Genomic DNA, 285,563 nt, shown 5'->3' on the forward strand with positions numbered 1-285,563 from the left:
GAGTCGTTGAGTATTGGTGTCTAAAACAGTACCCTAGCCAGGGGCTCTGGCCTTTCATTTCTCCCTCCACATTGGCAATTCTGAACAGAAAAAAAAGAAGGAGCAATAGAGAGGAGAGATGCTCTCTGAACTGGTTTTTGGCCGTCCTCGGGCCAGCGGGGAGCCGTGGACCTGCTTCTGCCCCCCCCCACCCCACCCCGGGGCTGGCCTGGGGCCTAGGAACGCTTTCAGGATGCTGAGACACGTGCTATGGGTGCGGGAGCCCCCAGCCAGGAAGACGCTCGGCTCCCACCTCTTCGGGACTCAAGCCATCACCTCACCAGGTAAGGGCATCCCCGGGAGTGGGATGAGGCTGGCAGGAGTTAGGGAGGGGAGTCAGGGAAGAAGAGAAGGATAAATGCACTGTCGTGGGGTGATGTCTTCCGCTGTGTGGTCCCTCGTGGTCCCAGGGAAGTAGGGACGCTCAGGCGGCACCAAGTTCTAGAACACCCGAACCCCCTCCCTGGGGATGCGGAGAGGAAGCTCGAGTCTGGAGAGGCAGGGAGACATGAAGAAGGGGAAAATGATTTTCTCCAAGGAGCCAAGAGCAACGTGATTCCTTTCGCTGTGGTGCAGGGTGGGTTCATTCCTCACGGGGAGGACCCCCGACTTTTGTCCCCTCGCCGTGTGCAGGTGGAAATCAGAGTTGGGTGTTTATGAGGTTGTAGGCGTCCTCTGACAGAGGGCATGTCTCTCTTTGTGTTCTCACATGTGACGAAGGAGAGTTCTAGAGGGCAGTATGTGTGCCTGTCCCCCGGCGCCAGGGCCGACTGAGGGAGCCCCTGGGGCACGGATCCTGCTGCCCACAAGCTCTGCTGCCTGCAGCAGAGGAAGGACCCACATACCTCATTGCAGGGGCCAGTGGGAGAGCCACTTCTGGGTTCCCTCCTGTCGGTCGCCCCCCCCCACTTCCACGTGTCCGACACAGTCTTTAGCAGAGAGGAAATGCGTTTTGCTTGCATGCTCTGCTTCCCAGATTCTTTGTGCTTAAACTGGAGTCTTAATCCTGACTCCTTCCCGAGCCTTCCAGACAGAGTGGGACAGTTGTATTCCAAAAGCCCGGTGAGGTCTTTGGAGGCAAGCTTGCTAGATCTCTCCTTATCATCGACCAAGGAAAGCCCCACTAACTTGGGAAACCCTAAGCATCTCGAAGGGGTTTGGTGGTGAGGGTCTGATCATTGCAGGTATAAGGAGCCTCAGGGCAAACTTCCAAGGGACAAAGTTGGTGATGACCCCTCTTTGTCCACTCATTCCATGAGGACAGGGACCGTGGGGTCTTGGCCACGGTTGCCGCCCAGCACCCCATTCTAGGAGCTCACAAATCGTCTTTTAACTACATTAATGGGAAAGACACACCTCCCGTCAGCGCTGGGGCTCCAGGATAGTGCCATCCAACAACAGAGCTTTTCTACAGGGGTGGAAATGTTCTCTATCTGTACGGTTCAGTGGGCAGCCGCCAGCCACAGGGGGCGGATGAGGACCTAAACCGTAGTTCGTGGGACTGAGAAACTGATTTATTATACGGTATTTGTTGTCTTGCAACTGGTTTCAATTCACATGTAAATAACTACAGGTGGCTAGGGGCCACAGAGTGACCCACACAGGTCTATGTTGTAGCTAGTATCTGTACCTTAGAATGGCTCATTCTGCTACAAGCCGGGGCAGCCGACCCAGGGCAGAGCCACTCTCCCCTCCCTGACCTCAGAGAGGCTTGAAGAAAGTGGAGGTCCCTCCTACCACAGCAGGCTTAAATCCAGCACAGGCTTGTGTCCCACTGGTTTTCCAGGACACCTGTAGATTCTTTATGTTGCTGATGTTTGGAGACAGAGAGAGGAAGAGAGAGAGATGGCAGGCAGGAGTAGGGGACCCAGCAGCAGAAGCAAGGAGAGGAATGGGAGGGACGCGGGACCCACGGGAGCCGGCACATGATGGGCTGTTGCAGGAGCGGGGGCAGCAAGATCATTCGGAGGCTCTGGAGGCCCGGGGGCAGCTTTCTTAGAGGGGGCGAGTGAGAGGACGTGTCGGTTTCAGCAGATAGGGGATGCATGGGGCGTCCATGTCCGCAGCAGAAGTATGGATGCTCAAGGGCAGGTCATGGGTTCTCGGTGCAGCTGCCAAGCTCTTGCAGGACACCAGCTACATAGAAGAGAAATAAAGGTCATCCACACCCCGCTGAGATTCAGTGCGCATAGCACGTGGATCGTGAGAGCAGCTGCGGGCTTGGCGATTTTATTTGCTCCATCTATGAAAGATAGATTCTCCCCTCCCAACCCTGCCCCTCTCTGTCTCCTCGAAGATCTCACGGCAATCCTTCATCCAACATGGACTGGCCCAGTTCCGACGACCTGCCGGCTCTGATCGCAGAGGTAAGGATGGAGCAGGAAAGAAGACAGACCGTAGCGACGGAGAGACCTCTTGACACTGGGTGGTTAGGAAGAGCTCACTAAGGAGGTGACTTTTTTTTTTTTTTTAAGATTTTATTTGAATTTCCCTGATGGCGTGTGACATTGCACATTTTTACATGTGTGTGTTGGCCGTTCATATGTGTTCTTTGGAGAAGTGTCTGTTCATGTCTTCTGCCCACTTTTTTTTTTAAGATTTTATTTATTTATTTATTTGACAGAAAGAGAGATCACAAGTAGGCAGAGAGCGGGGGGGGGGGGTGGAGCAGGGTCCCCGCTGAGCAGAGAGCCCAATGTGGGGCTCGATCCCAGGACCCTGAGATCACGACCTGAGATGAAGACGGAGACTTAACCCACTGAGCCACCCAGGTGCCCCTTCTGCCCACTTTTTGACTGGATTATTTCTTTTTGGATGTTGAGTTTGACAAGTTCTTTATAGATCTTGGATACCAGTCCTTTATCTGAAGTGTTATTTTGCAAACATCTTCTCCCATTCCGTGAGTTGCCTCTTTTCTTTGTTTTGTTGACTGTTTCCTTTTCACCATCATGAGCCATCAGGGAGATTCAAATCAAAACCACACTGAGATACCACCTTAAGCCAGTTAGAATGGCAAAAATGAACAAGGCAGGAAACAACGTGTGTTGGTGAGGGTGCGGAGAAAGGGGAAACCCTCTCACACTGTTGGTAGGAACGCCAGCTGGTGCAGCCACTCTGGAAAACAATGCAGAGGCTCCTCGAAAAGTTAAAAATAGAGCTACCCTATGACCCAGGAATTGCACTACTGGGTATTTACCCCAAATATACACATGTCGTGAAAAGAAGGGGCAGAAGCACCCCAATGTTCATAGCAGCAATGTCCACAATTGCCAAACTGTGGAAAGAGCCAAGATGCCCTTCAACAGACGAATGGATAAAGAAGATGTGGTTCATATATACAATGGAATATAATTCAGCCATCAGAAAGGATGAATACCTATAATTTACACCGACATGGATGGAACTGGAGGGGATTATGAAAAATAAAATAAGCCAGAAAAAGAGAATCATCATATGGTTTCACTCACATGTAGAACATAAGGAATAGTATGGAGGACATTAAGAGACGGAAGGGAAAAATGAAGAGGGTGTGGAATCAGGGAGACAAACCTCGAGAGACATGGACTCCAGGAATCAGAGTGAAGGTTTCAGAGGGGAAGGGGGTGGAGGGATGGGTCAGCCTGGTGATGGGTATTGAGGAGGGCACGGATTGCATGGAGCTCTGGATATTATATGCAAACAGTGAATCTTGGAACACTGCATCAAAAATGAATGGTAGACCGTCTGGTGACTAACATAACATAATAAAATAAAATAAAAATAAATAAACAAAACTCCTCTAAGACAGGTTAAAAAAAGATTTTATTTATTTATTTGAGAGAGACAAAGAGGGAGAGTGAGAGCACAAGCAGGAGGGAGGGGCAGAGGGAGAGGGAGAAACGGGCTTCCTGCAGGGAGCCCGATGCGGGGCTCGATCCCAGGACCCTGAGATCATGACCTAAGCCGAAGGCAGACGCTTAACTGACTGAGCCATCCAGGTGCCCAGGAGGTGTCATTTAAGATCCGAATCCCAAGACCTTCCCAGGAAAGTGAAGATTGCGATGACCATTCCCAGTAGGGGGAACAGGTGGCAGGAAGAACCTGAGGGGTCGAAGGGTGAGAGGACCAGCCCGCTGGGGGACGGAGAGGTGTGAGGGGCAGCCAGAGAAACGGGAAGTGCCCGACCGTGTGGGGACTTGAGGCCAGAGGCTGTCGTTTTGATCTGATGCCAGGCGTGATGGAAAGTCCCCAGAGGGATTCATGTAAGCAACATGACATGACTGAGGTTCTACTTCTAATAAATCATGGGCTGCCACATGGGAAACTTCAGAAGAAACAATAAAACCAGGTTTCTGGGCAGGCTTGCAGCATGAGTTCCCACTGGCCAGAAGCCTTCGAGCTTCCCCCTTCCCTGGGCCACCACAGGCAGGAGCCAGAGCTGGGCTCTGTCAACGCTCTCCCCCTCCCACTTCCGCCTCTGGGAGACATGGGGTGAATTCAAAGTGCTCACCCCCTCCCTCCCTTCCTCCCCACACCCCAGACGGCGGCGGGAGGGCCCCTGCTAACTGCTGGGGAATCTTGGAAGTGAACCATGACCATGATATAGTCCAACGCACTAACAGGATTTACACAGAGTTCCCACACATTCCGGTGTCCGCGCAGAAGCAACCCCCACCACGATGAGAAGCCTGCACCCCGCGATACATTTGCTACAATCAGTGAACCTACACGGACACATTCTTATCCCCCAAAGTCCACGGTTCACCTTAGGGTTCACTCCTGGTGTAGCACTCACGATGCATTTGGACAAATGCAGACTGTAATGACGTGTAGGCACCATTGTCTCATCCTACAGAATCGTTCGCTGTCCTAAAAATCCTCTCTGCTGGGGCGCCTGGGTGGCTCAGTGGGTTAAAGCTTCTGCCTTCGGCTCGGGTCATGATCTCAGAGTCCTGGGATCGAGTCCCACATCGGGCTCTCTGCTTGGCAGGGAGCCTGCTTCCCCCTCTCTCTCTCTGCCTGCCTCTCTGCCTACTTGTGATCTCTCTCTGTCAAATAAATAAATAATAAAAATCTTAAAAAAAAAATCCTCTCTGCTCCCCCCCCCGCCCCGCCCCCCAGTTCATCCCTTCCTCCCCCACCCCCAACCCCTGGCAACCCCTTTTATTGTTTCCATTGTTTGTCTCCCCCTCCCCCCAACCCCCACCCCCATCCCCCCACTCCCCCCCACTCCCCTGCTGTCTAGTCCTATGGTTGGAACCCTACCAGGTGTAGACTTTTCAGATTGGCTTCTCTCACTTAGTAAAATACATTAAAGTTTCCTTCCTGCCTTTTCAGGGCTGGATGGCTCTTTTTTTTTTCTTTTTCTTTTTTAGCACTGAAAACTATTCCACTGTCTGGATGGACCATCGCTCATTTATCCACTCACCTATTAAACGCCATCTTGGTTGCTTCCAAGTTTGGGCAATTATGAGAAAGGCTGTTATAAACATCCATGTGCAGGTTTTTATGTGGGCGAAAGTGTTCAGCTCCTTTGGGTCAATTCCAAGGAGCTCCATTGCTCCGTCGGGAGGTAAGAATATGTTTAGTTGAGTTTTTTCAAAAAGTCACCGAACTGTCTTCTGGAACAGCTGTACCACTTCGCATTCCCAGCAGCGCTGAATAGGTGGTCTCATCCTCCCCAACAGACTAACCAGCACCCGGTGCCACCCATGTCCCAGATCTTGTCCGCTCTCATAGGTGCATAGTGATACCTTGTTGCTTGAATTTGCATTTTCCTGATGACATATGACACGGAGCATCTTCTCATAGGATTATTTGCCATCTGTCTCTCTTTTTCGGGTTAAGTGTCCTGTGTATATTTTGGGGTCATAGTCCTTTACTAGCTGGATCTTTGGCAAACACTTCCTCCCAGGTTGTGGCTTATTTTCTTTCTCTCGGCATCGTGTTTTGCAGAGTAGGAGTTGGTAACTTGAGTCAGTTTCCAGCTCTCGGATGCTTTCTTTCACAGTTTGGGTCTTTGGTGTTGTGTCTAAAAAGTCATCACCATGCTCAAGGTCACCTGGGTTTACTCTTGTGTTGCCTTCTAGGAGTTCCAGAGTTCTGCATTTTACATTTTGATCTGTGATCCATTTTGAGTTCATTTTTGTTAAAGGTGCAAGGTCTGGGTCTAGACTTGTTCATTCATCTTGTTTTGCACATGGATGCCCAGAGGTGGTTCTAGGAAAGATTGTCTCTGCTCCGTTGGATCTCCTTTGCCAAAGATGACTGTATTGATGGGGGTCGATCACCAACCAGGCTCTCTATTCTGTTCCATTGATCTCTTTGCATTTTCTTTTCACCAATATCACACCGTCTTGATGACCGGCAGGCTTTATATACAGGGGGCCTTTTTGGTGACCCTAAAAATGAGACTATTAAACTTTTCAGTCTTCTTTTCTTGTAAGAAATGTAAACAAAAATGGACCCCCACCCCACAGCTTCATCCTATCCCTTGTCCTCCCCACGATGCGGACCCTCGCCCTGAGCCTGACCCCATGCCGCACTGATACTTGATAATTTTTTTTTTCACAAGCTGAAAGTTCAAAATGGCTGTTGTTTTTAAAAAGTCAGAAAATTTCCACGGCATTAAAATAGCTGTGTCAAAATGTCCTCAGTTTCAAAATGGCCACATCAAAACAACCACATCAGAGGCTCACGTCCCTATAATGGGGCCCAAAGTAGAGCTTCTTGGGGGGTTGGGGGAGGGGCAGTTGACCCCCGAGACCTCCAGGCTCCTGTTTCCTTCTCAGCCGCACACCGGGCCCAGCACACAGGGGCCGACTCAGCTTCTACCAGCCGGATGCAGGGAATCACGAATTAAGACACCATCCCGGGCCTCAGATTGCTCACAGGGTTCCATCTAAGAAATAATCATCCAGTTTTCGATATTAACCATGGTTAGAAAAATGTGCCCCAAAACAACATGGTTGAGTCCCATGACCCAAGGTGTGCGTAGGTATTCAGCAAAAGGCGCGACTGTTGACAAAACAGACAAAGCAGCATATTGAAGGTTGGGAGGGGTGGGGTCCTGCGGGAGAGAAGATTCTGAGGGGCCCTAAAGGAGAGAAGGTTCTAAGGAGTCCTGCAGGGGAGAAATTTGCTTGATATTTTCTAAACCTGGAATTTGTTTTTCCATGGTGTTAAACATTTTATTCAGTGTTTCTCAAACTGCAAGAGTTTGGGACCCCTCTTCTTGTCCCCTTCTCTGACACGTATTGATAAAGATTTTTCTCCCTATATTCCAAGTGATAGAAGAAGGCCGCATCTGCTGTCCTACATCCAGGGAGCTATGAGGAGAGGCTGGGAGACAGGTCTCCTTCTACTCCTAAGTCTCAACACTACCTACCACTACTAAGATGACCCCTTCTTCCTTCCTGTTGGCCTCAAAGATTTCACTCATTTCTCTTTCCTTTTCAAGGCTCCTACGACCTACATAATTTCTAGAACCCCCACCCCCACCTCTGGGGGTGGCCAAGAAAGAGAGTGAAAGGTCCACACTCGGCAGAAGAGTGCTGGGGTGACAGCTGCTTACTGTGTGTCTCAGGCAAATTCTTCCCTTATCTGTAAAATGTAGCAATCGCAGTCCCTCAGAGGGTTGCTGTCAGGGCCAAAAGAGCTAACACGGGCAAGAACCTGGCACCTGGTAGGAGCTCATGAGCAGGGTTTGCTGTTGGAGGGTGTCCTCACAGAGTTACGGTTGTATCTGGGAATGTCCAATGTTACATGTACTGCACGGTCTGTGTCCCAGAGCCTGAGTTTACTCTTTTGTAAAAGAGGACGTTAATATCTATGCCCTATGGTTGCCTGGCATTCTGCAGGTACCGAAGCAACAGTGCTTGTTCTTCTGTTAAAAGACTTCATTTCTCAACGTTACAGAGAAATCCAATCAATGACAATGCAAGAACATGACTCTACTTCAGGGGAATTAGCAGGCTTGCTTGCTTTGCTCTCCCACCCTGAGTTTCCCTGTCCTCCCCCGCTCCCCTTCACCCTTTGTGCCCAACCCCTCCTTCCCCCATGGCAACTATCAATTTGTTCTCTGCACTTATGGGTCTATTTCTGTTTTCTGTTTGTTTGTTTGTCTGTCTGGCTCCCCTTTTCCAGCAACCTTTCTTCTTATGGTTCCAAAGTCTCTCAGGGCTTTCTCAGGACCTTCTCTCCTGTTCCTGAGGGAGAACAGCTCAGGCTTCCTCCTGACTGTGATCCCTACTCTGCTCCAGGGAAAGAGAAAATAAATAAATGTCCTGGGTGCCTAGATTGTGCAGGAACTTTACAAACATCATCCCATTAAGTATCACAATAATTCTACAAGATAGAGTGTGTCCTTTCTAAAGATGGGGAAGTGGAGTCTTTGAGCAGCTAGCAGAACTCCCCAAGAGGTGCTCTGAAGGAAATAAACAAGGTGTATCAGTTGGCTATTGCTGCCTAATGAACAACTCCATGATGATTCTTATTTATCTCCTGATTCTAGAAGTTGCAGTTTCAACTGGGCTCAGCTGAGCAGTTCTGGTCTCAACCAACCACAACCAACCTCAGCAGGGGCTGCTCATATATCTGTGTCCGCAAACAAGTTGACCGGGGTTGGCTGTTCACGATGGCCTTCGTGCTCACCCACGTGGTCCCCCATTTTCTGGCCGGCCAGCCTGGGTCTAGACACATGGTGAGGATGAGGTCCTAAGAGAGAGTGTAGACATGTACAAGACCTCTTGAGATCTGGGTTCAGAGCTGGCCATGGCCACTTCTGTCCACATCCTAATGGTCAAAGCAAGTCATAAGTTTATCCCAGATTCAGGCAATAGGGAAATCAACTCTACCTTTCCATGTGGAGAGCTGCCAAGTCCACTTCAAAGGGTATGAATAAAGGGAGACTATTAACTGGGGACTCCAGGTAGTGACATTTATGTCGAAGTATGAAAAAAAGAGCCATTCCAAGACAAAGGGAGATGCTCCCTCTGGGAAAAAGTTATTATAAAAGATACAAACGCTATCACCAAATATCTATATCCCATACACGAACCTATTAGATAGACATATATCAAACGAAGGACTTAACAGCCAACACACAGATGAGCAGCACAGCACAAACGCAGCATCAACACACTCACTCCTTCACCTCCCCCCACTGCCACATGGATGCTGAAAGCCAGAAAGTTTTTCCGGTGGCTGTTATTTTCATGAATTAGTTTTGGTTCCATAGAGAACAATGTCTCTTAAAAGAGGGACATGAAAGAGAGGAGGAAGCAAAAGATGGTAAACCATTGGTAAATCCTTGATGTGCAGTAAACCATTGGTAAATTCTTATAGTGGTCACTATCACATGAGACAAAGCAAATACCAAGTAATTAACATAAGACGGAATAAGAAAGCACCATGAGGTATTCACATGTATGTATATACACATGTATGTATAGTAGTATACTAGTGTGTGTGCCTGAACTGGTACACATGCAGATGAACAATGGAGGACTAAGGGAGTTCAAGAAAAGCAGAGAGAGACATCTCTACTGATGGGGGTAAAGAAGCTAAATAGCTATGGAAAGTTGTGTTACAATTGAGCAATGAGTTGCACATAGAAGATTTTAGGCGAAGGGATGATTTCCTAAGAGGGAATGGCTTGAAGGCTGCTCCGGAGCAGAAAGGGATTGTTTTTAGATTTAGGGAAAAATTAAAGTGAGTAGAGGTAGGGAAGTCTTCCAGAGAAAAGGGGACTTCATAGAATATCTGCTCTGGTGAGCTTTTGGAGGAGAAACAGAAGATTATTATGAGCAAGACATTGTAAGAAGAAAAGAAAGACAATTCAAAACTCTGGGTAAAACAGAGGGCTTTGTCAGAAATGAAGTACAGTAACCGTTCACTACTTCGCTCTTCACTGAGCAAGTTTATTTTTTTTTAAAGATTTTATTTATTTATTTGACAGACAGTGATCACAAGTAGGCAGAGAGGCAGGCAGAGAGAGTGGGAAGCAGGCTCCCCACTGAGCAGAGAGCCTAATGTGGGGCTTGATCCCAGGAACCTGAGATCATGACCTGAGCTGAAGGCAGAGGCTTAACCCACTGAGCCACCCAGGTGCCTCACAACTTTAGATCATCACTATGAATAAACATGGTCTATTAATATTGGTAAAAACACTGAATAAGATTATAACATAAAGTTGGAAAAATAAATAGGGCTTTAAATCCTCATCTATTAGAGTAAGAAGCATATGAATAGTGTCTAAAATTGATTATACCAGAACACAAAATTAAAAGAATGATTTAAAACCTTCCAGTACAGGGGTGCCTGGGTGGCTCAGTGGGTTAAAGCCTCTGCCTTCGGCTCAGGTCATGGTCCCAGGGTCCTGGGATTGAGCCCCGAATCAGGCTCTCTGCTCCACAGGGAGTCTGCCTCCTCCCCCTCTCTCTCTGCCAGCCTCTCTGCCTACTTGTGATCTCTCTGTCAAATAAATAAATAAAATCTGTAAAAAATAAAAAATAAAAAAAAATAAAACCTTCCAGTACAAAGTCTGGCCCACAGGCCAACATCAGCATAACCTGAGGATTGGTTAGAAATGTAGGATCTCAGGCCCTGCCCCGGAGCCACTGAGTCAAATTGGCATTTTAAAGATCCCCACTCGGGGCTCTGTGCACTCCGTAAAGTTTGGGAAGCACAGAAATGTTGGTTTGGGGGAATAGGAATGGAAGCCAGGAAAAAAGGAACCAGGAATAGGAGTCTCTTGTCTTCAGGATTCAAAGAATGACTTGATCTTCATGGGGCCACATACATAGTATTTATTACTTTAACTTTACAGGATTTTAATGGTTAAAATAATAAAAACCTGGCTGGGATGTGGTCTCTTTCTCACTTAGGTTTTATTCTCCATCCCAGCTTAGTCTAATCCTGGCCCTGGCCCTCGGTTTTGACTAGGGTGATCCTTCTAAGACATCACAGCCCCTACAGCAGGTAACCTCTGGGGACTCAAGCCTCCCTTGCCTTTAAAAGCTCATCAGGCAGATGTGGCCCGTCATCTGCCATCTGCAGACTTTGCCATGTTGCATTTGTGTCCGACCCTTCTCCTCTGACTTCCCTCCCTGCATCAGCCGAAGGAGAGATCACAGGCACAACCGTGTAAAATACCTCTCGGCGTCTGTTTTCTCCCTGATCAAAGGTTTCTCAGGCAACTTCTCTCTAACCCAGTGGTTTTCAAAGTATGTTCCCCAGAGTGGGAGCAGCAGCACCCAAACATTTGTTAATGCTGCGGAGGAACATCACACCTGCCGAACCAGAAACTGTAGGGATGGGTCCCCTCATCTGTGCTCCCGGGAGCTGTCCAGCAGGGTCCTGCCTCTTGCCAAGCTGTCCGCGCTCCATCTTGGGTCTGTTGGCTGCGCACCTCGGCTGGGCTTCCTTTTATCTCGCTAACCACTTTCACAAAGGCTGGAAGCATGACCTCTCCCAACCCTGTTTTGAAAAATGGCTGGAGCCTCCCCGCCAGGAGAGTCTTTTGGAACGATACAAAAAACAGGGCTGAAGGGATTCTGCCCCTCATCCCCAGCACCCTACTCCACACCACCCCCATCTTTGGAGATGATCCGCTCCTGGGCCTCAACCACACACACCCATCAGAACCGACTGCAGAGACGACGGCTCTCCTGCCCCCTTCCTCCTCAGCCCCTCTGCACCCCCTAAGTGCCCTGCTTTCTCAAGCCCCCAGACTTCAGCTTTCACCCAGGAAGATGCCTTGTGGAGATAAGTTCCCTTGTGGTTGAGGGTAAGTCAAGAAGCCCGGGCTGCCACTCCCCGTTGTCATCTGGTGCTCCTCTGTGTCTGTCACTGCCAGGGGTGATGAGCCTCTCAGATAACCCCAGCTGGGGGCCACAGACTTACGTCACTTCCTTAGGTGGGCAACTGCTGGGCATGAACCCAGATCCTAAGCTACCGGTAGCAAAAAGTTTTCTACGGGAAGGAGCCCCAGGAGCCAGCCCTGGGATAGCAAAGCGAGCCTTGGGCGGAACACGAAAAAGCCACATTTCACCTGTTGGCTGAAAATTGCCCTTGTTGTCATTAAGCGTCTAGTAGAACAGCCTTATTTTTCTTGGTCTTTCATCTTTGCCGTTGCAATCTTTGGGGGCTTCACTTCTTTTTAACTAAAATGTGTGTGGGTGTTGAAGTCACGCTATGGAAAAAAAAAAACACACACAGACGAAGACACACACCACAGGCTTTTTTTTTCCCTCTGTTTCTCTGCAAGCAGATGCTTTTATGACTTTCTGAAAGAGAGAAAAACTGTCTGTCACTACTTGCTTTTTGCAATATCTCTCCAAAGAAGAGCGTTGCTCCTACAAACCCCAAAGAAAAAGACAAACAACCCCAATTTTTAAAACTTGCCAAAGCGTGCAGAGTCCTTTCCCAAAGAGAGAAGCAAAACATCTTGCAAGGAAGCTCTCTCTAACTCATCATCAGGGAAAGGCACGTGAAACAGCAGTATTTTCAGTCTTCAAAAGGCAAATCTCCGTAAGTTTAATATTGAGCACTGGGGAGGGGAGCTCGGCTCTTGTGCTCCCGAGGGTGTGGGACCTGGTTCAGCCATGGCAGCGGATCAGGGGAGGGTGTGTTAACGTACGAAGCTCAAATCCCTGTGTCTCAGCCATCCCACACCACTGTCTGCTTTAGAGAATACTCATGCGTGCTCTTGAGAGGGTATTGCAACAGAGGCACTTGTGTTGGTGCAAACAGAAAACATTCTTCGTGTCCATTAATAAGATAATGATTTTGCAAAGGCTGGTATAGTCATTCTATGGAATACGATGCAACAGTTAAAAAGAATGAGCTCAGGGCGCCTGGGTGGCTCAGTCCGTTAAGCATCTGCCTTTGGCTCAGGTCATGATCCCAGGGTCCTAGGATCGAGTCCCACATCAGGCTCCCCCTGCTCATCGGAGAGCCTGCTTCTCCCTCTGCCTGCGGCTCCCAGTGCTCTAGCGCTCGCTCTGTGTGTGTGTGTGTGTGTGTGTGTGTGTCAAATAAACAAAATCTAAAAAAAAAATAAAATAAAATAAACAAAATCTTTAAAAAAAAAAAAAAAAAGAACAAGGTGTATCTCTATGTATTCACAGGGAGAAATCTCCAGGGTGTGTTTCTGAATGAGCAGAAAAAATTCTAGACGACATGTTCAATATAATGGTGTTTCTGTTGGAAACAAAACAAAACACGGAAATGACAATTTGTCTAAGAGCATGCATGTGTTTATCATCGCAGAGAAAGAACCTTCATTCCCAAATGACTACACTGCTTACCTCCGAAAAGAAATTAGGGGGTGGTGGGAGGCGGTCAAGGGAGAAATTCGCTTTGTCTATAGCCACTGAATATTTTACTAGGAGAGTATATTTAGGACTAAATCACATAGTTAAATAATTAATACTAAACATTTTAGATTCTGATAAGTGTTTCTATTTGTTGAAGAGCACAAAAAGTTGTCTTAAATGTACGCTTTGGGGGCGCCTAGGTGGCTAAGTGGGTTAAGCCTCTGCCTTCGGCTCAGGTCATGATCCCAGGGTCCTGGGATCGAACCCCGCATCGGGCTCTCTGCTCAGCAGGGAGCCTGCTTCCCTTCCTTTCTCTGCCTGCCTCTCTGCCTACTTGTGATCTCTGTCTGTCAAATAAATACATAAAATCTTTTATTTTAAAAAATGTACGCTTTGAATTTGTGCAAATATATGATTAGTTCCCTGTAGAGAGTTATTACAAAATCATCCCATTTGTCGAAATCTCTCATCGTTCATCTGATCGTTAAGAACAAAGGTAGGTTCTCTGTGTTCAACCACAAATGCACACACATGCACACACACATCCCCCATCACTCATCCTGGGCATAGCAATTTCCCACCCTATGCCACATTGGGCTAACTTTCAGGATGTCTAAAACCACATCCAAGCACATTTTTCTGATTAGCTGATAACTTTGTTGACAGATTTCCGTGCCACCTGACTGTCGGCTCATAATTTCTGAGCAGCCAGAATCAAGAAGTACCTGACTTGGTAGTGGTGCCTAAGTTTGTGGGTGTAGCCTGACAGCAGGCACCTGGTTTCCTGACCCCAAACCACATGGCTCCTCATGTGGCCTCCTGAGCATCTCTGTTACATGCCCATTCTTCGCACCAGCCTGAGCAGCGGAACGGGCACCAGGGCGATAGCGGGAGTCCTAGGTGGAGGCTGGTCTGGCAGAAGTAGCTTCTGGAAGATCTTCATTATAACTTTCTAATGTATGTCCCATTCAGTGAGGCTCATGGAAAGACGTGAACATTTGGAGGAAGATGTAAAACCGAGCGTCTTGAGTATGTCGGTTGGCGTAAGTGCTCTCCGCTGGCGGCCCCACTGGGGAAGCCAAATGAGAAGTCTGGAGGAAATGGTTTTAGACAAGAGGTAAGAAGGTGATCTAAATGTCAGCTTGCGTTCTATCGGACTTTGGGATGACCTCTCCTCTCTGTCATATCTGAATTCCTTTGATTTCAATGAGATGGGGATGTTAGGGCACCAAAGAAAGACCCATCAAAGCCTTCTCGGGACCTTCATTTCCTACCAGGACTGTGGCCAAGACATCCCCAGACATGACCCACAAGGCTTCCCACCCCCTTCCACAGAGGAGGGTCTCATGAATGAAATGAACAATCCCAAGCTCAGAGTTGGCCACGTTCCCTTAAAAATGAGAGCTGAAGGGGCGCTGTGTGGCTCAGCGGGTTAAAGCCTCTGCCTTCGGCTCAGGTCATGATCTCAGGGTCCTGGGATCGAGCCCTGCATCGGGCTCTCTGCTCAGCAAGGAAGCCTGCTTCCTTCTCTCTCTCTCTGCCTGCCTCTCTGCCTACTTGTGATCTCTGTCTGTCAAGTAAATAAATAAAATCTTTTTTAAAAATGAGAGGTGAAGCAGTGGGAGGAGGCTCCATCTCGCAGCTGTGTTCCATCCCAGGCAGGGGAGGCGAGAACTCGTGGGCACGGGGTGACATCCAACCCCTCCTGCGTCACTTGAGACGTGGACGAATTCCTCCAAGAGAGACACAAAAGCGTAAGGCAATGCGATTTGTAAGCAAAGAGGAGCTTTCGGCTGGTATCAGGCACACATCGCATCTTCTTTACCCTTCTTCCAGGAAGGTCTTCATGAAGCTTGAACCATGAAAATGAATTCGAGTCCCCCCTATCCTATGGTCCCAAGGTCTGCATGGCAGAAGTGCAGTATCAACAGGCTTGGATGCCTGGTGCGTGCCTCGAACGGCAGGACTGGCCTTGCCCCTGACCATCAGCTAGAAGCCTCCATCCAGGAGCACTGCTGGTTTGGCCTGCCAGCGCTCACCTCTGTGACACCCCTTTCTAGTCCTCCCTACCTGACCGACCCGATTCAACACACACGTTTTCTGGAGCGTTTCAACCGGTCTCAACCTGTCTCAATGACTCTGTGTGTCTCTGCTCTGGCCAGACAGATTCAGGATGCAGACCTTCGCTGGCTCACCGGAGAGGGCTTTTCAAACTGTAATGTGCCCACAAGTCCCCTGGGGAGCTTGTTAAAATACAGATTCTGGATGGAGCCTGAGCGTCTGCATTTCTAACCAGCTTCCGGGTGACGTCTGTGCTGCTGGGCCAGGACCACACTCTAAGTAGCACGAAGTCAGAGAATGATCTTGTTTCTAATTTCGGGACACGTAGAGAGAAGCCCAGCATCACAGCAGCCGCCTGGCAGGGCATAGCTGTCAGGACCCAAACAGTCAAGGTCCCTAAAGGGTTTTGCAAACTGTGGTGTGTGAGGAAAATGTTGACTATTGCTACTTTATATGATGTAAACCACATACTTACTTTGGATTCAGAGAGGGCTGGATTTCCTCCCTGTGGACACTTAATAAGAGCAGTTTGAACACGTCACTCGGTTTCCTTCAGCTTCAGTGTCCTGAGCTATAAAATGGGAGGTGATGCTTTAAATGAAAATATGTTTGCAGATATTCTAAGCCAACATGTATTTACATATTCCTCTTCTCGAGTTTATCTAAAGGAATAAGAATCTTATCTGCATGTGTGCGTTTAGCTCACTAAAGATTTCTGCTCAACGCTGGGGATCTGGAACCAGAGGCTGACACACAAATCCACTCCATCCAAGTACTAACCAGGCCCGACCCTGCTTAGCTTCCGAGATCAGACGAGATCGGGCGCGTTCAGGGTGGTATGGCCGTAGACAAAAATCCACTCCAAAGCTCTTCAATCCAATAGCTCTGTCAGGGGGCACCTGAGTGGCTCAGTGGGTTAAGCCTCTGCCTTCGGCTCGGGTCATGATCTCAGGGTCCTGGGATGGAGCCCCACATTGGGCTCTCTGCTCAGCAGGGAGCCTGCTTCCTCCTCTCTCTCTACCTGCCTCTCTGCCTACTTGGGATCTCCCTCTCTCTATCAAATAAACAAACAAACAAACAAACAAACAAATAAAAACAGCTCTGTCAAGGGTCACCTGGTTTTCTAAGTTTTACAGAGCTTGAGAAACCCAGAATGATTTACGGTTTGCTACCATGACTCTGCGAAGCTACTGGTTTCAACTAAGAATCACCTACCCATGAAATTCAGCAGAAAGCTGGGGGATTCCACTGGAGAAAGAAAATTGCTTCGCTGCTGATCACCAGAACTTTCTAGAATTTGGAATCCCACTGGGGCCAGTGTTTATCTTTGGCTAAAATGAGTATTCTAAGGTGGTCTAAAGGGAAACAAAAAAACTTACCCCAAAGATTATTCAAGCCAGGCTGACAGATGCTCTTAGATGGGCAGATCCCATCTAAGATAAAGATAAAGAATTTGAACTGAAGGAGCCAAGAGGGGACCACGGACAATTCTGAAACAAGAATGACCCGTAAGTTCTGGCACTTCCTGGCTTTGCCGGCTTTGCACCCTCGCCTTTAATGCACAAGAGGTAGAGACTATTATACTTCCATTTTACAGAAGAGGAAACTGAGGGTAAGAGATGATTCTCAACAAATGAATTTAAAAGACGGGAACTGTAACTGTCTTAATTTTTATCTGGGCCGTGTAAAATTAAGCCTTTAGACAGCTTCCTCGGGTCCATTCGTGGTTTGGGAATTGGCTGCCATAGAGACGAACCTTCCATGACACACCCAAGCAGGTGCCCACAGAGTAGAATATCACAGCATGCAACTGGTGACATTGAAACCTGGTCAACGACCCAAGTCCAAAATCAAACTTAATATATATTCAGACAGGGGAAGGGTGTAGAGTCACAAATATATATTCAAAGTATGTACAGTGACATGAAAAAGTTCTAAGGAGTCATTTAAGCATCTGCCTTCAGCTCAGGTCATGATCCCAGGGTCCTGAGATCGAGCCCCGCATCGGGCTCCCTGCTCAGCAGGAAGCCTGCTTCTCCCTCTCCCTCTCCCACTCCCCCTGCTTGTATTCCCTCTCTCACTGTCTCTCTCTCTCTTTCTGTGAAATAAATAAATAAACTCTTTAAATTAAAAAAAGTTCTAAGGAAATCATATGCAATAGAGTAGATTATTTTCTCATTCACTTATTTATTCAAAACAGTTTTGGAACACTCGCTCCTCCAGCATAGTGCTGGGAATACAGCTGCTCATTCACGTGGACTTGTCCTCCTGGGGCTCACAGTCCAGTAGGTATGGAAAAGCCCCACCTGTCAGCTGTAGTCTTCTCAAGGGAGTAAAGGTGCTATTTCTTTTTCTTTTTCATTCTTAGGTTATTTCCAAATTATCTATGTTAAACATGCATGATTTTTTTTTTTTTACAGATTCATTGATATCATTGGCACATAATTGACCATACCTGTTTAAAGTGTGTAGTTGGGTAAATGCTGGCATAGCTACACCAGTGAGCGCATCAGCCCAGTGCAGGGTGCGAGCGTATCCAGCACTTTCCTGGGGCTCCTTTGGAATGACTTCCACCCCTCACCCCCTTCATCCTCCCCATTCAACCACCCATCTGCTTTCTGTCACCAGAGTCTGGTTTGCATTTCTACAATCTTCTATCCATTGAAATCCATGGCATGGACTCTTTTTCATCTGGCTTCTTTGACTGAGGGTCATGATCGTGAGATCCATCCAAACTGCTGTGTGTGCCAGTCGTTGGACAACGTTCAGTCACACGTCATACGCATCTGCTAATCCATTCAGCAGCTGGGGGACATTTTGGTGGCTTCCATTTTCCATGACGAATGGGCTTCTATACACATGCGTGTCTTTCTGACGACATAGATTTCTTTTTCTCTCGGGTTAACACCTCAGAGCAGCATGGCTGGGTCACATGGTAACTCTATGGTTCATTTTTGGGGAACTGCCAAACCGTTTTCAAGGGACTGTACCATTTTTATATTTTTACCAGGGGCATGTGAGTTCTTCTTTGCTTATTTTTTAAAAAGTACACAAGAATTCAGTAAATACCGGCAGTTACAGAAAGAAAAAAATATTTTAATTCAGAAATCTAGAGAGTAAGAAAAGGTCAAGTTCTCTTTTCTTCCATTCCTTTCCTAGTTCCTCATACATATTTATTATTAAAATTTTGGTGTGCATTCATCCAGAGGCTTTTCTTTGTAGGTGTGGGTGTGTAAGCGAGATTCGGTGAGGTCTGCCCTTCTGGCTCTGGCTTCACCCGAGCGACACACAGGGAAGCCCAGGGATCTCTCCTTGCCAGTGCACGAAGCTTTACCTCAACCTTGCGAATTCTTGCGGAGAATCCTACCTCCATAATCGGGATTGGTAGGGGCTGTTTGACATAGTTAGACTTTTATTTCCCCATCCCATGAACAAGGTGGGTCTCCTCAACATTGTCAATGAACTTGACACTGTTTCTTCTCCGAACAGAGGGAAGACCACCCATGAGGATGGAGTCCATTTCTCACGGTTGATCCCCATTTCCTGGCAGCACCACAGGATCGGTCATCCCCCTGGACAGTGAGAGAATGTTCCAGAACAATGCAATGGTGGACCGTATGTTTCAACAGCTCTGCCACATGTGATGGGCCTGCTTCTCCCAGGTTTGTCGGGGCAGAATCATCTTCTCCAGTCAGCCATCTGGTCCTGTGCCTGGCAGCAAGGAGGCTCTCTTGAGTTTAGTTGTTCTGAAGGGCAAAAGGGCTTCAACTCTTCAACTTTCAGTTTTGGAGATGAGTAAAGGGAGGGTGTTCTTTTTCTCATGACAGCAAATTTACCACATCTGCCCCATGTGGTGAGACACCTCGCTCTTGCTTGAAATAGACAACAGGGTAATCCATGCCTGGTAAGCGCGATAGGCTTTTTTTACCGTCTCCTCTGTGGGGTTTTTTTCCTCTTATTTTCCTGCAACAGTCACAATGGTGTAAGGGCAACATGAGATGCTCCCTCTTTATCCTCTTTCAGCAATAATGTGGCGCTAAATCATGTACACTTACATAAAATTGTGACTGTTTGGTAAGAGAGTTGTATCTCTTCCACTTCTCATTGTATGGTAAGAATATGTTCATGTTATTAAATAGAATTCCAAGCGTTAAATAATTAATTAATTACTTTAATTAATAAAAATTAAACTAATTTAAATTGTTAATGACTTCACAATATTTCCGACAAAGGCATATGCTGTAATTTACCTAACTATTCCCTTACCACTGATCAATTTTTACTAGCAGATGAAGAATTTGAGGAGCACTAAGTGAATACAAGTTATAAAAAAGTCTTAATTGTACCCTGTGGGAATTAGGTTCCTGTGGCAGTACTAAAAGCTGAGTTAGTTATGAGGTCTTGAATTTTTTTTTTTTACTTGTCTTCTCATGATTATGCGTTCCTTATTATTTTGAATAAATTTTCATGTTAGTCTTTTTCATGTTACACTTCAAAGACTTCAATCTTTAGAAAATGTTGTAACATTTTTTGCTCATTATTTGATAGCAACTTATCATTACCCATTACTTGCCAGTCTCAGTGGTTGGTTCCAAGTCTGTGTATTTGTAGGATAAAACAGTATATGTGTAAAGAATAAATTAGAGACGTCATGACATGACCTCCTAAATATTTCAAAATGCATTTCTAATCAATTAGTAATGCTGGCCTAAGTAACAAAAAAATAGCATGATCACACCTAAAATTAATAATCATATTCTAATAGCAGATATATATTCAAATTCCCCAAATGTCCCCCTAAATGTCTTTCACAGCCTTTTTTGTTCATACCAAGACCCAGTCCCAACCACACATTCCACATGGTTGCTCTATGCCCTCAGTGTCCTTTGATCTAGACATTAGCCTCTTTCTTCATGGAATCTTCTTACTGCTGTCAGTGGGCCGGCCTAGAGAGCCCCACCCCCACCCCCACTTGCTTAACCTGTGGTGTCATTTAGCTTCTTCCTCTCTCCTCTGTATTTCACAGATGTTACATTTACAGGTTGATTAGACCCAGGTACATATTTTTGGCTTTACTGCATCCCAGGGGATTCTGTGACCTCAAAATGCATGATACCATGAGAACAGGGACTCTCTGGTTGTCCCACCATTTCTGATCCTAGATCAACCACTGGTTAGGGTGATGGGAGTCTGAGCCATCCATTGTACAATTATCTTTTTCTCACAATGACCCGATCCTCATCATTGTGATATTACTTTGGATCCATAGAAATGCCCAGGTCCCATCAACTATCTTCCTCATGTCCTTCACACAAGCTGATAGTCTTTTCTTGGATCTACACTCTCATGGGAATGGGAGGACTATGATTTTCTAAGTCTATCCTTCTACATCTAGTTGGCATCCCTCTGTAAAATAGTTGTGTCTTGTCAATGAGAGCGATTAGGTTACCCTGACATAAAGTTCCTACCGGAAAGACATGAAATGTATTTCCCCTTTAATCACATAGTGTCCAAATAAGGAGTCGGTGCTATTTCCCTCAAATGAGTTTCTGCTGGCTTTCTTCGGAGAATCATTACAGACTCATGAATTTTCATATATTCACTGAGTGTGTTTTTATTGAACTATTCTTGGCTCCTGGGATAAGACTATTCTCATCAGAACCCAACCCAGCCCTGACTAAGTTTCAAAACAAGGGTAGTTCCAAATATAATCTTCACATATTCCAAATAGAACCTTCACATATTCTGGAAAGAGGAAGCGCTACTTTCTAAGAGAATGGTGGTAAGATAACCTAATAAATTACTGTTATCATTTTTATTCACGTATATGTTTTCTCCTCCTTTTTAAGATATGGGAGAGTTCCAAATGTGTGCTTGAAGGAGGGTTGCAAGCTTATACCTGTTAAATTCACTTAGAGACACTCAGATTCAAGAGCTAGTTGACTGACCCGTACTTACAGATGCTTCCAAGCCACAATAACCACTAAAATTTTTTCTTACTTGCACCCGGTCTAGGGTCTTTCTTTCTGATCTAGCAGATGGTAGAAACAAGAGAATCAGAGCCCACCCTCACCAAGTCATGGTTTCCCCACCACGGTTTGAAAAAGAAACAATGAGGAGGGGGGGAACCAAGCGTTGTCGTCCTGGGTCACTCCTGGTCCCTTCTCTGGGGAGCAGACTCACCTGAAAAGAAATCAAGCATCTCAGACCCTCACCTTGTGCACGGCCATGCTTTGGTCCCCTTCGGCAGAGGCTGAGACCATCTCCCAGGCTGTTGCTCACATACCTAGCCATTCTGAACAGAGACAACAGAGCCTTCAATTAAGCTGCAGGCTTCCCCAATGGAAGAGTAAAGCCTTAGAACCAATTCACACAACGTTAAGACCCACTTTACCTCCCAGAGTGGAAACTATATCTGTTTTCCCTACTATTGTGACCCCAGAGCCTTAAGGTGTGCCTGACATACATACAGGGTTTCAATATACATTTGATGAACAGACGAATGAACTTGGCATCCAAAAGTCCATAGCTGGTCATATGTAATTTTATATTCCCGTGAAAAATGAGCTTCACAAAACAACGATGATCATAATAACCAGTGGGGAATAAAATGCTTTGTCAGTGGCTTGGTTCCTTGGGCTAAACCTCTGCTGTCCCCAAGACAGGTTCATAATAAGTGATATGAATGCCCCTCGCAGCTTTCCACTTCTGTCTTCCTTAGGTAGGGGGTGAGTAAATCCCTCCAGTAATTACACGGAGAGGGATAATCAGGGAAACCTAAGAAAGCAGAAGACCTCAAATCGGTGATTTGCTTTAGCTTGTCATACAATGCTGATCATGTTGCATTATGGTCCCATCCAGGGTCTTACTCATCTGTGATTCTGTTCCTTGTATCTACAAAGAAACGGGCATCACACACACACACACACACACACACACACACACACTCCTGAAGCTGTAGTATATGGTTTTTATCTGAGACTGGCAGCCAGTTAGAAAAACCTTTTAGGAATCAAGCAAATCTGTTTGACTAGCTTATTGCCCCGGAAGAAACAAACACTTAGCAAACCAAATGGCCCTTCTGGGCTTTCTGAGCTTTCGCATTTTTACCAGTGCTCTCGAATTCACTCATGATTTGTCTTCCCTTTTAACATTAAAAATAAATCCTCCCTTGAACTTTTGCCCTCTGAAGGTTTGCTCTATAAAGGGTTTTTTTTTTTTTCCTTTTTGCTTCTTTGCATTCTTTCAAAATAACTGTATTACCCACAAGTGGTATCTGTACTGAGATTAAGTGGTTTGGAATAAATGCTCCCCTTGGACTCTCTCTCTGGTTTCCCAGAAGGGGTGTCGGCCTCTCCAGCCTTGGTACCCTCCTGCGAGGCCAGTGTGCTTGGACCCCGTGCTTTTCCAAAAATTATCCCCAGTAAAAGATCCGGAAGAAATCCACCCGAAGGAGAGACGAACAGAGAAACGGCATTTATGAGAACAGATGAAAGCTCAGGCTTCCCTGCACCCCAAAGACCCCTCTTGCACCCCGGGAGTTGTGTCTGGCCTTTGCGGTCCTTTTCCAAAATTGCTCATGTGTTCCACTTGCTTTGAATGTTGCAGAGTGGTTTTTTTACAGAACTGGAGCCTGGCCTGGGGATGTTGCCAAAATCGAAAATAATAAAAGATTAATCTGAGGCACAGAAAACCTTTGTCTACCAAAGATAACTCCACAGCTCTCCAACCAGAAAAGTAGATTATTTACGATCACTAACGCAACTATATTCCTCACCTACAAAAGGCAGGTATTAAGATAAGATTCTGATAAAGTCTAATCCACCATCTGATTTATTTTAGGGTTCCAAAGTCCTTTCCTTTTCCCGTCTGTTCTTCCCCACTAACACACACACACACTCCAATACATTCATGCACAGTATACACACATGTTCACATATGCATGCATACAAACACCTATATGCAACACACACACAGATCCATACACAACACACACACTCATACACATTTAGACACACCCCCTACACATTCATATATGACACGTACACACAGTGCAGAAGCATACACACCCATACACTCACACCCACACAGTCACACACACATTCATACACAACACGTACACACATCTATAGAGATACACACATACACACACATATATATGCACACACACACACATGCATACACACACAGACACACACTTATCTTTCATTCTTGGTGTAATTTCTCAAACAAATTCTTACTCGTAGGTGCAAATTTTTAAATCTACACTGAATCTTTATTTTCTCGTTCTAAAATAAAAGTGTCTGTTCATCGTGCCCTGATCCTTGGAGACTCTAGGCACCATATTCTGTGATTAACATACAATTCGTATGTCATTCCGTGTCAGGTTTCCCAAATTCTTTTCTTTTTTTCAAGAGTTTATTTCAATTCCACTTAGGTAACATACAGGCTAATATTAGTCTCAGGTGCGGAATTTTGTGATTCATCACTTTCTTACAACACCCCGGGGCTCAGCACAACCAGTGTCCTCTTGAATGCCCATCACCCCTATAGCCCATCCCCCACTAGCAACCCTGAGTTTGTTCCCCATGGGAAAGAATCTGCGTTATGATTTGCCAACCCCCAGCCATGTTCATCTGCTTCGCTTCTTAAATTCCACATAGGAGTGAAATCATATGCTGTTTGCTCTTCTTCCCTTAGCATTATTCTCTCTACCCCCACCCTTGTCATTGCAAATGGCAAGATTTCATTCTTTCACACATTCTTATTTCTCAAAAAGGAAGTGAATTTTATTTCAGTCCTGCACACTACTTAATCAGTATCCCACGTAATGTTCTTTGAAAGAACCACATTCATCCATTCATTACCAGTGTTGCCATTTGGGAAGGAGAACTCAGCCTCTCAGTGTCTTTTGTCAGTGAGAGATGAAAGTATTCGCCTAAACCGGGGGCCTGAGTCACATGTCCTTTGATGGGTGTGACTGGAGTAAAAAAAAAAAAAAAAAAAAAAATAGACCCGACTTGCAGGTTAATCAAAAAAATTAAAAATTCTTCCTGCACAGCATATTCTTCTAAAATACAGGAAGACATCTGAAACTAATATTACACTGTATGTTAACTAACCAGCATCTAAATAAAAATTTAGAAAAATAGCACAGGAAGAGATCAGTTCTCATTTCTGCCCTGCATGTTGAATCAGTCCCAAGAGGCAAGATTCTGCGTGTTGTCTTTCAGTTTGGCTTTCTGTTAGAGCACAGTTTATTTGTCCCTGCAAATAATCTCTACGAGGAGCAAGATTCCCACCTGTGTCCCTATTTCTCAGAGAGCGCTCTGGCAGCTCATAGTTCGTAGTTGGTGGGTTCATCTCATGGATGACGAAGTCAATCAACCTCATCTGAAAACCACAATTTACAACTCGGAGTGAACAAACATCGGTGTCTGTAGTAAACATCCCATAGAAAACCATATTCGACCTCAAGGCTCAAATCAACAATTCTTAGAATTTTTTTTTTAATGATATCATTACAAGAACTCTCTTTGCCTTTTGAATAAAGACTGACTCACCCTTCTGATGGTGAGATAAAATAGCGATTTAACGAAGTTCCCTTGGCTTTTCCTTTGGATCTAAACAAAGGCTCTTTCGAAGAAGTAGTGTCGGTATCCTTGTTCTCTCCAGATTTGGATTTCTTTTTCATTGAGGTGACTTAAAAATATATATCTTTTTACTTCTATGGTGTATATATATAGCATACAGGTAGAGTTTACAAAATACAGCATGTGATGGTGACTTTAACAAAGGATAGGAAAGATAGTAGGGATATTAGAAAGTTCTCTCCATGGCACGAGGTAAAAATGTAAGCAGGTATATCCTGTCATTCACCCGTCGCTTTGAAGGCTGTCAGCTCCTGGAACGATGAGTTGAGGACACAAGTGACAAGTAGGGGCTGACGGGGAAGGGTTCATGGTCATCCTCAGATAGGACAGATGAAACCCGGGGAAGGAGTGGAATGACATACACAGGGAGGGTACAGTGGGCAGACAAAGCTGATGAGGACAGAGATCCAAAGGACAGAGATCCAAGGGACACCGCTAGTCAGAGGTGAGCAGAAGAGGAACCAACCATGCGAGCCAAGCAAGCCAACGGCCATGTCAACAAGGAGGACATGGTTTCACGGTGAAGGTCTCAAACCCGCCAGATGAGGCATCCGTCTCAGGAAGGAGAGGATCATTTGAGGGTTTGGTGGGAAGTCTGTGTCAGGAGGGAGGAGAGGGGGAAAGCCAGACCAAGGGGTGATTGACAGGTGAGGCGCGCACAGTCTACAGGGAGGGCCCCCTGTAGCGCGGCAATAACCTGAAGGAACAAGTTAGGGCAGCCGACGCTAGGTAAAGTTTGATAAAGGAAAGGGTGGGTTTTCAGTTGTTTGTCATTGTTTGGGTTTGTTTTCTGTTTTTTGTTTTTTAAATTTATTTAACAGACAGAGATCACAAGTAGGCAGAGAGGCAGGTAGAGAGAGAGTGGGAAGCAGGCTCCCTGCTGAGCAGAGAGCCCGATGTGGGGCTCGATCCCAGGACCCTGAGATCATGACCTGAGCCGAAGGCAGAGGCTTAACCCTCTGAGCCACCCAGGCGCCCCTGGGTTGTTGTTTTTTTTTTAAGATTTTATTTATTTATTTGACAGAGAGAGAGATCACAAATAGGCAGAGAGACAGACAGAGAGAGAGATGAGGAGAAGCAGGCTCCCTGCTGAGCAGAGAGCCCTATGCGGGACTCGATCCCAGGCCCCTGGGATCATGACCTGAGCCGAAGGCAGAGGCTTAACCCACTGAGCCACCCAGGCGCCCCTGGGTTTGTTTTTAACAGGGAGGAGATGCGAGCCTGATTTTCAACAGTGGAAAGGTCAAAGAGAGAGGAAGAGAATGAAGGTATAGGAGCTTACCAAAAAAAAAAAAAAAAAGTGAAGGGATCATTGATGGATCTGGGTCTCCCTCAGGGTAGCAGAAGGGGTTGGCCGGGGCCGTGAGAAGAGGATCCTGCTTAGCTTTGGGCAGGAGATCCTCCAAGAACCAGTGAAGCCAGGAGAAGAAGTATAGGGGTTTCTAGAAGATAGGATGAGAGCTTAAATTCTCTGTGTGGCCACTGTGAAACTTGACCTACATCACCTAAGTATGTCTTCTGTCTCTGGAAAAAGGCCGACAGTAATAAATCCTGATTGATCATCATTGCTCTCAAAGTAAGTCACACCAAAATTGAAATACACCCCTCCCATAAAAGATACCCTCCATAAGGCAGTTAAAAAGAAAGAAAGAAAGAAAGAAAGAAAGAAAGAAAGAAAGAAAGAAAGAAAGACAGACCCTAATGGTTATAATATTCCCATAAGATACATCTTTGTATCCAGAGATATATGCCAACTTCTTGTTTAATTTTGCTATAAAATATCTGAATGGGACCTGCTCAGTGAACCTAATTCAAATCAGACAGAAATTTGACATTCCTTCCCAGAGAGGTCGCGAACAAGGTTAGGCAACAATCAGCCCAGGGCCAGTGGAGTCCTCCCTTGGGTTCCCCCCTCCTCACCTCCCGTGTGGGAGACCCTAGGGCTGTTCTGGGGACCATCTGGAGAGCAGGGGAGAAAGCTCACAGCAGAGGGCACCAACCAAAGTGAAAACATCTAAACATTAGCAACAACGTTTGGAGCGAAGAATAAAAAGGAAAGGGCATGTTCCTTTAGGCGATCTCTACGGGGGGGCTCTTGGTGACCTGAAATTTCTGACCTGAGATTGCTGACTGAAAGGGAAGAGGAAAGAGATCTGGGCCTTTGAAGGAAGGTGCCTTGGTTGTGATGAGCGCTAAGACAATGGCAGATGTGGCACAGACTGTGTTTGTACGGGCTGCGATTTTATTTCCTCTTTGATCATTGAATTATGCAAGTAATGCCCTCGTAATCACAAAATCCAAATTACAGGTGTGTATCAAGCAGAGGTCAACCACCCCCGAAACGCCGGCCTTCGTTCTATCACTCTCTCTGCATTCGAGCATAGAAAGGGGATCTCTTGGGACGCCTGGGTGGCTCAGTGGGTTAAGCAGCTGCCTTCGGCTCAGGTCATGATCCCAGCGTCTTGGGATCGAGTCCCACATCGGGCTCCTAGCTCAGCCGGGAGCCTGCTTCTCCCTCTGCCTCTGCCTCCCATTCTGTCTGCCTGTGCTCGCTCTCTCCCCCTCTCTCTCTCTGATAAATAAATAAAATAAAAAAAAAGTTAAAAAAAAAAAAAAAGAAAGGGGATCTCTTTACCTTTCTGAGTTTCTCTGTCTGTGCATTTACAAGCAAGTGGGCTCCCCCTATGACTCTCCTTCTCCAACTCGATTTTTTCATTTTGTTGTATATTGTGGATATCTTTCCATGCTGCTGGGCGTGGATTCTTCCTCCTGCTTTGTGACAGCTGCAGAACGATCCCTCTTTCCTATAGCATCATTTATTTGGTCATGGGGCCAGAAGAGAAACATTCACACCTACCTCAAGATTGCTACCACATCAAAACCACAGTAAACATCTTCGTACACACATCTTTGCGCTCTTGTTTTTTTCTTAAACACTTAGGAGGGAAGGCAAATCACTGGGTCAAAGGGCGTGTGCATTTTCAGTTTTGAGACTAATTTCCAGTTTTGATAGTAATTTCCAGTTTGCCCTCTCGAAAAAAAAAAAGGCCATACTATTGTATCCACTTACCGAAAAGTCTTTTGTTTTTAATGTTTTTTTTTTTTTTTTTCCCTCGTACCCTAGGCAATACTGAGTGTTAATAATCCTGACATGGTTGCTCACTCATTGATGAAGGAACTCACTTTGAACAGCAACCCAGAGACGCCGGGAGAGTTGACCCTTCTGGAAAAGCAGGAGGGGAAATCATCTGTTGGGACTGAAGAGGGAGAGACGGTAGAATATTTGAGGACGAGGAAAACTTGAAGGGACGGCCCCTTGGATGAAGAGGCAGAGGAGCTGACCCAAAATGTCTAAGCAGCTGTATTGCCCAGAGGACATTGAGGGGGTGGGGGCGGGGCAAGGAGACTAGATGAACTTGGCCTTGGAATCACTCGGGTGGGTGTTAACAGTGAGTCAATAGGTGAGAAAAAGAAACTTCTCGTGCTTGAGTCATGTCTTGGAGCTTTAGAGCGGGGACCGAGAGAAGTAAGTCAAGGAGGAAGGAATGAGAGGGCAGAAAAAAGCCGAAGGGTGAAAAGATCACAGGCGGTGGCATGCCTGGTGGCTCAGGTGGTTAGGTGTCTGCCTTGGGCTCAGGTCATGATCCCAGGCTCCTGGGATCGAGTCCCACACTGGGCTCCCTGCTCAGCAGGAAGCCTCCTTCTCCCTCTCCCTCTGCTGCGCCCCTCCCGCTCATGCGCTCCCACTCTCTCCATGGAATACATAAAATCTAAAAAAAAAAAAAAAAAAGGATCCCAGATGGGTCACCCTTGGGGCTGAGGCGAGGCCAGGGGGCAGGGACAGGACTGGAGCTGGTGTTCAGACGGCGGGTGATGATCACAGAGGGACAGTTCTCTGGGGGAAGCAGAGCAGGTGCTAAGATGACATCGAGTCCAAAGCCACCAGCCGGTAGCTCACAAAGCAGGATTAGGGACGGTAAGACAGGCTGGAGCCAGATATCATGGGCCTCAAGGAATGTGTGTGAACAGAGGAATGATCCAGAGGTGGGTGGAAGGTGGTTGATGGGAGACAGGCCGTGGAGTGGTCCCTGGAGGCAAAAGCTAGTTGAGGGAGGCCTCGGTCTAGGGGTTGATAGGTGACTGTGGCACACCTGTCCTACCAAGGAGGAAGCTCCCTTTTGGACAAGTAGTGTTTGAGGGAAAAATCTGCTGCTCTGAGGTCATCAGGTAATGGCACGTGTATTCTACGGGGCACAGAGGAAGCGGGGGGGGGGGGGGAGGTAAGGGGACAAGAGTTGATTAGGATAGCCAATGAGCACTTTAGGGACCCCGAAATGATTGAATGGGGATCAAGGGGTTTAGGAATCGGGGCATCAGAATTTAGATGGAAGGAAGGGACAGTCCACCCAGAGCTTCCAAGTGCAGGTGTCCTGGTTACTCGCTCTGGCCCTGTTGCCTGGATGTGTGAAGTGAGACAGTTGAAACCGTCCATTCTGGAGGAGGGCTGGGGGACCCTGCTCCTGGCCACACATTCATTCATCCGTGTCCCAGCCCCTCCACCAACCAGCCCCACAACCTTGCAGAAGTTACCTACACTGCCTAAGCCTCTATTTTGTCCCTTCAGGAATGAGAGTAATCATAGTATTTAACTCATGAGTCAATGAAATATTGCATTTTTTAAAAGATTTTTTAAATTAATTTGACAGAGAGGTAGAAAGGCAGGCGGGGGGTGTGGGGAGGGAGAAGCAGGCTCCCTGCTGAGCAGAGAGCTCAATGCGGGGCTCGATCCCAGGACCCTGAGATCATGACCTGAGCCGAAGGCAGAGGCTTAACCCACTGAGCCACCCAGGCGCCCCCAAAATATTGCATTTTAAACAGGAAGCGTTTGTTACTGGCCCAGAGCAAGTACGCAACAAATGACAGCTAAAATGACTCACAGTGTGGACGGCTTAAATGTATAGATCCATTTTAGAGAAGCAAATCATCACAATACTGTAAATGCTAAGTCTTTACAAAGCACATCGAGCATCTGGACAATCTCTCAATACAGAGACAGAACTTTCTTATGTGGATACAAGCAGAGATCCTAGTTTTTAAAAAAAAAAAAAAAAACTCCCTGATTTTCATGGTTTCTCTCACGCAGAATCAAATACAGAAACCATACTTTGAATTTCTTCAAATGCAAACTTGTTTCTGTCCTATCCAGGGAGATACTGAAGTTGTTGTCGTCGTTGGGTTTAGGCTCACGTCTCACTTTTTTTTTAAAACAAGACCAGATTTTGTCAGATAAGAACAGCTGGGGACCTTTTATCTCCAATCTAATCATAAAGGTATCAAGCCTACGTGTGTCAGATGTTCAAAGTTACCCCTCACAGACTGGTTTGTGGATGATTTTATGAAGCTGCCCCTATGCCATATTTCTTCCCCACCTGTACTTGAAAGGGACAAATCCCATCTGGCTCACCATTCTCTTCCCCACACTGTGTTCCCCAGGTTTCCAGGGGAAATCGCCGGAGATGAGGCCTGAGCCCGTAGATCTAACACACACAGCTATGTTCGTGTAAGGGTGTGAAATGAGGATTCGGGCCACATCCTCATATTTACATACTTCTCATACTTCACAAGAAGGCATTGCCTGCCACCGGTTCCTAACGTTTTTAGACTTCCCTTTTTGATGGGTCAGGCGTTTTGTTTCCTTTGGGGTGTTTGAATACATGGACATAATCACTGAAACAGATCTATCATTTGGGCTAAGAAGTTGCTGTCATCTACATAAGCTTAAAGGGAGTTGTAGTATTTTATGGTGAACCACCTCCTTGCCTGACCTCTTTGAATGCATATGATAGTGATTTCACTGAGCGAATTCATCAGTACCCGCCAATACCCCGCCGATCGCTGGAGCATTCTGCAACCAAGCCATTGAGGCAGTAAACAACAGAAGAACCGGAAGTAATCTCTTGCCCACCAGAGACCCACTGAGCTGCCATAATTTATAGCTCCTATAAATACCCTTCCAATCCTGGCTTCTTCCTTTCTTTAAAGTCTTGGCTACTTTCTCAGTTGTAACCGGGTAGGGCTGGGGAAATCGGAGGACTCTTGGGGTGTTACATGCCAGAGCCATACTCCAAAGACTCAAGAGAATCCCCCACAATGATTTTCCCCAAACAATTCCCCCACTGACTCAGTGTTTCTCCAACATTCCCCTTCCCCACCATGCCTTCAAGATTTTTGCCTTTTCTTGGGGCACCTGGGTGGCTCGGTGGGTTAAAGCCTCTGCCTTCGGCTCAGGTCATGAGCCCAGGGTCCTGGGATCGAGCCCCGCATCGGGCTCTCTACTCAGCGGGGAGCCTGCTTCCTCCTCTCTCTCTGCCTGTCTCTCTGCCTCCTTGTGATTTCTGTCTGTCCAATAAATAAATAAAATATTTTTTTAAAAAAGATTTTTGCCTTTTCTATATACCACCGGTACCATGTTTTACCAAATCCCTTCCTCCGTTATTTGGCAACAACCCCCACCCCATCCTGACCTTAACCAAAGCTCTGTAGAGTAGGGAAAGTTGGGGCCTCCTGAATCCCCCGTATCTCTTGTGAGATTCTATCACAGCCACAAAAACTATTGCACATGGCAGGGGTAGGGGTGGGCTCTGTAAATAGTGGCGGGCCAGCTAAATCTGTCAGCACTGCTAAAAGAGCACAATGACCTTCCGTTTCCCCTTTTTGCCCAGTGTGGATTGCAAAAGCCCTGGAGTTGGTGGTGCCCATGTTAGGACTGATAACCTATGAACCCACAAGTGTCTCCCTTCCTAAACATCTGAAGAGACAGAGTTGGTCTTTGTTTTATTTATCTTCAGCTAGGCTAAAAAGTATATAATGGCCTCCTTTGCATGCCTCCCACTTACTCCTTCCAGATTTACACACACACACACACACACACACACACACACAGAATTTTTAAATGGTCACAGCAATTTTTTTTTTTTAAGTATGAGACTAAGAAGCTTGCTATTAAGGTAGGGCAGAGATGTTCTCCCCCGCAGCTCGTACTGTTTGCCTTGATAGTCAAGCCAAGTTAGGAAATAACTCAGAGCACAAGTTCAGCCTCTTCATGAGCCAAATTCATCAGCTGAAGGCCAAAAATCCGTGTTCATATTTGCTGACACTATTTAGACAGCTTATGTAACAACAATCAACCCAGCTGGGTAGATGGGCTTATCGTGATTATTATAACCCCCTTGGTTCAGAAAACTTTAGATTAAAAAGGAATTTTAAATTAAAACAACTACCCGATGCAGGTTTGCAGAGCAACTCGAAAAATCCCCAAGCCCCAAACATACTCATGAATGACATATTTGCATGATCTACCCACTCTTTTCGTCTCCCGGCATTAATAACACTTAGTAAGCACAGACAGGAGTTTGCCCGTGGGAAAATACACTTAAGTTTCCTGCGATACACAAACTGATAACTTCAGCTAAATGTCATAAGAGTGGTTATGAAACTCGTTTTTTATCTTGCATCCACCGTAGCCAGTAAAGTGACCTTCCCTCTTTGTGAACTCATGAATGTCCACTGTAGTAAGAAAGAACCAGAGATTGTGAAGCTGAACTATTGCCCTGGAGTCTGGCTAGCCCATCATGGGCACTAAGCAATGGCGACCATTATCAAATTCAAAAAACACTCAACAGAAATGTGAGAGATGGTGTGATAAAGCAGACATTTAACGGAGTTTGGAGTGGGTCATGATGCAGGCGGTAGGTATTGAGACCTTGACGTATGGGCCTTGTAGGGAGACAAGAGCTCTGCCAGGATGCCCCTGGGAGACAATGGTGAAGTGGGGTGGCCAACCCAGTGCCTCCAGAACATTCTTCCATGCCTGAGGGTGCCCCAGGTTACACGCAGGGACGCCGTGCCCTCTGTTCTTCTTGTCCCTCAGGCTCAAAGTCCTTCCATGGGTAACTGCATGGATAGCAACCCTTAATCATTTAAGTGAAGGACTCCTGACTGTGCCCCAAGACTTTGTCAAGCCTCATGCAAACAGGAAATCTACACCTTTGTCCCCTGCTTTTCAACAGCCACGGGACACCCATAAGTTCCCCCAAACAGAAGCTAAGGTGCCCCCACGTTCACAGGAGTGGAGCTAAAACTGAAAGAGAAAGCCAGGGCACCTATATTTGGGTAGGATTAAATGGTTGAGAAACTCTCACCGGTGATCATGAGATTTGGATTCTAGAACTGACTCCACTCTCACTCCTACTGGGCAAGACCCTTTACTTTTCTGAGCTGTCTTTCTGCATTGGAAAATACTATTTCCTCCTAGCTCTTAGTTTGTCTGAGTTGAAACTTACCCATTTTGATTATTTCCATTGTACCGTATTGGCCATTTAATTCAATAAACCTGTGTTCATTGTCGCACCTCTTTTTCTAAGGATGTCATCCCTTCATACATTCCATAGGATATATCTGCTCCCACTTTGTTCTAGCAATGGAAGTTTCAAGTTTATTTTTTAAAGCACCGAACTTGCGTCTTGGGACAACTCCTAAGCCTGGTGCGTAAAGGAAGGTGGCAAGAAACGAAAAAAAAAAAAAAGAAATTCTCGAAACCAGAATATGATTTAATGTCCCCCATACCAGAAGACTTCACACCTACTTTCTGGTTTTTCTCCTGAAAACTTGGTTTCATCACACACTCCGACTTCAGATGCCTCTGCCTAGCCTCCAAGGACCTGGACACGTGGCCGTGGTTCTCAATCTCCCCATCCATTAATGAATTGGGCAGAACGGGGACTGTGAAGTCCTTTCTAGACTTTTAGGTCCCATTTGTGACCCTCTTTAAGTAGCACTGTGTAGTGGCCAAAATCAACACAAAGCCAAAAGCATGATCTAAGTTGGCTTATCTATCCTTGAGTCGGGACTAACTCATGCCAGATAGCTTCTCCTGAGTTTTAAGTCTCCCAGATTCTCAGGCAGTTCCCCACTCTGAGCTCCTTCCTATTTATTTCCCATTTATTTCCTATTTGCTCCTTCCTTTATTATTTCCTGTCATGCCAAGCTCACTTTTTAGCTTATTCATTCCCTCCTCAGTGTGTCTGGCTCATGCTTCTGAGTCTGCTGAAACGCCCACTCAGTGGCTTTCACCCACCCAGCCCCGAGCCCCTGGCACTTGCAATCATCTGTTTCACCCTGCACATTTGCCTCTTCTAGGACAATCTCCTTCCTTCCTCCCTCCCTTCTCTCCTGCTTTTCTTTTTATATAAAATTGACAAAGAAAATCCTAAGAAATACATTGTAAAAGAATTCCCCTCTTTGAGTTAAGTTAGCCATTTCCTCGTCACCTCACATATTTACTTTTTTTAAATTTATGAGAACACTTAAACTCTACTCCCAATGAATTTTAACTATCCAATACAGTGTTATCATCAACAATCACATTATGCATGAGATCCTCAGAACTTACTCATTTTATAAATGAAAGATTGTACCTTTTTGCCAGTATCTTATTTCCCCCACTGCAAGCCCCTGGCAATCGCCTTTCTATTCTGTTTGTGAGTTAGAATTTTTTTCCCTCTAATTCCACATATGAGTAATAACATGCAATATTTGTCTTTCTTTTGTGGCTTATTTCACTCAGCATACATAATACCCTCCAAGCCTATCCATGTTGTCCCAAGTAGCAAAATCTTATCATTTTTATGGATGCATAATATTCCACATTGTGTGTGTGTGTGTGTGTGTGTGTGTACACATCTTCTTTTTTTTTTTTTTAAGATTTTATTTATTTATTTGACAGAAATCACAAGTAGGCAGAGAGGCAGGCAGAGAGAGAGAGAGGAGGAATCAGGCTCCCTGCCGAGCAGAAAGCCCGATGCAGGGCTCCATCCCAGGACCCTGGGATCATGATCTGAGCCAAAGGCAGAAGCTTTAACCCACTGAGCCACCTAGGCACCCAGTACACATCTTCTTTATCCATTCATCTTTGGTGGACACTTGGGTTGCTTCTATATCTTGACTGTCGTACAATGCTACAATAAACATAGGAGTGCATGTGTCTTTCTCAGTGCTTTCGTTTTCTTTGGGTAAATACCCAGTAGTGGAACTACTGGCTCATATAGTTCTGTTTTCAACTTTTGAGTAACTTCCATACTGTTTCTTCCTGTGGCTGTACCAATTTATGTTCTCACCCTGAGTGCACGAGGGTTCTCTTTCTCCACACCTTCCCCAACACTTACTTCTGAGTCTAGCCATTCTGACAGGTGTAAGGTGTTATCTCATTGTGGTTTGATTTGCATTTCCCTGATGACTTAGGACAGTGTTTCTTAAAGAGGGCTCCCTGTCCCTCCTGGTGTGTGATAAAAACTGCAGATTCCAAACACCCAAGCTAGCCTTCCTGATTCAGAATTTCTGGAGGGGTGAGGCCCAGGAAGCATTTGTTCAACAAGCTTCCCTGATGATTCTGGGCCTAATAATTTGAAATTCACTGCTCTTTCACCAACGCACATTTAATTTTGTTTTTAAGATTTATTTACCTATTTATTCGACAGAGAGAGACACAGCGAGAGAGAGAGAACACAAGCAGGGGTCGTGGGAGAGGGAGAAGCAGGCTTCCCGCTGAACAGGGAGTCCTATTTGGGGCGGAGTCCTGGGATCATGACCTGAGCCAAAGGTAGATGCTTAATAACTGAGCCATCCAGGGACCCGTCGCGTTAGTTTTTAAGGATAAAGCAAGACTATAAGGGGGGCGGGGGGTGAAGCGGGGCGGGGAGACAGCCATTCAAAAGTCTATCGTGGCACCAGGCAGAGCAGGAGCTGCCGGCCTTGGAGAGGAACCAGTCCGGCCACCCACGCCCAGGCCCCCTGAGACCACTAAAAAGCCGGGGAGTCAGCCCTTCGAGCCCCAACCGGCGTCGTCACCAAGCCCGGGAAGGGAGGGACAGCCCTTCCGGGCAACCCAAACTCCGACGCTCCAGAGCGCCCCTGAACGTGAGGTCCTGGCTGCCTCTCTTCTCTGGTTACTATCGGCAACGGAGGCCGGCTCCCAAAGTCGGCGTGGCGCAGATAGGTGGGACTTCCGGCTCTGGAAACTAGTGCGCATGCGGCGGTGGGCCGGTTACGCTGCACTTCCTGTCGCGTGATCGTGAGGGCCAATAAAAGTGCAACACTCAGGGTCACGTGCCTCCGTTCCCATTAGCAACCGGAGGCTTCTAAACAAGTTGCCCTCCCTCCGCATCTTCCGCGGCCCAACCACCCGCGGCGACCCGGGGCTTGGCGGGGCTCCGCCTGGCCTCTCGGGCTTCTCTGGGCTGCGACTCTCGCCGCCGCCATGGTGAGTAGCCGGCCGGGAGCCACAGCGCGCGGAGGAGATGCGGAGCGGGGCCGAGGGAGGGCGTGGCTGCGTGAGCCCGCTCACGGGCCTCCCCGCTGGTCCCCAGAGTTCAGTTAACCTCGGCCGCAGCCCCTCCTGCAGACGAGCAGCCTCTCTCCGTCGCGTGGCGCCGCGTCCTTCCTCGCTCCCGCCTGGGACCAGTGGCCCAGGTCACAGCTCGAGGGAGCTGGAGGGAAAGGTCTCCTGCAGAAGGCGCAGGGCAGGCTTCTCTGTTCCTAAAACTCCCCAAGTTTCTGAAGACACACGCAGGCACACCATTTGGCGGCCTGAACAGTCATGTAGGATAACGAGTTGAGGAGGGAGAACGTGGTGGAATCTGGCTTTCCGGTGTGAGAGCGACATTAAAGAGTCCACACCGTCCACTTGACAGCCCAGGACACTTGAAGGATTCTTCTTTTGTTTGGACCTGTTCAGAAGAGGCTAGTTGTCCCGTGTGCTAAAATATATACATGCCTCCTTCCAGCGGATATAGGATGTCAGCTTAAATAGCAGCCCTACTTAGAGCCGTGCACAGTGTTCAGAAAAAGGGCTGAAACCCGAGTTGGGGCACCATTGAAATGGGCCACTGAAAGACGTCAGCAATGAAATGAATTTAACATTGTGGGTCAGCTGTACTCAAGTTAAAAACTAAGTAAAAGCTCCCAGGTGATCATAAAAGAAGTTGCTAGTGAGCTTTACAAAAGCAATTTGAGCAGCATATGGGTTTAAGGACTAGGGGAATAGCATGGGGATAGCATCAGTAGAAAGGGCGTGGAGAAATGCAAGGGTAGCTTTAGGGATTCTCAGGTTTGAGGCTTTTTGGGTTTAAGCATGAATAAAGTTTGTATATATAGCGTTCCCCATAGTCTGAGGGAAGAAGAAACCTGTGGAATGTTGAGAGGGGAAAATAATTGGTTAATCAAGTTCTCCAGGAGTCTGAAAGAGAACCAATTAAGGCCTGATGAAGAAGTGACCTTCAAAAGGAAGAACGCTTTTAAGTTCATCTGTTGGCACATATCTATTGCTTGGAGGCACTGTGCTTAGTACTGGGAACGGGGTTACCTCGGGGAACAGGGTGGGCAGGGTCCTGGCCTTTAGAGACATACGTCCTAAGGAAATCGAGTCTGCAGAGAGGAGGTGTGTGGCTGCAGGAGGGCCACTGTGAGCGACTTGGGAGTTGAAGGAGATCATGCCTGATTGCTAGCCTTGGTGTTGGAGGCATCCCAACCCTGTGTGTCCACAGTGACAAGCCTGAAAAAGGCTTGGAAGTTAGATCTTGGTCTCCTGTAGGAAGGCTATGATAAATGATAGATCATTATTCCTAAAATAAAGATCATTGCTGACTCATTTAGTCCCTGCATTAGATGTTCAATGGCATGATGTCCTTTTCAGCATAGCTATAAAATGAAAACTTCATTGATCTCTAGCTCATAGTTGTCAGACTCTCTGTTGGTTTAAAATAAAGACCCAATTACTGTCTGTTTCAAAACCAGATATATTTTTTAAAGCTCTATTAGCTAGGGTAAGGTTAAGTTGGTGTAGTAAATATTAAAAAAAAAAAAAAACCACCAAAAACAAAAACAGTGGCTTAAAGAATGCAGAAGTGTATTTTGCTCACTTAACAGCCATCTCACTAGTTATCTGAGGTCTGTAGGTCAGTGCTACTCCACAAAATCAGGAATGCCGGTCTCTTTCATCCTGCTATTTGCCCGACCCCTCCAGAGAAATATGTATGACAAAGACATGCCCACATCATAAGGCTCAGGCTTTGAAGATGGCCCACGTCTCTTCTGCTCCCATCCGTTACTGAGCAGTAGTCACGTGACCAGACCTGGCTGCGGGAAGAGCCGAGAAGCATCACCTAGTTGGGCGGCCATTTACCCAGGAAGAAGCAAAGAACAAAATTTGGTGGACATCTAGCAATCGCTACACCTGGATTTCTTGTATATTTTCATTGTTGGCTCCTTTGTCACATCTTCAAGACTAACGATTACTTCTCTCTGTTTTAGGCAGAGTTGGGCCTAAACGAGCACCATCAAAATGAAGTTATCAATTACATGCGTTTTGCTCGTTCAAAAAGAGGCCTGAGACTCAAAACTGTAGATTCCTGCTTCCAGGACCTCAAGGAGAGCAGGTATCAGAGGGCTTTAAGGAAACCCAGAGGGAAACATGGATCCTTTCGGGGAGCCGTAGTGGGGATGCTGTAGCAGAGACCGCACAGACCGTGGCTGAGATTACTGTGATCAGTTACTCACTGAGAGTAGCTACACCACGCCTTGTGGATATGTGAAATTCAAGAAAGTGGGTTGTGGTGGGAGGAATCTATTACTAGATATACACCCGTTAAAATTACGAGATTGCAAAGTTTCAGAAGAGCCCTCAGGAAGTAGTGAAATGCATGTAGGTTAGTGATCACCTTGTTGTATTAAAGATCCCAGAACTTTAATTACCAGAGTTATTAATGAAAGGATTAGAGTCGTAAGCTATGACAGTTAGCAAGAAAACCCCTACATAGTTCATACTGAAGAATTAGAAGGGGGTAAAATAGCAGAAGAACCTGAAAAACCATTAACTAACAGAAATTATTAGTAGATGATAATTTGTTGTGTTGAACCCGTCATTCAATATAATGAAGTCCATAGAAAATGCATGTTTGGGGCGCCTGGGTGGCTCAGTGGGTTGGGCCGCTGCCTTCTGCTCAGGTCATGATCTCAGGGTCCTCTGATGGAGTCCCACATCGGCCTCTCTGCTCAGCGGGGAGCCTGCTTCCTCCTCTCTCTCTCTGCCTGCCTCTCTGCCTACTTGTGATCTCTCTCTGTCAAATAAATAAATAAAATCTTTAAAAAAAAAAAAAAAAAGAAGAAGAAAATGTTAACAGAATAATAGCAATGGAGCTAATTATAACTCCTTAGTCTTTAAAAAAAAAATGCATGTTTGATCTAGAGAAAAACAGGGGAATCAGCGAAAGAAAAGGACTAAGTAATAAAGAGACATACGACTACTTGGGGGTCAGACTTTGGCACAGTTAAATGTCCGATGAGGTGGAAATGCCCAAGGCCTCCACGTGAGTGCTGAGTGTCACAAAGCCGTGCTCCACACTCAGTAATAGACAGTGTCAGCTCTAGGCCATTACCGAATACAATATGGTCAGCTGGTTTCCTAACCCCCAGCTGATTAAAGCAGCAGGTTCACTGGCCCAACTATGAGCCAGAAGAAGTACTTCAGTACTAACTTTATACATCGAGTACCTTAATTGTTCAAAGTCATGAACTTGGGTTGCAAAAAAAAAAAGTTGAAGCAGGAAGATTGTTAATATATTGAATAAAGACTTTCATCAAAAATAGTTAAAGTTTGGGTTTTTTTTTTTTAAGATTTTATTTATTTATTTGACAGAGAGAGATCACAAGTAGGCAGAAAGGCAGGCAGAGAGGAGGAAGCAGGCTCCCCACCGAGCAGAGAGCCAGATGCGGGGCTTGATCCCAGGACCCTGAGATCATGACCCGAGCCGAAGGCAGCGGCTTAACCCACTGAGCCACCCAGGCGCCCCAAAGTTTTGGGTTTTTTTAGACTGGTTAAAATCAGGCTAAATGAAATGCTGAAGAACGGTAAATCGAATACTGTTCACTTGGGTATAGTATAACTCTGGTAAGACTTTGTGGCCCCTGTCTTCATTATGTCCTTCTGGAAGTGAGGAAGAAAAACTGGGGCTGGGGGCCTTGCTTCTTATTTCCTGAGCAGCTAGAAGTGGGTCAGAACTGGGGGCAGGGCAGGGTGGGGTGAGACTTGGTGGGGGTAGGCGGGGAGGGGAGAGGCCCTTTTACTGCTGAACTTCCCTTGGAAGTAGGAGCCATGTGCAGTTGCTTTCTCGGGATTCAGCTGTCAGGCATGTTAACTGAGATTGCTGGAAATGATTGTGGGTCTGAGTCACCCCACTCCCCGCAGGACCAGCGGCTTACCACCTCCAAGCCTGCGCTCCCGTCTGTAAAGTGAGGGGATTGAAGAACATGGCTCTGAACTTCCCTCCCAGGTTCCATAGTGTAATGGTTAGCACTCTGGACTCTGAACTTCCCTCCAAACCCAAACACACTCTGTGCAAGAGTAGGTTTAATGCTACTGGTGATGTGATGAGTGGTCAGTGCTCAAGGAGCTTTTTTTTTTTAATTCAATTAATTAACATGTTGTACTATTAGTTTCAGAGGTCGAGGTCAGTGATTCATCAGTTGCACATAACCCCCAGTGGTCATTACATCATGAGCCCTCCTTAATCCCCATCACCCAATTACCCGCTCCCTCCCCCCTCACCCCTCCAGCTACCTTCAGTTTGTTTCCTGTGGTTAAGAGTCCATTATGGTTTGTCTCCCGCTCTGATTCCATCTTGTTTCATTTTTTCCTCTCTTCCACTGCGATCCTCTGTTTTGTTTCTTAAATTCCCCGTATGAGTGAAATCATACGGTAATTGTCATTCTCAGAGGAGCTTTTTTTTTTTTTTTAAGATTATTTATTTATTTATTTGACAGAGAGAGATCACAAGCAGGCAGAAAGGCAGGCAGAGAGAGAGGAGGAAGCAGGCTCCCTTCTGAGCCGAGAGCCCGATGTGGGACTCGATCCCAGGACCCTGAGATCATGACTTGAGCCGAAGGCAGTGGCTTAACCCACTGAGCCACCCAGGCACCCTCAGAGGAGCTTTAACTAAGAGAAGTCGGTTTCTTTTTCATTGGGGCCTAGATGCTAAGAGAAGCAACATGTAATTGACCGCTGATTTTCTTACACTCATTTACTCTCATGTGGGTAGTTCATACAATTATTGAAAAGCTAAACAAATAATAGAAAGAAAAGAGAAACAACACCTTCCAGATGACTTTTGAAACCACTAAATGGGCTAAGACTAATTTTAGCAGAGATCAAAGTAGAAAAAATTTTAAACTGAAAAACTAAAGAAAAGCGTGAATGTTTGGGGGACTATTTGCGACTATGGACCTCGTATTAGAGGATGTGCTCATCCACTGCATGATCATTTAAGTAGACCTCAAAGATTACCCGAGCTTAGAAGAAAACTAACTGAGCTTGAATTATTTTTAGTGTGTCTTATTAAGAAAGAAGATCGTTCCCAGAGAGATTTCCACTATAACCCTTGAACCCTTCCGATGACGTGAATGTGGGTTTCTTAATTTTGTTGTATTTGATAAACAGTCTGGGTTGTTTCTCCTGAAGCCCGGGACTGTGGCTGTTTTTCAGGCTGGTGGAGGAGACCTTCACTGTAGACGAGGTCTCCGAGGTCCTGAGCGGGCTGCAGGCTGTGGTCTACAGCGAGGTGGAGTCTGAGCTCATCAACACAGCCCACACCAACGTCCTGCTCCTGCGGCAGCTCTTCTCCCAGGCTGAGAAGTGGTACCTCAAGCTACAGACCGATATCTCTGAACTTGAAAACAGGTACCCACATCTGTACCTGCAGTTAGGGTAGGAGGGGCCCCGGCAGGATCTCAAAAGTTAGCGAACGCCTTTGCCGTTCTTAAGACTGGCGTGTGAGAAAGTCTGGGGGGGAGCAGCAACGAAGCATCTGGTCACCGAGTGGTCTCTTAGGTGCAGGAGGCTGGAATATTCCAGTTTGCATCTGCCCTGTGGTAGTAGATCGGGACCAGTGATTTTATTTTTCTGGGTGTGTGGTCCAGATCTAGTCTAAATGAACTTTTTTTTCATATTTGTTTTTATCTTCAAGAGAATTATTGGAACAAGTTGCAGAATTTGAAAAAGCAGAATTTACATCTTCCAATAAAAAGGTAATTTTTGGTCATTCTGAGTTCATTTCTGAACAGCCGGTATTTCAAATCCTGAAGTTGCGCAGAGCAGTCAGGGGTGAAAGTGAAAACCATCAAGGAAGAGCCTTCAGTTCAAGAGCAAACCTCACAGATTGCCTCGTATTTTCAGGCAAAAAAAAAAAAGGAACATTTTGGAAGGAACTCTGGAAACCTGCTTCAGTCTCCTCTTGCTCACTTGTGTGTGCTCTCTCTGACACACACACACACACACACACACACCCCACCCCCCCCCATCCCCGCCACAGTCCATCTTACTCCCCGCCCTATAAACTCTTCACTGGGTTGACGCTCAGCACGGGCGTCGGTCCTGGTCCTATCTCTCCCGCCGGGTGACCTTGAACAGGTTGCCTCCGTCACTGAGCCCTGTTTTCCCCATCTGTTAAGTGGACACAGTCCTCGCCGTGACTCTTGACCTGCTTCTCTTTTCAAACATTGTCATCGTGTGCAGTGACCACCTCACACGGCGTCGGGCGGGCGCCCCGCAAACGCTCCCTGGTGTCCGAGTGAGAGGAACGGTGCTGACATGAGCCCATGAACAGACACGTAAAACACAATTTTCCAGTGATTCACTTGGAACATAATTCTGGCTAAGAAATGTCTGGGGCGGAGGGTGTGGATTCACCTGTTTTTAATGCATATCGCTGAGCGGCCGCAGTATTTGCGGCAAGTTACTCCTCACCCGCGGCGTAGCCACAGGTGACCGTTTTCCCCGACGCGGGTTCAGGCAGAAGTCTGTTCCAACCCCCACATGTTAAAACTCCCGTCTCTAGAGGCTGGCGTCTGTATCTGCTCTGGTTTCCAGCACCTTCCATCCTGCCTTTCTTCCCTCCTTTCCCTTCCATCTGAATTTATTTAAAAGGATTTGGGGAGGACAGGTTCCCTCACATCCCTAATCTGTTTGGGGCACTGCAGGGCAGGCACTGCCCTTGTCACTGGGGTGTAGCAGAGAACCAAACCTACAAAAACCCCCGCGCTGTGGAGTTGGCACCCCCATGGATATGTTTTTACAGTGTTTTTTGCTTAGAATGTGCAAGTGTTGAGTGATTACATGTGATTTTGGTTTGATTTCTGTATTTTGTGTCAGCCCATCGTAGAGACCATGAAGCCCAAACTCGCTCCACTTAATGAGGGCGGAAGCACGGAACTCCTGAACAAGGTAATGTCCTCGTGGCAAGAAAGCCAGACCCTCTCCCTCGGCCCTCGCACGGCCTGCACAGCTGGAGGGTGGGGAAACTGAGGGAGGAGGTGGCGCGTTCGGGCCGCGGTCCACTGAGGGTGCTCAGTCCACTGTAGTCGTTCTGCTTCGTGGTGCCATGGGCCAGAAGAGGGCACTCACCTTCCAGAAAGTCTGAAGCAGCTCTTGATTTCATCATTTTGTGGTGACACGAAGGGCATGGCGTTTTGGACAGTGTTTTATTAATGGACATTTGAAGTTTATGATCTACAATAGCAAGGATGGGGTTTTGAATTAGGAGGTTTATAAAAGTTAACTACCAATATACAAGTATTTGTCATGGCTCCTGTATTCTCAACATTGTGCCAGATGTTATTAGATGAAAAGCAGTATAATACGGAGTCTTTTGTCCTCAAAAACCTTATCGTTTCATTGAGAAGGGAGAATTAATATTCTGGAAGCGGGATTGCTACCCGTCTGCCCAGGGTGGCTGAGAAGACACTGTTCATGTGGATGTGAGCAGCAGAGGACAGACTTTGGGGGGAGGTGGTCCCTGAGCTGGGCTGAAGGCTGAAGACGGATGAAATTGTCAGAGGGAAGAAGGGGGCATGGCAGACAGGGCAGTGGTGTGGGCAGCTGTGAGAGGCAGAAAGAAGAGTGCTGTGACTTGGCACAGAGTCCATGTTCTCTGACAGGGCCGATGTATGTGTTGGAGCTCAGGGAGGCAGGGGACTGGGCTCACAGCTGACTCTCGTGATGGAGCTGCTTGGAGCAAAGGCCTGAGGCCTCAGGTCAGGCAGAAGCATCTAGGGTCTTGGGCAGAGTGTGGCACTGATAGAGACTGTGTTTTAGGATAAGTACCTGTGGCAGGCTGTGTCAGCTGGGAAAAGACCCAAGAGTGGCAGGATCAGCTGGTGAGAGGTGGGACGAGAGGGCTGAGGACAGAGGCCTGAAGGGAGCCCGAGAGACCGGGGAAGAGGCTTAGAGCCGCAGGTGACGCACCGGTGTGGAGACAAGTGGGCTGGGTGGGACGAGAATCACACCAGTGACCAGAACATGCAGGTGTTCGAGCTCTTCTAGAATTTCAACTTAATTTTGGGGGCGCCTGGGTGGCTCAGTCGGTTAAGTGGCTGCCTTCGGCTCAGGTCATGATCCCAGTGTCCTGTGATCAAGCCCCACGTTGGGCTCTCTGCTCAACGGGGAGCCTGCTTCTCCCTCTGCCTCTCTCTCTGCTTACTTGTTCTTGTTCTCTCTCTCTCTCTGCCGAACAAATAAATAAACAAACAAACTTAAATTTTGCAATTCAATTTTGAGGTGAAACACTTTCAAGTATTAAAAATACCACAGTTAGGGGCACCTGGGTGGCTCAGTGGGTTAAGCCGCTGCTTTCAGCTCAGGTCATGATCCAGGGTCCTGGGATCGAGTTCCGCATCGGGCTCTCTGCTCCGCAGGGAGCCTGCTTCCCTCTCTCTCTCTGCCTGCCTCTCTGTCTACTTGTGATCTCTCTCTGTCAAATAAATAAATAAAATCTTAAAAATAATAATAATAATAATAATAATAATAAAAATACCACAGTTAAAATAATAAACCTGAATTGGGGCGCCTGGGTGGCTCAGTGGGTTGAGCCTCTGCCTTCGGCTTGGGTCATGATCCCAGGGTACTGGGATCAAGCCCTGCATCCTCTGCTAAACACTCCCCAGGGTCATGAGTTCGAGCCACCCTGCTTCCTCCTCTCTCTCTGTCTGCCTCTCTGCCTACTTGTGATCTCTGTCTGTCAAATAAATAAATAAAATCTTTTTAAAAAAATCAAAAAAAATAATAAACCTGAATTTACCCACAAAGGAAATTTCCAGACTTCAAGAAGAGAACGAGAAATTGAAGTCAAGGCTGAAGACCATTGAAATGCAGGTAACTGAGAAGTACTTTGACAAAAATATTGGAAGCATTGCCTACGGACTGAATATTGAATGTGTGTTGCTTAAATCTGATTATAGGCAACGCATGCATTAGATGAGAAGTCACGGCTAGAAAGAGCACTGCAGGATTTACAGCTCGACCAGGGAAATCAAAAGGTGAGAGAAGTTTTAAAGGTAGGCAGTAATACTGTAATAGCTTTGTGACAGTGGATCACTGCACTGATCATGGGGGTCCCTGTGTTGGTCACCTGAAAATGATAGGGCATTGCATATCAATTATACTTTAATTTTTTAAAAAAATGTGTAATCAACTTTTAGCTTTCTTTTTCACATTTTTCAAGTAGAATAAAGTTACAAACTTAATATGAAGTGTTGAGGGGCACCTGGGTGGCTCAGTTGGGCGTCCGACTCTTGATCTCACTCAGGTCTTGATCTCAGGGTCATGAGTTCGAGCCTTGCCTTGGGCTGCACAGTGGGCTCCACAAGGGCATGGAGCTACTTAAAAAGAAGAAGTCTTAGTTACTGTTTGTTATGGCCCTTCCCTTCCACTCCCTGAGAAGGGTGCCACTGTTGTCCTGCCTCGGGACACCCCCGTCCAGGAAAGGCTGGGGTGAGGGGTGTTGCCGGGGCAGCGACACAGCTCACATGTTCCCCATGTCCCCAGAGCCCCCTAGCACACAGATATGCTGAAGTTTTAAGTTCCTCCCCCTTTTACCTTGACATTGCACTTACAGTGGGGGGAAAGGAGGTGAAGAAAGAAAGACGTTTTAGTTCATTGGATGTGTATTTGGTTTTGTTATGCAGAGCTCATTATTAGTGAAGTCGGCCTTGGGTGAGTATGACAAAAGAGAATGAATTTACGGGGTCTGCATCTTCACAACCCCCATGTCTGGGGGGGCTCGTGTGATGCGCTGAAACACGGGCTGGGTCTCCAGGCCTGTCTCGGTGGGTCTGTGAGGCTCGCTCCCGCTGTGGGAAGTTCGCACAGACAGAGTTCTGTCTCCCGTGGCCTTCCCATCGGCACCAGATGCTGGAACAGACTTCCTGTCCCCAGGCCATGTAAGTGGCTTTGCAGGGTGGCTCTGGCTTTTCCCGTGGTTGTACTATCCTTGCCTGTGTCTGCTAAACACTCCCTAGACTGACTTTGCTAGACTTCTATTGTTAACAGTTTTTTTTTTTAAGATTTTATTTATTTGTCAGAGAGCCGGGCACCTGGGTGGCTCAGTGGGTTAAGCCGCTGCCTTCGGCTCGGGTCATGATCTCAGGGTCCTGGGATCGAGTCCCGCATCGGGCTCTCTGCTCAGCAGGGAGCCTGCTTCCTCCTCTCTCTCTTTGCCTGCCTCTCTGCCTACTTGTGATCTCTCTCTGTCAAATAAATAAATAAAATCTTTAAAAAAAAATTATTTTTTTTTATTTGTCAGAGAGCCAGTGAGCTCAAATTGGGGGAGGAGCAGCAGGAGAGGGAGAAGCAGACTCCTCACTGAGCTGGGAGCCTGAGTGGGGCCCGATCCCAGGACCCTGAGATCATGACCTGAGCCGAAGGCAGAGGCTTAACCGATGGAGCCAGCCAGGCATCCCTCTTGTTACACTTTTTTATGGAAAAATTCGAACACACAGAACAGTAGGGGGACCAGGACAATACACGCCCTGTACCTGTCACTCGGCTTTACTGATGACCAGGGCTTGGCCTGTCTGGTTCCTCATTTCCCTCCTCTTCTCCCTCCCACCATGTTTTTTTGAAGCAGATCTCAGACATTACATCATTTCGTCTGTAGAGATTTTAAAATAGGAATATTAAAAAAATAATAATAAAATAGGAAGATAATTCTTAGATGACTAAAAAAAAAAAAAGGAAAATAAATATGGTTTTCAATGCTATTTAAAGGACCATAGATTTATAGAACACAGAGCTACATACTTCAGAATGGCTTTCTAATTTCTCAAAAGTAAAACTGTTTCAAACATTTTTAGATAATGAATTTGTTTTTAAAGCCATTTTGGACTTTGTTCCAATTTTACATTTCAGACTTTAGCAAAAGCAAAATGTGTACATGCTTTCACTAGCTGTGATGAAGTAAAATCTTTTTAAAAGACCAGATTTCAAAAATGAGTGAGGAATTTTGTTGGTAATACTGCTTCTCCTTCACATGTAGCAATTAGAGACCATTTTCCTGTTTAGTAATGCAACTTTTTTCTATTACAAATTTATCCAGTCATAGACAAGATCCAGCTGACAGAGTGTACAAACATGCCTATCACATTAATACAAAAAAAAAAACCCTTAAGATCTTATAAATTTAGCAAGTCATATAATCAGTAAGCATTGATTAGGCTCTCATATTTTAATGTAAATAGTGACTAAGATATAGATTAAATTTTTGATATAAACTCTGTAAGTCTATTATTTTTCCATCTGTATCATTCAAAATTCTTCACCAGGATTTTTTTTTTTAACCTGACTTTTCAAAACCGAAACATGTTTGCCTTTCCCTACCCGGGGACACACAACCTTGTTAGACTTAGGATCGCACCTCTCTCCTGTACCTCTTTGGAATTCCAGCAATTTGTAAATGATATTTTACATGTCTGGAGTTGAGTGACCACTGAGTGTCGGCCAGGTACACGGGGGCTGAGGGTGAGCTGGGCCCACCGGTGACCCTCTAGGAGCAGGAGTTTACCCAGGATGGTGGGGGGCCAGGGAGTCTGGGGGCCGACACGCACACACACAGCATTCCTATCACAACACCAAATCACTGTTGTGCAACAGTCACCATCTGGGATGTCAACATGAAATTATGTCAGTGCGTATATCTTTCATAGGATTTTATAAAAGCCCAAGATCTGAATGACTTGGAGAACACAGTAGCTGCTTTGAAGAGTGAGTTTCAGAAGACACTTAACGACAAGACAGAAAACCAGAAGTCCCTGGAGGAGAATCTGGCGACCGCCAAGCACGACCTACTCAGGGTTCAGGAGCAGCTGAGCATGGCTGAAAAGGTCAGGTTTGTCTGCATGCGTCTACCTCGCTGAGGAACAGGGGTCACCGAGGGACCCACGCTGGAGGCCAGCCATAGATTTTCCTTACCTTTTCTCACGGTATTGGCCAATACATGTTCGAGAATTATCATTTCCGGGCATTGAGATCCTTCTGTGTTTGGCACTAAGATATCTATGATAATAGAAAATTGCCACTCCTTTGGAATGGTCAGAGACTCGGCCACGGATAGCCTATGTGAGCAGCGCCGCACCTCCGTGTTGCCCGGCCCCCTACAGCCCAGCATAGGGATGGCTGACTTCTCTTGAAAGGATTATACCCCTTGTTTTTAATTTCTATGAAATATGTAGAGAACAGTGTTCTTCAGTTTAGGGATGAGACTTTAAGCACATGGGAGCTAAAATGTAACTGAACGAAAAATCCTCCTCCTAGAATACTGATGCCATGTTGGGATTCTCGGGAAAGAACATGCATATTTCACCTGAGAATTAGTTTACTGTTTCAAACAGATTTCTCACTATCCTTAGTTACATGCTAACAATGTTGCTGTTTTCTTGGGAGGAATGTATTTTTAAAATTTGCAGTCTTAATTTTATGTAAGTATATTCTAAAAAGAAATTTGAAAATAATATAAAAGTATTAGTAAAATTAGAGCTAAAGTATACATGTTTATGAGATGTGTTATTTCTCTCCGTCTCCATTTCGTAGTAATGGACCGATGTTTTTCACTGTGCAGGAATTAGAAAAGAAATTCCAACAAACAACAGCTTACCGAAACATGAAAGAGATTCTCACCAAGAAGAATGACCAAATCAAAGACCTGAGGCGAAGACTGGCCAAGTAAGCCTTGCAGATCCCGTGCGGCTCTTGGTTTTGTCTCACTGCCAGATCGCTGTGTGTTTGTCACTAAATCTCAGTTTGTGTCCAGAGAGGCCAGACCGGGGGTGCTTGGTGTCCCCTAGTCTAGAAGCCTGCATTTGAGGAGCACAGAGGAGGTCTGGCCAGGCTGTCCGCACTGCCCTTGAGGGCTTCGGTGGAGGTTCTGAGGGACTTTAGACACACATGCACATGCACACACATGGCCACACTGGGCTACCCTTGGCAATGTATTCCTTTAAGCAGGACAACAGAAAGGAAACCCAGCAAGCTTCCAGGGCATCCTTGGGCATTTCTCCTCAGGAATGTCCTCAGGAGCCTAGGGCCTGGTCGTCCTGTGCCCGCCCTCAGCGACAGTTCAGGTGCTTGAGAACGCGGTCCCTGCAAGTGGGTGCCCTTGCCAGCCTGGCTTAGAGCCCCATGAGCCACAGAGCACCGGGTCCCTAACCATGCACTGTCTTGGGATGGGAGGGACGTGTGCCATTCCCAGAGCTCAGCGCCCAGAGCGGGGACCCTGCGGCCGCGCCCCCGCCACACAGTCACAGCTCAAGCCCAGTCCTCCAGGCCCACGTGGGCTCCACTCCTCGGGCTCATGTCTGTCCTCCGCGGTTTGCTCCGGAAACTCTGTGGCCTCTTACCTTAATCAGGGCTCCAGGGGGAACAGAGCGAGGGCGTAAACCCCAGATCCACTTCGTCTGTAGAGGAGGAGGGTCTGTTAACCTTGTCCTCGCGTCGCCCCATCAGCACTTTGTGACTGTCCGACGACTCAGATCATTACGAAGTCTGCTGTCCTCAGCTGTCTTGGGTCTAAATGTCAGCTCCAGAGACTCGGAGTCCGAGGTGGACTTGCACTTCTCTGTCCTTCGTCCCCACTGGGGGAGCCCCACACGGTGCCGTGGCGGTCTCTGACGTCCCCCTGTAGTGATTCTAAGTGAAAAATGCACTGTGACTGGGGTGGTCGCTGGAGAGCTGGCGGGTCAACTCACGGGGGAGCAATGAGTATCATGTCATTGTTTATGGTCTTAACAGAATTTTCATCTCTTTGCAGGTACGAACCTGAAGATTAAAACCCAAAGAAGATTTCTCCTGGAAGCCGCCAGCACGTGGAAGCACAAGCCGGTTCACCCCTCAGTCATGTATTTTGAAGCAGTTTGTTATATTCCCTCTCTTTATTTTTCTAATATATAGACTTGGCTTCTGATATTTAGAACGAGACTTCTGTTCCAGTTCCCTACTTGAGAAGACGGGAACCTACTGACCGACTCTTGCCGGTCCCCCCAGAGCCCTCTGAGCGCTCCTGAGTCTTCGTTCCGATGCAGTGAGAATTCTTTATTAGTCAAGAAGAGATGGTTAGGGTAGGAAGAAGAGTCTTAGCTGTTTGCATTAGTATGAAAAGCACCCGTTTCAGTAAATGTTAGAGCAGCGTTGTCTATTCTTGTACGTTCCCCAGAGCAAAAATACAAACAGTTATTAAAGAGAGTTACTACAAATAAACCTGATTTTTCAAAATCAAGTTCATTTTCTCTATTTCATTTTAAAATACGAATGCACTGAAAATATGCCTACTAACTTTTGTAGGCAGCATTTTTATCAATTATAAGAAAAATTAATAGCAAACAGGATCTGATTAACTTCAGTCTCTCTAGCTAAACTCTGTAATTATCAGAGGATGTGCAGACATTTTTTTTTAAAGATTTTATTTATTTATTTGACAGAGATCACAAGCAGGCAGAGAGGCAGGCAAAGAGAGAGGGGGAGGCAGGCTCCCTGCTGAGCAAAGAGCCCCATACAGGGCTTGATCTCAGGACCCTTGGATCATGACCTGAGCCGAAGGCAGAGGCTTTAACGCACTGGGCCACCCAGGCGTCCCCCCACCCCCATGCAGACATTTTTTCAACCCCACCTAGTCACGAATCTGGATCGCTGAAGTCAGGTGCATCCATACTTCTACAGTTGAGAAAGTCTCTAGACTCAGAATAAATATAATCTTTATACCTCAGTCGTCTAGAATATTCTCTTAAATTATGACTTATGTTCCAGTTAGCAGACCTAAGATTCAACTTCTGATTGTTGTTCATTTATTTGTATGCATCTAGAGTAACTGCATTTTCAAGGGGTTCTTATTCTGTTTCCATGGGTTCTGCTTTTATTCTGGAGTGATTTTGGATAAAGCATTAAAATCATTAAATCATTAAAAATGAGGCCTCAGGGCGCCTGGGTGGCTAGGTGGGTTAAGCCGCTGCCTTCGGCTCAGGTCATGATCTCAGGGTCCCGGGATCGAGTCCCACATCAGGCTCTCTGCTCAGCAGGGAGCCTGCTTCCTCCTCTCTCTCTCTCTCTCTGCCTGCCTCTCTGCCTACTTGTGATCTCCCTCTGTAAAATAAATAAATAAAATCTTTAAAAAAAAAAAAAATGAGGCCTCAATCTCCGCAGTCATGTAGTGCAGTGATTTGCCATAAAGGTAAATAAAATAAGGTGCACAAAGCAGTAATGCATCAGAAGGAAAGGACTGACTTTTGTCACGTTTAGAAAGTAACTGTTTGCATTTCCAGAAGCAGAGCGTCACGCCTGAAGGAAGTGCAGTCTGCTGAGAGGTCATCCCACTTGCACAAATGAAGATTTTATTCACCAAGAAGGGTTCACCGATCAGACAATAAGGCTCATTATTTTTATTCAAGCTTGTAATACTAGCCTTGAACTTGCTGTTTTTCTTAGAGGCTTGGTGTTAAAACACCGAAAGAACAAATGATAAAGGGTAAGACCAATGACCTCCCCTGAAAAGGACACAGAAGGCAGTCTTAAAAAGAAGAACGAATCAGAGAAGGGAGGGAAAAATCCAACAGGCCAGCATCTAGTGCATAATCTCTCCCCACCGGCCTCTCACCGTTCAGGTCACTTGTGAATCTCTCTTCCTTCTAGAGTTTTTACCCGCCTAGTTCTTTAGCCCCAAGTTGATACTCTCTCCAAAGATCTATCCCATTCCTTAAGGACCAGGATATTCTATATAATTCAGAAACAGAACATGCTAGAAGAGCCATCAGAGACCATTTGATCATTACCTCCCTGCATCTTCTCAATGTGATGCCCCCGGGGGCGGAAGAGGTGTTGAGAAACCTATATTGCTAAGAAAAATTTCAGCTTGTTTTTTGGTAGCAACTTTGAAATATTCTGTACGGTGTGTTCCTGTTCAATCATAAATTCCAAAGTAATTCTGAAACCTTAAAACCTAACTGTGCCCCACGGGAAGATATATAGGACATTCTTTGATATAAATCAACACGATGATTCTGTTGCATCTAAATACCTTGTGCTCAGCTTTTGCCCAGCATCAGGCTGGGTATTCTTTTGGAATGAAAAGATAAGTCTTTGTTTGCACAAAATGAAGTCTTAAATATTTATTTTTTGCACACTTACCTAGTTTTAAGATTTATCGCACTTGACTAAGCTAGCAAGCCTCTCCAGTCTATGTATTTTGGGCTTCTAAGAGCATTGGCTGAAGGAGTGATTAACCCTCCGGGGCGCTAAGCTGTCTAGACGGTACATTCCTGGTTGTCGTGATGCAACTTTGGTCGAACTTAAAAATTCAAGGCTCCTGCTATGCTCTGACTCAGACCTTTTGTCAACAAAAATAAGTATAAAGGGTTTTTGTTACTAATATTTTCTGTTCAACATCTAAGCATTCATTTTTTTCCCCATTATGTGGTTCGTTCTGAGTCTCTGTTAACTGTCTCGTGATCACCCACTTGCATCTTATAACACTGTTGGGGAGATATTGCTCTATATTGAATGGAATGTAATTCTGTTTCATAAAACATTTGCTATCACTTCCGTTCTGATGAATGGGACAGTCCGTAGAGATGCGTACACTTTGACATGCTAGGTGCTCTTGGATAGAGTGGATTGCACACATTGGGTGTGAACGATTTCCATGGCTTATGTGTAAATGCTTATTATATACTGAAGCTTTGCCATCAGAAGTTCAAGACCTGATTCCTCTCATGTAAGCAAGTCTTTTAAAAATAAAGACAGAAGGGGCACCTGGGTGGCTCAGTGGGTTAAAGCCTCTGCCTTCCACTCAGGTCATGATCTCAGAGTCCTGGGATCAAGCCCCGCATCAGGCTCTCTGCTCAGCAGGGAGCCTGCTTCCCCCTCTCTCTCTGCCTGCCTCTCTGACTACTTGTGATCTCTGCCTGCCAAATAAATAAATAAAATCTTTAAAAATAAATAAATAAAGACAATAGTAGTATTTAGGCAAGACAGAATAGTAGTATTTAAACAATACTGATTTTTAAAAGATTTTATTTATTTATTTGAGAGAAAGTGAGAGAGCATGAGTGGAGGGGGGACGGTCAGAGGGCAAGGAAAAAGCAGACTCCCCGCTGAGCCAAGAGCCCAATGCAGGACTCAACCCTAGGACAACACAACGAGATCATGACCTGAGCCAAAGGCAGACAGGGTGGGAGGGGACCCCAGGAAGCACAGTGAGGGCAGGGGGGCAGAAAGCAGAAAAGGGAGGAAGCCGAGAAAGGGCGTGTTCACGTGCGGGTGACCGCTGTGGGCCACCAAGCTCCATCCCACTCAGGAGCGAGGAGGCCGGGGCGCCCTCCACCAGCTCCTTTATCAGGTTGAGCGTTGCTCATGAGACATGAACTCCCAGCCCTTCTCGTGCCTGGGTCGAGCAAGCTCCAATGTTTGAGAAGAGACATGGAACCTTCCGCTGGCTACCTCCTGGCAATGACAAGCAGGATGTGTTGGGCACTGCCAGCACCGGGTCCCACCATAAACTGGGAAGACCGAGGCTGCACGTGGTGGACGTTCTGTACATGCTGTTAGTCCTTCCCAAAGGCTGAACTCAGACGAGGAATCACAACCCTGCTCAGCCTTTCAAGCCCAGCGTGTGCTCGTGTGGCCAGACCACAGCCAGGGCTCTGAGGAAAAGCGTATCCCTCGACTGAGCGAGCCCTCAGCCCACAGCGCCCCTCGGTGACTCAAGTGTGAGGGCCCGTGACAGAAGCTCCACACCAGTGTTGGTGAAACCGCACCCCTGCGTCCTGCACAAGTGCTGCTTAAGCCATGAAGACCTTGGGTAGATTGTTCAAAATTAGATATTACCTCTTAGTTTTCTGATAATGAAAATTTCCCCATACCAATGACCAAAATTGTTTGAAAACCCGGACACTAGAAAAACCTTTCGTACGCAACATAATTCCCATCCTTTTAAGTGGTGAGTCACAATTATAATTTTCTTTTCCTGACAAGTGTCAATGACTGTCTAGCAGCCGCGGGCTGCTAAGGTATGGAGTGCTGTTTGCCCCAGTAATAAGTGGTTTGCAAGCACTGTAGTTTGTTTAAAAAAAAAAAATATATATATATATATATATATATATATTAGAGAGAGAGAGAAAGATAGTGTGCGAGCAGGGGGAGAGACAGAGGGAGAGAAACTTGAAGCTGACTACCTGGCGAATGTGGAGCCCCACGCAGGGCTTGATCCCACGACCCACAAGCTCATGACCTGAGCCAAAACAGAAAGTTGAACACTCAAGAAACTGAGCCACCCAGGGGGGCCCAAGCACCATGTTTTTTGAGCAACTGCATCTTTTCTTAGGGTTTCCCCACGTCCACGGGTGTCCTTTCATCAGGCTGGTAGCTCACACTCTGATTGTGACCCATGCCTAGTCTCTGCTTCTAAGTGGTACAGGCTTGGAAAAGCTTATTAGAATTATTCCTATCCCCAGAGTGAGGGCTTAAGGGACTCCTCTTCTATGGGTGATGTGCATAGACTTGGCATCTTGGCAGCTCCAATACCTTTTCAGGTGCTTTATAAGACAATGTTCACCGGCCAGGTTATCTGCATTGTTACATAGTTGCAGTTTGCAGGTAAATAATTCTGGGTAAGTGGGATACTGTATCATTTCTTTATTTCTCTTGCCTTATTTCTCTGGCCAGGACCTCTAGTACAGTGTTAAATGGAAGGTGATAGAGGACAGCTTTGCCTCATTCCCAGTCTCTAGGGGAACCCTTTAAATACTTCACAAATAAGAATAATGTTTGCAAAGGGGCACCTGATGGCTCAGTCAGTTACGTGTCCACCTCTTGATTTCGGCTCAGGTCATGCTCTCAGTGTTGGGAGATCAAGCCCCACATCAGGCCCCGTGCTGGGCGTGGAGCCTGCCTAAGATTCTCTCCCTCTCTCTCTGCTCCTCTGCAACAAAAAAAAAAGAAGAAGAAGAAGAAGAAGAACGTTTACAATATTCTGTATTAGATTAAGGATGTTTTTGTCTATTCCCAGTTAGCTGAGATCATTTATAAAGGTTATAAATGGGTATTGAATTTTGCCAGATGTTGAGATGATACTCTTTTTCTCATCTTTTTCTATTAAGGTTGCAAAGTGCAACACTTAATTTTCTGATATTCAACTATTCTCAGTCAGATGCCTATCCTTTGCTGACTGCCCAGCTAAAGTGAACTGCCTTGGCCAAGTTTACCTGCCCCTCCAGGTGACAGCATCTGACAAGGGTCAATGTAGAGGTACAAGGGTCAGGCCCTCTTGCCCCCTTCACAATGCCCCACAGGGTTCAGAGCCTTTCCATGGGGCCTGCCCAGCCCTGCTCTTCCCCTTCCCACGGACCACCCCCCAACCCCACCCATCTGGGGTCCTGCACACCAATCTCTATGTCATCTGCTTCCCAAGGGACCCCCCCCCTGCAGCAGTCATGATACACTATCCTTTTATACCTTGCTGGTTCCTATTAGTTGACATACTCCTTGGGAGTCTTGCATCAATATTCACATCAGACTTTGCTCTGGAATTTCCTTTCCTTATAAAACAGCTGTTATTTGAAAGCCACCAACAAGACCTCTGAAATTGATCACTGGTTCACATGAACTAGACCTTTGAATCCTTGAACCAGTGCCCGTCCCGCTTGGTAACTAACATCCATGATCTGTTGTCAGAGTCAAGCCCGCCTGAAAAAGATAGATAAGATAAGATAAATAGATAAGGAGAAGCCTGAGGGAGCCAGGTGGGGGTAACAGGCAACCCCCGGTGTCCTCCAGGACAGCTGCCCTATTAACTCAGTCAAGGGCTCCTCACTCCCCGTGGAGGCTGCTGGTGCGTTCCGGAGGCCTGAGCGGCAGGTGCGAAGCTGGAGCACTGGGGTCGGAGATGGGGACTCTGCCGACAGCGCCGCCTCTCAGGTGTGCGCCCTTTGTCAGGCTCCCGACAGTCAGCGCTGCCTGTTCTCTGTCCCTTTGGTGTTACATTTTCTGCTTCCTTCTACATAGAGTCTTGGACTCCAAAATCACATCTTCACACCTGCTTCAGGGTCCACAGTGGGGATTTGCTCTAGATAATTATGACATTATTCTAGACAAACCACCTGATGATACCACCTTTTTTGAGATATCATTTACATACAGTCACCTGCACCCATATCAGGGGTCCCGTTTGATGAGTTCGGACAGACGCGATGGTTGAGTGTTCACTAAGAGATTGGGCCATATTCACCACCCCCCAAAAAATAGCTCGTGTTCAGTGACCCTCCCGTGCCCTGGGCTCAGAGCCATGTTCATCTGCTTTCTCTTGGGAACGCTCAGCTCGTTTCACACAGCCCGCTTTCTTTTATGTCTGGCTCCTTCCGCTCAGCAAAATGTTCTTGACCTTCATCCACATTGCCACGGGCAGCGTCCATTCCTGTTGGCCCCTCCAGGGCGCCACGTGTCAACCATTTGTTTAATCGGCTGAGTCTTAGAATACTTCAGCAGGGACTTCGCACACTAAAATCAATAAATCCGTTCCTTTCCAGGCTTGAGTGCATACTAGGTGCCCAGCCCTGGTGCTTGAAACACATCACGCACAAAATAGTCATTTGTGCCCTCAGGGAGCCAAGAGTGAGAGAACACAGAAAATAATAATAATAAATCCATGATATGGCATATGCATGATTTTCCTAGAGTTGCTGGAGAAAATTACCTCAGCCTCGGTGGCTTAGAACAACAGAGATGAATTCTTGCCCACAGCTGGAGGTCAGGCATCCAAACTGAAGGCGTTGGTAGCCCTGGTTCCTTCTGGAAGCCCGGAGAGAAAATCCACTCCCTGTAGCTTTCGTTGCTTCCAATGGCAGCCAGCAGTCCTTTGCTGGTGGACTCATCACCCCGCATCTGCACCCCCATCTTCGCATCCTCTGGGCCTCTGGGTGTCTTCTCCCCTTCTCTTCTCTTCTGTGGACACTTGCCATTGGAGTTTGTGCCCTCCCTAACCAGGATGCTCTCATCTCCAGACCTTTCATTATACCTGCAAAGTCCCTTTTCCAAATGAGGTCACACCCATAGGTTCTGGGCGGACATTTCTGGGGTCTACCCTTCAAACCATGCAGAGTTTTTTGGAGGAAGAAGTTGCTGGAGTAAAGTCACGAGAGTCATACAGAATGAGGAGGAACAGGAGTGCCGGGGGTGCTGAGTGCAAGGTCAGTTGGCGGGTCAGAACAGTCCTCCTTGTTCCCGGGCTGAGGGAACAGCAGACAAAGGCCTCTGCCGAGAGTGGCCAGGCATGTGGTAGGACAGCAAGGAGCCCCGGGGCTGGATCCTGCTGGCCATGAGGCTGACTGGGAAGAATCTAGATGCTACTCAGAAGGAGCCGTTGCAGAGGTGAGCCTCAGAGTGATAAAACCCAGCCACTTTCTGGCTGTGTTGAGCTCAGATCTCCTTGGACAACACTGGGAGCAGGGGCAGCTCGGGAGTCACCCGAGTGAGTCCCGGGCTTGGATCCAGGGAGGAGCCGTGCAGGTGGGAAGAGCGGCGCTTGAGTCTGGGTGTTTTGAATCCAGGGAAAACTTAGCAGCAAAGCACACAGATCCTAGGTGTACACTCACAGCACTCCCACAGGGCAAGCACTTTGTGTAGCCCCTGGATGAAGACTTGCCGGCGATCTGCCCCTGGAGGCCTTCAGTGCTGCTCAGGCGGCAGCCCCACCTATGCCCAGGGGCAATCACTCCTCCGCCTTCCAGACCCTGAGGCTCCTCGTGGCTGCTCTTGAACTTGACACCCATGGACTCACACCGCATAGCCTGTGTGCGACTTCCTTCCACACCGTGCCTGCGATTCACGTCCAGCCGCAGTCCGTCCTCCTCGTCCTGCCTCCCGTTGGCTCACCTGCGTACTCCACGGTTTCCTGATGGTCTCACCGCTGCCGGACAGTTGCGGTTGTTCCGGGGCTGGGTTCCAACACGCTGCTGGGGGACTTCGGTGGAGACCGGTGCACGCAGGAGGGCCACTGCCAGATGGCGCCACGCACCAGCGTTCGGCGTGAGACGTTTCCACGTTGCCGGCTGCCACGCCTGCCTGACACTAGGAGAGTCTGACCCCGGATCTGTGTTGAGGATGAAACCAAGAGGACATCGGGGCGGACTGGAAGTAGGGTCCGAGAGACGGGAGTCCAGAATGACTCTAGAGGGTCGGCCTGAGCGACTAACTGCTCAGTGACACGTGGGTGAGCAGAGATGAGGAGCAGGTCAGGAAGTCTGTCTCCTCTCGAGGAGGACGCTCGAGAGACGGTAGACACCCCCGTCTCGACGTCTGGGCTGGAGAGACAGCAGTGTAGATGAGGCGGCTGCAAACCATGAGAGAGGAAATCACACCAAGAGGTGAGTATGGGTGGGAAGCAGGGGTGCTGTAATGTATAGTGAGAGCAGGGAGAAGAGGAAGACTCAGCAGAGGAGACAGGGAGGGGGCTGCAGAGAGCCAGAGCCCAGGCTAGAGGAAGAAACAAACAGCAGAGGGGTGGGGGGGGGTAGGTAAGGAAGGGACACTGAGGACTGACCTTCAAACTAAGCCATGTGGGGTCACTGGTGACCTTGACCAGACGGTTTCCTTAGACTGGGGGCTGGGAGTGCTAGGTCTAGTGCAGGTGACTGTAAGTAACAGGAGGAGAGAGACTTGGCGTATAGACGCCTCTTGATGAGTTTTGCTAGAAAAGAGCAAATACAAAACCAAAACCAAAAAGCAATAGGGCAGAAGCCTGAGTGGAAAGGGATATGAAGTGAAGGGACCATTTCCCTTCCGGTAGGAGAAGCCCAGCACGTTCTGTCTTCCTCCCCACTAGACCATGCGCAAGCCCGAGATGGTTTTGTTGACTCTGAAGGCATTTTCGTGAAAGTGGAAAAGGCAGGAGAGAGAATGGGCAGAAGTGGGCTGTTCCCCAGGAGCCACGAGAAGGGCAGGAAAGGAAAGATGTGTGTTAAAGCCGCACGGAGGATCCTGCCGTTGCAGCCAGGTCTACAAACCCCGAACCCCATGTGCCCCGCAGGCGTGACCAGGCCTACAAACCCCACTGGTGGGGCCGGCTACAGCATGGGATTTGACTTGAGGGGGCCTGGGGAGGAGCCCGCAGGAGTCTGCATTTCTCCCGGGCTCCCCGGCAGTGCCCACGCTCCGCCCCAGACCCCATTTCCAGGATCGACAGGGGAGAAAGAAATCCCAAACAATGTGACCTGGGGAGCTCTTGCAGAATGAAGCACGTGTGTTTCCTGGCAGAGCGAGGCTCACGGGGCTCCTCCCGTTAGGCTGTGCGAGCACAAGCCCAGAACAGCGCCGCAGGGCACAGTGGGAGTCCTCAGGGGGTCCCTGATGGGGACAGCAAGGGCCCTATGGACACTCTGACCCTTGAAAATATTTTCACAGAGCCCAATCTGTTCTCCCTCAGTGGATCAGGCCTCCCGGCTGGTCCTGATTGTTTGTTCCCTGCACAAGTATGTGGGGCGCAGAAGCATACCGGGCCAACACCAACAGAAAGGACGGAGGGGTTCTCTGCGGCCCGCTGGGCCCCGTGTTTGCAGAGCACGCAGCTGCGGGTCCTCAAGGGGGATCAGCTGAGTGGCCCCGGGGGGCGGCCACACTGTTTTCCCAATAAACCCATTGCTGCTGGGGCCTGTGAAACGCCTGTTTGTTCCCCTCAGGCCTTTCTGAAGGATGCCCCCTCGGCGGTGGCCGTGCCCACGAACAGCAGCATCTGCAGCAACTTCGAGAAAATCGTTTCAGGTGACTCGGCTGAAGGAGGTCGTCCTTGGGAAGGGGTCACATGGACAGGAGGACCCCCCCCACCCTCGATGTTGCCTTTGTGGTTTCCTTTTTTTTTTTTTTAGATTTTATTTATTCGTTTGACAGAGAGAGAAAGAGAGAGAGACCATAAGTAGGCAGAGAGGCAGGCAGAGAGAGAGGGGGAAGCAGGCTCCCCGCAGAGCAGGGACCCCCAATGTGGGGGGCTCCATCCCAAGACCCTGAGATCATGACCTGAGCCGAAGGCAGAGGCCCAGCCCACGGAGCTACCCAGGTGCCCCTTTTGGAGGCCCCAGAGTTCGCGCCAGGACAGACTCTATAATAGAGTCTACAAATTCAAACATTCGCTCTAGCGTTTCCCGAAGTCATTTTCCACTTAGGCCTCCTGTGCTGGCAAGACTTAGACTTCATTTTCTTTTCTCCTGTGTCCGTGACTTTGTCACGTCCCTCAGCGGTGGGAGGACCAGAAACAGTCGCAGCCTGCAGCCGCCCGCTCCCCACCCCGCCTCGACCCGGCCCCACTCTGTGTGGCCGCCCCGCCTTGGGTCCCGGCTGGCCACTCTCCACCATCCCCGGGCTCGCCGCCGCCGCGCTGGGGTGGGCCGCACAGTCCGAAGGGCTCTGCAGGGTTCGGGGAGGAAGGCCAGCAGTCTCTCCCACACTGCAAACGTCAGATGCCAACTCAGAAAGCTTATATGCTCACTCTTCTCCCCCAAAGCCCATCCATCAGGATATAGTCTAGTGTCTAAAGTGCATGTGCAGCGCTACCTGTCACAGGTGCTGTGGGAAGACCAAACTGACACATTTTCTGCAAGTTATGAAAAAAAAGGTGTTCAATAAGCCCCGGAGAAACCATCGGACAAATCCGGAATGAAGGCCATTCTACAACGGCCTGCAATTCACCCGGTCTCTCCAGAAAGTTCATGCCACAAAAATAAAAAGGTGGGAAAACCATCCGAAAAGCAGCTCTGGGGACACCTGGGTGGCTCAGTGGGTTAAGCCTCTGCCTTTGGCTCACGTCATGATCTCAGGGTCCTGGGATCGAGTCCCGCATCGGGCTCTCTGCTCAGCAGGGAGCCTGCTTCCCCCTCTGCTCCCCCTGCTTGTGCTCTCTCTCTCTCTCTCTCTCTCTCTCTCTAACAAACATATAAATAAAATCTTTAAAAATAAAAAAATTTAGTTAAAAAATAAAAGCAGCTCCATTTGCAACAGCCAAATGCAAGGTACAAGTCCTGATTCGCTCCTGGATAGCCATAAAGGGCCCTGGGGACAACCCCCTGAAATGTTCACTTTGCATATTTTGATGAAGCCGAGAAAGTTACGTCCTTAGAACGTTTTAACTCCTATCAGGCTTCCAAGTTACATGCCTTATTTAAGTTCTACCTTTTAATTTTTTCAAAATTCCACGAAGTAAATGCTCCTCGGTGGTGAGATCTTGGTCACACATTATGGGTTCACCGTGCCATTCTGGCACATGCTCTAATGTATCCTGATATCTGTTCTTTTTAAAAAATCCTACCTGGGAGTCACTGGGCTGAGGGAACCTGTAGTGGGAAATGCTGAACTCTTAGCACTTTATTGCTCTGTCTCCATTTTTCCCTCTTCTCCTTCTAGGATTCTAAAGAAACATAGGCCACTTTACTGCTCTACGTACCTTAATCTTTGTCTCTCTGTGCAGTGTTCCAGAAAATTCCTTCTGACAGTTCCTTGAGTTCGATGACTTATCTAATCCACTTTTTTAAAAAAGATTTTATTTATTTATTGGACAGACAGAGATCACAAGTAGGCAGAGAGGCAGGCAGAGAGGCGAAAGCACGATCCCTGCTGAGCAGATAGCCAGACGCGGGACTCGATCCCAGAACCCTGGGATCATGACCTGAGCCAAAGTCAGAGGCTTCGACCCACTGAGCCACCACTTTTAAACCCATCCACTGAGTTTCTGATTTCCATTACTGCGTTTTTTCATTTCTAGAAATTCCACTCGGTTCTTATTATAATGTATCACTTATACATACACATACACATACATATACATATAAAATGTATCATTTTCCAGTCTAGGCTCTTTCTGTTTCCTGCTCTGCCAGCCACAGACATACGGGTGCGTAGAAGTCTCTCTCGTGACGGCAGCCAGCTCTGGCTCTCCTAGCGGTCCTATCAATTTTTGCTTCCAGTTTCTTAAAGCTGTTTTATTCATTGTATTCCACTTTGAAAACGTCCCATCTTTCTGGTGACAGACGTCCATTCTGTCACTAATAACACTTTTTGGGTTTCAAGTCTGTTCGTCTGAAGTAATACACCTCTCCGTGGCTTTCTTGGGGATACTATTTTCCTGGCGTTTCCTTTTCATCAATTCACCCTAAGTTTTTCTGTGAGCTTACGTTTAGTATGTTTCTTCTAAATGAAATTTTTATCCCAGTCTTTGTCCTAGTCCATTTAAGTCATGGATATTTACCATAACTCCTGCCACACTGGAATGCCTTTCCCATCTTACTTTTTGCTTCCTCTCTGTTCTGAATTCTTACGCATGCTTCCTCCTCCTTTGTTTGCTTTCATCAGACCGTGCAAGAATATAAAGCCACTAGAACTGCAGGCTGGTGTAGAGTAGTGACGCAATGACCCGGATGCAACCACGGTTAGGGATCGTCTACCAAAGCTGAAAATACGCACACATGCATCCGCTTCAGCACACGCGCCCATAGAAACGCGTGCGCACATGCACCCGGACACATGCACCCGAAGGCTCTGGCAGCTTTCTTCACGGCATCCAAGCCCAAAGATGATCCAAATGTCCCCCGAGAGTAAAGTGGGTAACCGATCCGTGGTTATAATCATAGAGAAAATACAACAGAGCATCAAAAAAAAAAAGAAAGAAAGAAAGAAAGAAAAACATCAATTACAGCTACACGTACCAACTTGGAGGAAACTTAAAAAGCAATAATCAGGTGATACAAATGAAACCAAACCCCGAAGGATAGTCGCTGTATTTTCCATACTATAGAGTTCAAACACAGATAAGATGAAAATGTAGTGATCAGGGATTCACGCCTTAGGAAGGAAGGGAGTAAATCATAGGGAAAAGCAAGAAAGGCGCGGTCAGCAGAGGGTTCCCTCTGCACGGAGAGTGGGGGCTCTGACGCACAGGATGGCGGAAGTGCCCCTCGGGGCTGGCAATCCCGTTCTGGACCTGGGCGAGATGATCATTTGTGGGCCGTAGATCTGATGTGCGTTTGTCTGCCTGGCTGTTCTATTTCACCATGAACAGGGAAAACAGGAATAGGGTCCGTAAGTATCTCTTTTTCTACTCCTTACCATCTTTTGCCAAACTCCCACACTCCCTGACAAGGTCGATGTCTTTCCATCGAGGTGTCTCGTCTTCGAAGTCGCTGTATACTCGGTGTCGGCCTGGGGATTCAAGGTCCCGGGGGAGCCTCATTCTTACCTAGGTCACCCCCTGATCAGAGGTAAAGGAGTGAATGGTGGATGCGGGACAGAGAATGTGGGACACACACACACACACACACACACACACACACACACACAGAAAAGCTATTTGCCGTGTCAGGGAGAGGAGCAGAGCGGCCGGTGGGACAAACACCAGCCCCAGAGGCACAAGGAGGCAGCGGGAGCCCACGCTCAGGGAGGCAGCCTAGGAGGGAGAGGGGCAGGAAGGGTCCCGCGCTGGAGGGAGAGCTGTCAGCCGGCCAAGGGCTGCTCAGGACCTGGGTTAAGTCATCAGTGGGCCGAGGGGGATGGAAAGAGAGGCTTGATAGGTGCCCAGAGAAGGTCCGGGACCCCGGCCCAGGGCCATGAGACAGGACAGAGATCCCGGAGCAACAGCAGCATCAAGACCCTGCTGAGGATTCACGGCCCGTGGCTGCTGCAGACCCAATCACAGCTCTGTGAGATCTTTCCAGAAGCACTCACCAGCAGTCTGGTGAACCCCGAGAGGCTCGTGTCTGGGTGGCTCAAGGCTGAGAGACAGTAAAAGGACTGGGAGTTAGCAGGGCGATACGTGGAATTGGGTGCCCGTAAAGTCCAGACCAGAGACCGTGGTCCCTGGAAACAGAAAGGCAGTGGGAAGGGTGGGGGGTGGGGTTTCCACTCTTGCAGATGGAGTGGCTTCACGAGACAGAGCCACCGAGGGCACACCCAGCCTCCCAATGGGAAGATGAGGGGTCGCATTCAGCAAAAGAAAGTCCCATCTTTTCTGGAGACAGGACAGCATTCAGACATGGCTGCGTCCCACTTCCTTGCTCACAGTCCGGGCCCGGCAGGCGGGAAGCTCTCTGTGGCAGCAATTAGCAGAGAAACCCCCCTTCAGTCCCCCAGACCCCCATCAGGAGTGTCCGGCGGGGCGTCCTGCAGTGATGGGGACTCTCCTTGTCCAGCTGCCCAGCACGGCAGCCCCCAGCCACACGCACTACCCGACTCTTGGAGCATGCCTAGTATTTATTTCCCGTTAGCTCATTTAACGTTAAGTAGGGGACACCAGGGTGGCTCAGTTGGTTAAGCATCTGCCTTCCAGCTCAGGTCATGACCTGAGGGTCTTGGGATCGAGTCCTGCATCAGGCTCCTTGCTCTCCCTCCCCCTGCCAGTGCGTTCTCTCTCTCTCTCTCTTTGACAAATAAGTAAGATCTTACAAAAATAAAATAAGGTTAAACAATGGCAATGTGGCCAGTGGCTGCTCCGTTGGACAGTCCAGCTTCAGCTCCCCTCCCTGAAAACAGAGGCCTGAGCTTGGCAGTGTGGCCCCAGTACATTTGGGGACCTTAATGCTTTTGTCCCAAGTTCTCCACGGAAACCCTGTATCTAGAAATGTGCTGGTGGATCTGCTCCACTCGGGTCCACTACTCGGGCTCCCACTACTGCCTACCAAGCGCCGGGCACGCCGTGGAATTCTGGGGCTCCATGGGCGCCGCCTGTGGGCAAGGGATGGGGTGACCTCACTGCACACGCAGCACCGGAGAGGACGTAAGGTGGCTCACAGTGGACAGACATTCTGGAATCTTTACCAGCTTATCTTAAAAGGCATTAGACAAACAGTATCTTTGCCGATATGGTAATGATCGAAAGCTTCCTTTGAAAATGCATTTACGGGGGCGCCTGGCTGGCTCAGTGAGTTAAAGCCTCTGCCTTCAGCTCAGGTCATGATCCCAGGGTCCTGGGATCGAGCCCCGCATCGAGCTCTCTGCTCTGCAGGGAGCCTGCTTCCTCCCCTCTCCTCTCTCTGCTTGCTTCTCTGCCTACTTGTGATTTCTCTCTCTCTGTCAAATAAATAAAATCTTAAAAAAAAAAGAAAGAAAGAAAGAAAATGCATTTATGTGAAACAGTGAATTTCTTTTCTTTTTTTTAAATTTTTATTTATCTATTGACAGGCAGAGATCACCAATAGGTGAGCAGAGAGCCCGACGCAGGGCTTGATCCCAGGACCCCCGGGACCATGACTCGAGCCGAAGGCAGAGGCTTTAACCCACTGAGCCACCCAGGAAAACGATCCATAGAGAATAGTCTCCGTGATTCACAAATGGGGCATAATACGGGCTCAAAACCCTGGCAGATGTGGCCACAGCGTGGGGAGCTGATCCACGCTGATCAGCTGGATCAGAAGGGTCTGATCTGGAGGTCCGGGAATTTGGACCAGGGCCGGCGGCGTGCCCTGGCAACTTGTCAGAAAAGCACCCTAGGAGGCCCCACCCATCCTGGACCTCCCGAAGCCGGACCTGCCTTTGAATGAGCCCCGAGGGCATCTGTGGGCACACGGATGCTTGAGGGCCACGCTCGAATAGGCTGGTGACACTGAGAGTTGGGGGACGGGGGTGTGGGGGGCCGCCCAGGAGCTCCACTTGCTCAGGTCTCCTGGGAGCTCCTGCCTGCTCATCACACACACACACGTGCACACTCAGCCCTTATATCGGGGGGCCCCCAGCCTGGCTCCCGGGAGGACCCTCCCCTTCACCCCCTGACACACCCCCCCACCCACCACCACCCCAGCAGCTCCTTGGGGCTTCTGCTCTCCCATCTGCCCTCCCGCAGAGAGAGCAAGCAGGTCCCTCGGACAGCAGGGTGGGGGCGCTGTTCTGACCCCGGGTGTGCCTCCTGTGCCCCAGCCCGGCAGCCTGCCGGCACGTGGTGGGTGAGCCACAAAAACTCGAATGTCTGGAGAAAACTTCTGAAATGTGGGCACCTCGGTTATCGATGCTAGAGAGCAATAATGATGAAATGGCCCCGAAGTGCTCATCTATCCTCTGGACTTTACGGACACTCAATGTCAGGAATAGGACTAGGGAGTAAACGATGAATAAGACATGACACCGGGGCGCCTGGGTGGCTCAGTGGGTTAAGCGTCTGCCTTCAGCTCAGGTCATGATCCCGGGGTCCTGGGGTTGCGAATCCCCATTGGGCTCCTTGCTCAGCGGGGAGTCTGCTTCTCCATCTCCCAGCGCCGCTCCCCCTGCTTATGTTCTCTCAAGCGTGTGCTCTCTGTGAAATAAATAAATCTTTTTTAAAAAGATGTGACACTAGCCATGGAGCAGAGGGGACACCTATCCTGCTGTCTTCGGGACAAGGCTGCACGGCCAGTGGATAGGACAGCGTCAGAAACCAGATCTGCAGCCCCAGGCTTGGGGGGGGGGGTGCAGGGAAGAGGGAACAATGCAGCCTGGCCAGAGGCAGGCGTGGTGCTGGGCTTCCAACAAAGGATAGTGTTTCATCTGGGTCAAGAAGAATGGAGAGGACTCTCTCCCAGGTCAAGAAGGCAGAAGGTGTTCCTGGCTGAGGGAACAGCCCCGGGAGTATTAAAATGCACAGCACTGTCGGGAAGGTAAAAGCCTAGGTGAGCAAGGGTCAAATTCCTCCTGGCCCAATTAAAAAATAAATTCCTCCAGGCTGTCCGGACCCGGCTCCGGAGTTTGGACTTTATCTCATGGGGAACTAGGGATTGATGCGGTGGGCGGGGTGGGGGGGGGTGTTAAGTAACAGCATTATCAAGCAGGCGAGTCCATTAATTATTGACAGCTGCGTGGCTGGAGTTGGTGGGAAAGACCCGGAACCCCTGCACAGGGCCATGGCCACACCCATGCAGTTGAATCAGGACCGTCCCTCCTTTCCCAAATCAGATAACTGGGGCAGGCTGACCCTCTGACCTGATTGACAGGGGGCCTGATAAGACCGGACAGGTGAGTGGGAGGGAAAGGTTCTGTCCGGGCAGTGGGAGGCCCCAGGGAGCACTCAGGGTGAGGCCTCCCTTGGGCATCAGCCCTGCTGAGACCCGGCCCTGCTCCCTGGCCCCCACCACACAGAAGTTGCTCCACTAGCCCCGGGGCCCTACGGAGTGCTGGCGCCTGCTCCCACAGGCTCTGGGGGAGGGCCGCCTCTTCCAGAATCTTGCGAGCTGATTGTTAAAGGCAGCCACGATGGGGCGCCTGGGTGGCTCAGTGGGTTAAGCCTCTGCCTTCGGCTCAGGTCATGATCTCAGGGTCCTGGGATCCAGTCCCGCATTGGGCTCTCTGCTCAGCAGGAAGCCTGCTTCCCTCTCTCTCTCTCTCTCTGCCTGCCTCTCTGCCTACTTGTGATCCCTGTCTGTCAAATAAACAACGAAAATCTTTAAAATAAAATAAAAAAAAGGGCAGCCACGATTAAAACTTCAGTTACATAAACTAACAGGGAAAACTAACGGCATAAAACAGAGGTGACAAATGCCTTCAAACCCCACCACTTCCTAATGATTCACTAATTCACTAATTCGCTATTGATTCACTGCACCTCCGTCCTGCTCTCCAGGCTGTGTCTATGCGCGTGTCCCATGGAGATCCAGACAGCGGTGGGCTCCTGCGCGTCTCTGCCCAACCCCAGGTTTAGCGGCAACGTCTTGGAAGCTTGGACTTGGCCACAGGGGGAGTATTTACACCGGCGAAATCGGCGAGTGCTATACCCCTGCGTTCTGTAGAGAGAGCTGGTCCCTTTAGCATTTGCCACTGCTCACCTCCACCCCATGCTTTGCTAGTTCCCCAGAGAAGCGCAGCTGCCCCTCCTAGGCCTGTTCGCCCAGCTGCACTTCTGGTCTGGTCAGATGAGAGGGAGCTGTCGGTGGACGTCAGAAGACACCCTCACCAGGAACCCTGGGCCATCTGCCCCAGAGGATTTACTTTGTCCTACTATGGGGTGTCTCTGTGCGCTCCGCCCAGAACCCCCTCCCACCCTGATCAGGCTCCTGCGGGGTCTGGCAGTGTGACCCTTGGGACCCACAGGCCTGACCCCTGGGGCTAGGGAATGGAAGGAGGGGGCCTTGCCTTTGTCACACCAACCCCCTGCAAACAGATGGCCAGCAACCGTGCAGGACATCTGTCCAGAGTGCCCAGCTCCTGAATGCCACCGTGGGGCCGGCCGTCCTCTAGGGAAAACTCACCCTCGAGAGTTATTTGTTAAGAGTTTGTTAAAATCAAGAACATCCGTTCATCCGAAGACACCACTGAGAGAATAAAAAGACAAATCACAGACAGAGGGAAGGCATTTGTCCTACCTAAAACTGACACGGGGCTCATATCCAGAAGGAGTAAGGAACGATCTAGGTCAGGAGGAAAAGACAAGTCAATTACGAGCTGGCAAAAGAACACACACTTCATGGCAGAGGATATCCAGACGACCCAGTTCACCTAGGGAAAGGTATGCAGCCTCCCTCACGTGCAGGAAATTGGAAATTTCAATAAGTCACAGCGAACCATCGCGACACACCCACCAAACCGGAAAGCGCTTTTAAAACAGAATGACAGATATTGCTGAGGATACAGAACAACCGAAACTCTAGTGGGAGTGCAAACTGGTCCTACCTCTCCGGGCAACAGTTTGGCAATATCTGCTCACGCTAAACCTCTAGTTACCCGTCCAGCCCAGGAGTTCCCAGCAATGAGCGGACTCGTCTCCCAGTGGCACTAGGATGCTCATCACCGCCTTATTCACGATAGCCCCAAACTGGAGATGGTACCAGGTCCTTAAGGCAGCGCCCAGAGTCGGTTCGTGGCATGGAGAACTACGCAGCAGGGAGAACAGCCTAGAGAGGTGCTCCCTGAGCAGAACGACTTGTGCAAGGAAGCTGGGCATGAAAGCGCACACGCTGCCCAAGTTCATGTGCCTAGAGGTCCAAGCCGCGGAAACTAACACATAGCCATAAACCCAGAATGGTCAGTCCCTCTGGGGAGAGAGCAAGTTGTAGGAAGAATACTCACTAGAATTCCAACATTTAAAAAGCAGCAAGGGTCTTCCTTGCTGTATCGTAGACCTCCGCTGCTCTGGCTGTTGGAGGTCGGAAGTTCAAGGACAGGCTGCCCATCAGAGGAGCCTCCACCTTCCTCGAGAGCCACCGGCTGGCCAGGCAGGGACTCGGGGAGAAACCAGAGTAGTGAACTCATTTTGGCTTCAAGGAAGATTTCCACTAGCAATTCCACTTCTCATCTCTTTATATGTAGGTATCAAGCATTTCCTTACCTGACACCGTACCAGGCACTGTTCAAAGCCTATCATTATTATTAACTAATTTAGCATGCTACCTTTTCCATTTATCCAAACCTCTGGAGATGTCTACCATTGCCCCCTTTATCAAGCACTTATTATGTGGCAGATAGGAAGCTATCACTTAATTCTCACATGAGCCCTTGGGAGGCGGATATGTTGTTTCCATTACGGATTAGGCAACAAAGGCTCAGAGAGGTTCAGTAACTTGCCCAAGGTCACACAGCTCAGTGGTAGAGCTGAGCTCTAAAGCCAGCTCTAGCACTTCTCCAAGCACCAGGCTGAGACAGGTGTAGTGACCACTTTGAACCAAACAACCTTTCCAGACAGGTATTTTAGGCTTCAACTCCGGCATAATAAATCAGAATCTCTAGCCCTTAGACCCACCTGAGCAGTGGAGTATATCCCACAGAGGTTGTTCGAAAGGAATCCTGACCCTCATCCGGCACTACAGAGCCAGACTCCATGCTCCGCACACATGTAGGGCCCATCTGTAGATGGAAGGAAACCTGCCTGCCTGGCTTCCTCTTCCTCCAAGAAGTGTGTGTCTGCGCAGGAGTGGAGGCGCTACGGAGTCCCTCCCTTCCTTCCAGTCTCTGGACAAACAGCATTTTTCCTCCTCTGGGAAGCCCTCCGGGTCCACCCCAGCCTACCCCCACCGTACTGCTCACCCTTTTGCTTTGCCTTAGTTGCCTTCCTCGTGTCTCAGTCTTTTATATGGACCAAAATGAACCATATGAAATTGTCTTCTCTGTAGGTCAACAGTAGTTGAAAATGGGACCTTTTATCCCGGCCAGTTTAAGCATTTCCCTCCCCGGATGTCAATTCCCACAAGGGTTGGGATGTCTGCGTGTGGCTCACAGCCCGTCCCCAGATGAAGCCCCGCACCTAGGAGGCACCCAGGAAACGATGGGTAGATGTTTGGGAGAACCTGACGGCTCCGGAACAGCCGCGCAACAACACGCGGGCCCCGAGGTGGAGCCGGAGGGCCCCGGACACCACCCCTGGCCCCGCCGTCCGAGGCGCAATCCCGGGCGCCTTCCCGGCGGCGGCGGCGGCCCGGCGGGGCGGGGTGGGGCTCGCCGTCATCCATTTACCAGCCTCGCCCCTCCAGCCGGCGCACGTTAATGAGATTAGCAATTAAAAAGCGAGTGAGCAGCCGCGGCTGAGGCGCGCGGGGCCACCCCCAGGCCGAGCGGGCGGGTCGTCCGGGCTGCGGCGCTCCGAAGCAGCCCCACGCGGCGCCCGAGGGGGAGCCGGCGCCCAGTTCGCGGCCATGGAGAAGTCGCGTCCGCTGTGGGCCAACCCGCTGCAGTTCGTCTTCGCCTGCATCTCGTACGCCGTGGGCCTGGGCAACGTGTGGCGCTTCCCCTACCTGTGCCAGATGTACGGCGGAGGTGAGTGCGGTCGGTGCGGGAGCCCCGACTCCAGGCCGGTAAACTGAGGCTCGCCGCGAGCGAGGGGCACGGGGAGTGCAGAGCCGGCCGTCCTGGACCCAGCACATCCCTATCCGCCGCCGAGCTGTTATCCAAAACCGCCCTCCCGCGGCCTCTGCAACGCCCCAGCCCCAGCTCCAGCCCAGCGGCCGCCGAGCCTCCTCCGCACCCGGGCTCAGTGGGCCTCAGGAGGCTCCGGACTGTTTCCCCCCCACCCCCTCCGGGCAAGAGGCTGACTTCTAGGGAGTAAAGCTGACATTTAAGTGTAAAAAGTGAGCAGGGAGTTGTCTTCTTCAACAGAAACTCCTGCTACAGTTTTCAGATATGAAACATTCCCAGCAGTTTGGTTTGAAGCCAGTTAAAAGGGTCTTGAGCAATTCTTTAAGTTTTTTTTTTTTTTTTAATTATTATTAAAACACTGGTTTGGGTTTGGAGCCAGAGATGGCAGGAAAGGCAAATAATTCTGTTTCTAATTTTTTCTTTTAGTTTTTTGGTTTTGTTTTCTTTTTTGTTATTGTTTTTGGTTTTTTGGTTTGGTTTTACAAATGTTTCCTCTTCTCCTGTGAAGCATCAGGGCACATTTACTAGATAGACCCACCCATGCCCATCATAGTCCCTTAACATTGTGGGGAGCTTGGGAACACCTTAGTGACAGGCTAGGGAGTCTCTCTGCAGGCCAGCCTATCGTTTTGTAAGGCAGTGTGGCGAGAGGGCTTGGAAGTCTCAGCATTAAACAAGAGTTTTCTTCCTTGGTTCCATTTCTAGAATTCTACCGAGAGGAAGTTATCAGAGGTCTGACCAAGGGTGGCGATGGAAGCTCAGTCTCAGTCTTTTAATAAGAGTAAAATGTTAGAAACTTCCCAAGCCCTCAAGGAAAGGGATTTAGTCCAATAAGTTATGGAACGTCGGTGTGCGGCCACTGGGATGGAGTTTCCAGAAACTTTCATAGGCGTTTTCTCCTATCATCTATTCAGTGGAGGGAGGGGAAGTTAGATTCAAAACTGTAAAGAAGGGGTGGTCTTAGCTATGTTTAGAAATAGGTCAGGAAAAGAGAATGAGAACAAAAAATACACCAAAATGTTAACAGTAGTTAGCTCAGGGTGGTTTTTCTTTGCCTTGGACTGTGTGTGTGTGTGTGTGTGATGATTCCTATAATCAGGAATGTGTTTTCACCATAAAGGACAATAAAAGATGTTAGACCAAAGTATTAACAAGATTTAACCCATTGAAGAAGGACCAAGACCTAAAGTACTGCTCCCCTGAGCCTCCCCTCACCTGTTCAAAAAAAAAGAAAAGCTGGCAAAAGGTTAACTCTCTTGATTCCTTTTTTCATTCGAAGGACATAAACACATCATAATTATGGGAAGGGTATGCTTTGCCATGTGGTATCATGGCTTCATAGCTGACTTTTCAAAGAATTGCTCGTCAGGATGAGATTTCTGGGTCCTTCTGTGCTCAGCACACGTACTGCCCACAATACCTTTGTCTTGGCTGTGTGGTTTCCACCCCTCGGGCCAGGTGAGCCCCACGGTCACGTGACTGTTAATTCCTTGTTTCTAACACCACCCCCTGAATAGCCCGAAGGTGACTTGGGTTGGGTGGAGTAATTCTGAAATTGTATATGTGTAGGGAGTTGCTAGGGGAACCGCAGGACCTTCAGGACCCGGAAGAGGAAAGAGAAATCCTGTATCTGGTATAGGGTATACTCGGGCTGGCTGGGCTGGGTGGGTGGAGAGAGATGGAGGATGGCCAATGGATGGGTAGACACCAAGGAGAGAGGCAGGATTGGTGGCTCGCTGGGTCCGGGATGGGCAGAAATAGGCTGGGCAGGTGGCACGTTCTCAAGGTGTAAGTATTTACAGAGTCAAGACCCAGCGTCTTATCCTGGCCCAGTCAGGGCTTCATCACCTGACACCTGCTCTCTTTCCACCCCATTTCTGCCTGCTCATCTGCCAGCCCCACCGAATGTTCTAGACTATTCTGGACAGTTCTATGTCAGCGAATGCCTACTTTCTACCTGCACACTTTGCACGAACTGTTTCCTCTACCTGGGAAGCTTCTATAGCCTGGAGGCCTCCTTTCTCTGACTCCCACCAACCCCCGTGGTGGGGTCAGAGGCAGCACCAAAAAGTATTGCTTGGACTGCTGAGCGGGATCTGTTAGAAACGCGTGGGGTACATGAGGTGGGGGTGCGGGTGGTTTTCCCTGAGCCTTTCCCTGTCCAGGGGTGTTGCCTATTAATAAGTGATTTATGTGGCCCAAAAGCCGGGCCATTTGCAGACCCATTCTTCACCTAAAGCTAAAGGGTAAACCAACCACATCATGAAAGTCTCTGGAGGAGGGTTTTTCTCAACAGCACCATGACCCGCCGCCTACAGCCAACAAAGGGCTTATTTATAAACTACAGGGCCAAGTTGTGCCAAAATACTTCCCAGAATAAAGAGGATTAGGGATCCGTGCTCCTTTCCACGGGGCTGGCTCTGCGCGGAAAGTGGGGAGGGGGCTGTGTCCTTCCTGCTGTCCAAGCCAGGTTCCAGCACAAGGAATGTTAATTCTGAAGATTACGTTTCGGGTACCAGCCGCCTCTGCGCAGCATGCCGGCGCTAGAAGAAAAATAGCCCAGAACCTCTTCTGGAACGAGTCAGCGGCCCTCGGTGACCGTGTCAGCGTCCAAGGCACTGTTGTTCTGGAAGAAATCTGGGATGTGAATGCATGGGTTCTCCCATGTAGAAAAGAAATGCACCAGCAACTGCTTTTTACACAAACGTGCTAGAGTCGTGGAAGAGACGCCGACAGATGGGGAACAGTTGTGTGGCCAATGGCAACGTGGTTGATTTTTCTCCTAAGTTTTGTCTCTGTTATATGGGATCTGTGAAGAGGAGGAAGTCAGAGGACTCCTGCCTGCATGGGTTTGATGACTCTCAGATGGGCTGTCCCACTTCCCACTCAAAGCCCCCTTTGCTCCTCTCTGGTGCTTAGAGCATAGCCTTCCCATGATCCTGATAAATGACAGGTCTCTGGCCACTGCCCTCAGAGATTCTGACTCAGGCACCTGCCATGAGGCGGTGGGGGCAGGATCTGCCCTTCTAGCAAGGTCCTAAGTGGTGCTGATGCTGCTGGTCCTTGGAGCACACCTTAGAGGTCAGGGGTGTTCTCATGCCGCCCCCAGGCCAGCAGCTGCTGGGAGTGAGGTAGCAGGGTGCTGGGAAAACATGGAGCAGCCGGCTTTTGATAGAAGAAGTAAGACCTAACTTGGAGCATCTGATGATTACTGCTGTGTAAATATTCCCACCATGGCTGACTTCACACACTCATGTCCTGGGACACGTCCCACCATGAGGTCCCGGGATGCAGGGCTGGCCGCAGTGTGCGCAGGGGGCTCCCGTGAGCTGGTCTCAGCTGCCCCCTGCATGCCCCTGCAGCCACAGCCCTCCCGGCCAGCGCCTGCCCCCCCCCCCCCCCGGGCAGAGCCACAGCAGCTCAGCACGCAGATGGACAGGTGGGTGGCACCTGCTGTGGCTCGCCATTCAGCGTGTGCGCGTGCGTGTGTGATCGATGAATGCTCGTTCGTGTTTCTGCAGTTCTCCTCAGTGAGATTCAGGGGCTGAGGTTCAGGGGCTGTAGTGCATCGAGCCCATAAAATTTCCAAAGTCTGGGAGCCTGGGTGGCTCAGTGGGTTGAGCCGCTGCCTTCGGCTCAGGTCATGATCTCAGGGTCCTGGGATCGAGTCCCGCATCGGGCTCTCTGCTCAGCAGGGAGCCTGCTTCCTCCTCTCTCTCTGCCTGCCTCTCTGCCTGCTTGTAATCTCTCTCTGTCAAATAAATAAATAAATCTTTAAAAAAAAAAAAAAAAAAAATTTCCAAAGTCCACTCCAGATAGTAGGTGAGAGCATGTACTTTGTGCGTCCCTCGAGAAGCCCTGACTGCTGCTGCTGCTGCTGCTGCTACTACTGGGGCTTCTAGACAAGGTGCTGGGAACCGGCTGGTCTGGGCTCTTGGCCGCAGGCCTTCAACGTCTTCCTCCCAGCACCCCTGCAGTCGTTCCTGTCTGTCCCACTCAGAGATGGGAGACAAGTCCAGGGAAGAAAAGGGGGCTTGTGGAGGTGGAGCTGGGGCTTAGGCCATTTCCCTCAGGAAACTGAACCCTCCCCGGACCCCCTGGGGTTGGGGTTTCCTGTTCTGATAAAGGCAAGACCGGAAGTGACTCCTGCAGAGGCCTGGGCCTCCCCCACCCCCACCCCACCTCCTGCCCCTCCCCAGGACAGGACTAACCCTGCCTGGCTCAGGGCCCTTCCCCACATGGCCTGTGACATTCAACCACAGCTTCCCCTGCACACCAGAGGGGGGCTGGCCAAGCACCTGCTGTCTGCTGTGTCCACGCAAGAAAAGCCCTTGACACTTGCAGGCCAGCTCGCTCTCTCCACTCCTGCCCTTCCCCCAAATGTCAGTGCCTCCCCCCTCCCAGAGGGGATACCCCCACTCCTCGCCTTTTCCGGGACACCCCCTACTCCTTAATTTAAAAGTGTCTGTAAAGCTGTGTCTTAACCATGCAGGGCCCCGTGGACTCGGACGTGGCTCACCCCGGTCCCCGCCCCACCCCGGTGGGGAAGAAAGGCCCCCAACCAGATCACAGCATCCACCTGCCAGCGGGGAAGCCTCTAGAAGCCCCCCAAGAGCTGAACCACATGCTGATGTCTGGGTCCCACCCCCAAATCCTGAGTTGGTCTCACTCCTGTCCTTACCAGGAGGCATATTAAAGCTCCCCAGGGGGTCCTGCTGTGCCATAGGGATGAGAACCACCATCTGAGATCCTTCCCCAAACAGACACGATCCTAGAACATTAAACAGTCAACAAGGCAAACCTCCCAGGAGTTTAATTTCAGTTCTTCAACAAGCACGACCGAGGATCTGCTGCTGCCAGGGACAAAGATAGTCATCACCCTGGAGGACGCGACAGCATGGGAAGGTCTCTTCCACAGGGCTCTTCAGGAGGCTTGACCAAGTGCCTCAGGAGGAAGGACTAACTGCCCGGGAGAAACCAGGAGGGCTTCCGGCTGGACAGATGACTCTGAGCTCATCAGGTAGATTTAGGGACAGGATCATTCCGGGCAGAAGAAACCACGTGTGAAAACGACACAGAAGGGTGTACATCTGAGGGGAACGGCTGGAAACTCCACGTGGCCGGGACGTCTGGGGTGGGGGCCCGGCGGGAGGGCACACAAGGAAGGGTCCAACAGGAATGCAGACAGAAGGGCCTCGACTAGCAGGTTGGCAAGATGGAACCAGCATAGTGAACCAGGGTTCCAGGCGGGGAAGGGGCACCTTCAGACCTTACAGAGCCTACGGACGGACCGGATGGACTGATGGATGCCAGGACCGGGTTCACCAGGGAGGCCGGTGCAGGGATACGGCTGGCGGAGGGGCTGGGCAGGGGGTCGGACGAGCAACTGCAAGTTCTAGAACAAGGTGGGAGACAGGATAAGCGGGACTTCCGTTTTTCTTACTTGTGTTTCTGTTCTTTGTTCCCAAAAGTTGATTGGAGTCCACTCGACATAGACTTTTCTGGGAAAGCGGAGATGGGAGGGGGTGACTGAGGAGGAGGCAGGCCATACATGGGGTTGGGTGTGCAGAGAACAGGACTGTGCTCCTCAGAGGGTAGTCCCTGGACAGCAGCTTCTGCATCACCTAGGAAATTGGGTTCTGTACTCCTTAAACACATAGGGGTGCGTGCACACACACACATCCCATAAAGGAAAAGATCAGGGTAAAAAGTCCCTGTGTGGTTTTGGAGAAACAAAGGCATGGAAGTGGAAAGATGGCGTGAGTTTGAAAGCCTGAGCTAACTTGCCCCTGAAAGTGGCTGCCTCTGGCTGTTTGGTGTCTTTGTGGGTCTCAAAGGACAGAGCCGAGATTTGCGGAGATAAATTTCATACAGAGAGGAGTTTCTCTTGTAGGGAGCTTCTTGGGTATAGCAAACAGATACGGTACTGGCTGTGATCATTAGAAAAATAAGTAGCGGGGTACCTGGGTGCCTCTGCCTTCAGCTCAGGTCATGATCTCAGGGTCCTGGGATTGAGTCCCACATCAGGCTCTCTGCTCAGCAGGGAGCCTGCTTCCTCCCCACTGCGCTGTCTGCCTCTCTGCCTACTCGTGATCTCTATCAAAGAAATAAATAAAACCTTAGGAGAAGAAAAAGAAGTAGCGACATGTTCTAGAAGACGTATTCTTTTTTTTTTTTTAAAGATTTTATTTATTTATTTATTTATTTATTTGTCAGAGAGAGAGAGAGGAGCGAGAGTGAGCACAAGCAGACAGAGTGGTAGGCAGAGGCAGAGGGAGAAGCAGGCTTCCGGCCGAGCAAGGAGCCCGATGCGGGACTCGATCCCAGGACGCTGGGATCATGACCTGAGCCGAAGGCAGCCGCTTAACCAGCTGAGCCACCCAGGCGTCCCTAGAAGACGTATTCTTGTGTGTGTGTGTACGCACACACACTTGTACACACACATTGGGTCATAAATGTAAGAATACATGTTCATGGTAGAAAATTTGGAAAATAGAGAAATACATAAAGAAATAAAATACCAAATCACCCCAATTCCAGTAGCCAAAAAGTCATGACTGTTCGATCTGGAGGCATATTTTATTTTATTTTATTTTTAAAGATTTTATTCATTTATTTGAGAGACAGAGATCACAAGTAGGCAGAGAGGCAGGCAGAGAGAGAGGAGGAAGCAGGCTCCCCACTGAGCAGAGAGCCCAATGCGGGGCTCGATCCCAGGACTCTGGGATCACGACCTGAGCTGAAGGCAGAGGCTTTAACCCACTGAGCCACCCAGGCGCCCCTGGAGGCATATTTTATATGTAATTCCATATCTTAATGATCTTACTTTCCCTGTGACAATCAGGGATTGTTTCCAAAATCATTTAATTCTTGACTCTCTTTGAAGCTGTGAACTCACATGGCCCTTCGAGATTCCGTTTACAGACGTAGCACTAACTAATTTGCCCATTCTCCGGGATGGTATGGGACTTGAGCTCACAAACCTTGCAGGCTAGATGTCTGAGTAGTAAGTACATTCTCAAGAGTTTTGCCTCAGACTAGTAGGGCTCCCTGCATGGAGGGTAGAGACCCAGCCCTGCGTCCCCCGCTGATGACTAACGTCTCCGGCCAGCTGTTGACCCTCCGGAGGGGGCACCAGAGCTCCTTCTGGGAAGTCAGTCCTTTTTACAGACATGAGCCCACTTATCCTTGTGAATGGGCTGCTGGGGCTGCCTGATGGGCTGGCTGAGAAGGTGAAACCCTCGGGGGTGGGCTTCCCGGGTGAGAGGGTCCAGGCTTTCCCCTGCTGCCAAAGGCTGCTGTGTCCCTGGGTCCTCTCCTCCCCACCTTTCTCATGATCTGGCAGGCAGTCAGGTCCGGGCCGGTCACCTGCAGACGGGGCTGAACGACCCGAGTGTTCTGCGGGGCGAATCCTGCAGGCAGGGACACTCTGAGCTGCACGGTTCCCAGGAGCCCACCACTGTGGCTCTCTGCTCCGTGGGACCTGGTAACTCATAAAACTTTTTCTTTGCTTACAAAAGTTTTTTTTTTTTTAATGTTTACTGGGAACGAGAGAGTCCTTTCTGTGAACACAGCTAGGGAAACATCTGGTGGAATTTGTTGTTGCAGCTGCTCTGTCCACAGCCATCTCTCCTGCTTGGATCTTTCTAGAGACCCAGGAGATGCACTTGCCGCCCTGCCTTACCCTCTTTCGTTTCCGCTGTATCCTCTTCCCCGGGCTACGGGGTCATTTTTCACTTTTTACTTAAAACCTGCATTGGCTTTAAATTCATTTGCCCTATTTTTTTTCATCTTCATAAAATCTTTTTTCTCCTTAAATTGTCCTTTTTTCCTCGTGGCCCTGACGCTCTTCCTTAAGTGCTGTGTTCTCTCGGCTCTTAGAGACCGGCTTCTAGAAGCTGGCTACAGATTTCTGTGCGTCCTGGCAAATTGCTTTCAGAGGAAAGCATTTATCTGCTTGAGAAACCTTTAGAGGAGCCCTTGTGTCTTGATCTGCGGTGTATTATCCGGGGGTCAAACCCTGCCTTGGAACGCTCACCCTTCCTGAGGCAGAGGGGAAGGCCAGTATAGACTTGCCCCAGGTCCAGATTACCTAATTGCAGCCACAAAATAAAGCGAGAGTTCAAAGGAACCGTCTATGAAATTTTACGGTTTTAACAACGTGATGGTTTTAGCAACCATGACGAACTTTCCCAGACCTCTCCTGTCATCTCTCTCTGCTAAGAGCTTCACAAATTGCCCACCCACGTTGAACCACCCACAAAACCACTTACCATCCAGCAGCCATTCAGCAAACACTCACTGAACGTGCATTTACTCTGTATCGGGCCCCGTGGTGGGAACTGGAGATTCCACGGTGGGCCAGGCAGATCCCCGTCTCCGCACTTGAGAGCTGTTTTGAGAAGTGGGAGTGAGTAGAGCAGTCACTGTGAGGGGGACACCCCCACTTAGCTTTGGGTGATGTGGTGAGGCTCCTGGAGGAAGCTATGTGCGTAGAAGATCCAGAGCGAGCCTGAGGGACTCTGTCCTGCATCCACCAGATACCCACTGTGCGGGGCTCTCTGCTCTGTTCCGAGCAGACCGGCGAGCGAGGGCATCCCTGCTGTGGGGAGCTAGGCAGCAGGCAGACGCTGGAATTACAGCATCATGTCACAGGAGTTACTGCTCAGGAAGTCCAGTGGGGTGAGAAGTTGGAGGGTCTCTCTGGTGCGGGGGCCATGGTCGCTCAGGCAGACCAGGAAGGCCCCTCTGAGTGGGGGCAGGTTGGGTAGAGAAATGAGAGAAGGGAGAAGAAAGCATTGCAGGCAGAGGGCTGGATCCGTGGGAAGGGCCCCGGGGCTGCAGGGGCTTGAGGGAGGCCTCCAGCCTGGAGAGGAGAGCGGAGCCCTGGGTCTCAGAGCCTCAGAGGCCGTGGGAAGGAGTGTGGGTGTTATTCTAGGTGTGAGAAGAAGCCAAGTAGGCTTTAACCAGATTATGTGTGGGAAGGGCAGAGAGGGGACACAGTTGGACGATCAGCTGTCAGGAGGGAACTGTGGAGTGGACGGACACCAGGAAGACCAGCCCCGGGACACGAGGATGCTCGCTGGGGAGGTGGCTGTAAGAGCTCTCCAGGCTTGGAGCTGCCTTTGTATCTCAGCGTAGAATTGTCCTCTGTGACTAACCATTCATTCCCCACACCCAGGGTTGTGCAGATGCACATAGGCCCGTGCCACCTGACCTATCTCGGCACCCCAGAGCCCTCTGAAGCTTAAGGACGTAGAAGGAATGATGGAATTCGAGGGTCACCCGTCGGCAGCCAGCGCGACGACGGGTGTCTCCCGCAAGAATCCTTAGGGGCTGCTCAGTCTGGCGGGCAGGGGTCTGATGGGAAGCAGGAGGGTGACCTCAGCTCAAAATACTTCCCCAGCAAATTCACATCATCATTTCCAAGGGGGCAAACCTGTAACTTTCCACAGAGAAACCTGGCAGAGCCTACCTTGACCAAGTGAGCCAAGTGAACCCACCCGAGAGCAGGGCAAGGTGGCATCATGTGCCCCTGGACAAAGACCCAGGTGGCTTCGGTGTTCCTGCCAAAACCCAAAGCAGGGGACATTCCACAGAAGAACTGGTTAGGATTCTCTGGCAGGTCAAGGTCGTGAAAGACCAGGAGAGCTCGAGAGGCTGTCCCAGTGTGAAGCTGAGTGAGGGGATCCAGCCCGGACACCACGCGTGATGGTGAAGCCGGGGGAAGGATGGGGGTGGGGGAATTGGTCAAATCGCAGGAAGGTCTGCGGGTTGATATTTTGTTGGTTTGTTTGTTTGTTTGTTTGATAAAGAGAGATCACAAGCAGGCAGAGAGGCAGGCAGAAAGAGCGGGAAGCAGGCTCCCCACCAAGCAGAGAGCCCGATGCGGGGCTCGATCCCAGGACCCCAAGACCATAACCCGAGCCATGAAGGCAGAGGCTCAACCCACTGAAGCACCCAGGTGACCCAGGTCTGTGGGTTAAATCCTTCAGCTGCTGCCGTGTCACTCTCCTGGTTCTCCTTGCCCTGGGATTATGCAAGAGAATGTCCTCCCTTTTAGGAGCTGTGTGATGAAGGATTGAGAGGTAAAAAGGGGGAGGGGGGCAAAAAACGAAGTAGTACGTAGAGCAGTGAATTCTTTCTCGCAGTTCTGTGGGTGCCTGGGGATTTCTCTAGGCTTCATCAGGCCTGGCTCTTGTGGGGATGTCCGCCTGCAAGTCCTCCCACGTGGGCACTCGGCATGGAGTTCGATGGGCCATCGGTTCTCCTCCTGTGGCTTCTCTTCCCCGGGTCGTGGGAGCAAAGGATTTTCATCCGTCTCTCCCTGACGATGGGGTCTGCTCATACTAAGGCAGGATTAGAGGAGAGAAGTCCGTGGAAGAGGGCTGGTCAGTGGACTCATTTTCAAACTGATCACAAAACTAATTTTTCTTTTCTTGAGATAAACAGGAAAGTAGACTTTTTTTTTTTTGGTGTCCATTCTAAGAATTTTGATAAACGTTTGGTTGCGTAGTAATGCCCCTTAGAGTCAGCCCTTCCCTTCCCGACCCCCAGCAACCACAGATCTGTTTTCTGTCCCTATGGGGTTGCTGTTTTCCAGAATGTCCTATAAGGAGAATCATACAGTGCGGAGCCTTTCAAATCTGGCATCTTTATCTTAGCATAACACTTCTGAGAGTCTGTGGTGCTCTAGCGTGGATTAGTAGTTTGTTCCTTTTTGCTGGCTGAGTAGTATTTCATTGTATGGATGTACCACAACTTACTTGTCCACTCACCCAATGGAGAACCCCTAAGTTGTTTCTAGTTTCTGAGGACTCTGAACGGAGCTGCTATAAACATTCATGCAGAGGTTTTGATGCGAATGTTGTCGCTTCTCTAGAGGAAACACATAGGGGTATGATGGCTAGGGCACACAGGAAGAATGTGCTTCACTTTATGAGAAACTGGCAAATCCCTTTCCAGAGGGGCTGCACCACCTTTCAGGCCAGCAGCCATGCCCGGGAATGCCCTCAGGTTCTCGCCAGCACTCAATATAGTCAGCCTGGTTTATTTTAGCCATCCTGATAGGTGTGCAGTGGCATCTCACCGTGATCCGTATGCTTATTTTCACAATGAACACCGACATGGAGCATCTTTTCATGAGCTCATTTGCCATTCGTATATTTTCTTTGCTGAAACGTCTGTTCAGATCTTTTGCACTTTTTTTTGAATGGGTACTTCGTTTGCTCATTGTTCAGTTTGGAGAGTCCTTTACAAATTCTAGAGGCTGTCTTTGTCAGATTTGTGTTTTGCACATGTTTCTCCCAGTCTTGAGCTTGCCTTTTTCATTTTGCAACCTGTGTCTGTCACAGCACAATTTGAAGATGAGATCTGACTTATCATGGCCATCCTTCATAGACAGTGCTCTTGAGGCGGTAGGTGAGAAATCTTTGCCTAGCCTGCGGTCAGAAAGTTTTTCTCCTGGGCCATCTTCTAGAAGTTTTCTAGTTTTGAGTTGTGCTTATGGGTCTGTGATCCCTTTTGAGGTACGGGGGGGCGGGGGTTCTAAAATGTGAGATACGGGTTGAGGTTCATCTTTTTCTGCATCGGTGTTCAGTTCTAACACCACTTGAAAATCTCTTTAAAAAGATTTCATTTATTTATTTATTTGATGGGGGGTGGGCACAACCTGGGGGGGGGAGGGTGTGGCGGCAGACGGGGTGAGGAAGAAGCAGACTCCCTGCCAAGCAGGGAGCCCAGTGCGGGGTTCGATCCCGGCACCCTGGGATCATCGTCTGAGCTGAAGGCAGAGGCTTTAACCCACTGCGCCACCCAGGCGCCCCTCTAAAAACCATTTGTTGAGAAAACAGTTGCAGAGTGAACTCCTGGGGATCATGTGTTCGGGTAGTTGGAGGAGGGGAGGGGAGATAGAAATGTCCGATGGGCGGACCTCGAGTGCCCCTGTGACCCCACCTGGGCACCGGGTCTTGGATTTCCAGCCTCCCCATGGGCCGTGGGCCATCAGGCAGGCCCTGCCAGAGAGAAAATCTGCCGTGGACCTTGCCAAGCCTCGTGTGGTTACTGTTTAACACCTTGGGTGCAAATGAGCTTTTCTTATGCCAGCGGAGGGTTTGAATGCTGTTCCAAGCAGGTGATGTCCATGCAACCTTTGTTGTTAGGTTTGTGGTGGGTGGGGGACCCCCCCCAACAACCTCCGCCTCTTGAACTCCCTGCTCCAAGAAGAACCTGGGGAGATGCCAAAACATGTTGCTACAGGGCAGGATGCGAGCAGGGCCTGGCAGAGTCGTCAGCGCAGAGTCCAGAAGTGAGAGGGGAGCACGTGTCATGGGCCCCAGTGTAAGTGGGGAGGACGGAGCCAGCAAGGTGAGGCCTGGCGGTGGTGGCATAGTCGGTGCCTTTCTCTCTGTGGTGGGCGATGGCCCTGCTTGCTCTCTGCTTGGTCTTGGTGCCAGCGATCCTCTTTCTGGGATTTTTGCCCCGAGGAAAGAACCGAACACGTGGGCCAGGCTGTGTCCCACTGCTCTGTTTAGGATGACAGAGGATGAAATGAGTCTGGGCATGTTTTCCTAGTGGAACGTCAGGCAGCTACCAGGGGGGTGATGCACATGGACATGCTGCGGTCGGGAGAGGGATCGTGAGATCCCACTGGGGGAGAAGAGGGACCTCAGGGTGTTGTGTGTACAGTGAAGGCATTGTTGCAAGCATTAGATGTTCACATAAGCATTTATATTTCATTCTCTGACCTGAACCCTTTTGCAACCGGTTCCTTCTGTAACCAGCCCTTAATCCCCACAGCTGTAGTGTCAGGGTTTTATGTTAATCAGGAGTCCTGCTCTCTTTTCCTCCTGGACCTTTTGTCAGACCCACTGCCAAGGAGCTGGGTGCTCCGGAGGTGGAAGAGATGAGTAGGGCTTCAGAGAAGGAGGGAAGGAGGGGTGGGGCTCCCGGGAGAAGCAGCAGGGCAAGGCCCTGCGAGCAGGGGTGGAGGGAGCCCCCAGCAGGGGTCAGCAGTGGGCAGGGCTTCCAGAGCTCCGGCCACACCGCTGGCTCCCTGCTGTCCTCACAGGCATTCGTCCACTCACGGCTGCTCAGGGACCCGTGGGTTTTAAGTTTGTGTTGGCGATCGTACTCTTCATTAAAATAAAATGTTAGACCGAGGGCCCCCGCATACAACAGATACACTACAATAGAGATACTCTGTCAAAGAAGATGGTGGCTTGGGCTCTGTGTGTTGGGGACCCCTGGTCTCCCCACACATAACACATCAGGGCCCCTGCCTACGTCCTTGGTTGGTACAACAGAAGATGGACTAGGGTCTCTGGCAGAGGAGCTGGGGCAGCTGAGGCGTTGAGAAAGGCACTCCAGGGGCTTGGGACAGGGGCAGTTTTACTACCTGGGATGGAAGTATGTCAACTTTTTTTTTTGTTTTTTTTTTATAAAAGATTTTATTTATTTATTTGACAGGCAGAGATCACAAGGAAGCAGAGAGGCAGGCAGAGAGAGAGAGAGAGAGAGAGAGGAGGAAGCAGGCTCCCTGCTGAGCAGAGAACCCGATGTGGGACTCGATCCCAGGACCCAGAGATCATGACCCGAGCCGAAGGCAGCGGCTTAACCCACTGAGCCACCCAGGCGCCCCAGTCAATGTTTTAACGAACAAGTCCCCGTGTCATCCAGGGACACAGGGTTGAACAGATGGAGGGATAAGTAGAAAGATGGAAAGTGGGAAGCATGGACGGACGGACGGATGATGGATGGTTGGATGGGTGACGTGGATGGGATGAGTGGTTGTTGAGTGGTTGGAGGGTTGTTGAGTGGTGGGAGGGGTGGGTGGATTGATGGACCAATGGAAGAACACGGATGGGTGAATGACAGATGGGGGCCAGGAATGAAAGAACAGCGTGTTGGGGCACCTGGGTGGCTCAGTGGGTTAAAGCCGCTGCCTTCAGCTCAGGTCATGATCTCAGGGTCCTGGGATCGAGTGCCGCATCAGGCTCTCTGCTCAGCGGGGAGCCTGGTTCCCTCTCTCTCTCTCTGCCTGCCTCTCTGCCTACTTGGGATCTCTGCCAAGTAAATACATTTTAAAAATCTTAAAAAAAAAAAAACAAAAAAGAACAGGGGGTTGTGGGACAAGAGAGGGAAGGCGGAGAGTTGGAGGACGGATGGAGAGGTAGAAGGATGAATGCACATGTGGAAAGACTGAAGGGCGGCTGGAGGGACATGGGAATGGAGGTCCTACGGGCTGCAGAGTGAAACCTGTCAGTGATGGCCTGGTCTTGGCCCCTGGACACCCGCAGGCAGCTTCCTGGTGCCCTACCTCGTCATGCTCATTGTGGAGGGCATGCCTCTGCTGTACCTGGAACTGGCCGTGGGGCAGCGCATGCGGCAGGGAAGCATCGGCGCCTGGAAGACCATCAGCCCCTACCTTGGTGGTGTCGGTAAGTGGGTCCTCTCCCATCTGGGGGGCCCCCCTGGAGACCCCCTGCTGTATCCCGGACACCAGGGGGTGCGGGTGGGAGCCCACGGGCAGAGCAGCTGGAGCAAGGAGCCCGCACAGGTCCTAAGAGCAAGCCCTTGAGGGTGGACACATGGCCTGGGTTTGGGGGCTGTAGAATGCCAGTAGAGAGGGCAGGATTTCTTACTCGTGTGCCACTGAGAAAGGAGGGGATGCGTACCCACTGAGGGGCGGATGCCACATTGCTTCTCTTCTCCGGGCCTCCGTTTGCTCTCCTGTAAAAGGAAGCTAGCTGCCCCCATCAAGGAGCTGTAACACAGGATCCAGCCAGCTTCCCTTCTAGGTACCTGTGCCTGCACGTACGTGGCACAGAACAATGTCTCCCACTCTGTGAGCACCAGCTCCATACCAGGTGCCTGCCAGTACTATAGATGCTCACAGGCCCACATGCTCTGGGTCACAGCACTGAGATCCTACGGGATGCGTTGGTCCCTCCATGCACGGAGGCAGAGCCTGCATGCACACCTCCCCTGAGCGACTGCCAGCAGGCGTCCGGGCACCTCTCGGAGATCGTTAACCTGCCCTGTGCAACCCTCACGCGTGTGTGGCTCACGTTTCAGAGATGCCTGCGCGCCGCGGGAGGGACTTTGGCCCACACGGGGCCACGGTGTCTTGGGCTCCACCCTCCTGCCCCCAGGCAGGAAGGCAGGCAGGCGCACAGGGTGGTGTTTTGGGAGCAAGAGGGACATACATGGGCCTGGGATGTAGCCTTTGTGCAAAAGCGATGCGCCCGTGCCCTCCCAGACCATCTCCAAACCCCAGCAGCCACCTCATCCTGAAGGGCTGTTAATTTTTAACAAGGAGGTGTGTGGTTTTACAATCGGCCCCTGTCATCAATTGCAGAGGGCTCTCCAAGGTGGCATGTGATGCCTCAGAGGAAAGCTACCAGATGCTTGTGCCAAGCCCAGGTGCGGGCGAATGTTTAACCACTGGCCCTCGAGGAGGGCGGGGGTAGGGAGGATCTGGCTGTAGCGTTCACCAGTACCCCTGGTGTAAATATTTGCACTGGTGCTGCGGGGGGCTGCAGACCTTTCACGTTTCAGATGAGCGTTTCTGTGCCAGCGCCTGTTCCACAGGGCAGGGGTGCCTCTGGGGGGCTGGTGTGGGTGGGTGTCGTGCACCCCTGCCCTGGGCCCTGCAGGCTGGCCAGGTCAGCGCCAACCAGTCCCCTCCCCTCCCTCCCCTCCTCACACCCCGTCCCACACCCCTCCTCCCTGCTGCCATGAAGCCGGGCTGGGCACAAGGAACCCCACTTGAGGGGAGCCCCAGGGGACATCTGTGACCTCCAGCATTGGGGTGGCACTGGGCAGGGTGAGCAGGCCACTCACACTCTGTGCTGAGCCCATGCCTGCCACGTCACAGCTGAGCGCTCTCAGGCCATCTCCCTGCCTCATTTTCTCCTCTGGGAAGTGCGTGTAATAACGCCCAACCCCCGACCCGTGACCACATTGTTGCCAAGACCTAAGGCCCAGCAGGTGCTCGACGTCGCACCTGGCACGGAAGTGTGGCAGACTTGCATTGGACTCACGTCCTCAGGGTCGGGGAATGAGGTTGTGGGGACGGACTGGCTCTTAGAGAGGGGCCCGTGGGCGCCCGGCCACAGCTGGCCCTCCCGCAAAGCGGCCGGAGGAGGCTTTGCTGTCCTGGTGCAGTCACTGGGACGCGCCCCGGGCTGGCGGACACGGGCCAGGCCTCAGCACCCCTCTGCCTCCTCCCAGGCCTGGCCAGCGTGGTGGTGTCCTTCTTCCTGTCCATGTACTACAACATCATCAACGCCTGGGCCTTCTGGTACCTCTTCCACTCCTTCCAGGTGAGTCAGCCCAGGTGGGAGCAGGAGCCACCCCCAGGGGGCAGCCTCCGGGGCTGGGGTCGGGGGCAGGCCGAGCACCCCACGCCAAGCGGCGGGCTCCTGCCGTGGTGGGCACGGGCGTGTGTGGCTCCGCGTTCCCTCTGAAAGATAGGACCCCTCCACCCTCCACAAAATACTGAGCAGCACCCCTGGAAATCTATGGAGAGAGCCCCTGGGGAGGGATTCGGCCAACCCAGCAAGACAGGAGGGGAGCCCTTCCTCCGCCTCCGGCTCACCCCCCACCCCCGCTGCTCCGGTCACTCATCCTTCCAGCTTTCCGACTCCAGACTGAGCCCCCACTTTGCCCTGCAGACCCGAGTTCTTGTAGAGGGACCCTTGGCCCCCCTGTAACACAATAGGGACTGCTCCCAAAGATAAACATTTTAAACCCATACTTCTGAAGATAGCCGCAGTGGGCGTTCATGGTAGTGAGTGGGAGGGGGCTGAAAATCACAGAGAAGAGAGAACCCTGATTCCTCACGAGGTGCTCCTTGTGTCCAGGCCAACAGGGGTCTTTGCTTCTGCCGCCCGTGCTCAGTGCCTTTCGTCAGTGCCTGCCCGTCACTCTTGGGGAACCCCCCTACCAGCCTCTGCCCCTTCTTGCCCTCCAGCAGCCACCCTCGGTCCCTGACAGAAGGTCACTGGGCAGATGCCACACCCTTTGCCCCTGACCCAGGCCTGCATAGGACAGACACTGCCCCCAAGTTCCGAAAGCAAGGCAGGGCTGGCCATGCACTGTGGACTAACCCTAGCTTGTGGGGCCGCTCTCTGGAGCACAGCGGCACAGCCTTGAATCTTCGGAACCCCAAGTAATGCTTGGGTGAATGACCTCAATGAGCCTCCCCGGTCACCCCGCTGGAAAATCCCAGTGTACATCCTTGACACGAAGGACTCCCTGCTCTGAGCTTAGTTGTAGCCACTCATCTCCCTGACTCCACAGCCCTGCCCGTCCTCCACCTTCTGGGTAGAAACAGCAGCTCCTTGTACTCTCCCCACGGGTGACAGTTCTGATCCTCTGTGCAGACCTGTCATGTATAGTTGGGCAGGTCACGCACTGAACAAGAGCCCTCCAGCTAGAGTTGCTGTATACATCGCCGGTATTGCAGATCTGTATTGAGCTTGTGATCCCTGTCTGTGCCCCTGACCGGCCCCTCCCGTTCCCTGCCCAGAATGGCCGCTACCAGGGCCATTCCCATTCTTCCCACTCAACCCTCACCTGTCTGTGTAAATGCTTCTTTTGATCCCAAAGGATCCCCTGCCATGGTCTGTGTGCCCGCTGAACGACAACCACACGGGCTACGACGAGGAGTGTGAGAAGGCGTCCTCCACGCAGTACTTCTGGTACAGGAAAACTCTCAACATCTCCCCGTCCATCCAGGACAGCGGGCGCGTGCAGTGGGAGCCGGCGCTCTGCCTCGTCCTGGCCTGGCTGGTGGTGTACCTGTGCGTCCTGAGGGGCACCCAGTCCACTGGCAAGGTGGGGACAGCAGAGCCCCTGCCTGGGGCTGGGCACTGCCAACGGCTGCCTTCCGCCCTCCGGGGGTGGGGGTGCGGGGGACACTCGGCTTGGGGGGGGGACACTGGGCCAGCGGGGAGGGTACGGACACAAATCACCTCCCAGACCACCAGGCACATGGCCAGTGGTGCTCTGAGTTACCATCTCGAAAGGAGGACTTTCCCACTGCCTAAAAAGATGAGTGTTTTTGTGCCAGCCAGCCCCACGTCCATACCACCCAAGGGGCGCCAAGCAACTAGACAGTGAGTTTTCCCTTCCCTGGAGATGTCCCCATGATGCCCTTGCCGCTGACCCTTCAATTTAGCAGCAAGGTTGGTGTCGCCTGGAGGGCTTGTAGAGCTCTGATGTTTCACTCCTCCCTGCACCCCCTGCCCGGAAGTCCTGGAGTCATCGGTGTGGCGAGGAACCTGAGCATGGGTTGATGAAAGCTCCCCCAGGTGATTCTAATCTGCAGCTGAGTCTCAGAACCTTGGTTCTAAGCTGCTGTCAGTGACCTTGCAGGGCTGTCCCACCAGATGGATGAACCTTCCCCTCGTTGGTGCCTCCCCAGGTTCATTCTCCGGCAGGGGCTCGGATGCTCTTTGATCTGCCCCATGGAGAAAGTGTTCCTACAGTCTCTCCAGCACCTGGCATCTTTCTGGAGCTGCAGCAGATGCCCTACCCTCCCCCTCCTGGAGCGTGCCCCGTCCTCATACTCGGGCACTCGTCCTACCTGATCCCTTGTGGGTTGGACCTTGTCTCCATCTTGGGGAGCCCTTCATAGTAGGGTTCATCATCCCATTCACATGAGGCATCGAGGGGCAGAGGGACCTGCCCAAGGGCACCAACCAGTGAGGGCGGAGCCCGGGCAGACCCATCTTTGCCCCTGAAACTCCCCAACCTCTTGGTTTGGTGAACTACCTTCTGTTTGTTCTTCCCGGCCATTCATGACATAATTCACCCCAGTTTTCCCTTCAGAAGGTCCTAAGAGGCCACCAGTCCTCATCCTCTTGACCACCTGGGTTGCCGCCTAAAGCCCCACCATGTTTCTCTCGAGGCCACAAGACCAGAACTGCTCATGATATTTTAGGTGCCCTGTGATGACCCCAGGGCCATGCCCATCCCACGGCCAGGCTGAGGGACTAATGAGTCCTCTCTGGAAGAATTTAGAGCCTGCAGCTACTCACGTACTCAAGCTGTCCCATCTTGAAGCTTGGCTCATAGTTATACTCATTAAAAAAAGTGTTCTTTGCAATTTGTCTTTGCCAGATCATCATCAACGTGACAAAGATCTGAGGGCAGCATCTGTAAACTTGGGAGATTTAATGAGGCCATCTCTTTTCGAGATCATTTATAAATGTGTGAAATGAGGTCATGTCCTGCCGTGAACTACTGCTATTTCCTCTGCTCAAGCCACGCCCACTCTCGATGCAAAAGTACCCCCGCAGCTTTATTTATGGGGGAGTAATTCGGTTAAAAACCCTGTACTATTTCCTGGCCTCTTCTCTTGGAATCTCCTCCCCCCCCAACCCCCAACTTCAAGAGTTGTCCTGGATGGGTCAGAAATGATCTCTCCCCATGGTGTAGGCTGGGTCACCTGTCCAGCTTCCCTGATGGGATAGAAGTGAGCCCAGAGTGCTGCTGGGAAACTTATTGACCTGAGGGGAAGGGGGTGAAGTTCCAAGGGCCTGCCCTCAGTATCCAGTAAGTGTCCACCAGTTACGGACATTGGTTACCCCTCTCCAGTTGTCCTCAATGGTCTTCAGCTCACGGCCCCCCTGTCCTTGACCACATCTGTCTCCATCTTGCTCCTGGATTATTTTCCTATCAAGTCAGTTGGCTTGATGGCTCTTCTCAAATTACAACGGCTCTGAGAGGAATCAGTGATAAGAGATAGGCCCCCACCTCTGCCTGCTATACCAGGGGGGTGCGGATGCGAACCGCTCATCTGGTGGCCTCAGAAGATTCTGGGCAAGATGGTGCCGCACACCTCAGCAGGAAATGGGGGCTGAGGGCGAACCCATCGGGGCCCTCCAACCAGATGAACCTAATCTTCAAGCAAACTGCTTTTGCCGAAAGAATTTTGCAAAATACCTCTGTGCTTTCCGTCAAGAGACTAGGGTGCCTACATGGGTTGATTCAGAGAAAAAGTGCCGGGTCTGGATGGACAGGCGTGCACCTGCAGGTCCCGGTATGAAGGTTGTTTAAGAGTTTGCGTCAGCAGGCCTGGGGGTACAACGCTGCTGCCGGAACCACCATGGAAACCAAGAATAAAATATCACTGAGCTCGCGATGCCTGTCAGGGAAGGATTTGGTTGAAGAAAAATGCCACTCATGTGCAGAAACAAAGTCAGATGATCGAATTTCTGTCATCTTTCTGATAGGGACATTGTCCCCACACCAGCATCATTACGTTTCCACGAACCCTCATGGCCAAGTTTTTCTTGGGTCTCAGTTCTGCAGAGAGATGCCATGTCTGCAAGCCCCTGAGGGTTTTGTTTTTTTCCCCTTTTCCCCAGCCCAAACTGAGAACCATTCCAGTTGTCAATAGCCTAAATGCCCGAGACAGAGTGGCATGCTCTGTGGGGACCACGCAGGGGTCTGTCCCAGGGACAAAGGAGCTCAGGTGATCGCGGGTCACAGGGAGGCTGACGTTGCCCTCTGCCGCCCTCTGGTGTCCGCAGGTGGTATACTTCACCGCGCTGCTGCCTTACTGCGTGCTCATCATCTACCTGGTCCGGGGCCTCACGCTCCACGGAGCCACTAACGGCCTAGCCTACATGTTCACGCCCAAGGTACGGATTGGAGGGAGGGGGTACCCCCCCCCGTCCTGCAGGGTGGGTGGACAGGCGGGGGAGACTCAGGACGGTGGGAGCAGTGTGGGTTACCTACGAGCGCTGGGTCCCCACCTCCGCCAGGCGGGGGTCCTGTTCATGCTGGGGGCACTGAGTCTTTTGTCCACCCATGCGCCTCAAGGTCCCTGCACCCCAACCGACTACAGCCCTGGCCTCATGTCTGGCCTTGCACCTGTCCTCCTAGCAGCCTGTGGACCGTATGATGTGTCGTCCAACTGTCTCCCGCACCCCTTTTCCTGCAGGGGTGAATCCACTGCAGGGTATTCTGGGATCCCTCCCCAGCCCACCCGCTCCCCTGCGCCCCACAGCCCACGCTCCTCTGTGGGCAGGGTGTGGGGAGATGGGGGGTACTATTTCCTTTGGGACAAAACAAGTTCTTTACTTAGCAAATCTGGCCCCTGGAAACAAAAGGACTGGTAGTGCCCCCACCCCAAAATGCCCCCCACCCCCAAAATGCCCCCCCATTCCAGATGGCTCCCAGTGTCTTAAGTTAACCTCACGCTGGATTTTTCAATTGCGCACGTCCACTGGGAAGGGCACCACGGGGAATTGGACGGGAGCGATGTGTGCATGTCAGGCGCTGGGGAGTTGATGGGCCCCGGCCCGGGGGCCACAGTTGCAGTGGGTCCCCTGCTGCCGGGCCTTCCGCCCTCTACCGGCAGGTCAACAGGAGTGGTTCAGTGGCCCCCTCCCCTGCTGGCTTTGCAGCTGGAGCAGCTGGCCAACCCCAAGGCCTGGATCAACGCAGCCACCCAGATCTTCTTCTCCCTGGGCCTGGGCTTCGGCAGCCTGATCGCCTTCGCCAGCTACAACGAGCCGTCCAACAACTGCCAGAAGCACGCCATCATCGTGTCCCTCATCAACAGCTCCACTTCCATCTTTGCCAGCATCGTGACCTTCTCCATCTACGGCTTCAAAGCCACCTTCAACTACGAGAGTTGCTTGAACAAGTAAGCCCACCCCGGGGCCACATCGGGGGGGGGGGGGTGCGCATCCCCGCAAGCTCCCAGGGCCGTTGGGAAGACGTGAGCGCCGGGAAGACAAGGGGTGAGGGGCAGAGGGCACTGGCTTTGCAGCCCTCGCTCCAAGCCCCAGCCTGAGCACCCCTGCCTGAGGGGCTGAGGGCAGTTCAACGGACAAGCCTTCCTTTCTTCTGCCTCATCTCCCCGACCTTGGAAGTAGTCGAGCGGCTCTGTGGGTGAGCCCTTAATAGGACAGAGTCTGCTCTCTGTCTCCCCCTACCCGAAACACCACCACCCGCATCCACATCCCGTGTGGGAGTCACCGGCCACAGCCGGCTACTTACAGATTTAAATGGGGATGGATTTATATAATTAACTCAATTTTTAATTAAATTAATTAGTTGATTAAATGTTAATTAATCAAAGTAGTTGTGATTTTTTTTTAAAGATTTTATTTATTTTTTTGACAGAGAGAGATATCACAAGTAGGCAGAGAGGCAGGCAGAGAGAGAGAGGAGGAAGCAGGCTTATCCACGGAGCAGAGAGCCCGATGCGGGGCTCGATCCCAGGACCCTGGGATCATGACCTGAGCTGAAGGCAGAGGCTTTAACCCACTGAGCCACCCAGGTGCCCCAGTAGTTGTGATTTTAAGTTAAGTCAGTTAAATTTCTGTTTAAATTGATTTCCACTTACATATAAATGAATTCAGGTCGGTTTCAGTGTTACACTCGCCACATCCAAGGGCTCAGCTGCCACCGCCCCCACCCCCACCCTGTGGTTAGTGGGGGCCCCAGAATATTCCTATCATCCCAAACATTCTGGAAGACCATACCGGCCCAGAGGTGAAGGTGGCTTAGCTGGGCCATCTCTGGGCTCATCTCTGGTCCTACCTGAGGCTCCATCAAAGCCATTCAAAATCACACACCCCGCTCCTCCACCCCTGCTAAACTTGAAAAAGCCACAGATCTACAGATTCCCTTTGTTGGAGAGACCCTGCCCCATCAGAGGGGAAGGACCCCCAGCAGCCCAGCTTCAAGAGGGTGACCGTGGCCTTTCTAATCAGCCAAGGTCCGTGTGGTCCTCTGCTCTGCAGGGTGATTCTGCTGCTGACCAATTCCTTTGACCTGGAGGACGGCTTTCTGACCACCAGCAACCTGGAGCAGGTGAAGGGCTACCTGGCGTCCACCTTCCCCGGCAAATACAGCGAGGTGCTCCCGCAGATGAGAAACTGCAGTCTGCAGGCAGAGCTGGCCACGGTAAGGCGCGGGCAAGGTCTTGGCCAACTTCTCTCCCCCGAGAGCTGGGACAAGTGCGAGCTGGGGGCTGGGGGAGGGGGTGTTCTGTAGTCAGCCACAGGGTTGGGCCTGTGCGTCATTTGCCAGATGGAGTGACCCCTTCTTTGCAAATGCCCGTGAGTTGGGGGGGGACCTGCCAGTTCATACCCAGCAGGAGGCATTTGACATTAACTTTAGTTCTCCTGAATCCCTCCCACGGATGCTGCACTGGGGGATCCCGGGGCCTGGAGCTGTTTCCGTCACCGTCATGCTGCGATCACAGGCCTTCTGGTCTAAGCCGTGGTTAGAGATGTCTGGCTGCTTGGCCAACCATAGCTAAACAGCTTAAGGCAACTGGGGTATAACCCACCCGCCCCCACCAGACCCCTTCTGCTGTGGCTCAGGAGCTGGCTGAGCCCACCCCAGGGAGTCTGGCACCCTGTCAACGTGGGCCACCTTCCCGGGGAACGTTGGCTCTGGCTCGGGCAGTCGGTTTGCATCGCTGTTACTGATCGGCTCATTTCATGCACGAGTCAACACTGTCCTTCCTGGCTCTCTGCTCACCCCGGCCTGTGGCCTGACACCCCCTTCCCGCCCCCGCCCCCCACTCCCCAGCCCCCAGCCTTCGAGGCCTTGATCCATTCCCCTTGGGCCTCAGCTCCTGATCCATGTTCTCACTTCAAAGTTCCTTTATGTTTGGGGGCCCCTGGAAGCTTTCCTCCCTGACTTCTGGGCTTGGCTCAGTGTCCGAGAACGAGGGGGTGACAGATGGATTCAGACTGTCTTTTCCTATTGGCGTTCGTTGCTGGGTTTTCCCTCCCCCGCGCTGCCTTATTCTCTGCTGTTTGGAACTGATCTAGCGAATTTCTCCTCTCGAATTTGTCCTCTGCCTTTTTAACTCAACCAGGTCTGAAATTCAACAGGGTCTTGACTTCCCGCCCACCAGGAACAGGGACTGTAGTTTTAAATACCTCCTGTGTCCGCCAGTGTCCTTTTCCTCAGCCCCTGTGTCGGAAGCTGTGCTGTTTTACACGACAATGTGTGTGTGTGTCTCCTCACCTTTGTGCCTTTTTACCTGTTCACTATTTACTCTGGCACCCCAGACATCTTCCAGAATCATTATCTCCCTTAAAACCCATTCCTTTAGAGCAGCCTGCTTTTTTCCCCTCTTTAGTTTTAATTCCTATATCATTCCCGAGCTGTATTCATTTCCGGTGTATAGCACCTGCTTCTTGGTAAATTTTCTCGGATGTCGTCTGTATGCTAATACTGATACTCAGTCCCCTCTTTTTAAGGACTGTCTCCCCTGTGTGGAAGGTCCCAGGTTTATAGTTATTTTCTCTGGACACTTGGGAGCGGTTTGCCATGTGATTTCGGTTGCCTTGAAATTTCCTGTCTTCCTTCAAAGCTCTCGGCTGCCTCATGCGTTTGCTCTGATTTCTCTGGCCCGTCCCTTGGACTCTGGCCTCGGTAACCGAAGTGTGGATGTATTTTGTATTCATCCGACGTGGGTTGGATGAACACACCAGGATGCCCCCAGCCCCAGGATGGGTTGGGTGAGGTTGGGGCTTCCTGGACCCACAGATCCACGTGTCTTGACCAGTTCTGGAGAATTCACATCCCTTACTTTTTCATCATTGCCTGTACTTCTCTCTCTCTCTGCTTTGGAATTCCTTCCGGACCTCCACATCCCACCACTGCATGTCCACTTGCTTCTCTTTTATGTTTTCCCAGCTTCTTATCTTTTTTTTTTTTTTTTTCATTGTGGATCCGTTCCTGGAATATGCCTCCTGGTTCCCTAATTTTCTCTTCAGCTACAAGTGGTATTTAGCTGTGGATGGAGCCTGTCAATTCAGTGATTTGTTAAACACGATTTTTTTTTTTCTCATATTTGCTCCCCACGCTGAGTTTCCTGTGATACGCTTATTTTTGGCAGTTTTATCTTCTGCTGCTTTGAAAAGGTCCTACATAGCTGGTCCAGGGGCGGCCTTGGGCAGGAGAGTGAGGGCAGTCGGTTTCTGGACTGACACCATGGAGAATTTGTTGACTCATGATAATGATAAAAAGCAAGCCAACTTTAGCAGGTTTTGTTACCGTTTGTAAATTCTCTACAAGGGACCACCCCCTGTTGTCTGCATGCAGAGCTGGTGAATCCTATATGCTTATTGGTAAGCCAGGAGTCTGCCAAGCCAACCAGTGTCGACCATTCTGGGGGAGTTATTCCTAACTCTTTCCCCCGTGGCTTGTTGTCTTTGGGTTTATACATCTGTTTGCAAGCTCGCTGCTTGATCCTCTCTGGTGGTCCTGCGGATCTAGATTGCAGGAGCTTGCCCCCAGAGTGGGTTTGCTTCTGCTGCTGGTACCCAGGGGGCACCCTCCCCCACGTCCCCAACCCCAAGACCTCTTCAGACCTCTTGGAGGGTTCGTCTGTAAGCGGAAGCTCCAGGCTCTGGTTCCACAGGTCACTATCCCTGCAGGGCTCCAGCTACAGAGCAACCCTGCCCTCCCAGGCCCCGTGGGTTCACCCGCCCACCTTGCCTCCCAGCCACTGGGGCCTCAGAACGCCTCAGTGGCCATCCTGTTGGTAGCACAAATTATCTGAACCTTGTCTGATTGTATTTCCTCCCGAATGGACGTGAGTTGGGGCGGGAGATGGGAGCTCAGTGTTCCGAAGTGACGAAAGGGGCTCCTGACGGCTCACGTGTCTACCCAGCCCCACTCAGCCCGAGGGGCCAGTGTGCAGATGGCAAACCCCAGCTCTGCCCGTGGCTTCTCCTGGCCACCTGGGAGGTTGCTTCGCATCGGGTGCACTTAAGGAGTTCCAAGCCTTTTGGGTGGGTAACTGCCACCTTCTCGCCATGGGCAGGCGGTCCAGGGCACCGGCTTGTCTTTCATCGTCTACACCGAGGCCATTAAGAACATGGAGGTGTCCCAGCTGTGGTCAGTGCTCTATTTCTTCATGCTGCTGATGCTGGGCATTGGGAGCATGCTGGGGAACACGGCGGCCATCCTCACGCCTCTGACCGACAGCAAGGTCGTCTCCAGCCACCTGCCCAAGGAGGCTATCTCCGGTGAGTGGACCCATCCGTGGGGGATGTGGGGCTCAGGGAGGGCCAGGCATGGGGCACAAGCATGGGGCACAAGCCTTTGTGGTCTCTCGTCCTCTGGGCCGTGTGGGATTCGGAATGCGTGACTCGACTGTGCCTCTGGTGGCGGTGGCCACCCCAGCCTTGGGGAAGGCCAGACTTAACCAGCGTCGTGCTCCAAACTCTTCAGGCCAGGAGACAATCTGCTCTGGTCTTTGTTTCAATCGAAGCATAACGCTAAGAGCATGTACATTTCCTAAACACAATCTCAGTGATTTTTACAAGTAACCACCACCTAAGTCAAGATACAGAGCGTTGCCAGCAACCCCGAGAACCCCTCCCCACCCCTTCCCCGTCCGTACGCTCCCAGCCCCAGAAGCCACCTCTTTGTGACTGCTACCGCTTCAGGATCGTTTTTCCCGCTCTTGAGCTTCATGTACATGGAATCACGCTGTCTGTGCTGTATGTCTCTTGTCTTCACCAAACTCGGTGTGGTTCTCCCCGTTGTTGCAAGGGACCATCGATCTGTCCCTTTCCCGCCTGCGTGATAGATGATTGCCTAGACTCCATCACCCATCTCCTCCACCATCATAGCTGGTGATGTCTGGGGAACCCAGTGGCCCCCACTCCTGCCCACGATGACACCATCCCACCACACCTAGGACGTCCCTTCTCCCAGCCTCATCCCACCGAGCTCACATGCCATCTCCTTAAAGTCCTGGCCAGCCAGATGCAGCCGCCCATCCCTTGTCAGAACCTTCTAGCACTGAGCATCACTCTTCCCACGTGGTCTCTGTGGCCGCATGCTGTGTGCCGTTAGCTCCCGGCCAGCACATAGCCCCTTCCTCGAGGTTTGTCCCCTCAAGATGGCATGGGGGCTTGGTGAAGGGTGGGACATGGTGTGGCGGGGAGAGGGCAGGTGGGAGCTTGAGGGTCAGATACTTCGTGGGGTCCCTGGGGAAGTCCCCCCTGGAGGCTGGTTCAAGAACCTGGGTTCTGGAAGCAGAAGGGCCTCTGTCTGAATCCTGACTTCCCCTCTTAGATGCTATGGGATGTTGGGAAAGTACTCCTTATCTTTGAGCCTTGGTTTCCCCAGCTGTGAAAGGGAGCTCCCCAGGATATTATGCATGAGACGTGCCAGGGGCATGTATAGTGGGAGCTGGGGAGACATTCCTGTCTTCCTCTCCCCTCCCTACTCCCTCTTCTGGCCAGACATGAATCCTCTCTAGTGCCCTGATTCACCTCCGTGAGCTCAGAAGCAGAGTTGTAGGGGTAAATGGCATCACCAGACCCACAGACTGGGTGGGACCCACCCCCACCCCCACAGCATGGGGAGACAGCAGCACCCACAACTTTCTCTTTTCCGCTAAGCTTGACGCCCCCTGCAGGACAGCTGCCTGAATTAACATGAGTGACTTGTGCAGACACACACTCCTTGGGACACCTTTGTTGTCCCCTGAACACACACACCTGTGGCATACAGAGGTGGAGAGGCCAGTCCATGGCTAAGTCCCCCTGGGGTCTGTGGCTCCACATAGGAAACTGGATGAATGTGTAGGCGTCTCAGGCAAATGAGTGTGTGGTCTTACGGCCCCAGGTCTGGTGTGCCTCGTCAACTGTGTCATCGGCCTGGTGTTCACCATGGAGTCTGGCAACTACTGGTTCGACATATTCAATGACTATGCGGCCACGCTGTCCCTGCTGCTCATCGTGCTGGTGGAGACCATTGCTGTGTGTTACGTGTATGGGCTAAGGAGGTAAGGAGGCCCCACCCTCGACACCTGCTGGGGGAAGGGCCCATGAAGGCCACACCCCACTAAGGCCTTGCCCCACAAGGAAAGCAAGTCCCTTTCCACAGTAAGTCCCTTACTTTTCTCCTGCAACTTGGCACTGTTTTTCCCTTGGCCCAGCTCAGTCTCTGCCTCACTCCCACCTTCAACCAGTATCTCGTCTTTCTGCTTTCTGTATTGCAATGGGAGTGGGGAGGACCAGCCATGACCCTAGAAACCAGACTCGTTGAGCCATGTTTCCCTCTGTGTCCCTGGAAGCTCTGGGGTCCCCTGTCACACCAAGGGACTTACATGATCAAGTAATTTGGGGATGTCACAAACAAGAGAGAGTCAACATTCCTTTCCAATGGGACTACTTGGAGCCTTAAAGACCACTGTGAGTCTCAAAGGGGGTATAATGTGTAGCTTGTCCAAAACGTTTTTGGTCAAGAAAGACTTCGATATCTGTCCCTCCGTCTGTTGAGGACATTCGGGTTAGAGTGACTCACTCTCCTTGTTTTCCCAGGACCAGGGGGTTTCCTGGGACGTTCAGTGTGAACACTGGGGACGTCCTGGGTCAACCGGAACATGTGGGTCACCTAGATGTGGTAGTGTAGAGGGAGAAACAGATCGGTCCCCTGAGAGGGTAGGTGTTTCCCAGGAAGAGAGAAGGTTGCGGAAAGAGGACCAAAAGGCAGGGCCCAGGGGAGATGCTGGAGAAGGGACACACGTCCGTGCAAAGGGGTGGTACTAAGTGGTCAGGGTCGGAGGGAGAAACCAAAGGTGCCTCGCAGAGCAGAGTTTGTAAGCAGCAGGACCCAGGAATGGCCGGGAGAGGGGAGTCCCTCTGTTCGCCCAGGGGACAGTGCCATCTAGCGACCACTGAGCCACAGTGCCACGTCACCCTTCGTTCCACAGCCAGCTAGCTCTTCCCACATCTCTCTCTATCCAGGCAAGTTGGGGGTGGAGGGCGGATGAGCAGGGGATGTGAAGGGACAAAAGAGCGTGTCATCTTGAAAAATCTCAGGCATTCACATTCACGTTCACACAAAGCACAGGAGCCTTTGTGGCCTGAAACCCAGGGTCCAGCCAGGTCAGTAGCAGCATGGGAACAGGTGGCTGTCTGCAGACTTCTGTGGGAACTCAGCACAAGCCACAGGCCCAAGCATGGTAGGTGGCTGTGGCTACCGCCGGTGACAGTCCAGCCTCACCCCAACCCCCCACCACACACCCGGGCCTCTCCATGCCTGCTTCTCCCGCCATGGGGAGTAGCCCTTAGGGTCTACAGCAACAGCCTTCATCCAAAGGTGGCACCAGGAAGGCATCTTCTGATGTCCCCGTAACCATGAGGCGGTTGCTTTGCTGCCCTGCTCTGTGGCGGCCTCAGCCCTTCTCCCCTCCCTACCCCGCACACCCTCTCCCCAGGTGTCAGAGAGGGACCCCAAAGAGGTGATCATCGGTGGTGCTCAGAACGGAATCTTTCTAAGCAAACGGATATGAAAGCTGGAGCCCTCTTGCACCTACAGCATGGATAATCCTGACTTTCTCTGCATTTTCCAAACAGATTTGAAAGTGACCTTGAGGCCATGACCGGTCGTGGCCTGAACTGGTACTGGAAGGCCATGTGGGCCGGCGTGAGCCCCCTGCTCATCGTCAGCCTCTTTGTCTTCTACCTGAGTGACTACATCCTCACGGGGACCCTGCAGTACCAAGCGTGGGACGCCTTCCAGGTACCCTCCGGCTCCGGCCCCCTGGGCTCCCTCCCTAGCACCGGCTTTATGTTCGCTGAAACCGACCCATTTCCCTGGGGTGGGCAGGTCAGGTGTCATGACACAGAAACACCACCCAGGTAATGAAAAACACTCAGCTCAGGACAGCAGAAGTGGGCTGTGGTTTTTCGCTGTGTACTCCAGTGAAGAGAGGAGGATTCCCTTCCAGGACTTCACAGGGGGCCTCTGGAGGCCCGTAGAAGGTCTGCCAGGTGCTGGTTCCCACCCCTGACCTCTGTCCACTGAGGCCTCCTCAGGGAAGGCAGAGTGAGCCTGGAGGGCCCGGTCCCTGACCCATGGAAAGCATGGCCCCTGGAAGGGTCATTGCAGGAGCCTGAGGGGACCTGCGTCAGCACTTGCGTGCTGGATCCTGGCAGGGTCTGGATCCGGGTGGGGCTGGGACAGACAGGGCAGGCTCGCTTGGGGCTCCATACAGCTGCTGTGCCCCCTGGCTGTTCGGGGACCCTCGGCCTCGGGGCCAGGCCGGCTGTCCTGATACAGAAGCGCTTTCATAGAGAATGTGACCGATGGTGGCCGAAGGCGCCCCCAGCCCTAGTTCCACGGCTGTGCTTCTTCAGCCGTGGCTGGGGGATGGGGGTGTGTCTCCCCAATCCACAGCAGCCTGATAAAATGCAAGGACAGTGAAGCACTTGAAAAGTGACATGAGGAGAATATCTGTAGCGTACAAGCTCCCATCACTTCTGATACCCAACAGAAGATGAAGCGGTCACATTGCTACAACAGCTTCTCAGTGTGCCCACCCCCCCCCCGCCCCGCCCCAGTTTCTGCACGGGTCAGGATGGAACAAAAAAAGGGAATAGACAAGCAACAGAAAGTTTGCGGGCTGGTTTCCCACACCACACCCTGAGTGTTTGGGGTCACAAACCACGCTTGGGCGACAGCAAACACCCGCTTCCCCTGGACGTAGCTGTTCCGTGGCTCCTGCGTGGAAAGGCAGCCTTTACAGGCTTTTTGGCCTCATTTCTCATCAGCTTTAATGTGCCTTCAGGGAAGGGTCCAGCAACTGAATCCAGAGGTCCCTCAAGGTTTCTCCTGACCAGAGCTGTGCCATTCAAGGTGGCAGCCAACAGCCACATGGGGCTGTGCCCATCTGAGTTCACTGCAACTGCATACAATTTAAAATTCAGTTCTTCACCCTCACTGGCCACATTTCCAGGGCTCAGTAGCCCCGTGTCTGGTGGCTGCCATGTTGGACAACCCCGATATGGAACACATGTGTCATCACCGAATGTTCTGTTGGGCAGCACCGGGCTCAGGTTAGCCCCCTGCACGTAGGTGCCCCTGTCGGTGCCCCAAAGGGAAGGCCCTTGATTATTCCTGTCGGTGATCGTTCAGAGGCAGGGCCAAAATAGTGGCTGTATGCACACTAGCTGAAGTTCACGAAGAGAGAGAAGGCAAGGGAGGCAGGTCTATCCAGCCTACTTGCTGGTGAGCTGCAGAGCCAGGTGGCCCCGGACACCCCCCCCCCCACCAGCACACGGCCTCGCCAGGCCAACCTCTGCCTGCATTGGTTTCCTCCTGACCCTGTTACCCCTTGCAGGGTCAGCTCGTGACCAAGGACTACCCCCCATACGCCTTGGCCGTCATCGGGCTGCTGGTGGCCTCCTCCATCATGTGCATCCCCCTGGTGGCCCTGGGGACTTTCATCACACGCTGTCTCAAGAGGGGAGACACGCCCCCCACGGCCTGAGGACTGGGCTTCCCAGAGACCATGCTCAGCTGCTCCCTGTCCGGCAGCTACGACTTATAGACGGTATCTCCTTGGCTGCTTGGGACAATATTTGCTCCAGAAACACTCAGCCTGTTGTCTTCCTGAGTTCGTCAAGAAGGACCGTGGAGGAAGAAGGTTCCCTTGGGAGGACCCACACCCCACCAGCGGAGCAGCCCCTGCTCCTCTCTGCGCCCCTCCTTGTGACCAGAGATGCAGGCTTTTCAAGGCCAGTCTGCAAGACAACTGCTTTCTTGACTCTAGGGAAGCCTAGAATTAGGCCACCCTGTGAGCTGAAATTTGACTATAATTTTCATGGAATAAAATTTAAGCGACTTTTTATTTCTTCTGAAGAAATCCAAAAATAGGAGAAGGCAGTTGTTTTTTTAGATCAGCTGGAAGAGAGGTTTTCTCCAAGTGCCTGAGATGACAGCCGAATGTCACTGGTACAAAACCAGGTCTCTCTTTTGAGTCCCCGTGAATATGTAACTGCTGGGTCCTTCACTAACACAACTGACTGGCCAGGTGGAAGGAGGCTTTTGCTGGGGTCCAAAAGGGGCTCACTTCTGTGCAGATCTGAGGTCTCTCATGGTGGGTCCAGGCCTGATCTTCCCAATTACGGTGCACAACCCCAAACCACTCGAGAAGTCCATGCAGATGGCCCCTACCACCGGGTGTTGGAAAAGGTGCCAGAACCACTTGTGGGTGAGCATATAGCCAACTTGGTGTTCTATTTGGACATGGCGGCCAACTCATTAGAGCAAAGACCATGAACATCGCTTATAGTCCATCTTAAATTATTTGTACATAGGTTTTCTAGAGTGTATAAAACAGAGCCTCTTGGAACTGAAGACACCATTATTTATGATGTAGCATCAGTCCACAGTGCCAATGTCCCCTGTCTTTGACCGCAGTAAGTAGGTCAAGGTTATCCCTAAGCGGAGAGGGCCGCTTCCTGCCCTAACATTCTGTGCTTCCCCGACATATAGGATTCAGGGAAGTTTCTTTGGGTAGATTTGTACAAACATCTTCACAGACACTTAATTGAGGCATTAGCTGGAGGGTTTTTGTTGGTGGTTTTTTGTTTGTTTTTTAACTTCATTTTCATGGCTCTAAGTGTCCTATGTAACAAAAATAGGCATTAGGAAGGTCTTTTGCCTTCTTTGATAGCCATCCTATCAATATTTCACAACTTCACCTCATTATTAAAAAAAAAAAGTCACTTGCCTCTAGAATGCACCAGCATTTCCTAACCACAAATACTTAGTCCTCTGATTTTTTCATCAGAGGGTTTAGGGCCAACAAACCTTACCTACCAGGGCTTGAAGAGTGGGTACGCTCCATGTCAAATACACAGCACAGACTGTTCTGAATCCCTACAGAGAGGAACCGCCCCCCCTCCAAGCTCACAGGCACAGTCATGGTCTTGCAACATGGGCCACCCAGGCGTCAGTGGGGTGTGTCAGCCCTAAATGCCAAGTAGCCTCAGGACCATGGGGGCTGACGCCGTCCTCATTCCTGTATTGAGTTACTGTATGTCCCTGCTGCTACCCCTGGCCACCCATCTGAACCACCTGGGAGCGAGGCTTGCCATCTCCCCATGCGTACCCAGGCCCAGCCCAAGGACCAGGGCCCCACAATGGGTCATGCATTTAGGAATACTTATATCAAAAAGAACCTTCAGACATTTAAAAGCATTTTTGAGTCCTTCGATTGTCATGGAAAAGCCACTTATTCAGAATAATTTTTGTACCCCAAGCTGGACAGATGAAATTCTGCTGTTCTAGAATAATGTGCTCGAGCTAAAGGCCTCAGGTTTTGGTTCAGTTTTATTCTGGTTCCTGTAAACTTCATGAAGGGCAGAACAGTTCTCAAGCATCCTCTTGAAGCCGTAGTTAAGTCCTGTCTCGAAAAAATCCTTGGTTGACCATTTTCAGGGCATTGCATGGAAGTGGTCATCTGGCGTTCATCCACCTGCCTCCCAGAGAGCTGGAGGGGAAAAGCGATGTTCCGTCCCTGTCCACATGATAGTCACCTAGATGCCATGGCCAGATCGCGGGCTCCAGGGGGCTTTCTATTAATGTTAGAGACATAATGGCCCTTGGCTTAGCTCTAAGAAATCAGGGACGGAACTATCTGGTTTTTAGCCATTGTCCCCATAAATAAAACCCTAGACAAGTGTATCTGTAAGGTTTTGGTTATGTACTGGCTGCAGTTTTAAGAGCTCTCCACACAAGATTTTCCTGCATTATGTAAAGAGACAAGTTGATTTGGGAAACATAACAAATAAAGGAGAATCCAGCCAGTGTCTTGTTTCTGTCACCTTCTCCGTGTTTCCCCCCACATGGCCAGGGAAACCATACTGCTGCGGTGTACAAAGACCCTAATGGGACGGTCAGATTCCCTAAGAAAAGCCAGAAAAATGTCTAATGTGCTCATGTAAAACAGGTGTGACCTCAGAATCTTTTCAACCCTTCTGACGGGCATCCTGGGCAGCCTGTCTGTCTCAGGGTCTGGCTGAGACCATAAGAAACCACGGTAGGCATGAGTGTGCCCTTAACAACTGTGCTGGGGGCAGAGGGTGCGTATGCAAACTGCTGTGTTCGACTTTTGTCTGCGTTACATAAAAGATTAATCTGTGGCTGTTCCACTTGATTGACAGAAAAGCTGGGGCAGAGAATTAACTCCTCGATCGGTTTTTACTTGACATTAGTCCAGGGAAGAAAAATAGGTAACAGATTCAAACATCCACTTGTAAGGCTAAAACATCATTGACAAACAGGAAATTCTCAACCAGAATGCCTTGACCACTTCTCTTCCTGACTGTGGCTCACCTGCACAGTATCAGTGTTTATTAAGAGCACCAACTGGTGGGTTACACACCAGTCCCGGGCGTAGGTGCTGGGGACGGTGCTGAACACAACAGACATCGTCCCTGGCCTTCCTGGCACTTAACGTTCTGGGAGGGAAGAGAGAGAGTCATGGGCAACAAATTACAGACTGTGATCATTTCTAAGAAGGCAAGAAATGGGTCAAGTGATGGTATGAGAGGGAAAGTACTTCAATCAGGTGGTTGAGGAGGAGCTTTGAGGATGGAATGTCTGTCTAGACAGAGTCAATGGCATGTGCAAAGGCCCGGAGGTGAGAAAGAACAGAAAGGAGGCCAATGGTTGGAATGGGGAGAGTGCTTGGAGATGGGCTTGGAGGAGTAGGCAGGGTCGAGTCAGTCAGGCCTTGTGGGCCAGGCAAGGGGCTTAAGATTTTTTTTTTTTTAATCCAACAGACAAGAGATCACAAGTAGGCAGAGAGGCAGGTAGAGAGAGAGAGGAGGAAACAGGCTCCCTGCTCTGCAGAGAGCCCGATGCAGGGCTCGATCCCAGGACCCTGAGATCATGACCTGAGCCAAAGGCAGCGGCTTAACCCACTGAGCCACCCAGGCGCCACAGAGCTTAAGATTTTTCTTCAAAGAGCAACAGAATCCCACTGAGGATTTAACGTGGGCACCTTGCCCTGTGTGATCTGTGGGAGAAGATTTATACAGCACATAAAACCAACAAACAACTCTAGAATATAAAGAAGTTCACAACAAATCAAGGACAATCTAACAGAAACCGGCAAAAGACATCAATAAGGCACAAAACAGGAACACCAATGACCAAAGAATGATGAGAAGATGCTCAGGGGTCATCAGTGATTGGAGAAATGCCAGCATGAGATCAGTATCTCATCCGTATCTGCTAGATGAAAAAATCCAGGAAGTCTGGCATACCGAGCGCTGATAGTCACATGGAACCACTAGGCACAGAAACGGCACAAGCCCATTTAGAAAATGGTTTCTTGTTGTTATTGTGTTTCTGGCTTCTCGTTCTCCTACCGGGGAGACAGCAGGGAGAGAGACATTCCCACAGGAGCCAGGAGGCATGGGGAAGGTGCACAGCCGGACCGAGTGCAGGAGTTACCGACCAGAAACCACCGAAATGTCACATCAGCATCAGACTGGACCGGGTAAAAGGGAACATGTGATCTATTAAATCCGAATGGACATACAGACTGTCATAAATTCATTCACTATAAACAAGCTGGCAGGAGGAGACGACAGATGGGACCACCGAGCGGAGGAGTCCTAGAAACATCACGCTGAGTGCGCACACGATAGTAAGGACATAAAGATGGACTCGACTAGTAAGGTGAGGAAATGCAGCAAGAGCAAGCAAGGCCAGTGGAAAGCTCTCTGGTAGGACACCAGGGTGGCCCTAGGAAGGACATGGGCCTCCCCAGGGGCAGGGTCCCCTTGACCCCATTCTGTTACGGGCCCCAACAGCACAGGAGGGAAGACGTGAAACTTTAGACTGAATGGAGGGAGGTACTGGACTTGTCCAGCGAGACGCCTTCGTCCCCAGCACTCCTCCCACAAAGGGAAGGGAGCCCAGAGCTATAGGTAGCGCTGGGGAGGTCCTTGGACACCGCGGTGTCTGTCTCCTCTTGCTCCTCCCTACCCTTCTCTCCTGCCCCTGGCCCCCTCCCAGGTGAACGCAAGCTGCTGGTGACGGAGGGCCCCAGGCTCGGAGCCACACAGCCCATGCCCAGTGCAGCAGCGATGAGCGATGCTTGCCAGCCCAGACTGCAGGGTTTGGAGAGCAAAACAAATGGTATCGCTGTTCTGTTCCACTCCGGGGCCTAATGTGCCACCTAGCGTCTGGTTACCAGAACTCGTCAGTCCTGGTCTAAGCTGCACCACCTGACAGGAGGCCACGGAACTCTCTGGGGCACCAGCCCAGCGTCTCGCTCCTCCCTGGCTGCAGGGGCAGGCCTCCTAACACGGCCCCAGGGACGCCCACCTCGTAGCACTCATGCCCCAACCCTCCAGGGACTGGTTTCGAACCCACGGAGAACAGCAGAAGTGACGGGACAATGTTTCTGAGATTCGGTTATGAGAAAGACTGGCACTTAGGTCTTGCTGGCTTCTATAAGCCAAGCGGCTGTGCTGGGGAGCCCAAGGGCAATGGACAGGGCATTCCAAAAGCTTATCGTAACATGTCCTTATTGGGCTACTTTCTTCTGACATCGGGACTCTTGGACGATAAAACTCCAAGACCTTGGTTTGTTTAAGCTGCTCCCCCCATGACACCCCCAGCGCACCTCCAATTCCAGTCCGAACTGACCCCACAAGTACAGCCCAGACCGTTAGAACCAAGGAATCTGGGTCACGTGACTCTGGGGACCAGCGCCCTCCTACTCCCAGTCCCAGAATGCTCAACAGGACAAAATTGGTCATTCTGGAGCGCAGTCACCGCGGGTCGCACACGGACTCACGTCTCACTTGTACTAGATGTAACCAGGTGATGAGAGAGAGCATCACTGACCCTTCTCTTCGCCCCAGGAAGCAAGGAGCTAGAGATGAGCTGGCACAGACACCAATTAGTGTACCAGAAGAAGGACAGACGGTCACAGGGATGGGTGCGTGGGAGAGAATTCCTGAAAAACCCTTTGCAGGAAGCCATGGGGCGGCTCACCTTCAGCAGCCTGGGCAGGAGAGGCAGCTGCTGGAGCCCAGACAGCCGACGCCGGGGACGGGCACGATACAGCCCGAGGTGGCTTGGCTTAGCTCACAGCGGGGACGGAGGCCCCACAGCCCATCTCCAAGGCCTTTCGTCTCACTCCCCACGTGGGCAGGGGGCCTCCGAGGTGCATTCCCACCTGTCGCGGGCACATTCCCGGGGCCTGAGAGATCAGTTTCTAATAGGCAAGACTGTCGCTCTGCGCTGGTGAGATCTGTTATCATTTTGAGAAACAAATTAACTTGGCTGGGGGGGTGTTCAGGGGATATCTTTTTATGGAAAAATACTTTACTAAATAATTTGCTGGTTTTATCTTTAACTAAAAATTAATTATACACACGGACACGACTTCTCAAGTGATAACTGGAAAGCAGGTGTGAGAAGGTATGGATTTTCTTGCTTCCTTACACTGTCTACCTTTCTAAAAAGCCCCTGCATGCACTGCTTTGTGTGAGTTCTAAAATTCTAAAATACAGGGGCACCTGGGCGGCTCAGTCCGTTAAGCATCTGCCTTGGGTTCAGGTCATGATCTCAGGGTCCTGGGATCAAGCCCTGCATCGGGCTCCCTGCTCAGCGGGGAGCCTGCTTCTCCCTCTCCCTCTGCTGCTGCCCCTGCATGTGTTCTCGCTCTCTCTCTCTCAAATAAATCTTTTTTAAAAAGTTGTAAAATAAAAAAAAGAGCCTCCCTTTTAAGACAAAGTATAGGAGTGATACCAACAGTGGTTAGAAAAGAGTATGACATTTATTTTCACTTAAGGATGTACAGTACATGAATTTAGAAATAAAATCACGGCAGGGCTCTGGATACGGACACTTTTAGGCGCTGACACACCGGTCTGGTCCCCCCGCTGCGGGGCAGCCACACGAGCCACACGAGCAGGGCGGCTCTCAGTGGGTCTTTGCTGTGGTTGTGGAAGTCAGTTCTTCATGGGAGATGCCCAGGGGCCCCTGACTTACTATATTACAGTAGACATGAACCGAGTTTCAAACATTTCATCTTTGGAACAAATTATGCTTATTTACATGTTAAGAATAGGTAGCTCTGATCACTTACCCTCCTGAGAGTCTTCATGAATGATTTTAAGCTACAGAGGGCTTCCAGCTATTACCTCCTTTAAAGTTTCTAGAAGCAACGACTCTTATTAATGTTTATAAAAAATAATGTTGGGAAATAAAAAGTCATGTTGAAATAAAGGCGCTTTGATACTGAAGGACCACAGAAGGTCTTAATTCCTATTGAAAAAAAATGTACATATTTTCAAGCACAACACAAATATCGTAGCAGGATTTAATCGAACGGTTTTAAAACAGTGGCAAGAATACTACCCTACACACTTTTCTAATATTTAAACCTCATAATTACAGTTTGAATATACAGTCCAACTTATAATCAGAACTACACGCAGCTTCTAAAGCGTATTTTTCAGGCTTGTTTTGCACATAAATTAACATTGAAGTTGGTCCTTGATTCGGAGAACTCCAACTATGTGGAAGCACGAAATTTCAGACACACTTATCGACACGAACCTTTCCAGAGTGAGAAGGGCTGATGGTGCCAAGCGTGGAAAGCGGCTGCTGCTGCCTCCAAGTGCAACGCCACATCCCGCCAAGAGTCTCCCCGAGGCTCACCCGGCTTAATGAACGGGCCCGAGGGGAGCAACACAGCCGGGAGGGAGGAGCTGGCCCGCGGAGGGGCTTCTCCATGTTGGGGTAAATCCTTAAAACAGAGGTGGCTTTGGACCTTTAGCATAAGACACAGACTTTACATTCTTTGATTTCATTTACACCTTTTAAAAAAGATAAAGTCTATCGGAACTTCCTCTTCTTTACACTCAAGTTCAAGCTGGACTCACAGAGCGGCCCAACCAAAACTCTACTGGAACGCCAGGCCCGGCTCCCCTCCGCCCGAACGGGAGGTCACGGGCTTCCCTGGCTAACTACCTGACGTCTGCGAGAGACTCATGCTGTGTGAACAGAGGTGCGTTAGCTCATTTTTCACCTTTTAAGTTCAAAGATGTGTGGGGAAGTCTGCTTGCGATCAGGAACTGCCTTTACAGTGACAATAAGGAAACTGAGCTAGAAAAATAATTTTACCATTTTAAATACGGAAAGAAGCTAGATCTCTTAAATATATTACTTATTCTGCAAGAGTTGATTAAATCGACAAGGAACAGATTCCTTCCGCTCCAGGAGCTGGATTCAGGTTACCTTTTAATTACAGAAGAGCTTCCAATTATAACTAGAGCCGTCCCAGTAGTGAAGAGATGGTCAAGGCAGGAACTTTGGGCTGATTGTAGGTCCTCCCTTCAAACGGAGCACAGGCCAGGCTTCTGGAGAAAAGCTTTCGAAAGACCTTGAGCCCATGTGGAAAGCGGGTCAGTAAAGACTCCAGTTCTGCATAATGGAATCTTCCAAGCCAAGCCGCTTTCCACAGACACAAATTCAGTCCATCTTTTCTTTCTGGACCAATCTGGGAGCATCGACAAAATCCTTGCCGTTATAAAGAATAATGAAAAATGTTCCAATGCTTGCAACTCCCCAGAAGAGCACATAGGCCAGTGTTTCTGTCCAAGTGTCACCTGTTGATATAAAAAAACAAAGAAATGGGGCACCTGGGTGGCTCAGTCATCTGAGAGTCTGCCTTTAGCTCAGGCCATGATCCCAGGGTCCTGGGATCGAGGCCCACTTTAGGCTCCCTGCTCAGTGGGGAGCCTGATTCTCCCTCTCCTACTCCCCGCGCCTGTGTACTCTCTAACACTCCTTCTCTCTCAAATAAATAAATAATCTTTTAAAATAAAAAATGGGAAAAAAAATTGTTAAAAAACAAAGGGTTGGTAAATAAAAATTATTTTAAAGCGGAGCATCCAGGTGGCTCAAATGGTCGAGCATCTGCCTTTGGCTGAGGTCGTGATCTCGGGCTCCCTGTTCAGCGGGGAGCATCTGCCTTTGGCTGAGGTCATGATCTCGGGCTCCCTGTTCAGCAGGGAGCATCTGCCTTTGGCTGAGGTCGTGATCTCGGGCTCCCTGTTCAGCGGGGAGTCTGCTTCTCCCTCTCCCTCTGCCCCTCCCCCGATTCGAGCGTGCCAGCGTGCACGCGCTTTCTCTGTCTCTAACGAATGAATGGGATCCCAGATCCAGCTTTCAGCTGCTTAGCAACATTAAAGTCTAGTGTTTAAATATTACAATTTAAAGTTTAATCTTGACAACATCAAAGCTGATCAGCACATCTACAGGAAAAATAAAACCACCTCTCAATTAAGGTTTGAACGACTGGATCTTGAACTCTGGCCGGCATCAGAATCCTTTCCAGAGCTTGGTAAGACATCAGCTGCTGGGCAAGCCCAGAGATTCTGACTTGGCAGGTTGGGGACCAGGGGACCCAAGAATCTGAATTTCTAACAAGTTCTCAGATCATGTCAAGGCCATGGCCCAGACACCACAGCATGAGAGCCACCTGACTAAACTGTGTGGTATCACAGGAAAGATCATTTACTTTAAGATCAGGTACCTTCCTATTACAAGAAGCCATCAGTAATACATTCACCACAATCAAAATGCCTACACAAAAACTAACCTCACAAAACACACGCTTCAGAAAAACTCTGTATGAAAGCGTATAAAATAAAACTCAGCAACAGATTTTAATGACCTATTGCACACAACACTCCTGATAGGCATTTTTGCAACATCTAGAGTTCAGGAAGGTTAGCAGCCGCGGGAAAAGATCTACTTTGCCCTTCTCCTTGCCGAGTCGAACCGAGTGCTGCTTTTCTCCTGCAACAGGATCAGCTGGGGCCACAGCTGGGGAGCCCCCCGGAGCAGGAGATGGTGGGGGCGCGCGCCAGGGAAGAACAGGCTCCCGGCTCCTTCCTCATCAGCTGTCAGAGTTCACGCTACCCTCCTCCCCCATTTACTAAAACCCGAAGTACAGACTACTCAGACACTATCCTACCTAAACATCACAGGGCTCACCATTTCATGGCAATGAACTGACACAAGATGATGCATCAATCTCTTTGTACTTAAAAACACATACGGAGGGCCTGGGTGGCTCAGTTGGTTGAGTGACTAACTTCGGCTCAGGTCATGATCCCGGAGTCCCAGGATCGAGTCCCTCATCGGGCTCCCTGCTTAGTGGGGAGTCTGCTTCTCCCTCTGACCCGCTCCCTCCTCAAGCTCACTCTCACTCTCTCTCCCCTCAAATAAATAAATAAAATCTTTAAAAAAAAATACAAATTTATGTGAGCACTAATGTTCACACCTTTGAGCTTTAAAATTCTTCTCGGACAAAAAAGAAAGGCAGTTCCTCACAAGCCCAACCGGGGACCATCCCCAAAGAAACTATCCCCCTCTGTTCAGGCTGAGCTCTCTGTCTTTTGACTTGCCTGCCTCTCCAGAGGCTCCAAAGGGAAGTCAAGAAAATACAGGACAGATCAAAGTAATGAAACGAATTCAACAGGACACAGGCTCTCAGAAAACGGCACCCGCTAGGCAGTGTTTTAAAGAAGTCAGGGAGTGGAGGGAGCAATGAGCGCGGGCGTCAGAGGAATCGTGGCGGCAGGTGCCGGCTCGCCCTGTCCTCTTCCTTCCCGCCCCGGAACCGGCCCCAGGACCCGAGTTAGGCCACGCAGCTCTGCCTGTGCTCTAGGACCCCCTCAGTCCATTTTGTACCCAGAGCTAAGAATAGTTTTTACATTTTTAAAGAGTTGTAAAAACAAACAATGGCAACAGAGATGAAACGCAGTTTGGGAAATCTAGACCAGTTATAATTATCTCGCCCTTTACAGAAAATGTTTGCCAACTGCTGCCCTACAGTAACAACAGGATGGCTCCCTCCCCATGTGGTGACCGTCTACATTGCTGAATCCCCAGGGGATTACAGGGTTGCAGAGACCAACAGGAAGCCACTGAGCCTCCCCTCCAGAATGCGCATGGGTGGGTAGGGTTAAGGGTCCCTAGCTCAGCAAACTTGTGCCGAGGGCTTACTATATCCTGGACACTGGAGACAAAACAATGAGAAAGACACAGTGTCTGCCCTCAAAGAGTTGCTCATCCAGTGGGGAAGACGAACGAGTATGCAAATCATGACACACAAGAAGTACACACAGGGGGTGCTGGGGACACGGGAGAGGGACACCACCTCCGAAGAAGAGATCCCCAGGTGCTTATGCGGTCAGAGGACAAAGTGCTGTAAGAAAGGGACTCGATGCTACGGAGATGAAAAGGGGGTAAGGTCCCTGTGGGAGAAAAAAGGGTCATGGTGAGAGGGGCGCACGGGAATGGGGCCCTGCCAATGAGTGGGGCTCAGACAAGACAGCCCCTAGTGCACAATACAGCCAGCTCAGACTCCTAGCCCATAGCACTGGGAGGTACTTAATGCAGACACATTTATCCTAAACGCTTATTAGCTTAGTAACACAGGAGAATACTGAGAGAAAAACAGAGAAACAGTGAAGACCTTGTTAACACAAGTTCTTATCAATCTCTAAAAAAAAAAAGAAAGAAAAAAAAATTTTTTTTTTTTTTGAGACGGGGAGAGACAGAATCTTAACCAGGTTCTGTGCTCAGCATGGAGCCAGGTGTGGGTCTCGATCTCAAGACCCTGAGATCATGAGCTGAGCTGAAATCAAGAGTCAGACGCTTAACTGACTGCACCACCCAGGTGCCCCTCAACCTACTAAAATTTGATGGTAAGTAGTGTGTTCCTCTACTAACAGCATTTATTTGTCCAATAACAGGTGGCTGGTTAAATAAACTATATATCCATAAATGGATTTTAATGCAGCCATTACAAGTAAAGAACATGGGGAAATGCTTTTATTGCTCAGTGAAAACATTACAAAAAATGTGGATCTCACTTGTGAAAAAAAAATCACACACACTTACAAAGATTAAAACGTCAAAATGTTAAGAGCAGTTAGCTTATCTCTAGAAGTCAAGATAATGAATAATATTTTCTTCTGTCTTGTCTAACTGTATTTTCTATAATTCTTCCGTATCACTTAAGAGGTAAGAAATGAAAAGTTTAAATGTTAGGTGTAAAAACAAAGAACAACTGAGGGTTGCCAGCGGGAGGGAGGTAGGGAGAGGGGGGCGGGGTTATGGACATTGGGGAAAGTATGTGCTATAGTGAGTGCTGTGAAGTGTGTAAACCTGGCAATTCACAGACCTGTACCCCTGGGGCTAATAATATATTATATTTTTATAAAAAGATTTAAAAATTATTTTTAAAAAAGAGTATTAAAAAAACAAACAAAAACAAGAAACAAAACAATGATAATCAGTATTTGTGAGCCTATATTCTTCTTCCTGTCACATCTAAGGACTAATCACATCTGCTCACTTTGCTCATGAAATTTAACAGAGAAACAGCAAGTGTCAACTGAACTCGGCATCTCAAGACACCATACAAGGAAAAGCCACATTCTCCGCACTCAGCGCGAGGCTGTGAAGGAAGAGCAGACTTACCGGCCATCAGCAAACAGATAATGCACATGGAGAAGGCAACAACCATGATAATAGGCAACTGAAAAGAAAAATGAAGAGACACGCCGTCACTTAAGAACGCTGCTCGAAGGCTGTGAAGTCAGCTGCGCTTGAGAAAGAATAAAACCCTTCTGCAACCTGATACACACAGTATCTTTTCCCAACAAAACATCGTTATTTGGGGGGGGGGGGTTCAATCACAGCTGCCTGAGTCTTCAGACTGATTAGGACACATCTGAAGAAGCCTGGCTCTGGTCCAAACCCGGGAGGGCTATGTGAGTGGCTGGGACACCAGCCAGCTCCATTCGGGGACACTCTGTCCGCTGGATGGGACCTGAGAGGGGCTCCTGCAAAGTCTGGTGAGCAGAAGAGTCAAAAAGGAGAGAAGCCTTCCATGTTACTGGACCCCAGCAACCTGTGATCATGACAGGGAGTGGGGTCTTCTGGAAACGAGAAACCTTCCATGCCCCCCAGGCTCCCTTTTGCTCACGTGCTCTCGCATAGCAACAATGAAGTGTAGCAGAAAACAAACGCCCCGCAGTTCTTTCACTCTTTTCCCTCATCTTCTCCTCAGGGAAACGAAGTTGTCACAGTCCATTTAGAACAATTATAAAGTTTTCAATCAAGGGGAATCGGCACCATCTACAACCTTCAGACATAATACTTTTAAAAACTTGAAAAACGGTGGCATCTACTTGGTGCAGTTGGTTAAGCATCTGACTCCTGATTTCAGCTCAGGTCATTTTCTCAGGTCCTGGGATCGAGCCCCGAGTCGGGCTCCATGATCAGCGGGGGATCTGTTTGAGAGTCTCTCTCTCTCACTCTCCCTCTGCCCCTCCCCACAGCTGCTTGCACACACTCTCTCTCAAATCAATCAATCAATCTTAAAACAACAACAACAACAACAACAAAAAACCTTGAAAAACAAAGGTTTCTTACAGCCAGGAATTTCAAATCCCGTGGAACACTTAAAGGACTATGAGATTCTAATTCATCCACTGAGTAGTTCCCAAGAAATAAGTCTATGGAATCCTAGAACAGAGGAAGAAAATCAGTAACTTCCAGTGTGATGTAATTCCATTACTCAAGAAAAATACAAAGATAGGACCACCCGAGGCACAAACATGGGCACCAAACACGAACCCACCTGCCTAAAGCCGTCCGAGAAGTTGTTCTTGTAATACCGTATCAGGGAGTTCCAGCCGTCCATCAGAAGTCCCAGCTGGGTTCTCTTCCCGGTTCTGGTTAAAAGACGTGAATTCTGAGTTACAGATCTATAGATTAAATTCTCCCACGGTTTTGTGGCCAGTAAGTATGGGGTATGGAGATCAGTGAGTTACAAAGATTTTAAAAATCAGCCCTGAAAGTATAAAGGAGACACCTCACAAAGGAAACCTCTAGCAGGTCCAAGAAATACACATTCTTCTTCTAAAATGTTACCTATTATTAGGCACAGTGAGAGAAACACTCGGGGGCCAGCCAGAAAGGTAAGAAATGCGAAGAGAAACACCCAGCCCAGGTCAGAACACAGCAGAGACTAGGAATCCTAGTTTGCTCCCAGGAAATCCCTATGGCAGAGAAAGACCCACACCTGTAACAAATCCCCAGTGCTTTGCCCTCTCTCTGACCAGTCCAGTCCTGGGAAGCCGCAGGCGCATCACCTAGCTGCTTCGCCGAGGTTCGGAGCCTCAGCCCCACCAGGGACCACACTGACTGGGTGCACGGTGAGCTCTGGGAGGGGCTGCGGGGCGTTGGGTGCCTCCCACATGGCATAACCACCCACGGGGGCTTAGAACCCTCCAGCACCTGGGCCTCCCCTCCCAGCAAGCCTGACTTGACCGCTGTGACCTACGGCCCCAGGGACTGGGGCTCTGCTGCAGTCCAAAGGCTGCTGGGGCATCCTGATGGGACTCGAGGCCTGTGGACCTGCAGCGCTACTAGAAAAGCACAGCTTGCCTGGTGAAGTCCGTCTTCAAGGCACCGGTGCCCGCGTACTGCTTGGCACAAGCATTTGCGTTGTCAGCCCAGGCTGTGAAAACACGGAAAAGTCAACGGGCAGTGATTTACGTGACAACCGGTGTTCCTAAATCCAAACTATTAATTTAATTCACCATTTGAGCGACTTTGCCTCTATCAAGGAAATTTACCTACCATTTTTGTAAATCTTCTCAAATTCATTTTGTTCCTCAAGCTTCTGTCCCACATGCAGAACTCCTAGTCTCTGGAATAAGAAGCACACCATACGCAAGTGTGACCGACTGCAGCGCACGTGATTCAGGACCGGAGCAGACAGTCCCACACGGTACCACATGGTACCACATGGTCCCTGGCTGCAGGTAGGAGACGCAGTCCTTGCCTATGACGCAGTGCGGGGCTGGGGGAGCAGCAGCTCACCACGGCCTCCCCTCTGAGGACTCCTCCCCCTGCGCCCACCTTGTGCCCCAGCCCCGCAGGAATAGAGGGGCCAAAGGGAGAGCGGCAATAAGACCCCAGCTGTCACCTCCTCCTTCCTGGCCGCCCCCTAACCTCTCACTGCCTCCACCTTCTAGCGTCCCTACCACTCCTGGCCCCAGGCTTCCCTCAGTCCCAGCCCCACCCCTCCTGGGGCCTCGTGTCACATGCCCACACGCATCTCCCCACAAACTGCACACACACAGCACCCCTTGCACATGACCTCAGAGGACTCCTGGACATGCTGAATCCCCCTGCGGACTCCCCGAAGGGCACAGATTAGGAGCCCCAGCCTGGGTCCTCGTCTCGGACCTCAACCACCTCAGACTCCCCATCGTCCCTCTGAACCTCAGCTGACAGCTCACTATCTCTACCTCAGAGCCGCGCTCCCACCCCAGACAGCGCAGGAAGCCCCGTGGTGACCCTCAGCTGGCAGGGGGAGGGCACGGCTGGAGGCCCCCCACCAGCTGGCATCGTCGCCCCAAGACTCTCGGAAGGTTGCTCAGATGTTACAACACCACATTCAGCCCGTGGAAGAGTTAAGTATAGATTACAGAACCTGGTTCAACAGGCTTTTGTTTATTGGGCTTGGAAACCATTCTGGGTGTTTTTGCTACTATCATTTCTATTAAAAAATATACCCTGACGTCCGTCCCACAGCACCAGGAGGACAGGTACAACACGAACTAGAGCGCGCTCCGGCAGGGAAAGCGCTCGTTTGGCCCGCGTTGCTTAGGATTCAAGGGCACTTCATTTGAAAGGAGGTGTTCTACCTCCATAATGCCTTCCTGGTGTCACAAAATTATCCTAAACAAAGTTGAACTGTCATAAACAAAGGTTACCATTCAGGCAAGAAACCACCTGGCGTGCATTTTGTGTGCCCCTCGTAAGAAAGGCCAATGTGATCTGGAAATCCGGGCTTTACGTTTTTAATTCCAAGGATAAAACAAGAAAATATTTATAGCTCCTCTTCTCAACAGCCCAGTCTTCGTGGCAAAGCAAAATTGTGCTGGCAACTTCTTACCTGAAGGTCAGTACTGCTAGCCAGTGATAAAACAGATGCACAAGAAAACCACCCTGAGGAGCTACTCTGTGCTAACAGGAAAGAAAGTTTTAAATAAAAACAGCTCAGAGGGCCCGAGTTCAATGAAACAGACTCACTTATCGTGCTCGCTGGTGTCAGGGGAACTGCTACGACCCTCTTGGAAAGCGTATTCTCTTTAACGCAGTAAATTCCACTTCTAGCCATTAACCCAAAGGGAAGAATTCACGTTAATACTAACATGTGCAGATTTGGTCTCTACAGTACAATTTACAAGCCAAAAACATAGCAACTTAGTAAGTGCAACTCTTAAAACAACTATGGCTCCTCAAAATCCTGCAGGAAAAGGCAGAATTAACAACTCTGGAAATGGGCGTCTGGCTGGCTCGGTCAGTGGAGCATGCAGCTCTTGATCTCAGGGTCGTGAGTTCAAGCCCCTCAACGGGTGGAGAGATTACTTAAACATAAAATCTTGGGGGGAAAAAAAAAAAGCCCCCAAACTGTGTACACATACGCTGACCACAGGTATGGAGATGTGCACACCTATGGACAGGAAGACAAAAACACAAAAGCTGGGTGAGCGCGGGCAGCACTGTGAATGTTTTCTGTCCTTTGCTTCTGTAATGGTTCTTGTTAAGGTTGTTAAGGACGCAGCTTCTTCCATTTGGGGCTCTGCTGCGGATGGAGAAGAGACAGAGCACGCACCTGGAGCTGGGCCTGCAGTGAGCGGCGCGCCAGAAGGCTCTGGATCACATTGGTTCTGTCCAGACAGTCCATGCAGTTGCTGCGGAACACGCCCTCCTGGCTCGTCACCACCATGCCGGCCGCGTCCACTAGAAAATAACTACAACATATTTGTATAAACACCCTCATACCACAGTCAGTCTGACGCACTGACGACCACCTCTCGCGTCACGGCTCCCGTCGGAACATCAGGGAAACCGGCGCATTCAAGGGTTGGACGGGAAGCGCGTGGCCCAGGGGTGCGGGATGACGGGAGAGCCAAAAAGAAGCTGGAAGAGCTGAGGCCAGAAGCAGGACCCCCTCTGCCACAGCTGTTCATCATGGCCTTGTATATCAAGATTTCTCGAAACATGACCCTACACAGTCCGTATCAGAATTCCCTGACCTGTTTGCCAGAAATAAACATACTTGCCCTTGAGATAAATTCAAGTCAAAGTCTCAGAAGCAAGGAAGGGCTGGAAATTGTGCATTAAAAACACTTTTTAAATCTTTCTAAAAATGGGTAATATATGCAAATTCTATGAAACTGAAAAGATTCAACAGGGAATTTGAAAAATCAGGTTTCCTTTCTCCCCTTCACCACCCAGGTGTCCGCACTGGAGCCAACCATGGTCACCGATTCCTGTGTTTTGTTAATTTTTAACATTTCCCCAGATAATTCTATGAACTAAAAAACTGGACAAAGTGCCCTCTGGCAGGGAAGAGCCGAGGCCCTGAGCCTTAGCTCCTCAGGCAACTTAGCAGCTGGGTAACTTCAAATCATCACCCTCATCTCTCCCAATGGAAGTTTTCATCCACAAACCCAAGACGGTGCTGCCCCAAGGTCGGAATAAGGTCACGCACCGTGCGCAAGTGCTCAGCAGAGTGCATGGGACAGAACACGCCATGAACACCAGGTAACAGTAGTTTTACTGCAATTACCCCCCAAAATCAGAATGGGCAGGGAAACACAAGAGATTTACCAGGGGCCAAAATCATAAAAATCATAAATCATAAAAATCAAAAGTAAGGGCCCCCAAGAAAATGCCAAGGCTAAAAATCTAGATGAGGGTCACGCAGAGTTGGTGAGGTTCGTCTGGAGCTGGTGTGTGTAGTACATTTGTGGCCATGAGTGCAGGGGGGCACTGGCACCCCATGAGGACCTCAAAAATGCATACTAGGTATTTTATAAATATTACTTCTTCAACTGTACACTGAGCCTATAAGGTAGTAATATTATCTCCACTTTACAAATGGAGAAACCAAGGTTTGAAGGTAATTAACTCGCCCCTGGGTTACACAGCTAATAAGAAGCACACAGATTTTGCGGGTTCATGGGTGGCTCAGTCAGTTAAGCATCCGACCGTTGATCTGGGCTCAGGTCGTGATCTCAGGGTCATGAGACAGAGCCCCAAGTCAGGCTCCATGCTCAGCGGGGAGTCTGCTTGTCCCTCTCCCTCTGTTCCCGCTCACGTGTGCTAATACATATAAATCTTTTTTTTTTTAAAGCAGCAAATTTCAAAATGAGATGTGTAAAACCCTGAAGCTCAGATTCTTTCCACTTCCCCAAAAACCCCTGGGAAAAAATGTCTAGAGAGGTCATGTGCAGGTCATTGGTAAAGCTCCACTGTCCCCATGGAACACAGTGGGTGGGGAGGGAGAGAGATCCTGGGGTCGATCCTCCTTCTCACACTCTTGCACGGCAGCAATTAAGGAGCAAACCAAAGGAGCCCCCTCCTCTGACAGTGTCCCAAGTCCAGCTGGTGTCACTCTAGCCCAGTAACAAAGTATGTCAGTCCCCCTTCACTAGCTGCTCCGGATAAAACCTTGTAGGAAAAGAGAGCAGATTTAACTAACTGCAGTCTACTACTTAATATGTACAAAATATTATTTCTAAAAACAGAAATGCCGAGGGAAAAAGCTCTACTATGTTACTGTGCAACTAACGTGAAAAAGTGCCCGTGGGTTGCCAGGGATTGAACTACACACAGGCAGAACAACATGATTTTTTCTGGCTTTAGAGTAAGTGAAGACATGTGCTGAGGCGACCACAAACCCGGGAGCCAATGTGGTAAATAACACAGTAAACACGCACGGAAAGTACCATAAAGTTATTCAGACCCTTTGAACCATTAATCCTACTCTCAAGAATCTATTTTAGGAAATATTTTTCACAGAAGTAAGAAAATGTATGCCCAGAGTGATTCACTGCGGCTCAATCTTTTGTGGTAGGAAGAGGAAAGAAAACAAGCCAGATGCTTAGTATGAAAAAGAACACTTAACTGAACCTGTATTATGAAACAGAAAAGCCATTAAACACCATCCTTACAGAGACAAAATCAGAGATCTGTGACAGACTGCTCAGTGAAAACAACTGAACATAAAAATACTAGTACATGAACTTCAATTATGTAAAGCTTTGTAAGTAAGTGGCAGCTGATTCAAAAAACGTGAAAATACCTGGCTTTGGGTTGCTTTTAAGAATTTAAAAAAAAAAATCCTCCACGGGGGAATGATATAGCTTACCTTAGTTCATCTTGAATTTCTGCTACCTGATCCACGAGAATACTTAGTCGATCCCATCTCATATTTTTACATTCTTTATGGAAGTCAAAGGCAACGTATCTACCAAAAGAAAAATACGCAGAAACTGACCAAAGATTAGTCACTTTCCTTCTACTACTACGTTCATAAGCTGATTTGCCTCTGTTTGAGCATACGGATTTTCTTCTTCACTGTGTGTGGGGTTTACACACACACACACACACACACACACTCTTCTATCTTCACGTGTTCTTCTACATGCCCTGAGACAGGAGTAGAGAAGGCGGCCAGCACAAAGCAGAAGTGAACTCCGGTACAGCAAGTGGGTATATAATATAAAGGAGCGGTAGCCAAATGAATAACCAGGGTATATTCCCTACCCTCAGGGACCCCAAGGTCCCTTTTTATTATTTTTCAAATCCGTAAAAATGTTCAAAAGGGTCAAACTTCAATCAGTGAGAGGAGGACTTGACAAGCGTCGGATATGTACTGGGGTTTGTCAGAAGCGCCAAGGAAGCATGGCCCCCACTCTGGTCACCTACTGTCCATCACCTTCTTTAACAAATCAAAACATCCGCTGTCTTTAGCACTATGTGTACATCTCACATAAATGCGGCAGAGGGACTCTTCCTGCCCATCAGCAATGGTTTAGTTAATTGCTTTTAGTTATCTGGTATTTAACACATCCAATTCTGAAGGTCAGAACACATCTGACAGTGAAGGTGCCCTACTGTGAGCTGGAAAATGTTGCCAACTGAGAGCGAGGGGAAAAGAAAATCATGAACCCATTCCTGAAAGTCAAGGGAGTCGTCAGGAACCAGGGCAGGTCATAACTAGGAGGACTGGAAGGACAGCGAGCTCTGGCCTACACAGTGAAAGTCAGAGGAGGCATCTGCCCTCGTGTCACTCCCCACATCACTCCCTCCGCTCCAACAGACCGAAGGAGCATCAGGAAGGTGTGGGCTTCCAAGCAGGTCTAGTAGCTCCTGCCACCTTAATGGTTATCTCACTGATGAGGTGAGAATGGTCTCCTTAAAAATCAGTAAAAAAGCAGAGGTTAGCGAGCCCCGAGGCTAGACCTGGTGAAGCTGGAGTGGGGCGAGCTCTTCCAGAAGCCGCTCCCACAAGAGTGACAGAGGGACAGTCACTTCAGGGTACTCCCACAGAAGTGACAGCCCTAGACTGGCTTGAAGGATATAAGCAGCTAGCTAGCACCTAAATGCGTTGGGATTCTTAGCGTACATCTTTCTAAAATCACACTGTATCTCCTAAGAATGATGTAGAATTACATTTTGGCAACACAGGACTATAAATGTAATATTTTGCTTCTGACCCCAACAGTCAAGCAGTTCTGCTTCTTTTCCAAGTTCTAGGAAGAAATGCTCAGAGACACGTCAGCTTACACAGCTCATTTTCTCATTCAGTTCCCAAAAGGAAAACTTCCCATTGCTAACGAGGCTTACCATTCCTCAGAAGCGCAACCACATGACCTTTCTCCTTCTGGTCATTCACTTAATTTACTCAAAGCAACAACCACTGAACCACTAAAAAGTGAATCAATCCAACAGACCAATATCTGAAACATGACAATAAGTGTACCATTTAATTTCCCTTTAACCAACAGACTGATCTTTCCCCCTGCCTTCTAGAATATGGACTTACTAAATTAAAAACAATTTACTAAAATAAAAAATATACTTCTTGAATATGCTCCTCTATCTAGTGGTCTTTCGAGCTCACAGAAGGAAAATGACAACAGCTCTGGGTCTTCACTCTCTAGGTGAGGGCTGTGTGTGGCCTCCAAGCTCCTGGAAACACCAAGGGCATTAACTCTAGACCCTGACTGACACTGCACATTCTCAAAGTCAGCGGCTGCTACAAACCCAAGACGACTCTGAGACAAGTGTGTCTCGGCAAGCCCCTGGGGCAGACAGAGGACCTTCACCGAAAAGGGGGTACACAGCACCCAGCAGACAAACTACTCTCAGAGTATGCATGCTGGACCCCAGAGATTCTCATTTTTCAGGTCTAAGGTATATTCTGAGTTCCTCTAAGTCCTCCAGAGAATGTTTAAGAAAGCTCCACTGTGAGAAAGCAGAAGTATGCATGGCGTGGAGATCTGACGAATTTGCTAAAACTTTTGAGTTGGAGGAAAGACACTTAAATTCTTCCCCAAAGGTTCATTATATCATTCTATTTTTGTGGATGCTTAAAATTTCTCATAGGTTAAAAAAATTTCTCCCTAAATAACCCCAAACTATTTCTCTGGAAAGTTTCTCCCCAGTGCCTGTGACCACTTCCTACCACAGCACCTCACCTCCTGCCCAGTTTCCTACTGCAACAAACTCCAAACGGGCTGACTCAGGACCTCACACCTTTCCACAGGGCAGCTGTGGGATGTTCTAGGATTCCCCTCTTTTGACAAGGCCACGCAGAGTCTGCAAGTGCAGTCTGGTGACATACAGAGGCAAATCTGCCGCTCCCGACAAGGTCTCCATGCCAGGGTAAACTTCTCCAGCTCATGTGGGGGTCAGGACCACAGAGATCACACCAAATGATCACGAGGAACCCGAATTCATGACCCAGTGGCCACACGACACAGAGCCTCACAGAGGGGATTTTGATCAGGGACCAAACTTTCACAAAATTCAAAACTAAAATCTGACCCTTAAGAAGTTATTGGGCAATATAACTGTGTCAGAGAAAAACTTCAAGCCAACAGAATCATGCTTTGATCTAGTATTGCTGGGGGGAGGGGGGAAGCTGAGCTATAATTCAGGACTCCACTCTACCAGAAGGTGGAGTGTTCCAACGGACCTTTTCAGGACCTAAAGTAACATAAACAAAGAGTGCCCCCTGCTGTCCAAATGTCTGCCTCATGCCACAGGCCACTCTGCTCTTACAAAGACCTCCCCCTCCATCAGCTTGATAATGACCTTCTCAAAAAAGTGAAAAATCAGGGGCACCTGGGTGGCTCAGTGGGTTAAGCTTCTGCTTTTGGCTGGGGTCATGATCTCAGGGTCCTGGGATCGTGCCCCACATCAGGCTACCTGCTCAGTGGGGAGTCTGCTTGCCCCTCTCTCGCTGCCTGCCTCTCTGCCTACTTGTGATCTCTCTGTGTGTCAATAAATAAATAAAATCTTAGGCTTTCTTTCAGTTAGCGACAACAGGAGGCAACGTGGGTCTTTTGTAAAAGCGAAGCAGTGTGACACAGACTTTTGGAAAGTGGGGGGGACACCGAATGTCTAGTGAGATCTATGTACAGTAGTTTCCCCTTATCCACAGTTTCACCTCCCACAGCGTTAGCTCCCAGTCAACTATGGTCTGAAAGCAGTCGGTCTCCCGACATGCGGTCAGGCTGCCAGTGGCCTGACGCTCCATCACAGTGCCCACATCACTGGGCTTTCTTCATCACGTGGGCACTGAGCCCCTTACATCATCACATCGCTTACAACTACAGTGCGGCAAGGTAATTTGAGAGAGACCACATTCACACAGCTGTGAGTCTAAGGAAAATCACGGTAAACGTAGGCTTCAGGACCATGTGTGGTTTCCGGCATCCACTGGGGGTGTGGGAACGGATGCCCGTGGGTGAGGAGGGACCCCAGATATGTAAGTGCACATCTAATCTGAAAAGACCTGATTTGTAGGGAGGTACCTGATCATTCCACTGCCCAAGGAAGACACCATTGTTGCAAACGCCTGTTCAAGTGGTTTTTCTGAGCCCTTCTGATTCACCTGTAAAAAATGGAAAACACCACAGCTTTAAGTTCCTTTAAAAGGAGATAAGCAACATCAGCAAAATGGTGGACCAGGAAGCTCCAAGCTCTTGTTTTCACACAGAAACACTGAAAACAACAGAAGCTATCTGAGCCGCCTTTGTAGGAGCTCTGGAAAACAATCAAAGGTTTAAAGCAACGAAGCAAATGCCCAACAAAAAAAAAAAAGCTATTTTCAAAACTGTAGGACAGTTCTGTGACATTTTTACTTGCCTTTACTCCACCCAGTCCCTGGGGCAGTAACAGTCTCAGTCCTAAGCCACAACCAAGTTCTCGGTTCACCTCCTCAAACTGGAGAGAGGGCCCCAGACCTTATCTGCAAGTTACCGCCTATGTTTTGTTCTGACCTGAAGGATGGGTTTGCCTGTCTTCTGCCTCGCACAACTCTGAATATGGGCAGGGCACGACGTGGACATGGCTCATACACGCCTCAAGAGAACTACAAACCAAGAGCCACCGAGACCAAGGGATCTCGGGAAACACAGAACAAACCATCTACAGGCTATAGAAGCCAGGGTGATACTCTGCGAAATGAGGACATTCAGAAGCGGCCACGTATAAGGAGGATTCTAGAATGCCACATGTACACCCAGGCAAGAGGCACGTCTGGCAGTTCCTGAGAAGACCTGGAGCCCTCCCCTCAGGCTGAGTGGTATGACTGGGCTAGCCTATCCATCCAGAGAAGAACCGCTCCAGCACAGAACCATCTGCAGAGGCTCAAAGATGGGGCTGTTCTCTCTTTTTTGGTTTTTGCCTTTGTCGGTTTTGGTTCCTGGCATTCAAAGAAATCTCTGTCAAAACATTAGCTGAACATGAGCTCAAAGAACAGAGGCTTCAGTGAGCATAAACAAGGGAGCCTTTACAAAACTGGTTGGGAAACATCTGAAAACAAATGGATTACTACAGCCTTCAACAATCGAAACAAAAACACCACAAAATCCAGGGAAAGGAGAATGTGACTTCCAGAGCAACCGTATCATAACCACCCAGTGCCTGATTTTCAACAACAAAAATACCAAGGCATAACAAAAGACAGGAAAACAAGGCTTATTCAGTTGAGAAGCATGAACTGACAGAAACCATCCCTGCAGAAGACTTATCAGAAAAAGGGTTTTAAAAAAACGAGTGTCTTAAATATGCTCAGAGCTAAAGGAAAACACAGGGTACAAAAGGAAACCAGGAAAACGGTAAATAAACAAAATAGGATTACCAGCAAACAAACAAAAATCACTCAAAGGAACTAAAAAGTAAGTCTGGAACTGAAAAGTACCAAACAGAAATTAAACATTCACTAGCAGAGTTTTAGGAGCACATTTGTGCAGGAAGAAAATCAAATCAGCCCACTTCTAGATGAGAGAAGTGAACTAGCCAAGTCTGAGGAACAGAAAGAAAAATGCATAAGGAAAAGTGAGCAGAGCCCTGGAGATGTCTGGGATAATACCAGGATACAAACATCCATTCTGGGAGTCCCGGAAGGCAAAGAGAGAGAGAAAAGCCTAGAGGTCTTTTTTTAAAGGAAAAAAAAAAAAAAAAAAATGCCCCCAAACTTCCTGAATTTGATGAAAGACATAAATCTTCAAATCCAATAAGCTCACCCAGTTCCAAGTATGATAAAAGAAACCCATACCAAACACATTCTATTCAAATTACTGAAAGACAGAGAGGATTTTAAAAGCAACAAGAAGGAAAAAAACACATTATATGCAAAGTATTCTCAATAGGACTACAGGCCCATTTCTCTTCAGAAAACTTGGAGGCTAGAAGGCAGGGACTGATCTACTTAAAGCACTGAAAGAAAAGAACCCTAAACCAAACATTCTGTATCTGGCAAAACTGTCCTTTAAAAATGAGAGAGAATGGCGTCCCTGGGTGGCTCAGTCAGTTCAGCGTCCGCCTTTGGTCCCAGGGTCCTGGGATCGAGCACCACATCGGGCTCCCTGTTTGGCAGGAAACCTGCTTCTCCCTTTTCCACTCCCCCTGCTTGTGTTCCCTCTCTCACCGTGACTCTCTCTGTCAAATAAATAAATAAAATCTTTAAAATAAATAAATAAGTAAAATAAAATAATAATAATGAGAGAAATTAAGACGTTCTTAAGCTGAGAGAGCTCATTATCACTGGGCCCGGGCTACAAGGAAAGCTAACAGGGATCCTTCAGATTGGAATGAAAGAATATAAACAGGCTGAAGCCATGTGAAGGTATTCAGATTTCCTGTGAAGGTAATATAAAAGGCAGCATTACTATAATCTTGATCCATACCTCCATTTTTTTATATTTTACAGGACTCAGAAGTCAAATGCATTTAAGAAATTATAAATCTACATTACTGGGAACAAAATGTATAAAGATGTAATTTGTGACATTAATAACATAAAAAGAAACAAAGCTTTATAGGAATCAAGTTTTTGTATGCAAACTGAAGTTGATTAATACCAATTCAAATTAAATATTACAACTTTATTGATTTATTTTTTTATTAAGATTTTATGTATTTATTTGACAAAGAGGAACACAGCAATAGAGGGAAAACAAGCAGGGAGAGTGGGAGAGGGAGAAGCAGGCTCCCCACCTGCTGAGCAGGAAGCCCAATGCAGGGTTTGATCCCAGGACCCTGAAATCATGACCTGAGCCAAAGGCAGTCGTTTAGCAAATGAGCCACCCAGGCACCCCAAATATTACAACTTTAATTAAAACATTATATGTAACCTTCATGGTAACCAAAAAGAAAATATCCACAGAATACAAACAAAAGAAAATGAGAAGGTAATCAAAATATATAACTACAAAAAATTCAATATAAGACAGTAATAGAGGAAGACAAGGGGAAAAAAAAACTATAAAACGTACAGAAAACAAAGAACAAAATGGCAGAACTAAATCTCTACAAAGAAGTAATTACTTCAAGTATAAATAGATTGACTCTCTATAATCAATAGGCACAGACTGACAGAATGAATTAAAAAACATGATCCAACCATATGCTGTATAAAACAATCACTTTAGATCTAAAAACACAAGTAGAGGCGCCTGGGTGGTTCAGTGGGTTAAAGCCTCTGCCTTCGGCTCAGGTCATGATCTCAAGGTCCTGGGATCAAGCCCCACTTTGGGCTCTCTGCTCAGCGGGGAACCTGCTTCCTCTCTCTCTTCACCTGCCTCTGCCTACTTGTGAACTCTCTGTCAAATAAATAAAATCTTAAATAAATAAATAAATAAAGGGGCACCTGGGTGGCTCAGGGGGTTAAGCTTCTGCCTTCAGCTCGGGTCATGATGCCAGGGTCCTGGGATCGAGCCCCAAGTCAGGCTCTCTGCTCAGCAGGGAGCCGGCTTCCCCTCCCCTGCGCCTGCCTCTCTGCCTACTTTTGATCTCTGTCTCTCTGTCAAATAAATAAATAAAATATTTAAAAAATAATAATAATAAATAAATAAATAAAAATAAAAATAAAAACATAAGTAATCTGGAAGTAAAAGGATGGAAAAATATTGCATGCAAATAATTAGTAATCAAAACAGGGCAGGGGCAGCTCTAGCAACATGAGACAAAACAGACTTCAAGTCAAAAACTGTTATAAGGACAAAGAATAACATTATATAGTGATAGAAGAGTCCACTCACCACAAAGGTAAAACAATGAAGATACACACACACCAAACATCAGAGCCCAAGAACAAAGGAAGCAACACTGAAAGAACTGAAGGGGGAGAGAAACATTCTACAATAGCTGAAGATGTCAACAGCTCCCTTTCAGTAATGGACAGCACCGCCAGACAGATCAGTAGGAAAACACAACCTTCAGACCCGAGAGACATAAACAAAACACTCCACCCAACAACAGCAGAATACACATTCTTCTCAAGTGTGCGTGGAACAGTATCCGAGACAGAGTAGCTGTTAGGCCACAAGACCAGTCTTCATAATATTCCATATTCAAATTCAGTAACTGTCATACAAAGTATCTCTTCTACTCACAGTGGAATGAAGCTAACCCTCCATAACAAGGAAAAACCAGAGATTTCATAAATATGAGGAAATTAAACAGCACATTCTTTTTTTCCTGAAGATTTTATTTATTTATTTATTTATTTGAGAGAGTGTCCCAGTGTACAAGTGGGGGTGGGAGGGGCCGAGGGAGAGGCAGAAGCAGACTCCCCGCTGAGCAGGGAGCCTGACATGGGGCTCCACCCCTAGGACCCTGGGATCATGACCTGAGTGGAAGGCAGACATTTAACTGACAGAGCCACCCAGGCGTCCCTAAACAGCACACTCTTAAACAATCATTGTGTTAAGGAAGAAATCACAAGAGAAATTAGAAAATAAACAGAGACAAATGAAAACAAAATACGATATACCAAAACTTATGCAATAAAGCCAAAGCAGCACTAAGGGAAATTTGCAGCTATAAACACATACATTGAAAAATAATGCTCAGTCAGCTGATGGCCAACTAGTGATTCTGGCTTAGGTCATGATCTCACGGGTTGTAAAACAGGAGGCCCACCTCGGGCTCTGTACTCACAGCACAGTCTGCTTGGGATTCTCTCTCCCGCCTCTCCCTCTGCCCCACGCCTGCTCGCACACCTTCACATTCTCTCTCTCCCCGTCTCAAGTAAATAAATAACTAAAATGTTTTTTTAAAAAAGACCTTAAATCAAGGACCTCATTTTACACTTTGAGGAATGAAAAAGAACAGCAAATGAAACTCCAAGCTAGCAAAGGGAAGGAAATAAGAGATTAGAGATAAACAACGGATAGTAAAATAGAGAAAAAATTAATGAAACCAAAACCCGGTTCTTTGAAAGATCAAAACTGACACACTATTTGCTATAATGGCCAAGAAAAAAGAGAAGACTCAATTTACTAAAATCAGAAATGACAGGGGCACCTGGGTGGCTTAGTGGGTTAAGCATCTGCCTTCAGCTCAGGTCATGATCCCAGAGTCCTGGGATCAAGCCCTGAATAGGGCTCTCTGCTCAGCAGGAAGCCTGCTTCCCCGTCTCTCTCTGCCTGCCTCTCTGCCTACTTGTGATCTCTGTCTGTCAAGTAAATAAATCTTAAAAAAAAAAAAAAAATCAGGAATGACAGATGGGATATTACTCCTGATTTTGAAGAAATAATAAGGATTGTAACAGAATTCAATGAACATTTGTAGGTCAATGAACCAGGCCAGCTAGATGAAATGGACACATTTCTAGAAACAATCTACCAAAATATTAATCACAAAAATACAGAAAATCTGAATAGACCTATAACTAGCAGTTATCAAAAAAACACAAAAAAATGGGAGAAAACATTTGCAAAGCACATCTAATAAGGGATTAGTTGCAAAATATATAAAGAACTACCATAACTCAACAAAAACAACCACCCCCTGATTTAAAATGAGCAAAATACTTGAGTAGACCTATCTCCAAAGAAGACATACAGCTATCCAATATATACATGAAAAGAAGCTCAACATCACTAGTCATGCAAATCAAAACCGCAATGACACACCACTCCAGGACCATAAAAACAGCTATAATCAAAAAACAAAACAAAACAAACCCTGAAAATAACAAGTGTTGGCAAAGATGTGGAGAAAGCGGAACCCTGGAACACTGCAGTGGGAATGTAAAAGTAGCCACCGTGAAGAATAGTGGTGGTTCCTTAAAAAGTTCAACCTAGAATCACCATATGATCCAGCAATCAACTTCTAGGTATAGCCCTACAAGAAATGAAAGCAGGGATTCAAATGGATACCTACACACTGATGTTCAGAGCAGCACTATTCACAGTAACTACAATGTAGAAACAACCTCATGTCTCTCGACAGATAAATGGATAAACCAAGTATGGAACATACAAAGGAATGTTATCCGGTCCTCAAAAGGAATGAGATTTTGATACATGCTGTACCGTGGACAGACCTTAAGAACATTAAGCTCGATGAAATAAGCAAGACCCAAAGGAATCAGTATTCTATGATCCTCTTACATGGGGAACTTAGAATAGTAAAATTTATATAGGTAGAAAGTAGATGGTTACCAGGGGCTGAGGGCTGAAGGATAACAGGAAGTTATTGTTTAGCGGACACTGGATTTCTGTTTGGTGTGATGCAAAGTCCTGGAAATGGTCAATGGTGTGAGGAGCACAACACTTTCGAGCACATTAATGCCACTGAACTGCACACTTCACAACAGTTAAAATGGTACATGTTGTATTTTTTCAAATGTGAAGTTTTTTTTGTTCCCCCCAAGAAACAAGTAAGAAACCTACCAGGTTGATTATTACTTGTTTTCCATAAATAATTACTTGTGAATCAAAATGCCTTTGGAAACCATCCATCTAGAAAGAGAAAAAAGAATTATACGCTTTACCAAATGACACTATATTTATAAAACTTTTTAAAGTATCTCCTTCAATGTGCTGTTTGTATATTCGAGAGAATGACACTAGGATTGGGACCAGGTCTTCAAGGCGTTCTAAATAGCATGTCGTACGCAGCCATTATAAGCCGCTAGATTCTGAGCGAAAATACCATATTTTAATTCCAAGCACGGCCTCAAACAGAACACACCGAGGACTACAGAATGCCATGAAGCTGCAAATCTTACAGGACCTCTGAAGTCTGAATCCGCCATGCTGTCCCATCATCCACGAGTTTTCCGAGTTTTCCGCATTCCCAATGTGCCATCTCTGCAGCGTCTGGGCCAGAGGTTCAGCAGGTGCCGGAACCAGAGAGAATGGCTGCAGAGATGCTGGCTTCTGACTCGTGAGGATTCGGATTCATGACACGAAACTCCTATTTTTAGCCAAGGAGAAAAGCATAGAAGATACTCACGTGATTTGCTACTTTGTTGATTAGCGGCCGTGGTTTGTACTTGAGGTTTGGTCTTTGAGACCAGAAAACAGGTATTGATCCACGAGTCTAAAAGAAAAAGAGAAATATGAAAAGAAACATATACACAAACTTGTTTTTCTCAGCTTATCTCCTGTCTGGGGTGTGTGTGCATCACTGACCGCAAAGGGAAAAGCATGACTACAATCTACCAACTATGAGAGCAGTCTGTGGGTACCCACTCCTACAGCTTCCGTGGGAATACATTCAGAAAGGACTTTTCCTCCTGGCTTTATATACACGTTTACTACCTGGGGAGGGCACAGTTCTGTGTTTTCCCTAAGCTCCAAAATAAATGAATTTATCTACAAGCAATTATTAAGTTGTGTCTGTCACGTAGTCGGACATGATGGTAAAACTAGAAAATGCTTTATTGGTCCTCGAATGAGAATGTTCATGAACTTACAAATACGCTGAGCCACTACTGTTCTAGAGAACAAATGACCCACAGCACCGTAAGGCAGCAACAGGGGACAGACTGCCCCCAAAGATGCTGGGTGTGTAACGCCCTCGCCAGCTACCTTCTGTGCCATCATCACTGCCTTGAAGAAGTGGAGGGGGTGAAGCGGGGAAGTAGCTCCACCTCCATAACCCTTCAACCTCCTTTCCTCCCCTCTCCGTAGGGATTTAATTAATTCAAGGGCAGGAAATGTAGGCAGGTGAGCGCCAGGTGAAGGGAGTAGCTTTGTTCTGAGGGAAATTTCCCCACATCTCCGACAACAGTATTACTTTAAGAAGCAGGGGAGCCGAGGGAAATTTCAACACCAGGGCAGAAAGTCCGATGGAAGCAGAGGAGGGCTGGCGGGCCGCCTCACGGCCACGGCCACTTGCCTGTACAAATGAGGCCCTGCTCCCGTTGTAGTGCACAATTTGTTCTGTTTCTACAAAGTTAGCGGCGTGGCCTTCAGAATCAATTCCTAAATTGAAAAAAAAGTCAAAGTTAACTCAATTTCTTATGTAAGAGACCCATCAGAAACTCAGAAAATCCATTTAAACTTGGAAAGAATTAAGTCAGTTCATATTAGGGGGAAAATACTTGTAAAAATCAATTTCAGACAAATGCATGGTACACCATCCGAAAGCTACCAGAAGCTCACTCATTCCAACAGGCTTAAGGCAGTGTATTAAGGACCTATTAATAAATAGATGAAGTTGGTTGCTGTTTGATATATCAATTGTTTAGACATATAAAATTTCTCTGAAATAGTGTTTCTCAAACTTGAAAAGTATTTTCACGAAAAGTCAAATTCTCAAGGACCCCTGACAGGATGCCCACAGATCCCAGTTTGAAAAACACTATCTTGAAAGTTAAAACCATTAAACACAATATTAAATGCAAATATGGGTCACTATGTTAACAGTATTTTGTTGTAATAAGGAAAAGGGTCCAGCAGATGCTTATAATGATTTTAATTATCAAAATAAAAGCACAAAAATTCTATGATCCTAGAATTCTTGTAACTCCATGCTTTTCATTTAGAAAAGCACTGCTCTCAAGTGTTCAGTCTTAACGTCAGTTAGTCCTTTCAATCGCTTGAAGCAGTCCTCTACAATCTGTTCACATAATCCACGTGCATACGAGAAGCTTGTAGAGGCAACTCTCAAGCTGGTCCCTGACTCAAATTACCAAGTTATCGTAAAGAAATCAACAGATTTTTTTAACCAACTCAAATATTTCTTAACACCCTTTTCTATCTAGTTCTCAAACATAACATTTTAAGGTGAGGGAGATGGTTTTGTTAATAGTGACGGGGACAAAATTACTGAGTCAAATCGGAAATGAAAAGCTTCCTCAAAACCTTCTAAGATTACTTGTCAGAAGCATCTTCTACTTGGGTTCTTTCCATAATTCTCATTAAGGAGTATTTTCAGAAATTAGAGTGAGACTGGTGTGGGGGGTCGGGGCACAAGGAGGGAAGGAGGGAAGGACAGGAGGGGGGCCAGGGGCCAGGTGGGGTGGGAGACCTTTATGAAGTAATTTCCAAGATACATGAAATTTAAAAAAAAAAAAAAAAAAAAACAGAAAAAACCAAGGTGCAAGAAAATGTGCTCAGTATAGAACCAATGTCTACAAAAGGGGGAGGAGAACACACAACTGTAACAGCATAAAATAATGATCTGGGGGCGCCTGGGTGGCGCAGTGGGTTAAGCCTCTGCCTTCTGCTCAGGTCTTGATCTCAGGGTCATGGGATTGAGCCCAGCATTGGATTCTTTGCTCAGCAGGGAGCCTGCTTTCCACACCCCCCTCCGCCCTGCCCTAGGCCTGCCTCTCTGCCTACTTGTGAACTCTCTGTCAAATAAATAAAATCTTAAAAAAAAATAATAATGATCTGAAAGGATAAGAAGCTAACAACTGAGTAAGATGCAGCAGATGGCCTCAAAGCCAAGAAGTATTTGTATTGCATATCTGTTTACATTTCTTGATACCTGAACTACATGAATGCATTACCCATTCAAAAATTTAACGAAGACTATATCTTCAACCAAGAAAATCTAGTTATGAAGGAGTCGCTGATTCCAATTCTGGTTCTGCAATTTTGGGCCAGTTCACTTACTACATGCCTTTCTTTTGCTTTATTACCTATAATAAGGGAATAACCTTTAAAACTTTGTGGCCCGAAATGTCTACCGCTGATCTAATGGCCCACAGGATTTTATTCCGATACACCCTGGCTTACAAAAAAAGAAAAACAAAAGACAGAAAGAAAAGAAAATGGGACGAGTTAGGAAAAACTTCTTTTCATAAAGCCAGTAATTTTTAATGCAGATTTTAAAAAGCCTGGTTTAAGTCAATTAGCGTGCTGCTAGTACAAATCCTAGGGAATAAATGCTCGAAACGTCAATCTTTACAGTTGAAGGCATAAAGTCAAATGTCTAGCTTTATGCATACAAAGAAACCAAGAGTAATAAAAGAAAATACTTTCTGGTGTGAGTTTAGGCTGCTGAAACTACACTGAGTTCAACTAGCTTTCAGACATCCAGCGAACCACATGAGTAATTCCTCTTAAAGCAGTAAGAAGCAACCTATGGGTCTCATTAACATTTGCCATACTAACTACAGTAGCTGCAGGCAAGCACAGAAAACCTACCTAATTATTATAATGAAGCAGGAGATAATACTTAGTGAGGCTATCAAATGATAATGGGAACAAATGAAATACAAAAGGTTATAGTCATGTCACCGTATGACAAAACATTAATTAGTGACAGATAAAACCCAGTACTGAATCACGCTCACAATATCAATCTCACCTCTTACGTAATAGCGCACACCGGCTCTGAAACAACTCCTCCTTGAGATGAGAATCCAGTCAAAGTATTTTCCATTAATAGAACACGAGTGCATAGTAATAACTTAGCTAGGTTAAGAAAAATATTAACATTTATAGAAATCATAGGTATTGTTTCCAGAGGACATCTGAACCTATTTACCCTGGAAAGAACAACATTGTCTTTAAGAGAAAAATGAACCAAGAATGTACAATCTTTTTGGGTTCTTCAGGAATGTTCGCAAGCCTTTACTACTGTAATATTCAACTGTGAAGTCTGGTCAAGTCAGTAGTCCTATAATGATATATAGACAGTATGTTCAAGGGGTTGATTATATTGTTTGTATTTTGAAAATATGATTTCTTTTCCCTGCTATCATCAACCACTTTCTAAAAGTAAATTATCTACAACGCCAAAAGACCCTGCTTAGAATGAAAAACATAAAGTAGTTCTGCCTTCAAATAAGAAATGGAAAAGGGCAGGGTGCTAGGCTACTGCAATTAAAGAAACCAGAGAAATATATGTATAACTACAAATACAAATCAGTGATAACAGTTGGTATACATATGAAGATTTACAGATCCAACTGTGATTTAAGGATTATCCAGAAACAAATTCTGACTCTACCTTTTCCTTGAAACAGGAAAAGCGAAACCGAGTAAGAAAAAAACAGTATCTCCCCCCAAAGCTTTTCTTAATCTAAAACTACCTCCCTAGCAACTGGTAAAGGGTACCCGCTGTCCACCTGCTTGCTACCACTCAGCAACGCACAAGGCAAGCCCTCAGGGCCCCGCCTCTCTACCTCTGTGCCAGAATGAAGGGCTGCAGAAAGCCTCTGGAGATGGCAGGTCTCTTAAAACTATGTTATTAGGAAGTATAATAGAAAATAATACACAATGTATCTAAATATTTGCAAAAAGAGCCATATCTGGGGAACTACTGCTTCCCATTGTGGGGAGAGAGATGGCTTGATTAGGAAGGCAATGCCGCTTACTAAACTATATATATACTCAGAATTGGTTAAAATGACGTGTTTCCATTAAATATTGTCTGATCGTAACAAACATCACCGAACCCGCTCAGGCATCCACCCCACACACCCCCGGCAGCTCTGAAACACCGAGCGTGGGTACCTCTCCGTATCCAGTCCACGGGCAGACCGCTAGCCACTCGGTTCACCACTCCCTCGCTGGTCCTTCTAGTTCTGCCGCTGAGCAATCTGCTGGCTAGACTGGACAGTTTACTTTTTTTTACCTAAAAGGGATCATACTGTGTATGTTTTTGGCTTGCCCTTGCTCAGCCACACGTGCCTAGGGCTCCCTTACTGCTGGGGCTGGATTCTATTCCACCGGGTGAAGACGGGCTACACTAGTCTGGCCAGCCGACTGTCCAGGTTGTCTCCAGTTTCTGCTAGCAGAAAAGTGCTGCAAACAAACATTCTGGGGAAGGGACTCTAAGGAGCTAGGACTCTAGGTCATGGAGCAGATTCATCATCTGATTTTATTAGGAAATGCCAAACTCTTCTAAGAATTACTCTGACTTTTCATCTTTACCCCTTGATAATGTAAGGGGAAAGACACTTTTCTTTCACGGTCTCGAAGGCCTTACCTTTCCTGCTTTCTCATTTGTTTGGGTTTGCCCTCATCTTATCTTTTACATGTAACACTTTTTCTTAACACAACTGGAATCATCCATTATAGAGCATAACAGCACAGTAAATTAAGTATCTATGACCCACCCTCTTCAACTTCAGAACAGTACCAAAATGCTGATCTGTTAACTTCTACATCCTGTCCAAGTGCCTTCTTGCCCAGAAGCAGCAACTATTCTCAAGAGACCATACTCCTGCCTTTTTAATTTCACCACAGGCAACCATGACTTAAAAACACGTGGCTTGCTTAGACTTGAGTTTGTAAAAACAGCACCATGTTCCTGACCAACTTCAGCCCTTGTCTATTTCCACCAATAAGTTCCTAAGATTCATGCTTGGCGAGCACGAGCCAGTAGGCCACTCCTCCCCGGTGCCGTGTGCCATGTGCAAGCACCACACCACGAGAGCCCTCACTCTCCTCGGAGGGAACTCGTGGTGCTGGTTCCATCCAACAGTGGTGCTATGAACACTCTTGCAAACACCCATCATATGGACATATTGGGTATGCAAGGGGAAGTTCTGGTAAATTCACAAGAGAATGCCAAATTGTTCTTCAAAGTGATGGTCCTGATGGACACCAGCAATGTGAATTTCCAATGAGTCACCCTTCTCCTTGACCTGGGACCATCAGACTTAACGATGACTCATCCTGAACTCCCAATTCACTTTTCTTTAAAACCCACAGCACTAGAGAAGAATCTAAGGCTGTATTTATTCATTCATTTACCCACTACCTATTTTGGGTCAGGGCACAAAGATGAGTAAGGTATGAGCCTGCCCTTAGAGAACTAAGGATAGCACAGAAGGTGAGTGACTGCTTTATGAATCATTTCCTTAGATTACAAGAGAAATACATACACACTTTAAAGAATCCAGAAAGCATGGAAGGAACAAGAAGAAAATAAAAACCACAGAGCAGCCCAGCACCATGACAGAACAGAAACACCTCCGGTCTGGATCAGTGAGCTCCGCCCAGGGCCACACACTCCCACTTGGATGCCCCTGCCATACCTTCTCAGCCTCCAACACTCCTCCCTCCTCCCACTGACACAGTTTCCTGGTCCTCTGCGGAAATAAAAGCCATCCCCCTGTTCTCCCGCCACAGCTCTCTACCAACTGGCGTCCACATCCACCTGTCCGCTTCCCTTCCCGGTGCTGGAGGACCTGTGCACCTGTCACACACCACGAGGACGTCACTCCAGCACGTGACTGTGCTCTCCCCTTCTGCGAAACCTTCTCAAATGTCATATCCGCCATTTGGGGAGGCAAGTCAGGGGAGCACGTACATAATCTCCCTCTCGAATGTTCACACTGAACCAACCAGCACCCGATCAGCTGATTATCCCGAGCCTGCAGTCTTTCCATTTGCTTCACTCACCTGGGTGGCTCCCCTCTTCCTCGCTGCCCTTCGCTGGGTCACCCTCATTTCTCCTGTCCTTCCAGCTCACTCGCGCCAGCACTCCCCACCCCCCCACCACTCCCGTCCTCACTGAGGTCTGCAGTGTGTGGCTTCAGCAATTCTTCACCGTCTAGAACTCCCTCAGGCCATCTTCTTTCTCCAGGCCTTTGCTTTTCTCTAGATGCTTTCCTTCCTCTGATGAACTCATCAGTCTCATGGCTTTAACACCATCTGTGCCCAGATGACTCTCAAATTTATGTCTGCACCGTGACCTTCCCTTGTAAACTCCCGCCCCATTACTCCACCTTCTTCTGTGACATCTTGACTTGGAAGCTAGAGCATCTCAAGGTCAGCGTGTCCCGATGGAACTCTGGGTACTCTGGTCTCACCCCCACCTCCAGACGCTTCCACACATCGATGGCTGGCTGGCTGGCTTCCTTACACTTACTGTGGCCAGAAACCTTAGATTCGTACTAAACCCTCTTCTTCCATAGCCCATGTACAATTTTTCAGAAAATTCTGTAAGCTCTACCTTCAAGACAGATCTAGAGCCTGATCATTTCCACCACCATCCCTGCTACCATCCCGGCCCCAGGCCTGCACTACTGTAACTGCCTCTAACTAGCCTGGTACCCTCCCACGCTCGCCTCTGGCCCGCTCTCCACACCGCTGTCACAGTGAGCCTGTCCTATCCTGCCGATGTCCACTCGGATCACCGTTACAGCTCACACAGAGCCTGCAGGGCCCTGGATGCCCCAGACCTGGCTCCTTCCCTGAGCTGGATCCCTCCTGTCCATCCATAGTCGTCGCCTAGGTATGGCCCTGCCTCGAGGTTGCTGCTCCTGCCCAGCTGTTTGTATGTACTTCAAACACTGAAACTGTGTGACCCAGAAACTTATTAAAGCATTAGATTAAAGGTAAATAAAGGGGCGCCTGAGGGGCTCAGTGGGTTAAGCCTCTGTGTTCAGCTCGGGTCATGGGACCTTCGGCTGGGATCGAGCTCCGCATCAGGCTTTCTGCTCAGCAGGGAGCCTGCTTCTCCCCCTCTCTCTCTGCCTGTCTCTCTGCCTACTTGTGATCTCTCTCTCTGTCAAATAAATAACATCTTGAAAAAAAAAAGTTCATTTAAAAAATGGAAGGGGGTATCATTTATAACCAGTATTCTAAAATTTTATGGTAATGGGTTTGATTTTGTTATCAAGAGCAATTTCTGTTCATTCTAAAACACTCTCCTCATCCGAATGGGATTGTTCCTAAATCGGCCTCGTACTAATACAGAACTGAGGACAGGTAGACAACTGGAAAGGATACAGCCGTGCAACACTGGAAGCGCGAACCGATGGACCTGAAATGAAGAGAGACAGGACGCTGAGGAAAACACATGCTCTTCGAATGAAAAGAATCACTGCATGAAACATACTTACACTATGTAACAATATGCGGGTGTTATGGAGATAATATACAAATAAGGTTTGAAACTCATGGGTAATTTCTTTAAAAACGTCTCTCACATACTCTTGTCTTTCCAATTAAAACACGATTTGAGCATGTGATACAATCATTTAGGCTGAAGTGTGCAGGTTCTGGAACACTAATCAAACTGCATGAAGCCACCAGACATCTACCTCCCTCCCTGTCAGTCTTTGCCTATAGCACCTTCACTGCTCTGGGGAAAAGAGATACCCGTGCTAAGGTTTACAGCTCAAACTACTTTTCCAAAAGAAGCAAAATAAAAGAAAAGAAATAAAGACACTAGGCAAATCTATGAACCTAGGTGTGGTATGTTATACTTCCTGGCTGGGCCTCCCTGTTCCCCCTCATCTGTACCAACGAAGGACAGAGGAAGATGGCATCCGTGCGTGTCTCTCTCGGGTGACTGAAGACAAATGCAGAGTTCCGCATTTGCCCAGGGACCTCGTGGGGCCCCTCATTTCTCCACTACTGACCCACCAGGACCCCTTCTCTCTTACTCACAGAAAGCAATGTTCTTTTATGTAAGAATTTCTTCTTTTTAAGGCTTCTATGGGAGATCAGCTTAAAATCATTAGGCTTCTTCAAACCAGAACAATGCGAGGAGGCAGACCTATCAAAGCTCCTAAGTTATAAACTGAGTTATAACCAAAATCCCTGGTGATTAGGCAGCCATTTTACATGTGTAGCCAATTAGAACTTGGACTGAAACAGATAAGCAGGTTTTATTAGGGTCCATTACCTCTGGCTGGGCAGAAAGTTCTCTTAGAAGATGACCATTCCACACAAACCGCTGATCTGCCTGAGAAGGAAGATATAAAATTAATCAAGTAGCACCTGCCAACCCGAGTTTCTACAAAACGAAAACTTTTCACAATCAGAGTCTCCACCTGGCGGCTACGGGCAGGTCTTCCCCTCAAACCCACCCCTCCTCGGGGTGTCCTGTCCCACTGGCTCAGGCAGAAACCTAGGAGTCCTCTGGGGTCGGTCTTTCTTTTATCTGTAGTCAACTGCCAAGTCCTACATCTCTTTCCAAATCCGCCCCCTCTCCTACATCCCTGCTCCCACAGGCCTGGCTAGCACTTGATCTGCCCTAACTACTGTGGGCAGCTGCCCCCCCTCCCCCACTCCTGTCTCGGCCTCCCCCCTCCCACCCACCCCTCCACATGCTGCCGGCAGAAGCTCTCCAACGCGACCCGTCTCCTGTCTGCTGGGGAGTCTTTTTTTTTTTTTTTAATTTTTACTCATTTTATTTCACAGACAAAGATCACAAGTAGGCAGAGAGGCAGGCAGAGAGAGAGGAGGAAGCAGGCTCCCTGCTGAGCAGGGAGCCCGATGCGGGGCTCGATCCCAGGACCCTGGGATCATGACCTGAGCTGAAGGCAGAGGCTTTAACCCACTGAGCCACCCAGGCGCCCCCTGCTGGTGAGTCTTCACGGGCTCGCTGTCACCTACAGAACAGCCCTCTACAGGGCCTAACCCTCGCTGGCGTCTGGCAGCGCCTCCAGGAACCACCTGCCGGTATCCCTGGCCGCTCTTTCACACTATAAATACAGGAGAAGTTCTCTCAACAACACGGGAGGTTGACCAACTCTCTGTTCTCTTTACAAAACACACCTATAGACCGCCACTCTGCCACCCTCCCAAGTCCCGGGAGAGGCCACAACCGGGCTCGCGGCCCACTTCGCCGCTCAGGTGTGCGCTCGCCATCGCAGGCCGCCAGCTGCACTTGGTAGCCATCACGACATAACCAAGCTCAGGGTCGTACCACATCAGTGAGACAGGACTTAAAAACAAACGACTTTTTTTTGGAGAGCTGAATGATAACAGAACTTAAAGCAATTAAAGGCAAGCTGCTGAATCAATACAGCTGTTGGAGCCGCAGGAGGAGGGACAGCTCTGGAAGGTCCGAGAAACGGTCAGAATCTACAGGATTCTGCCAACAGACCGCTCTGTGGGTGTCCAAACCTCTACCGGTTCAAACTGGAGAAGTGAAAGGGATGTACTTTCCACAGGGATCAAGGAAGCCAAAACAAAGAAAAGCTTACAATTAGTCCTTAACCAAAAAATCGACCAGTTGGTGTCGAATTTTATGTTTTTAGTCAGACAAAATGTCTAAGATATGTATGGTTCATCTGTCACCTTCACGATTTCCTACATGAACTCTGACTCTTGAGAAGCTGACAAATTCCCTTCCCAGCATGCAGGACACTTGTCTCAGTTTTGCATCGCACTGCCACCGCCTCCCACTGCCCCCTAACCACGATGGCCCATTCAGAACAGCCTTCGGTCTCCATTCACAAGCACCCTCCTTTGTAAAGTCATCCCCAGCTCCCCCCAGACCGAGTGAGACCCAAGTTTCCCTTGGGATCCCACTCCATTTTGGCATAGGCCTCATCGCAGCGATGGTCCCTTATTCTGTGACTGCCCAGACTTCTGCTTCCCCAGGAGGCCACAGGCTCCCACAAGGGACCACCCTTTCTGTTCCGTGTCCCCACTGGCTAGTGTAGCGACTGGTACACAGCAGGCATCTGAGAGACGTCTCGTAAACAAATGGAGAACACAGCACAGCAACTGCTTTTAAAAGCAACCGTCTCTGCAGTTAAAAGACAAATTGCTTGATTGCTTAGCTTACATCTAAATTTACGTCCAAGCCTACATATAATTTTCCTAGATTAGAGTACAAAATCTTAAAAGAGCCAGTCAACAAAAATATTGATTTGGGGTAGACCATATGAAATTATCATTTTTACTGGTCGAAAATGGTCAGTGACTGGCAATTTCATAGGGGCCAGCCTAACAAGTAACAGACAGCAACCTTTACAATTCGGTCTGACCCCTAAACACATCTAAAGTCTGTTACTAAAATATCCAGGCAGCAATCATCCAGGTTCCTGAACAGCAGGAACTTTAGGATAATACCATTTGAGGACCTAGTTTTAAAGATACGCTCATATTTAAAAAGAAGGCGGGCAGGGCAAAATAACAACCAAAAAACCCACCTTAAATCACTATTTTTCAAGTTCTTATATTAGTAAATTCTTACTTTTCTAGTTATAAAAACCACTGCAGAAAGAATATCACCTAGAGGCATGTTAATTTTATAAGGACAAATATGTTGTTAACACTAGTAACTCAGGAAACTACCGGCATGTCTGTTGAGCCTCTACTTCTCAATTCTTGTACCACTGGTTCTCAGTCCTGTCTGGGCCACACAGACCGATTCTGGGATCCTGAATTTGCAATTGTGATGGGTACTGAAAACACAGTGTGTTTTCAACCCCACACGTGAGTCTGACATAGCCAGGATTGCGAAAAAGCGGTAAATATTTTTATGGATGACATAGAGCTATATCCCTTTAAAAAAAAAAAAAAGAAAAAAGAAAAGAAAAGCAAAATAAGGAAAAATAAAGATGAAGCTTACCCTTTCCAAAAGACTCATTTCTTGGAATTCCGGACTAGTGTTAGACAGCCGCTGCAAAGTATGGGTCAAATCGTACGTCGTTGAGAAGTAAAACCCATCCACATTCAGGACGTGGTTTATCATGGCTAGGAAAGTTTTATTATCTTGTAACTGTTAACAAAGGGGAAGAAAACATCAGTGTGTCTCAGACTCGAAACGGACTCTGTCCTCATCTGTGAGCCCACCGGCCCTGTTAAATGCCACTGGCACAAGTGAGACAGGAGAACGCTCACCATCTCCCCAGAACCTAGGCCAGCTCCTGCCCACCGAGGAGGTTCAGTGGACAGCATGGGGGTATTATTATATTAACTGATGGGCTGCATCTCCTGCCCTTTAGGGGCAAAACTTAACTTTAACTTCTAATGGGCAGAAGTTACTTTAACAGAACATCACGGCCTTAGGTGATGACCTTCCACATGTCTGACCCTTTAGAGACTCTCTTTCATCCTCACAACAAAGCCTGCAGTTTAGTGTAATTACTCTCATCTGACAAGTGAAAAATATAAAGTCATGAGAGGCCCAATAACACAGCGAGTAAATAACAAGGGAGTAATATTATCCACATTCCTAAGAAATTTTACTGGGCTAGATGGGAATTAAATTATTTTTTTTTTAAATGCAAAGATTAGGGGCGCCTGGGTGGCTCAGTCATTAAGCCTCCGCCTTTGGCTCAGGTCATGATCTTAGGATCCTGGGATCAAGCCCCACATCAGGTTCCCTGCTCAGCGGGAAGCCTGCTTCTCCCTCTCCCACTCCCCCGCTTGTGTTCCCTCTCGCTGTCCAATAAATAAATAAAATGAAATAAAATGCAAGGATTAAAGAAAAAAGTCCAGTAAAATAATACTTAGTTTTATTTTCTGATAATCACTTTAGCTGAATACTGGGACATTTATTTTTATCCTTACTTTAAGAAATAATTGATAATGTCTGGTAATGTTTAATGATTAACATGTTAATTTACCTGTTACAAATCTATATATTACAAAATTTTTAATTCAGGCTCAGATAATATATAATGTCTGATATATACACATGTATTTTTTTAGAATATATATATATATATATATATATATATATTTTTTTTTTTTTTAAAGAACAAAAGGTACCAGCAAAGCACATGCAGTGGGCAATGTTAAAATAAGTTGCACGGCTGACAAGCAAGTACAGCAATCAAGAAAAAACGGTTCAGGTAAATATTACTGAGCTATTAAATAAATACAACCATTTTTATTGCCTTAAACACCATGTGTTATAGGGGTGAACATATTGATCTGTGGAGTATCTTTTCTATACCCTGTCATACACCTTTCTTTTCTTTTTTCTTTTAAAGATGTATTTATTTATTTAAGAGAGAAAGAGAGAGAAGAAGAGAGAGAGAAAGAAAGAGGGCTCTCTGCTGAGCACGGAGCCCAGTGCTGGGCCCAATCCCAGGACCCTGAGATCATAACCTGAGCCAAAACCAAGAGTTCGGCTGCTCACAGAGGTACCCAGGTGCCCCTAATTGTCTTCTCTTACCCTGACACCTCATCCTTGGCACTCTCCAGGTCAGGGAATAGCCCGAAGAGTCCCCTTCCTGGGGAGTCTATCGCAGGCATCACTTCCTCTGGGACATCTTCAAGTCTCTCATAACAACCACGTCATTACGAATGTCGAGAAGTTCACCTTCACTAAGACCCCGGGCTACAGACCGAGAGCCTCGTGAAGGGCAAGCACGGGCATTCCCAGGGTCAGCCACGGCTTCTCTACCCAACCCAGGTTCAACCCCAACTTCCCTCCTAGAGCTGCTGCTTTTTTGTTCCTTTGCATTCCAGCTTGCTGCGCCAGTGCTTGATGTCACGTACCATGATAACTAAAATTTAAACCGCTTTGTTGGGGGATTGCATTCCCTAACACCTGAAGTAGGGTAACTAACTGAAAGACGCACGTACACAATTTGTGCTAAAGGGGTGCCGCTGGGACATCCACACACACGCTGCTGTCCCCATGCAGCAAACGCAAAGAAAAATTCTTTCTCTGGACAAGGTGGGAATGAGAGGGGGTCAGCAGAACTTCAAAGGCATCTCACATTTTCTTTCTTTGCGAAAAGGATATGAAGTTAATTCTGGTTGCTGGCTATAGGCGCTTTTTCTGTTTGTCCTTTTCTCTACATATAAAATTTCAAAACTCAAGAATCTGAGTCAGTTTTTAAAAACAAACCAACCAACAACAGTAAGATACAGAAAGGACTTTTAGAAAGTATGTGTGTAGAGGAACCCTGCTTGTTGGACTGTTGAAATCCTTGGGCTTAAAAGAAATCCATCCGGTGTTCCTTGTCCCACTGCCCCCAGCGTCTTGACGACGTCAGCTTTTGCAACGAGCAAGTGATTTCGGTTCTTACCTGAATATCAGTTAAGTGCAACATCGTCTTCTTATAAGAAAGGATGTCAAAATCTGTTGCTTTCCAGATGACATGATTGAAAAATTCCCCTATTTTTGTCTTTTTGGTAATAACGATTAGATAGTTACCTGCAAAAAACACACACAACATGACTAGAAAGGAGGCGACTCGAAGGCCAATAGTGGCACTCTACACAGTTAAGAGGCCAACAGTCGGACCGCACAGGGCCGCACAGATGAAAGGCCTATGACTTTTTTTTTTTTTTTTTTTTAAAGGAAATCTTAGGATTTGTGAATAGAAAGAACAGGGCATTATTTAGAAGAGATCCTACTGAAAACTCAAATCTTTTCTCAAAAAAATAAAAGTAAAAGCAGTGATCTTACCAGATGGGAGAGTAAAGTCAGAAAACGCTTCTTTCCCTCTCTGGCATATAGGCCTCTGCTAATGCGTTTCCTAGCGTGTAGCTTAAAGCATCATGTGTCATGAGATCTGACCACTCCCGGAGAGGGGTTAATGTCCTGTCTACACCACCCCTATGGCCTCTGTGTCATTATAAATGGCAGAGAAATGTGCTGGGGTGATATCACTATCTGGTCCTTGCAGGATCACGAAGATGAACAGTCCAGAATTAAGAAGGCATCACAGCACCAGGAATAATACCCTAAAAATGATCCTGACCACTGCTTCCTCCCACAAATAAAACAGGGTAAGCCTTTACCACTAACTTAATTCTTAAGCTCCATTCAAGGCTCTTCGCACAAGTGTCCTTCCAGGAAGTCTTCCTGTGAACACCTCTCTCCTGGAACTTGTCACATCGTACTACAATGATTTACTACCTAAAAACATCTCTCACTAGACTGTAAACTGTAGGGGAAAAAAAAAAAGGGCCTGGCATCTTCTATAACTTAGCATCTAGCACACTGCCTGGTAATACAGGAATTTTCATTTCAATGAAATGAAATTTAGGTAAACAAAATCTCCTTAATAACTCAGAACCAGGTAGCATTCTCCAACCCACACTAGGTCATATCCAACCTCCATATGGGGCTAACGGTAGAGGATACTCTGGTTCATCAGTGCATTAAAATGTTTACTTAATTTATGAAAAATGTCTAGTTAACTAGGGATTTCAACTCCAGTTGAAATAAAACCAAAAGCGAAACTTTTTTCAACAGAACCTTCAGGATGATCGATTTTACCACTTGTCATCTGGAGTATGTCACTTTTAGAAATTAATGACAAATATCTAGCCTACAGATTTACTGCCTTGAGCATGATAGGAAGTATGCCTTCATCTTATACTGTGTCAATTTAATTAACTTCTTTGCCCATCTTGGCTTATTTTTTCTTACCTGCCACCAGACGGATTGTACCCAGTATACCGAATATTGGTCTTGTAACAGCTGAAGGAGGAACATCTTTCTTGACTTTAAATGAGAAAAAAAAAAGGAAAAGAAAAAAATCACATAGAAGCACCTCACCGATACAAAAAGAGATGTAGTTTGACTTCTGTAGTTACTTGAAAATTAGTATGCATGATTTATTCTAAGAAAGCAATAGTCCTTCATGAGTCGTAGACCTCCATTTTGGCAAAATATAAAATAAAGGTGTCCATGTGATGTATAAAAGCCACTGCCTATCTAGAATAAGGTGTCCAAAGTAACATGCTTCTGAATCCTCAGAAAGTAAATCATGAGGTATTTCTATAGTCATTTCTTTTAAAAAGATTTTATTTATCTATCTGACAGACAGAGATCGCAAGTAGGCAGAGAGGCAGGCAGAGAGAGAGGAAGGGAAGCAGGCTCCCCACTGAGCAGAGAGCCCGATGTAGGGCTCGATCCCAGGACCCTGGGATCACAGCCTGAGCCAAAGGCAGAGGGTTTAACCCACTGAGCCACCCAGGCGCCGCTTTATGGTCATTTTTTAACCAAATTTATTCAACCTCTTGCCAGAAACTAAGTCCATGTTCATTTAAGGGAACTAGAAAGTTAATGAGGAAGAAGGCATGAATTTAACACCAACATGCAACTAATGGAACGCAAACAGAGACTTGCCCATCCACCTCTACAAATACGGGAAACAGAAGCAAGACCAAAGGGACAGAGGAGGAAGGAAATGCAGGTGTGCAGGGAGCCACCACCATTAACCGTGACTTTACCAATAATGCCCTTCATAACAAAAAAGTATCTTTGATTATACAGTTCATTTCATAATCGTTAAACTTTAAGTCAACGTGTTTCACAAAACACATTTATAGAACTCTAGGGAATAATGTCCCAGAGCGGGAAAGGTAAGGGTCCCCATCAAATGCGCTGATTTTGCTGTAGACACGCACGTCACCTCTCTTCCCTCTCTCAGGGTCATATAAGGCCTGGGTCTCTGAGGAGGCCTACAGGGGAACAAAGCTGCTCCCTGGTTTCATTCACAGTTCCCCGATTCATGTGGCTATACAATTTTTCTTTCACAGTTTCATTACTATCCTTGAACTCATTCCACAGTTTCATTACTATCCTAGAACTCATTCTGAAACACTGCTGTCAATCCAAGTCCTATTTCTTAAAGGCAGTCCTGTTACTCAGCATAAAGTAATTCCGAATAAGGTCTGAAGTTCACTTCTGTTCCTCTCGGTGATTCAATTTACTTAGCAACGCTATGCTACGATTAACAAACATGACGAATATGGGAATGCCAGTGTGGTGAAAAGCTTAGAGAAAATCCTGAATATACCAAGATCATCTGATAAACCTGAATGTACTATTTATGGATGCAGTTCTAAGTTACATTAACTGGAGTATAATAACAATAAAACTGGTAATTCCTAAGAATACATGTTAGTTCATAGAAGGGAAAAAAAAAAAAAATCCCTCTTTCCGGGGCAATGGTCTGCATTCCCAACGGCTAAAAAAAAAAAAGAAAAAGAAAAAAGTTGCAGAGCAACTTGAGTACTGTGCGTGAGTCAGCCCCTCATCACCACTGGCTTTGGGTCAATGTATTTCTTCAAGTGTTTACTAATGACTACTTGGTGTCCTTTTTACATCCAAATTATTGGTGACCTTTAGCACTGTCCCGTCTAATGGATCTGCAATTTCTACCTACAAATAAATGTCACTGAAAGGTCAAAAATAATTGAAAGCACATCCGTGCTAAAGCTTTTATAGGACACCAGATTGTAGCAACACAGTCTAAAGAAGCAGCGTTACTACACTTTAGAAGGGCCCTAACATTGGTAAAAACCAATCAGCTCTCTTGAGAAAGCAGCCACCAACCAACAGACATGGGAAATGCCAAATTATCAAACTAAACCAGACCACTAATTCCATCTGGTCAAAGGAAAACTATATATAGTACTTAACAGAATAACCAGATAACTAAGAAAATAGAAATTTAGAGCCATACCCTTCTTATACATTACTATCCTATTCAAAGTATTTTCATATTTTACTTTATCTATTCAAAGGATATTTATACTGACTGAATTCCTACTCTGTGGTTACTCAAAAACTGTACTTAAAAAAAAGACGGAGGGGCGCCTGGGTGGCTTAGTCAGTTAAGTGTCTGTCTTAGGTTCAGGTCATGATCCTGGGGTCCTGGGATTGAGCCCCACATTGGGCTCCCTGCTTGGTGGAGAGCCTGCTTCTTCCTCTCCCTCTGCCGCTTCCCCTGCTTGTGGCTGCTCTCTCTGTCAAATGAATAAATAAAATCTTAAAAAAAAGAAAAAGAAAACTCTTTCTAGAGGTGAATATTTAAACACCTGAAATATGAAATTCTAAATGTTGTATCACGTGGTACACTAATTTATCACCAAAACTGTTTCACTTTTAATCAGTATATCGTTTATTTGGGGGGGAAAATTGCTTTTCACACACTAGAGAAGCAAAACCGAAATATAACTGGAAAAACAGACAAGATATAGACAGATAAAGCTTAGGAACATTACTTGCCTACAATACAAGTTTTAGTCAATGATACATACATATATATATATTTTTTCATTTATTAAATTATACTCAGTCATGAATATTTTCAAAACCTAAAGCAGCTGTTAAAATTCCGCACACTTATTGCTCAAACAACTTTCTTGCCCTCCAATACCTTAAGTCTCACAGCTAGAAAGGAACTGCCCTCAACAAAACCGATCCTGTTAAAGTACAGATAGGGGAAGTAAAAAAGAAATAATTATGTTTTTAAATCCTTACGGACAGTAAAACTTTCGAGATCATTCCTCCTTTTTAGAACAAGGGAGGAAGCATAAAACAAAAGGCATAAAAATCAAATGAGGCAGCAGGAATTCAAATTTATAAGATAAGGCTCAGAGCCACACACGGAGACAGCCCCGATCCGTTTACTTGAATTACTACTGCCTCGGTACAGAGTCTCTCTGGGCTGCTCCTGCCCCCGCCCCATCCCCCCACTGCTGAGAGCTACCTGACAGGGTAACTTCCGTGGACACACGGTCAATGACAAGTACGTCGTCTGCTCCATCATCACAGGCTTCCACATAAAATTTTTCAGGTGTGACGTGCCTAAGAAGAAATTAAAAACCATAAATAACCACAGCAGATGAAATTCAGGCTTCTTTAAAAAACAAAACAAAACAAAACAAAAAAACCTAATTATCGTAACAGTTTCTGCATTGCTTAAATCTGACATCAAACTGATTTCCCAGCTACTGAATAAATGTTTTTGCTGTCCTGACACATTCCCAGCAACTGTTTTCACTGGTGCACTAAGCTCACAAGGTTTGCTGTAAAACCAGTTTGACTTACACAAGAAAATCATATGAAATTCTAACTTACTACATTCAACACAGTGCAGAAGGTAGCACAGTAGTCAGGAACCCAGTCTGTAGAACTAGGCTACCTGTGCTGTGTGAACTCAGGCAAGTTACTCATCCTCTCTGTTCTTCAGTTCCCTTATTCATAAAACAGGGATAATATCAGATAATCAAACAACATGGTTGTGAGGATGAAATGAGCTCAGAACATCTGACACATAGTAAGGAAGATGTATTAGCTAAAAATACTAAGAAATACAAATAAAATATTTCCAAGAAATTGTTTAAAGTAAACTATTTTAAAGGTGCCTAGGGGCGCCTGGGTGGCTCAGTGGGTTAAAGCCTCTGCCTTCAGCTCAGGTCATGATCCCAGGGTCCTGGAATGGAGCCCAGCATCAGGCTCTCTGCTCAGCAGGGGTCCTGGGATAGAGCCCCGCACAGCCTGCCTCCCTTCCTCTCTCTCTGCCTGCCTCTCTGCCTACTTGTGATCACTGTCAAATAAATAAATAAATTAAATCTTAAAGTAAGTAAATAAATAAATAAAGGTGCCTGGGTGGCTCAGTGGGTTACGCCTCTGCCCTTGGCTCAGGTCACAATCCCGGGGTCCTGGGATCGAGCCCAGTATCAGGCTCTCTACTCCGCGGGGAGCCTACATCTGCCTCTCTCTGCCGGCCACTCCCCCTACCCGTTGTTCTATCAAATAAATAAATAAAATCATTAAAATTTTTAAAATAAATTACTTTAACATTTGGGCATTTTGTTTTTGTTGTTAGAATGCCATTAAAAAAAAAAAGAATGAGGGCAGAAGAAAACTCATTCTGCAAAATAAGAAATAAAGGGGGGGTAAAAATGAGGATTGGGACAGACTATTTGGAGCGGATGCAACCCTGTAACCAGAGTTCAACAAAAACCACACTTTTTGGTTCCTTGGAGAACACATGGATAACTCAGGCCAGCAGGGAGCTCGAGGTCCAAGGTCCAGGGCTGCTTGCGGCAACAGTAACCCCCTACACAAACAAGACGGTGAAAACAATGCAGCCCAGCTGGGGCTCTTGCGCCCCTCCAGGAGCTGACCAGGTCTGAGGAAGGAAGCAGTTTTCTTTCTGTGGGGTCTTCTGTTTTGTTTTGTTTGTATTTTCCAGGAACTAATATTTACTGTCTTAAGCCTCCTTTGAAAGAACTTCTGTCCGTGCAGCAACCAATCTGAGGGCTTTTTCCTTTCCTTTTAAATTCTACTTCCGCTATTCCACTGGCCCTGCCTGTGAAAAATCTTACACAGATCCCCACAACCATCACCGACACCGTTTCCGACACACAGATGGCACTTCCGCTACCTGGGATTACAGGAACAAGTCCCACAGCGGAACAGACGGTACTGAACATTCCGGATGACAAGCTCTCAACTCTTAAGGATCCAAATGCAACTTACATCCTCTTTTAGTTCATCTATAACTAACTCTTTAATATGGGGCTAGTTTCCTCAACTAGCTGGGGGGTGGGTTGCTAAGAGAATGAAAATCCATCAGTTTTAATACAAGTCAAGCAAAATACAACAAAGACAAATTTGCTTTAAATATGGGAGTCTTGGAGTGCCTGGGTGGCTCAGTGCGTTAAGCCTCTGCCTTCAGCTCAGGTCATGATCTCAGGGTCCTGGGATCAAGCCCCACATCGGGCTCTCTGCTCAGTGGGGAGCCTGCTCCCTCCTCTCTGCCTGCCTCTCTGCCTGCTTGTGATCTCTGTCAAATAAATAAAATCTTTAAAAAAAAAAATATATATATATGGGAATCTTCAACTCAAACCAAATACAAGAGTTCATTCCTTTCTATAACACCCAATAGTATTCCAGCGGATCTGTTTATCCATTCACTTGCTGCTGGACATTTGAGCTGCTTCTGGTTTGGGGTATTATGAATGAAGGTTCTGCGAACATTCCTGTACAGGTCTGAGGCAGATGTACCCCTTCATTTCTCCTAGGTGACTCCCTGGAGATGGAAAGGCTGGATCTCACGGGAGTTATGGGTTAACTTCCACAGAGGGGAAAAGGTCAGGGCTGCTGAAACTTTCCAGGGTGACAGAGGTGTTCACCATCTTGGTACTGGTGATGGTTTTGTGGGTGTAAAAATACGTCAACATGTGTAATACTACTGTGCACTTGAAATAACTGGAGTTTACTGTCTGCCCAAATATACTTCCAATAGAGTTTTTTTTTTTTTTTGAGAGGTCCTGAAACCAATGAAAACGAATAAAGCAAACTTCCAGACAATCAGCTCATAAGGTAGTTATCTCTAGTCTTCAATCATGAAAACCAAACCAATATGCCAGTCCTTGTCTGCAGATGTCATGTACCAGGGTGAATCACTCGCTAAGAATGAGTCAATAAATGTGCTGAAAGCTAACCATGTGTGAAGCATTACACAAGCATTAGGGCCTGGGAGGCAGGGGAGAGAGAAAAAATTACAAACAGGAAAAAATTTTCAATAAAAAAAGAGACCTCAAAACCAAGACTTCTTTATAATCTATAAAAGCTTTCAAAGAAAGTGCTGTCTCCCAAGCAGAAGCCATTGTGACAAGCCCCCTGCTGAGGGCCACCCCTATCTTAGAGAGGCAGGCAGCACAGATGCCCGATGGCATTCTTTGAGCCTGAAACAGGCTTAGGACCTGAAAGAGTGCCCGTGGCTGGAGCTACATGGGAACATCCTGTCCCACCTCTGATGTCTGAAGAAACTCCAGGAGATCTTTTCACAAGATTCAAATGAATAACAAAGAATCTATCCTCTGTTCTCTTACTTCTAAAATAATGATTACAGCACTGCTAAAGAGCGGTCCATTACTAATGCTGCTTCAGTGTTAAGTCGACCCCCAAAGACGTGTTCTAGGCCCAGCAGTGAGCGCCAAAGCAACCACCCATGATCGTGGTCAGTCAACAAACACATGGGGGCCTTGTTTAGATGGGAAGTCGAAAATGATGGTTAGGGTTGCCCAGAAAGAATTTTTGAGATGTCTTTGGTGCAAAATGGGCAGAAAGAGCTGCACTGGGGTCAAGAGGAGGGGGGAGGGGGTTACGGATAGTGAGACTTACAGACTCTCTAAAGAATTCTGGAAGCATGGTTTCCAGGATCCTGAGGGGGCTAGCTCTTGTTGGGAAAGGTTGTCTATTACTGTTTAGTAAACCCTTAGTCATGAGACCCTTCCGATGTATATTGGTGGGTCATATGATTGGAGGATGGATCTTGGGGGTGGGGAGGGGGGGTAAGAGATAAAGGGCCACATTTAAGCAAGAGGCTTGGAACCTGACCAAGGCAAAGGGCTTACAGTGACCATCAAGCCGAATGCAAAGACGCAATGCCAATAGGTTTATGAAACGACCCAGTCCGAAATAGCCATAGGGCCTTACTAACCACTGAGTTACTCACAACCAGGCACAGTTGATATCCCCACACTCCCGCACTCCGTCCTCACCCCTGCCTTGCGGCAAAAAGCCTCTCCTCTACTGCCCTGTCCGCCACTTCCCTGTGGTGTACTCGATAAACTTCTCTCTCTTTTGTTCTGTCTTGGGTGAATTCTTTCACTGCCCCCCACTGCCAGGCCCCACCTGATGTGGACACCCCACAGTCGCAGCCCTTCATTAAGCCCGGGGACGAGACTGCTCATCCTAACTGCCTCACAGACAGCGGGAACTAAATGAGCACTTATGAAGCACTTTTGCAAAGAATAAAAGGTCTGCCTCATAGGTGTAATAACTCTATCATTAACAAAAACATCCTTTAACAGACAAGAAGGGAGAAAAGTTGCAAATTTTCACGACAGGACCAGAAAAGTTATTTACGTCACACTTTAAAGAAATAATACTGTTGAAGGTTCTGATATCTGTGCTACACGGGCTACCTCTGAACAATCTGGTTTTGAAAGGAAGATACTGGAATCATACTTTATCTTCTAAATATATATCCCCAAAGTTCAAGACCATATGAAACAGAGCTCTGATTTATCAAAAAACAAATATTCCAGAATAATAATGTAAACAAAAATTATGAATGAATGTCTTTCTTGATTTATTTGTAAATATGACTCTATAACAAGAAAAAAGCTTTTAGTATAAAAGACAATGTTAGCTCAAAGAAGCCAGCATGAAATGCTGGTTATCCCTAGCTACTTCTTCCAGTAATCATTTTTACTTTGCATAGTTAAAGAGTTTAAGCAATTGGGGCACCTGGGTGGTTCAGTCCGCTAAGTGTCTTCATGATCTCAGGGTTCTGGGATTGAGCCCCTCAGCAGGGAGTCTGCTTCTCCCTCTCTCTGCTCATGCGCTCGCTCCCTCTCTCTCTCTGTCTCTCTCAAATAAATATTTTTTAAAAATTGAGTTTGAACAATTAAACCGGATACAGAATGTGCTGGAATTTAAACTGTATCATAGAAGTGTCTGTGGTAGACTGCGTCCTAAAGATGTCCCCCGCCAAGATTCCCATCTCCTGATTACTCATTCACTCTAGGTACTGTCCTGCGGATGGAATAAGGTTACTAATCAACTGGCCTTAAAACAGGATTATCTTGGGTAGTCAGGGCCCAGTGGAATCACAGGCATCACAGGAGCCCATAAAAGCAGAAGAAGAAAGAAGAGCCAGTCAGAGAGGTGCAGCAGAAGGGGAACAAGAAAGTTCGGGCAGGAGACAGATTTGATCAACTGCTGACGGCTGCGGCCACATACAAGGACAGCAGAGAAGCTTCTAGAAACTAAGAGTGGTCCCATGCTGACAGCCAGCAAGGGAACAGGGACCTCAGTCCCACAACAGTCCCTAAGTGTTACTTTAACTATGCTCTGCATCCTTGCATCCTGCTTAGGGGCCTATGCTCCTCTCCATTCACAGCTGTGTTTGGGGACACAGGGTTGGCATGATTCTCCCCAGGAAGGGTGTGTGACTTCTTGAATAACCAATGTTCCTTTTCGTACAAGAAGATGATTAATGGACATACAATCTCAGAAATCAGATTTCTCCACATTTTAATACAATGCACGAAACACGGAGCTTGCAGCTCAACAGCCAACAGAAAAAGGCATTGTGTAGGGGTGCCTGCGTGGCTCAGTGGGTTAAAGCCTCTGCCTTTGGCTCAGGTCATGATCCCAGGGTCCTGGGATCAAGCCCTACATTGGGCTCTCCGCTCAGCAGGGAGCCTGCTTCCTCCTCTCTCTTTGCCTGTTTCTCTGCCTATTTGTGATCTCTGTCAAATAAATAAATAAAATCTTTAAAAGAAGAAAAAGGCATAGTGTTTTCCCTCAGTGGCTCACCCTCTTATACTCTGACTACCTTTAGAGCTCTCTCTCTCTCTCTTTTTTTTTTTTTTTGAAGATTTTATTCATGTATTTGAGAGAGAACACATAAGCAGGGAGAGAGGCAGAGGCAGAGGGGGAAGCAAACTCCCCACTGAGCAGGGAGCCCCACATAGGGCTTGATCCCAGGACCCTGGGACCTGAAACGAAAGCAGATGCCCAACCGAGTGAGCCACCCAGGCGCCCCTGACTACCTTTATCTACATAAATGCATTTAAGCACCTCACCTGCAAAACTTCTATAATGAAAATAAATTATTTGAATAAAATCAACTTAAAAACCTGTTTCCGGGATGCCTGGGTGGCTCAGTTGGTTAAGCAGCTGCCTTCGGCTCAGGTCATGATCCCAGCGTCCTGGGATCGAGTCCCACATCGGGCTCCTTGCTCAGCAGGGAGCCTGCTTCTCCCTCTGCCTCTGCCTGCCATTTTGTCTGCCTGTGCTCGCTCTCTCCCCCTCTCTCTCTCTGATAAATAAATAAAATCTTTAAAAAAAAAAAAAACCTGTTTCCATATACAAGTTGTAGTGTTAACCTAACAGATAACCTTTCAGTTACTAATCAAGTATACATTGTAAAATTCAGTGTTTACAGAAGTAGAAGAGTCTATTAAAATTTATGTATGTATGTATATATACAAAGTTATATAAAATGTGCATGTACCTATCTTTTGAAAATACATATGAAAAGGAATGCCTGGCTGGCTCAGTTGTAGATCATGCAACTCTTGATCAGGGTTGTGGGTGTGAGCCCCATACTGGGTATAGAAATTACTTTAAAAAAATAAAAGGTTAGGGGCACATGGGTGCCTCAAGTCATTTAAGCTTCTCACTCTTGATTTCAGCTCAGGTCATTATCTCAAGGTCACGAAACACGATCCAGCCCCACATGAGGCTAGGTGCTGGGCATGGAGCCTGCTTAAGATTCTCCCTCCCTCCCTCTCTCTCTCCCACTGCTCCTACTGGCCTCTCTACCCCACCTACTCTCTCTCTTTCTCTCTAAAAATAAAATAAAATAATAAACAGAAGTTTTAAATTATATATGAAATTAAAAGTATCTCTATTATAAGCAATTAAAGTTTTTCCCCACTTGGTATTTAAACTTAAAACTGATGTGAAAAGTTCTGGGAACACTGATTAAATACACACATCCTGGAATAAGACTTTTCAAGCATATACTAAAAAAGTAGAGAGCTGTTGAACTAAGCCTTTACTAACTGTCACATTCCTGATCATCACAAAGTTAGTGAATTCACTATGTCCTTAGAGTTCTAAAAATTATAGTTAGAAACTGAAATTTCTTTTAGAAGAAGATGACACTGCTATCACACTTCTAGTCTGGACAGACACATTTGAAATGACAGATCAACTAATTAAAGTTTTAACTGAAGTAGAAAGAAATGCATTTCCAAGAGTAAATTCCATCCATTAAAAAAAGCTCGAATATCCTTTCAGAACATGGAATCTGGGGGGTACCAACAGGAGGGTGCAGCGCATGGGGCAGACACTAGTCATTCAAATGCAGGTCTGGAAGAGGGAAAGTGCTTGGAAATAGGCTAACTCACTAAGTCATCACAGAGACTCATTGCGGGGGGGGGGGGGTGAGAGCCAACAAAGAAAGCCAATTCCCACAGCAGAATGCTGAAAAGCCTCAAGGACTGGAAGGAAAATGTAATAAGGACTGGGGTAGATAGGGGCGAGGTGGCTCAGAGTCTGTGTAAGTCACTCAGATCCCTACCCAAACCTACAGAAGCACCTGCCCACATACCCACCCCCCCCCGCCCCGACCCTGGGATTTAATGCTCAGAACAGTTCAACAGAAGATGTTCTAAGGCCTCCAGACATGAGGCACAGCTGAGGGCCAAGGAAAGAGCCAAGTCAAGTCAAGAGACAAAGAAGGTCTACTTAGAGACTGGAAAACTCATCCAACCCTCTTTCTCTGCGAGATTCCCAGAATGCTGGCAGCCCAGCTCACACCATCCCTCTCCCGGAGCCCTCACAGGAGCTCTGAATACCATCTCTGAACAAACTCGTTGTCCTGAAAGCAAAGACCAGCAACTGCTGACCTTGAGCTGTGCCCTCTTTCACTCTAAGAAAGAGCTGAGTTCCTGTGCGATCACTCTAAAAGCAAAGGCCACCAGTTTGTTAAGTCCTGACCCACAAGCAGACCCTCCGATCAATTTTTAGTGCCTCCTTCTTCAACAAGAAATGACAACCAAGGATCACCAGATATTAGTAAAGCTTCCATCGCATAAGAGAGAGTCTAAAACAAACAATAATAATTCTGGATTAAAAAAAAACTATGCTGAGAACAGACGACAACCCCAAAACACATTTATAACTGATGTGGCCTCAGACAGAAGACCTTGCATTCATGAAATAAGAACAAGAAAAGCACATTCAGAAAGCAAGAACGTATTCTTGGACTGAGAGCAGAAGTAATAATTTGACTACTGGACAGAAAGACTGGAAGATAAAACTGAAGAACTCTCCTTGAGAACAGAATAAAAAGGTAAGAGCTGTAAAACAGGAAAGCATAGGAAGAAAGGGGAGAAGGAACAGGGGAAGGGGGAAGGAGGGAGGGAAGGAGCGGGAAAGAGAGCGGAGACTGATCCAGGATATTCAACATCAATTCAGCAGGAATTCCAAAAGAGCACATAAGGAGAAAGGGAAAGAAAATATTTCAAAGAAACAGAGAAAACAAAAACAGAAATAGTGAAACACACACACACACACACAGGCACATTAAGCATTAAAATTCAAAACACCACACAAAGACAATCCTAACGTTTCCAGAAAAAGAAAAAGAAAAAAGAAAGAAAGAAGCATTGAAATATTCAACAGTCACAGTACTGGATTATTCAGCAACAACACACACTGCACGATTCATCAGCAGGTCCTCAAAATTCTACAGGATAATAATTTCTAACTGAGAATTCTATTAATCACACTATCCAAGTGTGAGGATAGAATGAAAACACCTTCAGATGTACAACATCTCAAGTACCTTAGAAAGAAGGAAAAGCTTATTTCACTAAAATGGAATGAAGAGGTAGACTAAGAATCCGAAACAGGACAGAAGTGAAAAAAATTCTCCTGATGAAGGGACTGTCCGGGACCACAGCTATGCAATGAGCCTAAAGAAAAGCCAGTGCGGATTAAAGCAGGGCGTACAGGGCTCCCAGAAGTAAATCTCAGAGAAGAAAATGAATTCACAGTTACCCAACGTGTTTCAGAGGAATTTTACTGCTGTCCCAGAGACTGAAGATTCATTAGCAACAGGTACATTTTCTTTAAAAAGTCATGCAAAGGAGCACCTGGATGGCTCAGTGGGTTAAGCGTCTGCCTTCAGCTCAGGTCATGATCTCAGGGTCCTGGGGTCGAGCCCCGCATCGGGCTCTCTGCTTGGCGGGGAATTTGCTTACCCTCTCTCTCTGCCTACTTGTGATCTCTCTCTGCCTGTGTCAAATAAATAAATAAAACCTTTAAAAATAAATAAATAAATAAAAAGTCATGCAAAGAAAAAGGAAAAAGGCACTTTTCAATTCCCGGAAAAGCAAACATTTTTACTGACTTCATTTGAACCCTATCTACATGAGCATAGCAAGATACACTAAGTATCTTACCATAAATATACTGAGAGAAGAAGGGAGGAAAAGAGGGAGAGGTATAAAAGCCGAAATCTCATTCTCAGAAGTAGGAAGTCATCAGATAACTAAAACTGAAAAAATTCAGGAAGCAGCAGTACAAGCACACTGTTCAGAAACGTGGAGTAGAGGGGCATCTGGCTGTCTCCGTCACCGGAACATATGACTCTTGATATCGGGTTAAAGTTCAAGTCCCATGCTGGCTACAGAGATCACTTAAAAAATATCATCTCTAAAACAATAGGAAGGAAGGAAGAAAGGAAGTTAGGAAGGAAAAATACTAGAAGAGGGATGCCTGGGTGGCTCAGTGGGTTAAGCCTCTGCCTTCGGCTCAGGCCATGATCCCAGGGTCCTGGGATGGAGCCCCGCATCGAGCTCCGTATGGGGCTCTCTGCTTAGCAGGGAGCCTGCCTCCTCTTTCTCTCTCTGCCTGCCTCTCTGCCTACTTGTGATCTCTCTCTGTCATAAATATATAAAATATTTTTAAAAAATAAAATAAAATACTAGAAGGAACTGTTTAAAATGCTGAAAGTCCATGTCCGTGGGACGGTGGGAATTAGGAGTGCAGAACAGTGTTCTCTTCTATTATAAGCTCTGTATACTGATGACTTTTAAAACACCCACAGGTATTATATTAAAATAAAAAAAAGTTTAAAAAATATGTTAAGGGGTGCCTGGATGCTTTAGTCGGTTAAGCATCTGCCTTCGGCTCAGGTCATGATCCTGGGGTCCTGGGATCAGCCTGGTGCCCCTCCCACTCAGTGGGTAGTCTGCTTCTCCCTCTCCCTTCCCCCCACCCCTGCTCTCTCACCAACTCTAATAAATAAAATCTTTTATAAGTACATAAATAATGTGTTAAAATAACAGAAACAAAAATAAGAGCAACTGTCAAGATACAGAGGTCGGGCCCAACAAAGGCTCTAGGACAGTTGTTGGATCCTGCCGCTCAGAGAGATGCTGCTGGAATCCTGGTTGCTGGTGCTCCACCAGCCTGTTCTGCTAATGCTGTTGAAAACAGCTCAAGAACTGGAGCAGTGAAGATATGAACAGTGACCGCCACCTGATCAACATCTCTGAGCGGTCATGGTAAGTGGGGACTCAGACTCCCACCAAAGATCGCAGCACGTGTCCTCTCAACTCCGAGGCGGCTACACACCCTCTTGCTGTCCTCTTCTTCCCACCACTCTTTAACGGCCCTTACTACTGACCGCAAGTATATGCACTTCACCCAGTAAATTGTATTCTGGAAGTTTTATGCTCCCCAGGCTTCACTTCAAAAGCTAGTGAAATCAGAGGAGCTTGGATGGCTCAGTCGTTAAGGGTCTGCCTTCCGCTCCGGTCATGATCCCAGAGACCTGGGATCAAGCCCCCAATCAGGCTCCTTGCTCAGTGGGGAGTCTGCTTCTCCCTCTCCCTCCACCTGCTTGTGTTCCCTCTCTCACTGTCTTTCTCTTTGTCAAATAAATATTTTGGGAAAAAAAAAAAAAAGCTAGAGAAATTAGCTTCAGCTCTCTAGCACTTACCATCAGAAACACTGGAGTAAGCCATCCAGTGGAGTAACTTTTGCTAGTGCACATGGTCTTATTGTTATTTTTGTTTGGGAAGCCTCACCAAATAGGCTACCAGGTAGACAAGGACTCTGCTTGTCCATTCTCCTTGGTGTTCTCACCCAAGAAAACAGCAGAAGTTCAAGTACTATTCTTAGAGAATACTACATAATCAGTCAGCAAATACCTACCTTAAGTTGGGTTTTTTTCTATGGACCTCAACTAATGTTTTCTTTGGCTCAGTGACAAAGGATAAAGGATTTAAAAGCTGTTTTCCTTCCTCCTAGCTAAGGAAAGATCTCGGCCGGTCACATGTTAACGGATTGGAGGGTATGGTGTACCTAAGGAGAGGGCAAGGAAGCAAAGCAGTACTTCTCCGATTAGAAAGCCTACAAAGTGTCACTGGTGCCAATTTCCGCCTGGAACTTTTCAAAATTAACCAGCCAACAGGCTATACTGAATTCTCAACATAGTAAATACATGGAAACCAAGATAGAAGCCTCCATGATAACCAAGAATCTGGGAGGAAATCCATCCTCTACAGACAAAAGAATGGCCCTCAATTGCTGTCAAGTCTCTGATTTGATTAAACCCGCTCACATTACTTTTTTTATAAAATAGATTTTAGAAGCTAAGACACAGAGAGTCCATCCAAGATTATTTGGTCATTAACTATGCTGCTGATATTAAGCTCGGAAGTTGAGAGAAATACCGTACAGTAAAAAGAGCTCTGGTCCTATATAAACCAGCGAGGCTGTCCAAATCCAACAGGCATGAAACCATGAACCCTAACCGAACAAGACTACTGCCTCATTTCTCTCAAACCTGCGTTCTGCTCTCTGTTCAGAGGACACATATTCTGGAAGATACACTGAAACAGCAGAATAGTTAAATAACAACTATTTCCTACTCTGACTGCTTTCATCTGGTTGACTATTTCGCTTTTATAGATTGCTGATCAAGTAGGAGATAAAAAAGAAAATTCCGGGGCGCCTGGGTGGCTCAGTGGTTAAAAGCCTCTGTCTTCAGCTCGGGTCATGATCCCAGCGTCCTGGGATCGAGTCCCATGTCGGGCTCTCTGCTCTGTGGGGAGCCTGCTTCCTCTTCTCTCTCTGCCTGCCTCTCTGCCTACTTGTGATCTCTGTCTGTGAAATAAATAAATAAAATGTTTTAAAAAAAAAAAAAAAAAAGAAAATTCCGAGGACTAGGACTTTAACTCAACGCAGGTTAATTCCATTATACTTAATAGAAATGCATTTAATCTTATGGCTACCTGGGATTCACTAGCTCCTAAGAGTGCCTTTTAAAAATTATCCTTGTCAAATTTTAAGAAAAGCAACATATTTAATTATAATCACATTATAAACACAAAATATATTTTTTCAGACTTGGCAGTATGATTTTCTAGTGGCTGAAAACATCCCTGTAACATTTACATCTCTAGGCAACAAAACTCACCTCTTCAAAAATCGCGTCCCATCCTGGGAGCAAAATTAACCCACTTCAAAAATATTACTATTTGCTGACCTCACACCCATCACAAGGGCTGTTATGAAAAACAAACAGAGAATAACCAGTGTTGATGAGGATGTAGAGAAACTGGAAAACGGGGCGCTGTGGGCGGGAATATAAACTGTAGTGAAGTGTAGCACTGCAAGAAAACAGCATGGGGGGGTCCTCAATGAAACTAAAAATAGGATTAGCTCATGATCCAGCAATTCCACCCCTGGGTATATGGTCAAGAGGACTGAAAGCAAGGTCTCAAAGAGGTATTTACGCACCCACGCTCACAGTGGTATCAATCACAACAGCCAAAAAGATGGAAGCAACCTAAGCGCCCATTGACAGATGAACACGGGAGACAAAATGCAGTACATACGTAAAATGAGAATTCATACAAAAACATACAAAAAAGAAAATTCCGACCCCTACTATTACATGGATGAACTGAGTACATTATGCCAAGTGGAAATAAGCCAGTCACAAAGGGACATAGAAGTGATTCCACTTCTATGATGTATTTAGAGAAACATGTATCCTCGAAAAATCTTACATAAGAATTAAATCAAAGTCTTAATAATCAAACCTATCCTATCTCTGGTTCAAACCCTACAGGAATAACATTTTACAAGCCCTGACTAGCAAAAAGTAAAAACTCAAGACAGTAAAGAAGGGTCCTGTGAGCCCACTACACCTCCACCCAGAAGGCGCTCCCACCACCCCTCATCCAGCCACCCTCCGGGTTCCTGGGGTTCCAGCCTTGCGGAGCCACTGCCAGGGTACCTTTGGTATAGCCCAGGTTCATCCCAGACAACCCAGGAGCGCAACCCAATCTCAAACAGCTGCTATTTCCAGGAAGCTAATGCACTTTAAGATTTTATTTATTTATTTATTTGACAGAGAGAGAGATCACAAGTAGGCAGAGAGAGAGGGGAGGAAGCAGGCTCCCCGCCAAGCAGAGAGCCGGATGCGGGACTCAATTCCTGGACCCTGAGATCTCAGGATCAACCTGAGCCGAAGGCAGAGGCTCAACCCACTGAGCCACCCAGTGCCCAAGATAATGCACTTTAATTCCATCTTCTTCCTCAAAACCCTGAGGTCCCGCCTACTTCCTATTCTCTGTACCTCCTAAAACCCATTATCTCCAAAACCTAGACTCTTCCAGAATAGTTCCAAGTCTAAGGACCACCTAATCCGAAGCTCTAATCCACAGCAAAATCCTCCAGGGCCCCCAAGCCTTCCAGAGAACGCTCTTCTACTCTTCTGCCCCAGTATGCTTTGGTTCTCACTTGGCTCTAGAGAGTGTAAGAACCACTGGGACAGCTCAATTTAAACACGAAGATTCCCAGCCGCCCCCTCCCCCGAGAGATTTTTCACTCACTAGGCCTCCTGTGAGGAGGCTGTGAGGCTCTCGGAGACACACAAGCACCACTAGTAATCTGACGCAGCAGCCCAGCACGAAACCAGGCTCCAGCCCCAACCCCCAAGCCAACGAGTACCTTGGACATCGACTGTGCGTTATCTGTGCCCGTATTTATAACCTTCCCTTCCCTCCATCCTTCCTTGCAAAGAGATGAGTGAATATGCTTTCTGTTGCTTGTACTGGACTGTGTGACTCAGTTTCCATCTGGTCAGGGATGCATCATGGCCGTCCTGCTGACCTCACAGCTCTGGCCATCTCTTACAAAGAAAGGTGACTTCCTAACAGGGAACAATGCTTCAGAGGCAAGCTGCAGCCTAATTCACTTTCTAAAGGACTTCCTGTCTTAACACCTATTTCAGCTGACTTTTTAAAGGCAAGGGTCCTTTAAATGTTTCCAGTAATGGATTTCTGGTGTAACTGTGTCATAATTTCAAATTTATCACTGTCTGACATTCTCTATGCTTTATCCAAGTAACCTAAAAAGAAAAAAGGAGTCAGAAAATAGATTATTTAGAACTGTCTGGATTTTTTTTAAGATTTTATTTATTTATTTGACAGAGATCACAAGTAGGCAGAAAGAGGGGGAAGCAGGCTCCCCGCCGAGCAGAGAGCCCGATGTGGGGCTCAATCACAGGACCCTGAGATCATGACCTGAGCAGAAGGCAGAGGCTTAACCCACTGAGCCACCCAGGCACTCCAAACTGCCTGGGTGTTTCAGAAGAATTTTAAATTCTGATCATAACAATATTCTGTTTTCTGTATTAAAAATCCATATGGACGTGTTGACTATTTTCAAACATAAGTGACCCGCTTCTATACCAGGCACATCCAAGGACCCAGGTGAAAGCAATCTGATAAGAAAAAAAGCAGTCTGAATAATGCAGTGTAATGGAAAGCTCTCCAGACTCTGGCCCTGCTGTGTTCCAAGGCCAGTTCCGCCATGGCTGGGCTGTGTGACCTGCCTGTGGGGCCAAGGGCAATTATTTCTGTCTTCAACAATGATGGAGGATATACGTCAACGCATGACTTCACAGAGGCACTGGAAGACAATCATCTACAAAGAACAACTTAAGCAGCTGCTACTTCAAAAGAATACATTCCAAAGTACCCCAGAGTGTGTCATTTTGAGATGCTGGTGGTATCTCTACACTGGAAAGTACATTTACTTAGGTGATTCACCGAGGATCTCTCTGCACAAGGCCTTATGTGAGGTACTGAGGAGCAGAGAAGAAATCAATGTTGGGGAGAAACAAAGCATAAGCACTACACTGTAACGATTTTTCATCATTTCTCGGGGGCAAAGTGAGTAGTTTCAACAGAGCTATGGAGGAGCGCCTGGGTGACTCAGTCGGTTGAGCGTCCAACTCTCGATCTCAGCTCAGGTCTTGATCTCAAAATAGTGAGTTCAAGTGCTACATGGGGCTCCACACGGAGCCCACTTAAAAAGGGGAGTGCCCAGGTTGTGAAGTCAAGGAAGTGTCTGACTCCTGGTTTCGGCTCAGGGTCAGGAGGCTGATCTCAGGGTCGGGAGGCTTAGCCCCACATCGGGCCCCACATTCAGCACACACTCCGCTAGTTTCTCTTTCCCTCTCTTCTCTGCTCCTCCACCCTCCCCTACAAGCCCATGCATGGACGTGCACTCTCTTTCTCTCTGGTTCGCAAGTTAATTAACGAACTAATTAACGTTTTTTAAAAAGGCAAACAGTGCTATGAATTGATCATTCTACTTCCAGTCTTCTACACTGCACATCAATCCTAAGAGACAGAAATGTGCAAGCCAGATGGACGTGTGGTGTCCAGTCCCTGTGACTGTAAACTCTTCTGGGAGCTCAGTGAAGGGAGAGATGTGGGGAAAAGGCTTCTCAGAGAAAGTGAGTCTGTCAATTCCACACTCTCCTTCAAACGCCGTAATAATCCTGTGAAGTAGGACCGTTCTCATTTCACAGATGAAAAACAGACTCAGAGATAAGTAACATGGCTGTGACACAAAGCAAATAACAAAGTCAGGATCTGAATCAAAGTCTCCTCTGACCAAAAATGCCTGCATCTCTCAGCTCTACCACGGGTCCACGATGGTGATTAGCATGTAAAGTCAGGAGAGAAGGCGGCATTTTGGCAGAAGGATCAAAATAAAATAAGCACAAGCTTAAGGCTAAAAGAGCGTGGCCAAGTCAGTGGAAAGGGGAAAGAATGCACTGAACAGTTAGAGGAAATATGGTTAAGGGTTAGCTTAGGAAGAGGTTGGAATCCAGATGACAAAGAAATGTGCGCTCAATCCTATTGGCAAGATGGAACTGGAGACCGTAAGCAGGAGAGCAGCTGATAACATCAGGGCCGTAATGAGCAAGGTGAACTTCATAGCGGGACAGAGATGGACTGCAAAAGGGTGACATAATGCAGAACAAATTATCATTTAACATCCCTGGCATTTCAATATTGTGACACACTCAGTAGCAGCAGCAGTTTTGTAATAAATGGTCAAACTACCTCTTGGATGGATGGCTCTCTCTTAAAACATCTCTAGGCATGTTTTTAAAATGGCTATTACTGGGGTGCCTGGTGGCTCAGTCCGTAGGCATCTGTGTTCAGCTCAAGTCATGAGTCCAGGGTGCTGGGATCAAGCCCCACGTGGGGCTCCCTGCTCAGTGGGAGGCCTGCTTCTCCCTCTCCTACTCCCCATGCTTGTGCTCCCTCTCTTGTTGCCTCCCTCTGTAAAATAAATAAATACAATCTTTTTAAAATAAATGGCTATTATTAGGGCGCCTGGGTGGCTCAGTCAGTTAAATGTCTGCCTTCAGCTCAGGTAATGATCCCACGGTCCTGGAATCGAGCAGCCTCAGCGGGGAGCCTGCTTATCCCTAACACTCTGCCTACTTGTGTGTGCTCTATCTCTGTCAAGTAAATTAAAACCATTAAAAATAAATAAATAAATAAAAATGGTTATTATGTCCTACTAATTTTTACATGGGTCAGAAACTACTGCCATGTCCAAATGCATCTAAAAAATAAAGAACACCCCTTAGGTCAGAGGCCACATATAAGAACCTTGGACAGCATGCCTCAGAGCAGTAAGGCCCCAAAAGAGAGATTCCAACTCACAAACTTCTTGGTAAGAAAAACAAAATTACAGAAAAGCCGGCTCTTCACATATAGACTGACATGCAAAACTTCTCCTGGGGGAATAAAGTTAAGGACTGACAAACTAGAGACCGGCTTTCACATAACCCCAGATTTACTTTCTCAACTCAGATTCATAGTCTCCACTTCTACAAAATTCAATACAAAAGCATCAACCGCCCCACTTAAGGGCCCTTCTCTTTTGTGGATATAGAACTTTTTCTTTTTTTTTAAGGTTTAGACTGATGAATTTAGTGACTCCCTAGCAGCGTGTAAGCAATCATGAGAATTCTCAAGTTCTCCACCTTTGCCACATTCAAGGAAAATTCAACTGCATTCCATAACCCAATACGGAGCAGCATTGAGCCAAGGCTCCATATTGCTTAAATACATTTGAGACTCCTTGTAGGATCGCACCAAGCCCTTCAGTGACTATCAGATAGTCAACGATAACCTAATTAGCCAGCAGAGCACATGTGACACCAGCCCAGCCAGTACCCTAGTCAAAGGCATTTTGCTGGATCCATTCACCACCAAGGTGATCACCTTGCAGAGGGAAACTGGGAGAGAAGAAGGAAATCGGGAAAAGGAAAATGTGAACAGAAGTGTGCAACTGAGGCTTTAAAAGAGAATTACAGTACACAAAAGAGGCAAAGGAGGGGGCTGAAAAAAAAATAATGTTTTCTGTAAAACATCGCATGTCAAGTAGATGACCTCACTCCCCAGTTTGCACCCAAACTTTAAATTGAACCTTCCAGAAAGTTAAGTGAGTTTGAGGTTCCAGAGAGCACAGGAAGTGCCCAAACCACATTCTGATGTCCTCATATCCCTACAAAGGAAATACGATCCCTCTGCCTAAGTCCCAAGGTATTTTAGCTCACTTAGGGATAGGTAAGCTTCCCCAAAACTACATTTGCTTCTGAGGCCAAGTACATTCTCTGACCAGGGCAACTTGGCTTTTCAGTCTACAGGTAAAGTATTAAACCCAAAATAGTACAAAGTTATTCAGAGGCAAGAAAACCAAGGGGCTGATAGTAATGCTCAAATGAATGCATGTTTTTATTCAGGACAAATGGAAAGAACCTACAATTACTCAATTTCCAACTCTAACAACCAGAGCCCATTTCTCAAAGTCTCAAGAACTTAGCTTTACCGGGAAGTCCATCTGCAGTGCCAAAATTCTCGAGAATGGCCTCTGGCCATCAACAGGAACTTAACCCGCTTTGTGCTTAAGTTGTATAACATTTAAAACCAAGCAAATCCTTCAGGAGCTCAAGAGTATTGACGCTTCTTTTTATCTGCACCTTCAAAGCTGGTCAGACAGGCTTTGGTGCCCAGATAAGGTACGTCGATTTGTGTGCGGACTCTAACGTGCTGTCATGGGTCCATTACACAAGACGGCGGCGGCGGGGGGTGGGGGGGGACCCACAATAACAAACTTCTCTTTCCTCTGCTAAGCAATAAAGATAAATTCAGCCGCCACCTTTCTAACAAACAAAGTGGGTGGGGAGGAACGCGCCCGGAGCTTGCCGCATCGCAACGCCGACCCCGGCTCGCTGGAGGCCGGGTCTGCAGCTTCGCTCTCCCGCCGGGGGCGCTGAGGCCGAGCAGGGCGAAGAAAGGCCGGCGACGCTGTCATTCCAGGGCTCCCCGGCCTGTAGCGACTCCCGCCGGGCCTTCGGGCGGCCGCGACCTACAAGCTCCCGGACGGGCCGCGCCGGGAGAGGAGGGCGGGGACCGCCAGGGGCTCCCACACCCGGCCCGCAGCCCCGGGACTCGGGAGCCCTGCCGGAGGCCGGGGTCCCGCACCTGCCGCCCCGCCCCACCGCCCCGCAGGCCCCCTTCGCTCATCGGACTCCGGCTCGCGGGACTCACAGCTTCAGCCGCTCGTAGGTCGTCGCCGCCATCGTGCACCACTAGCTCCTTCTTCCTCTTTCCTCCCGCCCCGCCCCGCGCCGCCACCTCCGCCACCACCGTACGGTTCGCCCAGCTCCGCGGCCGCAGCGCCCGGGTCGCCCCACCCCTCTCCCCGCCCCGCCCGGCCCCCAGCGGACGGGAGGCGACCGTGGACAAACTTAGTAGACGCGCTAGAGAGCGCTAAAGCAGCTGTCCAGAGTGCGGATTGGAGCGCGCCGAAAAGCGCCGTGACGTACACGCTGCGGATTGGCGGAGAGCGTTTGCTTGAGATAGGCGGAGCCGTGGGAGCTGTGGGCGGGAGCGGCGGTGCCGGGGAGCCGAAAGGCGGCGCTGCTGTGGGAAACCTGCCGAAGCTGCGTCACGGCTGATCTACATCACTGCGAACCGTGTCTGAGCACAGGGCCAGTGGCGCAATGGATAACGCGTCTGACTACGGATCAGAAGATTCTAGGTTCGACTCCTGGCTGGCTCGGGTTGTACTTTTTTTTTTCCCCCCTCTGGCTTAATGGTACAGGGTTCCCGTGGAAGGGGCTCCAGCTAGAGTGTGAGGGTTAGATAGCTGAGTGTTACCGCCACTTTGCCCGAAATGTCATCTTTTCGGTTGCGTCTGGCACCGGGAGTTGTGTGAGGTGGTTTGTAAAGGATGATGAGCTCCCTCTTGATGATGCAGGAGTCCCAGTAAATGGGGTACATATAGGAAGACAAGCCCGAAAAGGCGGCCGTTTGGAGTCGGGGGCGCGCTGGAGCCGGAGGCTGGCCACCCGGGGACACCGAAGCGCTCTGCGGACCGCGGTGCTGGCTTTCTTCCCTGGGCCAGAGAGCCCCGTAATGACGGGAAAAGCGGCGCAGCCCGTTTCCCCGGACGGCGTGGGCGCCCCCGCTGCGGAGACCAAACGCCGCACTGCGTGCAGGCCCCGCCACCCTGGCCTCGGAGGGCTCCCCGTGCAAAGGCCACCTGACCCCCAGATTTCCCCGGGTGCCCTCAAACACGCGTGTTTTTTACGATGAGATCACCCCCAGGTTATCTGGCGTGTTAGATTACGTCCGGCTCGAAGACCTCGAAGGCAGGAAACCTCTGCGCGGGGGAAAGCGGACTCGAACCCGCGGACTGGCCAAGACATCTTTCCAATGTGACATTCTTTTTCCTCCTTTTCATGGAAAATTTGTGAAATACAGAAAACTATTTGGAATAAAAATAATGTAAAAAAAAATAATAATGTGAGTTCCCATCCCGAGATCACAGCTATGAATAATTTTTTTTTTCCGGGTCGCCTGGGTGGCTCAGTTGGTTGAGCAACTGCCTCAGGCTGGGGTCATGATCCCAGAATTCTGGGATGGAAACATATCCATTCGGGCTCCCTGCTCAGAGGGGAGTCGGCTTCTCCTTCTGCTTCTCCTTCTCCCCTGCTTGTGCTCTCCTGCCCTCTCCCTGTAAAATAAAGAAATACTTATTAAAAATATTTTTTTTTCCTTTTAGATATTTTTGCTTCCAGGCTTTTAAATATGGCTATACCTGCCCACGAATTTTTCCAGATTTGGGGTTGTATTAGAAATGCCTTTGTGGTCCCGTTTTGTCCCCTTTGATTTCTGTCTGAGATTTCAGGTCATTAAATAGATTTTGAAGCTACCCCATCCAAGAACTAGATGATTTTAAGCATTATCCTCTTGTTGGGAATTTGGGGTGTTGTCAGCTTAACACTTTTTAAAGATAATGCTGTGTTGGATTATTTCTGATGTGGCTTATAAATTTCTAGATCTGGAAGGATCAGGTTGACATTTCTGAGACTTGGAACATATTTTCAAATTGCCCTCCAAAAAAATAAAACGGACATATTTCCATTAACAGCATCTGTTTTCTTGCTTGCTAACCAAAACTGAGTGTTATAGACTGCATTATGATTTCTTTGCAATTTTCATAATAGAAAATGGAACTTCTTTTTACATACATTACTTAACGTATCTATTCTCTTAATGTATGTGTATTATTGTTCTTCTTGGATTTGTTAGGTTTTGTTTTGTTTTTGTTTGGTTTTGTTTTGTTTACAGAGAGAGAGATCACAAGTAGATAGAGAGGCAGGCAGAGAGAGAGGGAGAAGCAGGCTCCCCGCTGAGCAGAGAGGCCAATGCGGGGCTGGATCCTAGGACCCCAAGACCATGACTGGAGCCACAGGCAGAGGCTTAACCCACTGAACCACCCAGGCGCCCCTGTTAAGTTTTTTAATATATAAAGGACACTAATTCTTTGGCTATCAAAACACAGAGCAGCCTTCCAGTTTATCATTTACCTTTTCCTTATAATATTTTTGACCCTAACAATTTTCACTACTATATATTCCACTTTACCAGTTTTTCACTTTATGGTATCTTCTATGGCATAGATGGTCTTTTTAAAAAAAAAAAATTGTTTGTTTGTATTGCTTTTCCCATTTAATCCATTTGTAATTATTTTTTTGTCCTCCCAATGGAAAAATGAATTAAGTCTTAAAGCCTATCATTCTCATTGAGCAATTACGAGCTCTAAACTCTTTGCTTGGACTAATTCAATCAATCCTACAACAATCCTATTACGCAAGTTCAGTTATCCCCATTTTTCACATGTGCCAGAGCTAAATTTGCTTAAGGTTATTGAGCAATTAGGTGGTGGAGCCTGAGTTAGAACTTGAGTCTGGGCTCTTGATCCCAAAGCCATCCTGGCCTTGAGCTTACTGTGCACCAGTGAGCGACCAAAGTGAGTGGACTCAGGGTCATTCCATATCTGGGCATGAATGACAATCACGTACGTGCCTCAGCTTTCAATCAGATCTCATCTCTCTAAGTCCTGATGATGGTTCAGCTCACCAGCTGTGAGCTCTTGGACATTTCCTCTTCTTTAATAAGATGGGAATATAAATTGCAGCCTATCTCTTAAGGCTTTAAGACTGCTTTTAAGACTGGTGGCTGAGCAGCCACCACCCTACAGAGAGCGCCTCACAGACTCTAATCATGTCACCATATAGAAGTTCTGTTCACCGCAGAACAAAGAGACACAAAGGTTGAACTTTCTTTGCCAGGTGTGTAATACAAGCCAAGGCCTTCAGGAGCACTCAGTGAGAATGGAAAATGGAAACTAATCCAGGCAGAAACAGACATTCTTCCGGGGCTTTTCAGTGCCTAGCAAGCCCAAATCCGAGCTAAGAAGAACAATGTTCAGGATAAGAAATCAGGCAAGGGTAACTAATATGAGTGGACACCTTTAGCCAAGTTTTTCCTATCATGAAATTATGTTACCTGTGTAAATACAAATATAATTTTTAATAAAATCTGCCAAGGGGCTTCCCATAGAAGTAATCCTAGCTGCGGATGAGGTTTTTGGCACCATATAAATGATCTCTGTTGCCCGATTTTATGTCCATGCTTCTATAGGGGAGTGTGGCTCCCAAATGTAGCTCTTACATACTTTTTTTTTTTTTAGATTTTATTTATTTATTTGGCAAAGAGAGAGACATCACAAGCAGGGGGAGCAGCAGGCAGAGAAAGAGCGGGAAGCAGGCTCCCTGCTGAGCAGAGAGTCTGACTCGGGTCTTGATCCCAGAATCCTAAGATCATGATCTGAGCAGGAAGGCGGAGGCTTAACCCACTGAGTCACTCTCTTGCATACTTTTGATCTGTTATGTCTGTTGGGGGGCTCCACCTTACTGCCAAGTCTCCAAATTGGGTGCATTTCCTCACTTGCTCTCTATCGCCTGCTGTGGGCCAGGTCCCATGGGCAACTCAGGGCCCACAGCCACCTGCCCTTGAGGGCTTGGGTCAGTTGGAGGGACGTGTGTATAACCCCAGTGATGCGAGTGCCTTAGGTAACCAGGGCTTCTCCTAAAAGTGTTAACATCTGCAGCTGCACCTTCTCCTGGACCAGACCACTGGCTTATTTCCCTCCTCTCCCCTTCCCCGACACCCCACTGCAGAGTATGGCCTATTATGATTTGTTTTTACACCCAGAATTCAAGGTTCAAGTCACTTTTATAGATGAAGCATTTCTGTTATCAATCCAGGGAAAATGTGAACCCCACTTCTAGCAATGCTTGAAGAAAATGCACTTAATAATCCCAGGACAGGGGCACCTGGGTGGCTCAGTGGGTTAAGCCGCTGCCTTCGGCTCGGGTCATGATCTCAGGGTCCTGGGATCGAGTCCCACGTCGGGCTCTCTGCTCAGCGGGGAGTCTGCTTCCTTCTCTCTCTCTGCCTGCCTCTCAGTGTACTTGTAATTTCTCTCTGTGAAATAAATAAATAAAATCTTAAAAAAAAAAAAAAAAAAAATAATCCCAGGACAGGGGCGCCTGGGTGGCTCAGTGGGTTAAGCCGCTGCCTTCGGCTCAGGTCATGATCTCAGGGTCCTGGGATCGAGTCCTGCATCGGGCTCTCTACTCAGCAGGGAGCCTGCTTCCTCCTCTCTCTCTCTCTCTGCCTGCCTCTCTGCCTACTTGTGATCTCTCTCTGTCAAATATATAAATAAAATCTTTAAAAAAAAATAATCCCAGGACATTCTTTCATTCCACCTTAAAAGTTTGTTGGACTCTATAGAAAGCCTGAGTAGTACTCCCCCACCAAGAAGTCTACAGACTAATCCCCAGAACCCGTGAATAGCTTATCCCACAAAGTAAAAGAGATTTCGCAGATGTGATTAAAGGGGCCCTGAGATGAGCCAGAGATTATCCTAGACCACGTGGGCGTGCCCAGTGTCATTGCATGGGTCCTCACGAGAAAGAAGCAGGAGGGGGAGAGAGAGAGAAGGTGTGACAACAGACTTCAGTGACAACGCCGTAAGCCAAGGAGCGTGGGTGGCCTCTAGAAGCTGAAAAACAGCAAGGGACAGATTCGCCCCTAGAGCCTGCAGAAAGAACTTTGGTTCTACTGACACCTTGATTCAAGCTTTAGAAAACCCATTTCTCCAGAATCATGGGGCGTGTGCAATTTTAAGCCACTAAATTTGGTTATTTGTCCCAGAAGCAATGAAAAACCAAGGGGCGCCTGGGTGGCTCAGTCGGTTAAGCATCTGCCTTCGGCTCAGGTCATGATCCCGGGGTCCTGCGATGGAGCCCTGCATCAGGATCTCTGCTCCGTGGGGAGTCTGCTTCTCCCTTTCCCTGCCCCCGGCTCGTGTTCTCTCTCTCAAATAAATAAATAAAATAAAATAAAATAAAATAAAATAAAAAGAAACCAATGCAGACGCCAGCAGAGAACAGCTGACAGGCGACAGGCTCCTCCCCACCTACCCGCCCATGAGTGTTTCAGGCTGAATGGCTCTAACAAGACAGCCTGGGATAGGTTTACCGGGTCCTCGATGCTCAGAGAGTAACTTTATTCTTCTGTGGCTCAGTTGCCTTGTCCATAAGCTAAAGGATTATAAAGAATATGGTCCTTAGAATAGCACCTAGTACATGCTGACCCCACAATGAATGTCAGCTACACCTGTTGTTACCGCTTTAATCACAGAACTTAAGACCAAATCAGATTTCCTCACTGTTTCAGACCCAAATGGCCCATTTGGGGTCATGGCTGGTTGGTGGCTGTTCCTGACTGTGCCATCTCCACCCAGGACCAGGTTCAGGGATGTCATGTGGATTGCCTGAAATTGGCCATGAGGGGAATATTCACATTACAGAAACCAGCAAGCACCACAAAGCAGAGCCTCGTGCCCACCGCCCACCCCAAAACCGGGCCACCAGCACACCCTGGCCCAGGCCACCTTTCTCCCAGACTATGTAGTTTCATCCCGTACGGAATCAGGGTCACAGGAAAACTGATTTATGAAATCAGTACATGTGCTCTTTTACCATATAAAGAGGTTTTATTTTCCAGTCAGACACCCACCTCCACCCTGTCAGTATCCTTGTGCTCAACTTTCCTGCATCCCTGGCAGCCACGAGAACTAACCTGAAGCCCGCAGCAGCCCATGGACTGAGCAATGGAAGGTGAGGGAGTGCCTGGACCCCTCTGCCACCCCAGAGGGTGGAAGCAAGCCCTCATCTCTGGGACTCTGATCAGAAACTCATTAGAAAAAACTACATACACGAAAGGAGAAAGAACAACTACCCCTGCCTTACAACCTCCTGTCTCGATGTTAAGAACCCAGAGGCAGGAACTGCCGATTCTTGGAAGATGATTCTCCAAGGGTCACTCACGTTCCTGCACATCCCATGAGCTGGACCGCCTTACTTCCAGACGGTCTAGCATGCTGGTGTGGTGAACGGTCTCGGGCTGCAGACAAAGAGCCTCTCTCTGGAGCAACACTCAGGCAGGCTTACCCGTCATTGTAAGACAGAGGTTCCCGGGTACCTGGGTGGCTCAGTTGGTTAAGCCACTGCCTCTGGCTCAGGTCGTGATCCCAGACTCCCGGGATGTAGTCTAGCACCAGGCTCCCAGCTCTGCGGGGAGTCTGCTTCTCCCTCTGACCTTCTTCCCTCTCATCTCTCTTTCACTATTTCTCTCTCTCAAATAAATAAAATCTTAAAAAAAAAAAAAAAAAAAAAAAGATGGAGGTTCCCTAAGTTGGGGTGACCTCTTGTGGCTGCATTGGCAGGTACCACCTGGCCCTCTTCCTGGAGCCTTGGACGGAAGACAGGTCAGGGAGTCAGTGTAAATGCTGATTAAAACCACAAATGCTATAAAAATCTTAAAAAAAAAAAAAAAAAAGGAGAGGGGCGCCTATGTGGCTCAGTTGGTTAAGGGACTGCCTTCAACTCAGGTCATGATCCTGGAGTCCCGGGATCGAGTCCCATATCAGGCTCCCTGATGAGCAGGGAGTCTGCTTCTCCTGCTGACCTCTCTCCTCATGCTCTCTCTCATTAAGAAATAAAATCTTTTTAAAAAGCCAAAAACCCACAAATGCTGATAAAATGCTGATGAAATGCTCCTGCTGGTGCTGCATTCACCTGTCCTTTGTCTCTGACCTAGGAGTCCACCATCCACAAAACCATGGCATGCTAACTTATTAGCTGGCAGGGAGGGTAAAATCTGGGACCTTTCATAGTTTTGACACCCACGTGTTCCCTTAAGGATCCAGAGCTCTAAAAGAAGACCAAATCCAGTTAGCAAAAAATGCTGTCTGCTTACTTACACACACACACACACACACACACACACACAAGAAAACCCAAAAAGCATCATCGTGTTGGAAAGCACTTTAATCGTCTACAAATTGATGCAGTTTATTGGCATGATATTTTGAATAATTTTATAATAACAGTACAATTCTGAGTAATTTTGTAGTAACAATATTTGGAAGAATTTTACAGGAACAGTATGATTTTGAATAATTTGTATAGGAAAAGAAGAGATACAGAGGAAAACAAATTTCCCTGCATGGTGAGCTTTTCACACACTATACGGAAATTTCCCACATCTATCCAGTTCCGACTCAGAACGATAGCTAAGATATTTTATTTATTGTATTCTATTCCTTTTAAGACTGACTTCAAATAACCGGAAACGAGAACTGACTCCTGGCATGTAGGAGACTGCAAAGAACTCGGGTTTCCTGGCAGACAGAGTTGGAACAAGAGCATCCCACAACAAGGCTGGTGTGGGGTCAAGTCCTGCACACGTGGTTGGTGGTCTCACCCTTGGACTTGGCTGAAAGAGGCTCTCACTTGAGCACCGATCACGGAGAAGTGGGAAGTCCTGTTGCCATGTCTGGGCGATGACCCAGACAGGATGTAATGCCCTTCCACGGTGGGAGGTGAACGTGTCACTCTTCCCCCAGCGGCAGTGGGAGAACATCAGAGAGAGAGAAGGGCAGGCCAAGCCGGGGGTGGGGAGGGTGGGGAACTGTGGGCCAACTGAGGTGGGAAGAGAAGGCGGGAGGCTGGCCTTGGGGTCTGCCATCAGACCTTAATTCTCCTTGTTTATCTAAAGTCCAAGAGCTATCTAGGGAACTCAGGAAGGGCTATCCGCTTTACCTTTTAAAATAAACAAATTCATCCTGTTCTACGGGGTTCTTGTGTATCCTTCCTAGGAGCCTATAAATACAACCCCATTACAATTCTGTTAGGCTTACAGCTTCCAGAATGTCTAAGATACCACGCAGGTGAACTTCTCCTCGTGGCTTTAGCCCCACAGCCCGAGAAACAGAACAGGCAGGAGATTACTATAGCTCACCACTCTAATTTCTCGGGCTTCTGTAAATTCTCTTATTGTTTTTTCCTTAAACAGTAGAAAACACCATGGGTGCTGATCTCTGAATCACTTCTACCAAGGCCACTTAAAAGGTATCATTTAAAAAATTAATCACAGATATTTTTAAAAACTATTTAGTTATCCAATTTGCAAACAAATCACAGCTGCTCTCAGGCAATTTTCTGCACTTTTGCTGGATTTGCAAGTGAAGCCAAGGTGTGACAGCAAGGCCAGAAACGTTCCTAGGTTGGCAGAGCCAAGTGATGACGGCCCCCCAATCTGGCCAGAGCCGAGCTGGCAACTCTGGGAAGAGAAGGGTTCAGCCCCAGGGTTCATTCCCCCAGGTCCATGCATCCACGGGCTTCTGGAGGCTTGGCCTGTGCCACGGAATCAATGAAAGCCTACGGCCTGGGCTGAAGTGACATCAGGCCATCTAACGGACTGAATTTAAGAATAGCAGGAGGCAACGCATGGGGCCGATCCTGTGCCGTCTTAGAGCAGCTGCTACCAAACGAATGAAAATGCAGCCTCAAGCTGGGATCCCGGCGCGCTGACAAGCCTGTGAGTCCCATGTGCCTTGGGCTCCACCACCCGCCCTCCGCGGCCCCCGCGGCCCTGGGGGTGAGGTGAGGTGGCGAAGGGCAGACGCCGGCGGGTGGTCCCAGGCCGCTGTAGCGCTGAGTCGGCCCCTGCGCTCCAGCAGGCCTCCCCAAGGGCTGAGAGGGCAAATGCCAGCCAGCCTTTTTTATTTTTTTACACCACCTTTTCACCGAAATACTGGGGATAGGGACGTCTGGGCTCGGGAGTGTGTGACACGCAGGGCCAATTGTGCTTCCTGAGTACACAGGTGGCCTGGAACTCTTGCGTGGCCCTCCCACTCCCCAGGGCACCAGCCCGATGAACTGCATCCGGGCAATAACCCCCCCAGTCGAGCTGACCCACTGCCAGCCAACCTTTAGTTGAGATGCCCGTGCCCTAAAGCGGCCGGCGTCTGGCCCACGTGGACACAGAGACTCGGCAAGCCCCCGCGGAGGCGTGTGAGGTCAGTGCCATGGCCGAGTGCCTCCTTAGCTGCGGTTTGGTGAAGCTCTTATCTGTGAGGTATTCTGTGTGTGGGGAAGACTGAGAGTGGGGTGGGGCGGAGAGACGATGACAAACAAGGAGAAACACCAGACAAGAGCAGGGTACCTTATATGGGTCTCGTCCCACGTCACGCCTGTGCCAAGAACTGGGTGAGGGAGAGATGCGTGAGGTGAACACACTCATCTATCCTGAGGCACCCCCTTCCCGGGCTGCTCAGAGAGCTCACCCACACACTAACTCTCCCCGTGGGGAAGTGGGGGGGGCTAGCTCTCAGCGGGGGGGGGGGGGGCAGGACGGCCCAAACCCCATGTCCCCACGTTGGGGGGATCCTGAGACCTGCCTTTGTGGAAGCGACTCCGGAGTCACAGACTCTCAAGAGCTCCAGAAAGAAACAGGGCCAGCAGCTGGGCAAAGGAGGCCTGGTGCCCGCACCAAGTCCTTGTCCCAAAGCACACTTGGCTAGAACAGGGCAAATCTCCATCGGGCTCCCAGCTGCCTTTAAGGGACTGAAGATCTGCAGGGCCGCACCAAACGCGGTCAGTGTACCAGGAGGAAACCCTGCCTGGCTCATTCATTTCAAACCTTGGCTCTGGTTTAGCCACCAAATCCTCCCCAAGATACAGGGCATGCGCTAGAGCTTCCCTCTTGCCGTAATGCAATGAAGTGTGCAGCCAGCCGACAGGAGAACTGAGTCTCTGGGGTGGAAGGAAGTCTTAAATAATGCACTCTGTGTGTGTGTGTGTGTGTGTGTGTGTGTGTGTGTGTATGCGCACATGTGTCTGGGCACAGCCTTAAATCACGTTGTGTACGTGTCCGTGGTGGGGTAGTGTCCGGGTGTGGGTGTTTTCCCTACGGACAGGAAAAGGCTGAACGTATTGGCCACTGAGGTCTCTCTTGAGAGGATATTGTGAAACACGCTCAGGGCGACCCTTTCCTTCCGAGAGGGGCTGGAGGGTGGGTGCCTCTGTGGCACGGATGCGATCCTGTCACACGCCACACGCGGCTGGAGTCTCTTCCTGAGTAATGTGACGAGGGCGTGGCGGTGGCGAAAGGCACTTAGAAAATACACACGCCAGACAGGCAGGGCTCCGCTCCCTGGTTCGAGGAAAGGCACCGGCGGCAGCATCTATGCAGAAACTTACTTGCCTAAGCCCTCTCCCCCCCACCCCACCCCACCCCGGGGGGCCGCTGGAAGTCACAGGCAGATGTCGGTGCTCTGCTGCGCTTCTCCACGGCAGGTCCGCGAGAGGCTCCAGCTAGAAGCGCGGCTGGTGAAGAGCTGCAGACGCGGGGCTCTGCTCCAGCCTCTTGACATGGCAGGAGTGACAGAACAGGTGGTCCTCCAGCGGGTAGCAGCGGTGACCGTCTTCGTCATTGAGCTCCAGACCGCAGTCCTGGGGGGAGGCAAAAAGGTCCAGCAGTGGCAGAACAGCACAGAAGGGTGGCAAGACTGACCCGAAGGCCGACGGCCCTGGGACCAGCAGAGCGGGCTGTGTGGGCAGCACAGGCCGGCGCGGAACCCAACCGTTGGCTGAGTGAAAGTGTGACACGTCCTCAACATGCACTTGAACTGGGGCTGGTTGGAACGGAAGTGGGATGTTGGTGGATACATACTCTGTCCTTCCGAGACTTACAGCAAAAGAATGAATGTAAGACCGCTCATGGGAAGTCCCTCATACTGGTTACGTATTGAAATAACACTGGAGGGGTGCCTGGGTGGCTCAGTCAGTTAAGCGGCTGCCTCCGGCTCAGGACATGATCTCAGGGTCCTGGGATGGAGCCCCATGTCAGGCTCCCTGCTCAATGGAGAGACTGCTTCTCCCTCTCCCTCTGCCCCTCTCCCCTGCTCACACTCTGTCTCTCTCTCAAATAAGTAAAATGAGATAAAAATCTTAAAAGAGAGAGAAAGAAAGGAAGGAAGGAAGGAAGGAAGAAGAAAGAAAGAAAGAAAAAAAAAGAAAGGGAAAGAACACTGGATATATGGGTTGGATAAAATACTGTAAGAATGGATCCTATTTCTTTATACTTTTTTATTAATGTGACTACTAGAAAACAAAAGGACACCTGTGACTTGAACCCATGGCTCTTGGGTTTCTATGGGACAGCGCTGCCCCAAAGGCAGAGAAAGAGCTGTTGTGGGCAAATGGCCCCATCCCCTTTTTCTCCAGAGCCTAGGGTACCCCCTAACTCTTCACAGCTGGCAGTGAGCTCAAGCCTCCCACCCTCGCCCCAACCCCTCTCCCATTCACCCCACCCACAGCGTCACAAAAATAAATCTAGTCTCCTTCCGTGGGAGAATCCACTTAATTCTGGCTGAAACCCCATGGGCACTTAAAGTGTGTGCACCCTTCACAAGGGCTGGGGAGGGGTGACCCCAGGCCTGCCTGACAGCCAATGAGGCACCCAGGATTCCTTCAGCCTGGGCACAACACCAGGTAAAGAGGGGGCAGATAGGCCCCTCCACCTTCACCCCACCCATGCCTGTTTCCAAGGAGGGATGGATTTCTTTATGATTTCTGGGCTCAAAAGAGGGCTCTTGGCAGATAGAACAGCCTACAGGCTGGAGGGGAGGGATTTGTTCCCCAGATCACACAGCTGCCTGACAACGTGGCATGGGAAACCCGTGCTCCCCACAAGCCTCCCACGCCCCAGCCTCAGGGAGGCAGTTAACCAGTGTGGAGGAAACAGTGACCACCTTTATGCCCCAGACATCTGCGTGTCCTCCAACCTCCCCTACAAGGCAGGCTTCACCCCTTGACCTAGAGGGCAGCCCTTGACTACGCCTTGCTGACCATCTCAGGCCCCAGTCACCCCAGGGATGCGATCCTCTCGTACTTTTGGGTGTCTGGGCAAGGGAGGGGCCTACCTCACAGTGGTAGCACTCCACATGGTAGTCTCTGTCCATGGACACGACGCGGATGGTCTCATCTGAGCCCTGGACAGAATGAAAGGAAGAACAAGAGGCCAGTTGGGGGACCCATTGGGCTCCTCATGCCACGGATGCAGGGGGTTTCTGAGGTAGCAAGTGGATGACCTCAGAAAAGCTTAAATCCACCGTGAAGTCCCACAGCGGTTGGAAGGAGGACACCTTTAACTGATGAGAAGGGAAGTAAGATGGACAGCAGTCCTACCTTCTAGAATGTCAGAGTCAACACTGATAAAAAAACCTCTTCCGTGGAGAGTAATTTTTTTTTTTTTAAATGAATGAAAGGCAAACTTTCTGCTCATCTTCTCATCTGGAAGCCACTAGCATGTCAGGGAGTATGACCCGATTATAGGGCTAAATAGGGCGCATGAAGGGCTCTGGGCTAGGGAAGCCCGCCAAGAAGAGAGGGGCTTCTTGTGAGGACACTCTTAATGTGAGATTTTAGGACGATATTTTTCAAAGGCACAAGGACAGGACACAGATCTTGTAGAAGACCTCGGGGAGGTATTCATGCCATGGAAGACGCCAAGAACAGGTCTGAAAAAGCATCTTACCTCCGGTGGAAGGATGGGAAGCCCGCACGCTGCACACTTGGGGGCCAGCACTCTGCCGGGAGAAGCGAAGAGGCGGTAAAAGGAGTATGGTGCTGTTCCTGGGAGGCAAGCCCTGGAGCCCCCACTGAGCCTTCCTCACAGCTGGCCTGCCTGTCCCCGGGGTACCGGGGTGGCTTAGTCGGCGAACATCTGCCTGAGGCTCAGGTCATGATCCTGGGGTCCTGGGTTCAAGTCCTGCATCCGGCTCTCTGCTCAGCGGGGAGTCGGCGTCTCCCTCTGCCCCTCCCCCTGCTTATGCACATGCTCTCTCTCTCTCTCTCTCTCTTTCTCTCTCTCAAATAAATAAAATCTTTATTTTAAAAAAACCAGTTTGGCTCATTCTCTGGGAGGTGTTTCAGTAGCACTTTGAGATTATCGCCCAGCGGTAACAAGCCTGGCTGGTCCCCTCTCACTCTACTGGGGATGGAGACTAACCTGTTCGCTCCCCTCGTTCACCCAGCACAGGCCCAGGCAGATGGAGGTTCGCGGCCGCCAGCCCTGTCTCTGCCTTAGGAACTTAGGTCAAGCCAGAGCCACCAGGCTTGGCAGAGGCCTCCTGAGGCCTAGCCGGGAATCTGATGCTAGGGATCCAGAGTCTGATTTTTCAGGAAACATGATTCTGTTACCAGTTCCTGCCTGCACGGGCGTCCCCTGACCTCCCGAGGGCCCCGCTACACCCTTTGCCGGACTGTGGACTCAGGGTTCAAGCAGAGCCTGCGGGTGAACCCCAGCAGGTGTCCCCCCCTTCACTCAGCGAGATCAACGCCGCCCGCGCCCCGCCCCTCCTTACTTGTGGTAATCTCGGACACAGTAGATCTTGTTCTCGGAGTCCACGGTGAAGGGCACCCCGTCCAAACACTCGTTACAGATGACGCAGCGGAAGCAGCCGGGGTGGTAGGACTTCCCGAGGGCCTGAAGGATCTGGGGGCAGAAAGGAAGAGGCCAGGGCTCAGGGGCGGTTACGGGGACAGGTTGGACGGCGTAAAGGAGGGGAACAGGCCAGGCAGAGGGACCCCCTGCGTGGTCACACCACGTGGCGCACACTCGTCCCCGTTTCCCTTGGACCGAGGTCAAGAGAGGGCGTGGTGGGAACGGCAAATCTAGGTAAATGTGTCAACAGGAGGGAGCCAAACGGGACCCTTCCCCTGGACATCAGCCTCCCGAAGAAGAGAATCTGGAAGGCTCTCCGGCAGATCCTCGCAAGAAAATGGTGAGAAGCAGGCAGGGCGGCGCCAGGCTCCGTCCCAGCTTTAGGAAGCGTCTGGTCCACGGAAGGATTAAAGTTAATTCCACATGGAAATGGCGGAGCTCAGAAAACCTCTTAAGTTCTGCCTCCCAGATGTCTCCTCCTAAGCAGCTTTCTCTCCGCAGCAGCTCAGTTTGATAATCCGGACACTGTGATTCAAACGCTGATTATTTCAAATCCAAGCATTAGCAAAGCTTCTTTGTTACTGTTATCGGGTTTTGTTTTTAAGATTTATTTATGTGAGAGAAAGCAACCCCATGCTCACGCACAGCGGGAGGGGCAGAGCGAGAACATCCCCAGGCGGCCTCCCCCCTGCCAAGCGCGGAACCCTATGTGGGGCTCGATCCCAGGACCTCAATATCACGACCTGAGCAGAAATCAGGGGTCAGACACTTGACCAGCTGAGTCACTCAGGTACCCTGTTGCTGTTGTTTTTACACACAAAGTGGAGAAGTCCCACAAACCTTCTTCATCTTAGTGTCAGGTTGTGATGCCTGGAGAGGTAAGAAGCTGTCCTGGAACCAGGACAGAACCCAAGACATGCAGGGTAGGGGAGAGAAGATACTCGAGAAACATCTTTGGTGACATCAGCGAGTGACCAACTACCTCCCTGCAGAACGGAACTGCCTACCTCCAACCTGCTTGCTAGGTGACGTCACACTGGTTTCCTATTAAATCAGTGCCTCTCAAAGTGTGGTCCCCAGACCTGCAGGATCAGCATCACCTGGGAGCTTGTTTAAAAATGTGCATTCTTGGGCCCCATCCCCGATCTCCAGAATCGGAAGTGCTAGGGTCAAGGCCAGTGGTTGGTGTCTTCAAAAAAATGATTCCAGGGCATGCTAAAATTGCAGAACCACCAGTCTGAGTTTGTGCCAGTGCATGGGACACCTGCAGGAAAGGTGTGGGCCTGCCAGTGCCCGAGGCCTGCTTCCCCCCAAGGCCAATGCCACACGTCACATGCAGCAGCCACGGAGGCAAGCTGGCGGCTTCATGTGCTCTCCCAGCTTCCTCTGAGGACTCAGCTCTCCAGCTTCCTCGCTCCCTCGGGTGCGTCACTAACCTGTGAGGCCCTCTTGCTCTGCAGTCAGCTGCCAAAATGGGGCAAACGACCTGCTGGGCTTCCAAAGTCCACGTGGCAATGTGGACCTCGGAACGCATTTTGCTCCCCAGCAAACGCCATGTTGGCAGAAGAGACCCTGAAATGAACTTCACCCACAGTGTGCCTACGGCATGGCAGGACACTGAGGCCATTTTGCCACATGCTGACTCCCTGCGATAATTCTTTTTCATGTGGGGAAAATGCCCGGTTTCAACCTGTGCGCTCAGAACATTCCCCTGTACTAACCGGGGAGGTGGGGGGACACAGCTAATTTGTATGAAGAACTGGACCACTGCCTGCTTTTCTTGGAGAACCAAGAATGGTGCCTGTGGGAGATCTTTTCCTGCAGTATAAAAAATTCTTGGCAGCAGTTAAGGGTTCTTAAGGGTGTCACTACCAGACAGACGCTTGCTCAAAGTTTTCCAGTCCTAGGGGAGACCCGCAAGAATCCAGGTTCAACTCGGCATTATCCTCGTGGGCTAGAGATGGTCTCCAAAGCTTCATTCCTTCCCTTTCCGCCATGAGAGGCTGGTCCTCACTTCAAGAAGTGGAGGACAGTCACCCCCTCACCGCTCTGCTGGGTACTGAGAGCGGCCTTGTGATCCTCTGTGATCGACAGAATGGGGACGAAATGATGTGGGGAGATTCTCTAGTCAAAGACTTAGGAGTCTGGCAGCCTCCCTCCCTCTTTTGCTGTAGGAAGTTCAAGGTAGACGACTGAATGGGATCCCTGGTCACAGGGAGAAGGGCCTGGGAGGGAGAGGCCATCGTGGGCACTCAACTGGGACACCAGCCGAAAACCGCTGCATAGGAGACCCCAGACAATGTCACGCGGAACAGAAGAATCATCCCACTGACTCGTGACCGACAGAGTTCCACGAATCACCATAAAGAAGTCACAGCTGTTTTAAACGACTATGTCTTGGGCGGTGATGTACCATGAAGCAGGAGGTGACTGAACTACCATGAGGCCCCAAGTAGGCTTAGGATACCTGGAAATAAAAATAGCGTATAATCGTGTTTGGACATTTGGACACTTTGGACTCGTATGCAGTGGGTTTGTCAGAAGGACTCTTAAATTGAGGACCAGTTCCGCTAAAGAACTGGATGCCTGTGGAGTCTGCCTGGCGTCTGCGGAAGGTACGGGTGAGGGGGTGTGGCTCCTGCCTGCCTTGCCTGGGGGGGTGTGAGGAGGCCTTGGTTGCCAGTGAGGACTCTGCCCACCCGGGGCTAAGCTCCACCAGGGTGTATCCAGGAGTGGACAACAGCAGGTTCTCCTCATGAACAGGGCAGGCTCCAATTCGCTGCTGTTTCACACACATTAGCAAGAAACCAGCGGAAATGAGTGTTGATGTCCAGCAACGATACTCATAGCAGCTTTATTCCTAGATAGCCTCAAACTGGCAACCGCCCAAATCCCCAGCAGCAGAACAGCAGATACAGAAACTGCTCTCACTGTCCAGCAGAAGTCTACCCAGCAATGAAAATAAACCAACTACGGACGCAAGCCACAACATGGATGAACTTCAAGAATGCTTGCTAGGGGTGCCTGGGTGCCTCAGTTGGTTAAGCATCTGACTCTCAACTTTGGCTCAGGTCATGATCTCAGGGTTGTGAGTTTGAGCCCCACACGGGGTTCCACATTGGGCATGGAGCCTGCTTAAGATTCTCTCTCCCTCTCCGGCTGCCCCTGCCCGCCCCCTCAAAAAAACTACAAAGGGGCTCCTGGGTGGCTCAGTCAGTTAAGTGTCTGCCTGTGGCTCAGTTCATGATCTCAGGGTCCTCAGATCGAGCCCCACGTTAGGCTCCCTGCTTCTCCCTCTCCCTCTGTCGCTTCCCCTGCTTGTTTGCTCTCTCTCTTTCTCTGCCAAATAAATACACAAAATATTTAAACAACAGCAACAACATTTTCTAAGTGAGAAAAGACAGACTCAAAGGACTCTATGCTATATCATTCCATTTATATGCAGTTCCAGGACCAGCAAAACCAACAGGGGCAATAGAGCTCAGAATAGAGAGTACCTTTGGAGGAGGGGTTCCGGACGGGGAGGAAGACAAGAAGGAAGTTTCTGGGGTGTGGCATATGGGAAATATCCACACTTTGACCTGGGTGGGGTTACATATGTGCGTATGCAAAACTTCATTCACTTGTACACTTAAGATGTACATCCTTTACTCTAGGAGTTGTTTCTCAATTTAAAAAGGTGAAAGAAAAAAAATAGCAATGATTAACAATTCCCTTCTTCAGAATGGAATTAATGGGTCAGCTTAGAGAGGAATTTTATTTCTTTCCAACTAAAAGAATATTATATAATAATTTTCCTTGACCAGTTTATTGAAGAAACTCTTGAGGCCTGATCTCCAATGGTGAACAGTTTGATCCCTGAGACAGACTAAGTATTCAGCATTTGTTAACCTTACAACCTTACCCTATAAGGAGGCCAGGAAAGAAACACTGTCCCCACTGAAGAGATAAAGATACTGAGGCCCAAGACAAGCTCAAAGGGCTAGTGGCGGAGTGAGGAACAGGATGTATAAAACTTGCTCCTTGTTCGGGTGTCTCAGAACTAACGACGGGCCGGCGTCTTAGGAACGGATCATCTTAAGAACGGATGGAGTCAGGCAGAACACGGGGCACCGACAACTCTGTTTATCTGACTTTTCGTACCGAACTCCAAAGGTGATGATGTTTGGGATTTGGCATCTCACCTGGGACACCACGGGGACACAGAAAATCAGAGGGAGGCCGGTGTGACCCAACCCCCCCAGAGAAACGAGCATCATCAGAAACACAAACCCCCCCAGAGAAACGAGCATCATCAGAAACACAACACTGTGTGAACTACATGATTAAAGATGCTAACGCCAGTAAAAGCCAACAATATGGCTTCTTGTAGAGCAAGCAGCAGCCTTACGCAGGTCTTCTCTTAATAAAACCAGATGCAACCACAAATCAAGTTAGGAAACACAGTTTTCCACAGTTTCTATTTCTGTGACTGCCTCCCCCTCCCGCCATGCCGTCATCTCGTTCCGATGACCCTACTCACCATGTCCATGATTAGATGCCCACAAAGAAAACACCTGTCAGCAGACTGCTGGAACCCAGAGTACTACAGAGGAAAAAGAAAAGAAAGTTAAAGCCAGGCAGCCACGTGCCCACCAGTCACAAGGATGACAAGGAACTTAACAGAAAGAAGTGTCACTCTATACAGAAATCTGTTGTTTCCTAGAGGACAACACAGTTGTGTGATGAATCATAGAACAACTTCTGCCACGAAGCCATTACACATACCAATACCACTCACCCGAACAAGAGCCGCATCTGGGCACCCACAACATGCCGGGCTCTGTGTAAGAGGCTGTGCATAGAGAGGCTTTAGCCTCTAAGCCAGTGGTTCTCAAAGAGGAGTTCCCTGACATGACCTGGGAACTTGTAGGAAATGCAAATTCTTGGGGCGCCTGGGTGGCTCAGTGGGTTAAGCCTCTGCCTTGGGCTCAGGTCATGATCACAGGGTCCTGGGATCGAGCCCCACATCTGGCTCTCAGCTCGGCAGGGAGACTGCTTCCCCCCCTCTCTCTCTTTGCCTGCCTCTCTGCCTACTTGTGATCTTTGTCTGCCAAATAAACAAATAAATAAAATCTTTAAAAAAAAAAAAAAGAAATACAAATTCTTGGGCTCCACCCAAAACTGAACCCCAGTCTGGAGGTTCAAGAGAGCGGTGGGGTAGGCAAATGGGCAGAACACAAGAGGACAGGCCAAGTGACCCTCAAGTCCCTTCCCAGTACATAATTCTGCGGCTTGTCATTTGCTTCGGGAACAAGGGCCACCCAGGGCATCTACTGAGGGAAAGTCAGGACCCCCTTCTCTGGCTGCGCTCAGCTTCCCTGCTGGCACCGGGGATCACAGACAGAAACCACCCTCTTCTGCCTGGCCCCTGCCCCTGATTCTGTTCAGAACTTCGAGCAGGGGAGGTCAGGGTAACACACTCACCAGGAAGTCTTCCTCACAAAACACCTTGCCGTTGACAAAATAAAAGGCTTTTCCTCTCAGCTTCCGGCCTAAGGGAAAAACACAAAGGCAGAATGAAAAGAAGATGATGTGTGTGGTTTGAAAAAAGGAGAAAAAAAAGGCAAAGTGTGTTTAAATAGAAACAAACATGCACAAGATGCCAAGTGTCCCTAGGGGTGTGTGTGGTTACAGAAAGCTGCTGGCCGCCCCTGGCTCTGGGCCGGTGGAGGTGGGACGGCCGGGCCCCTGGCAGGTGGGTGTGGCCGGGGACACCAGCGCTGCCTTGGGAATCATCCTACGCCCCCTTCTCCCACTTCCTCTCCACTGAGAAAGAGCCCACTGAGACATCTGGTGGGAAAGGGAAGGGGTGGGGTGGGCTGGGGTGCAGGGCAACAGTTTCGTGTGAGCTGTTTCCCACAGGTGTTTGGGATGTTACCGTTGACGTGTGCTCCAGGGGACACTGGTGACAGCCTATCAGGAAAGTCCTAGAAATTGGTCAACTTTATTTCCTTTATTTTCATGTCTCTTTCCATCTCAACTATACAGAAAATACATATTGTTGGACAGATAATGATTTTTCTTATTTTCCCCTGATCTAAACGGGGTGAGGAAGGGTGGGAAAAATTCAAAGCACCCCCCGCTGCTTAGGTGTAACTTTCGTTTCCATAAAGCTAGGACACTGGCAAGACTACAATGTTTACCAATGCCCTTGATCCCTAATGAAAAAATACAGAAGGTCACATGTTTAAGGAGCATCTTTGTAGGAGACCCTGGGTCCATAACTCCGAGGCGTTCCCAGATCTAAGAACACTTCCAGCACCAGGCACACCACACGTGCAACAGACCGTGCAAGTTTCCAAAACTGAACGCCTTCTAAACTCTAGCGGAATCACACCCCTTGGAGCCAGGATCCGCGACATGAAACCAAGCTCACCAAATGTTGTGCAAACGCTAATGGGGCTCCAGGCAGAGAAACCACCTTGATTAAAGCACCAAGCACCCTTGCCTGGGACCCCCAGAGCCGGCCAAGAGCACAAGGCAACAGAGAAAAGCCGGTGACACAGACGTGCTGGGGCTTAGAGAGGGCCTGGAAAGGATCAGTCAGTGCAGAGGAAAAGCCACAAAAAAAAGAAGTGTAACTACAAAAGCAAAAAGCTCCAGAGAGATTAAAGACCTTGAGTGTGAAAAACAAAAGTTATCATAAGAAAATGTGAGCAACGGTCTTTGATTGGGGCGTGGCACAGGATTTCTCCGGTAAGATACAAAAGGCACACCTTATGAAGGTAAAGGATGATCCACAGGACATCAAAAATCCAAACTCTGTTCAACATAAAACAACATATACAAAGTTCAAAAAATAAAACTGTTGAAAAGCCAAACGGTTCTGAGCAGGGAGGGAGAGGGAGCGGGTCAGAGGATGGCAAGTGGAGGTCGTGTGGCGAGAACAAGGAGCAAGGGAAGACAGAAAGAAGCCTGGAAGGATGCAGATTCTGGGGCTGACCCTCCACGCCCCTGCCCCTGCAGCCCCCTCCCCAGGAAGGCCCTGCCCTTCTCGGTGTCCTGCTTGTTGCTGGGAGACCCACTGCTATCTTGGTGTCTCCCCATCCCTCTGATCGGTTCCTATAGAACTTTCTAATATTCTGAATATACACTGCACTCCTTGAGGACAGAACGTTAACTTCAACTTGGCCTCATAGGAGGACGGCTTGGCCGTGGTCTGACTGCAGGCAATCAAGGGCAAGTTGGAGAAATAAAAAGGCAGGCAGGCCGGGGGCCAGAAGATGCTGCAATGCATGTACCAAGGCAGTAGTCATCGAAAACATAAAGAACACCAAGCGCCCATCCGACCAAGATAACCCGACGGAAAAGCCGAGCAAAGGATAAGAAGTGAAAATGCAAAGAGAGAATCTGTTAAACTCTAGGCAGTAACCATTTTACAAGATGTTCAATCCTACCAGCAATCAGGATATGCAAATTAAAACCACAAGGAGATGCTGTCTCAGTGCCGGATGGACTAAAATCACTAAGCCTGGCAGTACCATGTCATGGTGAAGGTGGGGACAAGAGGAAATCTTTCCCGATCAGCACGATGGGAGTGGGAGTGTCGATCAGCACAAGTACCCTGGGAAGAATTCGGCAAGAGCCCAGAAAGCGGAAAACCCACATGCCCAGCACATACCCCTAGGGGTTCCCTTTGAGAAGATCTCACAATGTGCAGAAGGAGAAGCACATAGGGCTTCACTGTAGCATTGCAAAAATAACCTAGATACCCAGCAGCATCTTTAATGTTCATCCAAGTAGAAAAATTGAGAAATACATTGAAGGAGAATTTGGAGTTTTAGTCAATGGATGCGATACCACACAGCAGTCAAAATGCATGAACTAAATTTGTATCTATCGTTGGGAACTGAACTGAACACACTGCTGTGCAAATAAGGAAAATTGCTCAATGATATATATGCTATAGGATAGTTTGTGTGTGCATGTGTGTATACACACATTAAAATATATATACACACATTAAAAAGTATATATATATACACACACATTAAATCATGAACAAACACATATGCACACACAAACTAGTGCTGTATATTTTTTATGATACTTGTCTATGTGATAACAGAAGAAAAACTGGGACTGGAAGGATCCATACACTGAATTCGTAACAGTTCCTGTCCTGGGGAAGGGGGAAATGGCATGTGGGAAGGGGAACCAGGACAATTCCAATTTATCTGTTCTATTCTACTTCCTTTATCAGAAATAAGTCCAAAGGAGGACATATAAATGTCCGTGCATTCTGGGTGGCAGGTAAACAAAGGTTATTTCCTACTGTGCTTTCCTGGAGTTTTGAAACTATACACAAACACACACACACACACCTTCTTTAGGTGAAATACTATAAGCCAAAGGCAAATGACAAACCAGAGAAAACATCACACTGTAGGACAAAAACAACTTAATTTGTCCTCATACGCGAGTAATTCAATTAACAGTCCATATAGAAAAATAAGCGAAGAGGGGCACCTGGGTGGCTCCATCAGTTAAGTGTCTGCCTTTGGCTCAGGTCATGATCCCCAGGGTCCGGGGATTGAGCCCCCCGCCCCCCATCGAGCCCCATGTCCTGCTCCCTGCTCAGTGGGGAATCTGTTCCTCTCCCTTGGCCCCTCCCTCTCCCTGCTCATATTAGTAATCACACTGAAGACACTCCTTACTCTGTGAGGGAGAGCAGAAACTAGATAAGCTTATGAGAGAGAATTTGGTATCAAATATCAATAGGATTTAGAAAGTTCGGATTATTTTGACTGAAAAATTCCACTGCAGGAATTTATCCTAAGGAAATAATCAGAGTTGGATTGTGTAAAGGATCTTCACCTCAACATTATTTAAAACAGCTGAGGGATGCCTGGATGGCTCAATTGGTGAAGCATCAGACTCTTGAATTTGGCTCATGAACTCAGGTCATGATCTCAGGGTCGTGAGATCGAGCCCCAGGTGGGACTCCACACTCAATGGGGAGTCTGCTTGAGATTCTCCCTCTCCCTCTGTCCCTCCCCCTGCTTGTGCGCTCACACTCTCTCCCTAAATAAAACCTTCAAAAAACATTTAAAACATTAAAAAATAAAATAACTTTAAAAATGAGCATTAAGCAAATATGTAATTCCTATTAAATAAATAATAGCATTTATACTATTATTTATAGCCATAAAAAAAGAGGTTTTCAAAAAAAGACTTGATGACACAGAGAGATATTTAAAATACTTCAGAAGGTGGTATAAAGCATATTTGTGTATGAGTACAGATATGGAAACGTGTTCACACACCTGTATGTTCACAAAATTATGTGTATGTTCATACACAGCAAATGCATCAAAATGTTAATAGTCATTATCTCTGAGTATAGAAAATGGGTGGTTTTTATTTTTTCCTGCAATGACTATATATTATTTTCATAACCTGAAACAAATTAAAATGGGATGAGGGAGTGTGGAAAGAACAATGGGGCATATGTTAGAAGTCTACAAGGCAAGCCTGTAGCTCTCCAAACTTTCTTTCCTGTCCTTCCTCAAAGTTAGTTACATTCACTTCTGGACGGTTCTAGAACCTTCACAAGCATTTCCTGACTGTGAAACTAGGGTGACAAGAAGGGGCACTTATAACTAAATGATTTCAAGGTTCATTGACAGAACCCCCCCCCCTTACAGCCATAGGAAGTTCATTTATAAAGATCTCACTTTCCCCTCGATAAAAAAAAAATTCCAGCAAACTTAAAGTTGTACGCAGGAAAATGAGAACTAACTAGAGTAGCCTCTCCCATATTTTTGTTCCAATCAGGCACCTGGGTGAGAGCCTCCAGTCCCTCCCCCGGCAACCACGGGGACAGGAAGGACACAAATAGTCCACCACAAGGGAAAACAATGCCCAACACTGTCTGACCACAAGGAAAACCAAAGTCCAGCCTGGGAATGGGGCTGGCTTGTTTTGCTGCCCCCAGGTTCCGAGGGGAAAGGAGGCGAGGCTGCAGATCCCATAGCGGCCCCTGGAGAGAGCGAGGGGGCCGTCTGGAAACAGCACAGGGCTTCCTAGACAGAGATGCGGCTTCTGATCCAATGCAGAGAACACGGGGCTCTGGTTCCAGGAACGGAGTCCAGGAAGTTCCAAGGAATCTGAGCTGGGAATTAACTTTCTGTTTTAATAAAGGGCATGTCACCTCTGTTTCAGAAATTATAGAGAAGGGTTATTAAACCCGTCAAGGGCCAAGTGCTCTAGCGCCCTAAGAAAGACAAACAAGAGCTTTTTCATTTATAACATCAACAAACATTTCTTAAATGATCACAGCCATTTATGCCGGTCCTCCTGGCATATTTCTGTAAGCTACTGATGAGAGTGTAAAATGATAAACTCTCCCTGGAGAGAAACTTTAAAAAGTGACTCGGTGCAGCTCTCCAGGACTTCGCTTAAGGAAAGACTCAGAAATGTGAATAGATATTTATTTAGGTCCACACCAGAAGCCTTAGGAGAAACGATTACGTAAAACAGAGTACATCAAAATGATGAGATATTATGCGGCCGTTTCAAGTACGGTTCAAGTACGTGTTTCAGTGAGACTGGCGAATGCTTATCCTAGAGATGGTTACGGGTACTCAAAACACATTAATAAATGAAAAATGCAAGTTGGGCAGCTGCACAATTCCATTTCAGGAACTTACGTACATACGCACACATGCTGATACGCCAATGAGAGAAAACTCTAGAATGCCGTATTCTGAAACTGACAGGGCTTGGCACTGGTAAGATGGTATTTTATCAGGAAACTGCATTGTCAATAGTGCTGTTTAAACTTATCTAGTATCACGCAGCTCTGGTAGGTTGTATTACAGGGAACTCCTCTGACTACTTTATATGTTTCAATATTTGACATTTTTTTTTCTACTATTAGGGACACCTGCAGATGGTATCAGAATTTCACTTTTTGCTTTCATACACTTACATTAACATTTTTCTAGAATTATGTATTTAATAATTTGAAAAGCGATGCTTTTGTTTCTTAAAGATTTTTATTCGTTTATTTATTTTGAGAGAGGGGGTGCGCATGGGGGGGAGGAGCAAAGGGTAAGGGAGAGGGAGGAGGGGGAAGAATCTCGAGAAGGCTCTGCCTGGAGCATAGAGCCCCAAATAGGGCTCTGCCCCGGGCTTGGTCCCACGACCCTGGAGACCAAGGTCGGAATGGAAACCAAGAGTCAGAGGCTCAACTGACTGAGCCACCTAGGTGCCCTCGGGAGTTTTTTGTTGTTGTTGTTTAAAGTAGGCTTCCCGCCCAACACCGGGTTTGAACTCACCCACCCTGAGATTAAGAGTCACATGCTCTACCAACTGAGCCAGGCAAGTGCCCCCAATACTTTAATTTTTTTTAAAAGAAAACCCTTATGGGGTGCCTGGGTGGCTCAGTGGGTTAAAGCCTCTGCCTTTAGCTCAGGCCAAGATCGCAGGGTCCTGGGATAGAGCCCCGCATCGGGCTCTCTGCTCAGCGGGCAGCCTGCTTCCCCCACTCTCTGTGCCTACTTGTGATCTCTGTCTGTCAAATTAAAAAAAAAAATCCTAAAAAAAAGAAATAAAACCCTTATGTAATAGTACAAAAATTAATAAAGCTAGATCTAAAAATTGTGTATTTCAACTGCGTAAAGAAGAAATTCAAAGAAAAAAAAAAATCTGCCCAAGAGTGACAGTGCCTCTGGTGGACATACATGGTATCTGCATGCTTCGGGAGCAGGGGTGGGGAGGAGCCTTGTTTGCGGATTGAGTGCTTCTTGATACTTTCCTGCACTTCCCCAAACTTCTACCAAGGAGCAGGCAGGACTTTAATTGTCCTCTGAAAAACTGCCCAGCTGGCTAGTCAAATCCTGTCGCTGCTGATCCCCAGAGCTGAGAAGTCCCCTGTCCAGACCCTGGTGGCCAAGGGAATGGCTTCAAGGCTGCATCTGGTTTTTCTTTATTCTAAAATAATAATTATTATTGTTATATATAATAATAATTGTATATCATATTGATATATACTATGTCATATTAATATTATAGAAGCAGAAATATCATATATTAATATATTAATATATTATTATCTATTACATATAAATAATATAGAATATAGAATATATTTATATATAATATAGATTATTAATATAATATATACTATGCATATCAATAATTATTGTATATTATCTTTTATATGACATTAATATATTCATATAGAATATGATAATTATATGTTCATGTTATATATTAACATGTAATATATCAATATATTTATAGAATATAAATATCTCATATTATTATAATACTTATTATATAGATTAATAATTATGGATAATAAACATTATTCTTACTACTATTGAGGACTCCCCCATAGAGAAAGGGTGGGGCCTTAAGTATGCTCTGAAGCACTCAAACTCCACTTTTGACCTCAGTTTTAAAAGACTATCTAAAAAAAAAAATTAAAAAAAAAAAAGACTAAGTTGAGAAACTAGATCCCACAACCAATTTGTTTATATTTTATAAGTAGGAGAAAAAAATAAAACCCTAACATCCGTTGATTGCCTTGTAGATTTCAAGTACCATGTTTACAACTTTCATATATCAACAAGTCTAAAAACGTGTAATGTTATCACATGTTACTGCACCATCAGCCCTCCTTCCTGGCTTTGCCCCAGCCCACGCCTTTCACAGGCAAGTCCACGCATCATTCCCTGTCACTGCCGTAGGTTTTTGGTTCCTGTAAGTGGGGAAACAGCTCACCAAAGAATGAGGCAGAAATAAAACCCATCACTTGACAATATCACGAAGCAGTGCCCAGATGCGGGAATTAATTATCCCTGGGAATCACTAGAAAGGACACCCCGGAAATGCTCCCACTTTCTGGGTTTCCCTTTCTCTTCCTAAAAACAGGACATTGATGGGAGGAACGTCACCTCCAGTTCGTACATTCTGAGGCTCAGAGTAGTAAGTGGGCAGGAGGGGAACCCAGTTAGTCGGCCCCTGAAGCCCACACCTGTCCTGCTGTGCCACGAGATCACCCACACAATTTAATGCCTGAGAGTACACACCTACACATGGAATCCACTTTTTCTCTTCCTACCAAGGAATCGAGAGAGGAATTTTCATTTTTTAACGTTTATTTATTTAAGCAATCTCTACACCCGATGTGAGACTCGAACTCACAACCCCGATAGATCAAGAGCCATATGTTTCTACTGACTGAACGAGCCAGGCACCCAGAGGCTTCTGGTCTTTAAAAGCAGGAAATTAGGGGGCAAGTATTCTTCTGGCTGAATCATTCCAGGTCTGGCCAATGACACAGATGCTAACCTGGCAATTCCTGGAATCACTGAAACCATCCTGAAAGTTCCATGCCTCTGCTCCATCCAGAACCCCAAAAGGTCTTCACTGACACACATACTAGTAGCCAACCACCACTAGGTGGCACCAAACAACAGCCCAAACCCACAGAGAACGCCAGGAGTGGAGGCGACTGGCTTAGATTATGTCACTCATTTAACCTCCAACAATGCCACCTTGCAGGGGAGGCACTTTAAGGACCGCATTATGCAAAAGCTAAATCCCTCAGGCACACTTGCCCACTGTGGCTATGAACTGGGATTTGAACCCAGCTCTCTGGCTAGAAGTCAGCACTCTTCCTATCACGTGATACCCTCTTTGTCCCCCAAGAACTCTCAGACTCAGAGTAGGGGGAGCAGGGGGATTTCCTGGCCTTCCCCATGAAGCACCTGCTGGGTTGGTTAAAACACAGACTGCTGAGCCCCATCCCCGGGGACCCTTGTAGGTCGGGAAGGGCCTGAGACCCTGTCCCTCCCACATGATGCTCAAGGGTCTGGTCCAGGGACCACACTAAGATAGACAATGCCTCAGGCCAGTCTCTGAACCAGCATTTCCACTTGCCAAGATTTGTCTTGGTCAAACAGAAGTGTGAAGATCTGGACCATCCCTGAACAACAAGCAACCAACAGAATGGCGAGGGGGATGGCAGGTCGGTGCCCCGTCTTCATAATTCAGCCTCAGAATCATCCCACTTCTGGCAGGGGAATTCCTCACACCAGGAAACACGTAGTGATGTGCACCCCAAAAATATACCAAAAAACCGTTTTCCCAGAGCTTTAGAGCAGTCAAAGGTGCTCTTTATTTTCCAATCGCAACAAGTTTAGGAAATATTGACTAATAAATGCACAGACTCGTCAAAAGGCCACTTCCTATTGATGGTGGATATTTTATATTTGCCTTTGGGGACCCCTTCAGTTGAAAAGAACACTCTGGATGAAGCCAGTCTACCCCCATGAAGGAAAGGGTGGCCACGGTCACAGAGGTCACTAAGAGAAGTCGGCCACGTAACCTGACAAATAAAACTAAACGGGCCATTCTCGCCGTTCTCCCCTCCCTCCAGAAATAGGAACGACTTGTCCCTTCTGGAAAAGTAATCGGCCCTGAGCTGGAAGACTTCATCACAAATTTCAGTGTCTAAAATGCCTCCCCGGAAAGTAAAAAGGGAAGGTTTCCCTGGCCACAAGAGGAGTTCCTGAAAAAAGGAAGTAAAAATGAGCAACTGTTTAGATTTTGTTGTTACTGTACTGTCCCAAGAGGGTAACTTCTACCAGCGTTGTCCACTGCTTACCAATCATATGTGGCTACTCGTATGTAAATCCAAGTTAATAAAAATCTTTAAAATGTGGGGTGCCTGAGGACTCAGTGGGTTAAGCCTCTGCCTTCGGCTCAGGTCATGATCCCAGGGTCCTGGGATCAAGCCCCGCATGGGGCTCCCTGCTCAACGGAGAGCCTGCTTCTCCCTCTTCCTGTGCTGCACCCCTGCTTGTACTCTCCCTTGGTCTGTCAAATAAATAAATAAAATCTTAAAAAAAATTAAAAAACGGTTAGAATTCAGTTCAAGTACTTGAACAAGAACATTTCAAAGTACCCCACGGCCACTTGTGATAGAGAGCAGCTAGGCACTGTTTGCTTTATTGCACAGAATTCTACCTGATCTACCTCTTCAGCTTCCTCCAGAAGAGGTTAACTCTTAAAATGAACTAATACGGGCGCCTGGGTGGCTCAGTGGGTTAAGCCGCTGCCTTCGGCTCAGGTCATGATCTCAGGGTCCTGGGATCGAGTCCCGCATCGGGCTCTCTGCTCAGCAGGGAACCTGCTTCCTCCTCTCTCTCTCTCTCTCTGCCTGCCTCTCTGCCTACTTGTGATCTCTCTCTCTGTCAAATAAAAAATATATATATATTTTTTAAAAAATGAACTAATACAAACCGACAGGAAAACCAACCAAATTGGCTCCGTGCAAATGAAACAGTGCACCTGGATTTCCCCAGGCTGGGGCAGCCTCAGCGGACTGAGGAACAAGGTGGAAGATAGAAAGTAGAAAAGCAACGAGGGCTGCATCCTGGGCTTTGCCACTTCACAGAAACGAGAGGTTGGCCAGTCACCTGACCCTGTGGGTTCCTTGGTAGAGGATGTCGTGGAGAAGACAAAACTGGGGGGGTTCCAGTGGGGAGTCCAATGTGGTGTTGGCTCTTATTAAGTGTTAGCCTAAGTCACGGCTGCCAGGATCCTGTCAATGACCTCCGTGTCCTACCTGAGCTAAAAATCTCATCCGCTCCTACCTCCTTCTCCCCAAACCCTCCAGGTCACTCCTTCCCTCTCAGTTTATCTGTGGTAAAGGGCTGGGTTTTTGTTTTTGTTTTTCAGCTCCATCAGCCAGACTTGTTTTCTTGGAAAATACAATATTTTGAAAAACAAAACATAAAATCTAAGCAGCAGTCTACTCTCTCAAACTACGAATGTTGCTTAACGGTCTCAGTTTCTGGGCTTCTCTCCTTACTGGCCAGCACCGTCGGGGACGACACCACGAGAAGCCCCACTCCAAACTCCAGTTCTCTTCTCACTGGCTGCCCCCAGGTCTGTGTACATACGTTCAGTTTTACAAACCCACTCTCTTTTGGTTTTCCATTCCTACTACTCCAGGCCATTATCACCTGGATCCAAGAAGAGAACGCTGCACAGAGATAAAAATCCTGGAGATCTGCTGAGAGTCTCCCTGCGTGTCCTGCAGGGCTTGGATCAACTCGTGCCTGTGAAGAGACTAATGAAGCCCAGGGGGAAAAGTCATCCACAAGGGCTGAAAATAGTGCCTATTCCCACCAGTCAGAGCGGGAAAACTCATAATCCACAGGGTTCCACTCAAGAAGGTTCTACCCTGAGTGAAGGATAATTGGCCCGGGATGCAGCTCTGCTGTGAAAAGATCACCATCTCCAATTAACTTAGCTGCCTCCTGGGACAAAGCTCAAGAAGATTTAAAGGAATACAAAGATATCCAGGACTCAGCGAAATGAAATCACAATGCCTGGCAGCTAATCGAAGATTACCAGGCATGCAAAAAGGCAGGAAGAGAGGACCCATAATGAAGAAAATAGTCAACCTAGGGAAATCAAGCCAGATGTGACACAAAGCTTAGAATCAGTAGGAAAAGAGATCCAAGTTATTGCTACTGTATGCCATATATCTAAGACAATAGAGGAAGATCTTTAAAAACGCCCAAGGGGCTGGTGTCAACGACCAGAGTATCAGAAAAGAAGAATACGCTGGATGGGAATGGGAGACTGCACACTGCAGGATAAAAGGCTAATAGATTTAAAGGCATCATAATAAAAACTGGCCACACCATGGCCAAAATGAAACAGAGAGGAAAAGAGTTTTAAGCATAAAGAGAACATACGGTAGTTGTGAGGCAGCTTCAGTGAGCTAAGATTTAATTTAAGGGGTGATTTGTTAAATGTAACAAAGAAGCAACAAAAGGGGTAACAAAGCCCCTGGGCGGTGGAGGGATGGGGGGAGGGGGGAAGGAAGGGTGTAGCAAAAAAAAAAAAAAAAAAAAAAAAAGTGAAGAAATAGTGGCCAGAAATGTTTCAGATTTGACAAAGGTTATAAACTCACACATCCAGAAAGCTCCACACACCCTAATCACAGGAAACATAAAAAGGGTCCCAAGTGATATCATAATCAAATTTCTCAAAATCAACGATAGAAAACTTAACAGCAGCCCGAGGAAAAGGACACGTTACCTACAGAGAAACAGAGATAAAGAGGACACGAGATTTCTGATGGAAAACAATGGAACTACATCTTTAAAGAAGTGAAAGAAAAAACTGAAAAAACTGTCTAGAATTCTCTAGCTCCACAAAAATATCCTTTATTCTTTTTTAAAAAGATTTATTTAGGGACACGTGGGTGGCTCAGTTGGTTAAGCATCTGCCTTTGGCTCGTGTCATGATCCCTGGGGTCCTGGGACTGAGTCCCAAATCTGGCTCCTTGCTCAGCAGGGAACCTGCTTCTCCCTCTGCCTGCCGCTCCCCCTGCAGTATGCTCGCTCGCACGCACGTGCTCTATGACAAATAAAAATATTTTTGGAAAAAGAAAAATCTTTAAAATAAATAAATAAATAAAAATCTAAAAGACTTATTTATTTATTTGAGAGAGACAGCATGCAGGGGAGGTGGAAGGGTCGAGGGAGGGAAGGGAGAGAAACTCTCAAGCAGATTCTGCACTGAGCAGGGAGCCCAATGTGGGGCTCAATCCCATGACCCACGGGATCCTGACCTGAGCTGAAACCAAGGGTAAGATGAATTCAGACATATAAAAGCTGAAAGGATTCATCACCAGCAGATCTGCATTATAAAAAAAGGTTGAGGAAGGCCTTTAAGCAGAAGGAAAATGGTACCAGATGAAAATCTGGATCTAAACCAAGAAATGAAGACAACAGAAATTGCAATTACCTGGGTAAATGAGATTTTTTGTCTTATTAGTTAAATCTCTTTAAAAGAAAATTGACTAGAGGGTGTCTGGGTGGCTCAGTGGGTTAAGCCTCTGCCTTTGGCTCAGGTCATGATCCCAGGGTCCTAGGATCGAGTCCCACAACAGGCTCTCTGCTCAACGGGGAGCCTGCTTCCCCTCTCTCTTTCTCTGCCTGCCTCTCTGCCTACTTGTGATCTTTCTCTCTCTGTCAAATAAATAAATAAAATCTTAAAAAAAAAAAAAAAAGATAATTAACTAGAGCAATGGAAACAAACTGAGAGACCAGAAACAAACCCTAACATTTAGGGTTAATTAATTTTCAACACATTTGCCCAGACAGTCCAGTGGAGAAAGACTAGTCTTTTCGACAAATGCTGCTGGGAAAACTTCAAATCCATGTGCGAAAGAAATTGGACCTCTACGCCAAACTGTCTAAAAACCCACTTGGGGCGCCTGGGAGGCTCAGTGGGTTAAAGCTTCTGCCTTCGGCTCAGGTCATGATCTCAGGGTCCTGGGATCGAGCCCCACATCGGGCTCTCTGCTCAACAGGGAGCCTGGTTCCCCTTCTCTCTCTGCCGGCCTCTCTGCCTACTTGTGATCTCTGTCTGTCAAATAAATAAATAAAATCTTTTAAAAAAATCCACTCAAAATGGATCAAAGACCTCAACTTAAGAGCTAAGACAATAACATTCAGAAGAAAATACAGGCCTTAGACTTCGTGACCTTGGGTTGGCAATGTTTTCTTTTCTCTCTCCCTTTTTTTTAAGATTTTGTTTATTTATTTGATGGAGCAAGAGAGCACAGCAGGGGAAGCACAGGCAGAGGCAGAGGGAGAAGTAGGCTCCCCGCTGAGCAGGGAGCCCGATGTGATTTGGGGCTCAATCCCAGGACCCTGGGGTCATGACCCGTGTCAAAAGCAGTCGCTTAATCAACTGAGCCACCCAGGTGCCCCTGGCAATGTTTTCTTATACAAAGTACCCAAAACACAAGAAATAAAAGAAAAAAAATAGATAAATCAGACTGCATCAAAATTTAATAATAGTAACATCAGGAAAGTGAAATGAGAGAAAATATTTGCAAATCATATACTGGAGACTCATATGTAAAAAATATAAAAAATGTATTAAAACTCAATAATAAGAAGAGTTCAAAAACCCAATAAAAAATGGGCAAAGGATCTGAATACACATTTCTCCAAATAAGACGTGCAAAGAAGCCCACGAAAGGAGGGTCAACATCATTAGTCATCAGGAAAATGCAAACCAAAACCACATTGAGATTCAACTTCACACCCACTAGGATGGTCAGAATCAAAAGGTCAGATAACACGAGTGTTGGCAAGGATGTGGGATCCTGACAGCCTCACACACAGCTGGTAGGAATGTAAAATGCTGTGGCCACTTTGCAAAACAGTTTCTCAAAAACTCAAACACAGAGCTACCGTGTGGCCCAGATACATACACAAAGAAATGAAAACGTGTGTCCACACAAAAACATATCCAGGTGACCCCTGAATGACATGAGGGTTAGGGGCACTGACCACCCCCCCATGCAGCTGTAAATCCACATATAACTTTGGACTCCCCCCAAAATTAACTACTGACAGCCTACTGTTGGCCTTCTGAAAGCCTTACCAATAACTAAACAGTCGATGAACAAGTATTTTGTATTTTACACATGTTATTTACTGTATTCAAACAACAAAGGAAGCGACAGAAAAGAATGTTAAGAAAATCCTAAGAAAGAGGTGCCTGGGTGGCTCAGTGGGCTAAAGCCTCTGCCTTCGGCTCAGGTCATGATCTTAGGGTCCTGGGATGGAGCCCCGCATCAGGCTCTCTGCTCAACAGGGAGCCTACTTCCCCCTCTCTCTCTACCTGTCTCTCTGTCTACTTGTGATCTCTATCTGATAGATAAATAAAATCTTTAAAAATTAAAAAATTAAAAAAATAAAATCCTAAGGAAGACCCGTTCCCACTATGGTACTGTCAAATATCCACATAAAAGTAGACCTTGTAGTTCAAACCTGCATTGCTCAAGGAGTGAAGGTACAATGTTCACAGCAGCATTATTTGTAACAGCCAGAAAGTTAGAAAAAAGTGCCTATCAACTGACAGATGGATAGATGATATGGGGTATATCCAGACAATGGAATATTATTCAGCCATAAAAAGACCCACGTTCTAATATGTGCTCCAACATGGGCGAACCAGGGGCGCCTTACACTAACTGAAAGGAGCCAGTTAGCACAGACCACACAGTATTGGGTTCCATTTCTACAAAACCTCCAGAATAGCAAATCTATGGGAGTAGAAAACAGATCAGGGGTTGCTTAGGGCTGCAGAAGAGGGGAAGAATGGGGGTGAGGGCTAAAGGGTACATATGGGGAATGCCCAGCAGTACCCACAAAGTATGAAGGGCAGCAGGGGTAAGTCAAGATCAATGCAACACTGGCCATGTAGGGGCAGACACAGACCTCTGCAAGCAGCTTCAACTTAACCATAGCTTCGGACACCACAAGATGGGTGAGCAATCAAGGTGTCTATGAGACCAGAGATCAGAGGAGTCCCAAGAGAGACCTCGAGGGAGGACAGCACCTCGGAAGGTGGTATTCGCCTCGGTGGACATGAAGGGTGAGGGGGACAGGCACGGGTAGGGGCGGGGGGTGTCCCGGAAGGCCAGGGGACTCTGCAGGAGGGTGGGTGGAGGAGAGAGTGGCAGGACAGGAGATAGGCAAGGGGCTGGAACTGGTTTAAGGACTGGGACCAGAGAGCCGGGGTGCGGGCTCCCCAAAGGTGATCCTTGAAAACCCGGCCTCCGTGCGTTCTCAGAGCAGAGTCTGGGAGCCCATGTGGTAGGGGTTCTCTTCCCCCTTTTAACAACGGGCAGGAAAGTTGTGCTGGCATTGAGTCACCAAGTCAACAGGCTCTTGGGCAGCATCTGGCTTTGAAGGCAGTGGAGGCACGAAGAAGAAAGCGTAGGATCTGCTTCTCAACGGAACGGGCGGGGAAGCCGAGTGAGCACACGACAGGGACATCCCAGGCACCGCGTACAGGCACGGCACACGCTCTTTGGTCTTGTTTCAGTACTGGGTCACGGGAAAGCTTCTCCCGTGTGTATTTTTTTTTTACAACGTGATCCTATTGCCTTTGTGATGTCTAAAGCATGAAAATAGTAAATGTCACTGACCATTCCTTCTTCATAAGTGAACTTTGGTTCAGGAACGAGATGCCTTCCCTGTACTGTGCAACGTGCTGGCCTCTAGCCACGTGTGGTTATTTACATTTAAAGTTCTTTTTTTTTTTTTTTTAAAGATTGCATTTGTTTGAGAGAGAGAGTGAGTGGGGGTGGGGGGAGAGAGCAGACACCCCATTGAGCAGGGAGTCCAATGTCATGCTCAATCCCATGAGCCTGAAGATCATGCCCTGAGACGAAGGCAGATGCTTCACTGATAGAGCCACCCAGGGGCCCCTACATTTAAGCTTTAATTAAAATGAAATACGACATTCAATTCCTCGGTCTCACTAGCCACGTTTCAAGTGCTCAAAAACCACGTGTGGCCACAGACTGCTTCGAGTCTGGAGTTCGGGAAACGGGGAGCCGGAGGCCAAGGGAAGGCTGAGGCGGGGCGGGGTGGGGCGGGGAGACAGATCCCCGGGGGCGCTCATCACGCACGTGCACGCAGGCCTCTCCTCCACGGATTTCAGAAATCGGGTCCGTGCAGCTGCAGCCTGGGGGTCTGGGTGGTTGGGGGCTCCTTGTAATTGTGACCGATCTCTAGCAAAGGGTGAGAACCACCAGTGTGAGCAAAAACACACACAGTGGGGCCACCTGGACCCCAGTCCCCCACGCACCAGCCATCAACGGCTCCGAAACGCCACTTCCTCTTGTGTAAACAAGCGTGGTCGGTTAAGGCAAATGAGGGGCCTCGAGAAGACAGAGCAGTGGCTACCAGCAGGGGCTCGGATTCCAGCCCATGTCAGGGGCAGAGAAGCCCCATGGGATACGGGATGGAAACTGTGGGCGCAAAAGAAATCGTCAGTGAGAGGACCTGAGGGAGAGAGGAAGTAGGGAGGGAGAGTCGTGCAGAAGGAAGGGGAAAGGCCTGTGGGAGTCAGGGGTCTGTGGGGGACCAGAACGGGGAGGGTGCGTGTGTGCCTTTGTACACTCATGCGTGTATGTGTGTGTGTGCGCATGTGCGAGTGTGTGTGCACGAGTGCGTGAATGTGCGTGTGCGTGGTGGGAGGGTCAGCTTTTTGGTTTTATTTGGGCCTTTGACTGATTGGGCAAGGATCACCCACATTAGGGAGGAAAACCTGCTTGACTCAGTCTACCCGTCGTTACTCTCGTCTGGAAACTTCCTGCCAGACACACTCAGAACAATGTGTGACCTAAAGCACGAGCACGTCTAGCCCAGTCAAGCCAACACACTAAATCTACCAACCACCCCAGGACCAGAGGTGAGGACAGAAATTGAAGAGAATGTTTGAGAGACAGAACACTTAAGAGAGAAACGAAGTGATACTCTTAGCAAGAGAGCCAGAGAGGCCCAAGGAGCATCAGTGATTCCAGAATGTTCAGAACTTACTCCCTAAACCCAGGATTCCAGCGTGGAGTACCTGGCACCTGGTATGGTGTCTCCATGCCGATGACAGTGTAGTGACCCCCGCATCCAAAGTGCCCTCCGTCCTCATGAGTTGAGGAGACAGGGGACACACGGGGTACCACCAGGTAACACTCTGGGTCTAGGAGTCCCAAAGGAAGACAATGCAGATTTCTACCCCAAACCACGCATGTGCACTATCGGGCACCTAAAATGCTAGGGTAATTCACCCTGGAGTCTCCCTCGACCGTACAGCGCTCCAATATCCCAGACCTCGCCATTGTCAAAGGCACGAAGGATCTGATGCCTTCCCATGGTCCCCCAACGGTCACAGCCTCTGACCGGACCAACACCCTGAAGCTGGGAAACCCGCTTGGGCCCCAGTACAGGTGTCCCCAGCAGAACTGGGTTCGCTAGCAACAAACGCAATAGACCCTCTGACCCCACGCCGAGTCAAGGTTGCCCCTCTGCCCTCTCCTGACCCCCACGGCCCTTTGTCCCGGCTCGGCTTGTCTCTTTCTGTTGCTTCCTGATTTCTTCCCCGCCCACGGGCTTCCTTTAGGACGTGCCCACTCTTCCTTTCTCACATTCTTGATCCCTGGCTTTTCCCTTAGATCCAGCTGACTCACTCGGCTTACCCATAACTGCTGAATGTGACAAGAAACATGGGCATGACTCAATGGCTCAGAAATGCAGGCATCGGAGCCTTTAATCCCCATCTGTGCCGTGGGTTCACCCGGCTGCGGATGGGGTCCCCTCTCCCCTAACCCAAACCCCCGGCATCTCTCCTGCACTCGCAACCAGAAAGTCTGGGAAACCCAGCCTTGGCCATCACACAGCCCTGGGACTAGATGCCGGGGGACAGAGCCAGCTTGCTTCCTCTGGCACACGTTCCCTCCAAGTGGAGATCATCTAACACAGGGGCAGAAGCAAAATACACTCCCAGGCCTCTGTCTGCAACTCAGCAAACGGAGGCTGCTAAGAATGCTTGAGTCCCTGGACGTCCCAGGACCGGTTCGCCAGCGCCCAGGGGTGCAGGGCTCAGCGTGGGGTCTGCCGACAGGAAGCTAGGAAGCACATCTATGAATCACTGATAAATGTTGTGATGACTGGTTTAAGGAAGCAGGAGGGCCAAGAGCTAAAGGAAGACTTCCCTAGTGCCAGAGCCACTATTTCAGACTCTGTGAGTATTTTCAAATGCTGGCAGACAAAGTAATATACAAAGTCCCCCCCTCCAAAAAAAAAAAAAAGGTAAACATGATCTCGGGGGCAGTATTTAGACTTTGTAAGGAAAACAAAACAGAAAGGTGCCTGGTGGCTCAGTCGGTGAAGCGTCTGCCTTCGGCTCAGATCATGATCTCAGGGTCCTGGGATCGAGTCCCGCATCAGGCTCTCTGTTCACTGGGGAGCCTGCTTCTCCCTCTCCCTCTGCTGCTCCCCTCCACTCATGCTATTTGTCACTCTCTTTCTCACATGAATAAATAAAACCTTAAAAATAAAACCAGTTGACAAAAATCCCCTGACTTCAGAACCTGCTGGATATGATGGGGTGTCAGTCACCAACCACCGACTTACTCAAGAACCTCTCTTCCACCAAGTTGGGCTTAATTCTCATTGTTTCCTTTCCTTGAAGTAATGAAATGGTACTTTTTTAGAGCTCTAGATGCAGGCTTTTCGGTAACTCAGACAGACTTTGGCCTGACTGGGTCTAAAGGGGTGAGATTTCAGGACGAGATCCATTCATGATCTCTAACGGCACAGTGTGTGGTTTTGGGGAGGTGGGATGGGCAACCGCGTACACTCCTCATCTCACGGTACGTTTTCCCGGAGGCTCAGCTGGCACATCACAGCACACCTCCAGCGACACTGAAAACCACCCATCCTGGCCATGACTCGTACATCCCAGCACCGTCCCGAGTGAAACCCTCTGGTCATCTGTGGCCTCTCCCTGAGCTCAGACCTGTATTAGCACAATTTCCATCTGCTCTGACCTGCCTGCCCCCCATCCCACGCCCAGGCCCCAGTTCTTGTGCTCTGTGGGCTTCAGGGCAGGAGGGCACAAGGAGTCTCCTATCTGCTCCATCATTTCCAGCTCATAGAGACAAATAAAATCACAGCAACCATGAACGTGGACATGGCAAACAGGTTTCACCTGGACTTCAGGATGGAAGTTATTCGGTCTTCACAAAATGAACAAAATCTGACATTTTGCGGGGCACCTGAGTGGCTCTATGGGTTAAAGCCTCTGTCTTCGGCTCAGGTCATGATCCTGGGGTCCTGGGATCAAGCCCCGAATCGTGCTCTCTGCTCAGCAGGGAGCCTGCTTCCTCCTCTCTCTCTGCCTGCCTCTCTGTCTACTTGTGATCTCTGAGTGTCAAATAAATAAAATCTTAAAAAAAAAAAAAATCTGACATTTTGGACCCAAAACTGCTGAAAGCAAGGACACGGAGCCTTGCCTTCCCTCCCCTTCATGGTCTGTTCTAGAAGGTGCTGAGGTGGGCCCCCCTTGACCCACACCTTCTTCCTCCTCACTACCCCTCTCTCAGCCACAACTGGGCGCCAGCATCTCCTCAGGCCAGTGGACACGCGGCGTCTGCCACGGAGCGTGGCCACGGCCAAGGTCGAACCTGCTCTCTGTGCTGACCCTCCTTCTGCTCCACACTGTGCCAATGGCTTCCCGAGGGCCCCAGTTGACAGCACTGCCACTTGGGGTGGGCAGGAGCAGCGGGGGTCAGGGGAGATAAGGGAGACATACCCCACACACACATCCCCATGGCAACCACACACACTGGCCGTCCGCAGAACCGTGGAGAAAGGCGGGACTTTAACAAACTACATGAATACCCCCCACGCCGCGCCCACATTCCTCCCGGGAAGAACACCACAGAGACAATTCAGCAGAGGGAAGAGAGGGTCCAGAGGCACGAAGACATCCGGGCAGGGAAGCGGGCTGCATGTAACCACTGGAAACCCCACGTGAGCCACATGCCCCAAACCCGTGGCACGAGGCCGCCGATGCCTCTGTAACGGCTCAGATCGTCCTTCTGGAGGCCGTGGAGGTGTGGGTGAGTTCACGGCAGGTTTACGTCAGAAAGGACGGAACAGCACTGTGATCCCAGCTTGGAGAACTGCATATCCGCTGGGACAAACCCTGGCAGGGAAAACGTCCAGGTAAAAACACCTGTGCCAGGGCACCTGGGTGACTCAGTTTAGGTTAAGCAATGGCCTTTGGCTCAGGTCATGATCCCGGGAGTACCAGGATTGAATCCTGCATCGGGGCTCCTGGCCCGACCTTCTGCTCTCTCACGCTCTCTCTCACTGTCTCTCTCTCAAATAAATAAATAAAATCTTAAAAAAAAAAAAAAAAGCAAAACACACCTGTGCTGGGTCTCTCCCCCTACTCTTCTCCCTGTGCTCTGTCCTGTGGCTTCTTGTCCGGGTGGGAGTGAGGCAGCAGGGAAACACAGGTGTCTGTGTTGGGGAGCCCTCCGCAGTGCCCCGGAGAACTCGCACCATCCACTGAGGCGTGGGTTTGTCTGAGGAGCAGAACCCCTCGCCGACCTCCTGGGACATAGCGGGTGGGAGGCTGCAGGCAGGCTCCAGATCAGCATCGTCCATGGGTGCCCGCGGCTCCTCGGGAACTGTCCCAGGCCAGACAGTCTCTCATCAGCCTCCCCCCAGCACAGCCCTGCACCTCGCGGCGCTGGCGGCTGGCATCCCGTGACTCCCACCCCCACCGGAGTCTTCTGGACCCTTTTGTTTCAGTGTCCTCCTCCTCAATGTGTGGGACAAGGACCCAGGGGAGCTAGCTGGGTGCCCCTCTGGGGTATCCTCGGCAGGACCCCGACACTCTGTTTTCATAAAGCATCAGTAACAGCCGGGGAGTGGGTACATAGGTACAGAATTCTATTTCCACGGCAGACAGCGGGGTAAGCTAGATCATTTCCCTAACGAAACAGGAAAGGAGAAATCACACACACCTATATGCTCACTAACAGACACACTCACGGACCAGAAAAACGGGGCTGTGCGAAGCTAATTAGATCCAGGAGCCTTGGATTCGGGTGCCAGCGCCATCGTGAGGTCTTCGATCTTAAGAAATTCTCTTCTCCTCTCTGGACCCCCACTTTTTTTTTTTCCTTCTGCCAACAAAGGAGGGAACAGGCCCAGCCCCAGCCGTGCCGTCTGCACGGCGCCAGTGTTCACAGAGACACACTTGAGGACCTGCCGGGCCAGGATGTGGAGGGCCCAGGGGCCTCCTTCTGCTGAAAGGAATCACAGGGCAGTAAGAAGCCAATGGAACAAAAGTAAATTACTTCTAGCACCCAACAGAAGCTGCTCAGACACCTACCGGCGTCTCCAAGTGCTCCCCACAAGTGCAGAGGAAGGTATGTGCTTACCCACGACAGGAGCGGTGCAGGCCCTTTGGGGAACAGGAGTGTGCAGCATTGCCCCTGGGATGAAATGTCTGTCCTTATTCCTACAGCAGCTCTGTTCTAGGGCCCAGCCTGCTGACACGAAGTCTCAGAGAGTGTGGTTCACACTACGTGACAGCACTGGGGCATGCCAAGCTCAAGACAAAGCCATTTCTTCCACTAGGAGAACAGGGAAGGCTTCTTGGAAGAGGCAGCCTTTGAGCTGGGCCCTAATGGCTGGACAGAACTTAAACGTATGAAGCAAGTGGGGAGAGCAGATCCTGTGGGACAGTGTGATCGGAGATACAGAGGCAGAAGAGAAAGTTCAGTTTGTGACAAATTATAGGAAGCATTACGACAGAAACCAGAACACGAGGGCCTTAGGGGCTAGACCCAGAAAAATCCCCAACCAGCTGTGTTTTCCTTAAGTGTCTGTGTTGGTCATCATTTGAAGAAAAATTCAACCCATTATGGAAATGCATGTTAATCCTGTCCCGACAGACTCAGCAGTGCCCGCTAGCCCTGAAAAACTTTCTTAGTTCAACTGGCAATTGTTTGAGATGAAAACCAGCTTCTACTTAATATTTTCTTTTCCCCTGGAAAACAGCAAATATTGAGAAACAGTTACAGGAGCCAAAACGGAAAGATCATTTTCTAGGAAGAGGAAGGATCGCGACTCTTATACAGTTAAGACTCAGACTACACTGTCTGCTTTAGTCACTGTGTGTATGTGGGGTAGAGATGCCCACAGGTGTGTGTGTTCACAGGCCCGGACACCCCTGCAGTGGACACACACGGGCTTTCACGCACACACTCGTACCTCACACGCACGGAGTGGCCTCTAGATCAGAGCAGGGTCACAGAGTGCTAACAGGACCCATCTCCCATGGGGCGGGTTGGCTGGTCCCATGGTGGTAGAGGTAACTGACAACAGGGCAGACGGCGGGGAATCCCAACACTTCCCCCACTTGAGACCTCTGATAATCATTACAAACCTGACGTTCTTTTTTTTTTTTTAAGTTTTGTTTTTTTTTAAATAAACATATAATGTATTTTTAGCCCCAGGGTACAGGTCTGTGAATCTCCGGGTTTACACACTTCACAGCACTCACCATATCACATACCTTCCCCAATGTCCATAACCCCACCACCCTCCCCTGACCCCCTGACCCCCAGCAACCCTCAGTTAGTTTTGTGAGATTAAGAGTCTCTTATGGTTTGTCTCCCTCCCGATTCCATCTTGTTTCATTTATTCTTTTCCTACCTCCCAAACCCCGCAGGTTGCATCTCCACTTCCTCATATTAGGGAGATCATATGATAGTTGTCTTTCTCCGACTGACTTATTTCACTAAGCATGATACCCTCTAGTTCCATCCACGTCGTCGCAAATGGCAAGATTTCATTTCAAACCTGACGTTCTTACAGCTTGCTTTGAACCCACTCAACTCATTACCAAGGTCGGCCCTCGGGGGCCTGGCACTCAGGGCCTGTCCCCTTCCTCAAATGGGCCCTGGTCTGGGGCTGTAAATGACACCAGCCTGCCCGGCGTGGGACTGTGGAAGGCCCGGGTCAAGCGTCTCCAGGAAGGATGCTCGTCCCTGTCCCCCCTTTCCCGGGCCCCACGCTCCCTGTCCCCCCACCAAACCGCCCCCACACTTACTGCAGGCTGCGCAGGTGAAACACGCGTCGTGGTAGAGGTTCCCCATGGCCTGGCAGGCCTGGCCGGCCCCGAACACGCCTTTGCTGCACTTCACGCAGGCTCCTGAAAGGCAAGAACATGCCGTTGAGTCGGGGGGGGGGGGGGGGTATAAACCGAGTCATTAAAAAAGCCAATGAACAAAGTGAGATGTCTCTCCCCCCTCCCCATAACCAGCCTATCACCGAACCCCGTGGATTACTCCTTTGAAATCGATCTCTCTCTCTCCATCAGCTTTTCAACTGCAGGAAAGAGCTTCAGGCCCCAGCCCCGCTCCCTCACCCCCCTGCTGTCCTCTACGCCAGCGTAATAGTCAGAAAGTCTCTGCTCTGTCACCCTACTTCCCAGCCCAAAGCCTTTCAAAAACTCCCACGGTTCATCAGATGATGTCCAACCCACCACACCACGATCCTAATAGCCAAGCACAAAGGTCAGGAGATTTCAACAACATCGTTTCCTTCAGTTCTCCTTGGGAACCAATGAAGGTGACTATCCTGATACAAAAGTATCAGGCCCCCAGCCCCAGGTCTGTCAGAACGCAAAGCCAATGCTCTTTCCTGCCCCTCACCTCCAAACAAGCCCCCCTTGGGCCCCTGAGCTTAGCCTTTGCTCACAGGCTCCCTGGCCAGGTGCCCTACACCCACCTGTTGTCCCTTCAAGACCCTAGGGCCCCCTACTGCGCTGCCCTCCAGCTCTGAAGACAACATGAGGAGACAGGCTCTAACCTTCAGCTTCCCACCCAGCTCCTTTCCCACGTGGCAGGAGTTAGCCTGGTACCTTCTCTGCACATCAGCTCTCAATTCGGAAAAAGAGGTTCATTCCACTGCCCTGCATGTTCCCAGGAGCGGCCATCAAGGGCGCTCTGCAAATGACCAGCTTCCAGAACGGCTTGCCTCCGCCCCAGACGGCAAAGCGGAGGTCTGGCTCTTGGACTTGAACGCCACAGTCCACTGGCTACGTGACTGGAGTAGAGGGAGAAACATCACAGTGACAGAAACACTGCGTGAGATTAAAAAAAAAAAAAAAAATGGGGGGAATAAATATACCAAAATAGAAAGAATGGTTTCTTGAGGTTCTAAAATTATGGTTGGTTTTACTTCTTTGCATGTTCTCTATTAAAAAAAAAAAAGTTCTTGGAAAAGCAGGCGTGACTTTATAGCTAACAAAAGTCTAGTGTCAAAAAAGCATCTGAATGTGTTTCAATGTATTGTCTAACATTAAGATTTTTTTTAAGATTTTATTTATTTATTTGACAGACAGAGATCACAAGTAGGCGGAGAGGCAGGCAGAGAGAGGAGGAAGCAGGCTCCCTGCAGAGCAGAGAGCCCGATGCGGGGATCGATCCCAGAACCCCAGAATCATGACCCGAGCCGAAGGCAGAGGCTTTAACCCCCTGAGCCACCCAGGAACCCCTAACATTAAGATTTTCGAACACACACACATATACGCACACCCAGGGTCCAGCAGCCAACGAGCTTGAGTTCTTGGTCAGCAGGAGCTCGGGCACCCTCTTTGAAATCTGGGTCAGGCTGGTCTCCGGCTGCAAATCCCCAGGCTTCTGCCTACAGGGTAGGAAGCCCCACGTTTCAGAGTTCTATTGATTCAAGGTCACGGACTGCGTCTCCCTCAAGGATGTCCAAGCTAACACCCGTTTTGTGCAATGCACCCACAGCGACCACACCAGCCTCGCAGAGGGCACACCAAGCCACGAACCCTCCGTTCGCTTCATCAGTGCTCCCAGGGGAAGCGAGTGAGGGTGCCTGCAGGAGGAGTGGGGTGTCAGCCTGGAAACCAAGCTGTCTCGGGAAATCGTTTATGGAAAGCTCTAGAGGGCACAAGCAGTAGTTCCTGTCAGTTCTTCTGTTTCGGCATTTTATTATGAGATGTTCAAACAAGCAGAGAGGTTGGAAGAAAAAACAGCCATACGCACCCCTCCCACCCATTCTACAATCGTGAACAATCTACTATCAATCAATCCAACAACCCCTCTTAGTTTTGATGCATTTTTTTAAAAAAGATTTTATTTATTTATTTGTCAGAGAGAGAGAGAGCACATAAGTGGGCAGAGTGGTAGACAGAGGCAGAGAAGCAGAGAAGCAGCCTCCCTGCTGAGCAAGGAGCCAGATGCAGGACTTGATCCCAGGACCCTGAGATCATGACCTGAGCCAAAGGCAGTGGCTTAACTGACTGAGCCACCCAGGTGCCTCAGTTTTGATGCATTTTTTAAAATCAAGGTGAAGGCAGCAGTCCACCTCATCCCTAAGCACGTCAGCCTGTAAATCATTAAGAGTTTATTATTCGCTTACAATTATTTTTTTATTTTTTAAAGATTTTATTTATTTGAGAGGGACAGAGATAATGAGACAGAGCATGAGTGGGGAGGAGGGGGAGAAGCAGGCTTCCCTCTGAGCAGGGAGCCTGACACGGGGCTCGATCCCAGGACCCTGAGATCATGACCTGAGCCAGAGGCAGACGCTTAACTGACTGAGCCATCCAGGTTCCTCTACTATTATTTTTTCAGGATAAAATCCATGAACAGTGAAATGCACAAATGATGTCTACCATCTGATGGGTTTGGACAGACGACCTAGGAAATGCAAAAACAGAGCAAGAAAGAATATTTCCAGCACCCTAGCAAATTCCCCAGTGCCCTCACCTTCCGTTTTCAACACATGTGATAATGAAGGAAAACACTGTCTCCAAAAACATCCACTCTCAGGCACTGGCAAGGCACTCACTAGACCATCCTGAGATCCATGTCCAAAAACACCCATTCCAAGCCCCTAGACTGGCCTGACTCCAGATCCCCACAACAGTCAACAAAGCTCTCTTTGGGCAGTAACCGAAGTACAAAGGAGACCATCCCCAGACTGGACAGGATGTCCGAGAAAGAGAATTCTAACTCTGCCCGGGAATAGGCAAGGAAACCACCCCCGAGGCAATTATCACCTCTTCCCTGTCGATCACCACCGTGGCCTCTTGGCTTAACCCATTGTAACTATGTGAGATGTGAGCAGCAGAGACCAGAGGGGCCGGGAGACCCCGCGGGGTGGGCAGCCCTTTCACCTGTCCACAGGGCAGATGTGGGAAGAGGGCCAGCCTTCTGGACGGGGCCCCAAAGAGGAAAGGCCCGATGCATCTCGGAGTCCGTGGGATGCTGCCAACTCACCATGAGGACGTGGACTCCTGTTGGTTGGGTCTGGGGAGTAAAGTCAGACCCCTCTCCCGTTCCCACTCGGAAAGCGAGTGGCAGGATGACAGCATCACCAAGGGGACAAGGACAAGTGCACGGGCCTCTCGGGGTTTCCCGTGTCTTTATCGCGGTTCCACAGGCCTGCCTCCCCACCCCCCCACCCCCAGAGGCTTCTCCTCTGGTTTCCTCTCCACCTGAGGGGCTCTGACCTACTGACTTCTGCCTCCCCCTGCCCCGACTCTGACTCCTGCAGCCCACGTCCTCCAGGCTGCTGACCCCCTTTCCCGCCTCTCCGACCATCCAGCACGGGCACAAAGCGAGGAAGGAAGCCGCTGGTGCTTGCAGCCGTCGGTCACGCAGCGAGGAAGAGCCCGTGAGAAGCCAAGTAGGTGGGAAGGTATTTCATCCCTGGGCCTTGTGGTACATGCACAGGAAGGTACTAAACAGGCAGGAAATAGGTCTAGTCTTCCTTTGGTCGGAAAAAATGAAAAAAAAAAAAAAAAAAAAAGGAAATGTCATATTCTCGGGAATAACGTACCTACCCAACCTCATGATGGGAGTTTCCATCCAGTGAAGGACTTGTTGGATAAACGCGTTTTATTCACAATCTAGAAAGGCCCTGTAACTGACAGACACACAGCCAGTAGGTCTGGGAGACGGAATTCGAGCCCAGGTTCCAACCTAAAGGTCCTGTTCTTCCTATTGGGTTGGCAGCTGTGGTGATTCCCACCACACTCTGGGGGTGTCCTTTCTCACATTCAATACACCCCCTGCTTGCAGATTTGAACCTAAGCCCAGCCCTGCCCCAGAGCGCCCACCAACCACCCCGGCCCACCTCCCCTTCTGCCCTGTCCCCGGCACACAGCACTGTCTTCCCACCTGGGACCCCAGCTACAGGGCTTTCCCCCACACAGACCCTCACTCGGCCCCTCCTGCCCTCCCAGCCCACAAAGGCTTCTCTGTCACTCGCTCGGAACCAGGCTCCCTCTAGATTGCCGGGGACGGTGAGCGATGTGACTGCCCTCGGGGAACGGTCACCCAAGGATGTGGGAAACTAGAATCTGCCCCCTGTGATAGGAGCGCTGACCAGTGTCACCGGCAGACCTGCCCTGGGAGTTCACTAAGTGCCCAGGGCTCGTGACCTAAGAAATATATCCACTGGTCTCTGTCCCCAGTTCCTTCTAGTACTTGGTCTTTGACCCCAGTTCCTGACACAGAGCTCCTAAATCCCTTGGAATTTCCTGGTGATGGGAGCATCCCGGATGGCGGCTGGTTGCTGGGAAGACCAACCCATGATTCGAAGCTTAGAACTTCCTCCCCCACCCCCATCCTTCCCAGAGGGGAGAACGGCTGGAAAGCAAGTTAATGATCCATCATGTCTACATGAAGCTGCCAGAAAAATCCCCAAAGCATGGGGTTTGGACAGCTTCTGAAAGGGCCCATGCGTCCACGTGCCGGGAGAGTGCCCATCCCCTTACTCCACCGGGCAGAAGCTCCCACGCTTGGGACCCGCCCAGACCTCACCCCATGCACCCCTGCTTCCTGCTGGTTCTTCTGGATCCTTTAGCACAGGCCTTATTATAAAATAATGATTTTATATAGTTCCCTGTTTCCCTGAGTTCCGTGAGCTGTTCTAGTGATGGTCGAGCTCGAGGAGGAAACCATGGGGACTTGTGATGGGAGCTGCCGTGACGGCAGTTTTGTGGGACGGAGCCTGGTCTGCGAGGGCTGTGCCACCCACGGGTCAAGAGAGTCAGAACTGAATGGGGTCTCGGGACAGCCCACTGGTGGCGGTAGGAAAGCCTGCACATCTGGTGTCAGGGCACCACGAGTGTGAGTAGTAGCAGGTCCGGGAAAGAGAAGACAGAGTCCTCGCCAGGCAGGGCTCAGCAAGAAGGCGACTCAACCCCTTCGCTTTCATGTGGCCCCTTAGCTGTAGGATTTTAGAGAAATGCCCAACAGCGGAAAAGAAGAAAAATGTCATCCATGTTACTCTTATCATCTGAGCTCACAAACCAGGAAGAAAGTAAGGGGAAGAAGGAATTACAGGTTTAGAAGAGAGGGACATGCATTTCTCTCCCCTGCAGTTAGACCCACTGCCTGAAATCTATTCTCCAAACCATAGCCAGCATGACCTCTTGGAAAACAGCTTTAAGGAGATATAAGTCACATAGGGTAAACATCACACATTTAAAGTGTACAGTTTGGGGACGCCTGGGTGGCTCAGTCAGTTGAGCCTCTGCCTTCGGCTCAGGTCATGATCTCAGGATCCTGGGATCGAAGTCCCTGCATCAGGCTCCCTGCTCGATGGGAAGTCTGCTTCTCCCTCGCCCACTGCCCCTCCCCCTGCCTGTGCCCATTCGCTCTCCGACAAACAAATAAAATCTAATTAAAAAGTTTAAAAGAATAAAGTGTACAATTTGATAACTTTGACAGCTCTAGAAACCTACGAAGTCACTGCCACACTCAAGACAGTGAACACACCCGCCATCCCCCAAGATTCTCCCCCACTGTGTGCCTTTTGCACGTCCTCCTGCCTCCATTCCTCAGGCAACCACTGATCTGCTTTCTGGGATCACAGACGAGTCTGTGTTTTCTAGAGGTTATATAAATATGCACGCTCTTCGGTCCGGCTTCTTCTTGCTGCACGTAGGAAGTGTTCATTCCTTGCCATGGCTGCGTAGTGTCCCGTGTCTGTCCAAACACATCACAACGCGTTTTTCTGCTGCCCTGTGGATGGACGGCTGAGATGTTTCCAGGGTGGGACCGTGACAAGTAAACGCAGCGACTCATGCACAAGGGTGCGTACAGAAATGTGTTTCCTTTCTTCTCGGGGCAAGACCTAGGGGCTGAACGGCTGGGTCTTACAGTAAGTATACGTTTAACTTTCTAAGAAGATGCCCGACTGATTCCCGGAGAAATTCAACATCGTACAGCCCCGCCGGCAGTTTACCAGACTTCTAATTTCTCCGCATCCTTCCCAGTGCTTGGAATGACAGTCTGTTTAATTTTATCCATTCTACAAGGGCCACAGTGACATCTCCTTGGGATTTTAATTTTCTTTTTCCAGTGATGAACGATGTTATGGCCTGAGCAACTTCTCATGTGTTAATTTACTGTCTCTATCGTCTCTAGGGAAGGGAAGGGGCTGTTCAGATCTTTTGTCTGGTTTTTTTTTTTTTTTTTTTTGGTTAAGCTATGAGAATTACTTTTATTCTTTTAAAAGATGTATTTATTTAAAGGGGGGAGGGGCAGAGGGAGAGGAAGAGAGAGAATCTCGAGCAGACTCCATGTTGAGCACAGAGACAGACGCGGGGCTCGATCCCATGACCCTGAGATCACAACCTGAGCTGAAATCAGGAATCGGACACCCAGCTGATGGAGCCACCCAGGCACCCTGAGAATTACTTTTGTAACAGGGATACAAGTGCTTTTCTCAGATGCATGCTTTGTAAAGAATTTGCTAGAGTCCTACTCACTCCAGCTGCTTTATCTCCTCGGACTGTCAGCTGCATCTGAACACAACAGGAGTCCAGCGGGCTCTGCCTCAACTTCCCTGTGTCACAGCCTGGACTCTGTCTCAAGGCAGCACATGGCAGCCAACCACGGGGCCTGCCTCACTTGCTTCCTGTCTCTCAAAAATCACCATTCTGTGTTGACTGATGTCCAGTGTCCTGAGAACCTTTGGTCTAAACACTTGGTCTGGTTTTGGTTCGTTGGTGGTTTTTTTTTGTTTTTTTTTTTTTTTTTTTTTGGGTCGTCTCAGGAAGGAGGTTATCCAGCCCTGTGACTCTATCTTTAGAATGGTGGAGCACAATTTAGATGTGTTTCTTCCTTTAATAACAGACCCACAGAACATCATTATAATCACTTCACAGGCAAAGAAACAGATGTTCAATGATTAAAAAGAATGCCCAAAGTCGGGATAAGTAGACACTGGGTCCTCTCTAGTTCACACACTGCATTTATTTATTTTTTCAAAAGATTTATTTATTTATTAGACAGAGCAAGAGAGCACAAGTAGGAGGAGCAGTAGCAGGAGAGGGAGAAGCAGGCAGGCTCCCCGCTGAGCAGGGAGCCTGATGCGGGGCTTGATCCCAGGACCCTGAGATCATGACCTGAGCCGAAGGCAGACGTTTAACCTACTGAGCCTCCCAGGCGTCCCCACACACTGCATTTATAAGAGGGATTAAAAGAGTAAAGAGTAAAGAGGCAGAAAAGGTCCAAGGGCTCCAAGTTTCATGTTTTCACATGTTGGGGCACCAGCAAATCCACAAATAAAGCTCGCTGGGCGGGGGGGAAGGGGGACAAGCACAGCCCTTTCTTGGCTGCAACTCTGAGGCAGAGGCCAAACCCACCCCTCCCGACCAGAGACGCGGCCTGGGGTCCTGGGCACGATGAGACCTCAGCAGAAAATGTACCTGTGCCCGGGGCCTCTGCTTCCCAGGATGACTACAGGAGCTTGGGGAACTGGGGCGGGGGCGGGGGTTAGGGGCAGGTGAGGGCGGGTGTTTTGAAAGATCTTTGGACTTGGTGGGGACTTCTTTCTACCATGACATTTATCATTTTGGTTGGCTTCCTTCTGGCACTTCCATTAACAGAAATGATTTGTCAGAACCGTTTGAAGATCACATTAAAACTGAGCAGAAGAGGGGGCACCTGGGTGGCTCAGTGGGTTAAGCCTCTGCCTCCGGCTCAGGTCATGATCTCAGGGTCCTGGGATCGAGTCCCGCATCAGGCTCTCTGCTCAGCGGCAAGCCTGCTTCCCCTTCTCTCTCTGCCTGTCTCTCTGGCTACTTGTGATCTCTCTCTCTGTCAAATAAAAAAAAACAAAACTGAGCAGAAGGGAGTGATTTCCTGTATATTCCTGCCCCCTCCATGTGCACTGCCTCCCCCCGCCATCAGCATCCCCCACCAGAGGGCTACATGTCTTCCAACGGATGAACCCACATTCACACACCATCACCCAGAGTCCGTAACTTACATGAGCTGCTGAACACCCAGTGGGTTTGCACAAATGTGTCTGACCCGTCTCCATCATCACAACAGCACACGGAAAGTTTCACTGCCCTCAAAATCCTCCGTGCTCCCCCCCGCTCATCCCTCCCTCCCTCCCCCAACCCCTGGCAACTGCTAATCTTCTTAGTGTCTCCATCGTTTTGCCTTTTCCAGAACGTCATGGAAGTGGCATCGTACGGTACGTGGCCTTTTCGGATTGACATGCCTTGCTCGGTAATATGCATTTAAGGTCCCCCCACGTCTTGTCACAGCTGGATGGCTCATTCCTCTTTAGCGGCGCTGGGTAAGACGCCACTGTCTGGACAGACCACCGTTTATGTGTCCGTTCCCCTCCTGAAGGACATCTGGCTTGCTCCAAGCTTGGGCAATTACGAAGAAAGCTGCTATAAATACATTGGTGCAGACGTGTTTTCAGTTCTTCTGGATAAACACCACAGCGCAACATTGCCGGGATGTATGGGAAGAGTATGTTGCATTTTGAAAAAAAAAAAAAAAAAAAAAACTGTCCAAATGCCTTCCAAAGTGACCATCTGGGATTCTTTTAAAAATCATAATATTCCCACAGGAAAGGGCAAGGACTAGGGACACTTTCCTGTTTTAAATGATGTACGGCGGGACGCCGAGAGCCACCAAGGACTGTTTGAGTGCCTCGTCCACCTGTCTTTGATGGCTTGTGGCCCAGGTGGGTCTCGCGGTTTATGTCTCCTCTTACCTAACAGGACGATGAGCTCGAGGAGGGCGGAGACCCGGTAGCTTCTGGCTCTGGCAGCCCCACAGACCGAAGGAACACAGGGGAGGTCCCGGACAAGGACTGGATGCATCCGAAAGGCAGAGTCCAGGGAGGGGAGGGTGGTGCAGGTTGGGGAAAAGGTAAGAAAGCCAGAGGCAGGTGCACAGCTAGGATGATCAATGTGGCTGCAAGGAGCCAGCTGGGCTGGACACGAGGAAACTCCCAACGGGGCCCCTGGGACATGGGAGGCGACAGGAAGTACAGTCCTGAACGAGGAGGTGTGTGTGGCGCTGGAGAGGAAGGACAGGGAAACACAGACACACGTCCCGTCATGCACCGCAGGCAGCAGGCCAGACTCATGGGGGGACCCTCCCCAGGCTTTGCAGGAGGGGCCAGGTTTCCTGCTGGGAGAGCCTCCGAGTCCGGAGGACCCCTGTGGCTCACACCTCCTGGGGCCACTTCCAGGCAGAACCTCCTGGAAGACAGAGCCCCTACCTTAACCCTTGACGGGCTCCTTCAAGGTTGATCCCTGTCATCCAGGAGGCTGGGGGAAGAGGGAGAGGCACGGCCTCTGGCACTGGTCCAGAGCTTTCTATGGTCTTCCAGGTGCTAAGAAGAAATACTGGGTACCAGGCGGAACACAACTAACATGGATGGTCATGTCCTGAAGAAGCCAGAACAGGGAGAATGGGCCTTAATAAAGGAGCTTTTCAATTCACCGGAAGCGGACAAAAAGCCAGGAACTGGACATTTGATGATTACTGTTCTTACCACGGCCTGCTAAGGGCCCGGTGACGGACAGCTCATGTCACCTCTCTGTGCAGAGCTGTGGTTCGCAAAGTGCTTTAGAGAGAAAGAAACTTTTCTCAAATCAATCAATCAGTCAATCAGTGAAACCTCAAATCCATAGAACAGAGGAAAGGTAAAGCTCTCTGGCCTCAGTGGGACTGAACCGGCTCTCACTATGACCCCGGGCATTCCCCACCCCCCCGCACCCTCCCAAGCTCCAGGAAAACTACTGGAGAACCAGTAACACAGTATTACTGATCAAATGCAGACACACCTCGCCGGGGCCATGTTCCACGTGAAATCAGTTATCCCAAATTGGGATTAAACGATCTCCCAGGCACCCAGAGCCAAAAAGCAACTTTGGGTTAAGGTCACAGCCCCTTCCCCACTCCCTTGCAAAGGCTGGATTGACGAACAGGGAGGCCAGAAAGCAGCCTCAGCGTGAAGCTTGGAGATGACAGGACTCCTGCCTCCTTCCCGCGGATGGCTGGGCAGCCAACCCTGCAGCCCTCCTTTGGCCAAACACACAGCCAACCCGGGTGACGACCCAGGGGGTACCTCTGGTTGGTATGATAAGGTTTGAAATAAGAAGGCTCCATCAGACTAGCCCACGGGGCCCTGCAACCTTCCCCGGCCTCCACCCCCTTAACACCAGCTCTGGTCTGGGCCTTGCCCCATCCCGGTGCCTGCTCTTCTCTCCATGAGGAGGGTGGCCGCCCCCACCCCACAGTGGCCACCCCAGGGCATCCTTTCTACTCCGCCCCGACACCACACACCACATGGGATCGCACATCCAGGACCCCCCTACTGTGCCGCAAAGGGATCAAGGCAGGGGCCAGGGCAGGCAGTCAAGCTTGGGAGTTGGCTGGGAGGGGGCAGTCTCCGTGGGGCACAGGTGAACGAGTTATGCTGGCCACAGGTTGAACAAGGCTTTTCCTTGGCCGAAGGCTGCAGCCTGTGGACCCTGGTGGCTCTGGGAGTTAACAGGTTCTGCAAAAGGGGCCAAGCGTTCGGGGCAGAGCTGGACCAATGACCCCAGCAAGAGTCTTCCTCCTGGCTCCACGGAAGTTCACAACCCCCACCCCCGGAGGCCGTGGGTGCTGGGCCCCCTGACCCCCCACCATGCCGATGGTCATTCTCCACCACCACCTCCAGAGACTCTGGTTCCAATCTGGGGATGCGGCCAGTGCACCTCAGATGGATCTAAGGGGCAGCCAAGGTCAAGAGCTGTGGGTGTAGATAACACAACCAGCATCCTCCTACCTGCCTCTGCCCTCTCTCCCATGCACCTGAAGCTCCAGCGCCAAGGGGAGAACCTCTCCCCAAGCCACAAAGGAAGTATTTAAGGCCATTCTGGGTTACGGGGTCATTACGCCAGCCTGCTTTCTTCACTCTGAAAGCTGCTCGAAACCAATGATGGCTTCACTTCCATTGCGGTGGGGAAGGAAGTTTCCGCCTCAATTTCCTAATCCCTGCAGGCTAGAGCTTGCCTTGCCACGCTGCCCATGGGTTCCAGGCGGCCCCAGGGCACTCCCGTTCTTGGGCCTCAACCCTTCCCTGCCCTCCACTCCCCACAGGAACACAGAGTTCAAGGGGCCCCTGAGCAGGGCCTGCACCCCCGCCCGGCTCGGCAGCACCCCGCCCTGCGCCTCTAGGCTCCCCCTCCTCCATCCTTCCCCCACTGCCCGTCTCCACCCCCCACCACTGGCACCCTTCCCAGATCCGATCAGCCGAGGAAACAGTCTTCCCCCTTGCCAGGAGCCACGTGCAACATGGGATACCACACGTCACTGGCCCTCAGGCAAAGACGAGGAACAATGACAGTGTCACGGAGGTGCAGCTCGCGGAGCTGGTGCAAGCCTAAATGTGGACAAGGCTTCGGGACAGCGGTGTGGCACCACGTGGCAAAAGCCCTAAAAAACTTTCACACCACCTAACCCAGTAATTTTTTTTTAAGAATTTATTTATTTATTTGATAGACAAAGATCACAAGTAAGCAGAGAGGCAGGCAGAGAGAGAGAGAGAGAGAGAAAGAGGAGGAAGCAGGCTCCCCACTGAGCAGAGAGCCTGATTAGGGGCTTGATCCCAGGACCCTAAGATCATGACCTGAGCTGAAGGCAGAGGCTTAACCCACTGAGCTACCCAGGCACCCCATGACCCAGTAATTTAACAGGATTTTTCCTAAGCAAAAAAATCAAAGATGCGGCCCCAAATGGGTGCGCACAGAGGCGGTGAGTAGATTGGCGCCTGCCTAGGACTGGGGGAGAAGAAGCAGGGAGCGTCTGCCAGTGGGGGAGGTCTCGCTTTTGGGGGGTGAGAAAGATATTCTAAAATCACATACTGGGCTGGGGGGCACCTGGGTGACTCAGCCTGCTAAGTGTCTGCCTTCAGCTCAAGTCACGATCTCAGTGTTCTGAGGTCGAGCCCTACAATAGTCTCTCTGCTCTGCAAGGAGTCAGCTTCCCCCCTGCCTCTGTGATCTTTCTTGCTCGCTCTCTCTCAAAGTAAATAAATAAAATCTTTAGAAATAAATAATAAAACATTTTTATAGACATATACAGGATAAACATATATACATGTACAGTATACATTTGGCGGCTACACCACCAAATTGTATACTCTCAAAGGATGGGCTATGGTGTGTGAATTACCTCTCAACAGAGCTGGCACAAAAAACAAAAATGTTCACACAAATATTATTAGAACACTAAAGTATGCAATACAGAAAACAAGGTAGACACCCACATGCAGAGGCAAAGCTAAACAGGGACAGGTCCTGTTTTGTTTCCATGGGACTGGTCCGGCGACTGACTAAGTCCGATCCTAAGGAAGCCTGCTTGCTGGCTGGACAGAGGGAAGACTGGCTCACCACCAGAAGCGACCTACACTCTGGCCGCCCCTGGGCAGGGAGCTCCCTCCTGCGGCGGGCTCCCCGGAGGAGCGAAGAGGGCTTTGTCCGGAGGGTCCGGAGAAAAGCTTCCTGTGGCCCCCAGCTCTCCACTCTGATTCTCTAAGGACTACATAAAATTGGACTCTGGCTGGCCTTCAAAAAAAATCACGCCGGTGGGCTGACATAAAGCCTCCCAGTGGGTACCAGAAACTGAACAGAAGTAGCAATTCCAACAAGCAGCTGAAGGAGGAATAGGTTCACTGGCTGGCTTCTGAGCGTGGTGTTCGGGCATCCCAAGGGGCCCTCCACCAGGACAACTCCTGCCAAAGACTCGATTCTCCAACAAAGTTCACACTCGTTCACTCAGATACTTAAAAATAAACTATCTGGGGCGCCTGGGTAGCTCAGTCGGTTAAGCGTCTGCCTCCGATCGATGATCGATGATCCCGGAGTCCCAGGATGGAGCCCCTCATTGGGCTCCCTGTTCAGTGGGAAGCCTGCTTCTCCCTCTCCCTCTGCCCCTCTCCCAGGCTGTTCTCTCTCTCCTACACATAAAGAAGTAAATAAAAATCTTTTAAAAAATGAAATATCTGTGTGTGCAAGAACGAAAGCCTATCTCAACAGTGACCACCCCTAGTCAGAATGACGGGCCCCTTCTATCATGATTTCTGTTTGTTCAGAGTTTCTGACTTTCCCACAGTTAGTTGTGCTTAAGTTTTTAGAAATGGCAAAAACCACAGAAGTGTTCTGTGTTCGTGAAAGCTGGGGGTGGAGGATCAAAGCCTTGTGAGCATTAAAAGAAGGGATGAGGGCGCCGGGGTGGCTCAGTGGTTGAGCCTCTGCCTTGGGCTCGGGTCATGATCTCAGGGTCCTGGGATCGAGCCCCGCATCGGGCTCTCTGCTCAGCGGGGAGCCTGCTTCTCCCTCTCTCTCTGCCTGCCTCTCTGCCTACTTGTGATCTCTGTGTGTCAAATAAATAATTTTTAAAAAAAAGATTATTAACCATACCTTTAGGGAAAAAAAAGGGATGAAAATCACTGTATTTCAACAGAAGAAGCTGGTAGGGTGTCAGTCAAGTGACACCAGGTCAGAAGGTCAGAGAGGAGCTGGTTTAGAAAGTCACCCATGGGGCAGAGCCCAAAAGAAACCTGTGACACAGCCGGTCAAGAACCACAGAAGGGCTCTCACACACGGCTTGTGGCAGAGGGAGGGGGTTGTTACAGGGCAGGGCGCTTCTGGAAAGCTTGTTGGCAGCTGCTGAAATGCTAAATATCCTCCTGTTGTATGGTCCAGCAATTCCACTCCTGGGCATCTACCCGGGAGAAGTGGGTAGAGCAGATCTCCACACAAACGATCCCAGCCCAGCAGACTTATTATTCAGCCCCCGAGCCAAAGAACCCAAACATTCCTCCGCAGGGAAATGGAAAAACCAACTGCGCACTTGTGGAATGGAATACTCCTTCGCAGTGCAAAAAGGACAGACATGGAACACACACAGCAAGAGAGGTGAACGTCACAATCTCTGAGTGAACTATTCCAGACAAAAGAGATCTACAGTCAAGTCTCGATATTCACTATGTACAAGGCTCCACAAAGTCACTGCAAATACCGGATTAGCGAATAGTGAACCTTGCTCCCAGAGGAAATATAGGGTTAGGTTCCTGCCAGCCTCTGGGCACAACCTTTTCATCAACTAATCAGTACATAACCTTGTTTTATCTGTGCTTCTGCTGAAAGACACCTGATGTAATATGCATTGTTGATTTCATTAAGGTTGAACTCAGGGCCCACAGCACCAGGACTCTGCGCCTGAAGGAAGCTTATCTAGCACAGGTTAGATAAGCATGACAGTGCCCATGAGGCACATCGTGCAGCCTCCTTGAACTCAGGAATACCAGGCAGCACTGCACTTGGGGAACATTCCGAACATAAAATTCACCGACAAAGAGCCCAAGAATGCGAAAAACACGGCACTAAAGAGACGGCAAGGAAGACGCATGTTTACAGGATGAGGCCCAAAACAAGCAGGCAGAGCACGGCCCCGCTCACCCTCAGCTGGGATTGTGTGTGGGGCCACACCTCTGTGCGAGTCCTCAGATAACTGCCAGAAAGCCACGAGTGAATTTCGGGGTTCCAAATAAATTTTAGCAAATAGGCAAATTCGCAAATGCGGAATCCGTGAATAATGAGGATCGGCTATAGGTGAACACCGTATAAATACGTGTATATTGTGTTTTAGGACAGGTAAAACTAATAAATGATGAAAAAGTCAGAATAGTGTTGGGGAGGGGTGGACACTGACTAGAAGAGGCACGAGGGAGCTTCCCAGGGTTGGAACTCTTCTAGATCTAGACAGGAGCACCCGTTACATGGGTGCGAGCATTTTAGTGTAAACCCCATCCCACAGCACATTTCAGGGAATGTAAGTGCAATTTTTAAAAAACACAGCTGCAAATTCCTTGACACATCTTCCAACCAGAGGTGGGGGGAATGCGCCATGAATAGGGGAGGGCTTGGCACTCTTTGACCAAGGGAGCATAGCAGAAGTGACACCCAGTCACTTCTACGGCGGGGTCAGAAAAGGCCATGCAGCAGAAGAGCCCTGGGCCTGCCCCTGAGTATCCAGTGCAGAGGTGGAAACCCCACAGAGTGCACAGCTGGGCTGAGGCCCTGCTGGTTTACTCCACATCGGTTCCTTTCTTCCTGCCCCCCCCCACCCCGCCCTGCTTCCTTTGCTCTCTGGCTGTAAACTCGGGCAGGGCTGCTGCTCCCCACACCCACACCTCAGGCATGGGTGACTCTGCGGGGTGGTGGCCAGGGGCCACGGGCAGAGGAGGAATGATTGGCTCTGAAAATGGCCTGACCTCCGAGGCCAGCCACCAAAGGGCCTCTGTCTCAGCCCCACCACCAGAGAGGAAGGCGTCAGCCATGCTAGAAGAGGCCGCAGACAATCAGTCCTTTGGAGGCTGCCTGGAAGGCCACCCAACTTGGCCACTCTCCCCAGGCCAAGGTAAGGCCTCCAGAGCCCAGCCAGAGGGGCAGGGTGTGGGCCCATGCTGGCCGGGGCCCAGCAGAGCCCAATCCCAATCCCAGAGGGCCTCTCCCACCTCTCTTGCCAGAAACACTGTCTTTCCTTTCTCTCAGACTCAGTGTGTTACAAAGGTCTTGGAAAACTGGCTCAGCTACCGCCACCACCACCTCGGACCCCAAAGTACCTTCTTCCTCCATCAGAAAAGACCCACTTCAGGGGCTGTGAGAGCCGTCTTGGCCCCTCCTACAATGGGCGTATGGCCTCAGTGGGCTCGTTTCAGGGGCTGGCAACGGAACATATTACAATCTTCCTGTTTAAGCATTTGTGGATCAGAACAGCCCCACTGGGCGTGGCCTTCAGATGGGACAACGTAAAGATGCTTTCATATTTGGAAGCAAACAATAATATTAAGTGCCTGCCCAGCCAGCAGTCCGCACAGGCCATACTCCAAATGCTTTAGGAAGCACAGCGGGTACGGACAAAAAAAGCGCAGGCTGCCTGTAAGTTTCTATTTTCAAGTAGCCACACTTAAAGAGCAAAAATAGGTGAAAGTGGGGTGCCTGGGTAGTTCAGTCAGTTAAGCGTCTGCCTTCGGCTCAGGTCATGATGCCAGGGTTCTGGGATCGAGTCCTGCCTTGAACCCTCCGCTCAGCGCGGAGTCTGTTCCTCCCTCTGCCTGCCTCTCTGCCTCCTTGTGTGCTCGCTTGCTCTCTGTCAAATAGATAAATAAAATCCTTTTTAAAAAATGGGTGAAACTGATTTTAAAGGTACAATTTACTTAGCCCAGCACGTCCCAAGTATTCTTGTTTAAACACAGAATCGACGTAAAAATGTTAACGAGCTACTTTACATTTCTTTTCCCACACCACATCTTCAGATCCCCAGACTGTACCTCACACTTGGAGCACATCTCATTCGGACCAGCCACGAGTCCAAGTGCTTGGCTAATGCCTGCGGCTAGCAGCTCTCCAACTCACGGGCACAGATCTCTGCTAACTAATTTAGTCTTCACAATGGCCATGTCCACATTTTCCTGATGGGGAAACTGAGGCACGAGACTGTCGAGGTGTCTGCCCAGGGTAGATCCAAAGCCTCCACGCAGTTCCTCAAATTCTACTTTAGTAGAATATGAACATCTTCTCGGCTAGGAACACGTCTACCAGCAGGTCTCCCTGCTTCCGTCCCAGCTTCCCCAGGACTTTGGTCCCTGGAGCTCTGCAAAGCTTCCGCCCAGACAAACCCCAGCATCCAACCTCTTCCAGCCCCTCCAGCCCCCAGAAGGCTACCCGAAGCAACTTCCAGCCCGGTGGGAGAATTCATCGGAGTCCCTCCTGGTCAGGGTGAGGTTATGAGGTTACCCTGGTGCTCCTGCCGGCCTAGAACTCTCCAGCACCTGCGTGGGAGGTGTGGACCGGCACTGGAGTGCATGCCCACCCTAGTGGTAATCTCCACACGCAAAGCCCCAGCCCTCGGGAGGGACTTGGGGACCGTCCCCATCCTCCTGTTGGCCACGGGGTTCACTCGCTCATTCGACGAGCACTGTGGGCCGGGCACTGCCTGGGGCCTTGAGACACAGTAATGAACAGAACGGACACCCCACTCTGAGGGAGCCCACATCCCAGCAGAGGAAGGAAGCTCCGCCGATCCTAATCCCGTCTCCTGTGTACAGTAGCTGTTCCATAATGACTGCAACCGAAGGAGTGTGTTCTCTGTGCTTGGAACTGGATGTGGTGATGGACAGAGGTGAGTGAAGGGTCTGGGGTAGAGCTGGGGTGAGGGGCAGGTGACCCCTACGGGGTCACACCCACAACCCCCGCTTCAGGATTCCAGAGCTCTGTGTATCTAAGCAAGACAGAAACTACCCAGGTTTTATTTCTTCATTTTCCTTATTTAAGTGGGGCTTTTTATATAGCTTAAGGGGTTTTCCCTCCCCAAAATGTCATTTTGGCTTCGTGATTGAGACGGAGGACGACAAGCATTATTAGGAGCAGGGAGGTATTTCAGAGTCACCCTAGTTGGGGACAGTGCTCTCACAGGTTCCTCCGGAGGCTCGCAGCCCAGGGAAGGGAAGAGAATTATATCGAGCTCAGGACGTCTAGTGCCCACGAGGTGAGGAATCCAAGGGCAAAAGAACCAAAGCAGGATGCCCAAGCTGGCACAGGCAGGCCGGCCTCCCGCTGTCCTGTCCCCAGCATGTTTACAGTGACGGGACTTCTGTCAGTAAACGCCCCAGGGGTGCGGCACGGACAGCCATCAGCTAGGCTGCCCCCAAGTCCATCTTTCTAAATTTAGTACCTCCCTGCCTCGTCAGGAAGCAAGGCAAGCCACCATAGGGGAGACAGGAACAGGACAGGTGACATTTCAGCCATGCAAAAGCTCCACCCCTAAGCCCTGGGCGAGCTGGGGCCATCCCATCGGCAGATGGGCCACAGCTGGGCTCCACCCTGCTGGGAGGGAGGCTGAGGCTTGGAACAAAAGCCAAGCTGCTACTACTACCAGAGGGCCTCCAGTCAGCAAGAGGCAAGCGTGCTACTCTCTCAGCACGCCAGAATGACCACTGCGTGCTGTCGGGCCCAGAGCCTGCTGTGACGTGAGCTCACCCCCAGACTCAGGGCCCACATTGTAAGAGGAGTGCCCTGTCCACTCGTCCTCAAATTACCAGGGTCAGCCGAAGGGCAGCTACACACTGAACTCAAGGCCCTTCCTCTCCAGTGACAGATGGCCTCAGAGCAGGCTTCCAGAACTTTCTATAGACCGCAAATGCATGTGTGGGGGAGAGAGGCCCTAGGTCCCTGACAGGCTCCCAAAAGACTTCCAGTAACCGGGAGTAACCAGTCCTCGCTCTCCTGGGACACGCAGAGTTGAGTCACAGACCGAGAAAGAGGAGGAAGGAACTTGGCCAAGTCTCAACTCGTGGCTCTCAAAGCTTAAAAATAGCCTGGCCGCCGACCCTGAAGTATTCCCTTTGAGACACTCCAGCAGAAAGTCTCCAGCCTTCCAACGTGACCCTGATGTTCCGTGTCCAGCTGGTTTCCCTGGGAGGGGACAAATGAAAAACAAAACCTGGAGCCGATATAAATATTTGCTGGCAAGTACCATCCTGCCGTTGACGCGCCCTGGGAATTCTGGAGGCCTGTTCTGTTGTCGGGTAAGGTTTCTGTTCGCTTTGCCGGATGGACTCTAAGCGTCGTGTCGTCCCATGTTTGGTTCTAAGCATCCCTGCCCAGTCCTAGGGTTGACACTGATCCTCAGACCGAGGCATCCAGGCACACCCCTACCCTGGCCCACAACACTCGGGGGTGTCATAAGCTCCCTGAAAGCAAGACGTGCTGGTCCTAACCGACACCTCACAGAGAAACACAAGTCAGCGGGTCCCAGGGGTCATGGGCAGTCAAGGTCACTGCATGGCCTCGGTGTCCTTCTGAGCCTCGTGGTTCCATCTCGGGCCGGCAGGGAGGGGCTGGTGCGGGCACGGCTCCTCCAGCCAGCCCAGGTGCCCCTCCATGCCCTGCCTCCCTCCACCACAGAAGGGGAAGACCTCAGCCCTGACCGACTCGGGGCTGCATTTCCCCCCGAAAGTTCTCCTTATCAGAAAGCCATTGCACTCCCAGGAGCGGACAGGCAGCACCACGGGGTTGTCAAGGCCTCAGATTCAGCCAAGCTCCTTGATTAATGTGTCCGGCAGGTTACTTAACTTCTGTGTACCTCAGCTGGCCCGCCTACGAAATGGGCCTAGCATAATGGGCTTATTGGAAGGACTGAATAAGCCAATGGCATGTGATGATTAAAAAAGTGGCCAGTGGGGGCGCCTGGATGGCTCAGTGGGTTAAAGCCTCTGCCTTCGGCTCAGGTCATGGTCCCAGGGTCCTGGGATGGAGCCCCGCATTGGGCTCTCTGCTCTGCCTGCTTCCTCCTCTCTCTCTGCCTGCCTCTCTGCCTGCTTGTGATCTCTCTCTGTCAAATAAATAAATAAAATCTTAAAAAAAAAAAAAAAGTGGCCAGTGCACAGCGACACACTTTAGCACCACTGTTTCAGAGCCATAACGGCAGCTACAAATCCCACCCTCGTCTCCCTTCACGTCCCAACAGAAGCCCCTCCATTCCTCCAACAGACATCCTCCAAGCACCTGCTGTGTGGGCCCCGGACGGGGCCAGGCCCTGAGGTCACTGTCCAGTGTCCACGGACCCAGCACCACCAAGGCCATCACGGGAGTCCACGGAGGAATCCTGGGGCACACGAGGGAAAACAAGGCCAGCAAGCCCCGTGGCCGATGCAACCCGCTGTCCCCCCAACTTGACCCCACGTGTCATTAGAACGAGAGCCTCCAAAAGGCCTCCAGGGTGGGTGACAGACGTAACATCCTGCGTGTGATGTTTTCCTAGAGCTCTCTCCTTTCCTCATCCTGCTTTCCTTAGACACCCTCTGCAGAGCCCCGTGGGTGACCTCTGGCTGAGTCGCTGCTTCTACGTCTGGCCAGAGAGCCACGAACACACATATGACGCATCCTGATTCACGGCGGGCTCTGGCTCTGCTCTGGAAACTTCCTGCAGGAAACCACCACACTGATTGTCCTCAGGATGGTAGCACGTCAGTGATTCATGGCTCTTGGTTTAACGGTATGTATTTTCCAGATACCTAAAGTCAAGATGATGACCGTTTGCAACAGACAACGTAACTGTAACTAAAAATACAAACTTGGGCTTCACCTCCGTAGACGTCCGGGAGAGGGGGGGGAAGGCCAGGCCGTCCAGCCCCCGCCGCCTTTCCGGGCTCTCACCGCTACTGACATGGATGCTCCCCCATCCCTGGGTTCCTCAGTCAGCTAACAGCCAGGCCTCCGATGGGACCCAGAGCCACAGACACAGCGCTTGGGGCTGGGATAAGCCCTCAGAGGAAGAACAGCTTGCCCACCGCCATGCCTGGGCCTCCTGGTGGGATCAGGCCCAGAACACCTGGTTTCCTCGTGTCCCAGGTGGCAGTCATAAGTCAAAAGACATAAAGAAGGGGCGCCTGGGTGGCTCAGTGGGTTAAGCCACTGCCTTCAGCTCAGGTCATGATCTCAGAGTCCTGAGATCGAGTCCCACATCGGGCTCTCTGCTCAGCAGGGAGCCTGCTTCCCTCTCTCTCTCTCTCTGCCTGCCTCTCCATCTACTTGTGATTTCTCTCTGTCAAATAAATAAATAAAATCTTTAAAAAAAAAAAAAAAGACATAAAGAAGGGGCACTGGGGCGGCTCAGTCAGTTAAGCATCCAACTCTTAGTTTCGGCTCAGGTCATGAGCTCAGGATCGTGGGATCGAGCCCTGCGTAGGGCTTCGTGCTCCGCTGGGAGTCAGCTTGGGATTCTCTCTCCCTCTGTCTCTCCCGCTCATGTTCTCATTCTTGCTCTCTTGTTCTCTCTCTCTCTCTAAAATATAGATAAATACATCTTAAAAAAAAAAAAAAAGGTGTAAAGAGATATGTTCGTTTTTAACCCTCTGGCAAGAAACTGTCCTGTCAGAAGATCAGCTTCCTGGCGTGGATTATGAATAGAAAAAAACAAGGCATTCTTTCCTGGTCACAGAGGAATAGAGCCGAAACATACTGTCCCGAGGAGGCAGGACGGCAGAGAGGCAGCGTGATGGGACCTGGCCGATGCCGTGGGAACCTGACGTCGGGTTCCAGCTGAAGAACCCCCCTTTCCGGGTGTGGGGTCACAGGGGCAGGCACATTCTAGGTGAGCCAGAAGGACGCTGGCTGGGGAAGGGCCAAGACAAGGAGCCTGGGCAGCTGGGTGGGGGGTGGGGGCAGTTCCCAGAGCTGGGGGCCCAGCAGGGAGGCTGGCGTGACGGAGGGCCGTGAGCTCAGCGTGGCTCCCTGGCCACAGCGAGGGAAACGCGGGGTCACCGCCAGCCACGTCTGTGCCTCCAGCGGGTGACACGGGCACGTTCATGTTGCGGGCACCCACGATAGACATATCCTGTACCTCCCTAGAAAAGTAAACACGATATGCCTTCCTGATTTTGAGAAGGAGATTTCTAAAAGACTGGGGGTGTCTCTCTGTCCCAGGACTGAGGGGGTGGATAGGCAGAACCAGGGTCTTGGGTGGCATTTACGAGAGTTACCAGAGGCTCAGAAATTCACTTCCACATCAATGAAAGCCGGGCTTCAGGTAGGTCCACACTGTGGCCCTGAGTCTCTGGAAGGAACCTAAGCGCCCAGGGAACCACGCTTGGTCCTGAGCCAGATGCTTCTTGTACCTTCACTTCTACTTCAGCCCCTGGTTTGGCTTTACTGAAATGCCTGATATTTAGTGGGGATGGGGGGGGGGGGTGTCACAGGGACCTCTAGGGTACATGCCGGCCTCTTGTCCTGGAATTCTGGGGAGGAAGGCTACCCTATTACAGGATTGCCAGGAAGAGCACTCTGGAATCACCCCCAATTTTTCATCCGGGGCTAGAGGTAAGCCCCACATTTCAAGCATCTGCTGCTCATGAAGTCAGACAGGGCGTGCTTCAAAGGGTATTAGGACCATCCGTGTGCCGCCCGAGGTCTGCGAGACTGTCTGCTGCAAAGGAGCAGCTAGCACAGTTACACAGTCCTGGTCTGGATGGCGGCGAACGAACCTCGTGGCTTCTAGTCATAAGACATCAAGTGTGACGGGCTCCCTGGCCCCCGGCAGGGGCGGGGCCATTCCCGGGCAGAGTCACACCTGTTTACTGGTTCCCAAGCACAGGCGGGTCTGCGGCTACAACCGGAAGGCCCATGGGAAACAGGAAAACTAAGGACAGAGGCAGCCTCTTCTCTCTGTGCAGGGTGGGGAGGAGCCTGCCCACCCACTTACCGGGTGAGGGAGACCCCCCCAGCCAACCTCTTCTGGCCTCTCCACCCCTGATGCCTGACCACATCCGGCAGAGCTGCCTCCACTTCAGACTCAGGACCTGGTACCCTCCCGGGGGGCGTTACAAGTGACGGATCCCCAGGCTCACAGCCCGGAGGGAAGGCACAGGTCCTCCAGGCTCAAAGCCCACGACACCCCCATGGTGGCTGCGTGCAGAGTGAAACCGGAGGGACAAACAGAGCGACAGACCAGCGGGTCCCCTATGGGAAGTGCCAGAGCCCACCTGGTGTGATACACCACTACCCATGTAGACCCGTGTGGTCTTGAGCAAGTCATGGGCCTCAGTTTCTCCACCAGGAACAGAGTACTGGCATTTAACTGTGAAGGGTAACGCAGGCCACATCCCCAAAGCCTAGTGCGCCACCGGCCCTAAACAGACGGTGGCCAGGATCGGTCACGGAGCCCAAAGGTCACTCCTAAAGGGGTCTTATCTGCCTGAGGACAGGAGGGGGACGGGGGGCGGCCTGTGGCAGCCACTTTGAGGTGGGGGCCTCGCCCGTCCTTCCCTCGGGCTCTGCCCCAGCTGCACGGGGCTACCTCGGCCAAGGTTGAGGCCACAGGGCGGCCCACACTTAATGACCAACCTGGCGGGGGGGGGGCAGCGTGAAGGCCTGGATAGCTCCCCTGAACTCAGGACGCTTCTGAAGGGCTTCTGCAGCTCTGTGCTCCCTGTGGGGTGGGCCCAGGCCTGTGCGGCCTGCACTGCAGCTGGAGCCCTCCTCCCCAGGGCTCCCCCTTGGGAGCCCCCTACACGCTCCAATGTCTGAATCTGCTTCCCGGGAAACCCAGGCCGTCACAGGTGGCTTCTTTGTATCCTTTTTCCTTCAGAAAGGAGGCGGGAACCCCTGTGGGGAAGACAGTGGATGGAGGAAAAGGCCAGGAAAGAGTCAACAAAAGCACGGTGACCTCTTCCCTTCCTCTGCAGTGTAAACAGTGGTGTTAAAGCAGGAGCTGCACAGGGCACTGGGCAAAGCAGCAACCCTCACCAAGCAGCATCAAGAATCTGTCCTGGTCTCTTTCCTCACAGGCACAAAGACACAAAGAGGCCACAGAGGAGGAACAGCGAAGAAAAGGGAGGCAGGGGGAGAAGGAGCCCCTGGGACCACAAGGTACCAACCCCACAAAGATGGCCAAGGAAAGTGCCAGAAGCATCCTTGGAGACAAGCAAGTCAGTTACCGGAAACTGAGGTGTCTTCAGACCTAAGGGTCCTCAAAGGCAAGAGCAGGGATCCAGGAGCTCTTCCCACAGTGGAAACACCTACAGGGACACCTCCGTTCGCCCCAGGAAGGGGCCCACGTAACCAGCCCAAACATCACCTTTGCTTGGCTCCCGGCTAGACCTATATCAACCCTGATGGTCATGGTTACCTTACCCTGCCTCTCGCAGCAAGAGCCCTGTAGCCATTAGATACTCTTCTATTTGGAAGTAAAATCTCCTCCTAATTCAAGAAACGCAGGCTGTTGGGCATACACGGTCTCTCAAAGAACACCAGATCTAGGGAAGGGAAGACCTCCGTGTGCGGAGCCCCTCAGTAAGGCCGGACGCTTCGCACCACAGATGGGTGGGGGGAGACCTAGAAACAGGAGGTCCCCCAGCAGGGTGAGGCCAAGTTGACCACCAGAGGCTCCGATGAGAGACCTCCTCCTTGGCCACACAGCCGGCCACAGAAGTGCCAATAGAGACTTGGCCACCAAAGCAGGTGCGAGGCAGGCACTCTCCTGTGTGCGGGGCAGGTGATCCCCTGTGTGTGGGGCAGGTGATCCCCTGTGTGTGGGGCAGGTGCTCTCCTGTGTGCGGGGCAGCGCGGGCCCCGGACCAACTCTGCAGACAGCAACTAGAAAGGGCACCCCGTTCCATGGCAGAGGCAAAGAGCAGGTGGATGGCATGGAGTGTGAAGACTCACACGCACACACATACACACACACACGTACTTATATTCATCACACCCAGGGCACTGGATGAGGAGCCCAGGCTTCAGGAAGGACACTCACTGTTCACTGCTCAGGTTTTGTGACTATGTGTGTGTGTGTGTGTGTGTGTGTGTGGTCTTTGGAGTTTTCTATACAAGAAGGTCATGCATAGGCAAAAATTAAATATGACTCCATTTACATGATCTACCCAGAACGGGTAAATCCACAGAGACAGAGCACATATGGTGGCTTCCAGAGGTTTCCAGAATGAGGAAGAATGGGGAGCAACTGCTTTTTATGGGTATGAGGTTTCCTTTCGGGGTGACAAAAATGTTTTGAGACTATTAGAGTTGGTGTTTGTAAAACACTGAATGTACTAAATGCCACTGAACTGTTTACTTTAAAATGGCTAATTGCATGGTGTGGGATGTTCATCTCAATTAAAAATAAAAACCAAATCCACAAAAACAAAATAAATACAGATACGAAACAGCTTTCTGCATCTGTGCTTGGGAGGCAGCATGGCGGTGCTGGTTAAGGGCATGGGTACAGTGTCTGAACTGGGGGGCTCCAATCCACAGCTATGCCCAGCACCCCACCTGCGAGGGGTGATCTGACTTCCCCAGGCTTTATCGTCCTAGTCGATGAAACAGGTCTAATGACAGAACCTGCTTCCCAGGGTTGTTGCAACTAGTAAATTAAATGGTAGAAAGTAATTGCCCAGCGTGGGACCAGGTGCAGACCGGCCCCAGGGCCTTTGCCCCTACTGTCTGTCCACCCAGAACGCCTTCCCCCAGGGCAGATGCTGCCTCCCCCAGGCTTTTCCTCCAATGCCACCTTCCTGATGGGGCGATCCCTGACCCCCTGACTTAAAACCCAAAACCTCTCTGCCAACACCCGCCCGGAGGCTCCACCCCCTCCTCCACCTCTATCTCTCCCCAGGATTTGATTATTTATCTGGTCCACCTGCCGTCTCCTTCCACTGCCCTGTCTGTCCTGTTCTCTGTGTGTGCCAAGGCCTTGAACAGGGCACAGAGCCCAAGGCAGGTGCTCAATAAACACATGTTGAATGACTGGTGTTAGCAAACACCCCCGCCCCGATCCCCTGTGTGAGCCTGCCTCCCGGACAGAGGAAAACGGCTGTTTCGTTGTTTAATCAGCCCAGAATTAAAAATTAAGCACCAGTTTGCAGTTAAAAGTCACAATATTTCCAGTAAGCGTTATTCGCCAAGGGGGAACATCTGCAAAGGGAAAGAGACAGAGAGCAGCCAGATGGTGTCGTATGCTCAGAAACATAAGCCAACGAAGTCACCCCAACCTCCGAGCGCCCTTTGTGCCATAAGAGCTGGTCCCATGAGGCTTCGGAAGGATATGACCACCGTGTGGCCATGCTCACCCAGGACCCCGTCCCTCCTAGCCTCTCAGGCCATAGCCTTTCGCAGAGAACTGACAGCCGTTAAGGGCTTCCCCAGCCCTGCCCTCCTCCAGGGGGGCCTAGCGGACACCCTCCTGGGACTCAGCTTCCCAAGGGCGTCAGGCCTCAAAGTGGGGAGATCGTGTCCCCAATTCTCCAGAGTTCAAAAATGGGGGGGGGAGACAAAGACCCTCAGACTCTGCTAAAAATAGGCTTTCTAGTTCGTTCTCCTATGAGACCACGACATCGTGACTCCACAGAACAAGAGAGCCGCTTTCTCGCGGCTTCCAAACCCGGACAGGGCAAAAGAAAAAGCTGAAGCTAGCAGTTGCCAACAATTCGAGGTTCGAAAAAGACTAAAACAAGACCCCGAAACTGCGAGTAAAACCAGCAAGGAAGCCCCTCCCAACCCATCAGGTGCCGAGGCTGTGTGTGTCCCCTGGCTGTGGACTGGAACCCAGGCTGGGGGCTGAGTTCTTCGGAGACACCTGGTCCACAGGTCTCAAATTTCCTGGAGAGTCAACACATCATTCGCTTTCTAACCAGTTCCCGGGTGAAGGGATGCTGCTGGTCTCAAGACTACACTTTGAGAACCACTATTGCTCGAGAGCAAAGCCTTCCACGTTAATCTTGCAACCGCACACAGGACCTACACACACACACACACACACACACACACACTCCTGCGCAAACACGGGTCCTCAAACAGCCAGACCCACCAGTGGATGGAACCCAGAGGGGTGCCTGGACCCCAGAAGCTGCTCGCATTCAAGTCCCTGCACAAGCCCGTCCCCGCGAGAGGTTCTGGGGCACACCCGAAACCCCTGGACCCGAAGGCACAGCATTTCCCTTTCTGGAGAGCCATCACGAGCCATCCTGCCCCGCGCCACCCCCACCCCCACCCCCCGGCACGTGGGTAACTCCCAGCTGCAAGATCCGCTTTCAACTCAGGGATGCTTTCAAGTTTCTGAATCTGAAGCAGCAGCCAAAAGAGGAAACCGCACATTTAAAAAAAAAAAAAAAAAAAAAATAGGCGTGGCACTGATGGGCAGCTACAGCATCCCTGATGGGCAGGGAGCACCTCCCTAAACACAGGGACCTCGTCACCCATGGTGGGCGACGCCACACATCTCTCACTCACCAAAGTAATCGGCCTTCGGGTGTGCGTCCATTTCTCGCTCCAGACGTTGGGTTAGGGCTTCTAATTTCAATTCGGCAGCGGAGGGCCCGAGCTCGGGGCCTGGGACGAGGGTCTGGCAGGGCAGCCTCACCCTGGGGGGGCTGGGGCTCTCCAGGAGTGCAGGCCCCAGGCTGCCATCCGACGACCAGCCAGGGGGACCTTCTTTACAAGATAACTCGGGCGGGGTGGACATCGCTGGGTGGACAAGGCTGGTGGGGCTGAGCTTGGGACCAACGCCAGGGTCTGTGCAGACTGGCTTGGGACCCAGCCCAGGGGCCGCACCCGACGGCATACTGTCCACACTGGCTGGTGAGGATGATGAGGCCGAACTAGAAAGGTAAGATTTGGGTCCGTCTTGGAACCAGACTTGAGGGTCCACCGTGGCTTTGGGCATCAGGCCTGAAACCTCGCTGCCCACCTCCGAGTTTGTTCTTGGAAGAGCTCCTTGGCTGGGGCAGCTCTGGGCCAAGGGGGCTAAGAAAGAGGAGGTCCTGGGCGGAGGGGGCCCTACCATGGCCCCATTCTCTGGGCCTGGGGAAGAAAGGCCAGGGCTCACCCGTGGGGAGGAGGAGGTAGTCCAAAGCCCAGTCGGCTTCTCGTCACCGCGGCCACCAGCGCCATCCTGGCTGCTCTCAAATGACCTGCTGGAGCTCAGGGACAGCTGAGGCTGGCACAGGGGATGGTCCCTGGAGGGTTTGGGCAGTGGTGCGTCCGTTCCTGGGGAGCCAGGCCACCCACTCCCTGCGCCCGGCCTGATGCCGGGGGACACTCGGGGTTCATCAGCCCACTTTGGGCTTGCCAAGGAGAGGTTGTCATAATAGTCTCCATGGGTGAGGCAGGAAGGGTCCTCACAGGAGCCCAGTGGGCGGAAGCCAGACATCTCCCAGCCTGCCAGGCTCTCCTTGGAGCCGTAGTCCTGACTGCTGTGACTTGCGCTGCGGGCATATGTCCTGGCCCTCTGCTCCTGGGGTGGGTATGAGGGCTGCCCGGGGGCGACAGAGGGGGCTGTCCCAGGACCCACCGTGGAGGCAGCGAGAGGGGGCTTGGCAGCACCATCCACAGTCAGCTTGCTGCTCACACCAGCGTCCCGGCGGGCCTGTGGGCCCGTGGGGGCCCCACCATTGACTGGGCCCCGGCTGCCCCTGGGCAGGGTCTCCTCCTGCAAGAGCTGTTGCTGCTGCTGGAGGTGGATCTTGGCCATTTTGGTGGCAAACACCCGGCGCGTTTCCTCAAACTCAGGGTTGTTGCCTGCCCCCTTGTCCACTCGGAAGAGTCCATCCTTGGAGGCCTCGTACATGTTCAGGTCCTCGATGAATTTACTGGCCTCCAGGCCCAGGTCCCCATACTTATCCATGTCGCAGACGGGTATCAGAGCCCAGCGCAGGTGTCCGGTGTGTGGGGTAGAGGGGTGGGGGGTTTGTTGCTAAAGACGGGCAGGGGCTCAAGTCCAGCCCAGTTCAGGTAAAGCCTTCCACCTGCCGGGCGTGAGAGTCATGACCCCAGGCCTCAGAGTCCGGCAGAAGTTGAAGCCTCAAGGCCAGCTGGACTGAGTTTGCTTCCAACTCCCTTTCCCCTCATTGGTGTCCACGTGGGGGCAGCTGGTGGCACTTCCCTGTCCCAGCCTGCTGTGCGTTCTCTTCTCTTTTTCCAAATCGTAAAAGGAAAAATAGGGGGAAAAAAAAATCTGCTCCGTAAGCAATCGAACTCGGAAACCGACGACGCGAGCAGCCGCTGGACGGGGCCGGGGTGCCGTCCGCGGGGCGGAGGAGGAGGAGGCCGCGGGACCCGCCGCTGCAGACGCGCGGGCGGCGGGACGCGCGGGCTCGTCCCGGGCGCCGGGTGCTCGCGGCTCCGGGCCGGGCGCGGAGAGGGACGCGGAGAGCGGCGCACGGGCCGGCCCGGGCCGGGCAGGAAGTCCGCTGCAGGCGCGGCGGGCGGCCTATTGTCCGATGGCGGCGGCGGCCCGGCGCGCGCGGGCCGGAGGACGGCGGGACGCGGAAGTGAGCGCGCCGGACGCAGTCCCCGCGGCTCGGTGGCCGGCCGGGCACGTCCCGGGCCTCGAGGAGGCGGAGGCGGGGGAGGCGGCCGAGGGGCGGGGTCGGCGGCGGCGGCGGCGGGCGGGCGGGCGCCCCGGGGCGGGCCTGCGCCAGGCCGCGTGGCCCCAACGCCCGCACCCCGGCCGGGCTGGGGGACTCGGGGCCGGCGTTAGCGCCGGCCAGCAGGCATCGCGCGGGGGCTTCCCCTGTCACCGCGGCCCCCGGCGACCCGGGCCCCGCTCCAGTGCTTGGGTCGGGCCCCGCCTCTGGCCGCGCTGGGCGGGGTGGGGGTGGGGGGTGGGGAGGTGGCCTCCGCGCGGAGACCGCTGGCAGGCGGCCGGGGCAGCCTGCGGGGTACGCGACGTGCCACTTGGAGTTTGCGGGAGTCTCGGGGGCCGGTGCTCCTCGCCTCACCGTGCCTCAATTTCCCAGGGTGGGGCAGTCAAACACGTGTGCCGCCCGGGGCCGCCTCAGCCCGGACCGTGCCAACCTCTCGGCTTGCCGGAGGTGCGCGATCGGAGGCCCGGGACGTCACCCGGGGCTGGCCCGAAGGTCTAACAGGTGGGCAGATTAAGGCACAGACTAAGTAGCGTCCGAGATGCCATCGTGGGAGCCCAGGTCCTCTGAAAGGGGGAAAAGAAAAAAGTCACATTGTTCCCCGGAGTGCGCGCGTTTAAGGCTCTCAGTGAAGCAATAAAAACAATAAAAAATACAATAAAATCAAAACAAGCGCCTCCTTATTCATATGGGGATTCCTGACCCGCCTCCCCAGGTTCGCGCGACCGGGGGATGCGGGGCGCGGGGAGGCCTCGGGTAGGGGGTAGGGGGGCCGCTGGGCCTGACTCCAGGGCGCCCCCGCATGGTCCCGCACTCCCTGTACCAACTCCGAGGTGACTCTGAAGAGGTGCCCTTTCGCACAGGGCAACCAGAGTGATCCTAAGGCAAATACCAGACCAGTCAGTTCCCTGCTTAAACCCTCAGTGCTTTCCTGGGCTTAGACTGAAATCCGTTCTCTACCAGGGCCTTCCCCAACCTGATTTGGGAACTTTCTGTTCCACACACCGTCCTCCTCCCCCGTGCAGCAGCTGCAAGAGCTTCCTAGTGCCTGCCCAGAGTCTGACCTTGAACTTCCCTAGTTCATCATTCCCATGTCTGCTGAAATCATCTCCTCCTAGAGGCCTTTTTAGGCACCTTCTTTATTTTCTGATCAGTCCTGATCACTATGTATAATTCTTTTTCTGTTTACATGCCATGTGTTTGGTGGGCAGGTGGTTTTCCACCTCCTTAGATGGGATCTGTATGCCCAGTGCCTAGTACATAGTAGTACCTGATGGTACTGAGCAAGGAGCCTGATGCAGGACTCGATCCCAGGACCCTGGGATCATGACCTGAGCCAAAGGCAGACACTTAACCGACTGAGCCACCCAGATGTCCCAATACATAAACTTTTTAAAAAGTTGCCCACAACCCCCCTGTTCAGAGATGATGATGATGATGATGAATTCGGTAATATATAATATTCAATTATCCTTACTCATTAATAACTGGGCATTCTCACAAGGTGAGTGACAGGCATCTGAACTTTCTGGAACAGTGGTTCTCAGAGTATGGTCCTGGAGCCAGCAGCATCAGCATCTCCTGGAACTGGTCTAAACCTATGGTTCCCAAACTTGAACATGCATCAGAATTCCTTAGGGACCTTATTAAACACCGGTTGCTGGGACCTACCACCAGTTTCTGATTCAGTGGTTCTAGGATGAGGTCTAAGAATTTGCATCTCTACCTAGTTCCCAGGTGATATCGATGAAGGTTCAGGTACCACCCTTGAGAACCACTGGTCCAGAGTCCCCATTCCCATGCTTCCTCTCGGTGCACAGAAGGGTGAGGGTGTCTTATCAGAGTAGAAAGCTATGGCCCGCATTCCCTGACCCTGCGAGTACTGGGGTGTAGCTGACAAAGTTCTGGGAGCACATGCCCATTCCTGTGCGAAGACCAACAAGCTCAGAGCCAGGTTCCTGGGTGTTTGGTTCTAACAGCTGGAACCCTGGTATTAGAGCCACAGACACCCGCCAGGGCCTCTTGTAAACCAGTTTTCTCATTTGATGTACTTGGCAGCAGCACCTGGGCCCTAAGCCTTGGTCCCAACCCTCATTTTGCCTTGCCTGGAGGGCTCAGAAGCCATGAGTTTTACTCCCCATCCCCACTGCAGTTCTAGAAGCTACTGTACTCTTTCCACCCAATAATACAGACACCTGAACCCGCCATCTTCATATTTCCTCACCAGACTGGCTTGTCCCCTCTCGGTCCATGGAGTACCTTACACCTTTACAAAGCAGCTTGGAAAAACGGCACCCCATGAGCCTCAAGCCACGTAATATACTATACTACTGGGGAGAGGTACTCAGACCTGGCCAGCAGCCCACTGGATATTTTACCACTGCTGTTTAATATTTAAAAGACAGACGTGTTTTCCCATTCTGTGCCCAACATTTAGAATCCCACCCACGATTATTTCCTACAGGCCAATTTTGTCTGTTCTGTGTGCTTGGAAACATCTGTTGATTCGAATCTCGAAATATGGGTTAATGCCTTGCGCATCAGTTGCTTAAAAAGCAAAAATACTGAAGAGCTCGGTATTTGCATCAATCTGTAGGCAGAGCGTGGATGATTTTGTTTTCACATTTACAGATAATGTTTTGCTTTGTTGGGTGAGAAATGTTCCATATTCTGTTTTATCAGGACAGCCATTCCAAGGCAGTGATCATTCCCCATGGTCCTGCCTGGAGATCCAAGGGCATGACCAACACGCAGTTTTCCTTTAGTCTTGAAGCTTATTTTCATGAGCACATGGATGTAAAAAGGACCCGCCCTCAGGACGCCTGGGTGGCTCAATCAGTGACACGTCCCGCTCTGGATTTCTGCTCAGGTCATGATCGCAGGGTCAGGAGGTGGAGCCCGGCATCGGGCTCCGTGCTGGACAAGGAACCTACTTGAGGTTCTCTCTCCTTCTGCTCCCTCCTCCCCAAAAAAGTGCCTGCGCATGCACACACTTGTGAAATGTGGAATTTTCAACTTGACCTGCCCAGGATCTCAGTAACATCCATCATTTCCTGTACCTCCCCAGCTTCAAACCCTCCAGCAGCATGCCGAGTTACCCTGAGAACAAGACCCCCACCCCATGTGATGGGGCCTCTTGCCACCTGTGCCTACCTCCTAATACCCCTCTAACCCCCCTTCTTCCTCCACTCCAGCCCCACTGGCTTCCTCACCGTCCTCCACCCATGCCCTCACCTGGCTTTCATTCACTCACTGAACAATATTACTGAGCGCCTAGGATACCCCAGACCCTTTTCCAGGTGCTAAGGATACGGCTGTGAAAAGAATAGCCAGATGTGCCTGTCCTGTCTGGACTTAACATCGCAGTGGGACGGGCTGGACAATAAACAAAGCAGATACATGCCTGGTGGAGGCCCTGAGCAAGTGAGGAGAGAGGCGGCCAAAGATGAAACCAGGAAGAGCATGGGAAGGAGACGCCATCTTGAATACACCGTCAGGGACGGTCTCGCTGGGCACAGACTTGAAGAAGAGCAAACTGTAGGAGCCTCAGGAGTTTTGTTGGGTAACGTGGAATAGGGGGGAATGGATCAAGAGAGGCTGCTTTAGAGGTTTTGGGTTTTTTTTTTTCTCAGTATGGGAAATGGTACATGTTTCTCTGCTGATGGGAATGGCCCACTGAGGTAGATGGGAGTTGGGGGAGGAGAGTTGCTCTTGGAGGAGAGAGAGAAGGGAATGTTGGGAGGGACTTGCCCGCGCACCAGAGGGGGCTGGGCTCCATTGCATATTTTGTCCATGGTAACAGAGAGGATGGGGGCAAGGATCAGGTAGGTAGGTACCTAAGATGTTGAAATCTTGGAGTGGTATGTAGCTCTTCTGATTCCTCTTAGTTTTCTCGGTGAAAGAGAAAGTAAGGAGAGTTAGCTGACAGGGGAGGCCAGGGGAGCTGCTGTTGGGAACCGGCCACCTAGAGGAGTAGGAGAGTGAATGGCCTGGAGAAGCATGGAAGCTTCCCTCTCACTCCCAACTCCCACCCTGAGATCCGGGGCATGGATTCCAATGAGGCCAGCCAGCACGGTGGCGTGGTTTTCTCTAGCCCAAGTTCAGTTGCCCAGACGTGGGCGTGAGGTAGATGAAGATCTGGGTCCAACCAGGGCGGGCTTCTGCCAAGTGAGTGCAAAATAAGCAGCACGGGCAAGACAGTTGCCACTTCTCCTGCCTCCACCCCGCCCATGTCCCATATCCCTGTGATTCCCTGGCTTACAACCCTCACACCTGCCCTCAGAAGTCTCTTCTCCCAAGTCCTTCTCCACTCCCCTTCTCCAGCCCCATCCACACCTGACACAGCTGTGAACGCCTGTCTCTTCACTAGGGTGCAAACCTCACCGGGCTATGGGTTATTGGTCGTTCTGTTCATTGCTATGTCCCAGGAACCTGGAATGATGCTGGGCACATGGGAGGCCCCCTCCCCCCCCAGAATGCTTGGTAAATACATCAGAAAAGGGACTACAGGCATCATCGTCGATAGGCGGACAAAATTCATTGGACTTAACCGTGACCCAGATTTGGAGAGACAAAGAGGAGGCCGTAATATTACTGGTGACTTTGTGGGTCCCTGCAAACCTTCTATAGAGCCTGTCAATTACCCGGTACCAAGTGTTTGATCTGCATCACAGATTCCCTATCTGGCTAGTCAAGAGTATGACTGTTCATAAATGTGTGTGTATTTGAATGCATAAAGGATATTGGACGGAAGATTATCTATTTGCAAGCATGCATGTTTATTTTTTATATAGGTGAACTGTGGGATAAAGGGCATTCGCAAACCCCTAATCCAAGAGACTGCGAGCAGTCAGCGGTGCCCGGCCAGCCTGCGAATTACCAAGGGGCCCGTGAGGCAAAGGGCCCCCGTCTTTAGACAGAGCCCTGCTTATTTTGCAGTTAACTGAAAGGGCCTTTCTGTCGCTTTTGCTTGGCTGTGGGGAATGTCCCTGCACACAAAGCTGTGTGTGTCCCAAAGCTGGAGGGCCACTTCAGGGAGAGCTCTGAAAAGAATCTTTATATGTCAGCTGAACAGATGGATGAAGAATTAAGAACCCAGGTTTCTCGGAGCCCTTTCCGTTCCCCTGATGCCCTGAGCCGGCCAGGAGACCTTGGCGGCACCCCCCACCCACCCCCACCAAATCTGTTTCCCGGAACTCGGGCTGCTCTGGCCTCGGGTTTCACTGCGTAATTGCCCTGCGGATGGAGAGAAATAGACATGAGGAAGGCCTTTTTCTGGTGCTTGCAGTCGTGATCATCTGCCCTGGAATGCTGCCCAGGCCAGACCCAGATATTCGGACCATGACCTTGGCCTGTGTGGCGGCTGGAGCTCACCCTCCGCTGGTCTCGGGCCCGCACCCCGGACCTTGCACCACACCGGAAGGCCCAGCTGCAGGCATGTGCCTGGCCCCAGGGCCCCACATGGCTCCCACATACCCCCAGGGGAGAGGGGCCCCCACCCCTGGCCGTGGTCCAACCCCACCCAGGGCCATCTGCTCTGGGCGCCGCCAAAGACGGTTCACAGGACACAGTGAACTGGAGTGCTCCTTTAGAATCAGCTCCAACGTCTGCTTCCTCTTTGTGACTTTTTTTTTTTTAAAGATTTTATTTATTAATTTGACAGAGAGAGAGAGAGAGAGAGAGATCACAAGTAGGCAGAGAGGCAAACAGAGGGGGGGGGAGCAGGCTCCCCGCTGAGCAGAGCCCGATGTGGGGCTCAATCCCAGGACCCTGAGACCATGACCTGAGCTGAAGGCAGAGGCCTCAACCCACTGAGCCACCCAGGCGCCCTTCTCTGTGACTTTTTAACAAGTAATACATGCCTACAGCTTCAAATGCAAAAGGTGTCAATGAGCACTGAATGAAAAGTCAGTGTCCTCCCTCCCAGCCCAGCCCACCGGTGGCCCCTCCAGAGACAGCCGCCTTAGGACCAAAATACACTGGCACGACGTCCACATCTTCTTGTCTTTCTTTTCTGTGACACAGAAAGTTCCACGGCCGTGCCCCTTGCCTTGTGCCCCCGGCCGGGCCCTTGAAAACCTTTTCACATCACTTTGCACGCAGCTAGCTGCCTCGTTCTCTTGGAAGCCTGATGCTTCGCTCTCTGGCTGAATCATGGATTTTTTTTTTTTTTAAAGATTTATTTATTTGACAGAGAGAAATCACAAGTAGACAGAGAGGCAGCCAGAGAGAGAGAGAATGGGAAGCAAGCTCCCTGCTGAGCAGAGAGCTCGATGCGGGACCCGATCCCAGGACCCTGAGATCATGACCTGAGCCGAAGGCAGCGGCCCAACCACTGAGCCACACAGGCGCCCCTGAATCATGGAAATTTTAAACCCGAGTCTGTGACTCGGGTCGTTCTGTCCACGCTCCTGCCAGTCCACACACGGCAGCAACGGCTCCCTCGCACGCCACATCACGCCTGCGCTGGCATGTCTGCGGGAAACTCAGGAGGCAGGCGTGTTCCCGAAAACTCCACCGTGCTGCGGAAATGACTGGTCGCCTGGATCTCTTCACTGACCCCAAGGAAGTCTGCACCTGCCTGGCACCACTCTCGATTCCAGAGATGTGACGGTGTTGAATCCCCTTAAAAGCTAATCAGAGACGTCCTTTGTATTGAAGAGGAAGCTGTGGCACAGAGGAGATAAGTTCTGCCACCGGGAGGCAGTGGATCGTGGAGGGATACCAGGCAGCCTGGTCTTGTGCCAGACTACCTGTCACGACACGATCGCCTGAGTGTTTGCTCGGCTACCAAAGCCCCTGCAGCTGCCTCCAGCGTGTGTGTATCAGCGGATGTCTGCCTCCCCAGTCAGCAGGGGAACCACGTCTTCTGTTCCCAGCACCACTGTGTGCTCAGGGGAGGCTGGGCTGCAAGCTCCCTGAGGGCCGGGACCAGGTCTGCCTGTTCTACCTGGGATCCCACACACTGTTCAATGAATTATTACTGAATGAATGGGGATCGTCCTGGGTAACTAGGATGCCAATCAGAGCTGGCCGTCCTGCGGTGCTAAGAGCTCGCATAAATTACCTCCTTGAATTTTCACAACAGCTCAGAGGACAATCCCCTTACGCTGTCTGCTTTACAGATGGAGAAACAGACTCACGGGGCACGCACCATTCCGAGAGAGGAAAGAGCCAGAAAATGAGGTTGAGGTGAGCGACGGTGGAGGCAGGAAGAGAAGAGAAAAGAGCATCTGGGAAATTGAGAGAGGAAGGTGGAAACATGTCCACGCGCCGTGCCACGGGAGGTCATTGGCGAGGCCAGCTTCCGTGGCGAGCGGCACGACGTCCCCCGGGGCTCGCGGTCTGGGCCTGCATCTGTTTTATGTGGGTAATAAGAAGTGGGTAACTCCAGAAGGGCAGAGGACGTGGGGAGGTTCGTGCTACCTTTGTAAAGCAACACCAAGAAGGAAGACGTGCCGGTGACATTTTCATTAATTAGCATGGTCAGTGTGGTTGGGTGTGAGCTCAGAAGAGGCACCTCTCCACGGAAGGGGCAGCCCGGGGAGGAGCCTAGAAGCTTCCGAGGAGTCAGACTGAGGGTCTGGGTGCAAAGCAAAGCCCTGGAGACAGGAGGGAAGAATGCCCTGTTTATTTTTACCTGCCTCCTTTCACGCCGGCTGACGTCTTCATGCCACTCTGTCCCTTCCTTTCGGCCTCCGCCAAACATGCAGCCCTAAGGCCCCAGCTCTGCGTCATGCTCAGTCTATGGGGACCATCAATGGGTCCCCATCTATGGGGACCTCAAAAGGGGAAATACTGGGAAGCAGAAAATGCTCACAATTCTCAAAGTCTGTTTTTAAAAAAAACAAAAAAAACAAAAAAAAAAACCCCAAAACCCAAACATGAAAAAGATTTGCTCCATGGCCTCTGAGGGCTGTGGATGGACCATAAGGCATAGCGGGCGTCCACAGGGCACTTGCCACATCTGAGGGCTGGTCAGAGTCACTATTTTTTTTTCTTGTCACAATAAATGAGGCTTTTGTGTTCAAAAGGATTTCATGGCTTGAGTTCCCCTAAGGACAGCCAAGCCTCATTGATGTGAAGGCACCTCAGGGAAACTCCCACTGCTGTGGGCCAGCAGGCCTGGGGGACCTTCAGCCCAGCCGTCTGGGGGGGCCTGGGTAGGGACGGCTGTTTCCTTCCCTCTCCCTCCTGGTTTCGGTGGGAACCTGGGTCCTCCCCGCAGGCCCCAGGATAGAGGCCAAGCTGACGGCAGGGCTGGGAGAGACCCAGGCCTCTTGGGCCTCTGGCAGGCCCTACTCCTACCATAGGGGGCACGATTGCCTGATGCCCCAGAGACCACCCCTCCCCCAGGCTGCCCCAGACTGTTAGCTTCCCCCTAACCCCACCCCACAGGTGTCTTTGACCTGAGGACTCCTTCGAGCAGCAGTCTCAAGCCTCCTTTCCTTTTCTCCCTCATACGGGTCACTGTGGGGGGTGGTTCTCGCCCCCTCCTCCATCTCCCCCCCCCATTCTCTCACACAGACGTTTTTCCCCCAGTAAATCTCACACATCCCATCTTGGTATTGGCTCCTGAGAGGATCCAAACGGACACACCCGGAGCTTCTAGAAACTGTTGGGAGTGCAGCCCATGGCACCGGCCGTCGCTACCTGGAGGGCGAGATCCGTCTTCAACAGTCTTAAGCTAATGCCCGGCTGTCATTGGGGTCATTGCTCTGTCCCCTTCTAGAAGAGACACAGACTCCCTCATGAGAGGCGCACACTGCACCCCAGGCCTTCCTGATGCCTGCTGCAGAGGGAGCACGGAGCCTGTCTCAGTTCCACCCACTTGATCAACTTTGCGTCTCTGCCCCAGGTGCCTTGGCGGCTGGCGATCCCCAGTACAAGGGTGAGGGGCCATGCTATGTTGTGTTCATAAGCAGAGGGCACTGGGGACGCGGTGGGCAACTCCTCATCTCCTTCGTCGGGGATGTGACACTGCTGACCCCACCCAGTGACTCTGGGTGCCAGTGAGTTCAGAGGGCAGGGAAGGGGAGAGGAAGGAGAGTGCAGGGGTGGGTTGGGGAGGCAGTAGGGTCATTTTACCACTTACCCTGAAATGGGTGCTGCCTTTATTTACTAAATGGGTCGTAAAGTCCCGTGGCCACTACCCTCTCAGGACGGCTGGCCCACCAGATCCCTCCTCAAGGAGAGGTGTTGGCCCCAGAGAAGGGGCACGCGGGCCGGATGTTAGAGAAAGCAGCCGGGAGAGAAGAGCAGGAGGCCCGTGCTGGGTTGAACAGTGGTCCCCCCAAAGTCATGCTCTCCCTGGAGCCTCACAAGGGGATCGTGTTTGGAACCAGAGGTGTTTGCAGATGTAATGAGTTAAGGAGGTCTCGTGGGATGAGGGCAAGTCCTAGGCCCAGTATGCCCTGTGACTTGATACCAAGAGACACAGAGACACTGGAGGAGAACACCCGGTGACAATGGGCCCAGCTTTGTACAATGCGGCTGCAAAGCCAAGCGTAGCAAAGGACACTGGGGCCCCCAGAAGCTGGAAGAGGCCAGGGAGGACTCCCCGCTAGAGCCCTGGGTGCGGGGGTGGGGAGCGGGGGAGGGGGGGGCCCTGCCCACATCCTTGCTTATGGACTTCCTGTCTCCAGACTCGTGGGAGAAGAGATCTCCCTTGTTTAAACCATGCAGGGTGTGGCACGTGGCTGTGGGACTTTCCTGGCCTCAGAGTGGCTCCCCTTCAACCAGCCCCTTCGTGAATATTCACAGACACGCGACTCCGCCCATTCCCAGCCCCCCCCCCCCCCCCGACAGATCTGCAGGATAGCCTGTCGTTCATTCATTCAACAAACAGTCATTGAGTACCTACTCAGCGCCGGGCCCTGTGCTCTGGGATCTGGGCTGGGGATGCCTTGGGAAGTAAAGGACATGGGCCGGCTGTCCCCTCGCGCCGAGGCTCCGCTAACGGGAACAGGTGCACACGGAACAATCCCAAGCGCGAATGGGGAATTGCCAGTGGCGGAAAGTACTGGGAAAGAGAACACATTCCTAGATGCTCAGGAGGGCAGGAGAGACAAGGCGGGTAGTCGGAGAACAATTCTGTGAGGATTGGGCTGTGAGAGCAGGGAGGGGCTCCCCGGGGGCCAGGAACTGAGAAAGGGTGTGGCCACTCAGGGCAGAAAGAAAGAGAGCTGGGAGCAGGAGGCAGGGCCCCCCGGGGCTAATCAGGGGGTCTGGATTTACTGTAAATTCAGTGAGAAACACTCCCAGTTAAACCTTCATCCCAGTTATTCTCACAAATGGATTTTTAGTATTTTTTTTTTTAAGATTTTATTTATTTATTTGACAGAGAGAAATCACAAGTAGATGGAGAGGCAGGCAGAGAGAAGAGAGAGGGAAGCAGGCTCCCTACTGAGCAGAGAGCCCGATGTGGGACTCGATCCCAGGACCCTGAGATCATGACCTGAGCTGAAGGCAGCGGCTTAACCCACTGAGCCACCCAGGCGCCCTCACAAATGGATTTTTAAAAAATTTTATTTTAAAGTAATTTCTACCCCCAATGTGGGCCTCGAACTTACAACCCTGAGATCAAGAATCACACGCTGCGGCGCCCGGGTGGCTCAGTCTGTTAAGCGTCTGCCTTTGGCTCACTCAGGTCATGATCCAGAGGTCCTGGGGGATCCCCTGGACCTGGATCCCAGATCCCCTGCTCAGCGGGGAGTCTGCTTCTCCCCCTCCTTCCCACTCTAGCTCTCTTTCGATATCTCTCTCTCTCTCAAATAAAAATAAAAATTAATTAATTTTAAAAAAAGAGTCACATACGCCACTGACTGAGCCAGCCAGGTGCACCTCCCACAAATGGATTTTAAAATGGGGAGGCGTGGATGAGGCCACGGTGAGATGCTGTCATCTCCTGGGGAACAGTGGGTCACTGGCTGGGAATGTGCCCTCTCACCAACCCCCCCTTCAAACATGTACATACAGACCTCACACTAAGCCTATATTGAAAAACAGGCTCACATCTGGTTTCCAAATTGAGAGGAAAATGAAGGGAAGCAGAGGTGGGGGGTAACCCTTTTGCATTTTGCAGTCATCCCAACCCAAGAAGTCAGCCCTCTGGCGGGGCATGGCAGCTCCGTATTTGCGGATGCCCACACACCCTGAATGGCTTTACATGGGCAGTTTTTAGAAAAGAAAACATTCTGTGGGTCTTGTCTCTCTCTCTCAGGGCTGTTCTGGATCCCGGAGGCCCTGCTGCTCTTGTGTCTGTGGGTGTCTCTTCTCCGCCAGACAGTGGGAATCTGGGAGGAAGCCTGGAGAGTGGGGGGTGGGCAAGAAGGTGCGCGTGTGGCGAGGGCAGGAAGAGTCAAAGCCCGGGTCATCCCAGCACAGACCCATGAGTCTCATGAACCCCAAGCAGGGCATATACAAAGAAAACTGCACAGAGGCACGTTCAACTCAAACGGCTGAAATAGAGTTAAAGAGACAATCTTAAAAGTAGGCAAAGGAACAAGGGCATCTTCAACAAAACAACAAAAACATTTTCATCAGAAACAGCCAGCCAGAGAACCATGGAATGGGATCTAAAATGTTGAAAGAAACACATGCCAACCAAGAAATCTCTAGTGAAAGTACAAAGAGAACCGGTGGGGGGTGGGGCAGAGGAAGAAGCAGACTCCCTACAGAGCAGGGAGCCCAAGAAGGGACTGGATCCCCAGAACCTGGGGATCATGACCTGTGCTGAAGGCAGACGCTTAACTAACTGAGCCAGCCAGGCACCCTTAAAAATTTCTTTAAAGACTGTTGGCTGTTTAGGGGTGCCTAAACAGAACTTTGGCTCAGGTCATGATCTCAGGCTCCTGGGGATCAAGCCCCGCATTGGGTTCTCTGTTCAGTGGGGAGCCTGCTTCCCCTCTCTCTCTGCCTGCCTCTCTGCTTACTTGTGATCTCTCTCTCTCTCTGTCAAATAAATAAATAAAATATCTTTAAAATAAATAAATAAAGATTGTTGGCTGTTTAAAACAAAAATGATAAACAATTTACATGGGATTTATTGCACATACAGAAAAAGTATTTAGTAGCAGCTCAAAGGACAGGAAGAGCAGTTCAATTTGCACTCTGTGAAGCATTTCAATTTGCACGCCGTGAAGCAGTACAATATAAACTGAAGGAAGACTATTACCAGCTATATTTGTGTGCCGAAATGTCTAAAATAACCATTAAAATAATACAAAGAAATATAATACCTATTTGATACTCATGACAACCGGTTAGACCATTGTGGGCAGACAGTTACTATCCAATTTAAGAAAGATAAAGAAACTCCGGCTTGGAGAGCCTAAAGCTTTGCCCAAGGTGGCCGGATAGGAAATATGTACCCCAGAATTCAACCCAAGTTTTTGGACCCTCCAAGCCTCTCCTATCATTCCAAGAGTCAAGAAACTTTCTCCATACAGAGCCAGATGATAAATTATTTTAGGTTCTGTGAGCCATAGGATTTCTGTCACAGTTTCTCAACTCTTTGCAAAAGCAGCCACAGACCAATATATATGCAATTCAGCGTGGCGAGTGTTCCAATAAAACTTTATTTATAAAAATAGGCAATGGGCCATATTTGGCCAATGGGCTGCAGTTGGCCAATCTCCGCATGAGTTCACCATCCGGTTTCTTTTTAGTTGTGGCCCACAAAGAGGGTCCCGAACAACAGACATAGTCAACTGGCTGTTGACCCCATCCCTCTCCCCTTCCTGGCTCCCTTGGGCCTGGCTCCAACATTATGGTAAAGAGAACACAGCTCCTTTTCATTTCTGCCCCAGGCGAAATATCCAAGTAAAGGCCAGTGACTTCTGGGCCCCGACTGCGGCATCACATTGTGCTCCCTCAACTTTCCTTCTTTCTAGGCTTAAAATAAACGATGGAGCCTCCTCCAGCAGCCCCTCATTCCCTTCTCACAGCTGTCTCCACATGGCATTTTGCTTTGAAGCTCCCTCCCCAGCAGACTTCCCGCCCTTGGGCTAAGTTCCGTTCTTGACAATCTAGACTAGGTTTGCGACAGACTGTGGGCTCCAGGAGTGCCCCATGATGAACCCTCCACCCCAAGCTTGTGGTAGCTCAGGCCAGAGGGGCCAGAACTGAAGCCTTAGCCTTAGCCCTCACCAAGAGGCTGCAAGAAATCATCCAAATGTTATGCTTTTGTTCCCTGCCAAGAAATCCACAGACTGTCATTTTGGGCTATGCAGGAGTTTTCAATTTACAAAATATCCCCAGACTATTTTCAGCAGTCTTCCCGCCCAGGACACCCATCTCATCTACCAGCTGGCATCACTGGGTCAATTTTGTAATTAAGGAAATCAAAGTCTTGGATGTCCTTAACAGTTTGCTCAAGGTCATGGAGCCTGCTTGGAGCCAGAATCAGAATTCAAAGTTGTCCTGTGCCACTAAGTTTCACCCAAAAGTCTGTGACCACTTCTTGACCCTTGGAATCACATTAAGACTTTGGACCAATGTTGAAGGTCGGTCTTTTAGCTCTTCTGACCTGTTGATTAGGACTTTCTAAGCTGAGAGGCACTGTAGGAAAGATTTCACTTAGGGGCTGAGGGGCAAAGCCACTGATCACCTCTATAACATATTTATATGAATAAGAAAAACTGTCTGCTCTGGGCATTCATAGTCCTATGGGTACATGGCTTGGCCACTTGGCCCCTGACTAGATACCTTTGTGCAGTCTACAACCTATACAACCATACCTGTAACCTTACAGAAGAGGCAGCCTAGGCATTTTAAACTTGTTCCACTATCCCAGGGGGGAAAAAAAATAGATGGGCACCTTTGTGGCTGGTCTCCAGGAGCCATGCCACCACCCAAATGCTGGATTGTTAGGCCATTTCCAGATTGCCCCATAGAAGCCTCTCCACGGGCCATGCAGGGTGAGATGCTCTCTTGCAACCCACTTCAGCGATCATACCCCAGTGGAATGGACCTGTTGCCAGGGGTGTGGGGAAGGATGGAAGGGTAGGGAGCTAGTGTTTGCTAAGCACTTGCTATGTACCAGAGCCCACTCCTCACCGCCCCCCCAGACTGGTGGTCGCCCTGTGGATGGAGCGGGCTGGGGGTGTGGAATTGTGAGGAAGTAGATGGAGCCCCGGGCCAGGCTGGGTGGGTCATGATTGGCTTTTTTTGTTTTAGTATTCGGCATTATACACTTTCCAAAATGTAAGCATTTGAGGAAACATTCAGAAAAAGCGCATGTCCCAAGGGTACACCACCATTAATTCCCATAAACTCTGCAATCAACCCCCAGATCGTGAGACAGAACTCAAGAGCACTCACCTCCGGACATTGACGGGTGGGTGACACCTCCAAGCCTCGGTTTGTTCATCTGTAAAGTGGGGTCCTGCTTGTTGAGACCCCCACAGGGTGAGGATTAAATGGGATAAAGCATGTAATCGTGAGAGTACTAGCTAATTCGAAGCCGTTTCACGTACCTTAGACTCCTCAGGACGACGTCAAGGCTGGAACTGTTACCCTGTCCCTTAGGGGAGGACACAAGCCTCAGGAAGGGTAAGTCACCTGCCAAGCTCTCAGGGTCAGGAAAGCATGGAGCTGGGCCTCCAGCCGAGCCGAGTTCCAGAGTCCTCTGTCTCACCTGCTGGGGCCAGCTGTCTGGTTGTGTCTGGCACAAAATCAGTGATGGATACACATTGGCCACTCCGAGTGTGTCCTGATTATTATTACTTGCTTTTATGAACAATACGGAGGAAGGCAGCCCACACAATTTGATGGCTCTGGGGATGGTGGCCCACGCAAGACCTGGGAAAGATGGCGGGGGACTTTGTGTGTCATGGTCCACCGTGGCCCCTACCTCGGCCACTTCCTTGACTGACAGCTGTGACCTGGACCCCTTCTCATGACTAAAAGGCCTTCCCCGCGGCCCCCTAGTCACAGGGCTGCCAGGCTAGTCCTCTATCAGGCAAAAATAAATGTCTGGGACGCCCTCCCCTGGAGCAGGGCCCTTGGCTTTGTGGTGAATGTATGTGTTGTGTATTTTGTGTGTGTGATGTGTGTATGTGTGTGTGGTATATGCACTGTGTGTGTGCGGTATGGGTGTATATGTATGTGTGTATGTAGTGTGTGTGTGGTGTGGTATGTGGTGTGTGTATGTGTGTGCATGTGGTATGTGGTGTGTGTGTGTGTGTGGTGTGAGTGTGTGTGTGTATGTATGTGTGTATGTGGTGTGTGTGTGTGGTATGTGGTGTGTGTATGTGTGTACATGTGGTATGTAGTATGTGGATGTGTGTGTGTGTGCTATGTGGTGTGTGTGTGTGTGTGTGGTGTGGTATTTGGTCTGTGTGTATGTGGTGTGTGTGGGTGTGTATGTGGTGTGTGGGGGGGTATAGTATGTGGTGTGGTGTGTGTGTGTGTGTGTGTGGTGTGGTATTTGGTCTGTGTGTATGTGGTGTGTGTGGGTGTGTATGTGGTGTGTGTGGGGGTATAGTATGTGGTGTGGTGTGTGTGTGTGTGTGTGAGTGTGTGGGTATGTATGTGTGTACATGGTGTGTGTGGGGGGTGTGGTACGTGGCGTTTGTGTAGTGTGGTGGGGTGTGGTACGTGGTGTGTGTGTAGTGTGGTGTGGTGTGAGAGTGTGTGTATGTGTGTGGAGGTGGAGGCAGGGCGTGGGCTGAGACGTCTGGCTCCAGAAGCAGACACAGTCACACACTCAGGGATGTGCCGCATTTCCACACCGAATGAACAACCGTGACCCTTCTGAAGCAGGAATCTGAAGAATTTCCCAGGTTCCCCGCAGGGCGTCTGAGAAGCCTGCCTTTCTCTACCTCTCAAAATGTCCCACATCCTCCAAACCAACAAAACATTCCAAACGGCCTCCACAAATGAACGTGTGAGTCCCCCAGAGGGACTTGGGGACCAACCTTTGCAGTAAAAATCGGCCACACACAGGATGGCACGTGGCAGGTCTGCGATTTCACGCACTTCCGTGGAGCGAGGCCCCGGGCAGGGGGCAGAGCGGGCCTTGGCAGGGCAGGGGAGGGACGGGTCTGTGACAGCAAGCGCGCGGCTGGCAGCTCTCCCCAGCTGAGAGGACAAAGAGAGTTGTCCCCCAGGAGAGGTCTGGAAGCTTCAAGGACATGGAAGATCAGGAAGAAGCGCACTGACAAGAGTTTGGGGGTGAAGACTTCTGGGGCGGGCAGAAGGCAGCTAGCTGCCCACCACACTCTTGGGTGTCCCCCTCCCCCCAGGCAGGGTGGCAGCCAGGAAGTGGGGGCAGCCGGGACCACACTTCCCAGCTCCCCGGAGGCCAGGAGAGGGTGGGCGGAAGAGATCCATGCCCCTTCCAGACCTGGCACGTAAACGCCTCCCTGGGAAACACCATCCTGCTCTCCCCTCTTCCCTGCAGGCCGGATGTCAACGTCCTGGGCGACCTTGAGAGCCGGGGCTTGAACCTGATGGAGCCTGCCTCCCCCTGGGGCCCTCCGTGAAGTTGCATCTGGTGGAACAGAGCTCGTACCCTGTTCCTTCTCCAGAGAATTAGATTTCTGGGAATGAGAAAGAAGGTTTGCTGTGAGACCGTGGAGGTTTAGGGCTTTCGATGTTATACTTAGATTATCAGTTAGATGATACCTAAAATTTGTTATCGCTGAAGATAAAAAGCAGACAAGCAAGATAACCAGCAGGCAGGCCAGGTATTGGTGCTCAGGGAGGGTGGGGCAGGCGGTAATGAGGTAAACAGGTAGCTTAGAGGTCTGGTACACTCCCCGAGGGGCACCTAGAAGGTCTATTGTGTTCACAGAGAGGTTTGCTCATCACTTAGCATGTTTGCCCATGACGGAGATGGTAATCGCCATGTCTAAGTCCCACAGGCCGGGGGGTATACAAACAACAGAAATGTACTCCTCTCGGTTCTGGAAACAGAAGCCTGAGACCGGGGCGCCACCACGGCTGAGCTCCCTTTCTGGGTTGCAGACTCCTGACCTCTCCTTGTCCCCCACCATGAACCCCTCCACCTCCCCCACCAGAAAGTAGGGACGGGAGCCTAGTGGCTAGCTCTCTGAGACTCCTCCGAGGGCAGGGCTGCCACTTACGGGGGCCCCGCCCTCGTGACCCCTTCAGACCCCGTCACTTCCCAGAGGCCCACATCCTAGCCCCATTACTTGGCGAGGGGTAGGCTTTCAACATACACACTTGTGGGGGACATAAAGATTCAGTTCATAATAGAAGACGTGGGGATGTCTGGGTGGCTCAGTTAAGCATCTGCCTTCGGCTCAGGTTAAGATCTCAGGGTCCTGGGATCGAGCCCTGCATCAGGCACCCTGCCCAGCGGGGAGCCTGCTTCTCCCTCTCCCTCTGCCACTCCCTCCTCCTGTCATGCTCGCTCGCTCTGTCTCAGGTCCCCCCCCCCCCCTCTCTCTCCAATAAATATAATCTTAAAAAAAAAAAAAACCAACAAAACTAAGATGTTAACTGACAACTAAGGGGTTAATCGGTAGGGAATACTGGAAATATGTGGTGACACTTGGCTCAGGCCCTGCTTCTCAGCTGCTTCTCCCAGCCTGTCTCTGCACAGCAGCCCCCCCCCCCCCCACTGACAGCGAGCCCCCTCGGGCCCCACCCTGGCTCTGCTTCTAGGGGGCGCCTCTCTTTTCCTGATGAGTGACACGCCAGATGCAGCCAATGACATCACTCCTTGGGTCGTCCTGCCTCGCCGATTAACCCCACCGTGTTCAGTACCCCCCGCGCCCTCATGCTCCCCGCCACCTCCCCATCTGAGGAAGCAGAATCCCCCCCCCCAGGACATGGTTCTCTCCCTGTCCCGTGGGGAGCCCATGGGGTGTGGTGGTGGGGGTTCTCTGGAAGGAGCCAGGGCCAGCCAAGGTCAGTGATCCCTTCTGCTGTGCGTGGAAACAAGCTAGGGAAGGTGGTGCCCTCGGCCACCATGAGGCCTGCCCAGGCCAGGTCTCCCCTAGTAACTTCCTTGGGATTTTCCTAGCAGTGTGTGGGGTTGAACCAAGTTGACTCCCTGACTTCTAGGTCCCAGTGATGGGGCCCAAAAGCAGCTCCCTCTGTCTGCCAGAGGTGATGGTCCCTTGGAGTGGTCAGTGCCAGGCTCAGAGTGAGCCCAGACTTTGCAGCGGGCCCTCGCTGAGTTGGGTGCCTTGGGACACCTGGGGTACCCTCATGCAGCTGTGCACCTCCAGTGGGCTGACCTCCCCGGCCACAGGTCAACAAGTGTGGGCTGCATGGTTTCTAGGGGGCCCTGGGTTCATGGGAGAGAAAGCCAGGACTGTCTTGGAAAATCCAGGAGGTGAATGGGCCAGCTTGCATAAAGTCTTTTGGGCAGCGGTGTGGGGAGCAGGGTCAGAGTTCTGGCTCTCCAGTGTGAGATGAGCAAGGCCCCTCCGGTGGTAAAGCTCGTAGAACAGGGCCTGCCACATCATTAGCTCACAGTAAGTAGTAAATGTTATCACTGCTGATATTGGGGGATCCCAGACCATGGCTCTTACATCCTGGGTGTCCAGGCCAGGCAACGCTCTTGCAGAGTCCTAGTGAGAACGGGAATTTAAGTTCAGGGCTTGAGGCTGGGGGAGGTGAGTCAGATGTGCTGGGTCCCCGGCCAGCTGGGTGACTTCAGCGGGCCTGGTCACCACCTCCCCTGCAGGGCCTCACGATCCCTGCCTGCCTCCCCCAGGCGGGCGGGCTCAGAGGTATCATGGACGCCTGGAGGGGCCCCACCCTTGGATCTGGGCCTCTGCCTCCGGGACTGGCCTTTCTCCTTCCAGGCTCTCCCCTTCCCGCTGGCCCCAGCACTGCCCACCCTCCCACCCTTGGGGGATGCCCGCCCCACTCACTGTTGGTCATCCCAGATTCCAAACCCCAGACTCATCAGCTTGGACGAGAGCCTTCAGCCGCCCACCCTTGGAGGGTCGGACGGGGACCCAGCCCATGAAGCAGATGTTTTCCGCTCCTCAGTCTCCGAGGGAGGAAGGGGAGAGCAGACTCTTCTCGTTTTGCCTACCCTGTGCCTTCCCTTGACCTCTAGGGTGCGGTGGGGCTCGTCCATTGGGATGATTGATGTCCTGAATTGACTTCTGCCGCTGCGAGCACCAGGCTTGCCCTACAATGCAGGGGAGGGGTGCTGCGAGGGGAATGGGCCCAGATCGGAGTCGAGATACTTCATCATGTACAGCCATGGTCTCAAGCAAGTCTCAGCCCGTCTGAGCCACAGTTTTGTCATCAGCAGAAGGGGGATGAGAAGGCCCCCTGACGGGTCTTGTCTACCGCTCGGAGGGCCAGCAGCGCTGCCCCGAGCCGCACAGCGTATTGGCACAAGGCAAGCCAGGGGCAGCTGGGCCTGTTTAGACTCCGCCCCACATTCCACGTCTCCTGGGAGTCTGGCTGCTGATCTAGAGCCTTTCCTCTCCTACAGGCGCGCTGCTTCCTGGGCTCCGAGGGTCACCTCCTCTCCCCTGGGGGCACCAACCCCCATCAATCCCCTTCATGGGCTAGCTGCTGATGTCCCCTCTCCGGAGACTTTCCTTGAGCTGAGGCGAGTCCCTTCACCCCCAGATGCCCAGGAGTTATCATCCTCACCCCCCAGAAGTGACCCGAGGCCAGCGATGGACCGATGCAAGAAATTCACAAAAGCCCAACCCCTTCTGCAAGGAGGGACACGCCCGCAGGGCCACACACATGCCAGAGCTCCAGTTCAGAATTCTCTGGATATAAAGAGCAAGAACGAGCCCCAGGGCATCCCACTTCTTGCCTCACAGGTCAGCAGGTGGGTGCCTCGGGGTGGGGAGGGGAAGCCGGGGCCGGGGGCTGGTCCGGGCTCTGGCAGCTCCTAGGGCTATGACTTAGGGAGTCATGACTTGGGCTTCTTTCCTTATTGATAGGAAGTGGGTCATAATTCCCATTTGGTTGCTTCGATGTGGGAAGGTCAGAGTCGTGGCAATGGTGTGCGCAAGATGACCCTGTAAGCCTGACCTCTCCCAGGAGAACGAAGGCCGAGGAGGGCACTGGCGGGGAGGCCAGCTGGGGCAGGAACCCCGCCTTCTTTGGCCTGTGGTCCCAAACGACCCATCAGCGAAAAACTTCTGATGTCCTGCTTTCGGTTTGGAGGCCATCTTGCCTGGGCACTGGTCTGCTAAGAGGCCCCTGGGCCACGAAAGGCCCATCAGAGTCTCTGGTGGACTTTTCCACGTGGCCTCCAATCTTGTCCAGCTCACACCACTGGGCCATTGCTCCCAGCAGCCTCAGGCCACCGATCAGGAAACCCCAGGCTAAGGCAGGTACACAGTAAGGATGATGACAGCTGCACACAGTCAAGAGGCCCTCCTGCCCCCACCCCCCCACCCCAGCACATCACAGGCTTCCCTTCCAGGAGCTGCTGTGGAGGAAAGGGCTCAGAGGCCACTCCGGAAACCTACTCCAGGTGCCACAGGCAGGCCACCTCACCTGAACCGGATTTGATCTAAGGGCTGAAGCTAGGCTCATGGGTATGGTTTCCAGTTCTTGGCTTTTTGTCCTTGACTGCATTTTTTCCCATGTCACAATCCCGTGTGTCCTGGGACAAAAGTGACTGGCCAGCGTGGGACCAGAAGAAGGCTGGGAGCTTCCTGGACTCTTGCCAGACTGTGGCCTGGGCTCCCACTTAAAGAAAAGAGGGTCCCCAGCACCAAAGAGAGGTCACCGTCCCCCAGATGAAGCTCCAAGACACTAACCAGCAGGCACGGATTTATGGAAGCACATAATACAAAGGTTTCAGGACAGGAGGAGAAAATACCAAATAATAGGGCTGATTCTACCCAACGGGATTAAAATTCCTCCAAGATTACTGCTTAAGTCTTTTTCCTCAATAGGCCTAGGATGTGTATTTTTCTGAAAGTTCCCTTCTTTCTGACCAAAGATAATCCCATTCTAGACCATTAGCGTGTTTTTACTCAGGCAAGATTACTCATTATGGCCCATTCTCTCTCTCTTTCTTTTTTTAAGCTTTTATTTATTTGACAGAGATCACAAGTTAGCAGAAAGGTAGGCAGAGCAGAGAGCCTGATTAGGGGCTCGATCCCAGGACCCTGTGATCATGAACTGAGCCTAAAGCAGAGGCTTAACCCACTGAGTCACCCCCAGTCGCCCTGGGCCATTCTCTTTTATCGAGAGCTTATTCTGTGCCCCGTTCTTTTTTATTTTTTTATTTTATTTTATTTTATTTTTAGATAATATTTATTTATTTATTTATTTGACAGACAGAGATCACAAGCAGGCAGAGAGAGAGAGAGGAGGAAGCAGGCTCCCTGCTGAGCAGAGAGCCCGACGCGGGGCTCGATCCCAGGACTCTGAGATCATGACCTGAGCCGAAGGCAGCGGCTTAACCCACTGAGCCACCCAGGTGCCCCCTTTTTTTTTTTTTTAAAGATTTTATTTATTTATTTGTCAGAGAGAGAGCGAGCGAGAGCGAGCATAGGCAGAGTGGCAGGCAGAGTCAGAGGGAGAAGCAGGCTCCCTGCAGAGCAAGGAGCCGGATGTGGGACTCGATCCCAGGACGCTGGGATCATGACCTGAGCCGAAGGCAGCTGCTTAACCAACTGAGCCACCCAGGCGTCCCTGTGCCCCGTTCTTGACACACATTCCCTCACTTCACTCTCATACCCCAAGGCCCGGTTTTTACTCCTGTTTTATTGTTGAGAAAACAAGAGATTCACTGAGGTTTCAAGGGACAGAGTCACGTGGTCGCAAGGCTCCAGAACCCTGGTTTGGCCGACTCCAGGCTCACGTTCTTGGTGGCCATATTGGGACACCCACTGAGGACCGGAGAGTTCCATGAAGGGAACGTTACCTTCTGTTCTGCAAGATTCTGAGGCTGAGAGATGGTCGGGAGGGTCACGCACCTGCCCACCCTGAGGGGCTGCAAACACCAGCTTCGTGGGGCTGCTTTCTGTTTCTTTAGATTCTACTGCATCCAACAAAGAACCTACGTTTTCCTAGTTGGGGACACATCCCAGCTGGCAACTTGCTACGGTGGGAGAAAAAAAGAAAAAGAAAAATCAAGGGGGAGAGGACTTGAGCTCATTCGGATCTTCACAAAAATTGTACGTTTTGGTATCTTCCCCCCCATTACTGAAATACCACATGGCCCGTACAAGTTGGAATATGCCAAAAACGTAAAGAGAAGGAAAAAATGACTCGTAGGACTCTCAACCAATGATTTGTGGGCAAACTTCCTTCTCTCTCTGTAAAGGTTGGAATTTAAAAAAATTATGGTCAGGATCACATTGTGTAAATATACTGATTTATTCATGAGAAAAAGGTCATGTTACATTTTTTAAAAAATAAACCACCTTTGACTGCACCCTATTTTCCTTAACCAGCTCCCCAAGCGTGGGTAATTAAGTTGGGAGGAAGCATGTCTAAGCCTTTGCCCAGCTCATTTACTGTTTTAGGGTCTCAGGGATCAATTTCATTTTCCTTGGCGGATGGTTGGCACCTAGCGCGGCGGCACTTCCCTGCCACGCAGCCTCCTAGGAGCTGCTTTCCCTATGCATAAACTCTCTCCACTCATTCCCCTCCCATTGCCCATGAACCTGGGCGTTCCACCAGTTTGGCAATAACTTCCACCTCCAGCCCGATGGAACCCACACCCTGAGCTCTCGGAAGGAACCCACCTGTGTCCAGGGCTGTGACTTCCCGGCTTTACAGAAGGGAGGCCTCCACAGGGGAGAGGCCAGGCCAGACTCTGCTCAGAATGTCGGATTTTGGCCAACATCTCAATTTCCTGACTGTGGCACTTTGGGCCAAGATGGGCAAATATGGGGGTGAGGGAGAAGGAGTGGGGGGGCCGGGCAAACACAGCGGGGGTGTATCCGGGGATCTGGAGGCCAGAGATGTGGGTTTGGATCCCAGTTCGCCTTTTCTGCTGTGGAAACTGAGCAAGGTGTTGAATCCCAGAGCCTGGGTTTCTTTGTATTTACCAGAGGATAATTCCTTCCCTGTAGGGTTTTTGTGAGAGTTCCATGAAGTAATACATGTGAACTTGTTGGGTCCGGTTTTTGACCTAATCAAGGCAGTTAATAAAGGACTGAGATCATTCCCCACACCACCTCCCTACCCCCCAGGGATTAGCATTCTGTTCCATTGTTCTTTATACCAACCATCTCTCAGAGCACCAAGGAGCTCTTGTTTTCAAAAGGCTTATCCTCTTGCAGAAAAAGTTCTCCAAAGCCATGGCGGGTCAGTCCAGTAGCCTTGAGGCTTTAATGGCCTGTGGCTCTGGCCAGATTTTGTGCAGATAAAGGGCTCCCTGCCCTATCCTGTTGATGGTTTCAAGGCCACTCCGCTTACTTTAGGAAGAAAACAGGACAACAGAGCAGAAACACTCAAGGTTCCCTCCCTGTATCAAATTTCTGCATCTACTTGCTTATATCATATACACATGTGGAATAGGATATGTATACCTAGGTGGGCTCTGGGAGCATCTTGAATACCTGCTGGAAAGTTCTGGCCCCTGCCTTCCACTCTGGGCCTGGTCCTTCCCAGCTCTGCTCCTTCAGGCTCGGGTCCCACACCAGACTCATCCCAGTGAAGCAGAAGAGGGAGAGGAAGGACTCGACATTACGGTTCAGATCCATCAAGTAGCCCAGTGGTTCTGGAACTGTGCTGCCTGTTAGAATCACCCATACGGCTTTTACGGTTCCCTGATGCCCAAGCACACCTAAGATCCATTACATCAGAATATTTGGGCATGGGGACCGGGCAGGGCATCAAATTGAACATCTAGGAAGCAGTAACTTAACCACTGTGGCTAACGAGCCTGGACCAGGTTTTTTGTCTACCACAAAAGGGACTTAGGTCAGTCCCCCCACACCTCACTTTGGAACTTTCCGTGTGGAAGCAGGCACATGGCCGATGCTTCCGATGATAATGAAACCCCTCGATCTGCTCCTGATTAACTCCCAGAATAGGAAATATGGCGCCCAGTCCAAGATCACACATAGGTCCCCAAGTCATACATGACACGCATTTTATTGCAATAAAAAAGGTCATGTGTTAGCTGCCCGACGACAGCCACATCTGAGGCTACTTCAGAAAAACGGCATCAGGAAACAAATAGAGGTTTTCAGTGGCACAGAATGGCTGGATTCTCTCCCACTGGCCCATTAAGTATGAATCAGCGGCTCAGGCCAGTTCTGAGAAGGGCACCTAACTGCTGACTTCACAGAAAACTGGATTACCGTAATGCACCGACAACGGCAGTCTGTTCCTGGTCACCTCCTGGGCAGCCAGGTGGCAGCAGCTTGAACATGGAGGCAGTGCCCAGTGCTTCTGGCCCACTGGCCCAAGGCGAGCGAGCTCATGCTAATACCCAGCGCGGGGGCCCACGTCAACGGCGGGGCCATCCGGGGCACACATGAGCAGACTCCCCGTGGGGCTGCGGTATGCCCTGGGCCGGGTTCCAGCTGAGCTCAGAACCGGCGTGGTTCTGCTACACCAAGCAGCACATCTGACAACCTGGCGGAGGGTGGAGGTGGTGCTTCACCCGGATCTGGCATCAGAGCTGGCCCGGCAGTGGGGACAACTGTGGAGGGACCTGCCCCGCCTGCCTTCGGGTGCAAAGCAGCTTCTGCAGACCATCTTGAATATTTGGACATGATCCCCATGGCTCCTCCGTCCAGCTGGAAAGCGAGGGGACCATCTGCCACAATGCCCAGGCTGTCACCTGTCCAACACTGGCTGTCCTTGCTGCTCCTGTGCCTGTGGGTCCTCAGTTTACCGTCATGTCCCTGGAGTGTGCAATTTCTAGGAGTCAGAGCTCCCAGGCTGCTTGCCGCGTTCATTCTCACTTGCTTCTCTTCTCGCCTTCCTGCAGACACCCAGGAAATACCCAGCAGTTCCTCTGGTGGCTTCCTCCACCTGCAGCGGCTGCCCGAGCCCTCCATCTCCGCTCCTCTGCCCACACCCAGCCTCACCCCTGCGCCAGGCCCCACTGCACAGGCTCACTGCCCAAGCCTGACCCAGCAGAGCGCGGAGGTAAACATTCAAGACGTCAGTGGCTGCCGGGCCCTGGGCCCCAGCACAGACCTCCTTCCTCAGGGGCGCCCCCTGCAGTCAGTCCTGCACCAGGAAGTTGATGAGGGCTGTTCTGGGGGACAGGAAAGCCTTCTTGATGCTTCGCCCCTGCAAGAGCCTGACACCCAGCTCGCTTTGGAGGACGAGCTCATGGACTTTGTCCTGGTCCTGCGCGACGCCCTGGGGCACCGGGATCTTGCCATGGTGTTTGTTGTTGATCTGAGAAGGAGAAAATCGAGACAAATGATGAGGAGCATCCGGAGGGTGACAGGTGGCCCCCAGGAAGATGCGGCACCAGCTTCCCCAGAGAACAGAGGCCGGCGAGGACAGGAGTAACGCCTGAAAGCCACACACTGGGAGAGAGAGGATGGGGGCGCCCCGGCACAGAGAGTGCGTGTGGGCACCACACCTGGAGCGCGCTCTGTCCCAGCGGTGCTGGAAATCGGGTCAAAATCCTCAGCGGCTTCCAGGGGGCAGAGGGACGGTTGTGTCACTGGGGATCGACTTTAAGTTTTGCGCACAGCGAGTGTCACTGAGGATTTTATCTAGGTCGTGGTGGTGGGGGGGGGGGCACCAGCTCCTGGGGAAGGCAGGTAAACTCCCTGCCACAGGCCTGGCTCCAGAACGGGGCGCCCCGGCACGGGGACAGGGAAACTGGACCCCCATGACTTTAACTCAGCCTTGCTGAGAACGGGCCGGTCCAGCTGCTGACATCAGTGGCTGTTCTGAGTACCGGTTAGTAAGGACACACTTCCCAGCAAACAGGAACTGGCAGTGGGACAGGCGAAGGAGCTCTCAGGGCCCACACGGCTTCGAACCGCCGTGCTTCAAATCCTCCACCCCACCGCTCCTCTAAGAACTCTTTCACTAATGCCCCTAGTTTTTTTGTTTTTGTTTTTGTTTTAACGGGGAAAATACAGTCACCATATTATGAAAAGTTACCAGCAATAATTTCTCGGGGTTCAGCCGAAGCCTATCAGGTGTCCCTCATCACCCACTCCATTTTCTCAGATGCACGGAGAACTTAGTGGCATTTTTCTTGGTTGTATCAACTTACATCGCTGGGTGGGAGCCCCAAAGATGCCAACACGTTGTGTCCTGAAATATTCTAGAAAATGGTTCTCCTAAAAAAGTCCGAGTCTCTCGGATGCAGGGTTTTGGTGTCCTAGAGCTGTGGGACTAGGGCTGCTGTTCAAAGGACGGTGCCCTCGCCCCCCACCATCTTGTTTCTAAGCCATTAGAACCTCCACATGCTTGCTTTGACCAAGACCTCAGAAAAGACCTCCTGTCTTGTCACACCAAAGCCGCGCCCTTCGTGAAGTCCTGGGGGCCCCAAACATGGCATTCTTAGAACTGGTGATTGCTCCCGAGTCATGGTTTCAGCTTGGGCTTTCGGTTCTCAGTCGGGGAAGAGGGGCACAGGGCAAGGGCTCCTCTGGGCGTTGGAGGAGAGAACACATGCTCTTGTGTAGACCCTCAGGCCTAGACTTCAGTTTTCTCTTCTTTAAGGATGGAATCCTCTGGATCACTGAGGGAGAAAACCTGTCTGAAGGGACCAGCTGACTAGGCCTTACACCCCCGTATCCCTCGGGACTCCTGGCCACGATGGAAGGAGCCAGTGTGGGGTGTCCTCTTCTGTACACAGTCTTAGAACCATGATCCTAAATACTTCTAGACACAGTGCTTCCCTGGAGCCTGGGGGCTGACCTTCAGCTGTCCCTGGGGAGGCCTGTCCAGGGAGCTGAGTCATTTCTGACCCCAGCTGGGGTAGGGGTGGGGCTTGTGGCCTTGGGATGTGGCCAGGGAGCCCAGTGGGCCTTCCCATGTGGCCCCCCGCACCCTCTCCTGGCTTCTGGCTCCTGGGACTCCCCCAAGTTGCCTTACTCAGGGCGGGCCCCTCAGAACGAGTGGGTCCCCATTATGCTGCATCTCCGGGCACGAGGCACCAGTTAAATGGCCAACCGAAGCCCAGGTGGGATTCCACACTGGACTTGGCCTTCAGGGTCCTAAAGGGGAAGCAGCTCTTTAAAATCATCTCAGATAGGGGCACCTGGGTGGCTCAGCGGGTTAAAGCCTCTGCCTTCGGCTCAGGTCATAATCCCAGAGTTCTGGGATCGAGACCCGAGTCGGGCTCTCTGCTCGGCAGGGAGCCTGCTTCCTGCTCTCTCTCTCTGCCTGCCTCTCTGCCTGCTTGTGATTTCTGTCAAATAAATAAATAAAATCTAAAAAAAAAAAAAAGTCTTAGATAGTGGCCGTTTGACTTGAGAGAAGTCTTCCAGTCCCCATCTGGTGGCCTTGCAAGCTTCCATCTCTGACACCTCCTCTCATTACTCATAGCCTCGGGCCAGGGCCTTAGTACTGTTCTCCCAGACTTTTCCAAATGCTGCCTGATGGGCCGCTGGCCTAGAGCACCGCCCCCGCCCCAACCATGGCCACCCAGCGACACAAGGGCAGCCCTGTGACAGCTGTGGACAATGAAAGCTCCCGCTGACTTAGCTCTCACTCTGTGCCCAGGTCTGAGCCACTCGATCCACCCGAGCCAACCTGTTTCTCCTCCCACAAGCCTGTGAGGGACAGGCATGACGGCTCTGTGCCCATTTTACAGACGGGGAAGCGGAGGCTCACAAGGTGAAGCCACTTCACCCAGCCAGCGGTAGAGACGGGCTGGATGACCTCCTGGGTCCTCTCTTCTCCCTGATCAGATGCCCTGCCAGCCCCCCAACCCTCTCGGGGGTGGAGCCTGGCCTTCTCCCCAGTGGCCTATGCTTCCCTCTTCATGGCTCTCTGTTCCAGCGTCACTGAGGGCTTTCCCTGCCTTTGCTTCTGCCGATCAGGCATCCTCTCCCCACCAGGGACACACTGCTCCTCGAGCCCAGGTCCCACATCCCCTTGCGCTAACGGCCCCGCCTGCCAGAAGCAGAGAGGTCCACACCAGTAGCTGGGGACCCTGCCGTCTCCCCTGGGGCTTGGGCCCCCTTCTGCCGCCCTTCCCTCCCCTCTAAAATGGATTTGGTCACACAGCTGCCTCGTCTGTGACATGGGTAAACCCAGGCCTGCTCCCAGGGCTGTGGTGCGGGGTCCACGAGTCATTATCTGGAAAAGTTCTTAGGGCAATGCCTGGCCCTTAGTCGGCACTCACTGCTTGTTCGTGGGTTTTGTCATGAGAGCGTCCAGAAGCAGGCCAAGCAGCTCCTGGCAACATCTGATCTAATTCTTTCCACACCAGGCAGAGCTGGGCGCAGTGCTTGCCTCCTTTTATCATTGAGGAAACAGAGGCCTGCCTACAAAAGTATCTTGTAAAATGGGAGACTTCCAAGCAGGACAGTCTCATTCCCAAGCTCCATGCTTCATCTGGAAGCTACAGAAACTGTCTGTGGGTGTGCCCACCATGGGCCCTTTAGACCGTCCCTCCTGGGCACTGAGCCGCTCAATGCTGAGGCAGCGCCTCTGGGCTGGGGACCCCCAGGGCTGCGCCCAGCCCTGCATACCACAGGCACAGAGGACACAGACACGGCGGGCCCAAACCACGCGGAATGACACCATACTGTCACCACACCTGCTATTTCTGCCCAGGGTACCAACCGAGATCACACAGACACAGAACACAGGCCGCCATGGAAGTTCCACCATGTGGCACGGTGGCCCGAGCTAGAGGTTCTCCCCATGGGGGAACCCGCAGGGCGTCCTACTCACAGCCTAAACTTAGGGTTTTCGTTTCCACAATAATCTGAAACCACTTTACCGATGACCAGGACGAGATGTCTTTGCCGCAGCGACTAAAGCAGAATGGTATTTGATAGGCTCAAGTTAGCACTTCCTCACGCTGAGGACGAGTTCTCAGGGGCACCCGAGATCATTTCTTATAAACGTTATTTAAGGTAAAGAAACTTCTCTGTGTCACCAGGCTATTTTTGGTTTTGAAGCTTTCGGAAAGGAGTCTACCAGGGCAGGCCCATGTCCTCCCCTCCGTGGGGGAAGCAAAGTGGGGTTGCAGTCGGGGAACGAGGTGTGAGGGGAGGTGGTGTGGAGAGAAAGTGGCTGGGAAGGGGCCGGGTCTCCCGCGTGGAGCCGTCTTTCCAAACACCAACTTGCCGGCCAGGCCCAGGGTGCAGAAGAGCCGGGGCCTGGCCGACTGGGCCCCTGCGAGGCCCGGCTCTCTCTCAGCTCCTGGATGGTTCGGTCCTGGCCCTTTTCACCATTTGCAACGGTTTTATTTCTTTTTCTTTCCTTTCCCCACTCTCTCCCACTCGGCTTTCAGCTCCATCAGGGCAGGGAGGCTGTCTGTCCTGTTCGATTTTGTATCACCCCCCCAGAGCCTAGCACTGTGCCTGAAGCATAGCAGGTCACGTGATCACTACTGACCAATGAGCAAATCACCTCAGGACCGGCGACCAACTTCTCCGAGCCCAACTTCTTGAGTGAAATCAAGGAGAAGGGAAACGCCTACCTGACAGAGTGGTAAGAGTTTAATAAAATCTTGGATGTGAAGGGCCTGCCCCCACGTGTGGTTCAGAGACGGGCCAAGAGGGCCCCCTGTTTCCCTTTCCCTCTTCAGACACATCAGCATTAAGAATTCCTGGTAATGTGTTTCCGAGTAAACACATGAAAGATGTAATAATTACCTAAAGGATAAACCATCTGAGTTATGTGCTCTGTAAAAGGTTGGAATATAAAACTACTTTTATGCATCTATAATGACGTAATTTACCAAAAAAAAAAAAAAAAAAAAGGAAAGAAAGAAAGAAATTAAAGAAAAAAAGGAACATTCCGGAGCTGTTCTGAAATAGCTTTCCCAGTGAGGTGTTCCCTCTCCGCCAACCACTCACCATCCCCCTCCTCCCTAAACGAAGCAAGGGCCGAGGAGGAGAGCGGAACGCTGAGGGAGGAGATCAAGGAGATCCGAACTTCTGATGCGGGGCAGGGTTATGTCACAGGCTCGCAGTGCATGGTGACCTCTCAAAGCCGAAATGGACGACCGTAAGACAGGCGGGGAACGGTCCGGCCGAGTCAGGCCGGGTGGTCTAGAAAGGTCTGACCACCTGGCTGCGGGGGACACTCACCAGGACGGCCATCTCTACCACGTCCGGCTGCTGAAGGAACTGCGGGTCCACAGCCGGCCAGGCCTGCAGCAGCACACCGGCATCCCAGGCGTAGTGGGCACACAGCTTCCCAGGAACCTGCGCCAGGCCTGCAACATCAAGGCACAGACGGTCACGGGCACACGCAAGGTTCATGGGAGCAGAGTACACAGCTTTCGCCCCAGGGCAGCCTGGCTTGGAGCTGCCCGGGGAGGCTGCACCTCGGCTTTACACAGCCTACTGGGGGCCCCCCACTTATGTTGGCCTGGCTTATCATCTGGGCTTAGGGGTACCCCCTCCCCATTTAAACAGGACCCAGAGCTGTAGAGATGGATGGATACTTGGTTCTAAAGTGTGCATTTAGGGAGACACCTGGGTGGCTCAGCTGGCTAAGCGTCTGCCTTTGGCTCAGGTCATGATCCCTGGGTGCTGGAATCAAGTCCCGCCTCGGGCTCCCTGCTCAGTGGGGAGCCTGCTTCTCCCTCTCCCTCTGTGCTTTCCCTAACCCCCCCTCTCTCAAATAAATAAATAAACAAAATCTTTAAAAACCTTTTAAAATCTTTAAAAATAAAAACCAAGTGAGACTTGGAAAAAGCAAGGCTGCTGATTTCCCTTGGTCTCTGCAGTTCTGTTGGTGAACTTACGTCTTTGTGCTCCTGAGAACGGCTCCCAAAATAACGAGCCATGCTCACTTCCTTTCCTGCCTGTGAAGACTTGCGGCCTGGAGGGCCTCCTAGCCGGTCCTTTCACTCACGATCACGGGCGCCAACATGCCGGGAACAGCAGGGATCTCAACCTTCACACTATACTTCTTCTCAAGAGGGGCTGCCAATGGCCTTGGCTCAGGATGGGTCAAATGTGAGGCAGCAGCGAGGAAGGAAATCCCCACGAGCCTTGTGTCCTACAGTGTTTCATGCTGCAGCCCCCAAGCCGAGGCAGCCGTACTCAGCACCCACAGGGCTATAGGGGGACTCCAGGGGATTTCAGCCACGGGGCTGCTTGCAGGGCAAGTTTGGACTGCAAAGCCTCTGCCGATCCCATGAGCACAAGAGATGCCCCCAAAACGTGCAGGAAATACACCCATCAGAAAACCGTGGACACATGCCCCTGCATCCTCATCCTCCCAGGGGAGGGCCCTAGGCCAGGGCTGGCAGTGAACGTGGCGGCATGCCCAGGCTGGGACAGAGCCATGGCCGCTGCATGGCCTTCATTCTCCCAGGGGTAGGAGAGAGGGGATGGTGGTGGCCCTGCACCCCTCCCCCCTGAGCCCAGGAGATGCATTTGAGGGAGGGGCCCGTGCCTCACGGGTGGTCTGAGGCCAACTGCAAGACGGAGGGACCGAATCCCACCAACGCCAGTGCCTGGAACACTGGGCTGGGACTGACAACGTTTTATTTTCCTTGAGGGCAAAAATAATACATGCTCCTTGCAGACAATTTATAAAAGGTCAAACTAGAGAGCAGAAAATCATGTTCACCTGCATAGCATTTTTTTTAAACTTCTGATTTTTTTCCCCCAAAATATGTTTTGAGAGAGAGAGAGAGCAGAGAGAGAGGCGGAGGGAGAGAGAGAGAATCTCCAGCAGATTCCACATCGGCTTGGTCCCACAACCCCGAGATCATGACCTGAGCTGAAATCAAGAGCCAGATGCTTAACTGACTGAGCCACCCAGGTGCCCCTAAACTTCTGATTCTGAAGAACAGTGATGTATTTAATGAACAGTGTATAAGGCAACCCCACCAAACTGAACCACTACCACCAAGATCATGCTGTATATGTAGTTTTGTATTCCTTTTGTTTCATTATTTTAAAATAATAGTGAATTTCACAGAAAAGGAGGATATGCAGTCGTAGGCATATGTGACCCTAGTTTTATTAAATATTTCTACGAATGGGTAAAAGGTGAGGGAGAAGAAAGCAGAAGGACATCAGTGATTCTACCCAGGAGACGGAATCATAGGTGATTCTTCCTCTTTTTTTTAAAAAAATTTTATTTTTATTTATTTAACAGACAGAGATCACAAGTAGGCAGAGAGGCAGGCAGAGAGAGAGGAGGGGAAGCAGGCTCCCTGACAAGCAGAGAGCCCGATGCGGGGCTTGATCCCAGGACCCTGGGATCATGACCTGAGCTGAAGGCAGAGGCTTTAACCCACTGAGCCACCCAGGCGCCCCAGGTGATTCTTCCTCTTAAAGCTTTATAAACTCTCTGCAAAAAGCATTTATTATTTTGGTCATTTGAAAAGACATTTCGAAAGCAAGTTTTCCCACACTGCAAGATGGGTTCACGATTTCTCTTCTGGTTTCTTTTGAAGGCTACATTTTGTTCCCCGTTTCACTTTTGAACCCAGCCCTGTTTCATTTTGTGCGTGAAGTGAAGGAGCATTGGGGCACCTGGGTGGCTCAGTCAGGTAAGCGTCTGCCTTCGGCTCAGGTCATGATCCTGGGGTCCTGGGATTGAGTCCTGCATCGGGCTCCCTGCTCAGCGGGGAGCCTGCTTCTCCCTCTCCCCCTTCCCCTCCCCTTGCTCTCTCTCTCTCTCCAATAAATAAATAGAATCTTGAAGTGCAGGAACATTACACGGCCAATTTTCCAAACCTAATTCGGGGCGCAAACCTTCTCTTTCTTATCGGTTTGTGATGTTTCTTCTACACTATCTTGTACCAGGGGTGGTTTCAGGACCATCCACAGCTGCTACACGAAACTGCTCAAGGTGGTCATCCACGATGCGTGGGAGCACAGGCCAGAAGGTGGACGGACACACCGCTCCCTTGAGAGAGTCTTTGTGCCAAAAAAACGGGTCGGCCTCATTCGGATGTGTGCTCTGTGACACAGCAGATCTGCGTTCTGAGCTCAAGCTGCTTATCTCATTGGTAGATGGTTACAGCTGGTTCCCACACTGGGTCCACGGCCCCCTCTGAGCAGCACCGACCTGCTCCACTCTGGGACCTCTGTCATGATTCCCGGGCTAGTGTCACAGATGTCGGTGTGGCCCGTTTTGTTTCTTCTCTGGCACTCTCGTCATAAGCCTGTGCTGCGAGTCAGTCTGCAGGGAGGGAAGGCCCGTCAGAGTCTGAGGACCAAGTGGTGTCCGAGATGTATTCCTGGGCCCCGGCTGACCCCTGTGCCCTGGGCTTCCAGAACTTACTGAGGAAGCTACTCCATTGCTAATAAGCTGTTTGGCAGGAACCAAAAGGAGCTTCCTGCTCAGTCCTCAGAAAGGGTACCATGACGACTCCCATCTAAATACAAGACGGAGGTCACAGAAGGGAGATAATTGTTTCTGTACTCCAACAGGCTGGCCCTGTAGGGCTCGTCCTGTGACCCAGCTGCAGTGGGAAGGATTCCAGAACCTCCGCATGGTCATCGTATAGGACGCCTCGGAGATGAAAGGGCCTTGGACACAAATGTTCTGGGCAGAAGCTGTTGCAAATTCCACTTAAAAAAAAAAAAATGAGGAAGCCCAGCCTTCCTGGAGCAGCCCGGATGCTTATTTATAGGGGCCTGGGTCCTTGCCAGAGTTTGCATGTAGATGGGAGCGGGGCGTCCTGCTCAGCGGGGCGGAACAGAAACTCTCGGCTACGGGTTCCTGCAGTGTTTTGCCTCCCAACTCTGTAGGGAAGGAAAAACACCCCATGTTTGCATATCTTTACATGACATGTGCCAGGTCGAGAGCTGGCCTTTGGACAGCACCTGGAGAAAGTCTGACCGTGGGCTGGGATACGTCAGGGCCCTGGTGCTCAGGGCCACCACCCAGGGCCGGCTATCTCCTGTGGCCTCCCCCTTCCTGCCCCTCATCTGGGAGAGCTTTTGTCATCAGACCTTCCTCAGAAACGATCCCTCTTATGCTCCAAGAGCTGGGGAGGTCACCACACCACCATGGCAACCCGGAGCAGGTGCTGGGATGGGCTTAGTGTCTGGGGATGGCAGCCTCTCTTGCTGACCACCAGTGGACCTGCTTCTACCCTGCATCCCTGCGCTCACGCACGTGCACGTGCGCGCGCGCACACACACGCGCGCGCGCACACACACGCGCGCGCGCACACACACGCGCGCGCGCACACACACGCACGCGGCTGGACTTGGGAACTCCACTGAGCCTCACCCAGCCCTGGTGATTCAAAAAAAATGGACAGGATGGGATATCGGCTCATTTCAGCCTTTACCCGCTGAAGGAACTCCACGGACATTATTTTGAGATAACGACACCGACGCCACACACATAATTGTACGTAAAATGCCATCTGGACGTCAGTGAGAACTTTTGCACTGCAAAGATCACACACATACCCCTACACGATCTGTATGTTTGTCATTGTGCTGGAATTAAGGGATCCGGCACATATGTACAGCAAAACATGAAGCTACGCTACTTTGCGGCCGCTTTCATTTCACGAAGAGAAATGGATTGGCGGCAGCAGCCTGATGGTTTGGGATAACGAATCCGTTCTGAATGGCTCAGGGGGTGCCCGTTGCTGTCGCCTCACAATTACAGTGCTGGTGGGAGACCCGGAGCCCGCACCAGGTAAAGCCTGAGGCAGGAATCCAGACAGAAGGAAATCACTGCACAGCCATGAGAGGGGCCAGAAAGACAGAAACAGAGACCCCCACACTGTCAAGAACTTGTATTTTGGACAAGAGGCTAAACTCAAAGCAGCACAAGAAGTAGCAGAAGGAGGACAAGCACCCAAGTGTCCACGAGTAGAAGACGACTCGACTTCTGGAACGTCGCAGGGCAGCACACAATGTGGCTGATGAGAAAGGGTCCGGCCGAAGTACCGACACAGAACAACTCCAAACACAGAGTGAGAAAACCGTTTGTACGGCGGGCCAACGTTCGCATTAAGAACAGATGCGCACTGAAGACATGAACAGAAATTTCTCCAAAGAAGACATCCAGATGGCCAACAGACACATTTAAAAGGTGCTTCACATCACTCAGCATCAGGGAAATACTAATCAAAACCATAACGAGATACCACCTAATACCAGTCAGAATGGCTAAAATTAACAAGTCTGGAAATGACAGATGCTGGTGAGGATGCAGAGAAAGGGGAACCCTCCTACCCTGTTGGTGGGAATGCAAGCTGGTGTAGCCACTCTGGAAGACAGCATGGAGGTTCCTCAGAAAGTTGAAAATAGAGCTACCCTACGGCCCAGCAATCATACCACTGGGTATTTACCCTAAAGATACAAACGTAGTGATCCGAAGGGGCATGTGCACCCGAATGTTTATAGCAGCAATGTCCACAATAGCCAAACTATGGAAAGAACCTAGATGTCCATCAACAGATGAATGGATAAAGAAGAGGTGGTATATATACACAGATCTCATCTCGTACAAGCATTTATTAGCATGAGTGTGAGGGTGCGGCTTCATGGACCCTCCGCCACGGTCAAGATCCAGGGCAGCTCGGCCACTGCTGGGCTCCTCGTGGTCGCCTCTGTGTGGCCACTGCCCCGCCCCCTCTGCCCAGTCCCTAAGCCCCGGTGACCACTAATGTGTTTTCTACCTCTATAATTTGGTTAGTTCAAGAACACTGTATAAATGTTATCATGGAGTATATCATCTTTGGAGACGGACTCTTTTTTCCACTCAGTCGGATCCCCCTGGGATCCATCCACGCTATTGTCTACGAGAAAGGTCATTTTTGACGTTGATGAAATTATGCCTCCAACCAGAGTAACACCGAGAAGCTCCCCGTCCGGTGATTTTCTGCTCTTTGACTGTCCACCCACAAAGGAGACCTTGTGTCCTCTGTCTGGAAACGGAATCAGTGACTCCAAATACACAAAATTTGCCTAAGCAAGCAGCTACCACCCTCAGCGGGGGAGCACAATACTCTATTATGGTACACAGAAGTGAGCTGCGGGAATTCGGACATGGTGCCTTGAGCTTCTCAGATCCAAAACTTCAGGAAGGAAAAAAGATTTCCTCATCCTGTTACAGTTTGCCAGCTGCCAAGACGTTGGTTCTGTTTCTCACTGAAGGTCTCCACTGCCTCTTTAAGGGGCTGGCAGGGGACTATTCAGCCTCCCCGAAACGTTTCCTTTCTATGCACAGCAGGGGCGGCCATTTTGCCCACTGGACTCTGAGTCTCCCCTAGAAGACGGATCCCAAATCTGCTTCTCTAGGGAACTCTAGAAAAAGGCCATTTCTGAACACCCCACCCTCATGGTCTTCCCTTTACAGCTGTTCTGAGTTATCTGTCGAAGACATGGAAATGATATCAAAAGCCTCATGAAAGTGAAATTTTCTAGAACAAATGAAATGTGTGTAAAAACTGCCCAAAGCCTTGGATCAAGAATGACTGATAGTGCGGGATGACAGTAATGATGTTCCTCGTGACACAGTGCTTCTGTCTGCAAAGGACTCCCCCCACCTTGAGACACCAGCCCTGTTTAGCTCTGGGAAAGACAGGAAGAAGTCATGTCTCCATTCTCTCCTGAGGGCACCTGACCCACACCTGTGACTTAATGACCAATGTGCACGGGGCCTGCCACACCAGGTGCACGGGATTCCTCACTTAACTGTCACAGACCCTGCAGCTCATTCGGAGGGTGTCCCACATACACACGTGGAAAGCCAGGAGACCAAGGTTTCCCATTACTTCCTCGAATTAAAAAAAAAAAAAAATTGGTTGCTATGAATTTGTAAAGCTCGAGGGAAGACCTCTAGACCGCCCTCCCCAGTTCTCCCACAAATGCCCAGAACAGAACCTGGCACATAATACATGCTCAATAAACTGAGATTCAATCTCTACCTACTCATGGTAACACAGCTCACGAAAGCTGTGTGGCGTGTTGGAAAAATCATGGTGCAAGGTTCGAGATGCGTTAGTTTCTATCACGATGCTTTAGTGCATGTCCTGTTGGGGATCCTGCCATGCTACAGTGTACACTTGATTCCTAAGACCTGCCAGTGAGGGGACAGGGCCCTAGGGAGAGTAGATCCTTGCTGCCTCCCACAACACAACTGAAGGGACATGAAAAGCAGTGCGCGCGCGCGCGCGCGGGGGGGGGGGTAATGCAAATCCCACTGACATTAATCCTTCGTGGGAGAAATGAAAGGAGGGAGGAAGACAGATAATGCGGGACAAAGCAGGAAGATAAGAGAGAGACGTGCATATTTGAGGATGAGAGTTAAATTTATTACAAATTAGATTGGTTTGTTTTAGAGCAAAGGAAGACAAGGAGAGAATGAACAGCGAGCCATTTAAAAAACTTAATGCGGTTGTCTATGCTGAAGGAAAGAGTCATGGCATTAAACGGCATTAGTGTAGCAGGGCTTGATCCCAACCTGCCTTTAGGGCACTCAGCCTCTTCAGCGAAGAATGGGTACATGTGTCATCCTCTACCGTCTGTTCTAAAGCACCACAGTCCGAGGAACCCAACACAACTCTCTCGGTAGAGTCTGTGACACCCTCATTTCCAAGCTTGACCGCACACGCTGAGCAAAACTGGTCTTCCTTAAAAAAATAGGTGCCACATTCTAAATCAAACACTAGCACAGAATTTGACGGTACACTCAAAGTCCGTTATGCCATGGTCAAGATGAATCCAGGCGGGGAGAGCTTCATATTAGATGGTCAATGAACAGTGACATCAACAGGGCAAAGGGCGAAATTAAAAGCAGATGACACACCCCTCAACAGCTGGAGAATGGATGTTAAATAAAATATAGCTCCTATTCCTAATACGAGTTCTGGAAAACAAGGACAGAGAGCTGCTTCCTTAACCTTAGTGGGGATATCCGCAGCCTGGGAGGCTCAGTCAGTTCGGCAACCGATTCTTGATTTTGGCTCAGCTCATGATCCCAGGGTCGTGAGATCAAGCCCTACACTGGGCTCTATGCTCAGCGGGGAGTCTGCTTGAGAGTCTCTCTCCCTCTCCCTCTGCCCCTCCTCTACCCTGCTCATGCTCTCTCTCTCTAAAAAAAATTTTTTTTGAAAGATTTTATTTATTCATCTGAGAGAGAGAGAGAGAGAGAGAGAGAGACAAAGAGAGCACAAGCAGGGGGAGAGGGAGAAGCAGACTCCTTGCTGAGCTGGGAGCCAGACCTGAGGCTCGATCCCAGGACCTGGAGATTATGATCTGAGCTGAAGGCATATGCTTAACCGTCTGAGCCATCCAGGTGTCCCCTCTCTAAAAAATTCTTTAAAAAACCCCTAAAACATTACAGAGAGTATCTATCCTAAACTAACAGCCAACATCAAACCCAACAGGGAATTGTTACTTCCCCTTCAATCTGGAAGTGAGACAGGACCACCTGGACCACCACCTTTAACATTCCATAGGGTTTTTCTGAGCCATTTAACACACAGTACGTACACAGACACCAAACCATAGAAAGAGAACACTAATCCTTATGTGCTGATCACGGAATCCTAGACTATCCAAGAGGCTTTTACCCCTAACCCAAAGTAGGAAGGATTTGTAGGGAATCTGGGTAATAGAAAAAAGTAGGCAAATAAATTTTTAAAAATGACGTGCCAGCCATTACCAGTCAAAAATCATAGGAGAGAAAAGGTTTCAGTCACAAGACCAAAAATAAAATATAACCAAAAAATACTCAGGAATAATCTTAAGAAATGTGTAGGACCTCCACGAAGAAAACTTTAAAACCTGACTTAGCATAAGGGGAAGTCTTGCGTAAAGACAGAGACGGGGCACCTGGCTGGCTCAGTTGGTGGAGTGCGCAACTCTTCATCTGGGCAATTGTAGTTCGGGCCCCACTCTGGATGTAAACACTACTTAAAAATAAAATCTTTTTTTTTTTCATAACTAAATCATTTATTTTATTTTATTTATATTTTTTATTTTCTTTTTAAAAAAATTTTTTATTTTTACATTTTTTTTAAGATTTTATTTATTTGACAGACAGAGATCACAAGTAGGCAGAAAAGCAGGCAGAGAGAGAGGAGGAAGCAGGCTCCCAGCCGAGCAGAGAGCCCGATGCGGGGCTCGATCCCAGGATCCTGAGATCATGACCTGAGCCGAAGGCAGAGGCTTTAACCCACTGAGCCACCCAGCCGCCCCTAAATTATTTATTTTAGACTGTGGGGGAAGAAGCATGAGCAGGAGAGGCAGAGGGAAAGGGAGAGAGAATCTCAAGCAGACTCCGTGCCAAGAGATGAGCCTGACACTGGGTTTGATCTCATAACTCTGAGATCACAACCTGAGCCAAAACCACGAGTCAGATGCTTGATCAACCATACCACCCAGGCATCCCCAAAATAAAACCTTAAAAAAAAAGTGGGGAGGGGGAGAGGCAGACCACATGTAGGTCTGGGAGGGGTAAAGATATAAGGCTTTCCCAAATTTATTCTGGGTTTAACCTCATTTCAAGCAAAATCTCAAGGACTTTAATAATAAAATTATACCAGAGTTCTACTGAGAGGAATAAACAAGTGAGAAGCACTCAAATAATTACAAGAAAAGAAATGAAGGGAGGCTAGCCCGCCACCAGATGTTAAAACTATATTGAAAAATCTGATAATTAAATCAGCAAAACAGAACACATACTCCAGAAACAGAGCCTGGAGTGGAAACAGGGATAACTTTCTAGGAAAGCAGTCTGAAAACATAGATCGAGAGTCTCAAAAACGTTCCTGTCTTTTCCCCTTCAAGGGCACGATCTGAAGCGGAAACTCAGATCTCTGCACGGACTCGGTCCCTGGCGGATTATGGGAGCTAATGCCAGACACGTCACTTGGGCAGTTACCAAAGTCATGCCTGGGGGCAATTAGTACAGTGATTAAAAACGGTTTACAAGTTAAAAAAGAAAAATCAAAATGTTTACAAGTGTACCTTGTTTTTAAAATGGAAATACAGATGACAATTTTTTTTTTTTTTTTTTGCAAACCCACAGGAAACCTATCAGAGTCCCAAGTAAAACAAAGATGGGCAAACTGTTGGCTCCACATTCTGACTGCCTTGAGTTGGTCCTGACTGGCCACACAAGGCCTGTGACAGTTAGACCAAGGCCTGGGGGCCTGAGCTGCTCTAAGACCTAGCCAGCAGCTCTGGCCGTGACGTTCATCCTCATAACAGCCCAGGCGGGAGCATGTCACTCAGGGTTTCCAAAAGAGGGCATGGGCCCCGCTGAGGTTATTCTAGCATGCAGGGCGACTTTATCGCCAAGGGATGGCAAAGTCCTTGCCAAAGCCCCGGAATCATGACGGAGGCTCTTGCTGTGCCTATCCACCGATGAATCAGAGAATTTTTGGAAGCAGATCTGAGGATGTGCATCAAAAGCCTTCATATTTTGGGTCTCTTTGGGGCCAGCATTCTATTTAGGCATGTGTTCTAAAAATCAGCTATTCAACTTTTAAAACTATAATGTATCATTTATAAATGGTCTGTGTCCAAAAATAGGAAATGGGAAGACACCATAAACCTCACACCATCTGAAAAAGCAGTTCCACATTAAAGCAACAAAAAATAGAGATGACAAAAAGGAAAAGAAAGAATTAACTATTGAAGACAGCTTAGGGTAAAGAACATTCAAATTATTTCTTAAAAAGAGAGGATGTAGGTATTTCTAGTGATGGCCTTTTAGAATGACCAGTGGGCCCTGAAAATGCTCTCAGGAGGCTGCCCTCTGAGAGGAAAAGTGCGTGAAGTCTTGCCTTAGGCTTTTCTCTGAGAGTCAGGTCCTAAGAGTAGAGGGACACAGTCCCCCACTGGCTAGTGCATCAGAATCACCCAGGAGCTGGTTCAAAACTCTCTAGCCTGGGTGGCTCCGTTGGTTAAGTGTCTGCCTATGGCTCAGGGCACAATCCTGGGGTCCTGGGATCAAACCCCAGAGCCCCATGTTGGGCTCCCTGCTCCTTCTCTCTGCCAAACAAATAAATAAAATCTTTAAAAAAGCCCAAAACACTCTTCAGTCACTCCCAAGGTTCCAGAACGGGGACCTCCCAGGGGCTGGGTGGAGTGGAAGCTTCTACATTTAGGCCCCGTGAGTGAGGCTCAGGCAGTGGGACTCGCTCCAGCGCCCAGTTTAGGAATGACGGTCTGCTGGAGAGACTGAATCCCAGTTTAAGTTAGAGTTTTAGGTCTGGGGGCGCCTGGGTGGCTCAGTGGGTTAAGCCTCTGCCTTTGGCTCAGGCATGGTCTCAGGGTCCTGGGATCGAGCCCCACATCGGGCTCTCTGCTCAGTGGGATGCCTGCTTCCCCTTCTCCCTCTGCCTGCCTCCCTGCCTACTTGTGATCTCTCTTTCAATCTCTGTCAAAAAAAAAAAAAGAAAAACGTTTTAGGTCTGCAAACTTGACTCCAGGCGCCCCTTTCCCCATCTGTAAAGTGGGACGAAACCTGCGTTTCCACCTTAGAAAGAGAACACGGGGTCTTGGCGTATGGAGAGCTGGGGGTGGGGGGAGGCCCCGTGTTGTGCCAAAGTGGGGATGGGTCTTCCCCTTCGGCAGGGGTGACCCCGCAGAAGTACCACCATTCCGACTACAAGACAGAGGGGTCCCCGGTACAGAGGCCCGATGCCGGAGCCCACGCCTGAGGCCATTTGAGCCCCGCGTCTTGCTCAACAGGAGGGCTGGACACCCCCACGAGGACGTCCCCACCTACCAGCCCAGAGCTCCGAGGCGATGTGGGGGGCCATCGGGGCAGCCATCACCACCAGGGCACAGAGCGCGTCCTCAAACTCGCGGCTGTGGAGCACCACTCTCGGAGAAGCTTGCTGAGGAACAGAAAGAACGGGAGAACGCTGAGACCGGGTGAGGAAGGCCATTCGTGTCTCTGAAGCCCAGAGACGCAAGCAGGTAGGCAGAAGCCTTCCTTCCCATCCACGTTTGCTCTGGACACAGAACTCGCCCTGTTCCATCAGAGTATTAAGACAGTATTAAAAATAGTGCTCTGGGGCACCTGGGTGGCTCAGTGGGTTAAAGCCTCTGCCTTCGGCTCGGGTCATGATCTCAGGGTCCTGGGATCGAGCCCCGCATCGGGCTCTCTGCTCGGCAGGAAGCCTGCTTCCTCCTCTCTCTGCCTGCCTCTCTGCCTACTTGTGATCTCTGTCTGTCAAATAAATAAATAAAATCTTAAAAAAAAAAAATAGTGCTCTGCTCTTCACTGAGCACATCCTGTGCCCTCGGTCCAAAGCTGACTCTGTAGTTCCCACCAGAACCTTGGAGGGCGATGTTCTTACCCACCTGACGTAACCTACTTCCCCCCAACCCCCGGGGTGTGTGGCTGACCAAGTGTTGTTGCCCCCATGAGAATCCAGCCGTCTTAAATCAGAAACTTTCCCCCCCCCTTTTTTTTTTTTAAAGATTTTATTTATTTATTTGACAGAGAGATAGCAGAGAGGGAACACAAGCAGGGTGGTAGTGGGAGAGGGAGAGGGAAAAGGAGGCTTCCCGCAGAGCAGGGAGCCGATGTGGGGCTCGATCCCAGAACCCTGGGGTCATGACCTGAGCCACCCAGGCGCCCCACTGAATCAGAAACTCCTGCCCACTCTGCGAGGTTTCCCATGCGCTGCAGGACCAGTGAGGCCTGCAAAGAGACTCGATCACAGGCTTTACGATGTGAAACGCCCAGGGCAGGGGTCCTCCTCCTGCCCCTTCAGGGGTCTCGGGGGTCCTATAACACAGCTGTGCCAGTTATTGTGAACACCCAGTTTCTTCCTGCAGTGCAGCTAGTCCCAGAACACAGCCACACCCACACCCACTGAATTTATGGGGTACCTACTGGATGCTAGACTTTAGGGATAAAATGTCCAGAAGAGTTTCGTTTCTGCCTTCAAGGAGGTTATAGCCAATGGGGGAGCAAAGTGACAGATGAATCGAGGGTGTCACTGATTCCACAGGCTGTCGGTGGGGAGGAAGGGTGGTCAGCAAAGCAGAGTGTGAGCTGGCGAGTGTAGACCAAGGACAGCCTGGCAGGAAGTGGTCTGTGAGAAGGACAATGGCGCTGAGTTTCCCAGAGGCTGGCCAGGGGGGCGGTGGGGGGGGTGTATCATGATAAAAATAAGGCGATGGTAGCAACTCAACCTGTGTTTTTAACACCCACATTAAGGTATTTTGCTAGGTAAAAAGAGGCCAAAAATACTATACTTTTTTTTTTTTTTAGAGCATGCCTATATGATCTTTGCAAAACTGCCCAAGAAATCAGAATATAACTCCGTGGGAATGGATACAAAGAGCATCTACCAGAAGGGCTGCAGACAGAACTTGCTGCTGGGGAGAAATTTCATTTTTCTGTAATATTTTTCAGTTTTTTTCCTGATTAAAAAAACACACACAGGGGACCCCTGAGGGGCTCAGTTGGTGAAGCGCCTGTCTTCGGCTCAGATCATCATCCCGGGGTTCTGGGATTGAGCCCCCACATTGGGCTCCCAGCTTAGTGGGGAGTCTGCTTTTCCCGCTCTCTCTGCCTGCAGCTCCCCCTGCTTGTGCTCTCTCTCTCTGACAAATGAATAAATAAAATCTTGGAAAAAAAAAAAAAAGACCCATACACACTCAGCAATCTGGGAAATACAAAATCACTCACAATTATACCACCCAGAAAAAAACCTGATGTATTTTATCCTGGTCTCCAAAAAGATGTGAATAGACACATCTGTCCCCATACCCTTGGCTCAACTGGAATTTTTATCCTATGAGCATTTCTGTATTGTGTATTTACTTGATGTTGAATCAGGAACGGTTTCTGATACTAAGGATTCTGGAAGACACGATGTGAGTGGTGGTGGCACATTTCCTCCCTATTGATATGATAGACATTATCTCATGATGTCCGCATTGAGGACAGCTGGGGTTCTACCTCTTTGTGATTATAAGTCACCTGCCACAGGCTGGCCCTCAGTCAAAGGACACAAACCATCAAACCAAAGTTCTCAAAGCCAAAGTTCTTTCTGGCAAGGTTACAACAACCAAGGCAACTGCTGGGATGTGACACTGTCTCACTGTCTTTGTCATAGCATAGGCTTTATGTTAAAAAGGTAAAAAAAAAAAAAAACAAGCCTTGTGTTTTTAATTTGCGTTTCATGATCATTAGTAAGGCAAATATTTTTTTTCTGCCAGGTTTACAAATTATTTCTATCCCATTTTCTGTGGGTGATTCTCTTTTCACATCCTTTGACCATTTTTAGGTCAGGTAGTTTGATATTCCCATGTAAAGCGCTCTTTATATATTAAGGATGTTAAGCCTCATGTTGGACATATTTGTTATAAAATGTTTTCCCCAGGTTTTACCTGCTTCGTAACATGGCATGTTTTAATATACTAAAAATGGCAGGTTTTATGTAGTCAAACCCGTAAATTTCTTCCACTGTTCTTAAAGCCTGGGAGGAGCTTCATGATAAAAGGAATCTGTGGAGAGTTTTCATGTCCTTTTTTTGCTTGGTTGTTGTCCAAACAGCTAACCACTTCCCCAAACTCCTATTTGTTCACAAATTCTTCCCCTGGTAAGAAAAACTCTAGTCACACGTAGCAAGAAGAGCAGTCTATGCTAAAAAGGCTGACTCTTGTTTTTAGTGAGGACAAATCTGATCGGTCTTGGTTAAAGGAGTGTAACACGTTAGGGGGTGTTGGATCCATCAGGAGAGCAGGCAGAGGAAGCAGGAAGGAAAGAGGAGAGCTGGAACAGAGCGGGGCTTGAGTCTGGTTCTGATTTGTCACTAATCTACCAGACATGTCATCCAAGCTCCCTGGGTGTCACTGTCCTCATCTGCAAAATATGGGAGTGGGGGAAGGGACTGAGGGGTGGGCTTTCCATCGGACTATCTTTAAGAACCTTCCAGCTATAAAGCTAGGTTGTGACTGGGGGTGGGCTGGGGGCGGGGGGACGGGATGCTTCTTTAACATAACAGAGCACACCAAGGAGGCGACACCATGGTCCTGTTCTGTCCACCACCCAGGACCCTGCGGGCCACCTCCCAATGCGGCTGGAAGCTACCCTGTCCTCTGCTTACCAGCAAATGAGGCCAGGAGGGCCACTTACCAGAAGGGCACTGGTGAGTCCCATCAGCTGAGAAATTACAGAATTCAGTGAGAAGTCCTCTGTGAAATGGGCAGTCACCTACGGGTAAAAGTTGAATAATTTACTTTCTTCAAAATCCCTTTAAACTTTCCATAAAGACAACAACAAAGCAAGTGCATCATTCAAACAATGCGAATTAAATGAATGCGAAGATATTTACAAAGGCATTCATTATCTTGAATAATCACGATAACGTTTCATCGGCACAAAGATTTTTAAAATCAGGGTCAACGGTGTTTCCGGGGTTC

The 285,563-nt window shown here is 49.6% G+C and overlaps 5 protein-coding genes and 3 long non-coding RNA genes across 13 annotated transcripts in view; 3 read left to right on the forward strand and 5 right to left on the reverse strand.

The window, feature by feature from the left end:
- Nucleotides 1-36,197: 36,197 nt before the first annotated feature.
- On the forward strand, nucleotides 36,198-50,697 carry LZTFL1 (leucine zipper transcription factor like 1). The gene is made up of 10 exons (XM_082705735.1): nucleotides 36,198-36,368; nucleotides 38,417-38,541; nucleotides 41,643-41,837; nucleotides 42,124-42,184; nucleotides 43,308-43,379; nucleotides 45,240-45,305; nucleotides 45,392-45,469; nucleotides 48,134-48,310; nucleotides 49,045-49,148; nucleotides 50,233-50,697. The coding sequence occupies exons 1-10, from the start codon at nucleotides 36,366-36,368 to the stop codon at nucleotides 50,249-50,251; spliced, it is 900 nt and encodes a 299-aa protein (XP_082561861.1). The 5' UTR covers nucleotides 36,198-36,365; the 3' UTR covers nucleotides 50,252-50,697.
- On the reverse strand, nucleotides 45,611-71,374 carry LOC309851022. Its single transcript, XR_014304591.1, has 3 exons — nucleotides 71,123-71,374; nucleotides 49,823-50,111; nucleotides 45,611-45,808 (listed from the first exon to the last, which is right to left on the reverse strand). It is a non-coding gene; the product is annotated as an uncharacterized lncRNA (long non-coding RNA).
- SLC6A20 (solute carrier family 6 member 20) lies at nucleotides 70,846-104,854 on the forward strand. Of its 2 annotated transcripts, none has more exons than XM_082705711.1 (11): nucleotides 70,846-71,144; nucleotides 85,541-85,681; nucleotides 87,477-87,568; nucleotides 88,857-89,084; nucleotides 91,787-91,897; nucleotides 92,666-92,907; nucleotides 94,013-94,175; nucleotides 97,060-97,264; nucleotides 98,877-99,036; nucleotides 100,613-100,778; nucleotides 102,379-104,854. In XM_082705711.1, the coding sequence occupies exons 1-11, from the start codon at nucleotides 71,024-71,026 to the stop codon at nucleotides 102,526-102,528; spliced, it is 1,779 nt and encodes a 592-aa protein (XP_082561837.1). In that variant the 5' UTR covers nucleotides 70,846-71,023; the 3' UTR covers nucleotides 102,529-104,854. The 2 variants fall into 2 exon arrangements, with proteins under 2 accessions (XP_082561837.1, XP_082561838.1); XM_082705712.1 differs by lacking the exon at nucleotides 70,846-71,144 and adding an exon at nucleotides 83,538-83,609.
- Nucleotides 104,855-108,827: 3,973 nt separating this feature from the next.
- On the reverse strand, nucleotides 108,828-169,004 carry SACM1L (SAC1 like phosphatidylinositide phosphatase). The gene is made up of 20 exons (XM_082705718.1): nucleotides 168,836-169,004; nucleotides 150,058-150,155; nucleotides 146,985-147,059; nucleotides 145,633-145,760; nucleotides 143,217-143,366; nucleotides 140,535-140,594; nucleotides 139,634-139,667; nucleotides 135,255-135,356; nucleotides 132,834-132,919; nucleotides 131,946-132,032; nucleotides 131,381-131,449; nucleotides 125,009-125,088; nucleotides 121,333-121,431; nucleotides 118,789-118,927; nucleotides 116,742-116,811; nucleotides 116,547-116,619; nucleotides 115,738-115,831; nucleotides 115,530-115,622; nucleotides 114,573-114,630; nucleotides 108,828-110,683 (listed from the first exon to the last, which is right to left on the reverse strand). Exons 1-20 carry the CDS (start codon nucleotides 168,865-168,867, stop codon nucleotides 110,547-110,549), a joined length of 1,764 nt encoding a protein of 587 aa, XP_082561844.1. The 5' UTR covers nucleotides 168,868-169,004; the 3' UTR covers nucleotides 108,828-110,546.
- Nucleotides 169,005-176,019: 7,015 nt separating this feature from the next.
- On the reverse strand, nucleotides 176,020-240,365 carry LIMD1 (LIM domain containing 1). The gene is made up of 8 exons (XM_082705710.1): nucleotides 238,052-240,365; nucleotides 211,019-211,120; nucleotides 187,967-188,034; nucleotides 187,023-187,085; nucleotides 182,421-182,551; nucleotides 181,592-181,643; nucleotides 180,978-181,046; nucleotides 176,020-179,505 (listed from the first exon to the last, which is right to left on the reverse strand). The coding sequence occupies exons 1-8, from the start codon at nucleotides 239,442-239,444 to the stop codon at nucleotides 179,368-179,370; spliced, it is 2,016 nt and encodes a 671-aa protein (XP_082561836.1). The 5' UTR covers nucleotides 239,445-240,365; the 3' UTR covers nucleotides 176,020-179,367.
- On the reverse strand, nucleotides 227,466-231,727 carry LOC309851021. Its single transcript, XR_014304590.1, has 2 exons — nucleotides 231,633-231,727; nucleotides 227,466-231,581 (listed from the first exon to the last, which is right to left on the reverse strand). It is a non-coding gene; the product is annotated as an uncharacterized lncRNA (long non-coding RNA).
- On the forward strand, nucleotides 232,702-235,986 carry LOC309851026. Its single transcript, XR_014304592.1, has 2 exons — nucleotides 232,702-235,319; nucleotides 235,366-235,986. It is a non-coding gene; the product is annotated as an uncharacterized lncRNA (long non-coding RNA).
- Nucleotides 240,366-264,188: 23,823 nt separating the features above from the next.
- Nucleotides 264,189-285,563, reverse strand: part of LARS2 (leucyl-tRNA synthetase 2, mitochondrial) — a 149,298-nt gene continuing 127,923 nt past the window's right edge. For 2 of the 5 annotated variants that reach the window (XM_082705646.1, XM_082705647.1), the window contains exons 18-22: nucleotides 285,277-285,354; nucleotides 281,905-282,016; nucleotides 270,312-270,439; nucleotides 265,264-265,470; nucleotides 264,189-265,045 (exon numbers count right to left, since the gene is read on the reverse strand). In XM_082705646.1, coding sequence (XP_082561772.1) covers nucleotides 265,291-265,470; nucleotides 270,312-270,439; nucleotides 281,905-282,016; nucleotides 285,277-285,354 — 498 coding nt within the window. In that variant the 3' untranslated portion in view covers nucleotides 264,189-265,045; nucleotides 265,264-265,290. The other 3 variants (XM_082705644.1, XM_082705645.1, XR_014304559.1) reach the window with 2 other exon arrangements.

The sequence above is a fragment of the Mustela nivalis genome (assembly GCF_964662115.1).
Source record: "Mustela nivalis genome assembly, chromosome: 1".
In the NCBI taxonomy this organism is placed as follows: Eukaryota; Metazoa; Chordata; class Mammalia; order Carnivora; family Mustelidae; genus Mustela; species Mustela nivalis.

Coding starts and splice junctions, on each gene's coding strand:
- SACM1L (XM_082705718.1), bottom strand. CDS start 168,867: ATGGCGGCGACGACCTACGAGCGGCTGAAGCT. Junction 143,367..145,632: donor TGCACTTAACTGATATTCAG/GTAAGAACCGAA, acceptor CTTTGTTAACAG/TTACAAGATAATAAAACTTT. Junction 132,033..132,833: donor GCAGGGCCTCATTTGTACAG/GCAAGTGGCCGT, acceptor TTTTTCTTTTAG/ACTCGTGGATCAATACCTGT.
- LIMD1 (XM_082705710.1), bottom strand. CDS start 239,444: ATGGATAAGTATGGGGACCTGGGCCTGGAGGCCAGTAAATTCATCGAG. Junction 187,086..187,966: donor TTTGTGAGGAAGACTTCCTG/GTGAGTGTGTTA, acceptor TTTCCTCTGTAG/TACTCTGGGTTCCAGCAGTC. Junction 181,644..182,420: donor TGTGTCCGAGATTACCACAA/GTAAGGAGGGGC, acceptor TTCTCCCGGCAG/AGTGCTGGCCCCCAAGTGTG.
- LZTFL1 (XM_082705735.1), top strand. Junction 38,542..41,642: donor CAGGACCTCAAGGAGAGCAG/GTATCAGAGGGC, acceptor GCTGTTTTTCAG/GCTGGTGGAGGAGACCTTCA. Junction 45,470..48,133: donor TCGACCAGGGAAATCAAAAG/GTGAGAGAAGTT, acceptor TATCTTTCATAG/GATTTTATAAAAGCCCAAGA.
- SLC6A20 (XM_082705711.1), top strand. CDS start 71,024: ATGGAGAAGTCGCGTCCGCTGTGGGCCAACCCGCTGCAGTTCGTCTTC. Junction 71,145..85,540: donor GTGCCAGATGTACGGCGGAG/GTGAGTGCGGTC, acceptor GGACACCCGCAG/GCAGCTTCCTGGTGCCCTAC. Junction 85,682..87,476: donor CCCCTACCTTGGTGGTGTCG/GTAAGTGGGTCC, acceptor GCCTCCTCCCAG/GCCTGGCCAGCGTGGTGGTG.